At 36.7% G+C, this 249,006-nt stretch overlaps 44 protein-coding genes, 1 long non-coding RNA gene, 1 other non-coding gene and 1 pseudogene across 79 annotated transcripts; 25 read left to right on the top strand and 22 right to left on the bottom strand.

The window, feature by feature from the left end:
- Positions 1 to 3,971: 3,971 nt before the first annotated feature.
- On the bottom strand, positions 3,972 to 6,076 carry LOC120008037 (caffeoylshikimate esterase). Its single transcript, XM_038858542.1, has 2 exons — positions 5,692 to 6,076; positions 3,972 to 4,786 (listed from the first exon to the last, which is right to left on the bottom strand). The coding sequence occupies exons 1-2, from the start codon at positions 5,990 to 5,992 to the stop codon at positions 4,131 to 4,133; spliced, it is 957 nt and encodes a 318-aa protein (XP_038714470.1). The 5' UTR covers positions 5,993 to 6,076; the 3' UTR covers positions 3,972 to 4,130.
- A 2,116-nt stretch (positions 6,077 to 8,192) lies between these two features.
- LOC120007820 lies at positions 8,193 to 11,709 on the top strand. 3 transcript variants are annotated; one of them, XM_038858278.1, is made up of 4 exons: positions 8,193 to 8,313; positions 9,542 to 9,804; positions 11,036 to 11,168; positions 11,271 to 11,709. In XM_038858278.1, the coding sequence occupies exons 2-4, from the start codon at positions 9,641 to 9,643 to the stop codon at positions 11,325 to 11,327; spliced, it is 354 nt and encodes a 117-aa protein (XP_038714206.1). In that variant the 5' UTR covers positions 8,193 to 8,313; positions 9,542 to 9,640; the 3' UTR covers positions 11,328 to 11,709. The 3 variants fall into 3 exon arrangements, with proteins under 3 accessions (XP_038714206.1, XP_038714207.1, XP_038714208.1); XM_038858279.1 differs by having other exon boundaries at positions 8,232 to 8,317; XM_038858280.1 differs by having other exon boundaries at positions 8,293 to 8,406.
- A 182-nt stretch (positions 11,710 to 11,891) lies between these two features.
- On the bottom strand, positions 11,892 to 15,375 carry LOC120006876 (histone H2A variant 1-like). Its single transcript, XM_038856993.1, has 2 exons — positions 14,953 to 15,375; positions 11,892 to 12,418 (listed from the first exon to the last, which is right to left on the bottom strand). Exons 1-2 carry the CDS (start codon positions 15,067 to 15,069, stop codon positions 12,122 to 12,124), a joined length of 414 nt encoding a protein of 137 aa, XP_038712921.1. The 5' UTR covers positions 15,070 to 15,375; the 3' UTR covers positions 11,892 to 12,121.
- A 1,065-nt stretch (positions 15,376 to 16,440) lies between these two features.
- LOC120006811 (serine-threonine kinase receptor-associated protein-like) lies at positions 16,441 to 21,686 on the bottom strand. Its single transcript, XM_038856900.1, has 7 exons — positions 21,170 to 21,686; positions 20,188 to 20,323; positions 19,404 to 19,485; positions 18,454 to 18,629; positions 17,598 to 17,735; positions 17,373 to 17,512; positions 16,441 to 16,970 (listed from the first exon to the last, which is right to left on the bottom strand). Exons 1-7 carry the CDS (start codon positions 21,285 to 21,287, stop codon positions 16,702 to 16,704), a joined length of 1,059 nt encoding a protein of 352 aa, XP_038712828.1. The 5' UTR covers positions 21,288 to 21,686; the 3' UTR covers positions 16,441 to 16,701.
- Positions 21,687 to 32,539: 10,853 nt separating this feature from the next.
- LOC120007146 (boron transporter 4) lies at positions 32,540 to 37,395 on the top strand. The gene is made up of 14 exons (XM_038857341.1): positions 32,540 to 32,673; positions 33,408 to 33,513; positions 33,634 to 33,716; positions 33,911 to 34,103; positions 34,489 to 34,627; positions 34,715 to 34,880; positions 34,967 to 35,133; positions 35,241 to 35,414; positions 35,506 to 35,601; positions 35,688 to 35,804; positions 35,929 to 36,251; positions 36,375 to 36,654; positions 36,748 to 36,885; positions 36,990 to 37,395. The coding sequence occupies exons 2-14, from the start codon at positions 33,410 to 33,412 to the stop codon at positions 37,032 to 37,034; spliced, it is 2,025 nt and encodes a 674-aa protein (XP_038713269.1). The 5' UTR covers positions 32,540 to 32,673; positions 33,408 to 33,409; the 3' UTR covers positions 37,035 to 37,395.
- A 2,613-nt stretch (positions 37,396 to 40,008) lies between these two features.
- Positions 40,009 to 40,784, top strand: LOC120007701. The gene has a single exon (XM_038858097.1). It carries the CDS (start codon positions 40,147 to 40,149, stop codon positions 40,534 to 40,536), a length of 390 nt encoding a protein of 129 aa, XP_038714025.1. The 5' UTR covers positions 40,009 to 40,146; the 3' UTR covers positions 40,537 to 40,784.
- A 1,395-nt stretch (positions 40,785 to 42,179) lies between these two features.
- LOC120007541 (cytochrome c1-2, heme protein, mitochondrial-like) lies at positions 42,180 to 47,371 on the bottom strand. Its single transcript, XM_038857842.1, has 9 exons — positions 47,245 to 47,371; positions 47,125 to 47,157; positions 46,934 to 46,992; positions 44,479 to 44,702; positions 43,865 to 44,144; positions 43,716 to 43,787; positions 43,051 to 43,167; positions 42,895 to 42,960; positions 42,180 to 42,598 (listed from the first exon to the last, which is right to left on the bottom strand). Exons 1-9 carry the CDS (start codon positions 47,252 to 47,254, stop codon positions 42,482 to 42,484), a joined length of 978 nt encoding a protein of 325 aa, XP_038713770.1. The 5' UTR covers positions 47,255 to 47,371; the 3' UTR covers positions 42,180 to 42,481.
- Positions 47,372 to 47,566: 195 nt separating this feature from the next.
- On the top strand, positions 47,567 to 52,024 carry LOC120007543 (cytochrome c oxidase subunit 5b-1, mitochondrial-like). 2 transcript variants are annotated; one of them, XM_038857843.1, is made up of 6 exons: positions 47,567 to 47,933; positions 48,527 to 48,612; positions 48,934 to 48,984; positions 50,665 to 50,731; positions 50,917 to 50,996; positions 51,641 to 52,024. In XM_038857843.1, the coding sequence occupies exons 1-6, from the start codon at positions 47,771 to 47,773 to the stop codon at positions 51,704 to 51,706; spliced, it is 513 nt and encodes a 170-aa protein (XP_038713771.1). In that variant the 5' UTR covers positions 47,567 to 47,770; the 3' UTR covers positions 51,707 to 52,024. The 2 variants fall into 2 exon arrangements, with proteins under 2 accessions (XP_038713771.1, XP_038713772.1); XM_038857844.1 differs by having other exon boundaries at positions 47,570 to 47,933; positions 48,530 to 48,612.
- Positions 52,025 to 52,588: 564 nt separating this feature from the next.
- On the bottom strand, positions 52,589 to 57,114 carry LOC120006796 (monothiol glutaredoxin-S15, mitochondrial-like). The gene is made up of 7 exons (XM_038856885.1): positions 56,982 to 57,114; positions 56,359 to 56,444; positions 55,261 to 55,395; positions 55,042 to 55,141; positions 53,555 to 53,621; positions 52,968 to 53,046; positions 52,589 to 52,893 (listed from the first exon to the last, which is right to left on the bottom strand). Exons 2-7 carry the CDS (start codon positions 56,425 to 56,427, stop codon positions 52,837 to 52,839), a joined length of 507 nt encoding a protein of 168 aa, XP_038712813.1. The 5' UTR covers positions 56,428 to 56,444; positions 56,982 to 57,114; the 3' UTR covers positions 52,589 to 52,836.
- Positions 57,115 to 57,199: 85 nt separating this feature from the next.
- On the top strand, positions 57,200 to 60,690 carry LOC120006795 (WD repeat-containing protein 43). Its single transcript, XM_038856884.1, has 7 exons — positions 57,200 to 57,345; positions 57,854 to 57,973; positions 58,235 to 58,458; positions 58,541 to 58,623; positions 59,479 to 59,590; positions 60,088 to 60,162; positions 60,239 to 60,690. The coding sequence occupies exons 2-7, from the start codon at positions 57,871 to 57,873 to the stop codon at positions 60,422 to 60,424; spliced, it is 783 nt and encodes a 260-aa protein (XP_038712812.1). The 5' UTR covers positions 57,200 to 57,345; positions 57,854 to 57,870; the 3' UTR covers positions 60,425 to 60,690.
- Positions 60,691 to 61,334: 644 nt separating this feature from the next.
- LOC120007355 (late embryogenesis abundant protein 29-like) lies at positions 61,335 to 62,563 on the top strand. Its single transcript, XM_038857550.1, has 3 exons — positions 61,335 to 61,394; positions 62,166 to 62,291; positions 62,414 to 62,563. The coding sequence occupies exons 1-3, from the start codon at positions 61,335 to 61,337 to the stop codon at positions 62,561 to 62,563; spliced, it is 336 nt and encodes a 111-aa protein (XP_038713478.1).
- Positions 62,564 to 64,498: 1,935 nt separating this feature from the next.
- On the top strand, positions 64,499 to 71,233 carry LOC120006930 (lys-63-specific deubiquitinase BRCC36-like). The gene is made up of 11 exons (XM_038857056.1): positions 64,499 to 64,841; positions 65,637 to 65,762; positions 65,994 to 66,081; positions 67,226 to 67,311; positions 67,400 to 67,618; positions 69,422 to 69,606; positions 69,708 to 69,866; positions 69,976 to 70,056; positions 70,155 to 70,209; positions 70,535 to 70,778; positions 70,989 to 71,233. The coding sequence occupies exons 1-10, from the start codon at positions 64,731 to 64,733 to the stop codon at positions 70,736 to 70,738; spliced, it is 1,314 nt and encodes a 437-aa protein (XP_038712984.1). The 5' UTR covers positions 64,499 to 64,730; the 3' UTR covers positions 70,739 to 70,778; positions 70,989 to 71,233.
- A 583-nt stretch (positions 71,234 to 71,816) lies between these two features.
- LOC120007357 lies at positions 71,817 to 79,160 on the bottom strand (annotated as a pseudogene).
- Positions 72,617 to 75,640, top strand: LOC120007203 (disease resistance protein RFL1). Its single transcript, XM_038857404.1, has one exon. The coding sequence runs from the start codon at positions 72,781 to 72,783 to the stop codon at positions 75,457 to 75,459; it is 2,679 nt and encodes an 892-aa protein (XP_038713332.1). The 5' UTR covers positions 72,617 to 72,780; the 3' UTR covers positions 75,460 to 75,640.
- LOC120008097 lies at positions 79,109 to 80,727 on the bottom strand. The gene is made up of 3 exons (XM_038858612.1): positions 80,556 to 80,727; positions 79,688 to 79,919; positions 79,109 to 79,531 (listed from the first exon to the last, which is right to left on the bottom strand). The coding sequence occupies exons 1-3, from the start codon at positions 80,645 to 80,647 to the stop codon at positions 79,268 to 79,270; spliced, it is 588 nt and encodes a 195-aa protein (XP_038714540.1). The 5' UTR covers positions 80,648 to 80,727; the 3' UTR covers positions 79,109 to 79,267.
- A 1,594-nt stretch (positions 80,728 to 82,321) lies between these two features.
- Positions 82,322 to 82,395, bottom strand: TRNAN-GUU. The gene has a single exon. It is a non-coding gene; the product is annotated as a tRNA-Asn (tRNA).
- A 288-nt stretch (positions 82,396 to 82,683) lies between these two features.
- On the bottom strand, positions 82,684 to 86,832 carry LOC120007159 (DNA replication complex GINS protein PSF1-like). The gene is made up of 7 exons (XM_038857353.1): positions 86,729 to 86,832; positions 85,727 to 85,860; positions 84,987 to 85,054; positions 83,836 to 83,949; positions 83,482 to 83,644; positions 83,055 to 83,201; positions 82,684 to 82,980 (listed from the first exon to the last, which is right to left on the bottom strand). Exons 2-7 carry the CDS (start codon positions 85,799 to 85,801, stop codon positions 82,954 to 82,956), a joined length of 594 nt encoding a protein of 197 aa, XP_038713281.1. The 5' UTR covers positions 85,802 to 85,860; positions 86,729 to 86,832; the 3' UTR covers positions 82,684 to 82,953.
- Positions 86,833 to 92,090: 5,258 nt separating this feature from the next.
- Positions 92,091 to 92,815, top strand: LOC120007496 (uncharacterized protein At1g15400-like). The gene has a single exon (XM_038857756.1). The coding sequence runs from the start codon at positions 92,156 to 92,158 to the stop codon at positions 92,501 to 92,503; it is 348 nt and encodes a 115-aa protein (XP_038713684.1). The 5' UTR covers positions 92,091 to 92,155; the 3' UTR covers positions 92,504 to 92,815.
- Positions 92,816 to 96,702: 3,887 nt separating this feature from the next.
- LOC120007493 (probable polygalacturonase At1g80170) lies at positions 96,703 to 101,123 on the top strand. 3 transcript variants are annotated; one of them, XM_038857751.1, is made up of 10 exons: positions 96,703 to 96,738; positions 96,815 to 97,120; positions 97,849 to 97,980; positions 98,087 to 98,257; positions 98,347 to 98,367; positions 98,564 to 98,771; positions 98,913 to 98,994; positions 99,064 to 99,172; positions 99,348 to 99,464; positions 99,877 to 100,963. In XM_038857751.1, exons 2-10 carry the CDS (start codon positions 96,905 to 96,907, stop codon positions 100,153 to 100,155), a joined length of 1,335 nt encoding a protein of 444 aa, XP_038713679.1. In that variant the 5' UTR covers positions 96,703 to 96,738; positions 96,815 to 96,904; the 3' UTR covers positions 100,156 to 100,963. The 3 variants fall into 3 exon arrangements, with proteins under 3 accessions (XP_038713679.1, XP_038713681.1, XP_038713680.1); XM_038857753.1 differs by lacking the exon at positions 96,703 to 96,738 and adding an exon at positions 100,992 to 101,123 and having other exon boundaries at positions 96,767 to 97,120; positions 99,877 to 100,161; XM_038857752.1 differs by lacking the exon at positions 96,703 to 96,738 and having other exon boundaries at positions 96,767 to 97,120; positions 99,877 to 100,161; positions 100,242 to 100,963.
- Positions 101,124 to 101,307: 184 nt separating this feature from the next.
- On the bottom strand, positions 101,308 to 103,531 carry LOC120007495 (peptide deformylase 1A, chloroplastic/mitochondrial-like). 2 transcript variants are annotated; one of them, XM_038857755.1, is made up of 4 exons: positions 103,085 to 103,531; positions 102,690 to 102,779; positions 102,534 to 102,601; positions 101,308 to 101,731 (listed from the first exon to the last, which is right to left on the bottom strand). In XM_038857755.1, exons 1-4 carry the CDS (start codon positions 103,502 to 103,504, stop codon positions 101,335 to 101,337), a joined length of 975 nt encoding a protein of 324 aa, XP_038713683.1. In that variant the 5' UTR covers positions 103,505 to 103,531; the 3' UTR covers positions 101,308 to 101,334. The 2 variants fall into 2 exon arrangements, with proteins under 2 accessions (XP_038713683.1, XP_038713682.1); XM_038857754.1 differs by having other exon boundaries at positions 103,025 to 103,531.
- Positions 103,532 to 105,030: 1,499 nt separating this feature from the next.
- LOC120007492 (pentatricopeptide repeat-containing protein At1g52620) lies at positions 105,031 to 109,414 on the bottom strand. 2 transcript variants are annotated; one of them, XM_038857750.1, is made up of 4 exons: positions 106,453 to 109,414; positions 106,262 to 106,374; positions 105,902 to 105,977; positions 105,031 to 105,052 (listed from the first exon to the last, which is right to left on the bottom strand). In XM_038857750.1, exon 1 carries the CDS (start codon positions 109,199 to 109,201, stop codon positions 106,787 to 106,789), a length of 2,415 nt encoding a protein of 804 aa, XP_038713678.1. In that variant the 5' UTR covers positions 109,202 to 109,414; the 3' UTR covers positions 105,031 to 105,052; positions 105,902 to 105,977; positions 106,262 to 106,374; positions 106,453 to 106,786. The 2 variants fall into 2 exon arrangements, with proteins under 2 accessions (XP_038713678.1, XP_038713677.1); XM_038857749.1 differs by lacking the exon at positions 105,031 to 105,052 and having other exon boundaries at positions 105,664 to 105,977.
- Positions 109,415 to 110,779: 1,365 nt separating this feature from the next.
- On the bottom strand, positions 110,780 to 115,745 carry LOC120007776 (pentatricopeptide repeat-containing protein At1g80150, mitochondrial-like). Of its 5 annotated transcripts, none has more exons than XM_038858207.1 (4): positions 115,417 to 115,745; positions 113,468 to 115,041; positions 113,014 to 113,091; positions 110,780 to 111,210 (listed from the first exon to the last, which is right to left on the bottom strand). In XM_038858207.1, the coding sequence occupies exon 2, from the start codon at positions 114,949 to 114,951 to the stop codon at positions 113,692 to 113,694; it is 1,260 nt and encodes a 419-aa protein (XP_038714135.1). In that variant the 5' UTR covers positions 114,952 to 115,041; positions 115,417 to 115,745; the 3' UTR covers positions 110,780 to 111,210; positions 113,014 to 113,091; positions 113,468 to 113,691. The 5 variants fall into 5 exon arrangements, with proteins under 5 accessions (XP_038714135.1, XP_038714137.1, XP_038714136.1 ...); XM_038858209.1 differs by having other exon boundaries at positions 113,462 to 115,041; XM_038858208.1 differs by having other exon boundaries at positions 115,188 to 115,745.
- A 662-nt stretch (positions 115,746 to 116,407) lies between these two features.
- On the bottom strand, positions 116,408 to 121,386 carry LOC120007777 (signal peptidase complex catalytic subunit SEC11A). Its single transcript, XM_038858213.1, has 9 exons — positions 121,204 to 121,386; positions 120,328 to 120,440; positions 119,718 to 119,789; positions 118,935 to 118,970; positions 118,510 to 118,555; positions 118,206 to 118,293; positions 117,552 to 117,609; positions 117,183 to 117,235; positions 116,408 to 116,867 (listed from the first exon to the last, which is right to left on the bottom strand). The coding sequence occupies exons 1-8, from the start codon at positions 121,280 to 121,282 to the stop codon at positions 117,185 to 117,187; spliced, it is 543 nt and encodes a 180-aa protein (XP_038714141.1). The 5' UTR covers positions 121,283 to 121,386; the 3' UTR covers positions 116,408 to 116,867; positions 117,183 to 117,184.
- Positions 121,387 to 122,004: 618 nt separating this feature from the next.
- On the top strand, positions 122,005 to 123,768 carry LOC120007584 (DCC family protein At1g52590, chloroplastic). Of its 2 annotated transcripts, XM_038857912.1 has the most exons (6): positions 122,005 to 122,232; positions 122,313 to 122,370; positions 122,454 to 122,561; positions 122,765 to 122,857; positions 122,970 to 123,065; positions 123,634 to 123,768. In XM_038857912.1, the coding sequence occupies exons 1-5, from the start codon at positions 122,061 to 122,063 to the stop codon at positions 123,058 to 123,060; spliced, it is 522 nt and encodes a 173-aa protein (XP_038713840.1). In that variant the 5' UTR covers positions 122,005 to 122,060; the 3' UTR covers positions 123,061 to 123,065; positions 123,634 to 123,768. The 2 variants fall into 2 exon arrangements, with proteins under 2 accessions (XP_038713840.1, XP_038713839.1); XM_038857911.1 differs by lacking the exon at positions 123,634 to 123,768 and having other exon boundaries at positions 122,006 to 122,232; positions 122,970 to 123,265.
- LOC120007583 (RHOMBOID-like protein 5) lies at positions 123,630 to 124,639 on the bottom strand. Its single transcript, XM_038857910.1, has 4 exons — positions 124,480 to 124,639; positions 124,227 to 124,399; positions 123,849 to 124,108; positions 123,630 to 123,763 (listed from the first exon to the last, which is right to left on the bottom strand). Exons 1-4 carry the CDS (start codon positions 124,610 to 124,612, stop codon positions 123,691 to 123,693), a joined length of 639 nt encoding a protein of 212 aa, XP_038713838.1. The 5' UTR covers positions 124,613 to 124,639; the 3' UTR covers positions 123,630 to 123,690.
- LOC120007585 lies at positions 124,012 to 125,482 on the top strand. Of its 2 annotated transcripts, none has more exons than XR_005470196.1 (4): positions 124,012 to 124,153; positions 124,240 to 124,467; positions 124,544 to 124,660; positions 124,742 to 125,482. It is a non-coding gene; the product is annotated as an uncharacterized LOC120007585 (long non-coding RNA). The 2 variants fall into 2 exon arrangements; XR_005470195.1 differs by having other exon boundaries at positions 124,753 to 125,482.
- A 716-nt stretch (positions 125,483 to 126,198) lies between these two features.
- Positions 126,199 to 133,818, bottom strand: LOC120007582 (DEAD-box ATP-dependent RNA helicase 15-like). 4 transcript variants are annotated; one of them, XM_038857906.1, is made up of 12 exons: positions 133,689 to 133,818; positions 133,454 to 133,582; positions 131,939 to 132,039; positions 130,486 to 130,658; positions 130,094 to 130,325; positions 129,873 to 129,991; positions 129,219 to 129,275; positions 128,946 to 129,130; positions 127,529 to 127,673; positions 127,326 to 127,409; positions 127,172 to 127,235; positions 126,199 to 126,588 (listed from the first exon to the last, which is right to left on the bottom strand). In XM_038857906.1, the coding sequence occupies exons 2-12, from the start codon at positions 133,567 to 133,569 to the stop codon at positions 126,578 to 126,580; spliced, it is 1,287 nt and encodes a 428-aa protein (XP_038713834.1). In that variant the 5' UTR covers positions 133,570 to 133,582; positions 133,689 to 133,818; the 3' UTR covers positions 126,199 to 126,577. The 4 variants fall into 4 exon arrangements, with proteins under 4 accessions (XP_038713834.1, XP_038713835.1, XP_038713836.1 ...); XM_038857907.1 differs by having other exon boundaries at positions 133,454 to 133,575; positions 133,681 to 133,816; XM_038857908.1 differs by having other exon boundaries at positions 133,454 to 133,580; positions 133,681 to 133,783.
- A 1,908-nt stretch (positions 133,819 to 135,726) lies between these two features.
- Positions 135,727 to 137,028, bottom strand: LOC120007101 (embryo-specific protein ATS3B-like). The gene is made up of 3 exons (XM_038857283.1): positions 136,829 to 137,028; positions 136,420 to 136,527; positions 135,727 to 136,160 (listed from the first exon to the last, which is right to left on the bottom strand). Exons 1-3 carry the CDS (start codon positions 136,943 to 136,945, stop codon positions 135,891 to 135,893), a joined length of 495 nt encoding a protein of 164 aa, XP_038713211.1. The 5' UTR covers positions 136,946 to 137,028; the 3' UTR covers positions 135,727 to 135,890.
- A 3,873-nt stretch (positions 137,029 to 140,901) lies between these two features.
- Positions 140,902 to 147,279, bottom strand: LOC120007730 (SPX domain-containing protein 2-like). Of its 6 annotated transcripts, none has more exons than XM_038858132.1 (8): positions 147,133 to 147,278; positions 146,022 to 146,163; positions 144,586 to 144,704; positions 143,914 to 144,079; positions 142,624 to 143,029; positions 142,424 to 142,547; positions 142,130 to 142,324; positions 140,902 to 141,223 (listed from the first exon to the last, which is right to left on the bottom strand). In XM_038858132.1, exons 5-7 carry the CDS (start codon positions 142,843 to 142,845, stop codon positions 142,131 to 142,133), a joined length of 540 nt encoding a protein of 179 aa, XP_038714060.1. In that variant the 5' UTR covers positions 142,846 to 143,029; positions 143,914 to 144,079; positions 144,586 to 144,704; positions 146,022 to 146,163; positions 147,133 to 147,278; the 3' UTR covers positions 140,902 to 141,223; position 142,130. The 6 variants fall into 6 exon arrangements, with proteins under 6 accessions (XP_038714060.1, XP_038714058.1, XP_038714062.1 ...); XM_038858130.1 differs by adding an exon at positions 145,293 to 145,361 and having other exon boundaries at positions 142,624 to 144,079; XM_038858134.1 differs by having other exon boundaries at positions 142,624 to 144,079; positions 147,152 to 147,279.
- A 3,958-nt stretch (positions 147,280 to 151,237) lies between these two features.
- LOC120008133 (ethylene-responsive transcription factor WIN1-like) lies at positions 151,238 to 152,024 on the bottom strand. Its single transcript, XM_038858661.1, has 2 exons — positions 151,945 to 152,024; positions 151,238 to 151,802 (listed from the first exon to the last, which is right to left on the bottom strand). Exons 1-2 carry the CDS (start codon positions 152,022 to 152,024, stop codon positions 151,280 to 151,282), a joined length of 603 nt encoding a protein of 200 aa, XP_038714589.1. The 3' UTR covers positions 151,238 to 151,279.
- Positions 152,025 to 156,968: 4,944 nt separating this feature from the next.
- LOC120007102 lies at positions 156,969 to 158,535 on the top strand. 2 transcript variants are annotated; one of them, XM_038857285.1, is made up of 3 exons: positions 156,969 to 157,384; positions 157,476 to 157,744; positions 158,014 to 158,535. In XM_038857285.1, exons 1-2 carry the CDS (start codon positions 157,102 to 157,104, stop codon positions 157,724 to 157,726), a joined length of 534 nt encoding a protein of 177 aa, XP_038713213.1. In that variant the 5' UTR covers positions 156,969 to 157,101; the 3' UTR covers positions 157,727 to 157,744; positions 158,014 to 158,535. The 2 variants fall into 2 exon arrangements, with proteins under 2 accessions (XP_038713213.1, XP_038713212.1); XM_038857284.1 differs by lacking the exon at positions 158,014 to 158,535 and having other exon boundaries at positions 156,970 to 157,384; positions 157,476 to 157,959.
- A 2,732-nt stretch (positions 158,536 to 161,267) lies between these two features.
- Positions 161,268 to 165,852, top strand: LOC120006881. 2 transcript variants are annotated; one of them, XM_038856999.1, is made up of 5 exons: positions 161,268 to 161,514; positions 163,771 to 164,027; positions 164,533 to 164,623; positions 165,422 to 165,488; positions 165,572 to 165,852. In XM_038856999.1, exons 1-5 carry the CDS (start codon positions 161,510 to 161,512, stop codon positions 165,620 to 165,622), a joined length of 471 nt encoding a protein of 156 aa, XP_038712927.1. In that variant the 5' UTR covers positions 161,268 to 161,509; the 3' UTR covers positions 165,623 to 165,852. The 2 variants fall into 2 exon arrangements, with proteins under 2 accessions (XP_038712927.1, XP_038712928.1); XM_038857000.1 differs by having other exon boundaries at positions 161,269 to 161,514; positions 163,766 to 164,027.
- Positions 165,853 to 166,173: 321 nt separating this feature from the next.
- Positions 166,174 to 168,187, top strand: LOC120006880 (26.5 kDa heat shock protein, mitochondrial-like). 2 transcript variants are annotated; one of them, XM_038856998.1, is made up of 2 exons: positions 166,174 to 167,258; positions 167,454 to 168,187. In XM_038856998.1, the coding sequence occupies exons 1-2, from the start codon at positions 166,925 to 166,927 to the stop codon at positions 167,849 to 167,851; spliced, it is 732 nt and encodes a 243-aa protein (XP_038712926.1). In that variant the 5' UTR covers positions 166,174 to 166,924; the 3' UTR covers positions 167,852 to 168,187. The 2 variants fall into 2 exon arrangements, with proteins under 2 accessions (XP_038712926.1, XP_038712925.1); XM_038856997.1 differs by having other exon boundaries at positions 167,439 to 168,185.
- Positions 168,188 to 169,964: 1,777 nt separating this feature from the next.
- LOC120006969 lies at positions 169,965 to 171,570 on the top strand. Its single transcript, XM_038857094.1, has 3 exons — positions 169,965 to 170,555; positions 170,651 to 170,823; positions 171,155 to 171,570. Exons 1-3 carry the CDS (start codon positions 170,028 to 170,030, stop codon positions 171,309 to 171,311), a joined length of 858 nt encoding a protein of 285 aa, XP_038713022.1. The 5' UTR covers positions 169,965 to 170,027; the 3' UTR covers positions 171,312 to 171,570.
- Positions 171,571 to 173,586: 2,016 nt separating this feature from the next.
- On the top strand, positions 173,587 to 179,028 carry LOC120007459 (methyl-CpG-binding domain-containing protein 11-like). Its single transcript, XM_038857698.1, has 2 exons — positions 173,587 to 173,771; positions 177,778 to 179,028. The coding sequence occupies exons 1-2, from the start codon at positions 173,709 to 173,711 to the stop codon at positions 178,705 to 178,707; spliced, it is 993 nt and encodes a 330-aa protein (XP_038713626.1). The 5' UTR covers positions 173,587 to 173,708; the 3' UTR covers positions 178,708 to 179,028.
- A 386-nt stretch (positions 179,029 to 179,414) lies between these two features.
- Positions 179,415 to 181,733, bottom strand: LOC120007458 (palmitoyl-monogalactosyldiacylglycerol delta-7 desaturase, chloroplastic-like). The gene is made up of 5 exons (XM_038857697.1): positions 181,193 to 181,733; positions 180,923 to 181,063; positions 180,688 to 180,828; positions 179,825 to 179,931; positions 179,415 to 179,721 (listed from the first exon to the last, which is right to left on the bottom strand). Exons 1-5 carry the CDS (start codon positions 181,712 to 181,714, stop codon positions 179,523 to 179,525), a joined length of 1,110 nt encoding a protein of 369 aa, XP_038713625.1. The 5' UTR covers positions 181,715 to 181,733; the 3' UTR covers positions 179,415 to 179,522.
- Positions 181,734 to 185,434: 3,701 nt separating this feature from the next.
- Positions 185,435 to 186,427, top strand: LOC120007358 (non-functional pseudokinase ZED1-like). Its single transcript, XM_038857551.1, has one exon. It carries the CDS (start codon positions 185,435 to 185,437, stop codon positions 186,425 to 186,427), a length of 993 nt encoding a protein of 330 aa, XP_038713479.1.
- A 622-nt stretch (positions 186,428 to 187,049) lies between these two features.
- LOC120007460 (phosphatidylcholine:diacylglycerol cholinephosphotransferase 1-like) lies at positions 187,050 to 189,219 on the bottom strand. Its single transcript, XM_038857699.1, has 3 exons — positions 188,634 to 189,219; positions 188,126 to 188,263; positions 187,050 to 187,590 (listed from the first exon to the last, which is right to left on the bottom strand). Exons 1-3 carry the CDS (start codon positions 188,988 to 188,990, stop codon positions 187,255 to 187,257), a joined length of 831 nt encoding a protein of 276 aa, XP_038713627.1. The 5' UTR covers positions 188,991 to 189,219; the 3' UTR covers positions 187,050 to 187,254.
- Positions 189,220 to 192,584: 3,365 nt separating this feature from the next.
- Positions 192,585 to 195,292, top strand: LOC120007936. 2 transcript variants are annotated; one of them, XM_038858428.1, is made up of 4 exons: positions 192,585 to 192,680; positions 193,405 to 193,550; positions 194,185 to 194,725; positions 194,826 to 195,292. In XM_038858428.1, the coding sequence occupies exons 1-4, from the start codon at positions 192,649 to 192,651 to the stop codon at positions 194,992 to 194,994; spliced, it is 888 nt and encodes a 295-aa protein (XP_038714356.1). In that variant the 5' UTR covers positions 192,585 to 192,648; the 3' UTR covers positions 194,995 to 195,292. The 2 variants fall into 2 exon arrangements, with proteins under 2 accessions (XP_038714356.1, XP_038714357.1); XM_038858429.1 differs by having other exon boundaries at positions 192,620 to 192,680; positions 193,395 to 193,550.
- Positions 195,293 to 195,673: 381 nt separating this feature from the next.
- LOC120007523 (chaperone protein DnaJ-like) lies at positions 195,674 to 204,466 on the top strand. The gene is made up of 11 exons (XM_038857793.1): positions 195,674 to 196,179; positions 196,778 to 196,846; positions 197,908 to 198,000; positions 199,394 to 199,515; positions 200,689 to 200,884; positions 201,279 to 201,454; positions 201,747 to 201,876; positions 202,680 to 202,840; positions 203,203 to 203,291; positions 203,565 to 203,658; positions 204,125 to 204,466. Exons 1-11 carry the CDS (start codon positions 195,862 to 195,864, stop codon positions 204,168 to 204,170), a joined length of 1,494 nt encoding a protein of 497 aa, XP_038713721.1. The 5' UTR covers positions 195,674 to 195,861; the 3' UTR covers positions 204,171 to 204,466.
- Positions 204,467 to 204,757: 291 nt separating this feature from the next.
- On the top strand, positions 204,758 to 210,387 carry LOC120007522 (signal recognition particle 54 kDa protein 2). 2 transcript variants are annotated; one of them, XM_038857791.1, is made up of 10 exons: positions 204,758 to 204,858; positions 204,938 to 205,228; positions 205,966 to 206,065; positions 206,327 to 206,480; positions 206,913 to 207,063; positions 207,146 to 207,294; positions 208,141 to 208,241; positions 208,353 to 208,510; positions 209,163 to 209,277; positions 209,458 to 209,795. In XM_038857791.1, the coding sequence occupies exons 2-10, from the start codon at positions 204,998 to 205,000 to the stop codon at positions 209,793 to 209,795; spliced, it is 1,497 nt and encodes a 498-aa protein (XP_038713719.1). In that variant the 5' UTR covers positions 204,758 to 204,858; positions 204,938 to 204,997. The 2 variants fall into 2 exon arrangements, with proteins under 2 accessions (XP_038713719.1, XP_038713720.1); XM_038857792.1 differs by lacking the exon at positions 204,758 to 204,858 and having other exon boundaries at positions 204,998 to 205,228; positions 209,458 to 210,387.
- A 3,280-nt stretch (positions 210,388 to 213,667) lies between these two features.
- On the top strand, positions 213,668 to 218,793 carry LOC120007598 (zinc finger BED domain-containing protein DAYSLEEPER-like). Its single transcript, XM_038857929.1, has 2 exons — positions 213,668 to 213,888; positions 215,751 to 218,793. Exon 2 carries the CDS (start codon positions 215,765 to 215,767, stop codon positions 218,543 to 218,545), a length of 2,781 nt encoding a protein of 926 aa, XP_038713857.1. The 5' UTR covers positions 213,668 to 213,888; positions 215,751 to 215,764; the 3' UTR covers positions 218,546 to 218,793.
- A 904-nt stretch (positions 218,794 to 219,697) lies between these two features.
- LOC120007359 lies at positions 219,698 to 221,350 on the bottom strand. The gene is made up of 7 exons (XM_038857552.1): positions 221,302 to 221,350; positions 221,175 to 221,260; positions 220,947 to 221,075; positions 220,652 to 220,742; positions 220,481 to 220,538; positions 220,274 to 220,375; positions 219,698 to 219,809 (listed from the first exon to the last, which is right to left on the bottom strand). Exons 1-7 carry the CDS (start codon positions 221,348 to 221,350, stop codon positions 219,698 to 219,700), a joined length of 627 nt encoding a protein of 208 aa, XP_038713480.1.
- Positions 220,657 to 224,139, top strand: LOC120007713 (putative pentatricopeptide repeat-containing protein At3g15930). The gene has a single exon (XM_038858110.1). It carries the CDS (start codon positions 221,475 to 221,477, stop codon positions 223,500 to 223,502), a length of 2,028 nt encoding a protein of 675 aa, XP_038714038.1. The 5' UTR covers positions 220,657 to 221,474; the 3' UTR covers positions 223,503 to 224,139.
- A 919-nt stretch (positions 224,140 to 225,058) lies between these two features.
- Positions 225,059 to 228,711, top strand: LOC120007714 (arogenate dehydrogenase 2, chloroplastic-like). Of its 4 annotated transcripts, none has more exons than XM_038858112.1 (2): positions 225,059 to 226,261; positions 227,918 to 228,711. In XM_038858112.1, the coding sequence occupies exon 1, from the start codon at positions 225,132 to 225,134 to the stop codon at positions 226,242 to 226,244; it is 1,113 nt and encodes a 370-aa protein (XP_038714040.1). In that variant the 5' UTR covers positions 225,059 to 225,131; the 3' UTR covers positions 226,245 to 226,261; positions 227,918 to 228,711. The 4 variants fall into 4 exon arrangements, with proteins under 4 accessions (XP_038714040.1, XP_038714039.1, XP_038714042.1 ...); XM_038858111.1 differs by having other exon boundaries at positions 227,956 to 228,711; XM_038858114.1 differs by lacking the exon at positions 227,918 to 228,711 and adding an exon at positions 227,507 to 227,524.
- Positions 228,712 to 229,566: 855 nt separating this feature from the next.
- On the top strand, positions 229,567 to 232,729 carry LOC120007151 (calcineurin subunit B). 2 transcript variants are annotated; one of them, XM_038857348.1, is made up of 7 exons: positions 229,567 to 229,790; positions 230,506 to 230,592; positions 230,704 to 230,828; positions 230,943 to 231,039; positions 231,357 to 231,466; positions 231,860 to 231,934; positions 232,410 to 232,729. In XM_038857348.1, exons 2-7 carry the CDS (start codon positions 230,523 to 230,525, stop codon positions 232,458 to 232,460), a joined length of 528 nt encoding a protein of 175 aa, XP_038713276.1. In that variant the 5' UTR covers positions 229,567 to 229,790; positions 230,506 to 230,522; the 3' UTR covers positions 232,461 to 232,729. The 2 variants fall into 2 exon arrangements, with proteins under 2 accessions (XP_038713276.1, XP_038713275.1); XM_038857347.1 differs by having other exon boundaries at positions 229,568 to 229,790; positions 230,498 to 230,592.
- Positions 232,730 to 234,078: 1,349 nt separating this feature from the next.
- LOC120007529 (protein TOPLESS-like) lies at positions 234,079 to 243,744 on the bottom strand. 4 transcript variants are annotated; one of them, XM_038857808.1, is made up of 28 exons: positions 243,592 to 243,744; positions 242,914 to 243,031; positions 242,609 to 242,788; positions 242,368 to 242,481; positions 242,097 to 242,255; positions 241,464 to 241,641; positions 241,259 to 241,385; positions 241,032 to 241,141; positions 240,716 to 240,923; positions 240,493 to 240,602; positions 240,319 to 240,388; positions 240,136 to 240,209; positions 239,962 to 240,057; positions 239,759 to 239,854; positions 239,513 to 239,640; positions 239,166 to 239,400; positions 238,929 to 239,087; positions 238,751 to 238,846; positions 238,509 to 238,661; positions 237,909 to 238,019; positions 237,646 to 237,825; positions 237,434 to 237,562; positions 237,267 to 237,362; positions 236,665 to 236,853; positions 236,409 to 236,578; positions 235,833 to 236,107; positions 235,418 to 235,494; positions 234,079 to 234,963 (listed from the first exon to the last, which is right to left on the bottom strand). In XM_038857808.1, exons 2-26 carry the CDS (start codon positions 242,991 to 242,993, stop codon positions 235,894 to 235,896), a joined length of 3,462 nt encoding a protein of 1,153 aa, XP_038713736.1. In that variant the 5' UTR covers positions 242,994 to 243,031; positions 243,592 to 243,744; the 3' UTR covers positions 234,079 to 234,963; positions 235,418 to 235,494; positions 235,833 to 235,893. The 4 variants fall into 4 exon arrangements, with proteins under 4 accessions (XP_038713736.1, XP_038713735.1, XP_038713732.1 ...); XM_038857807.1 differs by having other exon boundaries at positions 234,079 to 235,034; XM_038857804.1 differs by lacking the exon at positions 234,079 to 234,963 and having other exon boundaries at positions 235,227 to 235,494.
- Positions 243,745 to 249,006: the final 5,262 nt, after the last annotated feature.

Consider the following 249,006-nt stretch of genomic DNA (forward strand, 5'->3'; position numbering starts at 1 on the left):
AGTGAAAAAGGCAAGTTCACATTCCTACTTTGGTCATATCGACTAAGATATAAAAAGGGGGAGTTTTCCCATTTTTGACGTAAATATACTATTTTGACTTTGTGTGCATAGGGGTGAAGATTTTCTCCCATTTTTGACAATGAATCTCAATGTTTAGGACCCGTTTGGAGGAGAGGATAATGATCCACCCGTTTGGAGGAGAGGATAATGATCCGCAAAGTATAATATAATTTTGTATAGAGTCTCTTATACAATGTCGATTGTGATAATTTGAAGAATGAACAGTAGAGAAAGGTTGTACCCAACAACACTTGAGGTATTGTCACACATTGAGCCAAAGGTCGATGTGGCTTTTGTCCCCTAAAAGGGTCCCGACCCTCAAGTATTTGGGTGTTGAGCACCACTTATAAGTTGAATGGAACTCTCATATTTTTCCAATATAAGATTCTTTACATGTCGTATAATATAAAAACATATTCAACTCGTTTTTAATTTATACGAAACTAAGATAAGTGATAACATGTAAAATGGTTAAATCTTAAAACACCATGTTATTCTTATCAATACGGAAAAAAGTGCCAATTGATGTACTAAATCCTAGATTCTATAGAGAATGTAAGATAGTCTGATTGGTCAGGTTGTCTGCCCATAACCTTGAGGTTCACGGTTCTATTCTCATCAGGGGGTTTGGGTAGTTTTTCATCCGTTGTAATGGCCTTCATGTCCCTCGGACATGGCTTAGCGTGTACATGACCTGTGGACCTTTCAAAAAAAAATCCTAGATTCTATAAAAGAATATTCTGAAGACCGGTCAAGGGGTATCTATTTTCTCCTTTATTTATTTTTTTTTTAAATTTCTTGTAAGCTTCTTAGTTGAAACTTCAAGGGAGTAATCAAAATGACTTCCAACTTCCAATACCATAATTTTCAGAGTCAAATCAAGTGGCTTGCACTTCTCTTCTGCTTTCTTTTTTTTTTTGTGGTCAAGTGGCTTGCAACTTTGTATTATATGCTCCTTACCTAAATTTTGAAAAGAAACTTGTTTTTTTTTTTTATTTATTATTATCTTTCATTAATATGAAAATCTATATATAATCTCTTTTTTGGAAAGGTATAGACCGAATTGTATTAAGATACTCAATAAATTATGTAATTGAGATCTGTGAGCACTTGTGTCACCATAAATATATAGTACAATGAAGATGACTCAAAAACAAGAAAAAAAAATTGAAAAACACAAACACAAAGACGCCTCTCGCCGGACACTCCGAATGAAATCATATTACACAGGACATCGCCTGACGACTGTCAAAAGATTTCGTACTCCACCAATCTACGTCGATTAACAAAGACTGAACAGAAAAACCAACACACATATTACAACTTATATCTACAGCAAGGATTTTAGTTTTCCCTTCAACAATAGAGGTCAATCTCCCTCATATATGAACATCTCATTACTATAAACCAAATATATGTCGCTGGAGCACGTCAAAAATGTTGATGATTGAAGATCCGCGATGGATGAAGGAGATCTATAGCCGACGAAGATAAACTCTACAAAATCCTTATTTAACACAAAAACATTAAAAAAAAAAACACATATCTAAATCGAGAAAGAGAATATCAAATCCATGGGAGGAGGAAAAAGAGGTGGGAAGGAGAAGGAGAGCCGAACCACTCCTTCTCGATCCTCAATCAATTTTTGAGGATGGTATGAGATTTGAGAGGTTCTTTTTTATAGAAAGGAGAAGAAACCTATATAATATCTTTTTGGCTGCAATGCAAATATGCAATGAACACATGTGTTGGTTTTTTAAAAGTTTATTCACTATCATTATTCGTTGTGAAGCTGAAAATGTGCGAAGGGTTTTAGAGAATCAATATTCTTAACCATGCAAAGGTTGTCGAGCTAATTAGAGATAGAATCTCATGTTTCCATATGAATTTTAATTTTAATTTTTCTTCTGAAACCAAATTATTCAACTTTGGACTGGTTTGGTGGCACTATTGAAATTTTCCACGTGCTTAAATAGCCCACCAGTCAACAATTATTTTCTCAATCTCAAATGTGACAATTATTGGGATGCCATCAAATCAATATGCCAATATGCCCACCAAAGCTAGGGCCCATAATATAAGCCCATTCCCTCACAACGTACCTTTATTCAAGTGTACCATCTTTTTTTTTTTTTTTTTTTGATGCGGAGGGGGAATACCCAAAAAAACACAATACTACTCAATTACTCTCAAGACCCGTCTAGGCCAAGAGACCCCAATGATATCGTCCCTGATCAACTCCACCATATCACTAGGAGGACTCCAAATAACACGGACCCCTTGATCATAATCAAGAGCCCTAGTCGCTAAAAAATCCGCACAACGAAAAATATCTTAAATTGTCTTGAGTGTTTTTGTGCAAGCTCAGGACAACGAGTAAGCTTTCAGAAGTCTACCATGTTTGTTTCTACGAATGTTGATAGAGGTTTAGCCCTTGAATTATCTCGTATGTCTGGGATTCCTTTAACTGATAATTTGGGTCGGTACCTGGGTACTCCTTCGATCCATGGCCGTGTGAGCACTCGAGATTATCAGTTTGTGGTAGACCGTGTCTCGACTAGATTGGAAGGGTGGAAGACTAAGTACCTTTCGCTGGCTGGTCGTATTACTTTAGCGAAGTCAGTTTTGACGACAATTCCGATGTATGTTATGCAAACTGCATTATTTTGCGATGCAACAACTTGATTCACATGAATAACTTATACATACGTAGGGTCCCTTTTTCTCTGTTTCAACGCAGATTTTTGAGTTGTAACCCTCTGTTTCCATGTTTTACCCGTTTGGATACACGTTCCATCAAAAATGAAAGCGACGAATTCACGTTCGCAGTCGAAACAATCCTGAGCCACTTCGAACATCATTGTCGTTTTAGAAAATGGAGGTTCACTTAAAAAAAAAATAGAGATCACATGTAGTGTATAGTGTATAAGTTATGAGAAATAGTATTCTTACCTCCTAAATTAGTAATTCCACCTCCAAATGATTGAATTTTATTTTTTAATATTATTTTATATTTAATTATTTCGAATTGTCTATGATTTGACATTTAATTATCATTCTAAAAATTAATTTTCACACCTCCTAATTGGTTTTTCCACATTCATCAATTAATTAAAGTAAATATATTACATCACATCAATGCATATTGACAAGTACGTTTAATGAATCCTGCAAGTTGTTCTCTGTACGAAATGACTCATTCGTTTACAAAATCATACATATATCTAAACCACTAAATCATAATAATAAGGATTGTCGGGTAACCGTTTATCAATGTCTATTGAACAAAATGATTACCATTCAAAAAATATCAATGAGTTGTGAGTAGAAGAATCAAATGTCAAATCCCATATAATTCGAAAGAATCAAACATCAAATTATATATATAATAATATTAAAAAATGAAATTCAACCATTTAGAGGTGGAATTACCGTTTCTCATAAGTTATTCCCAAAGCATGGACGATAAATGTGGGGAACGCGTGGCAAAGAGATGACCGTGCATAACACCTCGAGGATTGTGCCAATCTTATCAGTGGTTGCCCATGCCCATGGAACTAGACAAACGGTTTGTTTTGTTGGCACACAGTCAGCATTCCACTCACCTGCTGTTATCAATCACAACTTTGATTGACCCCAAGCCCAATTGAGATGGAGCTTCCACAGCGATGGATCTAGGCCCATTGTGGAAAGGCTATAGCCCAAGCCCATTAAAAGCTAAGCCCACCTGCCATCTAGGCCCATTTTGGGAAGACTCTAGCCCAAGCCCATTAAAAGCTAAGCCCACCCACCATCGTTCATTTGTCCTTTTTTTTAATATGCCCACGCCGGGAGTAGTAGCTTCAAAGTGACGTGAGAGAGCTCAGGGGCAAGATCTTTCTTATGTCCATTCTAAAATAAAAATTGAATCATTGAACAATGAATTTGTCTCGTAGAATACAACAATCAGAATTCTTCAATTCAATTTTATTACATTCCAATTGCTTTTCCCCTTTGACAGTCAAACAAGAATAAAAACCCAAACAACTAAATCATTTGGCATTAGAGTCCAAATTTCTTTCATGAAATGATCAATTTTTAGGCCCATACCTCTCAACCCTCTCATCAATCCACTCCCTCATATCCCTCAACACAACATCAGCATTCTCATCAGGCTCCCCTTGTATCAAAGAATGGTACATCCCTTCATAAATCTTCAAGCTCTTGTCCTCGCTCGACGCCTTCTCGAACAACAACTGGGACGACGTAGGGCACGTGACACCATCCCCCGTGCCATGGACAGTCAAAAACGACACCGTTACTTTTGAGAAATTGTCCTGTATGTATTCACAAACCCTAGCGATTTCTCTCATCGTACCAACCCTAGGTGGGCCTGTGTACCTTCTTGGGTTTGAAGCAATGATTTTCAGCTTTTCAGGGTCTTTGATTGCTTTCCCTACCATTTTGTTATCAGGCATGGCTGCCCAAGTATCAGCCAACCCAAATAACAGTCCGTACATGAATAATCTCACCTTGCTAGGCTTCATGTTTTCTGGGATGACGAAAAGTGGGGCAGAGAAGATCAGGCCCGTCCACGTGTTGGGATCTGATTGGAAGTACATCAACATTGTTATGGCCCCACCCATGGACTCCCCGAATAGGAATGCAGGTAAGTGTTTGTATTCTTCGCTGTCCCGCACATGCTTGAAGAATGATAAGGACGTCGCTGCGATCTTTTCCATGTCACCTGTACAAAAATGTATAAGTTTACACATACATGTCATTTCATTCTCTAGCATTGTCCTGGATTTTATTATTTCCACGTCGGATTGTACATAAATCTCATCAAGAGCCTAAAATTTGAAAAGTAAATTTACTTAGCAAACTACATTTTTGGTTAATTGTTTCAAGGTCACTATATGACCAAATGAATGATGGTGTTGGCGCGATTAGTGGCGGATCCAGGAAAAAAAAAATTGATGGAAGACTTAGTTAGTGGCGGAGTTAAAAATTTATAGAAGTGAGGTTAAAGGTTGAAGGGGGCGCATCGCCTCGATTTTTTAGGACTATTTACTTAAAAATGACCAAAAATAAGTATATATATATACGGAAGCATTGCGTATCTTAATAAATTCAACCATAACATGTAATTAAACAATGTAATAACAAAATTCAATGTAATTAGACAACGTAATAACGAAAGCTAATGTAATTAGACAATGTAATTATTTTATGACCGATTATGAAAGAAATTGTTAGAGATATATAGAATTTTCAATATATATTCACTAAATTACCCATCACAAATTAAAACATAAAATATTATTTAGACGATTTTTCATTGAGGATAAATAATAAGGCGTTTCTTATTAAATATATAGTAACTCGGATCGGGTCAAGCCCACCCTGAACATATGGTGGCTCCGTCATTGGGATCGATGGTAAAGAACACGCTAGTCATGCTCTCATTGGGTTCAATTTTCTTCTCCGGGGGCATGAGCTCACACTTGAATTGAATTTTAACGGGTTTGCCTATATGTGTGATTTGTGAACTATTGACTATTGAGTAGATCCTATGAGTTTATCAAATGATAAAATTGAAAAAAAGAAAATAAATTCAATAAGCCAACTAAAAACAAACAAAATATTTACCCATATAGCAGCGTAGACCGTCGGATCGGCCATGACCAAGAAGATCAGCGGCAAAGACAGCATAACCCCAAGTGGCGTAATTGATGCAGATCTTCTGGAAGAGCCATCCGGTGTCGGATCCATATCCGTGGGTCATGTAGACCGTGCCCTTCACTTTCTTGTCCAACGGCAGGAAGCTCTGCGTGAAAAGCTTGCCGTTCGGAGTTTCGAAGTAGGATTTGGTGTTCGCGACTCCTTGGGAGGTGTAGTACTCCTCCTCCGGCATATCGCCCCAGAAATTCGGCGCCGTTTCGGAAGCCATTTTTGGCGTTGCGTATGGGTAGTGGGTGAAGAAGATAAAGAGAGGGGAAGGTACAAGGTCTTGTCAAAGTGGGATGTTGGTGGTGAGATAGAGGGAATATTATATATAAAAAAAGTGGGTTATAATTTTTTTAAAAAAGAAGTTTAAAACCAACACTTCATTCCTAACAAAATAATTATAAAACTGAAAAAACAAACGTCGAACTAACACCGGACAACATCAACATGTATCTAAATAACAAGGGGGTTATAAGTTATAAAGATATAAATGTGTAATAAAAATTTGAGTACATAAAAATTAATTTGGTTTAACCTTGATTGTCTTATGTTTACTCATTAAGTGAATTATGCATTCAATCACATATAATTATGAGGATTGACGAATTAAAGATCAATGGATTTATATACTCAAATAACTTTTTTTTAATAAAATTATTTGCATTATTACTTTTATTAGAGTTTTTGTTTATCACTTTTATGAGATTTAAGGCAGAGGAACATATATATAAGGGTAGCTTTAGTCACATTTCGGTTTTTTTTAAAGACACCTCAATATAAGTTCATCATCCCTCATAAAAATTAATTGACGGAGTGTCTTTAAAAAAAGTAGAAGTATGACTAAAGCTGCACTATATCTATAGAAAAGGATCGTTTCACGGTTTCACCAACCAAGTTTTGGGATATGGGGTTGGTAAGAGTGGGTGGACCGGTTATATGGTGGGTCCCTTTGTGAGGAGTAGGTTAGTATATTGTAATGGTTGTGATAATATGTTGTAGTCTTCAGTAAGCTTGGGTTGGTGTTACTCGATAATCATTACTTATTTGACTATTGACCTAAATTGTCCAATGAGAAATGGAAGAATTATTGCTTACGGTGATTCTGAATTATAGGGAAATATTCCCAACAACCCATATGTGTAGGTCCCACTTTCACCAACTACTAATACATCAGTTTAATTCAAGAATGACGATGATCACTCCCGTTGATCTTGTTAGGTTTAAGTCTATTCTAGTGACGATGATCACTCCCATTAACCAAAATTAAATTCCAAACAGGGAAACTTTTACTTTTAGAAGGAGTGGTAAAATCCTATCCGATTCAGATAAACAATTTTTATGACTCGAATTAAATCAAATTTATACATAAGTTATATGTTCAAAATCCTAATACAAACACAAAAATTTTGTTCGATTTAAAATAGGATCCGAATACATAAATCTTGTCCGGACTCTAACTCGAATTAGGTTATTGTCTGGTTTACTTGTCCAAATTTGAACCAATCCAAATTTGGGCAATTAAGTACGTCCGAAATCCAATTCGGATTATGATCTGGACATATAAATATTTCGTAAACACGTGATGTTGTTTAACTTGAAACCGATCCGGGATCGATTTTTTGTCATCCCTAACTTTTAGTCATTGAAAGATGACGGTGAATTCAATTTAATCACTCAATTTTAAAAAGTTTCAATTTCATTACCCATTATTCAAATTTGTTTCAGCCACACTTATGTGGCATTTGACTATTGATTTTGACCAATTTGAGTTGACATCACAAAATGATGTGGATTTAAAAAAAAATATGATGTGGAATAAAAATAAATAAATAAAAAATGTTCTTTCGGTTGCAATTTCAATGAATATTTATCTTAATGTTTGGCCTCAAAAAATTAAGTAATTTTCGCTTTTTGAAATTTGATCTTGGGAGACCAAATATATGAAGAAGGAGACCAAGATGGAAGCTTAATCACGAAAAAAAGAAAGAAGAAGACATGACATAGAAGGGAGATGTACTTGTGCCAAACATAAAATTTCTTAGTTGAAATGACTCTAATTATAAGAATTATTATACACACATACATATATATATGTATATACAAAAACACGTTTAATTGTCCATTGTAATTTGTAAAACACACGAAAAACATTAAAAAAAATTTTATCAAAATCACTTGAAAACTGAAAACGAAAAAATAGACCTTTATTATTTTTTATTTTTTATTTTCTAGGAAACTAATCAAACTCACCTTTAAATATTTTCTAACATATTGGAGTTAAAAAAAAAAGAAAGAAAATTTCGTTTATTTTTATTTTATTTTATTTTTGGCAAATTTTTTTTTTTGTTTCGGTTCATTTAAGAATATGTCCCACACCGAATATATTACTCACAGACCCGTACAGTTCAATGAGTTTACCGTCTCTAAATTTAACCTGAAAAGTCAATTGTCGAGGACTGAGAAGACCTTCGCGTGCGCCCGCCGAGTAGAATCGGTTCCGGTCACGGAAAAATCTCTTGATATCTTTATGATCTTCCGGAGACAGTAAGTATGTCTCTGCGCGCCATTCTTGGCGACGGGCATTCTTTCTCTGTATCTAATGATATTCGTCTTCTTTAGTGAATGAAGAATCGCCAAGTATGGGATTTATTCTACATTCTCTTGGATTGTTTGTGCCGATGCCATATTGTGTTTTTGTATGAAATACTTTGGGTCTGTTTGTTTTGACTGAGAGTCAGGTGGCGCTAACATCTGGGATTGAAAAGAATTTCGGGCACTGACATTTATGAATCTTTGAGTTGAACTTTCTCTGGGTCTGGGGTTTTCACAGTGTATGTTCTATTGAAGCCAAAATTGTGACTTGTGACTTGGGCATTCTATGATACTTATTCCCCTATGAATAGTTGGGCATGTAAATTGGGCATTATGAGCCACCATATACATAATCTCTGGTTCTTGGAAAAAATTGATGGGGCGCTAATTTATCGGTTCAAGTATTTAACACATGAATGTGCCAAAATATTAGTGAGACTGAATTTTTGGTGCTCTTTTGATTATTAATGCTTGTAGCTTCCTGCTTTGTAGTAATTTGGATTATTGGATTCTAGGCACCATTGGTACTGTAGCCAAATTGTGCTTGTTTTCCGAAGGGTGAGACTGTACGTTTGATTCCTTCTGGTGAATTGAGTACCAAAAACAAGAGAAGAAAGTATTAAGATCAAAGTTCCATTTTTTTGGTCTATTTTGCAGAATATGTGTAGCTTGGTTGCAAGGCTCGCTAACACATTAGATAAACGACCAATTTATAGTTTAGCAAGTCGAATGGATGATATATACTGGTTTGTGCCTGGAAATTCCAGGCCTAACCAGGAAAATTTTAAATTGATACAGAGTGCTGTGTAGTCTGTCGAGTCTTCCTGAATTTTTCCTTTCTTGTCCTCTCTTAATCATGCTTTTCCAATCTTTCTTTTGATTAGTTAGTTCTCTTGTTCTCGGATGATAATTTCTAATTATGTTTTGTTGTCTTATCTATACCACTTATGTGGATAGTTAACTACTTAACTGGAAAGAAAATATTGCTATTTTGCTGAATTATTTATTCTGCTTAGTTCTTCCCTGATTTTTGGTGTGCAATCTGAACGCATTCATGATATTATCATGCAAATTTTTTTTCCTTTCTGTGGAATTGTTTCTTGATAACTCGTGCTAAACTTTCTTGTTTCCCTTTCCTGAAGTCTAAAGTCTCTTATTCTCTCATTCCCTCACTTTACAGATATGAAAAACGAGAGAGAAAAGAATCATCACTGAGGGAGCGGAGCGAGGTTATATAATTAGAGACAGAGAGGGGGAGAGAGAGAGAGAGAGAGAAGTAATGGCAGCAGCGTCGTTTAGGTGGATACTGCAGCTACACAAGGACGTACCAAGAGCGGCTCGGTTCTACTCAGAAGGCCTCGACTTCACTGTCAATGTCTGCACTCTTCGCTGGGCTGAACTCCACTCTGGCCCTCTCAAGCTTGCACTCATGCACTCCCCCAGGTACTGGCATGGTCCCTCACCCTTTCATACTTGATATTGTGCCTTGTTCTTCCTGTTTTGATCATTTGTCCGAAAGAAAAAACCACACTTTTAAATTGCATCAATTACTGGGAATTGAATTCTCCCGTTCTCAAGCATTGATTTTTAGCTGAAAAATGAATTTGGTGGAATTACTTCACCCACCCATCAAACAGCTGCAGTAGCCATTCCGTTGATTATTATGTTACTCAGAGAGCCCTTATATTTATGTAGCAACTGGAAATTTTGACTCTAATAGCTAACATGACTCAAAGGAATCATAGAAAAGTAGATGCACAGCTGGTGTTAGTTTGTCTTGGAAATGCGGATTTTAGAATTGTCGAAGAGCTTTTACTCTGACAAAGAACAAGAACAGTATTTGTGTTGCTGTGGGCCTGTGGCTCTGCGCCTCGGCCTGCCTTTCTTGTTTTAAAATTATTGCTACTCAAGTTTCAAAATCTAATTGAAATTTCAGAATTGAAAGTTATTCCTGCGTATATCCTTCAAAAAAAGAAGTATTTTTTCCTAGGCTAATTTCCATTGTATGCACAAGGTTACTACTTTGCTTCCAACTTTTGGGAACGATCAGTTCTGCAATATATCTTCACAATACTGCATAATTGGTGTATTTTAGTGCAAAACACCATTCACATCGAACGCAACCAAAGAAGAAAAATATGCTATTATAATTTTTCATTGTTCCTTCCTTTCAATTCCTTTCTTGGGTCGAAATAATAATGTCTATTAGTCAAAGATTCCTATTCTTGATTTAGACTTTTTTCGGGTGTATTGGAACCCCTTTTTCCTATTTATTACGTATAATCTAAATGGTGTCCAAAAAACAATAAGGAAGGGGAAATCGATTGATCAACTAGAACGTCTTCAACGAAGTCATAGAAAATAACATCAACTTTTATGGAATACTAAAATAGCTAAAGTAAGGTTCTATTAAGGTAGAAGAAAGGATTTGTATGATATTGGATCGCCAGAAGCCAGAAAAAAAACTAGAATATATATATATAGTATATAGATATTCTAGTTTATGCATATATACTGATAAAGTAATGCTAAAATCAGTAACGGAAACAATTCAGAATTTCTTCTGTGTGTAAACTAGTTCGATCGTCTGGAATGATTTCTTATTGTGCAAGCCTGTTTAGATTCTTTGGTGTCAAAATGAACCAAGATGCGAGCAGCTAATTGAGTTTTACAGTGACCATGTTATGCAGCAGGGGTATTCTTCACTACTATCGTTCACAGTGTCTGATATAAACACTACAGTGACAAAACTAATGGCCTTAGGTGCTGAACTAGACGGCCCCATCAAGCATGAGGTCCATGGAAAGGTATAGATAATGAAATAATTATCTATTGAACATTTGCACAGATTTTCTTAGGCTTTCTTCTCTCTGCCAAAACTAAAGATAATTTGTGATTTGCCTCATTAGGTTGCAGCCATGCGATGTATAGATGGTCATATGCTGGGACTCTATGAACCTGTCTGAGGGGGGTTGAGGAACCAGTCACGTCAATAAAAACCGAGCCACGCTGCTATTCGCTTTCGTTATCAAATATTGAATTCTTTTGACACAGGGAAAACATGAGAAACCTTTCCTTTCTTTGGATTGCCTTCAACGATCGATAGTGATAGTGTCTGCTCATCCAGGTTTATGACAAGATTTCGTCTTTCCATCTATTTGGTAGCACAACTGCTCATTTTTGCCTGTTTACATTCTGATTTCTAAGCCAATTGCAATTCACCATGAGATGAAATTGCTTGAGCTAAGCACTTGATCAACCAATTGGTCTTAGTATGTCATGAATTCTGATGTAGTGACAAAAAACTTGTTAATTCAGTTGGACAGATGTTTAATCCATGTTGCTAAACTTGTAGCACTTGCCTGCTCAACTTTTAGGTCCAATACTTTCTTTGCCATATATCAATTGGCAAGTCTTGACAGGTTGGCTACGTAAAGGAAGTGAACCCAATGGCCCATTTTATAGGCCAATTGCACCTAAAATGGGATGTATATTAACTTCATGTTAGATTCCCGTATATAAAAAGTATATATATAAAACTATTTTCCTCTATTTAATTCCAAATATCATACAAATAGAAAGACATCAAGGTCAACTGATCAAATGTTCAAGATTTTACTTCACTGTTGTGAAAACAAATCAAGTATATTATCTAATGCATAATTGGGAAAGCAGCCTCCTAGCATGGACATCCAACACCGTCAAAACATTTTTCGAAAGATCAGTACAAACAACAAGAGGAGAGACGAGGGCGTTAAAACTACTCCTTAGAGGATTTGTTGATGAGTGATTTGTGAATGTGTGGGATAACTCCTCCACCGGCTATAGTTCCTTTAATGAGAGTGTCAAGTTCTTCGTCACCACGGATGGCAAGCTGCAAATGCCTAGGCGTAATACGTTTAACTTTCAGATCCTTGCTAGCATTACCAGCCAACTCCAACACTTCTGCAGTCAAGTACTCCAGTATAGCAGCTGTATACACAGCAGCTGTCGCTCCAACCCTTCCATTTGCAGCAACCCTTGTCTTCAGCTGTCGGTGGACTCGACCCACTGGGAACTGCAAGGAATATCATAAAAAAGCTTAAAAATAATACCTACATCAAAATCAATTCAAGAACGATGTAAAAAACTCAGATGCCCTTTTATTGGGTGACTACAATATATTAGCAGGGCAGTATGTATCAAAGCTCTTTAAAGAGAGAACCAAAATCGGACAAATCCAAAAGATCGCGTCAATCTAAAAAGTGAACGTCCAAGAAAGAGATCACTTCATTTGTTAGTGTTTCATATAAACTAAAAATTTCTACACTTCACCTCCCCTGACACATTCAAAGATTCATCACAACAAGGATCACATGATACAGACATAAAATTTAGAATCAGATAAGTCTGTATAACAATGGAATTAATACTAGCAACTTCGGTTCATAAAAAAAAACTAGTGAAAACCAATAAACAGAGTGTTTATAAAATAAGACAAAAGAAAAACGTAAACTGTCCACCAAGAGGCATTTAAGTGGAGAGAGAGAGAGAGCCAAAACAGTTCTAATTGTGTTGAACCTTTGACTAACAAAGCAGGCATAAACCGACTTAAAAAAGCCCAAAAAAAACTACTGTAGCTCCCAAACAGCTGGACAATCAGGAAGCAAAAAAGCTCATTAATTTTTAATTCTGCTTTCATGCAACAGTAAACAACACCTTCCACATGATTAAACTATCCACAGCAAAAATCCTCAATGCTACTACACAGCTCAAGATAAAGCCACCTTTGATGGCCAGCCAGCTTCCAAAAGGTCCACCTTTCATCTCACTTCCATCCCTTAGCATCAGACCACACTATTCTGTCATCCTTGCTTCCATCACATTTATGACATACAAATTATCAAAAAGAATTAGACTAGACAAGTAATGATCCCCATAAAACGCTGATGCAATGAGACTGACTTGCATGGATCCTATAAAATCCCCAACCAAAACATATCTAACTCATTTTATGAAGAATAATCCAAGAAACATACTTAAGCATAAGCTTCACACATAATAAGTCACGCACATGCATTCCTCCCTTATCCTATATTAAAAGACATCAACCACGAACAATTCTGAAACCCTCAAGATACCCATACAAGAGAGAGAACCATATACTTGGAGGCCTCAAGTGGAAGCCTAAAGTTCAGTAAGATTAACAAAAAGTCAAAAAGTCTACTCTTTGTATGGAGAAACATTCCAAGAAAACGAAATTAGAAGGCTCTTCACAAATGCAATGGAAAAAGCACCAGGCCAAAATGATTTTCATTATCCACCTTGTTTCATTAACATTAATCCTTGATTTTAAAAAATAAAATAAAATAAAGAACACTCCGATAGACTCTTAGCAAGAAACACATTGACAAAATCTTATGAAAACAAGATTTTCTCCCTGCATAAAAAACCAACCACCCTACCCTGTTAACCTAAAATCTACCATGACAAAAACTTCTTCCACTAAATGCAGCAAGTAAAAAAATTCCATAAGTGCTATTTTCTTTTCTTTTTTATGCAAAAATATGGGAGTTCATGATTTGCCTTCTTTGATGATTGTATCTCGACAGCTCTCACTTTGGTTTGTCTGACCTCTTTTCAGGAATCATCTCTTCTTTGTGGACCTGATAAAGCTATATAATCCTTCCTTAGTCTTAGAATCTTCTCATTTCAGATCACAGAAACGGATTTCATACTCCCTCTAACTACAGAAAGCAGCATAAATGCTAAGTAGAAGCTTATTAATCAATCTTCCTTCTCTAGCAAAATGGAGGTAGAACAAGACACATCATACCAAGCGAGTGACATTGAACTAACTAATTCTAGCCACCACATGCATTTGCCAACCCCCATGTCAGAAAGTTAACACAACGAGAAATAGAAACCTTCAGAACACATGGAATAGGACAAGAGAAACATTGTTCAAATATCTAGAAATCAAAAATAGGAAATCGATTCCAGATCTAAATGGTCCACCTTATGTAATGATATTAACTTGCAAGAAATGTATTTGTAAGCTGCACAATTAACTTTTTATCAGATGATTAGGAAGTTTGGATAGAAAATTGATGGGTAAACTAACAAACTTGTGCTCAAGCATATATTGACAAGAGTTTACAAACAATTTTCAAGACCAACAAAACAAGTTTAAAAAAGTTTAATTTTGTTTAGATTTTTTTTCCCAGTGCACGTGCTAATCTATGATCAGATCCCAAATCCTTAAAGTATTAAAAAAATAAAGAAAATCCATTATGTCGGACCAAGTCATTTTCTTCAGGGAGCCAAGACAAAAAAATCCAACAAATATTAAAGCTTTCATTCGACTGATAACTACAACCAGATATTCATGCTCAAAGCTGTTTTCCAAATAAGAGTTCTACAGCTACCATACCTGACAAAAATTGAAATTTCATATAATCCGTACTTTTTAAACCACATCTTTTCCAGCAAAACCCATAAATAAGTCTATGCATATTCTACCGAGAAAACACCATAAAAGCAAATGTAAAATTCAAAATGCAAACAAACAAACAGATCGTTTGTGACTGTTTCATACAGAGAGAAGGGAACCTGGAGGCCAGCGCGCGAGGAGCGAGAGACGGGCTTCTTCTTGTCCTTGTCCTTGTCCTTGTTGCTGAGGGTCGATTTGCCACCTGTAATCAAGCCTTTAGCTCCTTTGCCCGACATTTTGCCGCCAAAACTAAACTCTAGGGTTTTCTTTTCCTTGTTTTGAAATCGAAGAAGAGAATACGAACAGAAGGAGGGAGCGAGCGAAAATACCAAGACTCGAAGACCCCGATCTGAAGAACTAGGCGACCACGACGCCGCTTATATAGTCGCCTCACAAAATTGCCCTTGTTTTTTCTTTTAATTACGGTTTGAGGTACCTTAATACATATAAAAAGAGAAATATGCAACCCCAGACTCAATACTTTTGGATCATTACAATTTACAAGAAACACTCATTATAACCTCAAAATCTAAAAGACTTCCTGGGTAGTGTTTTTTTTTAACCGATAATTCTTCAGTCCAACATATCTATTGAACTAACTCTAAACTATTGTAAATTCGGGTCACCAACTCAGCACGCTTCTCGTTAGTATTTGGACTTGTAACCTCCTCCATTTACAAAGAATTACCATAACTAATCTTACCATCTTCATCAAAACTTCTTTGTTATCTCTTAATAGTCTCGGGTCACCAACTCAGCACGCTTCTCGTTGGTATTTGGATTTGCAACCTCCTACATTTACCATTTACAAGGAGTTACCATAACTAACCTTACCATCATAATCAAAACTTCTTTGGTATCTCTTGATAGTCTCGGGTCGCCAACTCAACACGTTTCTCGTTTGTATTTGGACTTGCGACCTCCTCCATTTATAAAGAGTTACCATAACTAATTTTACCATCCTAATCATAACTTCTTTGTAATCTCTTGATAGTCTCGAGTCACCAACTCAGTACGCTTTTCGTTGGTATTTGGATTTACACCGTCCTCCATTTACCATTTACAAGGAGTTACCATAACTAACCTTACCATCCTAATCAAAACTTATTTGTTATCTCTTGATAGTCTCGGGTCACCAACTCAGTACGTTTTTCGTTGGTATTTGGACTTGTGACCTCTCCTCCATTTACGATGAGTTACCATAACTAACTTTATCATCCTAACAAAAACTTCTTTGTCATCTCTTGCCAATTCAACATGCTTCTCGTTGATATTTGGACTTGCAACCTCCTCCATTTATAAGGAGTTACCATAACTAACTTTACCATTTTAATCAAAACTTCTTTGTTATCTCTAGATAATCTTAGGTTGCTAACTCAGCACCCTTCTCGTTGGTACTTAGACTTGCCACCTCCTCCATTCTCCATTTATAAGGAGTTACCATAACTAACTTTACCATCCTAATCAAAACTTCTTTGTTGTTATCTCTTGATAGTCTGTAATCACTATTAATTAGTCATTAGTTGGGCATTTCTATCCCTATTTATTTGTCATTAATTGGGGGATTTCTTTGCAATAAGACAAAACATTGGGAACATGTTTGCAACTAAGTTCAATCATAGAATGTTTGTTTGCATGTTTTGCCTTACGATGGAGAATGCATCATAGTTTGCTAGCAATAACCCCCCTTCTCTCGTCACACATTTTTAACTGTCAAAATGGGAAAAATCCTATAATGCAGATATAGAACATATTCCTTGCCCTACAGTGAAGAAAGGAAAGATACAATAGAAATCTACAGGGCAACAATGACCAGAATGCCCTGCCCCCAGTAGTAACTTGCACTTGCTCATCAGGCAGAGGCCAAGTCAGGAGTCTATTGCCTTGTCCTTCTTTTCCACATTTTCCCCTTCCTTGCTGATTTGTAAATTCTCAATCTCACCAGAAACCACGTCAACTGAAACCTTCACTTTCTCAGTCGGTCCATTCCCTGGAAGTGAGGACTCGTTCTCGTTGTGATTCACAGGGCCTGATTGCCATATTCTGATGGTCCCATCTTCAGATCCTGAAGCAAAGGATTCACCACCAGGTGCAAATCTAACGCAATGGACTGGACCATGATGACCCTTGTGGCATCCTGCATCCATAGACCATAATGCAAACACAGACTAAAACTTAGCACAAATATTTGAAGTAAAAGATCACCATAAAAGTATATGCAGAAACTTTGTTAATTCAGAAATCATACTCCAAACACACAGTGTTTCCTCCATTGTTCATGTTTGGTCAAAAATAGTGAAGTAAACATCAAGGCTGAATCATTTGGCAAAAACAGCAGTTTTGTGCACAGAATTTAAAATACGGTAGCACTCAAAATGGCATTCAAGTCTGCCAGTCGGGCAGTGCCCAAGCAGTGTAACATGGGTATCATAAATGTTGATGGCAGTGATGCCCATTCAAATGAAATGCAAACATAATTCAGTTAAGTCGCTCCACAATATAAATCATGAATTAAACTCTTCAATTAAGTTCATTATACCTATCTTTTCTCCAGTATGGAAATCTAGTACATGGACCCACATATCCTCTCCTCCAGCAATAAACTTGTTACCAAGCTTTGGTTCCAATGAAGCTGACTCCACATTGCTGGGCATATCATAGCTCTTAACTAATCCAAAACTGAAGAAAAAAAAAGAAGTAAAGCTTTTAGCCACCGAGTCTGCAAACTAACCAAGACTAACAGACCTATCCAATGTAAACTTACTGATTTGCATCCCAAAACTTCACAGTAGAACCATCAGCAGTGGTTATATAGCGTCCATCCTGACTCACTTCAGCACTAGTTACAGGTGATTTGGTCTCTAGTGTTTGAACAATTTTGCCACTTCTTACATCCCACAACCTGAATTATCAACAATAGCGTAAGGAAATAAATTTCACAATAACAGACTCCTCATACCAAGGGGGCAAAAGTTTTCCATAAGAAGATAATTACAAAGAATCAATTCAACCAAATTGATGAAGATTCATGAAGATCTGAAGTTTCAGCTACAGCAGGGTTTATGGAGAGCAGATCAGTGCATCCTTATTTACATGAGCATCACAATGAAGCAACCTTTTAGTAACAAAATTGTGACAAGATTACTTCAGTGGCCAAGTTAAACCCGAGAGTTAGAACCAAGCATAAAAAAGGCAGGTTATGTAGAAGCCCTCCAAAAGCAACCATTTTCAAACAGGTCTCTTATCCAAACGCTTAGTCTCAGAGCCCTTACCAAATTGCAAAGCCAAGTCCAACAAAAAGCTACCCATAGGGAGTACAGTTCCCTCTCTTTGCCTATTAAAGATGCTAGAATGCTGCATTGACAAGGACAGAGCATATAACCAACCCAACAAATTAAATTGAGATGATACATAACTGACAAGGGAGATTCTTTAATGCTTTCATTATTTTCCATTTCCCAGATTCCGCTACTTGTTGAAGAGAGAATACGGCTCCACATAGAGCTGAATGGGGTAAACATTAGGCGTAACTAGCACACAGATTGCTAGATAAATGATTTGTTGAGCAATTCTGAGAACAAAGTAGAAGGAACACTGGGCCATTTAATTACTGTAAATACCTAACACCACCAGTCTCAGAACAAGAGCTTAAAATGGTCTGGTCACTGTGAAGCCATGCTATGGTCCTAATAGAACCAGGAGATTTGTCGACTTCTCTTGAAGGTGCATCTGGACGATTCAAATCAAATATCCGTAGAATTTTCTCGAATCCACCCGTGAGTAGAAGGTGTGTATCCTATAAAAAAGAAAATTTAAAAAATCCATGCATACAACAAAAGTAATTGACAAAAAGCATATATATCACTTAAAAGTGGAATAGGAAATTGCCATATAATCTTATTCCTAACAGAGCAAAAAATCATATATGTTTGCAAGAGAATGAGACAACATATAATATACAGGACGGGGGAGACAGAAATCAATAAAGCCATAAGGTATAGGATACAAAACCTATGTTTGAATCACTCATAAAATATTGCATCATGTTTTGGACAGCCAGAGAGCTAAATGAAAATTTTAAGATAGCTAATGCAAAAAAGCACCAACATGTCTAATTACATGACCAATCCTCCAGTCAGTACTCCATATTTTCAATCTTGAAAAATCACTATATAATGGGTTGCATTTGCTTTCCCAAACATTCAGCTACATGACATAGCTCAACACACTCAACCACAACCATTAAGTAGGAATCAAAAGACATTCAGAAGTGATTCAAAAGGAGATAATATTGTTATAACACTTCCAATGCTTCTGAATCTCATAAAAGAAACATTGTTACTAGAGATAAAGTGAGAAAAAAAGACAGTAAAGAAGCCTTTTCAAATCTCAAATGGTGTTGTTTCGGCTTCATATAATAAAAAATGCAGTGTGAATGAACAGCAGTGCTCTCAGCCAGATGAAAGGCTAGCATTCTCCCGCTAATATGACAAATGAGCATGGAAATTCATATATCCTGGATACCAAGCTGCATAAATACAATCATAGGAAGAAGGGACTAGGACACTACCTCTGAGAAGGAACATGCACGAACAATGTGCTTGTGTTCAAAAGAGTGCAGCTCATCCCCAGTTAATGCATCCCACAATTTCCTGCACATAGTACAGAAGTGTAAAATATCTTATTACTGTAACACAAAAGCATTCCATCGTCATTTATAAATCTTCACACACACACACACGGAGAGAGAGAAGGGGAGAGGGAAATCTTTAGTGATAAAAGCATCTATGTGACTTTCCTCCTTAGACACCAAATACTCAAATACCTCTCCTCCCTCCATATTGGTATACATGTACTTTACAAAGCATTAAAGCTCCCCAGTAGAAGTAATAGCCATGGATGACACCATAATGTAATGATCTACTATAGGAGTATCCAACTTACAAAACTATCCTTTAGCATGGAAAACATCGTAGGCAACTAGAATTATATACAGATCACTAAAAGAACATAAAAAGGAAACAAGTAATTTGAATAGCTGTTCAGAGAATGAGTTACAAGGCTTGATATATTACCATTGAGTGAAACTATCATGAAAAGAACTTACGAGATAAGGGCAAGGATTTACGGTATCATGCATATTGTACAGTATGGGGATCATAAGCAGTACAATTAAGTCAATGAAAGATATATGCTGAGGGTATATTTCATATCGGAAGGCAGTCAAATTTCACTTACATAAAATCTGACATAGTTGATAAGATTGATAGCTATGAAATCATGAATATCTTGGAAGGATGCAATGAAGTAGCAATTATAACAATTGAGTCAACAGGATAAAATTGATCACATACGCAGAAAAATCTGCAGAGGCAGATGCAGCTCGTAAGGCATTAGAGTCCAGACAGCAACTCCATACAGCACCTTTATGCCCTTCAAAGGTTCCAATCCAATCACCAGTCTCCCCATTTCTCAACATTGGAGTAGAATCTGGAATTCAACAAAAGTATAAGGAAAATAAAATATCTGGGCTACTGAGATGTTAGTATTACATAATAATCGATATGAAGCACAATTCACATTTGGATGGCAAAACAAGAGTTTACTTCAGACATGTAAAATTCCTAAATTAGCAAATAGCTCGCGATGGCATATTTCTATCAAAAAGGAAACAAAGGGGAAGAAATCCAGCGCACAAGGTACGTATAGTGAGGGTGAGGGTGAGGGCCATATGTAATTATGCAAGTATCCTTGCCCTGCTTAGTGCAGAGAAACTATTCTGCTTTTTGAACATGGGTTGCCGAGGTTGCAATGAAGCAATTCTATTTATAGCCGTATCCCACATTGCTGTTTCGTTGTTAGGACCTGTGATGCTTGGTTCCAATGAAGCAACACTGAAACTTTCCCAAGGTTTGCTCTTATCAATAGATTTGTGTTAAGGCAAATTTTTCCATGACTTCTTTTTAATGATGGATGAGATATAGTGATATACATTCGTTGTAACCATCAAAATTATGTGACAAAACGAACTTTTACAAACTGTTTGAAAGCCTGTTTCAAAAAGAAGCCGAGGACAAACAATGGTGGTAACAATCCCGACTAGGTACAAATCTATATTCCAAGTTAACCAACTGATAAACCAGAAACCAAAGTAAAAGCTACGGACCACAGATTGACAGTACCAGATTAAAAAGAGAATTACCAAATACTGGATGCAAAATCTAATTAGAAATGGACAAACCGAATCCAAATAAAACTGTCAACAAGAACAACAAAACTATCAACAAAATTACTCAAACGAAAACACAGCTCAAATTTTTAAGGAGATAAACATACCCTTGCTAGCACTGATAAGAAAGAACCCGTCAGGTGTGATCGGGCTGTAGAACAAATCCACAACAGGCCGAGAATGCCCATGGCAAACAAGCGGCACGGCAGCCTTCTTCTTGTCCATTTCCCTCTCTCACGACTACAATAACACAGCCAGCCCCAGAAACCCTACCAACGATCTATTATTCCAGATTTCACAAACAACACAAGTAATCTATATTTCCCTCGGACGAGAAGAACTCCAGTCCAGCTGAATTACTCGTGAAAAGGGAAAAAAAATACTAGAAGACAACAAATTCAATTACACAAATTTTCTTTCAATCAAATTTTTTGTTCTTTTTACGAAGCGATTTAAGAAGAAACCCTACGACTAGCGAGATGTAACTATTGTCTATGAAAATTGAAGAACTATATCCGAAAAAGGGAAAAAGAAAAGAAAAGAAAAACGAAAATGTAGATACAGAAGGGCTAAACGCAAGAGAGCAGAGAATGGAGTTGAAGCTGGTCTTATGGTGCTGAATTAGGTATTTACAATAAGGGGCCCCTTGTTTGTCATTCCATATAGGACGAGCTTAAACTCGGGTCATCACGTGTTTTGGCCATTCCATATAGGTCGTACGTGCAGAAATTTCTCCTCTCTTTTTCATCTGATGAATACGGTTTGGCCCCATAAAGATTCATCAACTAGGTTATCATCCAAATGATTCTAACGTAGGTTCTCATGCTCCATATACAGCTTGGAACAACTGGGTGTCTCCACAAATAATTCATACAAAAATGACCTCAAAACATAAATATACCCTCAACTTAGCCAGCCTAACCCATGGGTCATCTCAGCTTCTGAAGTAGGGTGCTCAGTGTTTGAGCCAGATAGTCTTCTGAAGGGCTAGGTGACCATAACGAGTTTTAACTCACCTTCTCTTCCATAGAGCACTACTGATCATATACTGGATGATCAGGAATCAACGTATCTTCAAATACAGCAAAACAATCCACATTGCGCTTTCGAACCCCACCTTCACAAGGATATGATCAACAGGGTTTCCATGGTTTTCGCTGAACAAGCTGCTCTGCTCCAGATTGACAGTAACCTTATTTAGGATCCTCATAAACTAAACGAGAATCAGAGCAGTCTGTGCAACATATATACGGTTGCATTTTGTACACAAATCTCATCTCTTTCGGACTTTCTGTTCAAACAGTCGAGCAGTAAGGAATACTTCAAGCCATTTGTATGCTTGGGGTTTCAGTTACTTTTGCTTCAAAAACGAAAATGTTTTGATTTCATCTAATGTGATATTACTAGATGATTATTCATGGCATCTGTGATTAATGAAGATTTTTTCTTTTGAAATACCGTTAAGAAATATATTTCTCATTGGAATCGAACATGGGGCACACATGTCTAACCCAATAGATTGCCAACCGAGTCACTTCTCGTTAATGATTAACAAAGATATTACTAGAATATCACTAGATGCATTTTAAAATAGATTGAGCTCACTCCTTGATTTAATGTTTGCCAATGCAGTTTGAATCTTTTCTGGGTTATCCATCATTTCATGACCTTAAACTCAAATATTATGATGGCCCTGCATCAAGGAATTGAGCTGCTAATATTGCATGGAGGATATAAAGGCTCTGTACAGACATGGGCCAGTAAGCAGAAGAGATCCAAGAGGGCCCATGACCCATTTCAAGGGCCCAGCCTTCAATGGCAGATGCAACATCATTACAGCTCATGGACAGTCGAATTAGAATGATATACATAACATTATGACATGGGTAATGCTACATACAGGGGTGGAGTTAGGAAGTGATGATTGGGTGGATTAACACCTTAAAATAATAATATTTTGATCAGTTTGAAAATTTTCAGCGGTGGTTCGGGGGCAACACTCACAATTTTTTTTAGAATTATTTTACAACAATGCAATTCATTGAAATGGGGTAATATTATCAAGTAACCCAAAAAATTAAGATAAATACATATTAAAATTGACGACAACTAATTAAACACCATATACAATATGAAATAATATATAAATGTATAGGATTCAGGTTACCATCTATTGTTCATTGTTTTTCCAACAACTATCTCCTTATTCATGGTCCTCGGCATGGTTGATACTTGGTACCAGACAAAGAAAGAATTTTCGTTCAAATTAAGGATTGCAACGATCACCTACTTGTGAAAAAATCCATGCACGTCATTTTTTTTCATTGAATTCATGTCAAAGCAACCGCACCCCACATACGACCAATCACTAACAGATGGCCAATTGATCGATGTTGGTATTCATGTTTGCCAGTACAATTGCCACTACTACTTGGAGGGGCTTTGGACTCTTCAGCAGTGTTTAATTGACTTGGTAAAGTTCTACTTATCTCAATAGAAGAGGAATAGTCGCTCGCACCATATATTTTCTTGCCAAAACAAACCCTTAATTTGAATTGAATTCTCACACAAGTGTACATACATACATATATTGATCGAAAGCTTCGAACCACTTTAAAATGCGTCATGCTAGTTAAGGAATGGCGTGCGATCATATAAAGCATTTCACAAGCCCGCTCCCAAGCGATGTGAGATGAAAGGGTATGTCACATGAATTCGTATTAATTGCCTCACTATTCACAAGCGTACACATCATGTGTGGCCCCACTACCACCTTGTGGGCCAGTGCATGTTCCGATATCAAATAAAAAAAAAACTCAACCCATGCACCAGCATGATATTGAAGGCCATGAGTCATCACATCTCAAAAATCCCTTTAAAACACGTCATGCAGTTAAGGAAGTGCTTACCCATATAAAGAACTTCAAAAGCTTGCATTCAAAGGATGTGGTACGGAGAGTCTATCACATGAATTCACATCATATATACTTACACGTCTATCGGTCTATGAAAGGCTTGTCTTTCAATTGTCTTTGTGAAGGGGGACATGGACAATCTTAAGTCTTAACACATGTTGTGCATGAAAAACAAAGAGTTGAATAGTTATTCGTGGAGTTCACATTTGACAAGAAATGTATCAGCTTTTCTGCCTTCGTAATTTTTGGATTGGTGAGGTGATGGGGTTAATGTAACATTTGATCACCGAAAAATTGATTATTTTTCAATTCAGTTGTCGAATATTTAAAACGTTATAATTTAATAACCCAAAGTTTAAAATTATTCCAATTTGTATAGTGATAGATTTCTCGAACATATGCGCGCGCGGACCAAGAATTGTATTCTTTGATGAGAGCTTTTTCGAACATAGAAATCGAAATCAATACTGTTTGATGGTGAATTTGATGGATATGGGTTATCATCGTTGTTCGGCGGGGATGACTTCGAATTGTCTATTGATTCTTATTCTTTCAATAAAATTTCTTTAAATAATTCTTTAATTATTATGTTTAATTATGTTTTAAATAATTCTTTAATTAAAAATATTTTTAAAGAATAAAAATTCTTTACTTATTCTACCAAAGATACTTACTATCCATGTACGTAATTTGTCACATGCTGCATATTATACATAAAATATACTACCAATAAAAATTGAACCAAACACTACTAACATTTTAGATAGCATATACGCAACCATTTAATGTACTACAAGTCTACAAAGGCTCGTTTGGCAGACAATTTTATCACTAGTATATATGCTAGTGTCTGTCAAACGAGCCTTTGTAGACTTGTAGTACATTAAACCAATTGTCTTGTAACTTGTGACATTAATTCAAAATCTGATTTTATTTTTCTCTATTCCAAGTTGAAAACTCAAAGTTGAAAATAGTTTCAATATGCACGTTTATATATATTTTTGATTATTCAGACAGTCAAATTGTTGATGTGGTATAAAAAATCGATTAAGTAATCTGTCCGAACAATGAGAAATCTATCCGTGTGTGCATATTGAAACAATTTTCAATTTTGGATTTCCAAATTAGAAACTTGTGAACATTCTGTTGAAAATTAACCCATATAATCACGTCATTTTCTTTGAACGCATGCCAAAGTAACCGCACACCAGATTCGACTAACTAGATAGCATATTGTTCGATGTTGGTATTCATGTATGCCAGTGTGCTGCCACTACTTGGAGCTTGGAGGGGCTTTGGACCACAATATGTACGGGGCTTTGGACCACAATATGTACTATGTAGGACTCCTCAGCCATGTGAAAATTGACTTGTAAAGTTATTTATTCTCAATTGCAGAGGAATAATCGCTCGCACTATATATATTCTTACCCAAAAAAAAAACAACCCTTCATTGGAATTGAATTCTCACACAAGTACATACATACATACATATATATATACACACACATACACACACTTACACGTCTATGTAAGGCTTAACCATGCAATGATGCAATCCTAACGGTGTCTCAATTGTCTTTGTGAAGGGGAACATGAGACAATCTTAAGTCTCAACACATGTTGAATGTGATAGTATTGATATAATGTTTGGTCACTGAAAGATTGATCATTTTTCAATTTAGTTGTCGAGTATTTCAACGTTTCAATTTAATAACCCTTAGTTTAAAATTATTCCAATTTGCATGGTGCGACATATTTCTCACTGTTCAGGCATTAAACTCGTGACTTTTGTCCGTCACCTCATGAGTTTGACTGGCCGAAATGTCCACAATATGTTCGATTGGAATGATTTTGAACCTTGGGTTCCTAAGTTGGGACGTTTGAACATCCAATGACAAAATTGAAAAGAAAAAAAAGAAGACCAATCTTTCAGTGAGCAAAGTTGCATTAACCCGATACTTTTATGATCTTATAATATAATATGGATATGTATATTAAATTAAATAAATCTCTTAATTTTGACAGATTAAACAGACATAGAATCGCTCAAGCCAAGGAACTGAAAATGATTATATTCTCTGATAAATAAAATTCTTGTTTGCATCTAGTACCCTCTTTGATGTTACACCGATGTACTAGCCCAAATTGTTCCTCCAAGATTTGGGTTCAGTGGTTTTGGATGAAAAAGGTGAAGCTGTGAAGAGGTAGTCGGTGGTCACGAGTGTTAAGTTTCTATCAGTACTGGTTACAGCAATGGTGGTGGTTTAGTTGCGAATTTGAGGTTTGCGAAAGGTTGTTGGACACAATATGTACGTTCGATCGAATCATCATCATCCGAGCATTTATTCCAAAAATTTGAGGTCGAGTTTATGAGAAAAATCTAAGAGAATCCACAGCACGTATTTGTTTCCGCCATTCTTTTTTATTTAGTGTCGCATTTATTGATTTCATATCGTTTCTTATAACCTCGAAGTCATTTCTTTTTAAATCTTCATCTTAGCTTTTTACTCTCTCCATACCACTATCTATTCGTTTTATATCGGGCGAGCCCAGGATAATGTTGGGATGGGTTAATTCAAAAATGATATCACGTCGATCAACGCAAAAAAAATAAATTGCGGGACCTAGGAACAGTACCCACAGGAATTTTTTTTAGACATATTTATAATAGCGCAACTACTTTAAAGGATACCCTTTTTGATGTTACACTGATGTACCTGCCCAAATTGTTCCTAGATTTTGGTTCTGTGGCGTTGGATGAAAAAGGTTCAGATATGAATAGGTAATAGGTGCGAATTAGTGGTGTGTAAAAGGTGGTTTGTTGGGCATAATCTGTTCGATGAATTCCCTCAAAGAATCTGTTCGGCATTTTTGATCCATTCGCATGTGTGTTGAATTGATAGATAATTAGCGGACCAAACCCATCTGTAAGAGAATAAGTTACAGACGGGTTTGGAACAGCAGTATTATGGATCTCAGTATTTTTTTGTTCCAAATGTTGAGATGAAGAAACACAATTTATGCGATTCATGTGGGACCCATGAACACTGAGATACTTAACATTTTCGTGTTTGAAAAGCTTATAATTTATTGGGTTAATTAGCAATAAATCCCTCAAAACATATTTTTATTTCAATATGTCCACTCTAATTTTTTTCAATCCATAAGGTCCATAAGTTGATAAAATATATTCCACTAAAGAAAAATAATTTAAAATATCTTCTTTATCGACTAAAGTACCATCAACCATTGTTTTACTTTTAAATTTCAACAGCAAATCTTTTTCTAACGTTTGTGTGATCGGACATTCATAACTCACTCGTTTGAATTGGGGGTCACCATTTGGCCCGCGGGCCAAAACCTGACCCGAGTAAGAAATTACATCGGGCCTGGGCTCCATTTCTGAGGCCGGGCCTGGCCCAAAGCCTGACACATCGGGCCAACTTTGGGTTGGCCCGTGTCCAAGCCCAAATCCCGACCAATGACATCATATATACATTATTTATATATAATATATGAGAAATTCTCCTATAAGTACACAAATAAAGACCTAAAATAAGTACACATGTTTTCACCATTGATTTAAAACATGTGGGACCCAAAATAGTGGGCCCTACTAGTCATTTCACTTAAATCCATGGTCAAAAAACTGTACTTATTTTAGGTCCTTACTTTGTGTACTCATAGGATAATTCCTATATAATATATACACACACATATACATATATGTCTACTATTTGTTACACTCATTGTGTATTACATGTATATATGTGTGTGTATATATGTCCACCGCGTGTAATGCATATATATATATAGAGTGAAATTCTCAAGTGCAGACGTCTATAACTTAATACCTTGCGCACTCAAATCATCATATACATCATACGATTACTGAATAAGAGAATGATTTTGGTGCAGCCACATCAGCTTTTAGGAAAACTCTATGATTGTCATGTGGATTAATTTTTATTTATTCAAGTTATACACAAACACACAAATAACATGTATTAATTATTGATTTAATTAGAACAAATTAAATCAAGCATAACCATTAAAGAATGATTCCAATTTAACAATTTCTTTCCTATTTCAATTTATCAATTGATTTGTGTCATTAAAGCGATTTTGTTTTCCTTTCACATTAAAGAATGATTCCAATTTAACAATTTCTTTCCTATTTCAATTTATCAATTGATTTGTGTCATTAAAGTGATTTTGTTTTCCTTTCACACTTAATTACTAAACGGTTACCATATAATTTAATCCATTAAGTGGGTCATTATTCCATACACAACCTCACTCATTTCATTAATGTTGCTTTTATTTTTCCTATCACACTTAATTGCTAAACGGTTACTATATAATTAAATCCATTAATTGGGCCATTATTCCATACACATTCTCACTCATGTCTTCCATGTTTTCATAAAATACATTTATCAAAACATAAAATACATTTTATTTAATGTCTTCCATGTTTTTGGCTATTTGATTCATGTCTTCTATGTTTGATAGACCAACCCCATTTGTAACTGTTAAATTCTCAAAAGTAGTGCAACTAGGAAGAAATGCAAGAGAAGGTCTTCCATTAAATTCTCAGAAGTTGGTTATTTCTATTTGTTTCAATTTATGATGTTTAATACAAAATATTTATTAATTGTGATGATTGTTTAACCTATATATATTAGCAAATCTTTGTGTTCTTTTCAACTTTCAAAACACTTGAACTTATTCTCTCATAAAACATATCATTATGGCTGATAATCCAGCACATTTGCTCCACTTGTGTCAACAAGAAGTTCCAGTAGGCATTGTTTCACTTTATGGAATTAGTTTCCCATAAACTGTTTATTAAATGATTGCTCCTGGTTTTCCTTACTGTTGATGGGTCTGAATTGAGCTTTTTATGTTGTTAATGGTCTCTATCTTTTTACTTCGTGTATCTTGCTCTCCGATGACTTAAGGGTAGCTTGTATCTCGCATGTTAGACTATTCTATTTTTTTGTTAAATTCATACCACATCTTTTGGTATTGCTATTGTTTATTTTATTAAACATAAAACACTTATTGGTTGTCCAACATATTGTTGTTTGTGTCTTTTTTTTTGATGCATTAATTTACAACTTCGGTTATGTAGGGAACACAAATCCAAGAAAAAATTCATAAGCGTCAGGTCGAAATGTTTCACAATAAAATCGAAGAGGGACATATCTATGTGATTAAAAATTTCAAGGTCGTTGGTAGTGATAAGGCATACATGCATGTATCGGGAGATGTATCAATAAATTTTTTACCCATTTCTTCCTTCAAAGAGCTATCGGGGTATGATGGTGCTCCCATTGAGCATTACAAGTTTCATTTTCAAAATCAAGATGAGATAATCAAACGGCTAAACAACCGCACATTTGACAGGTTTGCAATTTCCGTACACATTTATGCCGCAATATAATTAAAAAGAAAAATTACATGCCGCTTCCATCCACAAACCTAAATTTGTTCAAATTTATAGACGGATATTGAAAACGAACACTACATTCATGCTGCAATATAATTAAAAAGTAAAATTACATACCGCGCGAAGCGCGGGCATGACCCCTAGTTTTTAAGTGTTTTCAAAAGTGAAATGACAAGTGGGACCCATTGTTTTGGGTCTCACATATTTCAAATCAATGGTGAGATTGAGATGCATAAGTTAATATAACTTGCGAGTGTCCGTATAAAGGAATTCATGTATGTGTATATATATATATACACACACACACACACATACATAGGGTTAATACCACTTTTGGTCACCGAAAGATTTTGGATTTTTCAATTTGGTCACCCAAAGTTCAAATGTTTCAAGTTGGTAATCTAAAGTTCAAATTTGTTTCATCTTAGTAACTGGGGCAGATTTTCTAATTTTTGGGCAGTAAAATTGCTTACGTGGCATATAGAATTAATAAAATCAATTTTTACTAGTGATGTGGAATAAAAATAAATAAGAATAAATTATAAATATAATTAGTTTAAGAATAAATAAAAAAAATCTTATAAAAACAATAAAAAGAACTTATATAAAAATAAACAAAAAAATCTTATACAGATCCGGCCCTTCTCCTTCCCATGGAAGATCTTTCTTGAAACCAGATCCAACCCTTCTACTATTTAAAGTGGTAGATCTACTAATTTAGTTTTCCTTTTCTTGTTTTTCTCTCATAGGGAAGCCACGAGTTAACTACTCCAAAGAGGAGAAGGGTTGGATCCGGTGGGCATAAAGGTCAGTCAAAGAAAATTTTGGATATGGCATCGGAAGTAGTATTGGACATGAAGTTTTGCGATTCTTGTTTTACGATTCTCTTTGTTGACGATGTCTCAAATAGATCTGTTTGTGATTCTCTTTGTTTTGCGATTTTGTTATACCTGTATGTTGTGATGCTCTTTGTTTTGGGTATGATGCGATTCTCTTTGATTATGGGTTCACCTTCCTTATACTGACCCAGCCGAAACTGGTCTTGAATGGTTCCGATATGCGTTGGAGTTTAACGTTTCCCGTAAACTCTGACTCGAGAATGACCCCACAAATTGAACCAATTCTGATTTGTTCGAAATCGAGAGTTCTTCCACTCAAACGACGAATTGAAGATTTCTGCAGCTCCGTCGAAGTCTGTTCAAAATCGAGAGTTTTTTCTCTCTCTATTATAGTTTTTTTGTTTAAAACATTTGATTAGCTGTAAGTAGAGGTGGCTGCTTGCAAACCACATCAGCAAAAAAAAATATTTGAAATTGATTTTTAATGCCACTTAGATGTGTTGACTGCCCGAGATGACCAAGATCTACCCGAGTTACCAGTTTGGAACAAATACGAATATTCAGTTACTAAGTTGTAACGTTTGAACTTTGGGTGATCAAATTGAAAAATCCAAAATCTTTCAGTGACCAAAAGTGGTATTAACCCCACATACATATATACTACTTTGTGTGTAATGCATGTATTTATATGTGTGTATATATATGTCTAATGCAGACAATGTCTGCATGTATATGTATATGTGTGTATATATATACATGTCAAAAAAATAGTAATAGCTAAGCTTGGCCCATTGGCCCGACTCATTTGGGCCCAACCCCGGCCTGGGCTTCTATTTTCGTCCCAAGCTCGATTCGAAGCCCGAATGGTAAATTCGGACTAGGGCCCGGGTAGGGCTTCGGCCTCATATTTTCAGGTCGGCTTGGCCAAATGTCAACCCCTACGTTTGAGCTTTAATTGATATGGTTTTTATGGCGTTCAAAAAAAAGACTAACACCTACAAAATTATGTTTAATACATTTTTAGACATTCAAACATTCTAGGGGTCAAATCAAGGCTCGAAGTTTACGCATCCGAGTTGTCTTTCTAATGTAAGTGCGTTCAGACATCCATAACTCACTCTTTTGAGCTCCGATTGGGATGATTATTGTGGCATTCGAAAGAAGACTCTGAGACTCACATAATTGTATCTAATACATTTTTGAAGATTCAAACGTTTTATAGGTCAAATCATGGCTTAAACTTAGTGCGGAATTATGTTTATATTATTGTGAATAGTATAAACACAATTCTACATTAAGTTTATATGCATCAAGTTTATTTGCACTATCTATTATGCAGCATCTGTTATGATTTTGTTGTAGTTAGTATATATTGAAATTTATCTGCATTATAAATTTTTGGTTTTGTTATAATTAGTATATATTGAAATTTATCTATTATCTTTTGTTGTTTTGTTATAATTAGTATATATTGAAATATATCTCCATTAAATTTATTTGAATTAGTTTATATGTAATATTTTATTTTGATCTTTGTTATGATTAGTATTTATTAAATAAAATGGACACATAGATAATTTAATAAGTTGTGTCGGGGTTAATACAATATGTGATCCTTGAAACATGGTAAATGTTTTAATTTGGTCCCTGAAAGTCAAATTGTGTCAATTTAATTCCTCAATATTTAATTTGTTCTAAATTGATCATCCCGACAAATTTTGCCAATTTTGATCAGTCAACCTATTGATGTGGCAAGTTGACTGTTAAACTAATTTTCCCACGTGGATAACAATATCCAAGGTGGATTTTATTTAATTTTTTATAAAAATTTCATAAGAGGACAAAATTATTGCAATTACCCAAAAAATTGAGAAAACTAATATCACTAAAAGTTTAGAACAAATTAATTACCCAAAAAATTATGTAAAAAAACCCTAAATCAATACAAACCCTTCGCCGTCTTCCGTGCGTGCTCCGCTGAAACACCCCAAGATCTTCCAACTAGCGGAACACACCAAGGTATGAGAAAGAGCCTGGCCAGCAACCTCCAATCTATACATTTATTTCTATTGATAATTGCACCAAATTTATTTTGATTTTACTAATTTACCCTTCTTAAATTTGGAAAAAAAAATTGGTGACAACTGGGGCAAAACTGTGCTTTTGCAGAGGACGTATTTTGGGCTCCACTACGAATAACGAATCTTCTTCGATCCACCCGTCTCGGGTCTCTCCCGTCAAAGCCTCTCTATTTATACGTCAAACTAGTCCTCTGCTTGAACCACAGCTGTAGTGACGAGAAAAAAAGTTGCACACACTAATACAAAACAACCGCGTTTTTCCTGGCCAAACTCACGGTGAACTCCCCTGAAAACTTCTCCGGAATATCACCTCCGCTGGTAAATCTCCCAATACATCTCCAATACGTTCGTACACATCTAGGCCTTCTTCTTTTAGACCGCGCGGTGAACATTTTTTTTGTTTGAGAGAGAGTGCCACACTGTGATTCTCTTTGTTCAATGTTTGATTTGAAGGGTTTTTTTAGGTGTTCTTGATATGTTCGTGGATTTGAAACCACCAAAGGGAATTGGGTAACTTGTTTTGCTGGTTTTTGGGTTTTTGGAAAGAAAATAAAGGAAAACCATGAATATATAATCATATACGGAAAAGGAAGGAATTCGAGAATTTTTAGGCAACAAAGACTGAGACTAATGCGAATGCTTGGGTTTTCGATGACAAATCTTGCGATTGTCGCTTTATAACTTCTTTGCTGGTTAGAGTCTGTGCACGTCTAATCTTTTCTGTTTCTTTCTGTTCGTGTTTTGTCTCTGCTTAGAAAGATTTCTTTGTTCCTCAGATATTCAATGCCGTTCACGTTTCTGGATCTGTGGATCTAAGATATGCTATTCTCCACGTTTCTGCATCTGATTTTCTAAATTATAATTGGTTTCATTGTTCTAAATGAGATTGCTCTGTTTTGGACGCTTGCTCTGATTCATTTCCAGTTTTTTCTGGGTTAATGTCCAGTTACTTTCTCTCTATTCTGTATATTTAAATGTTACTGAATCACTCTGATTTCTGGCATAATCAGATTATTGGCTCTAATTCTCTGTTGTGTTTTTCAATAATTCAGGAATGGAGAGCATTAAAACTCCATTCAAAGGCATAGCGAAAGATGCTCGAGGGAGAGCATTGTGCTATAAGCAAGACTGGATTGCCGGTTTACGTTCTGGAATTGGGTAATTTTTCCTAGAAAATAACACTAAAAGTTGAAAACTTTTTCAAGTTTTATTAAGTTTGCTGCCTTTTCTTCTTTTTATGTCTATTTATTGGGACTTCTTTTACCTTTGTCATGTTAGGATATTGGCCCCAACTACATACATCTTCTTTGCTTCTGCTCTTCCAGTTATTGCCTTTGGTGAGCAACTGAGTAGAGATACAGGTTGGTCCCTTTCTATTGGTCAGTTTGAGTTATTTTGTAAATGAAGGAAATGACCCAAAAAAATGGGTATTGGAGACGAAAGTTTATTCTCTCAGATTTGGCAAATAATTGGTGCTATTGTTTTTAAAAAGCTCAACTTTATAGTTTTCTTCAAATAGTTTTTGACAGTGATGATACATTCTTTTTGTATGTAGATGGAAGCTTGAGTACAGTTGAGACTTTAGCTTCTACTGCTCTTTGTGGTATTATGCATGCAATACTTGGAGGGCAACCTCTTCTGATAGTTGGGGTTGCAGAGCCTACTATAATAATGTATACCTATTTGTACAACTTTGCCAAAGGAAGAGATGATTTGGGACATAAACTCTACTTGGCTTGGGCTGGATGGTAAGTGGATTCACCTTTTTGCATTCTTATTCCACAAAACAACGGGTCATTGGCTGAGATGGTATATTGGTATACTTGACCGCGGTAACTCTTAATGCACGCGGGAGGTCGTGAGTTCAAATTTCATAGGTATTTCCATTTTCGCAATTTGCGAGATGGGCTCTTACTCAGCCCCGTGTGTGCAGATACCACCATGTGTTATCTTCCCACATTGAGTCTCAACCCAAGTCTCAATTGGTTCATATGTGTTGTAGGGTCTTCTATGTAGCCTGTGGTTTACTAGTCAATTGTTCAGTATACAGTTGGGTGGATTCCACCTTCTTTTTTGTTCCAAAAAAATTGTGAATCTCATATTTTATTGATATTCTGTTCATAACTTCAACAGGGTCTGTGTTTGGACAGCTCTCTTGCTGTTTCTTCTTGCAATCTTCAATGCTTCAGCTTTAATTAGTAGATTTACGAGGATTGCAGGGGAACTATTTGGCATGTTAATTGCTGTACTTTTCATTCAAGAAGCTATCAAGGTAATTTCATACAGTAATGCTTAGTTTATCAAAGCTACAGAAATGAATATACAATTAGAATAAGATATGGCGATTCCTTGGTTGCAGGGATTAGTGAGTGAGTTTGAAATTCCCAAGGATGAAGACAACAGCTTAGAGAAGTATCAGTTTCAGTGGCTTTACACAAATGGATTGCTTGCGGTAATATTTTCCTTTGGCCTTCTATTCACTGCTTTGAAGAGTAGAAAAGCAAGGTCTTGGTGGTATGGCATAGGTAGGTTTGTGATCAAGTAAATTCATCATTGGAATAATAGATAGGCAACTTTGCACAATCTGAGAATACTGTACCATGTTCCACAGGGTGCACAAGAAGTTTTATAGCAGACTACGGGGTTCCTTTAATGGTTGTCGTCTGGACGGCTATGTCATTCGCTTTACCTGATAAGGTTCCATCTGGAGTTCCCAGAAGACTGTACAGCCCACTGGCATGGGAATCTGCATCATTACACCACTGGACTGTAATCAAGGTAGTCATATTTTGCAATTCGGTTTTAGTATTTTATAGCATGTTAAGCAATGTGAAGAAACAAATAGTACTGATAATATATCTTACTTAGACATTCACCAATTTCAGGACATGGGGAAGGTTCCTTCCGCGTATATCTTTGCTGCGTTTATTCCAGCTTTGATGATTGCAGGGCTCTACTTCTTCGATCACAGCGTTGCATCTCAGTTGGCACAACAAAAAGAGTTCAATCTCAAGAATCCTTCTGCCTACCATTATGACATCTTGTTGCTAGGTTTTATGGTATGTATCATTAACATATAACGTTTCTGGTTTCCGATTTTTGTTGTGCTTTTGAAGCAGTAACATTCAATTATCAAATAATTTGTCTCAGACGTTGATGTGTGGATTGCTCGGGCTACCTCCTTCAAATGGAGTTCTGCCGCAGTCTCCTATGCACACCAAGAGCCTTGCTGTTCTCAAAAGACAAGTTAGTGTACAGAACTCTAGAAAGTGTTTTGATTAATGGGCATCTAGCTAGGTTAATTGATGCTTAGTGCTCTGATGTTGTTTCAGTTTATCAGAAAAAAGATGGTGGAGAGTGCCAAGGAAAGCATAAAGCAGAAAGCGAGCAACTCCGAAATCTATGGCAAGATGCAAGCAGTGTTTTTAGAAATTGATAGCATTCCAGTAGTAAGTCCCAATGAACATTTTTATTATATTTGTATACTTCTTTTAACTAAATGTGAATGTTTTGAATTGGCCTTCAATCACTTTGATAATGACCATAGACTACATTTTGATCAATTCTTTCCAGACTACTGCAGTGGAGAAAGAGTTGGAAGACTTGAAGGAAGCAGTAATAAATGGAAAAAATAAAGGAGAAAATGCAGAAGCTGATTTTGATCCGGAGAAGCACATTGATCAGTACTTGCCTGTCCGAGTTAACGAGCAGAGAGTGAGCAATCTGTTGCAGTCAATCCTTGTGGCAGCATCAGTATTTGCTATGCCCGCAATAAAGAAAATACCTACATCAGTTCTGTGGGGGTATTTTGCTTACATGGCCATCGACAGCCTCCCTGGAAACCAATTCTGGGAAAGAATTCTGCTTCTATTCATCACACCTGGACGCAGATACAAGTAAGCTACCATTCTCCACTTAAAATGTAATCAGAATCCTTGGCATTACAGATCCTAAGACCTGAGCTTTTGGATGATTTTTTCTAGACCCTTTGTGATGCATTTTCTTAACTCTTATGGCAGGGTCTTGGAGGGTGATCATGCTTCTTTTGTGGAGTCAGTGCCATACAAATACATCGCGACGTTTACACTCTTCCAGTTAGTATATTTCCTGGTATGTTTTGGTGTGACATGGATTCCAATAGCTGGAATCTTGTTCCCCTTGCCATTCTTCCTTCTAATCAGTATAAGGCAGCACCTTCTCCCCAAACTGTTTAATCCGCGTTACCTCCGGGAACTTGATGCTGCTGAATACGAGGAAATCGGTGGCACCCCTCAACATGCATTCAACCGTTCATTAAGGGTACGTGATCGATCTCCTTTACGTATATTTTCACTCATATCATCATACGTTTCGACTTTCGAGTATCATAAAGCATAAGAACAAAATGTTCAGGGTCATGAAGATTCTCGTCTGGGAACCGAGGAAGGTGGAGTGCAGATTTGTGATGCAGAAATATTAGATGGGCTAACAACCAACAGAGGAGAGTTGAAGGTCAGAAATGTAAGCTTCAGTGAAGAGAGACATGGCCTGGTAAGAAATCGAAATTCGAAAAGCTTCATTTTTACTGCATAATCTGCTTAAATTTCTCCTCACAATAATGAATGGGGGGGGGGGGGGGTTTGTTCTTTTTACAGTTTCAGGTGTATCCAGAGGCTGCTAACAGGGAAGGAGATTTGTAGATGAATAGAATCACCTAATGAATGAATTAAAAAAAAAATGTTGATGATGAAGAAGATGGTATTTCTTCTTGCCAACAAAAATGGATATGAAAGATGCCATTATATTTGTAAAGGTGGGGAAGCTTATGTTCTAATGTTCATAGATAAAGCATGGCTGTGAGAGTGAGAGTGAGAGTGAGAGACTAGTTTTTTTTTTTTTTTTTTTAAACAGGGGTTTGGGGAGAGGGTATGATTCGAACCCACAACCTAATGAGTGGGTGATCCTTTACATGCAATGTAATTGCCGTACAACCAACTGCTCACTTGCAGTGAGAGACTAGTAATGCAGTATAGCCATCATTATTAGCACTTTTGTTCTAAAGATAGCATAAAAATAGAAGTTACCACTCACCAGAGAAGCATTCCTTTTTTAATATTGTGTCTATGAAAGTGAGTTTTGAACGCAGCGTTTTGCAATATTTGTATATATGGGGTGCGTTTAGCAGTGCATGTGCGCTGTTTTTAGCTTGAACGCAGCACAGACAAAAAAGTGTTTGGCAAAGCGGGGCGTTACGGTATCACCATGGGTGGAGCTAGGTTTCTAGACAAAGGGGGCAAAAAATTTGTTGCAAGAAAAAAGTTCATTATCACTGTCAATTATAATAGAGGTAATGCTAGATCTAATAGAATACGAATGTATCATGCTATCGTCACAAACTCATAGCTTTTTAGTCGGTTATCGTCACTATATTCACTTTGCTAGTTTGATGTCTTTGAGAGAGGGGTAAGAATCGAGAAACAGAAAGCAATTGAGTAAAGTTAAGTGGGTGAAGGATTTGTGGACTAGCAAAGAAAGCAAAGTGACCTTTGGCCCTTTGCATTTTATGGACTTTGTAAATAGAAATTTAATGGATTTGGAATAAAAGAATGTTGATGGAGATGAATTTGAAAAAAAAAATGATTTAAAAGGGGGCAAAATGGAAATAATGGGTAATATATAGAGTATTTTTTAAAAGTAAGGGGAGCAAAATTCAACAAAGTAATAATATCTAATGTATTTTTTCAAAAAGTAAAGGGGGCAATTTCTCAAGTTATAAATCCATTCCTGGGTATCACCACACCGTTATAAATTTAAAGCAGAGGTTGCTTCTATTCCGACGCAACGCGGTTAATTGCATTTTCGGTGTCAAAACACAATACATTGCTAAACTAATCTATGGACTATGGTATTATGATATTCTTCATCACCAGGGGCAGATCCAACTTCCTGAGCATATGAAGTCGGGTTTATACAAAAAGCAAAAAATTATTGCGGGGATTCGGGGGCAACGTCTCCGAAATTTTTTTTTTAGGTTATATATAATACATTAGCCTATTTTATTTAAATGTTTTTAGTTTTGGGCCTTTGTATAGCTCAAAAAATAATTTAGGACCTCTAAAATATATTAGCCCATTTATTTCTAAGTTATGAACTTATGGGCCTATTAAGAACTAACAATTTACAAGAAGATTAAGCCTATTTTTAGCCCAAATAACATATATAAATACATAAAACATTAGTAGTAATGGGGTCAAAAATCAAACTTCATATATATTTATATGCAAAAGAAAAAATTTAATGGTGTCAGATGACCCCACAACCTAAGCTGTGGGTCCGTCCCTGTCCATCTTTGTGACAAATCATGAACTAAAGAGGAAAATAATTACCTTCACGAAAATTCTTTGAATTGCGCGAATCAAAGAAAATTCTCTATGGTAGAATAAAATCTCTCTCGCTCCACCCTTGAATAAATTCGTCTTTTTTTTTTTTTCAATTTTCAAAGAAATGTTATTACGTTGCCATGAAAGAACGCACTGAATCCTTTCAATCCGGTACCAACAGGTATCACATCTATTATCAAAAACATAACAGATATCATATCTGAATCGAGTTCATATTTCCTTTTGTTCATTCGGTACTTAGCCCAATAGAACCATGTGCTTTCCTTGCTTCATTGCTTTATTTCATTTCATTGTCTATGGATCAATGTCATGGGGCCGACACCAAGAACAATTCGGCCTTTGGAATTTTTACAAACCTTATCCTTGTAATTTGGAAATATCTCTTCGGTCCCGGTCCCACAAAGTCAAGTCCGACGTCGTTTCGTTTACCACCTCCAAAAAGCGGAAAAGTGCACCAAACGGGTCCCAAAAGTCTAAAGCGCGTGAAGTGAAATGCCCAAAATAACCCCTCCAACGTAATCTCCAAATGCACTTGTTTTTTTGAAAGGACCAAATGCACTTTGAACTTTGAACATAAATTACATCGTATATATGTCTGAAATTCGAGTGCAAACATAATTTTTTGTCCAATTTAAAATAGAGTCTAGATTCAAACATAGAAATTTTGTTTGATTTATTTGTCTGGATCCTAACCCTAGTTATATTATTTTCTGGTTTGCTTGTCCGGATTTGGTCAATTAAGTATGTTCAAAATCAATTCAGGTTACGATGCAGACATATAAATATTTCGAAAACACGTAGTGTTTTCCGACTCGAAACCAACCTAAAACTGGGGGTGACAAAACTCTGTATGGTTCGGATGACTGAATTTGTTTGACCCGAATTAAATAAAGTTTGGAAATAATTAATATTCTCGAAATCTAAGTTCAAACACAAAAATTTTATCCGATTTAAAATCGGTTCAGGGTTCAAACATATGTTTGGTTTACTTGTATAGACCCTAACTCAAATTAGATTATTGTTTGATTTACTTCTCCAGATTCAAACCAATGTAGGTCTGGTTAATTAAGTACATACAAAATATAATTCGGATTAGAATCTAGACATGTAAATATTTCTTAAACATGTGACCTTGTCCTACTCAAAACCAACCAGAAACCTTTTTTTTTTCCACTCCTAATCCTATCACGTGCACTCCATCTTTCGATACCTTGTAGAATGCTTGTACCAAAAATACCCTTCTATTTTCCAATAAACTGTGTACAGAACAACAATGCAAAAGCCTTATCCGTGTTGACACCTTTCCCTATAACGTCTCTAGCTTCATCATCCCGATCTCAGTCTTACTCTCTTTCAACGACACTGAATATCGAAATACCTCCTTCACTCGTACTTTCTGCTTTTTGTTCCCATGGCGACCGCTCTGGCTTGCTCTCTCTCCGTTCCCATCCGTTCCTCATCCGGATCTTCCTCCTTCAGAAAACCTGAATCCAATGGCCAAAAACCTGTTTCTTCGCCCTCCTGGTGGACCCCGCTCTTCGGCTGGTCTTCAGATCCCGATTACCTCAACAACGTCGCCGCTAACAGTATTAGTTTCGACTCCAACAAACCGACCGCGATGCCCGATCGGATCGGGGAGCGTCGGCTGGATCAGTCGAGATCGAGATTCGCGCTCGGTTCGTTCACGGAGGAGAAAGCGAAGCGGCTTCGAAGGAAGACGCTGGAGAGCTCTTCGTTTCACGATAAAATGTACCACTCAGCTATTGCGTCTCGTCTTGCGACCGACACCCCCGAGAACTGAGGATTCTCGGAGCTCCGGTAAGTCGTCGCTGCCGGTGCTAGATCTATCTTGCCCTAAAATTTGTCGAAATGAGAAGTTAGAATATTGTGTATTGTCGTTGATCTGTCACCGATTTGCTGACGTGGCAATCTGTTGACTAAGTTTAGTACATGATCATCAGTGGTTGCAACGTCAACTTCCGGATTTGGATTGGATGGCAGGCACCCACTGAGCTATTATATAATTTAGTTGTGGATTTGTTATTTTTATTAGTGTGTTATGATCTTCATTTGTGATACATACTCTACAAGCTAAATACATACATGTTAAATGTAGAGATAACGATATGTCTGGTGAAGAGAATTGAAAGAATTTGTAGCGATGTGACGGTAAGGAGAATTAAAAGAATTTGTATAAGAGAGAATAGGAGGCGAGGTGATAAACTTAAAAAGACATGAACATACATATGTATGATAAAAATGAATGGAGAAAATAAATACATACAATGAATGAAATGAATGGAAAAAATAAATACATGTGTTGAATTATTGGTGATGTTCTCATCAACTATTAGTTGATTCTAAACTTAGCCGACCAAAAATTTTTTGGATAAATGCTTGGATGAGATGATATTGTTGTACAAGCTAAATGGGCTTCATTTGTGATGTGTATTTGAGCCCAATCAAACTAATTGTCACCTTAACTCTTGAATCCTATTATGGGGCACTGAAGTTTTGGGCTTTTTTGAAAGAAAAAAAAATCAAATCAGGACAATTTGATTTTTATGGGATAATCTTCAAATTAGTACACTACTACATCGACTTTTCCAACATATCCATAAAGCAAGATCACAAACATAAAAAGCATATATTACTTCAGATTTTTTTGAAGTCCGTTCACATGCTTCACTGATGATCAAGGTAAACTGGAGAGAACAACCGGTCATTAATTAAGATGGTGAACTTGATTGTATTAATTCTTAGCGTAAGTGGGAGGTTATGAGTTTAAATCTCATAAGTATTTTCATTATCGTAATTTGTCACTTGCTCAGTTCAACATCTACGAATGTCACCCTGCGTTATCTTCTCGTATTGGGCTTCGGTCCACGTCTCATTTGATCCATGAGGGTTGCGGAGTTTTTCATATTTTCCAAGATTTACTAGTTAATTGTCTAATGGCAGCTTGATAAGTTTCACTTTAGAAAAAACAAAAAATTAAATAGGAGAGATCCAAACCATTTGAATATATACATGAATTAATACTTTTGCTTTTGAGTCTCTAGCATGCGTCTTCCATTTATGTAATGATTTTCTATCGAGTCAAATGTAGTGGTTTGAAGGTTGCAACTTCAACTCTCACGAAGTTAACACTCATTTGTAGGTTTCGATTTCGTTCTCCTTGCACGGGTTTCAACTCGATCATATCTGTCACTAACATGAAACGAACTACGTTGACGGCTCAATTTTAGCGCGAACTCAATTATTCGATGGACATGTTGTATTAAAAAATTCTTCATTACCAAAAAAAATAAATTAAGGTGCTTCAATTTCGTTCTTCGAGTCTCCAACAAAAATTTACACCAAAACAGTATTTTCTCACATAAAAAATTAGTGTGCTAATTTACACCAAAAAGATTATAGCAGAATTGAGTTGGGAAGGACATATACATCAAACAGAAAGAGACATATATTTGGTGCAGATTAGCACACTCACAAGGAAGATAAATTCTCCAATAAATTATAACGTCCATAAGTGGACTAAATAACAGACAAACTGGTGTAAAATGTACAAGAGTCGCTTATTATTCTATTGGAAATGAACCCAATTGCATGGAGGCTCTTCTCCATTCAACAAGTACTTGCTAGGCCATTTGAGTCACAGATCAAAAATAAGTACCAAAAAAATCATCTACTACAACCGTTAATTGCCAAAACATGTCTCTCCAGATACTTAACCCTTGTTCAGGTTAATTGACAACGTCAAGAACCAGCTTTCGAGACTTGAAGATTGACCATTTCAGGCGTCTATAATATGCCGCTTGGAGAAGTGCAAGTGACAGCACAAAGATCCATTTAAATCCCATCTGCAGAATGACATTACAAATAAATCTACGAAGAATTGAAACAAAATGTACTGCCTCAAATTGTGTTTCAAAAACGTTGTTGTGGTTGCTATCCAAGACCGTACATTTTTTAATCCTTCTAAGAATCTCTCTTTCATATATACTTGCAAAGCAATAGCCCCTTTTGGCTTTTTGTATGTGTACTATCTAAGGGTTCTCAGAACACAGACACCATAGGAAGTACAGTAATTAAAGAAAGAATTCTGTATTTGTTATTAATAAATACGGGTTAGTATGTGATTCGATAACAAGCTTACCAGTTTTCTCTCTTCCATTTCTGGCTCAGCAGCCCATGCCAAAAATGTCACAACATCTTTCCCCATCTATACCAATAAATGTAAAGATAGTAAGGGAATCAATATTATTCATAGAAAGCTAAACATCAAATCTAATGGAAAGGTAAAGACAATTGCCTGTGACTCTGTTGCAGGGGTACCATCTTCATATTCCATAGCACCATCATTGAGCATTTTGGGCATCGCAATAGCACCACCAGGAAAGTAAGGATTATAGTGAAGTCCTTCTCGTATCTACAATGATAATATTGACGTGAGGGGAACCACCACATCAAAATTTACAGTATGAAGAAAATTATCATATTGCATCTGGCAAGATGATGCATTAAAGGAGGAAGAAAAATAATGGTCAAGTATGCAAGTCAACACTAAATACATTAGGGCCGCACTATGCAGTTTTGATAAACCAGTTCAATGGATGGGTTATGTAGTCATCACAAAGTTCAGACATTACAAACCACATTATGTTTTTTGCAAGTGGCGAGAACCAGTGGTCCATCCCAAGTCATAAACATCAGCCTTTGGCATCTGATACATGAAGTTCTATGTGCATAGGAATTTGAAGCGAACGGAAAAAAAAAAGAAAAGAAGAAGCAATGCCATATTATGGGCCCAAACATAGTCACGGGGCAAAAAAGCAGAGCACATTAGAATAGAGCTTTTCTAACCCGAGTATAGTACACATCTGAAGTATTAAGAACATCTAAAGTCCTTCAAGGTTCTCGACTTCAATTTTTTTTCCTCTCTTAGAAAACTGTTTGTAAGCTTGGAGAGAAAATTACCGAGACACCAGCAGGAGGATCACGATAACCGGTTAGAAGAGCAAATACATAGTTCTGACCATTATGACGGGCCTGAAACAAGGAAAAAGTAAGTCAATGCACGTACCCAAGTATACCTTATGTCTACCAAAAGAATCAACTAAAAGGACCTTAGTGATGAGACTTAGATCTGGGGGATAGGCCCCTCCATTAGCAAATCTTGCTGCTTGTTCATTTGTATAAGGCTGAGGAAAGCGATCACTTAGCTTGCCGGGACGGGTGAACATCTCACCCTCATCATTAGGCCCATCTTCCACCTCAATCTCTGCCGCCATAGCTTTCGTTTCTTCTTCGGTATATGCAACACCCACAAGATCACGATATGAAATTAGAGACATTGAATGGCAGGATGCACACACTTGTTGGTATACTTGGTGACCCCGGCGAATCCTGTTCACAAATAGTTACCATAAATTAATCAAACGAGATTTAAAGCTTAGTGAAATTGAATTTTTGGCTAACTTCGCGTAAAGTTACATTAGGGAATCATCAAGAGATAAGAAGGCGCAATGGGTCATAGTAAGAATTAGGATATGTTTATTGACATTTCAACTGGGAGTCAAACAACATTCACTGCAAGCACAATGTCACAACCTTGTGTATTTTTCTTTCTTTGCTCCTTTCCAGTTTTGAAACACAAAGCAGTAGAGGAAATTTAAACTGGGTTACATCCCATGTCAAACAAATCTCAAGTAAAAGTTTGGATGGAGTCAAACACACTTACGATGAATGATCATATGAACTGAGAATTCCTTTATGAGGCCATGGATAGTCAGGACATGCCAAGCCATGTTCCGCCTCATCAGAAGAATAAGCTACTGTAGCACAACTTAGAAGTCCTGATACACCTGCTCCAAGGAGTGCAAGCATCCTCAAAGACTTCATACCACTAGATTCCAGTCTTTGTTGATCCTGCTTTGAGATGATGTAGGGCAGCACTGGAAGTATCTGCATATAATGTTGCACTAATCATTAGAAAGAAACAAGTACAGTAAGAATTAACATGATCTAACGAATAAAGATTCGTTAGAAAAAAAACTAAAACAAATAAAATCATCCAGCTTGTCAAATTCTAAAACCCAGGCCCAGCCAATACTTGGGCCTCTACAAATCATGCTGCAGCAGCTTTACAGTATATTCAACATAAGAGTCAATCTTGAGAAAAGTACAGAAACATTTAACTGACTGCCAAAAGAAACAAATAGAATACCGGAGTCTTTATTCACCATTTACTAACCAGAAATCTATAAGAAGCCCAACCAATTCAATGATTAGAAAAATGAAATGTGGGAAAAATATTAGGCATCAGTGTTCAACTAAAGCATTAACAAATCTGTTTATTGCAGGAAGCAAATAAATAATAGCAGTTTCCCATGAAATCAACGGGGAATGAAATTCGTTAAAGTTCTGCATGGGAATCAAACGAGTAATGTGAAACATATATGGTCACCATTTGGCATTTAGTCCTTTCATGAAAACATTTCCTCCATAACAGATCATTACTTAGGTGCATGGGACCACAGGAACAACGTCCTTTATCTCAAGTCATAGCCTAGGTGCATGAGCATGACAAGGTTGTAACTTATTCACAAGATAAGGTAAACAACACCTGGTCACAAGGCTCCCGCTGTGACCTCTAGGTTGTACCCCTACAACTACTATTAAGCCACATGTTCACTTATGAATGCCAAAAAAAAAAAATCGAACTGCATTGCTACAAATTCCATGTCCCAACATTCACTAGTTGGCATGATTCAATGCAGTCTAAGGATGACATGGAGATATAGCAAACTGTAAAAAGCTACCAAGGTTCCAGCTCACAATGTTCAAAAATTAACCAAGGATTAACAAATGGGCACTAATACATAACCAAGTCACCCTTCATCAATAATTCTCCACATCCACACCAAAACTGAAAAGCAATAACTAGACCTGAATTATTCTATATGCTTCTCTTGCCCTGTTAATCTGATTTGTGATGGACAATTTCTAAGCAATATGTGTCATGGAGAAGATACATGTATATCATGGATTGCTACTGCATTTTTGAACACATTTTGCAGTAAACCAAATACAGCAAGCTTCGTTCGTTCATAGCTCAAACAAAAGCTTTCCATTTCTGGCTGTAGGTAAGCAAACATCATCGTAGTAGTCATGTTTACAGATTCTCTATCATCCACTCAACATCACGTGATTATTCAAGCTTGAAAACAAACAATCTTGTTCCCCTGCATAAATCATAATTAGTAGTAACACTTATCGTAACTCGTAAGAGAAACAAGCATGAATGTCCTAACCCACTTCCAAAAGGCTGAGCTCCAATCCAGACCTAAAGGGTTAGTTAATTGGTTTTCTTTTAGCCGTTTTCAAATATTTCAGCAACAAAAAAATTTGACAAAATAGAAATAGGCCAACCATGCTTCTCACAACAGCGAATTTTACCCTTAAATATACATAATTTCTTGGTCAACAACATGCAAGCTATTGTAGACTAACCATTTGTATGGCAATGAAGTGACAATAAAGATGCAAGCTATATTGTATGGCAATGAAGTGACAATAAGCCTCAAGGATAGACAAACAATGTGTGCAGTAGTCACCCATTGCTCAAGCAATAACAAGAAGGACGCCACATATTTCCATATATAGGTTGATACACCAGAGAAGCACAGATAAAACCTCCAAGGAAAATAATATCTTCTTATCTTGCACATAAAATGAATATTATTGTAAAAGCCCATCAGTTTGGTCCCAACATGTCTTGCTCAAATCCCCATCTTCATCATTAGTCAATTACATATTTCCATTTTCCACTGATTCAATCAAAAGAAAAATATTTAAAAGTCACAGTAATAAACTAATTAATGAACAAAAGATCATGACTGCACAAAGAATCTCGACACTATTTGTGGGAACTAATCGCATTTGTTCCTATTACCAAAAAAATATGTTATACTTCACGATCAACAGGATTAGTTTCTCGAATCAGCCCGTCAGTATTTTCCTAACAAATGAATACGAGGATTAATCAATCTCAATACAGCACAGTACTTGAACTAAAAGTTCAAAAAGGAAAATCCCAATCTACCAACACACACAAAAGATATTAACCCACATCTACATATATGCTATAGTGTAAATCATATGCTTGTGCACCTATATGTTTACATTTGAGGTACCTTGGCATCCGGGCCGTTAGGAGCGAGCCTCGTAAAAAAGCGATTCAGCCTTCCACATCCTGATGAATAGATTCATTTTGGGGCAAATAACGCATTGGAATTAGAAATCCATAAATTACAAAGTAAAAATCCATAAAAATAACAAAACAAAAAGTACTGCAATCCATAAAATTAACGAATAGGCCATGTACCTTCAATTCCGATCTTGATCTTTCTGCCAAGAGCTGAAAATATAGGGTAAGATCGACGTTAATATCTGCAGAACACATTCAAATCTATATGTAAAAAATAGATACAGAAAGAGGAATAACCAGTGCTCATATTTTGAGATGGAAGTGGCAGTTCGGAATGGGAAGCGCAATCTGCAGAGTGAAGAACGAAGCGACCAACAGAGAGGGAGAGAGAGAGGCGGATGAAAAGCCAACGCGTGTATGTGGAGATCTACCGTTGAAACTTTCAACGGCTCAAAAGGTCCCCTTATCTGCAGCTAATTTTTAACTGTGACTGAATTACTGTAGGTAAAATTACCCGAGTGAAAGCCAAAACGAATCGTACAAAGTACAAACTCCATAAATTTGGGTTCTTTAAAATATTTATACTGAGAAGTCAGATTTAATTCAACATTTCTCCTTTGGCACGTGTGAAACCGTCTCTCAGATGTCAAGGGAATCGCTCCCTACCACTGGGAGTGTGCCCGTCGCCAACTCCATTTGTTTTAAGGACCTTTCTATTTAGATTTCGACAGAAACTAGAGGGGGCGGCCGAGCAGTTTTGATTTCTCGAGAAACATAAATAGGGCGTGACCTGAGATCATAGTTGCCAGTCAACTCTTGGACGATGTGGAGGAGAGTGGTGTTCTCGCATCTCAAAACCCTAGTCCCCTCGTGGCGATCGGCTATCGTCAACAAATCCACATCGCATACACATGCTCTCTACGCCAATCGATCACTCATTTCTCCCTCCGTCTTTTTCTTGAATCGCAACTTCAGTTCCGATTCAGGTACCCTCTGTTCCTTCTTCATCTAAAGGGCCATTTCCTCTTCCAGATCTCCAGTTTATTGACATTTACAACTATAAGCGTGTTCGTTTCGTGATTGACTTTAATTTGAACAGTTTATTATTGCATTTATGTTTAGGTGTATGGTTGTGTTTCTTTTCAAATTCAGGATATCCATATATTGTTACTATTAAAGGCTTAGATTGTTACTATTAAAGGCTTAGATGATGATGATGAATATGTGTTCCTTCCTACATGCATCCTTGTAGTGTTGGATGTCCAGCTTGATGATGATTATGATGTAGCATAATACTGTCAGTATATAGGAAGAACGAGCGCGAGAGAGTGTTGCGGCTGTATGATTTTGTGGGAAAGGAAATAATGCTGAGTCATACTGAAAGGTCATAGTCAGCTGCTAACTTGTCATAGATGTTGCTGAATATGGATTTATAATCTAATCAGAAAAAAAAGATGGCCAAGCTGGAAATGTCTGTCTATCATTTGTGCGAGTTGTGGGTGTATGTAAGTATGTATTGGAGGTTGGAGCATAAGTAATGGATTACTGATGATTGTTGATCGTTTCTTTGGTTTTCTAACAGGTAGTTCTGTGAAGAAGAGTATTGAGGATGTAGTGCCTATTGCAACTGGACATGAGCGGGAGGAGCTTGAAGCTGAACTTGAGGTGAGGTGAAGGAAAAGCTAAAAACTAAATTGAGTAGAATTGTCAACTTGTACGCCTAATTTTCTTGACTCTAATGTGAAAATAATAATAATTACTACTCAATTATATTGTCCTTATTCACCTTTTTTACTGAATTGAATTTTCTTGTGTAGCTTTAAATTGGGAATACTTTTGCTTTTTGGAGTTTCAAATTTTGAATCTGTAGTGTTTCCTTTCCCTTGTATTTTGTCTGCAACAAGAGTGCACATCGTTTTATGTTTATTAAGTTCTTTTTGCGATCAGAAATCATTCCATTTTTGTTTTTTTCCTTGTTTTGTTTAGGGAAAGGACATTCTTGATATAAACTTCCCTGTTGGTCCTTTTGGCACAAAGGTTGGTATTTTTAATTTTGTCAATACCAAGTATAATGAGTTGTTTGTTTATATTTGCAGTCGTATTTGATTCCCATTGTATTGTGTTGTTTTATTAGGTACAGTTCTTATGCTTCTTATTTAGGTCTCCTTACCTTTTACCAGTTTTTGCTCAGTGTCAAACATAGTGTATACGTGTATCCACATGTGCGTAGGTGTCGTGTTTATTATATTTTGGTGATTTATTCATGTTGGAAATTAAAAAAAAAAATATTTCTGTACATCTATTCAGTATGGAAACTTGTGGAAGTAGCATGCATATACGGCTACCTTATGCTCCAAGTGTCCTAGCAAATGTAAATTTCTGTGCATCTGTTGCCTTGTCTATGTTGTCAAATTGTTCTTGGCTTGTTCTATTATCAATATGTAATTATTGAATTAGCATTTACTTCATGAGAAAATTTTCAAAATGATTGTGAATATTCTTGGTTGGATATGATTAGCTGTATGATATACTTGTTGCATTCAGCTGCTAAAAAAAGGAAAAGAAAAAGGTGGTTGAAGTCCTTCCGACACATTAATGCCCTTTGTCTATTTATGTTACATGAATTCTCCTTCTCCATTCGTTTTGGTCAAAAGCTATACTCGCAACTAATCCTATAGTGTCCATGTCTTTTCCCGTCACTCCCTATGCCCTATGATGTTGGTAAATATCTAGCATGGCGAATGTTTGATCCTTGAATGCAAATACTGATGCTGTGGAGTCAATGTTACATGCTTTTTTGATGATATTTTGTAATGTAGTGGGTGTTTATTAACTTCTTTTTTGGGAGAAAAACTTAAAACTTAATCTTCCCACGAAAAAGTTTACTTTTATGGATCAAATTTGTAAATAATGAACATTGTAATTTGCAATTATTATAACTGATAAATGGATGTTTGTGTTCGGATCAAAATGTGAGGGTTGTGATATAAACTCTAGAAAATCAATTTTGACCTCCCCAAAACCTGCAATGGTGAGCCTTGTGCACTGAGTGGGACTTTTTAAGTGTGATGGTTTATTTGATGTTTGACCCTTTTTTTAAAGGTTCAGTAAATTATCTACCTCATCTTGGTTCTCCAGCACTCTATTATCATCTCCTGCACTATTGCATTGTCACACACTTTGGAGTTATGTTATAGGCACAGAGTGTCTGAAGCCATTTTCATCCAAAAAAAGTTCTCCTTTGATGTCCACTTTGGTGACTCCTTAGTCCTTTCCGTCAAAAGCCCCACCCAGCATGCATTTCCTGTCTGTCCAAATCAACCAACAAATGGCTAAACTTCGAAGTCTTTGGCTCGAGTCAACTTTGCCTGGAATTCATTTGTGCAGATTTTTCCCGGTCTCTTGACATCTTACAAAAATTTAATGGCAATCCACATACTTAATTGTTGTTCCATAAAATCATGAAAATGATACCATTTGTTTTTTTGGTGGTACTTACTAACCTTGTTCAAGACTTTATGCCTTCAAATCTTTCAAAGGGTCCATGGTTCTATTTCATTTGTCCTGTCACTATTGAATGGGTCTTTGTTGTTGATACTGATTTATGTCCTTCAGTTATTGTCTGCGGACTCAATCTGCGTTTGATTGTATTATTGGTTGTTTGTGGGATCCTTATTCTAGAAGTAAAATGATGTTGGCATGTCTTATTTTGTGTAGGAATCACCTGCTGTTATCAAGTCCTACTATGACAAAAGAATTGTTGGGTGCCCTGGAGGTGAAGGCGGTGGGTTCATCTTGTCTTTCTTCACTTGTACTCCTGTGTTTCTTCAATTGTGCACGTGTTATTACACGCACATTTAAGTCGATGTGTGCACTTTCATTGATTTAAGCCGGAAAAATGACAAAAAGAGGATTGTCATATTATGTAAATATCTTTATGATGTTATTTGCTTGTTTCCTTACCTGCAGAGGATGAGCATGATGTTGTCTGGTTCTGGCTGGAGAAAGGCAAGCCGCATGAATGCCCAGTATGCTCGCAGTATTTTGTGGTAAGTAGAATGTCAAGGTTGGAATGGCTGTTTACTCGGCCTCATCTAGAGTAGATTGAGATGATTCTGAACTTAGAGAGACTTTCACTAGATTAAGTGAGATTGGATTTTGAATACACCAACACGTACTGCATACACACATGCTTGACAAGGAGAAATGATCGGGAATTTGACCCTGCATGGTAGCATCCACTATTTGAAATTTAGACATGTCCTGTGGAGAATCGAGCATAGTTTAGTCATTAAGATGGTAGATGTGCCATTTTGTGGTTAAGTTTACTATTATGATGTGTGGCGTTTTGGGGAAATGGATCTTTGATAGAGGTTTGAGCAATTACTTTTGTTATCGGAACCAAACTCAACTTGAGAGACTGATGTAAGCTTTGACGTGCTATGTTTTTTGCGCTTGTAGTGTTGTTTACTAAAGTAGTTGGGATCAGGTTGATCTGATGTCTAGTTTACTAAAATCATGATTGGGGGGTCTTTGGCATTTTTGAACTTGGCGTTGAATCATAATGATCCCTCGCCTTGTCAGTGATTACCTTTCTCTTCTTTAGCCTTGTGCTCTCAATTTTACAAAAATTTTGATCTGCTTTCTCTATATCATGGAATCTTTACCAATCATTTCATGAATGTTTTGACAGCTGGAGGTTGTGGGTCCTGGGGGTCCTCCAGATGGACATGGGGATGATGATCATGAGCATCACTGATTGTAGCTTTCGATTTTCTGGTTGGAATAAAAATGGCGGGGATGATGAGACAATTTCCAGATACAACAGCTTGGAAATCTACAGCTGTATGTCCTGTTTGTTTTCTGTTGGTCCTTTTGTCTTTGTGGGCGTTGCTTTAGCGACGTTCTGGATATCTTTTGTTCCCGATTTAGACTCAGGCTGGTCATGTTTTTGAAGTATGGTTCATGTTAGGTTCTCCTTGATGCATTGCCAAATAATGGATGGTTACATATATTCTTTTATGGAACTTCATGATTCTGGGTTCAAGTGAGTCATAGAACCTTTACTTGGCTTTCATATGTTAGATTCCTCTGCTAATGACTATGGAATTGCACCACTTGTTCAATTTCTACTTCAAGAAGTGCAACAGGTAATCAATTTTTCATACATGTTCTACGGGAGGGTTACTAGTCTTCTTGTATTTGGATGCTAATGACTAATCTTTAGTCTCAAGTTCTTTAGTAGTGTTGACCACTGCACCCTGATGAGTTGGCCAACAATGAATGCTTTCTGTTGGGAGATTGGGTTGGGTTGCCGTGACACATTGACACAGGCTTCACTTTTTCTTTTGATAATCGAGAATTCCCTAGCATAACATGTCCACCATACAGCTTGACAGTTGACTAGCTATAAACTTGAGCTGTCAACTCAGCTTACACCAAGTTGGTGGTGACAGCGGATCAAAACTCAGCGTGAGAGTTGAACTGAAGACTTTCTACATTTGCAATAACGTCAAAATTATTGAGTAGGAGAGTTAACTTGTGACCTTCTGCATTTGCAAAGAATTATCTTTTACTCCTAACATTTTAATATGATTTATAATAAATGAACGAAATTCATATAAAAGAATGCAATACCATATCTTCGTAAGTTCCCATACTTATTAATAGCTCAGATTCAGTTCTTGCTTAATTTGTTTTCAACCAAGAAGCAGCAAAAACCCTCTATCCGGAGAGGTTATTTAATCCCTGCCTAGGTCAGTAGCAAGGTGCATGCTTAAAACCAACATACTAGATATGAAAGCTTCTACAACATAATATCTTGAGTAACAACAGAGCTCAAAAATACTAACTCTATTAACTCGCTGTACTATCATTAAATTCAGAAAATTATTCAGACTTAGGGCCGGCCCCGATATCTTTGAGCTTTTCTTTCAGTTCTCCGTTCTGCAATGACGAATCATGGCATTAGAATGAATGATGCGTTGAATGTTGAGGGAGCGAAAAGTTGAAGAACTAACCTGATGCATACTGAGAATTATATCTGAACCTCCAATGAACTCCCCCTTGATAAAGATCTGTGGAAATGTGGGCCAGTGACTGCATAGAAAAGACATGGAATGTGAGAAACAGAGTACCATACCTTTAGAAGCACCTTGTGACAGTAGAAATCAATAATCAAGCTTGCATATATACAACTTAGATCTAAAATATCCGAGCCTATAGTCAATGCAAAAAAAAAAAGATTCTCTTTGAACTAAAAAACATCATATAGCAGTATAGCACATCAAGCAACCAATTCATAAGGAAGATAAAACTTTTGAACAGAGGCATGTCCGCATGATGGTTCGTGCTTAAGAAAGATCCTGCCAAAACACTGAATGCTAAACCTTCTATTTTGTTGTAAATTTTAGTAATCATAGACTAATCATGACGAACAAGATGATCAATGGGTAATAGAGATAGAAAACTGTCTAAACAAGGGGCCCCTTGCATTGGATCCATTATACTGGGGGAAGAAATTTGTAATAGAAAGTTCAGACAAAAAACTTGAGCGATGTTTACAAGACAAAAATTACACTTTAGGCATAACCCAATGCTAAGTTACCTGAAGGTTTTCACGGCAGTTTTCAGTTCAGGATTCTCCAGAATATTTCTAGCACTCAAGGGAACATCTGCACAGGTAGCATTGTCAGAAGCGCAGACCAGTTAGACATATTTGTCATCAGAATTTAACGAACTGCAATCACAATCATGCATAGGCTATTAGGCCAAAATGGAATGAAACACTTTCTTGTCCTTCTTCTAGACTCATAGAAGTTTCTTTCCGACTAAGATGGAGGGTTTACAACTCAGAAACGACATTAACAACCAAAGCCACCTAGTTTGTGGGTTGGAAAAAACCTGCTCTTAAAAATAATCGAGTTTAGAAGATAATCAAAAACCTACTGAACAACTTATCGATCAATTTCTGCAACTATCAAGCACAATAAATACAAGCCAACCTTTTCTGCAACCCATGAGGAAACAAAACCATTTCCAAAAAGACATATTTTCAGAGAATAGGCCAGAAGTAGTTCTACGAAATATCCTATGTCGTTTGATAATAGGGAGTGATGGTTATGCACAAGAAATTGCACACACGAAGCGTATAATGAAAAGCCAAAAAAGGTAAACAACTCCCGATCGAGGACAAACATGATGTATGCACAGACATGGCGTACGCAGACTTTACCCCACATAATATGTGAAGAGGTGGTTTCCAGGAATTGAACATGTGACCTCTAGGTTGCACCCCCGCAACTCTACCACTGGGCCACATGCTCGTCTGTGACAAGGGTTCAAACTGTGGATCTGTAATACATGGATGAGATTACGTAGACCAGTGGATTGACCTTTCTTAGTAAATTTAAGATTACAAAAGACCATTCCTCCATATCTCTCCATATAACTAGCCATTATAGGGTTTCAATTACTCATTGCACCAGACATCATATTCAAAGCATACTTATCCTGAATCTAAATGCCATCCAACCATTGCTAACACTCTTCTGGAGACCAAATAAAACCAGAAGGTCAAAACAAAACACCAGCACACAACTTAAGATTCTAGGCACCATACTCAGCACCCACCACGTCTCCATAAACTATCATTTTCCATGTCTCCATAGACTATCCTACTACACAGAGACCTCCACACTACCGTCTAATATTGCTTGAATAAATCTAGTCAACTTCTTAACGCCAAAACCCAGACTGAACAGAACATACCACCTTCCAGTTAACCAAGAAGAAAAGATAGATATCAAATTCAATAACTGAATCACGTGGTGCTGATTCTAGCAGAGCTCAGAAATCCCAAACAAAATCAAAAGCTTTCTGCTCCAAAGTAATCAGAAGGTAGACAAACCATTAGACTACTACACCAAGAACTTAGACCTTTTATATTTATAAATTGTTTACTTTAGCTCATGGACTGTTGATACTTTGTTATCAGTATCAATCCACGCACATAATCACATAAAGACAGTTAATTAATTGAGCATAGGCGCAGCAAAAATAATCATGGATCAAACTGAACACCAGAATACATACTGTAATGCTTCAATACTTTCACGGCCAGTGAGCTGAATCCACACTGAGGAAAATCAGGAACCCCTTTCATATAAATCATTACAGGGTTGTCTTTAACATCCTACATAAGAAGCCACTGGAGGTAAGAAAAAGCGTACATTTTGCAGGATTGAGACTTCCTCGGCCCAGAAGAGATATGGTTCATAGATGAGAAATTAATACAATAAATTACATATATACCTGCTCAACAACATCATTCAAAGAAAAATCAGAATTCTCAATTTTGTTAGTCGGCTTAAAATCATCATGAGTGTCAGGGTCATTGGGCACAGTACTTGAGTATCTCAAACCATTGTGGATAAGCGATGCATGTACCTATAGCAATAGAAAGAAAATTTGGTTAATGCCAATACCAGGTCATTAAAACAATGGCAGCAGATATTTGAAATGTAACTGAAATATGTAATAATGCCACAGGTTAATCGGACATGGACGAGTGCATACAAGCATACTTTTTTTTTTTTTTTTAAATGTACATCATGCACTGCCATCTACCATCATTCAAATTCAGCATTGCCAATTTCAGCATCTTTTGTAAGAACTTATTTATGAGCATTAAGGATCAAAACAGCAACATGGAGATGAGAATAAGGCTAACCTAAGCTTCGAGATAAATCTAGAAATTCAAGAAAATTACATACATAAGTTGAAATTACTGTCACAAGAAAACCAAAATTTAAGGGTGTTAGCCAGAACTTCTGTCATAGCTTGGACTTAGTTATGTGTGATACTTGACAATTTTCCTTTCAATAAGTAAGACCGACAACAATGCTTCAACAGACTCTCTACTTGTAGCCAAATCATGTTTTCTGATCGAGTAACAGCAGCAAACTAATTTCTCAGAGTAGGAACAAAGTAGGAACTAAAAAGAAATGCAAAATCCAAGAACACAAGATCTTTCCAGAAACAAGACATAAAGGGGTAAAGGAAAACAACACCCTTGCACAAAGCTCCCGTAGTGGACGGGGTCGGGGACAAACAATATGGCAGATGCTACTTCCAGGAATTAAACATGTGACGTTACACCTTGCAACTCTACCACTGGGTCACATGTTCACCAAACAAGACATAAATAACGAGAGAAAAATTTAAGGTTCCCTTCCCACAAAATATACAAGATGAAATAGACCCCCCTCCTTTCCTTCACTTGACCAATAATCTCCTCCAATTTTTCGTCTTTCTTACCGGACAACGTAACTAAGTAGAGAACAAAAATAAATTTAAACCATCCTATAAATTGAAATAAACTTGCAGTGCAGAAAGAGCTCAGATTCTTACAGATCTAGAATGGGCTGCTGGAAAACCTGCAATGCCCTTCAACAATGCATTTGATAATGCCCTTGCCATTGCGTTAATGTGATAACCTGCACCAATCAACAGAAGGGTGCATCAATAGGGCAAGCATTCCTGCATTAAATTTATCAGAGCATCCAAAACCAACAAGCATAGCAAGAAAATGATAAAATCATGGTCATGGAAGAAAATACACAAAATTTAAAAACTATAGAAAGCCAGAAACACAAGAAAACAAATCACTTTTACTAAACTGATACCATGAATTTAAAATCCCTGATGGAAAGTCCCAAAAAAGAATAATTTCATACAAAAAGCTTACTTTCTTGTTGTTACTTCCAAGAAGTAGCCTATCGAATTCGAACAATAAGTGAACCGAAAAACATGAAAATATGATAACCCAAATCGAACTTCTCAGCCAATCCAATCAAACGTACGTTCGACCAACGAATTCAAACAACATATGAATAGAGAAACACAAAAATATGATAACCCAAATCGAACTTCTCAGCCAACCCCAGAGGGCACAGATCATCAAAAAACTGCATATTATATGATTATAGACGAATATATAAAAGCCATAAATGTCAAGAGTTCTAAAAAGGTACCGATGAATCCTTGACAGTATCTCTGATTTATTCAATCAGGAGACGAGGCTGTTAACAGACGAGAGCTGTTCAAGGAGACGAGCAGCAGAAGAGATTCGTTTGGCTAGAACTAGAAGTATAAAATTTCGACTGGGTTTACGAGGGGCAAAATTGGAACGACAAGCCATTCCAGTGGTGATGTGGCATCATGACATGGCAAATGAAGTGAGCCCACTTCCTCTCTCTTAACCTAGGTTGAGCGCCGCCGATTACTTCCAACTCTCCCTCTCAACCTCCGCGCCGATCCACTGCAACTCTCCCTCTCAACCTTCACGCTGCATCGTCTGGACCAATCTGGTTCCCCATTCGCAGCTAATCGACGAAGGTAAATTATACACCTCACGGTCTACTATTTCCGGTGAAATAGTCTGTTCGCTCCGTTTGTTCGGAGCCAAGTTCTCAAGGCTTTCCAGATACATGTTTTAATGAATTTTTTTGGTCAATAATGCTAACACGTTTTGACAAGTTCGCATTTGTGATTTTCTATTATTGTTAGTAAAATGGCAGTCTAGGGTTTATTAGTTATTTTTGTGAGTTGTACTGTTCAATAGCGTTTTTGTTTGATTGAAGAGGGATGATATTTGCTGTTAGTTGATGGAAAAGAACACATAAAGTTCTTTGTTTGTATTTTTTTTAGGAACATTTGTGAACATAATTTCAGTGGCTAAAAACTTGGAGTTGCTGGGAATCAAGAAATATGTAGATGCTTAAACTGAACATAATTTTTTATATTCCGTTTGTTTTTTGGTTTTAATGATACACTATTATGAAGCCTATGTTCCTCTCTGTCTCTCTCTGTGACATAATGTAATTGGAGGAAATTTTTTTCACAGGTCTTGCTAATTTGGAGATGGAATCAGCAGCTGCTGCAACACCAAAGAAAAAGTCAAATAAGAAGAAGCGAGTTGCTTCTGATACAGAAACAGGAACTAAAGGAGACATGATTAATGCTTGTAAGCAGTGCCACATGATCACTTTTTTTTTTTCATCTAAATCATAGCTTTAGCGTAAAACCCATTGAATCGAATTTCTACAAGATACAAAACAGGGTAAACACTTAAACATTAATTGTTGATCATCTATTGCGGGAGTACAAATCTAGTACTTATCCTATATGATTGCTTTTTGATATCTGCCATGATCTAAGTTAAAACTAATAATGCTTGAATGAAAATTTTTATGTGTGTATAATATCTAATGCACTGATCCTGTAGATCATGAAGAGGTTATGGATGGAGACCTTGTTAATGAAGATTTTAATGAGCCAACCATGGGTGAGAAACTTGCAACTTTGAGTTTACAAGATAAAACCCAGAGCCATGAGAAACCCCATGCACAGCCTCCAAGTGCAGACTCAGTCAATGTTCTGCTTAAGCAAGCGCTGCATGCTGATGATCGTGCACTTCTTTTAGATTGCTTATACACACAAGATGATAAGGTAATTTCTTATTGGATTATGGCGAAGCTCACCATCACTGTGTGTTTACCGTAAATTCACCAGATAAATCTTCTTTAAGCAGGTTATTACAAATTCAATCTCAGTGCTTAATCCTGCGGATGTTCTCAAACTGTTGCATTCCCTTGTCTCTATAATTCAATCAAGGTACGAAGATTTGCTCTAGCAATGTGAAATTAGCCATCCTTCGTAGAGAACATGGCTTTCTTATCTCGTATCCAACTTATATTATCATTGCTTCATTAAATCCCTGAACCTAATGGACTTTGTAGGATAACAATGTAATTTAAGTTTGAGTTCCTGCTCTATTGGATGACTATCATGATTATAGAAGATGGAGAAGAGATCATCAATCATATTAGAAGTTTAACTACTTGCAAGAACTGGTTTTTCAATGGCCGATATGGAGTCTCTTATGCCATTTGTTTCATAGCTAAAACCACTTTGCACCATTCCTTTGACGAGCATGTTATTTCTAATCACATAATGTCCCGGTAAAAAATCACCTTGAATTTTCTCAACACTATACACCGGAGCAAGAATATATGTTGTGCATGCCCAACCATCGTAGGGAATTTGATCGTACAATTGCATATTCGATTGTCAGAATATGTTATATCTGAAAAAAAAAATTATTTAGGCATGATTCTGTTAGCTTTTGGAGTTACTAGGAAAGATCATGCATGCAAATGAGAGTAACATACAAACAATTTTTTAATTGATAAAGCCAGAGTATTGATGTCTGGTTGAAAGACATGATAATTTAAAAAACTAGTAATCTTCTCTTGAGAGTTCGTCAAACCAATTACTTCAATGAATATGCCTGCTTGGCTGCTTCAACTAAAGAGCATTAACGTAGTCTGGTTCATTCAATTCCTTGTTGTCTTCTGATCCTGACTAATATAGCATTGTTTTTGATTCAACGATGGACTATGAAGATGGCTGAATGATCAATTTTACTGGAATAATGACTTCATTTATTATTTTGACACGTTTATGCAGGGGTGCAGTGTTGGCATGTGCCCTTCCATGGCTAAGAGGTCTACTTCTTCAACATGCAAGTGGAATAATGTCTCAGGAGTCCTCTTTAGTCGCCCTAAATTCGTTATATCAGGTATTCCATTTTGAAAGAATCTGCGACAAAGAAGTACATCAATTTTCCATGTATCATGTGGACAGTTGCATGTTTATCTTTTAACCACTGATACGAGATTTTATTGATATTTCAACTTCCTCGAGGATATGATCTTTCTATCGCATTTTTTAGCTTAAGAAATGACTCCGCCAAATTGACCTCTGTTCTGTATTAAATTTTATCACACTTATTTTGCATCACTCTGAAATGGCTAAATTTTCCTTAGAGCATTAAGTATTAATTACTTGCTTTTGACGTATCATGTATAACATAATATGAATCTTTATCTCTTTTTTTTTTTAGACTCCATCCATCTCTAAAAATGGCAACGTAAATGATTTTTGCTATGGATTCTCAAGCATGATCATTTAGTTCATCATGATTTTTTTTTATTTTTTTTTTTTTGTAATTTGACTATCACAATGCTAAAGATATATGTTGTTAGTCGTACTCAAAGAAGTTTATTGCTTATGCAGCTTATTGAATCCAGAGTCTCGACATTCAAATCAGCTCTTCAACTATCAAGTTGCATAGACTTTCTTTATGCAGAGGTGGGTAATCTCCAGATTGTTCTTACTTCACTAATAATGTTTGGGATCAATAATTATGTAGGGATCCGCTTTGCAGGTTGTTGATGATTCTTTAGAAGAGCATGATGCAGTAAAACCAGTAATATATGAGGACAAGGATGACAGCGATGAAGACGAATCTGACGAGGCCATGGAATCTGATCAAGATGAAAAAGAAGTAACATATGATGAAATGCTAGATGGCCTCAGCGATGTTGACGACAGCGATGGAATGAGTGATTAATGGAGGATTTAAACCTATTATTGATTTTCATTTGGAGGATATCAGGCTTGACTTGTTTTTGAGAGTCTTTTGTATTGTAGTTGAGGTGGAAGGCAATCTCTGTTTTATCTGGGATTCGGCCTGCCCTATAAAATTTTGTCCTTGTTTTTGAAGATATTAACTACAGAAGGTCATGAACATAACCATCCTGGAGACCTATTTAGTGTTCGCAAACGATTTTGTCTGTTTACCATTGCGAGTTTGTGTTATAGAAGTTTGCTACTGTCTAGTTAAAGTGTACAAAACTTTGAAGGTAGAGGGTGTATGCTACCTTTTATTGGTTTTCATTGCATGCCCTGCAGTAGATCGGCTTCCGAAAATGGCAAGGATCCATGTGAAATCATATGCCTCACATGAATCACATATGCCTCACATGCTGATTCATGTGAAATTTTGTGCATCGATCTCAACATTTAGAATAGACGGGATAAAAAAACATTGGGATCCGTATGCGCCTGTCATGAATGGAACCATGAAGTATGTCAATTTATAGCATGCAAGTGAAACCCAGAATGATTAACTCCTTTTTTATCTTAAAATTTTGTCATTTTTCTTTACTTTTTATAATAAGATTAATCTCAAATAATGGGTTGGATTAAATGAGTATAGATCAATCAATGAATGCTAGAGGAAAACTTACTTAATCTAAGGCAATTGTTCTGTTGCTCTCTTGACTGGGCAATTTTGAAAAATTCCTACCCACATTCTAAGTAACTGTTAATTATAATGCCATGTGGTGCTATAATTAATGCTTGCAATGTGGGGATCCATAACAAGTCTTTTATAAATCTCAACCCACATACTTGGTCACATCCTCTAAACAAATTCAGTCAGAAACAATAATCACAAGTTTAATCTTCGAAGAAGAATTATGGCATCAACTGGTCACGACTTGAGCCACAAGGCTGGTGAACTCAGTGGTCAAGCGCAGGTACATGATCATTAATGTCATAAATCAACCAGTACTTGGGTGATAGTCTAACGGGGTATTTGGTTGGCATTTTGAGGGGGGAATGAGGTGAGCCGAGCGCGAGAATCATTCATTCCCTCGTTTGATTGAGTTTGGGAGGGTGGAATCCGAAACTCATCCCACCCTCATTCCCTCCTTATGGAGATTAGCCAAGCTCTAAAATGGTGAGATTGGTTAATCTCCACAAGGGAGAACAAGTTTGATACTCAAAAGACTATTATACCCCTTTATTAAGAAGTAATCACAACCATTAAATTAATCCATTATTATTTTTATGTGCAAAAAATTGGGTGGTATGAAAATTGTACAATTAAAATTCTCATACTCATGCTCACTCTTCATTTCATACCAAACATGGTAATGTTCATCTTACACTCATCTCATACTCACCTCACACTCGGACTCATTGGATTAACAACCAAATGCCCCGTAAAAGTACTTGGGTGATAGTATAACAGTGAATCTCTCTAGAGTCAAAATTTACGGAATCGAAAAGTTCCGAATTCGATTCTCATTGGGAACAATACTATTTTGACCACGCGCTAAGTTTTGGTCTAACTTATCATGTCGTCATGCAGAAAATTTTTGTGCGTGCGTGCTTAACGGTGTGAGCGTAGAGGGAGCTCTAAAATGAATATTATAGATCCACTAATTCATTATCATCCAATGTCATAATATAATTCATGTGTGCTTTAATTTATGTATAGATCCACTAATTAATTGGATTTGCAGATGAAGAAGGAGGAATTTGTGAACCAGGCATCTAATGTGGCCCAAGATGCATCAAACATGACATCTGCCAGTGCTGATCATAATAATCCTTCTTACACCTCCCAGGCCACCAATTTTCTTCAACAGGCATGCATGCATAAATTATTCAGCTTCTTTAAATGCATACATACACACACACCATATACATATATATATATATATATGTATGCTTTAAGTACTTAACGTATGATTAATATATATTAATACAGACTGGGGAGCAAGTGAAGAGCATGGCACAGGGAGCAGCGACTGCAGTGAAGAATACTCTGGGAATGAATCCAGACAACACCAACCCCAGCTCCAATACCACCATCAGTACTGCTAACCAGCCAAGCAACCCAACACCTACCAAGATCTGAAGAAACTATTGTTTCGAAAATGATAAAGATCTCAGTAGTTGTTGAGTTGGACGCACGTGATCTAAGCGAATTCGTGGGTCTCACATGATGCACATAAAATCCTATGCGTATAACTTAGCAACTAGGATAATTGAGATCCTTAACATTACTTATATTATTTTCTCTATTGATTTGTTTTTTGTTTTTAATCTGGTCTTAATTGCATAAGCTTCTGAGACATGTACTGTCTGACTTTGTGGAGGGAAGAGTAATAGTGTTACTGTGTTATTGTCAATTAAGTATTCTTGTGATCTTAATTTCTTGCTCATCAACAAAAAAAAAAATTGGAAAACAATTAATTGTTTGGTTTGGTGTCTTTTTATTTCTTCTTGTTTAATTTGATGATTGAATGGACAAGCTTAATTACCATTCACATAATTGGTGAATTTTTTTTTTCTTTCAAAATGTACATATATTTACATCTTATTCAAGGTAAACATATCGATCCTATATATGGTACATTAGGTTCAATTTTAGAATAACAATACTTCTAAATTATTGTAACATCCATGGTAACAAACTTGAAGCAAGCAAACAGAGCTTAAATCAATACTCTCAGTACAAAATGGATGGTGGGGACTAATTAGAGTAGATGAATAAATCAATCGGGTAATAGTCTAGTGGTCAATCTTTATGAGATCAAAACATATACTCAATTTCTAGCTACTAGGAGAAAAAAACCTTCGTAGCCACGCACTGAGCTTTGACTTATTTATTCTATTGTTATGTGAGAAACTTTTGTAAGTGTGGACTTGACATCACTAGTTTAAACCCATATGGGATGTCCAAAAGGTAAATTTGTATGATGTTGTCCTCGGTTAAAAAAATAAAGATTGAATTAAGTTTGATTGTTGAATTTCATGTGTGATAAAGCGGAATGTGATATGATTTTGTTCAAAAGAACACTATCCATCAATTATTGTGTTCAAATTCTAAAGGATTACATTGATGAATAACATCTTCAAATTATCAATAAATTTGAAATGGGTCCTTCAATTTCATGTTTATTGGAAAATATAGTAAAATAGGCCTTTTTGGGTGATTAAATATTATTCTTGATTCTTGAAGGGTTTGTGATGTTTTTTATTCCAAAAATTTATCATTGAATATAATTTTCCACAAAAATTTTTTAGGTTATAGCCACTACAAATTTACAATTAATGCACACTATAATGCCTATACCTTTTCTTTTTTTATTTCTATTTTTAACTATTTGGATTACAAAATAGTTATTTTTATTTCAAATTTATTTATGTTTGATTAATTTTTTTTTATAAAGGCAACAATGCATATTTATGTTTGTTTTTCATGTCGGAAAATCCAAATTATAATATGATATTAGCTTTTCTTTTTTATTTTATTTTCTTTAATCAGTGGCCATACCAGGAAAACTTGATTCCATTTTGGCATCCTCCTATGACGTGTGAATACAAACTAAATGTCGATGGGATGGTTTTTAAGGAGGTTGGCGTAGTTGGCATCGGTGGAGTACTTCGTGACTCAAATGATTCCTTGTTTATGAGATTTGTCTACTTTGTTAATGGTGCTTTTTTCGTAATTATAGTTGAGGCGTCGACTGTTTTGAAGGGTTTACAAATATGTCTGTACACTGATTTGTGGAATATTGAAGTGAGATGGACTTATCGATTGTGATTTCGACTATCAAGTCCACAACATGTCATTTTCCATTTTTTTGAGTTCTGTCATCCGGACTTAAGATTTTTCCGATTTGATGACCGGTCCGATTTTAAGAACTGATCATTTATCGATTCAATTGCCATTTTTTCTTTTCGAAGGTACCAAAGTATAGAAAAAAATCATCAATTTAGTGAGTTTATTTTACTAAATCTAGTTACACCACGTCGCCGTATCACGATCCCCACCTATAATCCTAGGGTGGAGATTCAACGTCACAACAGCGTCTACTGCTCTCAACCGCACCATATTCCCAATTCCCGTTCTCTGCGATCCGTCCCACCAACGCCGCCTCTCGAAAAGACAACAAACAGCAGGAACCAGAGAGAGAAAGAGAGAAAGCTAGAGAGAGAGAGAGACCTAGAAATTATCGCTTGGGAATCTCTCACCAGCTAATTTTGGCGGAGTTGTAGATATTCTAGGTTTACAGAGAATGTCTCTGACATGTGTGAAGATGTCTGAGGATGTGTGGTTAACATGTCTTACTCATGCATTGTCCACTGAAACTGAGGAGATCATGGGGCTTCTTCTTGGTGATATTGAGGTCTTGTTCTTATAATCGTCTTACATTTTTTGTTTGGCTTCTACTTGTTATGTGTTGATTTGCTGTTCGTGCTTTCGTTTTGTACTGATAGTATCATAGAGTCGTATAATTGATTGCATTTGATGGGGGTTTAGGGTTCTTAAGAAAGACGTTTAATTGGACCTCGTCGCGAAATTTGATTCTCAATATGTTGAAAATCTTAAAGCTCCCTCAAGATTCCTCTGATCTTTCCATTATAGGTTTTTTTTTCCTTCAAGGGAAATAGGCAATGATGAAGCTCAAATTTTTATTCTAATTTTAGATGACATAGGTTAATGAAATCAAGCTCTTTTACACATGAAGCTCAAGTTCTTATGCTGATTTTAGTGGACATAGGCTTGTCAAATTAGGCTCTTTTACACTTTTTAGGTTGCCTCTATGAATTATACTGTCGTGTAGTGCTGTTTTTATGCAATCAAAATGTCTAGAATTTGATTTTGTTTGCCCGGGATAAATTTTAAACAGTCAGTGTAAATTGAATACAAATCTATGGGACTGGGTTGTTTTCTGCTACCTGTTTATGCAATGTCTACTTCATCTTCAAAGTCATTTGACTTATGGATGAATTTCGTGGCTTGGTTGTTGCACTTTTTGATAATTCTGATAACTTCTAAGAATGTGATGATGCTCGACTTCAGTGTATCAAGTAGCTCTTGCATTTTTATGCGTGTCTATCTGTGTAATGTGTTTGTGGTGGTAGGGTGGTACTTTTTTTTTTCCTGCACTTTTGATCATTCTACTGTTGAAAAACTTCAGTACTCAAAAAATGGGAATGTCACGGCGCTAATATGGGGCGCGGCACCTCAGTCTCGATCTGACAGAAGGAAAGACCGTGTAGAGACAAATCCTGAACAATTGGCTGCTGCGTCAGCTCAGGCTGAAATATCCTTAAAATGTTTGTTATGCTTTTAAGTTCTAATTTAAATAAGATTTTTGTTATATTTATTTGATGGCTATTACAATGTGTGAAAACCAGTGTTGTTGACATTTGAAACTAGCTTCAGCCTTTTCCATTCCTGCACTCTAGTGCCTATGCACATAGATAATGTCATGTTCTTGCTCTTTTGCCTGGTGCATTTGTGTTGCGATGTTGTGCAATTAACTTTATAGCACAGAATGACTGCATCAAGCGGAAGAACAACAAGAGTGATTGGATGGTACCATTCACATCCTCATATTACAGTTCTACCCTCTCATGTTGGTAAGTAACCACACATCAACTAAATAGTCCCTAATAGTAAATACTTCTTGCTCTGTTCTGTTTTGTTTTAGTTTGTGTGTTTCTCATAAGATAATTCTCTGATCCTTTGGGTGAGCTAAATTCTATCTGATGCATGTATATGATTAGTAAGGATTTTTGAAATTTCTAATCTAAGGATTATTTTCTGAATTTCAAAATTTTTTAAAGGTCAATTTTTATGTAGGCATTCTACTTATTGTGGACTGTTCTAGTAATTGTGTAATTCCCATATAATGTTCGCTTGTGGCTTTTTGTGGATTGTTGCAGCATTGAAGGCATGGTCCCCACTTTCTTCATTCTTCGTATATCACTCCTATTTTTCAATTCTCTATGTCTGCTTGTTTCTGCAGCCTAGATCATATTAGCAAGCCATTTCTTAGTCTTAGTTCCATGTTTTATTAAATCAATAACGTAACTACAGCAGCATGTAATGCAAATGCCAACCTATCTTCAATTCAGAGCCCTTGTTTTGAAAAGAACAGAAGCCTGATTGTCATTGTTGAGATTAAGTCTTGAAAGGGCAAACAACTCCTGTCACAAAATTCCCACCATGGACACAGGGTCCAGGAAGGACTAGAGTAAGCTGAACCTTGCATTAATGCGTAGAGGCTGTTTCCATAGGTGGATCTAGATGGATTGAGAGTAGGCAATTGCTGCCTATGAAATATATATATTTTTTCCTTTAATATATATGCATAAGGTACATATATAATTTTCAGTTGACTTTCCTAGTGTAGTATGTACAAAATGGTAAAGGATAAAATAAGCAAGCACTGTGGTAAAATGGTATCAGCAATCTTTCTACCATAGTGTTACAATGACATCTTTCCCTAAGAATTGGCAATCCACATAAATCAATTGGAGACAGTAACTTATGACTACTGTTAGGTTCTACTCCAAAGGGCCAACCCCTTGCTCTTTCATTCTTTAGTGGCGTGTTTCATGTCTGGTCTCTGGATGTTATAATTTACTACTGAATACCAGTCATCTTACCCTTACAAATGCCTGCTGAGTGGTAACTGTTTTTTGTTTCTTTCTTCTGGGGCTTGTTTTCGTTCCTGGATTTTGGATGTTGAAATTTCCTATGATTCCTTACTTGCTGCAGATGTGCGAACTCAGGCGATGTATCAACTTCTAGATTCTGGGTTTATTGGGCTAATATTTTCCTGTTTCAGTGAAGATGTAAATAAGGTTTGTGTTAGACCCATCTTCTGCGGAGAGTTTTATGGAAGTGTTTGCTGGTGCAGCTAAGATAAATCTTTGTCCTGGGTGTTTTCAGGTTGGCAGAATCCAAGTTATCGCATTCCAGTCCTCGGATGGGAATCATAATTCCATGGCAAGACCTATTTCTCTATCACCTATGAATAGAAGTTCGATTATTGATGTTGAATCATCTTTAAGTTCCTCAGAATATACACCAACAAGATCTGGATCTGCAAAGGCAGAGAGCCCAGAGCTGGACACCGGTAGTTCAGGAATGGCTGGAGGAACTAGTAAGGTATAAGTTTTGATTATCAAACTTGGGGTTGGTTTTGTTACTTGATTCTCAAACTTCGATACATAAACATACCACAAAGCACATTATATAATTAAAACTCAAGTTCTGTTATGCATTATATTATTAAACTGTTCCTCGAATATCAATCAAGGAAAACACTATAAAGTCTCAACCCAAAATGTTTGCTTCCAGGAAATTCTTCCAACCCTGCTCTTTCAATACATTATTCAGCCTTTAACAATGTACATGCCCTTTTTCTTCCGCATTCGCAACTGCAATTTGTTTATGGCAATTCTAATTGTCAAACCTTAACTGCGGTAGAAGTGAGGGCAGGCTGCTTAGATCTATTACAAAACCATGCTTCTAATGAAGGATTGAAATGATCTGCTAATAGTAGCTGCCATGAATTTAGTACCCTTTTTGTTACCAAGTTTTGTTAAACCATAAACTAAGAGCTAGATTTGGCCTAGGGTTATAGTTGCTTCATTGCCATCTAGGGGCCATGAGTTCAAATCATGGAAACAGTCTCTCCTTGACATTGCTACGACTGTCAGACCTTTGTTTTACTTTTTGAGACAATATCATGTGCTCTGTTACAGAATATGGTGATTAATGTTTAATAAATTCCGGGTGATATAACCTCTGTGACTTGTGATTTAAGAAGGGTACACTTTTATCATTTTTTTCTTGCGCTCCCTATCAAGATATCTTGGGGTTGTGCTCTACAATCTCTTAAAGAATCACTGTCAAGTTGGATGGAAAATACGCATGACTTTCATGTGCATCTTATTTTTATGAGTTGATGATTCCTTGGTTAGAACTTAGAAAAGAGACGGAAAGAAAGAACCACTGTATTAGTGTACCTGCCTTAAATCACAGTGTATTCAAGACTCGAGTGATTTAATGTATTTTTCATCCTACCTAACTAGTTACCAGCCAGTGTTTCTGGAGGAGTTGGAAATGACAGCAGCATTCTCTAGTGCCAAGAAAGGAAGAAAGGTTAATAGGGCTTGAAGTGCTCCCCATGTGAGCAATTGGGTTTTAGAATGGTTTTTTTTTTCTGACATTATCTAAATGAGACTAAATCCCATCTTTTTCTTTTTTTTTTCTTCTACGGTTTCCTCTCCCCCACAACCCCTACTCCCATAAAAAAAAAAAAGTACCACTCACAAAAAAGGAGAGAAGGGGCGGAAATTTTCTTGACAATCTCCATGTTACTGTAGAAGCATGCACAGTATCTACACTTAGTGTGTCTCTTGGTGGGTCAGATGTTCAAAGAATAAGTAAAAGGTAAACAACATCCGTACACAAGGCTCCTGCAGTGGGCGTGGTTAGAGACTGGCAAGATACATGCAAACCTTAACCCGACATAATATGTGGAGAGGCTGTTTCTAGGAATTGAACATGTGACCTCTAGGTTGCACCCCTGCAACTCTACTATTGGGCCATATGTTCACCTATCAAAGATGAAGAAAATGTAAATTAAAAAGACTTACTGTTTGAAATGCATAATCTGATTTCAAAATGCTTTAGTGGCCTGATAAGAGTTACCATGAATTACAGCAGATAGTCAGCTGTATGTATATTTGATTCACATCCGTTACCTATTTGATGATGGTTTTTTAATACCTGTTGCATCCTGATATGACGGAGATCTAAACTCACTGGTTGTATCTGCACAAGGGGTCGCCACCTTGAATGATGCAGATTTTATTTTCTGAACTGCTTATTTGGATCTTAGGAAAATACTTTTCTTTCCCCTTTCCACCAACTTTCTTCAATTGTTATATATTTGTTGGCCAGGATGGAGGAAAATCTTCCGATTTGGGGGGCTTCTTTGCTAATGCTGATGCCAATTATGTAGGAAGAGAGAAAATCGGCGGAAATCATCACACTGATAATTTAGATACCGCTGTTGTTGATATCGATCCCATGGATATGTCAGAAAGTATGCAAGAAGCTATGCACCGTTCAAATTTGGACATGAGGTATACATGATTATGTACTTGATCACTTGCTACCCTTTCATTGTAATTTCTGGTCTCCTAAGCTGTTGTTCGTGAATTTAAATTCCATCATTTGCTAACAGGGGTGCTGAATATGTTCGAAAAGAGATACCTCTTCATGTTTTGCCTACCTCATCTCTGCTTAAGCTCGAGTCACCACTAAGGTCATTTGCAGATTTGCAGCATGTTCTCTATGAGGAGGAGCGGGCAGCATATAACCAAGCCGTCCTGCAAAATATGAGGTCTGATGAGGCACTGACACCTTCATCTTCCTATGGCCTGGTGTTTTATATTTGTATATTAATTTGCTCAACATGCTTTCCTTATTCTGACTGCTACATTTTTTTTCAGGGATGGAAAAGTGCATCCCCTTACATTCATTCATCACACATCGACATATCAGGCTTCCATGTGCAAATTAATTGAATATTGGTTAGGGACAAATATCAACTTCCTTTCTGTTTATTTATGCCTTTGATAAATTTAATTGCTCACCTTTTACCCTTTTTTTTTTTTTGCAATATTTGCAGTTTGAGCCCGGCCATTAGTGCACTGCAGGAACGATTGAAAGAGAATGAAATTCGGGTATATAATGAAATTGAGTATTTTTGTTTGGGATTATGAAAGTTCTTTTCTTGTTCTTTGGTTCTTATAGTTTTAAAGAAATTGGATTGATATGAAAATCTGTCTAACGTTAGAAACATACTGAAAATTTGACCTTATCAATTGCAGTACAAAAACCTAAGAATGGCTTTCCTTCTAATGCACATTGCAAATGCGTTCCATTTTACGTCCTTCAGCCCTTAAACTTCTTTACTAACATCTTGATGACCCAGCAAGGTTGTTTCACATTGAGATTGGTACTTAATTTTTGCAAACTATGCTTATGGATTAACCTGCGATTGAACAGCTAGCAATGCTGATTGATGAAGCCAAGATTTTGGAGACTGAGGCTTTTAGCGGGACACAGTCACCCTCTTTATCTCCGCGTCATGGTACTTCACATGGAGTTAGAGGAAGTCCTATAGGTCACAGGGACTCCCGTAGTTCAGCCGAGCCTGCTAATGTGAGGACTGTGCCTGGTTCTGGTAGCCGAAGCAGAAAAATGTTCTAAAAAGAAACCTTGGTGAACGAAAAGTGTCCCAAGTGCTTTTGTAAGTGTTATGCAGTGCCCTAATCCTGTTTATATTTGTATGTAGACCTAGAAGATGTTGCTTCCATTCCAAGATTGGGTGGATATATTGTTATCTGCATGCATCTTTTCCATTTCTCCAATCGCTGGAGATTAAAGCGTTATATTGTCCTGCAAAATCCTTATATATGACAATATCTGAACATGTGATTTTCATTTGGCTTTGCCATAGGAGCTTTTACAACTTCGCTGGTAGTTGAGTTCCGCCTTTCGAGGATACTGCAGCAGCATTTGGAGGAGCTTATCATGCATTTGTGATCTATTTTTGCGTTTTGCAAAAGAAGGCATTGATGGTCGATGTATTTATAAGATTGTATGTATATATCCTCCCTTATGCAAGGTTGTGTGGCACACTACTTGCTGCTTGTTGTATGGGCTTCGTAAATCAAGTTTATGCTCATCATCACATTATACCCATTTGTGGCTTTTGTATCTCGTTAATTATTTTGTATTCCTAATGGAGTGAATGCTCTGCATAGGAAAGGACGTAGCACCTGGGTTAAGCCACTGAATTAAACCATTTTTTTTTTATGCTTTAATTAAGGGAATTAGCAGCTTCTTTTTTTCTGGAACTCCCTTCACATGTGTTGGACAATCCGAAAGCCCAACGAGTACAACAAACCGGGCAAACAATAGCCCAAGAAACGCTGGTGCAAAAACACAGCTGCTTGAAGTTGCACCTGCGCTTCCAAGTACTTAACGCTGCTGCCGATGTATTGGCAACTAAGGTCAGAGTTTGACTGACTTGGCCTATATAAATATTCTAGCACAGGTTGGATTTGTGTTGATCATATATATATATATATATATATATATAGCTGTGTTGAAATAGAAACAGAGGCCAGGTTACCTGGTACTTGCACAATGTTGTTGTTGGTCATGTCTTGACGCAAATTAAGGTACTTTATTCAGATGAACCACACAAATGAGCTCTCCTCTTTATCATATAAAAAATTGTTTAGCCATGGCAGACTTTGACTTTCTTAAGAATATGCATTAACTAGCTATAGCCAGGTTGTTACTAATACTAAATATAAGCAGACAAAAAAATTGATTGGGAGAGATGGAATAACTGAGCACAATCATCGCTGCATCTTATACAAACCAGAACAAAAAAAAAAACTAAGGAAGAGATTTAGAGATTATTCTCAAAGGATTTAGAACGTACTTGTTGGAATGCCATATTCCAGTAGTTATGCCCACGTTTCTGGGTACTTCCAGCTTTGTTGGTCATCTGTTACCCAAATTAAAAAAAACACATGAAGTACTTTATTCAAGTGAAATATAAAGAATGAGCTTCTGATGATTTTATAATATGCAACTCTGGTTTTCTTCACTCGGGTTCTCTCAGTGCTAAGATAAGACAATTGTTAAACCAGTAAGTCAGAAGTTGACTTGCATGGCTAATAGGTTTCTGTGTTATGGGATGATTGGATAATCATCTAGCCAGGTTTTTAAGACTTAAGAGGTAGATTAACAACCTGGTTTAGTTGACAACAATTGAGAGTGCAACAAATCGAATAATTGAGCGCAATCATCGCTACATAAAATATCAGCAACAGCAAGAGAGAGAGTTTCCTAGACATTACACCTTAGCAAGAGAGTAGAAAACTGGATAGCTGGTAAGAAGAAGGAAGAGAAGAAACAGAGAAATTATTCATGAAGAATTTCAGATACCATTATTGTATAGAAGTTGACCATTTCAGATGAACAAATGATTGTTGACAATAGTATAGTTTACTAAGTTTCAAAAGGTCAGTACCTGCAATGCAGAAGGCAGAAGTCTATAAAAAGGCCTCATGAGGCTTCTCTTCTTCATCATCCAAGCATCCTTTCTTTCTTTTATAGCTACACATATTGCTATATTTGCTTCCTAATTTGACCAGATTTCACTTAATCACTTCAAACCATTGTCGGTCTTCGTTTCACTTTTCTTTCTAACACTATAATCACATTTGAAAACCATGGGGAATGCCATCTCAGTCAGATTGTCAGCTGGCTCCATTGTCAGTAAATGCTCAGATTGCATTGTTGGAGAAGCTATGTACATGTACAAACTTAAAGAAAATCTAGAAGATTTGAGGACAACACTAGAAGATTTGAAGAGCTTAAGGAATGACGTGAATAGAAAGGTGAACATTGCTGAAGAGCAACATTTGCAGAGGTTGGACCAAGTACAGGGGTGGCTTTCAAGAGCAGATGCTATGATCAATGAAGTTGAAGAACTGCTACAAGATGACTCTACTGAAACCAGGAGTGCATGTCTTGGAGTTTGCTGTTCAAAAAACTGCATGTCCAGCTACAAATTTGGGAAAAAAGTTGCAAAGAAGCTCAAAGAAATCGAGGATTTGAAGAGCAAAGGAGCTTTCCAGGAGGTGGCACAGACCATACCTGCTCCTTCGGTGGTTGAAATACCTCATGAACCAGCAGTGGGATTGGAATCAACGTTTGATGAAGCTTGGAGATGTATCGTAGGAAAAGAAATTGGAGTTATCGGCTTATACGGTGTAGGAGGAGTAGGCAAAACTACTCTGTTAAAGCAGATCAACAACAATTTCCTCGATGCACTGAATGATTTTGATGTAGTTATTTGGGTGGTGGTTTCAAAAGATTTGAATTATGAGAAAATTCAAGAACAAATTGGGGAAAAGATTGGATTTAAGGAGGATGTATGGAGGACAAAAAGCATCCATCAGAAAGCTGCCGACATCTTCAAGGTGTTGAGTAAGAGAAGATTTGCCTTGTTGCTGGATGATATATGGGAGCGAGTTGATCTGATCAAGGTGGGAGTACCAGTACCTAATGAACATAATGGATCAAAGATAGTGTTTACAACTCGTTCAGAGGAGGTGTGTGGTCGGATGGGTGCTCAAAGAAGGATTAGAGTGCGCTGTTTAACATGGGAAGAAGCTTGGAAACTGTTCAAGCAGAATGTTGGCGATGACATCCCAAACAGTCATCCAGAAATTCCTGCACTCGCAGAAACTGTAGCTAGAGAGTGCGGTGGTTTGCCTCTAGCTCTCATAACCCTTGGTCGAGCCATGGCTTGCAAAAGGACACCCCAAGAATGGTATCATGCAACTGAGGCACTAAGAAGATCTGCATCAGAATTGACAGGTATGGGAAATGAAGTATTTCCTCTTTTGAGATTCAGTTATGATAGTTTACCAAACACAAGAGTTCAAGATTGTTTCTTATACTGTGCCTTGTTCCCGGAGGACTTCCCTATTCCTAAGGTTGACTTGATCGAGTGTTGGGTTTCTGAAGATCTTTTGGATGAGTATGATGACCAAACTATTTTTCAAAACCAAGGACATGACATCATTGGAACTCTTGTTCACGCTTGCTTATTGGAAGAAGACCGCGATGATCGCGTGAAAATGCATGATGTGAACCGGGACATGGCTCTATGGATAGCTCGTGACCAATATTTGGTGGCAGCAGGTGCCAGATTAGTGGAACCACCAAACCTCAAAAGATGTGAAGGGCTCCAAAAGATTTCGTTGATGGCAAATCATATTGAGAATCTGAGGAGAGTACCTACATGTCCTAAGCTGCTAACTTTGTTTCTTGGTGATAATCGTTTGCAGAGAATCGCCGGTGACTTCTTCCAATTCACGCCTACTCTAAAAGTCTTGGACTTGTCCAGAAATCATAAACTGACAGAATTGCCATCTGCAGTGTCAAGTTTGGTTTCATTACAACATCTCAACCTATCATTCACGGGCATCAAAGAATTGCCCATCGAGTTGAAGTACTTGGAAAAGCTGAAATATTTGAATTTGGAGTATACTAATGCTTTGACTACCATTCCTGAGCAATTAGTATCATGCTTCCGGATGTTACAGATTCTGAGATTGTTCGAGTGTGGCCCTCTAAATGTGCAAAGTGATATCTTGTTGGCATGTAATGAATCATTGGTTAGAGAATTGCAGAGCCTGAGTCATTTGAATGTGTTCACCATCAGCATAAAAAGTCTGACAGCCCTTCAAATATTTCTAAGCATTCAGAGTTTAGTCAGCAACACTCAGTCACTGTCATTCCAGTACATGAGCGGTTTGGGAAGAATGAATATGTCAGATTTAGCAAGAATTTTCAAGGATCTAGATAAACTTTTTATCTGTGACTCTAACCATCTGAGGGAGTTGCCGTTTGACTTGCCATTGGGTTTTGGAAGAGAATTACACAACTCACTTATCAGGAGTGGAGCATGCTTTCGCAATCTTCGCCATGTAAGAATAATGTCTTGTCAAGCATTACAGGAGGTAACCTGGCTCATATTTGCTCCGAACATTATGTTCCTTGCTGTGGTGAATTGTTATAATATAAAAGAAATAATAAGTGTGGAGAAATTGGGAGGAGATAAAGAGAGGGTACGGAATCTTGACCTATTTGCAAGACTAAGGGTTCTGAACGTATCTGCACTGCAACAACTAGAGAGCATCTATTGGGATCCCCTTCCCTTCCCAAATGTTGATCAAATTGTGGTGATTGGATGCCCTAAACTAAGAACACTTCCCAACGCAGACCGTGCTAGGGGACCTAAATTTATCATTTATGGACAAGCAGAGTTGTGGAAACAATTGGAATGGGAGAATGAAGCAACGAGAGATGCTTTCTATCCTTATTTCAGATGTGCCTAGTCAGCCTGCTGGACATGGTGCCAAAACGACATTGAAGAATTTGACAAGATTACAAACAAGTGTCGGAGTGCAGAGTGTGCGACAAAAGCAAGTGTATGTGAGATAAGTCAAAGAGAGTGTTGTAAACTGTTTGTGTCCGAGTGGCCATGAGAATAAAGAAGTGAATTGAAGTGTTTGTAGTTGAAGTTTGTTTATATAAATAAAGTGTGTATGTGTGTTTCCAACTCATCATTTTCATTGTTTCCTTCAGAATGAAAAATCAATGTCATTGATGAAAGGTTGATGCAAGATGTTTCCCTGTGTATCTGCAATCCAAAGTGTCTATCAGATCAAGTTGGATACAACAGAGTATGAAAAGGAGGTTTTTAAGTCTCCGGAGTTGAAGAACTCCTGATAGATATGAGAGAATTTGACACACATTACTTAAACCAATGACAGAGATCCTTCATATGCAAAATGAAACTAGCAGTTTTTCAACGAGATGTTTGTCTTGTGAACGTATCAGAAAATGCAGCAATATATTCACGTAATTGATCTAATATCTGAACTTAAGTGGGGAAACTCACAGATTAAGAATTTTTCGTGACTTACACCAGACCAATGAGGCAGTTCTTTCACTAATGAATATTCAACTATTTAATTAGGTTTAACTGACATTAACAAATCCAACACATATTCTTCAAGCATGATAAAACTTTCTGTAAAATGAAAATATGCAGATATTAATGAAAATATGGAAATGAATGAAGAACGTAGTAGCCAGTATCGCAGAATAATTTACATACCCTTTTCAGCAGCATGCGCGCACTTAATAGTTGACCTGGCCAATGCATCCAAGTCCTTTCTGTTTAAAGCTTCAATTGCTGGTGTTACTGTAAGTTCCATGGTTGCTTTATCTGGCAGAACAACCTCAAATCCCTATAAGAAAAGTATGGATAATGACTGATTATCTGCAAATCTCAGGGAGAGAAAAACAAATAAAAAATGACATCGTTCTGTAAATAAAATTTTAGGTGGATTTCCTAAGTAAATTTTCATCACGAGACAACCGAAAATAGTACATACACAAAGTAGTAGATTACCTCATTATGTAGTTTCTCCCGGTAAAAGCCAGCAGCTAAAGTCAAATTTGTGGCAAGCACCCAATTCGCAAAGGGCTGCCAGTTTCAAGTGGATTCAGGTTGGCTTCCTTAAGCTCCCTAGCAACACATTCTCCAATATGAAGCACCGGAACAGAACATCCCTCAGAAACCTCATCATGCCACAAATGCGAGACATCAGACATGACGAGGCATTAGGATGCAGCGAACTACTGCTTCCTCAAGAAAAAGCCTTTCTTTCCTCAAATTCTCCACGGTCGGAGTATGATTCAAATGAGAACTTTATGTTTGATTACTGAAGGAAGCAAATGAATTTCTCTCACCCAATAAAAGCTCCTTGCTTAACACAGGATCAAAGCAGTGAACAAAAGGAATGCTATCTTTTCTGTCTTTCAAACTCAACTGAACAAGTTTTTTCAAGAAATTAAAGGTAGAATCAACAGCCTCTCCAATTATACCCACTGTACTTGCTTTACTGAACAAAGAATTTCTGGAATTGCCACCAGTTAACTCGGTTCTCGAACCTGAATCCTTCTTGGGTTGAAGCAAATTACCACACTCATCTGTCCTCAAGAATGACAAGAGTGAAATAGCTAAAATTGGATTCAACCTTGCTCTATAAGGGCTTCAATGTGTCTTTACATATGCCACACATTAGATGGGCTATTAAAGGCGTTCGCAGACATCATCAAGCTTCCATCAAACATCTTCAATGCCAAAACAATATTACACAGAGCCAGCAGATTTGTGAGAATTCTATGTAATGGCCTGTGAACAAGATCTGCCTACACTTTAAGTTACCATGTATGTGAGGCATTTTAGCTCTGGCAATCAAAACCTACCGGCATAAATGAACTACTTGTCACAGTAATATAACACTCAACAGACGAATTACCAAAGGCCTATATTATATATAAACTTACCTACCCCTCAGTATTGACTTACAAAAACCAGAACCCAACTAAAGCAAACTACCCAATATCAAAGATTATCAACCTTCAGCCACAATACCCTTTTATTTCAAATGTAAAGTACACACTGTTAGCAAGCTTCAACCTTCATAAAGGCAGACCTTTCGTTAACTTCAAAGAATTTGCATAAAAAAAGAGAGAACTTTTCGAAGTTTCAGCACTCAAACGCCCCAACTTCTCTCTAGGTTCCGAAAATAAAATCCCAACAGACAAAATCCACCTCCAAAAGAGCAAACCAAACGCTTCAAGCAGAGTAAATATAAACCTTAACCCAGAAACTTCTCTGTCCCTCCTTTCTCTCTCTCTCTTTCCATCATGACACTGAAGCCACAAAGAAAAAGAAATCCAGATCCCAATTATTGGGAAAACGTCTCTATTTTGGGGGAATTTTAAATATACACCGCAAATAACAGTGGGCCAGTATTCATGGCAAGTTGAAAGGAATATTTGCGTGTGTCGATCCAGTCTCTTCTATCTCACATTTCTCCATCTAGGCATCCACTATGATTCTTATTCACTGGTTAAACCCACCAACCCGAAAATCTCACTGAACAACTGAACAAGCCAAACTAACCAATGTAACTGTTAGAATAACACATTGGTTGGGTGATAGCGAACAATGCGTATAAGTTTGTTCAAGCCCTTATCAGATATTTTTCCTAGCCGTGTTTATTAGCTATAGAGAAACAAAATCATATGGGCCCACACGATCCGATGTATCTACGTGAACGGAACAATATCTATCATGTGAATGAGGAGGCTTGGGATTTTGAACCGTAACAAAAGGAAACACAGGTTCTGTCTACCCTTACCTAGTTACCTTCTGTAGACATTTCGCTGCGAATTTTGTATGCTTCATTTTTCAGTTCTTTTTCCTCAACTATCCAGTATCCACAGCACCCAAAAGGAGAAAGATATTCTATTTTTTCCGCATAGAGGAATCCAGGAGCAATTGTTGCTATTCTACATATTGCTATCAATATTATTTAGAAAAATAATTATTTACATTTTTGTTTTTTTTTATTTTCATGGGTAGTAAAATAATTATTTCCTTCAAAGCAAAACAGTTTCTTGAATTCTTAAGGGTCTGAACATTATAGGAAGTAAAAGTGGCTGGTTCAAATTCTAGTTTCTCATTCCTTACAAAAAAGAAAATTTCATTTCTCATCTGCTACCTTAACCATAACTATTACTCAATAGTCTCCATTGTTTTTCTTGTAAAGGATGTCAGTTGATTTTGCCTTTTTTTGTTTGAACTTGGGTATACCACCAAGTCGAATATATGTCTTAACTATCTCGGCCAAGATTGAGGGGTTGTTGACTTTCACCAACTCTTATAGCCTCATTTGACATGTAGGTGATTGAGATACAGACATTAGAATGATTGAAGCTTGTTTCACTCGAAACATCAACAGTCAACAACAATCAACAAAGACTGTCTCCTTGTATGGATTCCTTAAGATGATGCCTTCTGTTTTACCAGATAAACAGACTCAGTCTGGAATTCATCCAACTTCATAGAAATACCATGTTGTGGTGTATTTTCTAGTTTTAGCAATTGATAGAACCTCAAATAAATACAATTTGAGTAAAATTTCTTCCCATTTCTCAAGTCAGCAGAGCTAAGCATTCCCACCAAAATGATTCCTCTATTCCTTACAAATCAGATCTCCCAACATTTGTTGTAATACAAGTGAATCTATTTTTGCTGTATAAAATCAGCACAAAAACTGCAAATCACATGAATTTTGCTTTTGACCAAGGAGCTTTACACCAACGAACAATCTTTCTTACAACCCTCCTTATAGCCAAGAAAGAACAGAACACAACAATGAACATTGTTGGATAGATGGAGAAAGCCTTTGTATGTTTCCTAAAGCTGACTTCTCTAACAATCCCCCATATAATCAGAAATGTCCCAAAAAGGCTCATCCTTCCAGGTCTCAAACTTACTAGACCTAAAAATGCTCCTGCCACCAATAAGTAACTTCCTGCTAGGACCTGGTGCAAAACATAGTGTACAATCATTAAGAATACAAGCAAGTTTTCAGTTTTAAGAGGCATGTCAAGTGTTCGACAAAATGTCCAAAACCCACCTGCATCAGCTCTATTATAACATATAAAGTAAGATAAAAGGCTTAGAGTACATATACGAACCTCTAGGTGCTCGAGATCGGACATTGTAGCAGCCTTTTTCATGTGGGTGAAGTTATACAAGTTAAGAAGTTTGTTGTAGTTGGGAATTGGTTTGTTCTTGATGATGGCATTGGCAATGGCTCCAGGGTAGAGAAGGGTTTTGGCAACAAATGCAGGGATCACTTCATATGCAATCAACTGATATGAAGTCACCTGTATAGGAGACTGACATATTCCAGTTCCACATGGTACCCTGGTCAATTACAGGGGAGGATGATAAATTGATAAGCAATTCAACCCATCAAAACGGACAAAGACCAGCAACAAAGGGCTGTCATATATACATGTAATAAATTCACATACTCATATTGTATCAGTTTTGCAATAGCACTTGCTAAATATATAGACAACAAGAAAGAAATATGTATCCATAGAAAGTAAAGATCTATGTTGAATTCTCTTTCTGGGTTTGTCATTCCTTCATACATATGGTCTACTAGACTCAATGCCCAATACTTCAGGTCAAAAGGGATCCATGAAGATAAGAAAGATTTATGTAGAAATCTCTTTCTGGGTTTGTCATTCCTTCATGCATTTGGTCTACAAGACTCAATGCCAAATACTTCATGTCAAAAGGGATCCATGAAGATAAAGAAAGATTTCTGTTGAATTCTCTTTCTGGGTTTGTCATTCCTTCATACATTTGGTCTACAAGACTCAATGCCCAATACTTCATGTCCAAAGGGATCCATAAAACTTCTCATCTTCACAAGACAAACAATCTTGGATTTTAGTTATTAATGAATAGATGCATGCAATGATTACATTGTCTAATTAAGTAAAATCATGTTCCTTAAAGAAGAAATTAAAGAGCAATGAATTGGTTTACCTGAAAAGAGGAACTTGGAAGATAATGAGAGAGAAGTAGACAGAAAAGGCAATGGAAGATATGATTGTTGCACATTTGGTTGAAGAACCCATTTACTGTTGCTTTGCAGAAAAAATCAGAATTTCTTATGTTATGGGCCTCCAAAAGAGGAACCAGATGAGAAGGAATAGCAGTTTTTGTTGCAATACAAGTTCGTGGAGTCTGCTTCTTCTGACACGTTAGGTTAGCGCTTGAATTATCACTGGGCTGGGCTTCAAGCCCAAGATTGTAGCCCATAATTTTTGGTGTTAACCATCCCAACAAAAGTTCTCGTGGGCCTTGGCACTCTTGTGTCTTGCAAGGCCCAAGGTCAAACCAAAATGGGGTGCATAAACAAAAAACGGACAATTGGCAGTAAGAGCACTTTAGACAACTTAATTGTAAAAAGGTCATGGACATTTTTAAAATTGTAAAAAAGTGCAATTTAAGGGTAATTTGGTCATCTGACTTAAGATATTTTTTAATTTATACCTATAATACCCCCCTCTTTCTTCTTCTTCTTCTTCTCCCTCCAACTATCCAACTCTAGTGTGTCCTCTCTTTCTCTCATTCTTCTCTACTAAAAGTTATCTCCTTCTCCTTCTTCTTCTTCTTCTTCTTCTGGTTCTCGATCTGGTTCTTCGTTGTCTTCTTCTCCGTTTTTGGCCGAGTTCCTCCTCTCTTCATCTCCTTCTTCGTCGTTGCTCAATCTGGACTGCGTCGAGTTGCTCTGCTTCGTTTTTGACAGATCTGGACTATGCTTCGTTGTTCAATCTGGGTTGTGCTTTGTTTTTTTACAGATCTGGACTCTGGTTCGTTTTTTGCAGAGATGTATCGCTATAGTATCACTATAGTATCACCAACACCAAAAAACCACTAAAATGATGAAACTAGTATGCATATTTCATCTTCCTAACTACTTTTTCTTTCTTGATTTTCTTTTCTTGGTTACCTCTCTTGTTCGTTTTGAAAAAACATTTACAAGTGCAGAGATGTATCACTATAATATCACGAACACAAAAAATTCATTAAAATGATACAATTGAACCAATATGCATACTTCTTCTTCCTAATTACTTTTCCTTTCTTGGTTTTCTTTTCTTGGTTTGTACATCTTTTGCTCGTTTTGGAAAAACATTTACAGCTGCAGAGATGTATCATTATAGTATCACGAACATCAAAAATCCACTAAAATGACATAATTGAACCAGAAAGACATGTAATGCTATCAAATTTACATTCTAACATTTATATCATCATTTTATGAGCCAAAAATATAAATTGAACACTAAATTGGATCTTCTATTTAAAAGTACCACTATTGTATCACAATTCGTGGAGAGAGAAAATCAAAATTGAGGTTATTTTGGTAAAAGATGATCCCAGTGTACTTTTTTAAAAGGATGTTTTAGTGATTGTACTTTTTTACAATTAAGTATAATCTAGTGTACCGGCCTCCAAAAGTCCCAACAAAAAAACAGATTGTTGAAAGGGCATTTGTCATTTGACATTCATTTAGCTATGATTTTACATTATCCAAACAAAGTAGGAAGAAATTTTTTTTAAAAAAAAAGATTAAAAAAAATGAATTTTACATTATCCAAACAAAGTAAGAAGGAATTATTTTTAAAAAAAACACAAAAAAAAGATAAAAAAAAAATTTTAAAACACAAAAAAAAAGATATAAAAAATGAATTTTACATTATCCAAACAAAGTAGGAAGAATTTTTTTTTTAAGAAAAAAAAATCGCTAGAAGGAGGGCTTGAACCTCCGACCTTGTGGTTAACAGCCACACGCTCTAACCAACTGAGCTATTCCAGCTCTTGTTGGTAGAGTTAAAATTTTAACTTATTTATCCTTAGATAATCTCTTTATTTCAAAAAATTTTATTTACCGTAAAACACTGCACTAGTTTATCTCACCATGCAACAAATAGGTAGGCATATATTTCATGGGATTTGTAAATCTCATTGAAACATCGGGTTCATCATCTTATGTGGGTCTTATCATATATTGAATTTGAGATGAATTTAATTGTAACGCTCCACTTCCATAATCAATAAAAAAAGCCACGCATACATACCTCAGTCATCACCTCCAAAATCCCACTTCAATTGAAAGTCTAATGAGATAGATAAACTGATATATCAATGTAATTTTGCAATTGAACATCGTGAAGAAGTGAATTTTTCCACAATTTTCTCCTACACACAAAGCAAGCTATCGATGGTTTCAAACCCAGATAAGCAACAAAGTGAGCTCTCTCATGCTCCAGAATATCAATCTAAACCTACCATTTTGCAATTTTGGGCTTCTGGATAATGCTTAGTCTCAATCTCATTTTTTATGTCGAAAACTTGTGGATCTGCAAACTTTAGGTCAGCCTGTGAGCTCCTCCATCAAGCCCTGTGAATTGGTTAAAGGAACTCAGCACATGCAATGTTTGAAACATGATTAAAGAAGTTAACTGGATAAAGTACCTGAGAGATGTACTGTTCAGCATCAGTTCGTCTGAGAAAGTGCATTGAATGGCGTGCTAAGTTGGCCGTCTTGTCGCTGAGTACTATTTCGCCAATATCATCAAGGACTCTCACTTTTATGTAGGGATCCTTGGGTGGCACCATGTCCTGGCAAAGAAAATAATGCATTTGTATAATTGACTATCTAGATGGTTTGTTAGAGACAGACAAAGAAAAATAAGCGGGATGAGAATTTTTTATTCACCTTACCCATTTCTTGATCTTGTAACATTAGCACAATTGTTTTTTTTTTTTGTAAATTTAGGCAAGTGCAAACTGGGTTTGCAAATTAATCCTCGTACATATTTTTTACTAATGCAAACCCCCACTTTTAAATGGCTTACAAACTCTGATATTGTTGGATTCATATCAGGCAAAGAGAACATACCACTGTCAAATCGACTCCTACTTCCTGAGTATATGAATTTAGAGCCGCAGAATATCTCCTGAAATGATCTCCCTCTGTGTGACTGAGCTTCCCTTGAATTTCTTCTGGAAGCACTGGCCCTACCTTCCATATAAAACTTCGAATGATTTCAGCTCGGTTGTACCTACATAGCCATAAAATCATGATCCTCAATAGCCTGGGATATCCTAGACAGAAAAATAGCTAGAAGAAGCTCAATTCTTCTACCTTTAAGGAGAGGGGATGAAAAGAAAAAAAAAAAAAAACTAGAAAGAGTTTCATTTAGTAGATAACAGAATAATACTTAAGGAATTTTTGGAAAGTATAAATACTTACACATATGCCAGTAAGCAGCGTTTATTGCGAACTAAAGAAAGGTGGTGGATGAGTGCTCCATAATGGTCTGCATTTCTAGTTGTTTGTACATCCAATCCTTCATCCTGGATTTTTCTTTTGTAAAACAAAGTGATGAGGACTACTCATACAAACTTATATGGCAGATGAAGATGTAACATGAGCGTGTAGTTAACCAATGCAAGAATTATGGCCTCACAATAAACAACTTAAAATGCAACATTTTCCTCAAAGCAAGTGTATGTACGCCCAAATAATATGGAAAATTTCACACGAAACACTAAGTGCAAATCCTGAGAACTCAAGATATCTAGAGTCAAAGCATGAAAGTTTTGTACTAGTTCAACAAAGCCCACATGGACGTAGGTGTTATGTATTGGAATGATACAAAAGTTGTTCATGTGGCCAATTTTAACATTGATATCAGCTAATATGCTAAAACCTACATCCACTTTAAAAGTGAAAACCAGTTCAACTTTGTGACAGAGAAACAAAACCACAATGAAGAGAGCACCCATAAGCAGGTACTGTACTACCGTAGCCAACTTCCAACGCACAAACAGCTCTACATCAAGGAAATTAATTGAGTGGAATCTCCAAGATCAGTGATTCTGCATCGTGGAAATGTTTGATACCTAGTGTGTAAGAGCTTATTTATGCATCGCATCAACATGAATGTACTTCGTCTGAGAATTTAGCATGTGAAAGTTCCGATGAGCATATTAATATATAAGTGTCTCCAAATACAAATGAAATCAACTGATGACCAAAGCTTGCATTTCATAACTGAAGTTGGACCCCCTGACATCATCAACTTTGTAGATTTCCAAAGTTACTCAATTGGATCCTCAGAAGTGTCAGTATGCAATTCAAAGTACACTGAGGAAAGTATGATGGCACGACTTAAGTGCCCAAGAAATTACATGGAGCTGTAATCACACTTTTACCTTGTATCAAAGTAGAAAAGAGGGGGAAAACGCAGTAAAAAGTTCAAAAAATAAAGAACAAATGACCTAATTGAGGGAATTAGGCCGCCAAAGTTCTCATTCAGTTAACAAATTACCTTAAAATAATAATAAAATCAAATTAAAAGAAGTGCCAGGTGAAGAAAGTCAAAAACACATCAGAATTACCTTATCAAAGACTGGAGCTCAAGGTGATGTTGCTCGCATTGTTCAATTACTTGATCAAACAGGTCACTCTTCAATTACAAGCGTACAGGATATAAGTGAGGAATTCCATCATTTAAAAGATAATCAATCAAGAGTTTATTTCTAACAAACACTGAGTATCCAACTTGCTATATCATGATGTCATGTATACAAGGTGAAAATTGACTTTCTCATACACAAACAATTAGCATGTACATAATCTTTTAGAGTATGAAAAAAGTCCTACTTAACACATTCAAACAATAGTTTTCACTAAGATTGAATATGAAAAATTAAACTTAAGAAAAAAATTAAATTGACACAACTTGAAACGCGTGTACAGTAGACCACTCAGATCATAAAGTTTTCATCCTTATCAAGGCAAGGACAATACATTAAATCATAACTCATAGCTAAAGAAAAACAGAAAAGAAATCAATAAATGTTAGGCGGAAAAAAAAAACACTTCCAGAGTGAGAGTTTGAACACCCAAATTGATGAAAGCCCAACTACAGCTGGAAAAAAAAAAACTATAAGAAAACCCAACACAGTGAACCATGCCCAACATATCAGCCAAGGATAACCAAATTATCATGTAAAATAACAAGTCCACCAGAAAATTTATGAATGCACATTTCAAAAGCAAAAACCTTTTTAAAAATCAGAAGCAAACATTTAAAGAAAATGAACAATAACTCGGTGGATAAAAAACCAAAACTTACATTGAAAGGCTTGAGTTGCCCTTTTTCGCTGCTTGCAAGTTCCTTCACCAGCTGGTTTGCCTGTCTGCCGTGCATTTTTCTACTCACGATAACTTAAACCCACCCTTAGTCCTCAATTCTACAATTGCTGAATCCTACACGTGTTGTGGCATTTCATCGAACATGTTAACTACATAGATATCGATATACTAACGGACCTTCCATACAATAACTTTCATAAATTACAAAACAAATTGATACCTGTTTCTATACCTAGTTCTGCCGTCAATACAATCACACACATATGATGTGCTTTAGAGCATTAGCATTGGTATTTTTTAAAAGATTCTCTATTTTATATACTCAAATGCCACTTTTTGACAATTTACAGATTATTTATTCCACAAAAACTGCATAAAAATCTTCATTCTAAATCTCTAAAGTATTAAAATACTAGTTTTCCCTCTCTTTTTTTGTTACTTGTTTATATTATTTTATTTAAGTAAAAATTTAATTGGTTACGTTTTGCATTGTAGTTTATTTATTGGAGCAAAAAATCTATGCATAAATTTCATTGAAATACATCTATAATGAGCACTGTTCCAGAAAATCCTACTAGTATGCTGCAATGTTCAGCTTCTCATCATAATCGCCATTCTAATTAACAGAACAATTCAAGAAAAACCTACCAACAGTGGGAATCAGAGAAAATCTACTCTCATGAGCAGATATAATCATATGAAAAAGGGAACCAATTAGCGGATTCCCAATTGTCATTCACAGTCAGTGAGCAACAAACACATCAATTCTTGAAAAAGAGTCCAGAAAACCCGAAGTTTTGTTGAACACAAGCTAAGAAACAGTTCTCACCTTCAAGATTCGAACAGCAAAAAACTAAACCTTTGTATATTTAGAATTAAAGGTCAACCCATGAGAACCTAATGCAAGAAATCTCGAATTATTTGGCTAGGGCAGTGCACAATTAACAACCAAGAGCTTAAAATCAATGCCTTTTTTTCATACCAATGGCTCGCGACTGATACTTAGCCGGAGACGATGATCAGTTTGGGGGTGCGACGGCCGTCGCCGTTCTCTTCCGTCGGAGGATTGAGGGGCCGCGAGGTTGGAGGGGCACTGTTCCAGAAAATCGAGACGAGAGATTAGTTTTTATTAGGTTTAAGCGCCTTTGGCACATACCTACTTTTTTTAATCTTTAATTTTCAAATTTAGCCGCCAAACAAATGGGTCTTTTATTTGTCTCAAGCCTGGCCCAATCTTCAAGCCCACTCCTGGCCTAACCCGGCCCAGACTAACAATTGGGAGATGCTTCGTGTTATCGTGTAAATGCCTAAATGGCAACACCCTACCAAAATGACGCGTTGTTCATGTATCGTGGTAGATTGTGACACAAATGTGATTAAAACAAATGAGGCTGAGTACAACATTCTAGATTAATTGTTTTAAGACATTGTTCGATGTAACATATTAATTTTGTTTGTACTTGTAAATCTTTAGGATATAATAGGAGTTTGTTATCAACGATAGTTAGTTTGATTGACAATCGACTGGGTTAAACATATGTGTGTTCGATGTTCGATTTCAAATGAGAATCATGTTTTTCAATAATATTTCAAAAAAAAATTTATTTTTCAAAAAATAAAAATAGCCAAGAAAATACTTTTAGTTATCTATTTAAAAAATACAAACAATAGAAAATCACTTGAAAACAAAAGGTGGAGAGAAAAATAAACTAATATACAAAAAGCAGAGAACACAAGAAAACAAACCAAACGGATCTCATCCCATCTATTGATTATTGTGTCATGTTTGTACAATCGTTAAAGGACAAATACGTGAATATATATGTTGGCAATCGTTATCAAATAAGGCCCCATATAAACTTTTTGTTTAGATTTTTTGATCAATCATAGAGGATTTGAATCGCATAATATACTATTTTTAAAATTTATTGCGTTCAACGATTAAATTGATGAAGCAATGATGACGATTATTACATTGTCTTTCGATGTTGTCTTGGACTTAAATTCACCCTAAACCAAAATTATTTCTTGTAATGATCGTAACCTAATTAATTATTTATTATTATTGGTTGGGTTAGATATATGTGTGTAAAGTTCGGTTCCAACTATAATCATATTTTTCAATGGTATTTTTAAAAAAAAATTACTTATTATTATTATTAATTTTTTTTTCTAAGCACTCTTGACTTTCCGTTCAATGATCAATTAAAGAAAGAGTTGCCATCTTTGAAGAGAAGTTTTATTTTTTTAGCAAGTGATCGGAGGAAAGCAATTTGAGCCAAAATTGATGGACCCAATATTAATTTCTCATGACATATTGTCATCGCCAATAATGAAGATAGTTGAAGCTTGACTAGGGAAACTAATTCAATGTTTTAAGTAATTGTTGACTGAATGTGTGCATACAGTACGTATATATATACATACATACATATATATATATATACATGTATATATATATATGTATATATATGTATGTATGAAAATTCAAACAATGGATTGCTTAGCCCAAGTGACCATCTCTTGAGTGTTTATTAGGGTTTCAACTTTCAACATAGTTGAATGTCTTTAGCTCGCCAAGATAATTTAAACGAGTCAAGCTTAAACATAAAAATTTTAAAATGCCAAACAAATTTGAACTAGTTATTTAATAAACAAGATAAATATGAGTATAATGAAATTTGACTTGAATAACATGCTTTGTCAAAGAAAAAGGTATAGACAATTAAACATGGGAGATAAATTTTAACTCACATTTTTTGTTTTTATCAAGGAAGGGGTGATGGGGTTTGAATTCGGATTCGAGATTACATAAGATCGTATTCGTTAACTGAGCTACTCAAGTTCTTCATACATTTTTTGTTGTTCTATATATGTATGTGCAAACACACATACACATATTTACATAATACTTACAATAATAAGCATATACATAATATGGGGAAGACTTAGGTGCTGGATCTCATACTTTATTTAAAGTACGAGATTCATGTAACATCATTAATTTGGTGTAAATGTGACCCCCACACGTGATGGGCCTACGTGTGAATGGTATTAGATGGAAGTGAAGGATCGTACACTTGAGAATTTTCCTAAATCCTACATAATGCTTACCATAATAAGACAATTGTATTGGAGGCAAATTGATACCACAATTTGTATAACACCTGACCAATTTGTAGTTTGACCCAGCTAGCACGTTGAATTTGGTCTTTAATTTGCCTTACATGATTGCCAAACCAAATTTTCAAAGTGATAATTCTTCATCCCACCGGACAACTGAGACAGTTCTAAATTCGAGCTGCTAACCCAGTCCGATGCATGTTAGCTACATATAAGATCAGGGCAAAGCCCGTGCAAGAAGAACAAGGCCGAAATCCACAAAGGAGAGTTAATTTCACACAACCTCCCATGGACTTCTAACCCATGCAAAGAAATAACGTCGAAACTGTTGGACGAGAGAGTTGAACATGCGACCTCTGATGTAATAATTCTCGCAAGTGCACAAGAGTCTACGAATAGTAGAGTGTATGCAAGTACGAGGTCGATCCCACGGAGACTAGTTAATCTAATTGATGTACCTAACGAGATGAATGATTGAGATTTGGGGAAAAAGGAAGAATGATTGATGTAAATAAATTAAAATAAAAAAAACAAAGAAATAAAATTCAGATTTTGTATCCAATAAGAGAAGAACACTAAGGCATTGATTTCACCTAGTAATCCTATCACAAGCATCCAATTAACAAACACACAATTATGGTTCCGATTCAAGGGTTGATTCTTTCTTAAATATGTTGGTTCGTTCGTTCGCGGTGCCAACAAATATTATTAACAATGGATTAATCCTGTTCGGTTCGCAGTTTTTAACCCAATGCTAACAACTCATTACGATCTAAAGAACTATAACAACCAATCAATCCCCTAAACCTTGTTCATGGCAGTCGACAATTGATTTCCCTAATTTCAGTTCCACTAAGACACGTGAATTCGATTCGTTCCTTAGTCCTAGCTAGATCTAATTGAGCATTCAATTGGTGGCCAATCAACCAAACAAACAATAGATTATAAGCATAGAAATTAAAGACAAGAATCATGAACCAAAATTATGCATTCAATTAATTGAAGTACTTGCAATAATCATACTAGGCTACATCAAGCCCTAGCAAAGAGGTTTAGCTACTCATGTTATAAGAACACAAGGAAACTAAATATGAGAACGCCATGAATCAAGAACAAGAACAAAGAGAAAACTAGAGAAAAGAACAAGAACAAAAGCTAGAGAATGTGGCTCTCCAATTCGTGTCTTCTATTATGCTAGAGGACTCCCTTTTATAGTGACAAAAGCTTCCTTCAATCAATGCCAATTCCAAATCATTCTCTGATTTCCTTTTCTCAATCTGATTCGGTTTTCCTTGCTTCCCTTTTTTTTCTTGCCAAAATATTTCCTTCAAAGTCCTTCATATCAAAGCTTCCTTTTGCCTTCCTTCCTCTCACGTTTCTTTGCTTTTTATTGTCAAGAGGTGGCCCCCACCTCTTTCACTCTTCAAAACCTTCCAAGATTCACTTTCCTTGATTAATTTGTCTTCTTTTGATTTTCTTCTTATTCTTCTTTTTAGGAAACCTTATAATGCCCTTTGTTCTTGTTTGACTAGGATTGGACTTGAAATAACCCTTGAATTTGTGGGCTTCTCCGTTGGCCTTAAATCAAAGGTCCAAGAAATACTTTTGTTTCACCATTTTGTGCAAATTAACCTACAAACCAAACCAAAGATAAATTATGCAATATTCATGTCCATTCCCATAAATAGAGACAAAAATAAGTGTAAATTGAGATGTAAAAATAGATAAATTATCATATGATCAACCTCCCACATTTACAAATAGTTACCACAATCAACTTCACCATCCCAATCAAAACTTCTTTATTCCTAAATCTTTAAACCATAAACCCTAAAAATATAAACCCTACATGCTGAACTTTTTTTTGGTAATCGGGAATGATACTATACAAACTTGTCATTTAGACATCCGATATGTGCCTAAATTTGGGTCATCAGGCTTGCGCGCACAAAAATTTCCCACTTGACTTCTAAATCCTAAACTCTAAACAATAAATTTGAACTCTTAAATAATTTGGCACTCCTTATCAACAATTCCTTTTTTGGGATAAAAATAAACCAACATTTGATATTTGGATTTATAAAATGAAATATTTATTATAACAAACCACTCATCCAAATTTGATTACGTATCTCTAAAATCTCTCCATAAATCTAATCTTCTTATAATAATAATCTTCAGAGCAAATCCAGGATTTCAACACATCTTCAAACTCACACTCTCTCTTAAAATCAACCTTAATCACAGCAACAAATCTCTAAAAGTCTCCTTTACTAATTAAATGGCATTATAAATTAAACGAAAATCAATAATCATTAGACTTTGGAAATAGTGATTAGATATAATTAATTAGTGACAAATAAATTTGTGAATTATTAAATAATTAAATTTAGGTGCATGGTTTCACATAGAACATAACATGATGACTACAATGGTCAGGTCAGTACGGCGTACAACAACAAAATTAACAATAATCATATTATTACCGACCTAATCAAGCCTTATTAGATGAAAAGTCTACATAAAGGTATACATGAATGAATTATATAATAATCACTCTGAGTGGTCAAGTTGGCTAAGGATGAATTATTCTAACTACACGTCAACGCTCAGCTCAGTTGGCTAACCATTCGTGTAATTATGTTTATGAGGCGTGATTCGAATATTGTGGGCAGCATATTTGTGTATATTTGTGAGTGTATATTGTTGCATGTGTGTGAGTGTAAGTTTCATATGCCATAAAAAAACACTATAGTTTGTACCCATAGTTTAACCACTTGGGTGATAACTTAGTTAGTGAATGTCTATAAGACTAAATCGCGTGGATTTGAGAGGTTCTAAGTTTGATTCTCACTTGAAGCAATACTTTTATGATCACGTGTTGAACTTTGACATAACTTATCTTATCGTCAAGTGTGAAGCTTCTGTGTGCGTTAGCTTAACGACTCGAGTTTAGTTCTATATCGAATGTCTAAAAGATACACTTGTATGATGCCGTTCTCGGTCTCCCAAAATAAATTCTACCCATGGTTTATTTTATAATAAAAGGATTATATAATAATTAATAATAAAATATTAATTTATGTTAACGGTAAGGAATATTGACCGAGTTACATTCGTTACGACTTTTTCTCTGTTAGCCGACTTTGTAATATAATCTTTGATTCTCTCTGTTGATTGATTGATATATAAAAAGGGAAAAAGCTCGGCTGCACAACAATTCTGTCAGAGGCGTTTACCGGAGAAAGATCTAGAGAGAGAGAGAGAGAGAGCAGCAGCAGCAGCCATGGCTGGTTTACAAAGATCTACAGTTTCATTTAGGAGGCAAGGCTCGTCTGGTCTTGTGTTTGACGACAGAATATTGGCCGGAGAACCAATTCCACAATCCACTGACAAAAAACCACAAGAACCAGAACAAAAAGAAGTAACTGATCCCAAAGATGTGAAGCCAGCGAGACCGACAATCAACACCATCGATAGAAGCCGATCCAACGGCGGAGCACGCGGCTACCGAACCGGAAAGGTGTCTCCCGCAATTGAGCCCCCGTCGCCGAGAATCTCCGCTTGTGGTTGCTTCGGAAAGACAGGGAAGACTAGTAAACGCCCTAGAGCTGGTAAGCGTAGATTCCGATAGATTTCCCGTCCACTGGAGATGAAATATTCCGGAGAGCCATTCCGTTATAGCCCTATATATCTATATATCTACCTATCTATATATATAGTCACACTATATGAATGTTCCTCCTTTTCTTTTTCGTCTGCGTTTCTGTTACTGTATCAGTTTTCTCTGTTCATTAGATTAGTAAGAGAGAAGGTTTTGTGGGTTGGATGTAATTATGTGTAAATGGAATTGTTGTTGGAATTTTCTTTCTAAATCTGTAGAAAGCAAATCTTGATCCCTTTTTTTTTTCTCTTGGTATATCTATCTATCAATCTTTTGATAGAATTATTGCAACTATGTTTCATGTTTGGATTGTGGAATCAATTCCCAGAATTTCAATTAGAATATAGTATGACTTAAAAGATTGAGATCTGATGAAGATAAGAAAGGCATAATAGATGAATATTCTTGCTAGCTCTGCTTGTTCTTTCTTGATCTTGATTCTCTCTGTTTCTGGGATCATAATTCATAGGTAGACTCTGTTTCTTGATTAGCAACGAAAGTGAAGGGGATCTGTTATGAATTTTTTGTGAAATTAATGTCTCTGGGTGCAAACTTGATCAAACTTTTGTCCTGATGATGTAAATATCAAATTTGGAACAAGTCTTAAGGCTCATAGGCCTGGTTTTTGTTTTTAATTATTTTTATTTTTTGAAACTAGATAAAGAATTCAAATCCTGATCACCAGGAGAATGATCATTCTAGCCATTTTAACTAGTGATTGAGATATGTTTAATTATTAATTGTGGGTTTGTCAAGTTTCTTGCATCAATCGTCAGTTGTTGCGTACAAAAATTTGTCACGTACATAAACTAACAATTATTTGAGGATCCATTGCCCACCATATAATATATGGTATAAAAGGAATAAAAAACAATTTTATGCCAACACAGCCTGAGCAACAAAACAAAAACAAAATAGAAATTAGTTCTGTTTGGTAGAATTTATCTGCAATCAAAATAAATTAACTTATAAATTGTGTGAAACAGACGATTTATGAAAACAAAGCACTTCAATACAAAGGAGGTTGCATATTATGAACTAGACATTTGCTTGGCCTTTTGATGCCCATATCCATAGTGACAAGTGACTCACTTGGCAAGAGACCCTTTTAAGGCAAAAATATCCATTATAGAGTTAGGCCATTCGCATCAGTATTTCTTAATCGATTTTTTATTTTAACTATTTAAATACTATTTTTTCTCAATTTACAGTATCTCTATTCAATCATAATTGTATCACTATCTCTATTATATATATTAAAGAGAGGAGATAAGAAGAATATTATTAAAATATTTTTAGAGTTTCACTTTTTATGTTATAAATGTGGCGCATATGCTATACTTTTTTAGACAATCTGAATTTTTCAGATTAAGATAGAGTTACTAATCCGCCTTGACTTTTGTCAAAACCTTTATTTTTTGTGCTCTATTTTACAAAGCTAAAAAGAAAAAAAGTACCATCCACAATCTAGAGATGTCCGCACTTACGGATTGGTACTTTTAATTCAATCTAACCCAAACAACCCGAAAATGCATCTCAAAACGAAAAGGAAAAATGAAGAATGATTGAATTTTTTTTTTTTATAAACAAAAAGACTTGAAATTTGAAAGCACCCATTCGAAGAAGAGTAACATCCTTAAGTCCACAGTTGTTATCACCCAACCGGATCAAATATATGTAAGAGTTGTTAAGATTTGTATCCGATATTGGTTAAGTGTAAATCACCGATGTGGTTTATAGATAAAGATCCAATCACTCTCAATAAAAAAAAAAGAAGGTCATTTTAAGGACAAAACCTTGCGAGATTGTACAATACCTCTCCAAATTATTAGTATTGAATTTATTCGGTACTCTTACCGTATTCAATTTATTACAACAAGGAAGAGCATGCATGAGACCTTGTAGACCTAGATCAACTATATTTTTTTGTAACGTTTTTCTTTAATTTGTTATTGATTTAATTTAGTAACGCTAAATTAATGAACTAATCAGATGCAATTCCTACCCTTTTAAATGCAAAAATGTGTTGGTGTGTTGAAGATATAAAGATTGGACCATTATACATTACTTGTCAACACACACACACAACATCGATCATTGTCTAATTTATCATCAACAACTACTACTAGTGATACTCATTCGACTTCTCTTTTCTGACTTTGGACCATCACCCTCCAATATCTACAATCTTCTCTCAAGTTACACTGTCTAATGTGCATTTTATTTATGAAAAAAAACACTAAATTCTATATAAGATAAAGTAATTTAAACCAGTGTGATTGTCATTGTATGGACTCGGATATGGAATTAGGTTGTTGTTGATGTCGGGTTCTGGAGTTAATTGGGGGTTATGCAGTTAAAAGATCACTTGGCAATAGGTTAGTTGGTTATTTTTTCGGAAGTTCGATTCTAAACTAACGCAGTTATTTCCAAATAGTTTGCACTTGGCCTCAATCAAACTAACTTGTCCGATGCATTTGCGTATGCCTAGCTGGTCCAAGTTGGGTTTAGTGGGCTGTACAAGAGGCACGTATGTTGAGTCATTATGGGTTACAAAAAATAAAAGTCAGGTGGTTAAACGCATGGGTCAAGGTGGGCCAAATGCATAAACAAATAACAACAGAACTGGCTCGGTCTTGATAAAATTACGGTTGAATTGGTTAGATAGGTAGGTCGGATCGATTCTGATAACACTGATTTAAACTCTAGCTATATTTGTTCCATAGAAAGACAATCTAGCCGAATTTATTATTAAATAATGAAAGAAAGAAGAAGAGAGATGCAGTACCCGACATGGCAAGCAGCCAAGTTAGACTAATTACAATTAACCATGTTTTAATACCACTTTGAAGTATAATTGACTACATCTCCCGGAAGAACGATCAAATGTGTTTTCTGTTTAGGGTTTGACAGCAATGTTTTTGTAAATATTATCGTAGTTCATAATGGACCGACCTTTCAAGGCATTTGTGTTATATAATATACAAAGTTTTATATAATACGGAATTTCATAAGAAGTCAAAATCTATCATATTCATATTCCTGTTGATTACTCTCTATGATTAAACATTATCCTACTTTTAATTACACATTAGCTAGTCACCAGATAAGACTAGATGATTTCAACGTCATTGTCTCGCTTTAGGAAAAAAGATAAAAGATGACAGCAACATCCATATCAAAAGCAATTCAAGAATGTGTGATACTTATTTATTGGGTGTGGTAACATTATTATGATGTCATTATTCTCAATAAATGAGTCTCATACACTGCTGTGATGCTTTTGGAATGGATGTTGCTGGAATGTGTAGTAATGTTGTTCACTTTAATCAAGTCCTTTTTATCGATGATATAATCACTGTATGAGCCACAAAACGACAAAGCAATACTGGCACATGGACTGGGTTAGAAGATTTGTAGGTCCACAACTTAGAAGACACCCAACAAGCTCATGACCTGAGCTAGATGATTTATATGTCCACAACCTAGAAGACGCCCAACAGACCCACGACCTGAGTTAAAAGATTTACAAGCCCACAACCTAGAAGAGATCCAACACGCCACAACATGGGCTAAAAGAATTACATGTCTAATGCCCGAGTTGCCAAGCCATTTAATACATGCCTTCAATCTTTCAAGTTCCTTCAAGGCCCAAGGCCTTCTAAAGTCCTCCTACAGGTCCATGACCTTAACAATTAGGCGCAAGCCCAAAAGCCTGTTCAGCTTAGCATCCACGTGTCATCGGTGGGTTACATGAGTCAGACGCATATAAATAACAAGATCTTGACATCTTAAAAAGTATCCCCTTCTTGGAGGTATTAATCGCTCTCCCTTTCTCTTGAATTACGATTTCTCCCACTAAAGTTCATAACCACTTCATTGACTCTACTTTTGGAGTTTTCGCGGTCGGTACCACACCGACATTAAGTTCTTATTCGAAGGTATTTTTTTTTAATCTTTGTAAATTGTTGATGATCTCAATCAATATTAGGTTGATTGTAGATTATCGCGTCTACAATCACTTGCACCCGACTAATTAATAAATTGTTAGCCATTTTTTCCCCCTTAAAACAGGCTTGAACTTGATAAAGCCTAGCCCAGTTCGGCCCGGCCCGTTTAGACCTATTTAGGCTTCTAATTGATGGAACATGGACAAAGCGACGTCGTGTGGGTTCTGTTGTGGAGTTGTCGGTGCTCACTACTCAGTACCTTCTCTCTCCTTGACCCTTTTTGCAAAGAGCCAAAGAAGGGAACAGTTTTGACATTTTCTCTGTTTTGTAGATGCACAGACGATGTTTCCCTTATCAAATCTTGAATGCTTAAACACTCCAGGGGTCGAGTACTTCAGTCTCGCGTTCTCTGAACAGAAACATGAGGAACTTAGGATCTTGTTCGTGTTCAATGCGTATTGTACTTCTCTCTTGTACATATGTGTTGATATGCTGCATAACTGTTCATGTGGAAGGATTTGATTCTCTGTTGCAGCTCCCACAATCTGGGTTACCCATTACCCGAATCAGGTCCAAACGGGTCCTCCATCTCGGTGATTTTGGTGGCAAAGGAGATGGTATTCATAATGATACTGGGGTAACACTCTGTTTCTGGTTCGATAGTGATAGTTTCTGACCGTGTTTTACTCTTTTTAATAATGTAATTGACTTCTGGAGATTGATGATATTGGAGCCTCAGTTTATTTAAACTCATTTATTCTGCAATTCATGAGATTAAATTGTCAATTAAATGTAACCATCTTGTTCTTTTTAGTTATTTGTTTCGAGTATTATGTAAATTGAGAAAAAATTTAATGATGCTGAGCTTTTTTATGTTTCAAGTGGATTCAAGTTGTATTAATCAATACCCATCTAGTCAAACACCATAGATTTTTGAAGGGTTATCATAATTTAGTCACTACACTTCTCTAAGGCTGTAGAATTTGACAATTATTTAGGGATATATGCTGATGAGAGTGGTTCAAAGTATTACGGAGCCAATCTGATATGAAACCATCCCGTTTGCAAAATAGAAAAATTTTCAGGCTGAAACCACTTTTTAAAAGTTTGTTAAATCTAGGGAAAGCATGCAAAAGTTCGGAAGATAATGTGGGTCTTGAGCTAATTCCATGATATTATTTTGTTTCTTTCTTCTCTTCACGATGTTTACAATATCAATCGGCAATACTTAGTCTGTAATTCTTTCTTGTTTGAAATAGCGGCACAGGCTTTGAATGATGGATATATGTGCTCTCATTCTCTTTCAACTATACTCGTTATTTTAAGGAAGTCTTCTCAGATGACATTGTATTTATATGCTGTCAGGCTTTCAAGCATGCTTGGGACATTGCTTGTTCTTTCCCGTTGCGAACACAAATTGTTATTCCTTTTGGATACACCTTCCTGATATATCCTACTGATATTTCTGGTCCATGTAAATCAAAGGTCACTTTGCGGGTGAGTGCCAAGCGTTAAATCTTCCAGTTAAATAACTGATTTATTGTACAATCCATCTTCGCCTTCTTCTACTGTGTAGTCAATGAGTTGGAGTTGTTTTTGATAGGTATCTGGAACAATTGTTGCTCCCAAAGATCCTGATGCATGGAATGGTTTAAATCCTCGAAAATGGCTATACTTCCATGGGGTGAACCACCTTACCATGGAAGGGGGAGGGAAAATAAACGGAATGGGGCAGAAGTGGTGGGCTCGGTCTTGCAAGATCAACGCAACAAATGTATTCCTATTTTGCATTCTTAGACCTATTTTCCTTTTAGGTTCCGTGTCTGCATTTTCCAACATTGACTTCATAATGTTTTATGGCAGCCTTGTCGACGAGCTCCAACGGTTAGTGCAGATTTCTACTTTCAAAAATGCAGTTAGTTTCTTTGACCTGCCTTTCATTTGTTAAATTTTTTTGGGTTTTGTTTCTATATGCTTTTATTGCCCAAACATGCTGCCTCCTTCATTAATTGGCTTAATCTGGTATAACTTTCCTCTCATGGTTTTATATGATTACTATGGTACCACAACTTCATCACAGGCCATTACCTTTCATCGATGCAAGAACTTGAAAGTTGACAACCTTATGCTGGTCAACAGCCAGAAAATGCACATTGCATTTACTAATTGTGTCCGGCTTAAGGTATCTCGTCTCAAAGTGATAGCACCAGCTGCAAGCCCTAATACTGATGGAATTCATATAAGTTCATCCCGTGGTGTTGAGGTCAAGGATAGCATAGTCAGAACAGGTTGGCTAGTTCAGATACTACTACAATTTTTATGGCATTGCCTTGTTGGGACTATGAATATATTTATTTTCTCATTTCTTTGTGTGTGTGTGTGTGTGTGTGTTGGATGATTCTGGCTCATGTTTTCAATTATGCATCCAGGAGATGACTGCATCTCTATAGTTGGCAACTCTTCGCAGATCAAAATCAGAAATTTTGCGTGTGGACCTGGCCATGGGATAAGGTAAACATAACATTCGCAGCTACCATGGATCACCAATATCTTTCGTAACTGTATTGTATGATCCATCAGTATTGGAAGCTTGGGAAAGTCGAATTCTACATCATGTGTGCATGATGTAATGGTTGATCAAGTTTTCCTGTCTAATACGGATAATGGAGTGCGGATTAAAACATGGCAGGTAATATTCCCAGCATCCTTGGTCTCAAACTCTCCTCCTCCCTTGTCCCCATCCCACCTTCCCCTTGTCCCTGATTCTCCATTGATACTTACAGTATAGAAGTGTGCATAACTGGATATTACAATATTGAGACATGGATTTTAATTGTGTCATTGTTTCCACACGAATTTGACAGGGAGGCAGTGGTAATGTCACCAAGATTCAGTTCCAGAATGTGCTCATGGAAAATGTATCAAATCCAGTTATTATCGATCAATATTATTGTGATTCACCGCTGCCATGTGTAAACCAGGTATGGGATTCTTTCTTTTTAGCTTGGCAATGTGACTTCTTTCAAAGGGTTTCGCTGAAATTGCAGTGTGATTTTATGATAAATTGTTTTTAGGGAATTAGTTTTTGTACTCGTTAAAATTACCTAATTGGATTCTACAGCTTTCCAATTGAGGAACGTTAGCTTTCTCTATTTAGTTGAAAACATATTACATTACTTGGGTAACTCTTAGAAGACGTTATATTACTCATTTAGCATTATACACGCATTTGGCGTCTACCGCCCTCTAAAAAAACTTCATTTTTAAACTTGTCAACGATGTTGATGTAAGAACATGTGGTTTGTAAAGCTAGCATTGCAAAATGGAAAACTAGTTGATACGCTCTTCTAATGGATAGAAATAGTTCTTTAAAATCTTCTAATCTGAACGCAGACTACGGCCGTTAAAGTCGAGAATATATCCTTTGTGCACATAAAAGGTACTTCAGCTACAGAGGACGCTATAAGATTTGCTTGTAGTGACAGCTTGCCATGTGAAGGTTTATATCTAGAAGATATTCAACTGGCGTCGTCCTCTTCGACGGTGGCAAAATCTTTCTGCTGGGAAGCTCATGGCTCGAGTCTTGGTCCTATGTATCCTCCTCCTTGCTTCTGCAATGACAGCATTATTAAGCTGAATGTCCTGTCCGATGCTACTCTTCAATCCTTATGAATAGAGGTTTGCACGACAGCACTTCTCCCTCAGTTAGATAATATATTGTCACAATACACAGGTATCCATGTATATATTGTGCATAGGTATCACTAGTACCGTTGGATGGCGTGAAGTCTTATCAGATTTGATATCTAACCGAGACAGATGAATGAGAATTTATGGATCTCCATGATTCTCAATATCCGATTGATCAACGGATTACCTTATGAACAATATTAGATGGAAAATCTAATTCAATTAAGTATCCATGCTAAACAAGTTTTGGGTTCAATCAAGAAGATGACAGTTATGGATGGTCGAGGTTAAAGAAGTTGAAGAACTCAAAACAAAATGGCAAAGCATTGAGAACAACTCAACCTGCCTATCTCGTTGTTCATTGATGCCGATGACATAGAAGTAGCAAAAGAAAGAGAGCAAAAAACACACGTCTCTCCATTATTTTTGACATAGTCATGTTGCTATCTTCTGATAATGGAGAGGTAGGTGTTTCTTGCTCCATATTTCTTTTTGCTGCTTCTATGTCATTAGCATCCATGACGGTCACGAATATTCATCTTCCATCTCTTACTGTCATCTTATTGGTTGAACCCAAAACTTGTTTAGCATGGGTACTTAACTGGATCAGCTTTCTTTCCAATTAGCGAATAAAATGTTTTGCTGTTTTGCTGTGCTGCAGAGGTGATTGAAGCCAGTCATACATTGTTTTGAGCTTCTCAAAATGTGTATATACAACTTTTGATGTTTTATTCTTGCCTTGTAGGCCACATGCCTATTGTTTTGAGCTTCTCAAAATCTGTATATACAACTTTTGATGTTTTATTCTTGCCTTGTAGGCCACATGCCTAGAGAAATATACTGATTTACTAGAATATCTATCCTCCATAGTCATCTGCATCAGAAACATTGCTGAATCGACTTGATCATCACTGTCAACTGGATTTTCAGACTTGGATCTTCAAAACTTCCACAAGGACTCAGCACCAAAGAACTAATTGGCATCAAGCCTCGGGCACCCTTCCGCGAGAGGGGCTCTAAATTATCTACCATTCGGTACGATACAAGAATAAATGAATAACAATGTGCTTGCCGCTGGCAGTTGGCACACATTTGTTGGAACTCACAAGCGCTTTTAAACTTCTAAGACATTCCTCAATTTATGGGTAATATTGGACAAAATTAGTGCAAGTATGAAGAAGAAAGACATCTTAATCTCACCTTGGTTATCTGTATCAGAATCAGAAACAGCTGAATTGACTTGATCATCATAGTCAAAATGGATTCTAAACTCGGATCTTCAAATTTCCACAAGCACAATAAGTCAGCACCAACAGACCAACGGACGCCAAGCTTGGGGCAGCCCTTGGCAAGAGGTAAGTACCATTTATCTAAGGATCGGAATGTTCGTGGGACCATCTTATCAACATAAAGGGTACCGTCCAAATGATCACACTCGTGCTGCAAAATACGTGCTTGCCAGCCTTTGGCATCTACTTTGATTGGCCGGCCATCGCGATTGAAACCTGTAACTTCAACTTCAAGATACCGTTCCACCACTGCTCCAAATCCACGCACACTGCAAAAAATGATACAAGAATAAATGAATCTCTAACTTCCCATCAAACTTTCAGCAATATCAATAAGCACGAACGTAAATAAAAAGTTCAGATTCGGTGCAACAATAAGGAATTAAAACACCTACTTAGGCAATCAAACACAACTTTTACAAAGTTGGTGAGCCTTGTAGACGCGTAACTTAAAAGTAAAGAATTATAAAATACGGATAAGCAATGGGAACCCATTCAGGGTATTGTTGGAAGTGCATTGGTACTTTAGTTTTCTATAATATATCACAATGAAATCTATCACCTGATAATGGAGACAATAGTAAAGCTAGATCACAGCCATAAGCAATGCTTACCAAGCTATTGGTTTTGTGAAAAGCCATTTATGTCATATGTTTCCTTGTTCCATTTGCCTTTTTAATAGTTCACACCAATGTAATTCATCTGATTATATCTTGTAACCACGACACAATGCAAATAGCAAAGAATATTGAATGTTCTAAGAAGGCAAACCAAAAGGAACAAGCGGATATGCTGCTAGTTTGCTGGCTAATCACCTATGATAAAATCATTGTCTGTTTGGTCTTCTTGAGCACGTTTTATATATTCCACAAAATTAAAAACTTGAATTTCCTCAAAAAAGTAAAGGTGCAAAAATGTTAAAAGGCACTATGCTCATACTTCTGGAAATCAGTCTAATCTCAAGTGAACTTCACCATAAGTACACCAGTCAATGCAGCAGCGACTAAAAGGACAAGAGAAAAATGTGAAGGGGAAAGAAATGCGTTTAGCAATCAATTGTTAGCATCTTACCTCAGACAACCTTCGAAAAATAGTGCAGTCTTGTTGCTCTTCTTTTTAAGCTTCGGGTTCACAATGACCTACTTCACAAAAAGTAAAAAACTAATGGAGTGTACAAGTAAACTGACAATTCTTCATACAAAACCTACAGATGAAATGATGGCATACCATAAGATCAAAAGGTCGTCTATCCTGCTCATTGGTCTCTTCTTTGGGGTCATGACTTATGAATTCTTCTGTATCTTCCAACACTATAATCTGGAGAGATAAAAAGAAAGGCAACGGTATGTAAGTTAATGAATCAATTACACAAATACCATAGCAAATTAATGATTTGAATTGATCTATAGATTGATTATAATTTATACAACAATGGATGCAAAATCAACACAAACAACTTCATTAGTAAACATCGTCTTTCCAAAAAAAATAAAATAGCAAGATCATTGCTTTCTCAACCTACATGAAGGAAAGGAAGAGACAATAATGTTCAAAACAAAAACCCTTAAAGGAATGCCGATTTGAGGAGCAGCGAGTCCAACACCATGAGCGAATCTCATCACCTTTATCATATCATCAATTATCTTCTGGATCCGCTCGGACACGATTTCCTCCAGGTTCACTTCTCGGGCCGGTTCATGCAGAACCGGGTCTCCCGCTTTGACAATCTCCGGCAAGCTGGGTTTCTTATTTTCATTCAAACCGGGCAAACCCAAAATCAAACCCACACACATACCCACACCCACACCACTCGCAGCCGAACCAAAATCCGTAAGCAAATATGCTGTTGTAGTTGAAGACGAAGAGTGCTTTCTCCGGGTCGCCGAATTGAGAGTGAAAGACGGGCTAGGGATCAGAAACTCAGGTTTGGAAAACATTGTGCTGGTCGGTCGATATACTGAATTGATGGTAGTGGTTTTGCGGCAAAATTTGGCCGCAGAGATCTGTCGGAGACAGAATGAGAACCGAAGGAGGGTCTCCATCGGCGCTCTTGTAGAGCTGAACCAGTGCCCGGGAGTCTAAGCAAATTGGGATTTAGAAATCTGTCACAAGGCCCCGTACTATTCAACCTTTGGGCTTGGGCTTAAGGCCCACCAGTACCAATGGCCTCTGCTTTGGTTACTGGATTAAACAACCAATAATTGTTGAAAATCTTAACCCAAACGCATCTAAAAAAAACACATTACAAAACGTCAAAACCAGACAAAAAAAAAAAAAAACTACAAAAAATCACGAGCCCACACGAATTTGTCATTGGTTTTTTAGCCCTATAAAACATATCTTCAATGTGAGAGGAGCTTAGTTTTACTTATAAACCACTTGATTGGTTATGCTAGACCGATATTGGATTTTGGTGATAAAAATCTCATATCGGAAGATGATGGGTTTGAAGTGTAGCTTATAAGGGAGGACAAACATCTTATTGTTAACCTGAATTTTCAATAGAGAGTTAGGCTTAAACTTGTGATGCTAGACTTGGGCCTCATCCCCTGTGACGGGTATTTATCATTGGTGCTTTCATTAAGAGCGCGCACACTTGCATGTAGACCTGTGGGCTGATACTATTGTAGGCGGGTCTGTCCCAGAGCCCATTCCTTTGTGAAGTTGGGTTAGTAGACAGTGGGCCGTGTTCATCGTGGACGGGTTGGAAAAGAGATAAAGACCGTTTAAAAAAAGAGAAAGAAAAAGGTCATTAAAAGTAACTCAGAAAGCCTTAGATCCACTGGACATGACAAGGCTATGTGATCCTGGTTCGCAAGGATTGGGGAGGTAAGTGGGTCATATGCTGAAATGGTACAATCAAAACCATGCACGAGGACGTGTATGCTCCCAAGGGAAGAGGATTGATGAGCATGCTGGCAAGGGAAGAGGATTGATGAGAATCCAACATCGGAAGATGATGGGTTTGAAGTCTAACTTATATGGGAGGACAAACTTTTTATTGTCAATCTGAGGTCAATCTGAGTTTTCAATAGTGAGTTAGACCCAAACTTGTGATGTTATACTTGGGCCCTCATACCGTGTGACGGGTATTCATCATTTAGTCTCGACACTCTACCACACTTGTGGACTGGGTCATGTCAGACCCAACAAGTGGACATGTAAATACTCGTCGAGATTACTTCAATATCATGTTGAAATTCTCAACCAAAACATAATGAAAATATTGTCATATTGTCCGTTATGGGCCATGAACCTCCACAAATTTGTTCTTCATGAGTTATCGTCATTAATACTTAAGAGCATAAAATGCATCTTCAATGTTAGAGGAGACGGACATTATTTATAAATCACTCGATTGGAGTTACGCTACGTTTTGAGATTTGAGTCTTAACAATTAGGCAAAATTGGGTATTGGAAGCCAAACAATATTCTGTACAATCTATATACGCATATGTCCATTGACTTGGCCAACAATGGCGCCTAATGTCGGACCTTTCGGCCCGAACCCATCCCTTAAGCCACACTTTACAATTAAATGGTCTAATCGCATGCGTGTGATTAATTAATGCCTAATCACATCTTCTCCCCTATATATATACATGTTGCATTTATGAACATGTATATCACAATATCAAATCATCCAGGGACATATTAGCTTCAATATGGATTCAAGTTCATTGACTGGTACTAGCAAGAGCTCCGTGGATTTCCTAAGAAGAGAAGCAGCAAGCAACAATGGAGAGAGGAGAAGTACAAGATCCCCAGTCGCGGAAACTAAACCATCTGCAGCTGATTGTAAGCTAGAAAGCAAAGCATCCATGGATATAAATGAAAGTGCAGAGGCATTCATCAAGAAATTCAGGCAGCAGCTGTTGATACAGAGGCTCGACTCCATTGAAAACTACCAGCAGATGCTTGCCAGAGGTCTATAAACACATTCACAGCTATACCTTCCATTGATATTTTTTTTCCCATTTCTTATTTGTAATTTTTATTGAATCCTACATATGAATGCTTAATCAAGTCACAGAGTCAAGCATTCATATGAATAGCAATAATAATAATTAAGATTGAATATTTAAGCTGTGTACTTACGAATCTTATGCATATATAATTGCTAAGAATCACCAATTATTTGTGTATTGGTATGATGACATGAATGTCATTAAATCATGGAAGAGATGTTGATAATATAAGATAAACAACAATTTGCTTATATACAAGTGCGGAAGCAGCCACAAATCAGTTAAATATTATCTGCAACTCATCAGAAGAGATCGAAACACAAATTGAGATTGATTGGGATGAGTATGTAGCCCAGTAACATGTCTGTATTAATATTCTCAGCACATAACACAAACTGAGGCTGCTCTGTTATTTGACTACTATTATGACTACCGTTTCAGTAATATTATCTTTTATTGCTTCAAACTCACCGTCTAATGTAGCTGCAACCGATGATAGATTGATAGCCAATTCTGCGGTTCTGAACTTCGTGCAATATTCTAGTTACTGTAGAATGAAGCAATGTGTCAGTCAAGGTAAAAACAAAGGCAAAAAAAAAACGAAGGGGAAGACAAATTTATATACAATATGCTGAGAGAGAAAAATAAACATCAGAAACATAAGTGAGAAATGATCATTAATCATATCAAAATTAAGAGAGAAAACAAGAGAAAATTTAAAATACAATAATTAGTTTAGGGACTCTTCTGTTGGATTGCAGATGAAAAGCAAATTATAAAACCCTATTTACAATGGCAGTCCAAGGACATAAGCATTGCTCCTGTACATACCTCCAACCCCAAAGCAGTCAGGTAAGCTTGAGTACATTGGTATTGTATCTATTTAGTTGCTTGATCAATAGTGGAAGATTAGACTTTCTGGGCATATGTACTTCAACGGCTGCCTAAACAAGAATCAAGAATGGAAATCAGCCCAGAAACAAAAGCAAACTTCAACCTTTAAATCTTAAAAAATAAATTACCTTCATAATTTATGCAACGGTCCGATACCAACTGAGATGGATCCTCAAGAGCCATGGACAATTTGAATGTTTTTCGCAAAAGTGAGGGCTGATGTATGGATCCCTACCCTTGCATCGTAAGGAAATTGTTTTTGTGGTATGAACCTACATCTTACAAGTTGCTTTTACCACTTTGCTAAAGTTTGCCCTCATCAATGAGCACCATAACTTAAGACATGTGGACCCTTCATTGCTCATTGGTTTTACAGGATCAGAATGAAGATTCGAAATTTTTTCATTCCCTGTTTACCTTAGTATTCTCCGACCATCCACGTGGTCATGAGCCTTGCAGCTTTCAACCATAAGCCTTGCAGCTTTCAACCAAGCTTTCCAAAATAATTAAAATCTCCGAGTTCATTATCTGAGGAAAGTACTGGTTTAATATCTGAGTGTACCTGATAGCAATATGGATTTCACTTTCATTTAAATGACAAGAGATGATATCCTTCCACTCCTTCAATCTTCCCTCGAGACAAAGACCATAAAGCAAGGCAGCAAAAGAAACAGAATCTGGAAGGAAGCCCTTGCTCACCATCTTATCGTTTAATTGCAAGGCAGTTTTAACCATCTTATGTTGGCAAAGACAGACTAGAATAGAACTATAAGCTGCAGCCCTCCTGGACCATCCATCTGATATCAGCTTTCCATAAAATTCCAGAAACATAGACCTCTTGCTCTCTTGAGACTCATTTTCTTCCTCTAAAATTGCACTTGGTGCATTATTCGTGAAACCATTTACCAGATAGTTGAAGGTAACATCATTAGGAATGCACTTCTTTACCAGCATTAATTCAAAAAAGGAGGCCGCCTTTGCAAGTTTACCCTCCTTACAAAAGCTCCCAATAAGTATAGTATATGTCACCACATTAGGTTCCATACCACAAGATTGCATCTCATTAAAAGTTTTCTCTGCTTTGCTGTAATCTCCATTTCGACAAAACCCATTAATTAGAGTGGTATAACTGACCACGTTTGGCTTGCATTTTCGTTTTATCATCCAGCTAAACATACTCAGAGCACCTTTCAAGTCATTCTGCTTTACGTACCCATCCATAAGAGTGGAAAAAGTGACCTCGTCTGGGAGGATATGATGCCCTTTCATTCTCTTGACGCATGATAGTGCATCCTTCATCATCCCAAATTTGCAGTAACCCTTGATCATGGCATTATAGCCCACAACACCAGGGTCAAGTCCCGTTTCAAATGCCGTCTCAAACAGCCTTTTGGCGTCATTGAGGTTACCATTTCTGATGAATCCATCCACAAGAGTGGCACAAACAAAGGCATCAGGTAATATATTTTGGTCAAGCATCTCGGAAATCAGCTGCTTTGCATATGGAAACCTTCCTTTCCTGCAAAGTCCACTCACTAGAACGTTATATATAGCAGCATCTGGCATTACTCCCCTTTCTACCATTTTATCTCGAATTGTCAATGCAACATCCACCTCTCCAGCAGAAACAAGTCCATGGACAAGTGATCCATACATAACCAAGTCAGGTTTATGCCCTCCCTTCGTAATCTCAATGAGCAAATCAGAGGCCCTAAGATATTCCCCTTGTTTGCTATAGACATGTATAATTGGAGTATAAGTAAACTTATTTGGCTTCAATCCTCGCTTCATTGCCTGTTCTAGAAGTTGGCGAGCTTCCTTAACCTTTCCATCCCTACATAGTCTGCTAATTAAAGTATTATATGTTACAATATCAGGCTCACAACCACAGTCAACCATCCATGTTAAATTCTCAACTGCTTCAACTTTGCAACCATGCTTAAATCGAGCATCAATAATGTTGTTAAAAACTCGAACATTAACATCCAAACCCCTCCCTCTCATTTCCTTCAAAAGCCTGTCAATGACCTTGAAATTACCTTCTTTACAATAGCCATTAATTATAGCTCCATAAGTTTCTAATGTCGGCAAAATCCCCTTCAATTTCATTTCCTTGAAAATTCTATTAGCCCTTCCAACGTCACCTATCTTGCAATAACCATCAATCAGTGTATTGTAAAACACAACATTGGGCAGACATCCCTCACCCCATCTTTCCTCGACCAACTTCCTTCCTTCCTCAACTTTACCTTCGTTACACAGAGCCCTCAACATTATACCAGTACTATAATTATCAACATCTCCATCTCTCAAAACCATTTTATCATATATTTTCCTTGCAGTGTCAACTTTTTTACACTTCACAAGTACATTAAGCAAAGAATTACAAGCCAAAACATCAGGAACACTATTATATACATCATTGGCAAAATTGTAAAACTCAATAGCCTTGTCAACAAAACCAGAATTAGTGTAGGCACAAATTGCGGCACTCAATGCTTCAAGGGAGGGTGTTATATCTTTGCATTTCATGCTCTCCAATAAAACATCAATCTCACAGAACACTCCAGACTTCGCCAAGAGCTTCAAAAGGGAAGAATACGCCAACCCATTTAGCTGAGTAGGTTGCCTAGAAGCCCATTCGAAGAACTTGAGTCCCAACTCTGGGTCACTAATTTTATCAAACAGAAGGTGTGCAACTTCCGAGACGGACGTCTCGCATTCATCGAAGAGGCGTTCGAGGGAATCTTCATACCGTGAGTGAGATTTGAGGATTTGAATAGTTTGATTGACGAGTTTCTTGGTACGGCGAGTGAAAGGAGAAATGGATTTTCCGGGGACAAGTGGTTTGATCCGACAGAGAAGAGCTTTAGACATCAGATAGCGCAACAGTGTAAGAGTGTGCGCTCGGGCGGACAGGGTGATGGGCGGTTATGTAGGCCCCGTTTGGCACTCCGGTCGCCACTCACTCACCACACCTCGGCGAGATCCACCGGTCGTTTGACAGTAGTTTGGTGTTTGGCTTCCCGGTCCGTTGAGCCTGCACTGCTCCAAATGCCGGTAGCACCAAAAGCAACTGAGAGATGCTTTTCTTCCTGCCGCAATAGAGTCACCGCAAGTTACTGTTACAACACGCGATCTTCCGTCTTTCGTAAATGACGGAAGTTTTTTTTTTTTTTTTTAAATCTCATTAGTCAATCTTATTAATTTAAATTATTTTTAATAGTTCAATCTTATTTTTTAATAGTACAAATATTAAAAATTAATAGTTCAAAACAAATAATTAAGTATTATGATATATTAATTTAAAACATATATTAGTGTTATAAACTAAATTACTAATTTAATTTTTAGAAAATAAATCATCATATAACAAATATTAATTAACTAAATTAAGTTCACAAAATCATTTATTACAATTAATAATTAAAATTAGACAAATTTTATAATTTATTATCTCACTTCACCTCACCGCAGTTTTGTTCATCCAAACGCTCAACTGCACATCAACGCATCTCAGCATAGTTTTTTTTGTGACATGCTAAACGTTTTTTGTCAGCATAACTCACCTCACAGCTGAGTAATTTTTTACCTCACAGCACCTCACCTCAGAGTACTAAAATACAAAGCACTCCCAAACGGACCCGTAATTGGGACAAGTAGAACGGGGTCGGGAAGGGTTGGGTCTTATTAACTAGAATAGTTGTCATCATATCTCAATCTTAAAAAAACATTTCTGAAGGGAGAAAACATTTTTGAAGGGAGAACCGTGAATAATTCAGATGATATTTATGTATGTTATATCTAATAAGATCTCGAGTTCAAGTCTCTCCATTCTCAACATTCAAAAAAAAACAACATTTGAAGGACATCTTTAATGCCATTGTAATTACATAAGCATGAATAATTGTATTAGATGTGAATATAATTTTAATCATAGACATCCAATTTGATTATCAAACTCAAAAATTTGTATGAACCTCGACACCCCGCAATGGTGATCCACACTGGTAAGCAGGGTAAATCATAGACATCCAACATCCCTCAATAGCAGTCCACATTGGTAAATAGAGTAAACAAAATAGCATTGCATTGACTTCTACTGCAAGAGCTCTTAACCCAATGAACCCATACTTGATGAGGTCTTACATTTTCATTGTAATCATCTATTGCATCTCTTAATTTTCCTGAATTTTCCTGGAAGCGACTAGATACCATAACCAAGAATGGATTGAAAGATTTTGAGTTCATAAGATAGTAATTTGACTAAATTGTATCAAATCCCAATCTGAGCATCAGTAGGTTATCTCTCAAAGTTCACATTTAGTGCCACCAACTTGCAACATTTTCTTTGGAGTATGAAAAAACCCAAAAGTATAAGAAAGGGCAAAAATCAAGCCCTGTTCTGGTTGTCCCTTTGGGTTGTGAAAGCACGATGGTACTCTTGAGGGTCTATGAAAGAACAATATCATTCTGGAATATATGTTTCTGGATCAAATGAAAGAAAATCCATGTCAATGGTATAAACAATGCACAATTGAGGTAACTGAACTACAATAACATTAGACCTATAGGCTATATCTATTCATGTAAGTACATGTATAATCTCATGATAAATAACCCAATAAGAATCTGGCAAAACTTTTTATGAGCCAGATTCACTGTCTAAAAACTAACTAATAAGGCTCAAAGTTGATGAACATCAAAACTGCATGCTGATCATATGACAGTTCAAGCTGGGTATTCAGGATCCATAAATAACCCGATTGCGACAGGGTCACCATCCTTTTGATACAAAACACCCTTTAAGGAAAGCATTTCCATGTGGGATAGCCTTTCCACAGAATTTTCTCTTGCAGAGCCGTTGGTGATTTGTAACTTCTTTCCTGCATTAAAGAAAATCAAAAGCTTATAGATTTTTTCCACTTTAGAAAGGTTACAAGACTTTCAGTAACAAGAAGATGCACACATCCTTCACAATTGTCTATATATTTCGTTTCAAATTCAATCTTCATAATCTTATTCATCATTGAGTCTTAGGGCGCGGAGTAGCAAATCAAAGCCAAGGGTTGACTGTGAATTTGCTGCGTTGGTCAAACAGGCGGAGAAGATTTTGTTCAATTGTTCCCCAAACAAGACACTCCAGAAAATAGTAACACAAATTCTACGACTACCACCCTTCTCTCGCTTTCTCTTTCACCCACAACAACACAAATCGCTGGCTAGGTCACCTACAATATTAACTGAAGCAGGTGTGTAGTCATACACAAATATCATTCCGGACAGCTTAAGAGCTTGAAATCACTTCACAAGGCTGGCAGAGTTTGTGTTTGGCATTTGTTCTTTTAAACTGCTTCATCAAAAGGAAAGGGGCAAAAATAAGCAGAGAGATCTGAGATAAGTGCTGTCAAACTCAATTTCACACCCAAACCACATATTTTACCTATGAAGCTGATCAATGTTTTACGACAGTTACAAATGAGCGATAGAGACTACATCATGATGAAATGCAGTTAATTGACAGCTAATTAACAAGTTTAGCTAGTTATAATGCTTCACAATTCACGAGGAGCCTGTTAAATAAAAGCACACATACCAATAAGTGCTACCCAAGTTACTGAAAGAAAAATTCGACACTGTACCCTTCCAGCTGTACAAACACCTTTCTTTTCAGTTTAATTAAACCCCCAGCCCACAACTACCTTTTCATCACTAAACAAACCTGCAGGGACCTTTTGAGATGAAGAATGGTGCAGTACCGTTATGGCACTACTGTTTACAGTCATGTCTTCTCCTTATTTGTTTATGTTTTTAAGATGCTGCTTATCAGTTATTCAAAAACATCAACTAAGGGAGGAATACTATAATATCCAACTGAAAAGGTACTCTAGACCTCCAAAAAAACAATCCTATAATGTATATCAAATCTTCTTGAACAAATTAAGTTCAATTTAGAACAAGCATTGGGATCCTGCAAGAGGCATTTATGGAATTTGATAACCCCCGGAGTATATTAGTATGATCCCGCACAAATTGTGAGCAAGGCTTCAGCGACCAACACTTTCGTAGTTTGGTTTATTTGGTTGGTTACTATTATAGCTGCAACTGATGGCATTAAACTTAAATTCCACTGATTTCTATTTATATTGTCATTCTGTTTTAGAACACATTCCATGTTGCTGTAACTCAGTAGGGAAGTCGTCTGGGGGAAATTATACCTCATCCCTTGGATATGGCTCCATCTATTTGAATTATCGCATGATTCATCTTGTTATCTTCATAAATCCAAGGGCATCCAACCTATAGCAACCTAGTTAGCAACTTCTATACTTCTATTGTTGAGAGTTACCCCATCCATGATCCAACAAAGAGAACCTTCAAAGCAACTGGTTTTTGATGGTTTTTCTACTGCATGGTCCATGATCTTAATCTAATGCTGTATGAGTCATGAACAACAGTTTTTCAGTAACTGTTGGGCATAATAGCTTCGATCATGAAGATGAACCAAATATGATCTGATATAGCTAACTCGTAGCCAAAAATGTAGAGAGGTTCTAAACTAAGCATTAACTATTATTTCCATCTCATGCCAAATGCCAACTTATAAAAGGCTATATGCATATAGACTTTCATGCATGAAAGTTAATATCCAAATAAAAGGGAATATAACATTTTTAAGGCATACATACCAATCGTAGCATCTAATGATAAATAACGGCAGGGGCTTTTCCTTCTTCTCATTGACAGGGAAATCTTCAGCACTAGAGCTGAAAACATTTTAAAGGAGATGTAAAACCTTGAATTCAGAGCAAAATGGGAAAAACTAAAGCTATTATGATACAATGCATGGTTGTAATCTAGCCCCAATAGTGTAACAATCTTGGAGTGAAACAAGTGCCTACACATGAAGATGCAAATAGACAGAAACAGAAAACACTTCACACAAATCTTCTACAAGAAGCAAGGTGACCACAATCAATACAGAGTACATCAACAAATGCATGCTCCATGGATCAAAATTTTAGCTGCATAGCGAATTACAGGAATAGAATGCACATCAAAGCGGCCATACAATAACAGAAGTAATCCACTGGATTGCTCTAAAGGAAATAAAAAAGGCATTGCATGAGAACTTACAAGTACCTTTTGACCATTGAAGTTCCATTCATCACAATCTTCATTGTGGCTGCACAAAATTAACCAAAGAAATTATGAAGTCCCCACATTGGGCAGTCTCCACCACTTAAAACACTTGCCCAACTGTTTTTACAGATCTGCATTGACGTGTAAAAGGAATAACAACTTCTCTTTGATATGAACTGTAATGTTAATCAATCTGATCCATGTATCTGATATACAATCTTGAATCAACTATCGGAAAATATCAATTGTAAGCGACTCAACTGTTTTGGAGAAAAGGGAGGTACCCTTCTCCGAGCCAATCTCATAATAAAAATGGCCTTATCAACCTGCTTACTCTTCTTAAGGCCATCAAGCAGTGTATAAATTGTGTCCACATTTGGAAACCAATTCCTGTTCATGCAGTCTTTACACATAGTGTATGCCAAATCAAACTCCCCTCCCTTCAAGAGATAATGAATCATAGTCTGGTAGATTTTAACATTGGGTTTGTATCCATTGCCATGCAAAGCAGAATAAACTCTTTTGGCCATCTCGAGATACCGTGCCTGGCAAAATCCTTTAATCACCAAATTATAAGTGACCTCATCAGGCTTTATTCCAATATTCTGCATCAAAGCCATCACACTGTTAGCTTGCCAAGCTCGCCTACCATTAACTAAATACTGTACTCTAACATTGAATGTAGCAAGATTGGGAAAACATCTTTTACGGACCATAAGATTCCATATTCCATTTCCAATTTCACCCCGATTAATTTTATAAAATGCTGATATAAGTGTTGTATATGTGAAAACATCTGGTCTTATACCCGCCTTTTCCATCACTACCATGAACAGGTATGCCTTATCCAAAATACCCATATCACATAAAGCCTTGACGACAATATTAACCGAAAATATATCCACCTCAATGCCAAACTTCTCTGGGACTTCACTGAGGAATGACTCAATTGCTACTAAATCACGAGTCTGTGTCAAGACCGTAAGTGCTGCATTGAATGATTTAACAGTCCTTCTACAACCATACAAATGCATATCATAAAAGGTCTGAATTGCATTCTCAGTCATTCCAGCCCTTCCATACAACATTATTATCCTAACGATGAACCCTTCACGCCTACCTTGTGGAAGAGTCTTTTGGTCCTCAAGTAACTGTTCAATATAATCAAACCTTTGTGCCCCAGCTAACCTAGAAATAGTGTCCTCAAAGGCAAAACGATTCTCGATGACCAGTTTATTATGGGCATTGGCATTGAAAAGGTTGAATAGCTTTTCAGGGTCTCGCTCAGCTTTAAGCTTCTCTAGTGCAGGTTTATCTAAGGGCTTTAGATTGTGAATTTGATTTGATAGGGTACCAGGAGTCTCATTCGACGCAACAATAGCAGAGGCATGACTATCAGTTGATGCAAGCACAGCAGCAGCATGGTAAAATCTACGAATGGGTCGCAAGGTGAGCATGTGATTATGTTCTGAGATATCCTTCATGTAGAAAGACACACATAGGCCATGATTCAAAGGAATGTTTCAGCAAAAACCTCCAGTACTCGTGCAGCAAAATAGAACAACCCAGAAACACTATACAAAAAGACAGAGAGAGTCATATCAGATCCCAAAACAAAACTTACATAGAAATTTTAATGCTGCAAAATTTTCCAAATAACTATTTTCATCACACCAGATTAGCATTTAAAACATAACAATTACCCAATAGTTATACATACCAAATAGACCAAATCAATCAATCAACTAAAAAATTCAATGGAGGTCCGGACAACCCAAGAGCCCGCCTCTGGGTGGCTTCGGCGCCAATAAGGGTAAAATAAAATAAGTCTATCCGTCTCTAGGAGAGCGAAGCGAGAAGCAAGAAACCAGGAACTAGAGAAGAAAGAAGAAGAAGCGGGGTCTTCTTTTTCAGGGCAATAAAACGAAAGACTTGAGAACCAACATCACCTTAGAAGAAATGTTGGGAATGCTCCGCAAACTCGACCAGTAGTAGGATGATAAATGCGCGTGACCGTCGCACTTTAGAGAATGAGAGCACAGAGTCGGCGGGAGGAGCTTGAGAGTGTGCTCCCGTTCAGAAATCAGAGAACTTGGCGAATTAAATAAGAGCGGCTGAGAAGCTCTTTACGTCTTCGCATCTCTCTGTTTAAAACTGCGCCTCGTGTTTTTGTTTGTGTCGAGGGCTTCAAACCGTAAGAAACATAAGAGAAGGAAATTACAAACCAAAATATTTACACAAAATTAAAATTTACCCCTAGATTTTGTAGGAAATCATAATTTATTTATTTTTTACAGAATCCACCCAAGAGTCAACCCATCCCGGGATAAGGTATGTACTATACATATCCCAATTCAATCGTGAATACAATTCTTATCATGAAATTGAACCCATACGTGGTGCCTAATCCACACATACCACGATACGTGCTACCACCCAAGCTACTCCACGCGAACGCGGACGGATATTATTCAACTTCACTTCTACTCTCTAAGGTATGGTCATAAATTAGTGAGGTTACTCTTCTTTTTTTCCCATAATCGGATGTTTGTATGTGAGTGAGAGTAATTAATGTATGGGTTCATATTGGACCATCTATTATGTTACTTATACCATGATGATGAGAATCTCACATCGAAAGATGATGGGTTTGAAGTATAGTTTATAAAGAAGAACAAACCTCCTATTATCAACATGTGTTTTCAATAGAAAGTCAAGTCCAAATTTACGATGCTAAACTTGGATCTCCATCCCGTGTGACAGGAATCTAATGCAATTTCTTGCAATGTGCAGTACCTAATCGAAGACCAAAAAACTAGATGGGACTAATCGCTAGTTTCAATGGTTTCAATGGAAATTTTGATGTAATTCTAAAAGCCAGTGGTGGGGGAATATCCCTTCAACAAGGGCCGGTCCAAGAAACAAATGTAGGAGCACAGATTCGAGGCAAAAGCTGCAGAAATACATAAGCCTGGAATAATCAGAAAGCAAATTCGCAATGAAGGTCCGATAAGTACAAGTTTTCTAATTAATTTCAGCTACCAAATATCATATAAAGTGATGAACAGGAACATATCAAGCTTACTGACTGGTTCTTCTAGTGAAGACTCGAAGTCCAGAATTGCATTAGTTGATTCAAAAGCTGTCTTGTCTATCCATACCCATGATCAAATGGGTATAATCATCAAATATTTCTTTCATGTCTCGACGATACATGACCAGACTTCATTACAAGAAAGGTCAATAAGATTATACTTGTTATGCGCTGTTCGACTGTTGACGAGTAAACCAGCACAAAAATTTGTACATCCACACAGTCATCATCGATAGGAGCTGTGCATCACGCACATTTAGCGACATCAAGTTCTGTCACAATCCCGTCATCGAAAGAGTAGAAAATCTGAACACTTCCCATTCCATTAGTCAAAAACTTGTTTATCACATGTTAAATCAAATGTCATATTGCATCTTTCCTAAGTTCATATATATAGAACTTATTCGGCATCAATGAAATTAGAGGAGAGAAGACAAAAAGAAGCCTTGAAAGCCAACCATATAAAGTTGTATTCAACTTCTTGTTTGATTAATCTAATTAAGAGTAACAGCCTAACAGGTCCTTCATAAGAAGAAGTAGAAAAATCACACTTGAGGAAACAGTGACTAGGCCTTGATGAGACGGTTCTTTTTGACATTGATCAACCCTAGGATTACTTACCTCTAGTCCTTTGAAGTTATGACAAGCAACCCCAATGCACCAATAAGAATATACTGCAAGAAGGAAAACAGAAGAATCATGTTTTTTAACAAACAAAAGCATTACCATTCTCTGCTAGCTATTGAAATGAATGAAAGAAAAAAGTTTGGTCCTTCTCTTCTGCACTGATGTTGGGACAAGAATCACAATGTTAGACAGAATAAGTTATGGAAGTTCTAGTCCAAAAAGAAGAAGAGACTAATGGAAGCTAATAAAAACAAGAACCAAAATGTGGAATCTAAAAATAATAGCAGCTTTCAGAATCAAAGTGTCCATGGTTATAGGAATATGCATGCTAAAGTTGTCAAACAACTTCCCCAAAGAACAAACCTTTATGATTGGTTTTTCAGTCATGATGATTGTCACCCAGCCAACATAAGGCAAGAACCTGCAATTGACACTAAGAACATTAAGGTTCCTGTTCTCTTTTTTAAGAAGACGAGCAAATGACAAGTTGACAACACTTTTTCCCAATTAGAACGAAATAGTAAGAATAAAAGATTGAACAGCACTGGAACATTTGTGGAACCTTGGTATGTGCCAACAAAAAAACCTGAATCATAATTGATAAAGAAAACATTATCTTATCCAGGAAAACAATTACTAACAAAAAGAAGAGATGACATTTCTAAGATCAATCTTGGTCATCCAGCACCAAAATCGGTTGCATAAATAACCAACACAATAATAAGAGGTTCACAGCAGTTTCATGGCAAGAGTTTTTCCCTTTAAGCTCCAATATACCAGAATCGAATAAATATTTTCGCTTAGATAATTCAAAAGTAAGTCAACTTTTTCCATATAGAAGGTTAATTACAACATCAAACTTGCTAAGGATCAATTTTGCAGCATGCTTCAGAAAACAACAACCTACCAAAAAAAAAAAAAAAACACAGAAGAAAGCAAAGATGTATTACACACATTAAGATACATCCTCATATATAGTTCAGAGAGAAGGACAGAGAGCCGCTGCAGAATTCTTACCCAACAGCCCTGCCCATAATGTGTTGCCGCTGAAGCCAGAGCTGACCTTGAGCATACAAAAGTCTATCGTCCCCATAATTGTTATCCCCTGCAATAGCGGACAATATAATTAGCATTTGACAGTTATAAAGCCTGATGGCAAATAAAATGCAAAATATCAACAGTTTCCTACAATCACAAGAACATGCTGATAACTGAACGCTTAAGCAACAATTTGAATGACGAAACAAGGACCAGCACCCAAAATATGGAAAACACCAAAACAGTAGCAAGAATCATAAAAAGTTAGCAACAAGGCTAGCACCTTTTGTGAGAATGTCAACTTCACCAGTATCTTGCCGTTCATGAACCTGCAAAAAGAATAACTATCAGTAACTACTCTTTGGAAAATATAGGGGGAAATAAAAACTTAAAACACTAACTAATTGATATTGAATGTTTTTATGAAAATAAGGTTCTTAAGCCCAACTCATAGTAAGCATCAAAGAACAAAGAACACATCATGTTTTTCACAGCATATTAACTTATAAATGGAGGGTTACAGCCCAACTACTGTCATTCATATAAACAAGTATGTGCATGCTATAAGACAAAATAATAATAATAATAAAAACAGCTAAAAGATACTTGTATAACAAGATAATGAATCATGGTCTTAAAATTAACATTAAGTACAAGACTAACATTCGGTGAAAAGAAATTGCTAGATAAGCATAAAAATGTGTTCACCTTGATTACACGATGGACAATCGGAATTTCACGGCCCTGAGGAATTTCATAAAGAATATGTTAGCGAAAGTCAACCAAACACCTAAGCATAATGTTAAAAGTAGAGAGAAAGAGAGATATAGAAAGAATTTTAAAGACACTTGGTGAAACCTATCAACATGAACCTTAAAGATAAATGACATGGGCGTTCCCTGGTGGCGGGTTCCAACTAGTTTTGAAAAACCGATTCATGCAGCCAATGTGAAATATTAAGGACTAAAGCTTAGTTTGATTTATTATAAAACTGCTAGAATTTCCATGATAGTACATATCTAGGGTCCTTGTGCCAGAATATACTGGTGAAAGTGAAACATCTAAAAAAGTTCAGGTTAGGTTGCTCATCATAAACAAATATAATATCACATAAGTAGGTTTGCAGGCTGGTTCAGAGCTCAATACAAAATCTAGGAGCAATCATATACAGCTAAAGATATTGCTTTAAAGATGTTCTCAAGGGAGTCCTACATTCAACTACCAACACCGCTCCTGCATGTGCCAACTCTTAACACCAACCTTTGCTCCCCAACAGATTAAAGTATGAATAAGATCAAGGGGAAAACACCAAGTCTGTCACTGACTGAAGAGTTAAGAAACACCTAACATGTTTTTCTACTGATAAGGGACTAAAATCAATGTGTGTACTCGAACAATCCTATGAAAAAAACATGCATAAAAAATAGATTTGCAAACGACCAGATTAATTAGAATAATAATCTGAAGGGTAGGGTAATAAAGAAAGCATACGTCAACATTGAAAACAACAATCTCCCCTGCACGAATAGGATCTTTACCCATGTGCAAGAACAATATGTCCCCCTGCATGCAAATATGATAACTTGATTAATGACACATAATGTGAGAAATGGTCCGAGATACATCAGATTCATATGCCAAAATTAAAAGTCCATGCTGAGGAGGCACATTTTTTGCTAAAATAGGACAGTAGTTCCATCAGAAATCAGTCGGCTTGCTATGTTTATCATAGATATGAAATAACACAAAATTTAGTTGGTAATCTCTCTCCACACCCCTAAGTATCAGCACTAAGTAACATCTCAGTTCCAATTTTTAATGTCTGCTTTTCAAGAACCATGTTGAAAATTTCACGAGTTTTGGCTGTAATTTTTTGAAAAAAAAGTTCTTGAGAGACTTTGGAACGTGAAGAAACAAATTTCATGAGTTTTGGTGTAACTGTCAATAGTCAACGGCAGCAGTTAGCTACTTTCTTAATTAAAATCTGCATGAATCTTTATAACCAAAAGGGGCTTCGGCAAGAGTCTAAACAGTTACAACCAGTAATCCATGCATAAACAACGTCCAAAAATTATAAAATTCACAGGTAAAATTTAGTTACCCGTTTAAAACCAGGCTCCATGCTTCCAGAAAGAACAACAACAACAGGAGATTCACTGCCAGTAACGCACATCAACGCCTTCCATATTATTAGAGCAGATGTGACAATCATGCCTGAAATGAAAAGCATACCACTTCAATAAAAGGAAGCAAATTGATAGCGAAAGGTCAACATTGATAAAATCTCTTAACTGAATAAAGTATGAAGTATCATTTAACAAAAGTTTCAAATGCATAATGTGCACATATAGAAACCAGATTTAAAAACAACCCGCAAACATATTAGCAACAGACCAAAAGCTCAGTGGAGCTCAATCCAAAATGCTTAAATTGCAAAAAAAAAATCCCTTTTTTTTTCCTCTGTGCTTTGACAATTAAAAGGTTAAGTTATTCTTATTAGAACGAAACAAAGTTCTTTTATCAAAACTGGAACAGGCAGCAAAGGCTCATATCAAGTAATTATTGGGGAAAAAAAGAAGCCCACTTATCCTAATTTTAGGTATATGAAGATAATTTAATTACTGGTCCAAATATTACGAACTTGCAGCATCAAAGCAAAAGGTAGCAGCGAGAATGCAACCCCTCGACGCCATATGTCCATATTTTGTACCACTGAAAACGAAATCTAACCCTGCATTTTTTTTTTTGTTTCCAAAGGAAAATCTCCATCAAAAGAACAACGAAGAAAATAGGGGAAAAACTTTCACCCGTTAAAACCCCAATCAACTAAAAATTAATCGATTTAACATGCTAATTTCTGTTCCTTCCCTCGTTTGCAAGCTCCGGAACAGTTTCAGATGCAAATCAAGACACGAATAAACGAATAAACACAAATACACATAGCTATACGAATACGCGTATATATATATATACAAACCAAGGCTGATGGCCTGGGTGAGGACTTGACGGATCTGGAGGGATTTGAGGGAATCCATGGTTTCTCCGATGAATCCCATCTCTCTTTCTTCTGAACTCTGATTCTGCCGCCCGTTACCGTTGCCGCCCAGTGGTGCTACAGCCTACAGGTACAAACTCCTTCCCGAAAAGGAATAGCGTGCTATTTTTGTGTGTCTTAATTGTTAAATCACTTTTAAATTTTATTTATTTTAAAAAATACCCAAATGAAAATTTTGAGCATTTTTTAAAATTATAAACTATAAATTTATATATGCGGAGCATTAAAAAAAACTATAATTACCTAAAATTATAAGTGATATATTCCATGATATAATAAAAAGTGATTTTTTTCAAAAAGTATTTGGAGATTAAAGTTGTAATGGTAAATTGTGCAAGTACGGAATAAATTCATAGCCTCGTGTAATAATTGACAAACTATATATGTCATACAAACACATGACAATTTCATATACAAGTGCATTAGAAATCGAATGTTTATAGGTTGATACCAATTACAATAGTAATTACTAAGAAATTATAGTAGTGACGTTTTGTTTTATCCAATCTAATTTGATGGTAGCTTTTTTTTTTGGTTTTCTAAAATATTTTATAAGTTGATCGTAGTTACTAATACTATACTGAAAATCTTTAAAATTAAATAATAAAAAATAAACTGATTAAGGCTCCATTTTTTAAAAAGTATAAAAAAAAGTTTTTGAAAAATCGAGTATTTGAGATTTTTGCGTGTCTAATTATTACACGTGGCCTGTGGAACCATACACGAGAAAGAAATGATGGGAAAAACAGTTTGTGATTCTCATTTTTTTTTCTCCAGCGATGGCGTTTCTTGCTGGACCTGGCGGGTTCGCACGATTAAGCTTGTCGCCTGAGGCTCTCAATAGGCGGAGAATCACTAGGTTTGCTACTCTTTCCTCTTCTCGAGAGGATCTGATTAGGGCAAGTTCCAGCTACTTCGACAAAGATTCCCGGCCAATCATGTTATACGACGGTAAAGGGTGAAGTACGCACTTGCGATTTTGAACTGTTCGTCGTATGATGATGCGAAACGTTTTAATTTGAATTTGGCAGGGGTTTGCAACTTATGCAATGGAGGAGTGAAGTTTGTCCGCGATAACGATCGAAACAGGTTATTGATTGTCATTCATTCTAAAAGCAAATCCAAGGCGATATATGCGATAGTTTTTGTTTATTTTTGTCTGCCATTTACAGGAACATCAGGTATGAAGCTCTGCAAAGCGAAGCAGGCAAGACACTACTAGTGAGGTCGGGAAGAGCTCCTGATGATATTTCGAGTGTTGTGCTTGTCGAAAAGGATAGGTATAAATGCTTAAACTTGTCGACTTAATTTTTTAGAGGACTCCATTAATCTGTCAAATAAACACAGTCTGTGTGTTTCTTTCTCGATTGTTTGAATTTCTAAGTAAATGACTTAGTGGATAATTCTGAGTGAACATTACATGAGAGAGACTACTGTGTGAAAGAATTGCTTGAGAAACATTTGAGGATTCCTGAAATTGCAGATCATATATCAAGTCAGAAGCTGTAATGAGGATCATGGAGTACATAGACTTGCCCTTTCCCCAGCTTGCATTTTTCCTACAGCTTATGCCACTGTGAGTCCTTATCTCTATTATGTTACTTTAAGATATCTGTGACGTGGGCTGTTAAGCGAGTAGAAGCGGCTGCATCATGACTGTAGTTTGATGTTCCTTGTTTTGATTGCAGTTTCATAAGGGATTTTGTATATGACAACATTGCAGACAACCGATATGGCATTTTTGGACGCTCGGAGTCATGTGAGATATATGAGAACTGAATGTAGTGAGTCATTCTACTCATTAAATGCACGTATATAATGTCCACAGATACTAAACTTTGGTTCAATGAAATGATATTTGAGTAATTGTCTCCTATTTGTGTTCATGTGTGCATATGTCCATTTCATGTCCTCTATGTAAATTCTATACTTTGGAATTTTTGCTGCTTGTTAGAATGAGAATGGGTGAAATTTATGGGAGAAATTTTTTTTTGAAGAAAGATAGAAGCTTGTCGCATCATATTAACTCCGGATTCTTTTTGGATTGTGTTTTTCTGTCTCTATACTATTTGTTTCATAGTGTTTAAATGGAGCAAACACAACTCTGGTATATGAATCCTGTTAATTAAACTAGTACTTGGGGAATAAAAATATTTATCTACAGTATAGTTATATTATTAGTTCAGGCATCTATACGTTTGAAATGACATCAGAACTTCAAACAGAAAGAACTATGAAAGATTTATACATAAAAATTTCCATAGATATCCATAACATTATGATCTAGAAATATCTGTATTATCAACAGTATTGAAGGTATCTGTTATAAATAAGCAGAAAATTTGTTCCCAGCATTCTACTCGTGTTGCCTGAAGAATCCAACTGGTCAACTGACAAACAAACCACTTGTTAAGTGATGCTCTGGACAGGGTTGTTTTCTAATGTCTGGCCACCATATAGCTTATTCAAGCCCATTGCGTACCTGCCGATTTGGAGATACTTAGTGAAGTATGTTTCAATCATTATCTTTTCAATAAACACTTGAAAGGTAGAAAATCTAGTCTTACCCGAGAAGTAAGGCTATTAGAGCTATAACCCACAGCAAATATTGATAGCATTTGTGCTTGGGTTTCCTGTGCCTCGTATCAAATCCTTGGGGGATATGTCTGCGACTTACATACCCGTATTGAGGACGGACTAGAAGAATGAATCCAAGAAGAAATCCGGAGAGGAATCCTCCAATATGTGCAGAACTGTCCACACGAGGTAGAAAACCAAGCGCCATATTTAGGGCAATAACCATCACAAGAGTCATAAGTGCTGCACACTGAACATACAAGAGTTAATGACTGATCTTCACTATGGCGAAGAGGTGAATTTCAATATTGTGCCTTGTAGCTTTGTTTTGGTTCATTGCGTGTTCTATGCATTGGTTAAGTGGTTACCTTATTTGCGTAGATAGTCCAGTTTGTGATGAGCTCAGAAAGCATGGCTCCCAAAAGACCGAATAATGCTCCTGATGCACCAACTGAAACCATTGGTGTATGTCCTTTGGCTTTAATTGCAGACATCAAGCTTCCTCCAAAGCCGGAAAGCACATACAGCAGCCCTATCCTCACTGTCACATAGAAGTATATGAGATTCAGTCAATTGATCATATAGAAGCTCAGTTGTTGTATCCATAAAGTAAGTTCTTACGGAATCCGAACTCTTGTTCAAGCTTAATTCCTATAAATAGGAGGCTCATCATATTGGTGGCTAGATGGATGACTCCAGCATGAAGCCATATGCAAGACAAGAAGCGCCATCCTTCACCGTCGTCCACCACCATTTGTATACTAAGGGCTCCTAGTCTCTTTAGCCTGCCAGAAATGAAGAGGTAAAATTAAAATCCATTAGATTTTAATTTTAATTTTAATTAATTACTCTCACAAATCTTTCTAACACTAATTGTAATCAGCATTCATGCAGCTCAAACGGGGGGGAAAAAAAAACTAGACTCGAGACATTTCACTTGAAGAAAGAAAATGATGAAATTGAAGAACACAAAACTAAATATAGGCAGAGAAAATGAAAGATTGATTGTTCTGGGGAGAGACAGATCAGAGATGAGAATTTCTTACGTGGGGATGGAAGGTCCAAGGAGGGGATTTTCCTTAAAGGGTTGAAAGGAAAGCCTCCCAAGAAATTCAGTGAAAAGGCATTTATCTCCGCCGGTGGTCGACGGGCAGTCATTGACGTACATAGTATACACAAAAATCCCTATATCGGCCGTGAAAATGAGGGGCATGAGCCAAGAGCGCCATGGCTCTGGTGCCGGTGGGGTGAAGAAGGGCGGGGAAGGTGGTGGTGGTGCAAGGTAGGGTCCATGTGCTGTCTCGATATCCGATATCGGCCTCTTCCCCATTGCAACGAGGAAGAGTTACACCACTGTGCCCCCACGCAAATCACGGCGGTGGTAACAGGAGAGGAGGACGAGGAGAGAGAAAAATAAGGTTTTTGGATGGCTAGGAATGACAAAAGGCCTGGTTGTTCGTTAAGTTAGGTACCTTTTCCCGCTAATAGAAGTTGATGAATAGAGATGGGCCAAAAATTAAAAAGGAATTTAAATAATAATCTGAGATGTCTCGTTGTACTATAACGTAGAAAGGCAATCCTTGAAGGAAATAAAAATGGGGTTTTCCAATCGTCCCCGATTGTTTACCCCTATTTTAATCCGCATTCATTTGAAATGATGTTTAAGAAAATTAAAGGATGTTTAGGAGACCATACAGGTAAGGGTGGCAAAAAAAGGAAAAAAGTAAGTTTCGGATTGAATAATAACACGTATTTACGAAATATTTATATCTTCAGACTCTAACCTAAACTAGATTTCATACCTCATTGACTAAATTCGGATTGGTTTAAATCCGAACAAATAAACTATATAATAAACTAATTTAGGTTAGTTACCGAACAAGTAAAGCTGATTGAACTCGGACAACGATGTTTTGTTTAAACCCATATTTCAAACATATCATTTGTGTCCAAACTTGATTTAATTTAGATCAGAGTTTTGTCACCTCTAACTCTACACTTTAATATCCTCGACTACGTTATGTAACCTAGTATTTACTCTGCACATCAGTCCCCATCTCCCACCACTGTAGATGAAAGTTGTCATATCTTACTATCATAATACAAGTAAGAATAAAAAAAAATCAGCAGCGGACTTTTTATATAAATTCAAAGTGAAGCTTTTAATCTAAGGAAATTTTTAAAAATTCCAATGCCAAAAAGAGAATTAATCACCCACCTTGGGCAAAATCTTCAAATATTCTGTCAAACAAAAACAATGTAAGTTCTACAGAGGAACGATTAGAAATTAAGGTACCAATCATCATGCAAAGATCTTGAAATACTTGCAACCTGCAATTATTAGGAGCTACTACCAATCAATTATGCTATTTCTATCGCCCAAATTTGACGCTGCTCCCGTTGCAGTCCATGTTCAATAACTTCCACCTCCCAATTTCCAAAGATAAATGTCTCTTGTATGGTCACAAAACTCAAGCACATCAACGTTAGAAGCAGATTACATTCCTTTTAACATTTAACAAAATCTGAATTTGAAATAACGTCTGAAGTGAACATGACACCCTAGAAAAACAGCAGTTGTCGATTAACTGGAAATCATATCTCCATATGCCAAATCCAAAAGGTTCATTTTTGGTCTACAAACTGTAATACAGATAGTGCAAAATTCCCCGATGTGGTGATGATTCAGGTAGCAGGCCAGCTGCAGCATTTGACTATGCTATGACGGCACTGGATACAAAACATGAGAATTGTTAAGTCACTGAAATCAAGCAAAGAGAGAAAGGAAAAGGAAAACACATCATGCAACATAAAATACAAGATTTATCATTCACTTTTATTTCATCACATCCAAGCAAAAATGTACGTAACTGCTGCTTCAGAAGTACAGGCCCTCAGAAGCATTTTTCATTTCGCTTTATGTGATATTCTGCATACTAGTGGAGTAATCAACTTCCAAAAATTTCATGATTTTCTATGTTGCTGAAAAAGGGAATCAAAAAGGAAAAAACATTTTTTCCGGTGGTCAAATAGTCTAAAAGAAAATATTCTCGCAGGTCCAAACTTCAACCAGGAAATCTGGGAGTGATTCTGTTATTCATGAACTTTAAATAGTATTCAAGGAAACACAAATGGTATTAGTTCTCTGCCTTCGCGAATCCCAGTACCAAGTGTGCATTGCATTAACTTATTCCCTATCAGGCCAACCCACATCCATGAACAATGTCTCCAGATAAAATTACACACCACCACAACAATCCACACCATTCTACTAGCCCGCGTATTTAAAGCATAAATTCTACAAAGATCTTACTGTATGAGGAAGTATCAATTTGCTCTGGAAGCTCCTTTATATCCACCTCAAACCTTGCCTGAACCTGAAACCAATGCCATAAAATTTTTGTTCATTGCATGATGGGTCAAGAAAAGTGCAGAATAAAAGGTAATGTGTTAAAGAAGACCAAAACCTGATTAAGAACATCAGAGTCAGATGAAGATGAGACAAAAGTTATAGCAAGCCCCTTGGTGCCAAACCTACCAGCTCTTCCCACCTGTCAATTGTCATTGTAGATCATAGACGCTGGTAACTTAAAAAAGTGAAGAGTAAATATAATCTAAGTAAATCATATAGTGAGAAACCTCAAGTGAAAATAATATAAAAGGGAGATACCCTGTGTAAGTAGGTATCAGCGGAATCAGGCATGTCATAGTTGATAACAATGTTGACACGCTCAATATCAATCCCCCTACCAACCAAATCCGTTGCCACAAGGATTCGTTTATGCCCCTCCTTGAAGGCCTTATACCGTGTTAACCTAAAAAGATAAAAGCACACATCAAGCAAATGGCAAGATTTTAAAACAAAAGAAATGTACAACACTGAATTTCAAATTTTCATTATCTGCTCCAATGATGCAAATTAATTTCCGACGGACGGATCCAAGCTAAATTAAAAGTACATCAAAACACCAGGACAGTCGATGTCATATCTATAATGAAAGGAAACAAAGAAGTTGGTCAATGTCATGATTTTCCAGCCCCTTTCCACTAACATGGTGACCTATCAACAGTTTCTATAGGCAGAATGAAAAAGATTCCTAAAAACTGGAATGAAAAAGATTCCTAAATCTGAAATAAAAAGGGTTAATTTTCAGAACAACGATAAAGGAGTCATGAATGGGGCACTAACAAAATTGTAAGATAAAAGAGATAACTAGTTATCATTAATAGAGTAAAGGAAGGAAATTAGAAAACAAAGAGATTGAAGACATATACGAACTCCACCATATGCTGTCACCAATATTGTCTTGTTCCGGTCAGCATATAAGACTCCTTTAGAGTTAGTTGAAAAGGCCATCAACAAGCCAAGGTCCCACCAGAGTAGTACCCTCAAAATATAGCTATAATTTTGTAGTTGCTTAGTTTGCTCCATATTAATAGCTTTGGCCAGAAAATCACAATGCTAATGAACATAAAATGCAGGATCTGCAAGTTTGGGTAGTGAGACTCCATCAATATCTGTCTACAAAAGTAACGTAACATTCAGATAAGGTTTCAACAACAGCCCTAAGGTTATCTTTCATTTAATTTCAGTAACAGAGTAACAAGATTACCACCACCAGCAATTTTCTGTTCCCACAACCCTGAACCAGGCAAGTGCACCCTTATCTGTCATCAATGAAGTTTCTAAAACCCATATAGTTGCACACTTCCTCAACCACAAAAACCATTAAAAAATTTCAAGAAACTATACTCTGAAAATTCCTTTAATTCATCAGCGATGAAGTTCTCAAAATCCATATAGCAACACACATTCTCAACCACTAATAACTTGGAAATTTTTGAGCTCTTAATGCTGAATCCCTATATTCTATGACAGCTAAGGACGTCTGATTTAGAAAAATTACACTAGTCTCGGTTATAAAATTGGATCTAGACATAATATGGAAATTCTCAAATGCTAGCTTGATCATTCTCACTTCACAGCTTTGCAAACACAAGCCAAAACCATCTAGCATTCAAGTAACCTTTAGTAAACAGAATGTACACAACTACACATTTGGGTGAATTAGCTAACCAATATATACCTTTCTTCCTGGGACATTCCAGAATGAATGCAAATTGAGGGGAAATTACACTCCACCAGTAACTTATTCAGCTCAGCCGCTCGGCTCACACTTTTGACAAAAATGACAATTTGGTTGAAGTCCAAGGCATCAAGAAGGTCATTCAACTTGCGATTTTTCTCTAGCTCAGTCAACTTAATGTAGTGCTGCCAAGACACCAACAAAATGGTCAATCAATTGTGTAGACAAATTCGATGCCCAAAGTAGCACTCTGCTTCAACATGTCATCACTACCTGTACAAGACCATGGAGAGTCAACTTGGCCTCGTCATCTACGTAAATCTCCATTGGCTGAAATGACCAAAGATACATGCAAAATGCATTAAAAACTAGTCAAGTAAAATATACTCAATCAGGCCAAACATAACCTAATTGCAAAGCAGTATCAAACAATCCGGTTACTACCATTTTCATACTTCATATTACCCACTGATGCCCAACAAAAGAAACATACATGCAGGCTTCAAATAATAAGTGAAAACTAATTTAAACTTTAGCAATTGCAGAAGTTGATTTCGATGGTAGGCAAGAGTAATATCACCAGAACCACCGTTTCTGTGGGGACTTCATTGACATAGTGGTCAAAGGTTATTGTGTGCTGTTGATCACATTTTTCAGTACATGAACCACCTTTTTAGTGATTTTCAGTAAGTAAAAACATTTATTTTTGAACCATTCAGAAATTCTGTAAAAATCGTATCATGAGATTTGGTAAAACCTATAAAAGTTAGTAAGTTCAGTTAAAATTACCTAAAAAGTCGTTCGACTCCAATGTCATCAAAGACAACCCCAAATTTGTTACAGATAATATAGTTTAAGAAAATAGGCGATGGTTAAGAGGGAAAAAAAAAGATTTCCAAAATCATAGTTGATGTATCAGAATATTACATCTTGCATAAACTTCTTGCAAACAGGTCGAATTTCCTTGCTGAGTGTTGCCGAAAACATCATAACTTGTTTATCATGAGGGGTCATCTTGAAAATCGTCTGCACGTCTTTCCTCATATCTGCAAACAGGTAAGGCAAATGAACAAAAAGTGTAATAAAACAGCAGATCAGTCTTTAAAATCACTACACCAATTCACCAAAGATCAATATAAGAAACATACCTAGTGCTTCAAGCATCTTGTCACATTCGTCTAGTACAAAATGCCTGACATTCTTCAATGGAAGATCTTTTTCTCTTGCCAAAGTCAATATTCTTCCAGGTGTTCCAACAACAATGTGAGGACATTCATTTTTGAGCAACTCCTTATGAATCTTGATATTTACACCACCGTAGAATACAGCCACCCTGATATCCGGTAGATAAGTACTGAACCGCTCAAATTCATGGCATATCTGGGGCAAATCCAATAATTTCTTAGGAAGCAGGAGTGCATTCTAGTAACACCAAATTTGAAAAGTTCATACAATTGTGCGGACTGCGGAACAATTACCTAGAATAAAAATATTTGTACAAAGGCCGACCTTAAATTCACGTTAAGGATTTAAGACGCACCTGGTAAGCTAATTCTCTTGTATGGCAAAGCACAAGGGCTGCAACTTGACCAGATACAGGCTCAATCTGCTGCAGAGTCGACAGGACAAAGACAGCTGTTTTCCCCATTCCAGATTTTGCTTGGCAAATTACATCCATTCCTAAGATAGCTTGAGGAATGCATTCATGTTGCACTGGTGAAGAAGTAAATTAGATCGTTGGGACGAATCCTCAGAAAGTATAAATCACCTTCCAGATCCTTTTAATGCAAAGGTTACAAAAACCAGTTTTCGTGCCGAAATGATGAAAATAGTAAGTAATGATTACCTGGAAAATTATAAATGAAACAAGTCAAAAGCAGAATAAGTTGTACTGGAAAAGTGAGAATTCAGTGAATAGCAGGTTTTTCATGGCAACACATTGCAGCTGCAATAGAGATATTATGGCAGCTTTGGTGACAACAACTGGCAGCAAGTGCAATGTGACTCAAAACATGATGCGGTCATTACTAAAATGCACGCACCATCCAGTGTAAAATGCATAAACAATCCATAGCTGCCATGACAAAAAATTCCAAAGGAAGGTGGTACAAATTTTCCGAAATATTCTCCCACAGCAAAGAACCCAAGAACTAACTCTTAGGTTGACAGTAGGAATCATGAAATCCAACAAGAAGGCTCCTTATTAAAAAATTATTTGCAGCTCCAAAATTCTTCCATTGCACAAGACTGCAGTCTAACCCACCTACCGCCCTCTCTCTCATCTATCATAAATCATAAATCGCACTCTAAATGCAGCCCATAGGGAAGTGGAAGATTATTAGAGGACAAAATGAAGAGCCCTTAGTACACAGCCAACAAATGGCAAAAACTTCTCCTTGTACGGATCAGATTCAGAGAACACTTCATGAGTTGATCCCCCTACATGTCTTGCTTTTACAGCTAAATCGGGATTTGAGAGTTACTCCATGTATTACTTTCCATAAAACATAGGTCATATCTTTTGTTAAATCCTTTTCACGACTCACCTGATGCTTGATACACCAATGATTTTATGGTGCTTGATTTTATTGTTGTGCAAAATACTCTAGTGAACCTCCAGGCTCCATCACTCGATTTGTGCACAACCCCACCAAATAACATTATTGGAAACTTTAAAGTATTAATAAGTTGAGTAGCAGGAGCCAGCTCTTGGATGCGATTTTGATCCCGATACAACAAGTACAATTGACTGAAGGTGCGATTCTTTTTCTAAGCCAATAACATAGCTCAGCACACGAGATGTGAAAACTAAGGACTCCAAAAAATTCAAAAACACAAAAGTCAACTCTAAACACAAAGTCAATGACCAATATAATCGGCAAAAACTCCCTGTTTAGGGAGTTGATGACTCCCGAAAATTCATAGCATTTACATCTCTTGTCCAACTTAGAATCTTATGATCAGAAGACAATCAAGACATGAATTAAACTTGCCTTCCGATGGATGTTCAAATCCCGAATCAATGATAGCTCGTAGAAGCTCTGGTTTCAACAGGAAGTCTCTGAATCCCGAACTGTGAATTCCAACATAGCCCCTATATAACAAAAAATCGAAACACGTGAATTGATAGGGGTGACACTAGTTATACACTAATTGTGTACTTGTGTGCACTTTTCGTTCACTTTAAATCAAACATATACCATCAATAAATTATAAATAAACAAGGAATGTCGAATAACAACTTAAGTAGCATTTGTCCAAAAACAAAAAATTTGATCTCAGCAAAAGAGGGATATGAAAATCAAATATCAATGATCACAATTCACCTCCCATATCAGAGTAACATGAAAAGAATCAAGAGGGCGATCCAATATAATCCAACCTTTCACCACCGGTAGACATTAAATGCAGAGTTCATTTCACAAGAAACCAGAAAAAGTAACAGAGACAACAACAAAGGGCGGTTGTTTGACTATATTTTGTTAGCAAAGAGAAACAGAAGACAAAACCATGCCAGGGAAAAGGAACGATACAGCTGAAACCTCCTAACTGAGCCAAATAGCTTGGGTCTCATAGGCCTATTCTTAAGCAACATATAAATAAAATAGGCCAAGAGTTTAGGAGGGCATGAATCATGATGTAAGGACAGGTCTGGCATTATTTATGTTCACCAGCTTATTTTGGGCTCACTTTTACAACATTCAAAGATAAGCTGATTAGCTGAAGCTGGTATAAGTATGCAATGTCAAATCAGCCCCAAGTCAGTAACTTCCAAGCAAAGTAACGGAAACTTAACAGTTGCTATGCCAAAACATATCAGATGTGGGGGTTGATTTAAATACACAACATCAAACCAATCTCAAGTCAGTATAGTAATGCCAAGTAAAAGTAACAGTCATTATACTCAAAAAAATCATATTAACCAAAATAACGAAATGCATCACATATATCAAACAAGAAACAGAAGAATACATAAGCTCCAAATCCTGCCCCTCCCTCTCCCAAACACATCCGAAACTTATCTAGTAAATCTTATGAGTTATGACCATAGGACGAGCAAACGATAGTCACAGAAACCGATTAACAACAATACGGGGGAAAAAAAAAACACTTTGTATAGAGAACAATCACTATCTTTCCAATCTTAACCTACCGATTACCAAACAAGCCAAACTAACCTAATCAACAAATTTGGAGAACCAAATAAAGCAGGAATTCTGGATTAGGAATAGGAACTTTACAAATACAATTATCAAGGCATCCTTGACAATATTACCAATTTATACTTGAATTCATATAAGGCCAAGCACAAACACCAATACTAGTTTCAAATTCCATCTACTTTAACAAAATATATCAGTTGGCTTCTTGACAAGGGACGTAAAACCAAATTCCATACTTGTCAATTAACAGAAAATTTTCTATTATTTTCTACCTAATCAAACAGAAACATAAAAGATGCGAAAACGAGATACACAAACATAGACAGACAGAGTGAGGATACTAACTTCTTAACGGTATCAGCAGCCGGTTTTGCAGTCACAGAGTCGGGGGCTTTCTCGTCTTCTTCCTCATAGTCGATCAGCTCCTCCTCGTATGCTTCGTTATCCTTCACTTCACCCATTTCAAACTACACTAACAGAGAGAAAATAAATCAAATTCTTCTAGGTCAGCGTGTTAAGGATTCTGATCTGCAAAATTTGAAGAGAAAGTCGGGAATTCAATTTGTTCTTACCTCACACTCGTTAAGACGAGAAAGCTGAGTTCGTAAAGCGGAATGGAGCAGTTTGGGTGAACAAGCGAGAGAGGAAGAAGAGGAGCTAGGTTTTCGATTATGTGCGGAGGGGACGTTTAAAAAGATACTCGATGAATGGACGATGCTGCCCTTTATTTTTTTAATGTAAATTCAAAATTTGCTTTGGCATTTTTTTCTTTCTTTTTATTTGAAACTGCTATTTAATTTGAAAATATGAAAAATTAGAGATAAATCCCTCCACTAAATCCAATAAGTTTTGTTCCATAAAATTCATCAAATTTCAAAAATATTTCATAAAGGACAAAAATTGATAAATATTTATTTTATTGACAAAAATACTCTCATGTTCTCATCTTTCCCATTTGACACCCAAATCGGAGTTTCCTCATTCATGACTATTCCGACTAGCCAATGGGTGAGAATGGTGCGCCTAGGTCTGAATTACACTCCCATGGTGGTGGCTTGCGACGGCGGCGTCGCTGACGGGTGAATTGGACACTTTTCTTCATATTTAGCCACAACTTCAAGATCAAATTCCGATGGAATCAACAGCTGACGACAGTGAATGATGGTTGAGAATTGGTCATGGTGCTTCAACGTTTCTATTTGGTGGATTAGCGGCCTTGATCGGTGGCCGGACGACGGTGGTCCACCATTCCTATCTGCATCATATGTCATTTGTTTCATATGTTATCTGCTTCTTAGAGATGAGTATAATGAAACAAATAACATTTCGATAGATCATTCAGATTTTCATTTTTAGAAAGAAAAAAAAAGAGTACAAACAAGTAATAAAAACATCAAGGTGATGCGCCTTGGTCCGTGAAGTTGATTGGTGGTTTTGATGGTCATCGGTGTCGATTAGATCGAGCTCTAATCCAAACCGCGGTTGTGATTTCATGAAACTTTCTTGGCTATTCAATTAATAATCAACGGTCGATGATGACTGAGTTTTGATCGGGTTGACCTAAAGCTTCATTTAGGTGTTCATTCGTCAAAAACGATGGCCGGTTGGCAAATTTCCGATTGTGGCAGTGAAGAAAGAATAAAAGATCAGAAGGAAGAGGAAGAAATAGGGGCATTTTGGTAAATTTACAAGTGTTGTCACTTTTTCCTAAGCTTTTTTGACTTTTCCTTGTTGAAATATCTTTTAGTTGTTATCCTTGTCCGCAAAAAAACAAAAAAAAAATTGGAGAATGTTTTGGACCTTTTTGCCTTGCAATCTTAATAGAGATAAGGATTTGCTTCAACTAGTTTCGGCTACAATGCATACCTATTTCGCTTCAAGTGGTTAGAACTTAGACCGCAATGTCGGAGTCAAAGAGTTAATGAGGTAAAATTCAAATGACAATGACCTTTGTTTCAATTGCTAAGATCAAATTGCTAATTACTCAGGTGATAACGTCGTTGGTGAACCTCTATGATGGCCAATGTCTTCAATTGTAAAATTTTTATGCGTGCAGACTTTACAATCTTAGTAGATTAACATTATTTACATCCCATTTTTTATTAAATACATCCCATTAACCCTTTAAAAACATATTATAGTGGAGTGTACTTAATAAAAAATGGAGTACAAATAATGTTCATCATCCTAGTACAGTCGTAGTTTAGGATCATATCGTATGTACAAGACCAAACTTGTATTCTCAATTAAAAAAGACAAATTGGGGCTTAAATTAACCGGATTAAAACCCAATCTTTGTATGTGAAATTTGTCCAGAATGACTTTTTGATTGCCCATCAAACGCACTTCTTTGTATATGCTTGTTGAAAGCAAATCTCCAAAACAACCTAAATTAGGCCACAGCTCAATCTAAACCATCCACCATTTCCCACCACAAAAGCATTTCCATGACTAAACACATCAGTCAAACACCTAACACAAATCGATACTCACATATACATGCAGCTGCTCCTGCTTGAAGGAGAAACAAGAAACCCTGTTTGAATTGGCTGTGAAAGTTCAATGAGGAAAAGCTGTAGCATAATAGCCATAGCTTGTAAAAACTGCTCAAGAAACCATTTAAAGATGAGACAGCTCTCATCAGTCCCCAAATTATTGCTTTATTGATCTGTCCATTGGAGTCTGAAAAAGTACATACACACCAAAAGGTTCTCAATACACTCTAAAATCCTAATGCAACAACTCACCATACCTGAAAATGGAAGATGCAATTCACCACTTTCTACATTGCAGCAGCAGAGGCCGAGCCACCTTGACAAAGATTAAATCCATACCAAACACCATTTGGTATAAAAGTGTTGTATCTAAAAGTAGCAGCCCTGGTGTAGTAGCCATAGACGGTCACAGTGTCGGGCTTCCAACCGTCATAGCCACTCCTGTAGAGGTAAAGAGAACAAATCTGGTATGTGCAGGGTCCATTAATCTCAAATGTATCCGTCGAGCATCGCTCAAATGTTCTCGAAGAAGGGTCATCCAACCTTGGTGCATACACCTAATTCATTAGCAAATTAACATTTCACCTTCAATGAGCTAAACCATATCAGATAACTCACAAACATGTGAGAATAGTCAACGATGTATCCAATCTCATCAATCTTATTATTCAGATAACATAAAATTACTTCATAGAACACAATCATCTTTGGTGGGTTGGTGTTAAAGTTTACTGATCATTTACTTAACTGAACACATTTGTGTAATTATAAGTGTATAGTTGTTTCTTATAATTTCATGAGTGTTAGAATACTGACCTGGTTTCCATAAGCATCGCCAAATGCAAGACTGATACAGTCTCGAGTGTATCGGGGTGAAGAACAGCTTGTGGTTATTGATACTGAATAAGAACAGCTCCTTGCGTCCTAAAGTAAAAAAAAAAAAATTCAAATTTAGTATCAAAATCCACAAAACAAAAGGACTCATTTTTCCCCTTCAACTAATTCCGAATCTCAAATAATCTCTGACAAGAATCGCCAAATTCGCACTAACATTTGATATTGAACAAAGTCTCTCAAATTTCCCAAATAAAAGTTCCAATATTTTTGCTCTCACAAAGAAGTTCTCGATGGGGACTTTCTACAAACACATTTCAGACATAGCTGCCATTTCCATAGGGGAGAACACTTCTGTACGGAAGTTGTGCTTTTGGGGATAAAAACATACCTGGGTCTCATTGATCTTGAAGGATACGAGAGGTTGAGGCAAGGGATTGATTGATCTACTCTGTGACAAGGTGAAGATGAAGGCCAAGTGAAGCAGAAAAGCCAATACTTTGATCATCTTCAACACAAGCCTGAGACCGCAAGGGGACACTGGTTTTCGCCTTTTCAGGGATCGTCTGTAGACAATTACAAAAAGATATTAGGCTGAGGTGAGATCCAGTGTGGTTCCTTCTTATGGTGTTGAGGAATATGCCTTTAGGGGCTGTTTGGACAAATCTAGATAGCAACCACTCTATCTGGAACAGTTATCTATATATTCGTGCTGTCCTCTCTTCTGTTCATTGTGTTGCCTTCACAATGAAGTATCAGAGGAAGAATTTGCCCACTTAATTAACTACGTGATCTAGTGTCATTTATATATTATTTATCAGTGACATTGTTGGGAGAAATAAGAATTGTCCAAACATGACCTACAGCAGTTGAAAAGCCACGTGTACAGTCTGACTCATCAAACTTAGAGAGAGAGCTATTAATGTAGATTCAAAATTACCACATGGCTATCACGTGTCACCTGCATATACTTCCACCCTCTTTCATTATCTCTATTTTACATATTATTTATTATTACCTATCATATTATTTAATAATTCTTTCTCTCTTTTTATTTTATTTTATTTTATTATAAGAGGATGAGAGATAATACTATTTAATTTGGGTAATTGAATAGTCGTTACCTAAATGTAGAAACTATTGTACTCTCTCCTTCCGTCCCAATTTATTTGTCATCTTTTAAAAATTCAACTTTTTAAGCAGACATGATTTAATGCAATTCAACTATACAAAATAACAATGTCATTTCAAATTTGTGCTTATTTATGGTGGTACTTTCTTTTTTCTTGAAAAAATGATAATTAAAGTTACAAGAGTAATTTTGAAATATAACAACAAAATTGTCAATTAATAAAGAAAAGTGACACTAGTTTTGAGACAGTCCAAAATAAAAAGAACAACTAAGAAAATAGGACGGAGTGAGTAACAATTACCTAAAATAGATAATCTGATATGGATACTATTATCCTTGGAGTTACGAGCTAACACATAAATTTCCATACGTTTGTCGAGTACACATAATTTCTAGGCAAAACGCACATCCAATGAGTTTACCTAGTAGTCATCCAAAAGAACAGAAAAAACTATAGTCTAAACGCGCCTATATATTAAACGTGCTACAAGTGGAAGTGTAGACATTTCATGTGCATTTTTCTTGAACGATTCGAAAGAAGCAAAAGGTTAAAAGACAGGATCAATGTATCAATGTCTACAACTGTATATTGGATTATTTTCTATCATATGACAACAAGAATAATTGGTAGAGCTCTAATGAAGATAGTACAGTGTTTAATCCAAAATAAGGTGAATCCAGAATAGTTTTTGAAATTTTGATAAAATGCTGCTTCACAAGCTTCGACCATGAACACCAATCAACAATAACCAGCTTGTTATTGGAACTCTCCTTAACCCTCACGAACCCTCTTGAACCCCGTTGCCAAACATACGTTAAACCCTCTTTCAAACCTTAACCTAGCAAATGGATGACGAACACAAGAAGAAGAAATTACGGAGAAAACAAGAAGACACAGAATGTTGTGAAGAACGTGTTCTTCCTTTTCATTCCAAAACTGACTTGAACTAAACACATTACAGACTTATATACTAGTCCAGGCTATATCCCTTAACCGATTTAACCAAAAGATACGTGTAGGTTCATATCAACTTAGCCTGAGCGCCAAAGAGACGGCGAAGCATGTCTTCACATTCCTTCATAAGCTCCAAGAGAGAGACTGGAGAGAAGAATGGCTGCTGCATAGCTTCTAGTATGAAATGAAGGTGAGTGGATGTGCCTCCTATCTTCTTGTGCTTCTTCACTATGTTCATCAATCCTGTTTCAACCATAAAAATAAGTAGATTTAAGCCGTAAAGCAGATGCGCAACATCCAAATTGGCAGAAGTGCATGGCAAGAGCAAGCAGAATAACAAATTACCTGTGAAGTTAAGGACACTGCATTGCAGTAGGGAGACCATCTCTGCGTGGAAATCTATAATTTCCTTCTGCAGTTTTAACTTCTCTTCACTGCAGTTTAAGGCTGCAGCCACTCGAATTCGAAGTTCCTGCAACAAGAAGCAGTAAACTGTGTTATAACTAATATAAAAGAAATGGAGGTATCAATTCAATTCATTCATTGTGAAATGAACAATACCTTCATTTTGATGATGAAGTCCTCCTCTTTGTCGACGAAAAATTCGTTAACCTTGTCGAGTTCACGATCTAATAACAGATAAAAACTAGCACAGCTTTCTCCAAATAACTTCTCATGGAATTTGATCTGCTTCTTCAACTTCTTGTAAGAGAGAAACCGAGTTCTCCATCGAGGCGAGCTTTGCTCAACCTCACGGCGAAGTTTCTTCCTAAACTTCATGCTGATGATGACTTGCTTTAAACCCATCAAAACTCCAAATATATAAGGCACCGGCACCAGCACCAGCTAGTAGTAAACAAGGTAGTACTATATTCTGCAGACATTTCATGTCTTCCTTGAACCAATCGTTGAGAAAGAAAAGGATAAAAAAAAAACCACTCCAAATATATAAGGCACCAGCTAGTAGTAAACAAGGAAGTATATTCTGCAGATACCCTGCTCTTGTTTTTATATTTTCACAGTAGCCTCCATGCGCAGTCATTTCACATCTTCCTTGAACCAATCGTTAAGGAAGAAAAGGACAAAATACCACTCCTGCAACTACATATTTTTGTCATATGAATATGGAGGGATTAAAGGATTCAATTATTAATGGAGGGTTAAAGATAAAGAAATACCAGACACTGACATACGTCCAAATATTTCGATAATTCATCAGGCTGCAAACGAGTTAAACCCTAGTTGATACCACCCCTGTATCCACTACTTCACAGGCTTTGACGATATAAACAATTGTTGAGAACCAACTTGGAGGCTGTCGAAAAATTTGTGTTGTCATGCTCATCAACAGATGATTCGGCCGCCATGCTTCATCTCTAGGGCGTATAACTAGTTCATACCCCTCAATATTTCTATATTGTAGGCCGTACTATGAAAATCACATTTATTTTGTTGATAACTGCTTTTAGGGGTGTAAATGGTCGGGTTATGGTTTTTTCCCCCCCATTTTTTACATAAATTTAACTGATCAATTTTTTGATTAGAGACAGTTATTTCGGTTATCGGTCGATTATTTCAAACGGTTCTTTAAATAAATATGTAATTTTTTTTTGAAAATAATTGATGGATCAATTCGGTTATTGGTCAATTCGATTATATCGGTAATTTTGTATAGCCCTAACTGCTTTAGAATAATAAGATTCATCTAAGATAATAAAAAAATATTGACAAACATGTGACCTAGTGGTAAAGTTACAGGGTGTAACCTTTTATTAATAAAGAGTGGGTGCAAGGTCTCCCTGATCCCGCCCACAACTATGAACTCCAACACATTTTGTCGATAAATGCTTTAGAATTATAAGATTCATCTATAGCATAATAAGATTCAACATGACAAACATGTGGCCTAGTAGGGGTCTTCGCGATCGGTTTCGATTGTTTTTTAAGGTTTGTTTGACATGAAAATAACCTACCAAACGATTGGTTTTTTCGGTTTTTTATTAGTTCGATTCTGTTTTTAGTGGAAAAAATGTACAACTTTGTATTCTAAAAAATCGACCAATCATTTCAGTTTCGATTGGTTTCGGTTTGGGCGGTTTTCTTGAACAACCCTATGACTTAATAGTAAATTTACAAAGATGCAACCTAAATGTTACATGTTCTATTTCTAGAAACAGTCTTCCCACATCATGTAGGGGTAAGATCTGCTTGGGACCCGTCACTACGGGAGTTTTACCCCGTCACTGCACGAGTTTCGTGTACAAGAGTTGCCTTTAAAGATATTTTTTATGGCAACATGGATAAATGTTATGAGATCCCAAGTAAAAGAACAAATCATCATAATTTCATGTGGAAACTTTTCAACAGATTTATAACATGGTACAGAATAAAGTGTTTCATATTATATAAAACTACAAGAAGACCTCATTCCACCTCAATTCACAATACTACTCTTGTGCAACTGAGCCAATTTTTGTACTTTCCGCTGAATGAAGCTAACACAGAATCTGCATGGATGTAAAGACACACAGGTAAAAAGTGCAGTGCATTCCCAGGTGGTATGAGGTGCTATCCAAACTAAGAACACCAACGTCTTCAATTGGCTGGTGATAAAGATTTGTAATCAGAACTCGTTTGGAGGTTTCATTCTTGTTAATTAGCCTTCTTACTCTATCTTTGTCTGCATTATACAGCACTCCCTTCAAAATATGGACAAACTTCAGAATGAAATCAACTGAAATCACACAATATCATAATGCAAAATCACATGCAGCAAAGAACATGGATGCCTAGCAAGTACAGGTGGGAGGAAATAAAGGTAAAGATGCTATATAAGGCATGATGAGGCTAAGTAATCAACATGCCATATGAGGCCATGGTAAGGCTAGCCTTTCATTTAGCTAAAGCACTATACGAAAAATCGACATTGAAAAACCCTACTCGTAACCTTTGGTAGTATAAGTATTCTACTGCGATTACAAGTACACCAACGTCTATACATATATAGACGGATAAAGCAACGGTCATATTTGAGACAGAGTGCAACGGGTGAAAACAACAATGTTATGTTTCACTGTAGTTTGTTAGGTGTTAGGAACTCATATTTTAACAGCTATGAGCTCACACATAAAATTTTCATATGTTTGTCTGATCTGCGAAGTTTTGGATGTTTACGTAGTAGCTAGGCACCTAAAGATAATGACTGGGGGTCCTACTGTACAGGAAAAAACTATAGTTTAAACACGCACAATAGCCTATATATTATACATTTACACGTTGTCCAAGTTCAAGCATAGATATTTTATTTGCATTTTTCTTGAACCAATCGAAAGAAGCTAAGGTTAAAAGACAGTATCATGTCTACAACTGTATTTTTCTTTCATATGGTAAGATTCACTGGCAAAGCCCTAATGGAGAGAGTACAGTGTTTGATCTCTCTTCAGAACGAAAAAGTATACATGACATCTGGGTGAATTCAGAATAAATAGTTTTAAGCCACTTGAGCTGCTGAGCATGATTGAATTCACCCTACATATATATCCACTGCTTCACAAGCTTCAACATGGACACTAATCAACAATAACCAACTTGTTATTGGAACTCACCTTAACCCTCACGAACCCTCTTGCCAAACATAGCCTGAGCACAAAAAAGATGGCAAAGCATGTCTTCACATTCCTTCATAAGCTCCAAGAGAGAGTTAGGGGAGAAGAATGGCTGCTGCATAGCCTCTATTATGAAAGGAAGGTGAGTGGATGTGCCTGCTATCTTCTTGTGTTTCTTCACTATCTTCATCAATCCTGTTTCAACCATAAAAACAGTAGAACAGTAGATTTACCGATCTAGGCGCAACATCCAAATGGGCAGAAGTGCATGGCAAGAGCAGAATAACAAATTACCTGTGAAGTTAAGGACGCTGTATTGCAGTAGGGAGACCATCTCTGCGTGAAATTCTAAAATTTCCTTCTGCAGTTTCAACTTCTCTTCACCACAGTTTATGGATGCAACCCTAATTCGAAGTTCCTGCAGCAAGAAGCAATAAACTGTGTGAAATGAACAATCATTTATGAAAATGACTTTTTCCAAGGGAAAACAATACCTTCATTTTGATGATGAAGTCCTCCTCTTTGTCGATGAAAAATTCATTAACCTTGTCGAGTTCACGATCTAATAACAGATAAAAACTAAAGCAGCTTTCTGATCTCAATAACTTCTCATGTATTTTGATCTGCTTCTTCAACTTCTTGTAAGAGAGAAACCGAGTTCTCCGCTGAGGCGTGCTTCGCACGACCTCACTGCGAAGTTTCATCCCAAACTTCATGCTGATGATGACTTGCTTTAAACCAATAATCCAGACTCCAAATATATAAGGCGCCAGCTAGTAGTAAACAAGGAAGTATATTTTGCAGATACCCTGCTCTTGTATTTATATTTTCAGCAGTCATTTCATGTCTTCCTTGAACCAATCGTTAAGAAAGAAAAGGATAAAAAAAACACTCCTGCAACTGTATAGTTTTGTCATATAAAACATGGAGGGATTACATAATTTAATTTTAAAAAACCATAAACTAATATAGCATATTAAAGACAAAGAAACACCAGATAATGACATAAGTCCAACTATTTCGATAATTCATCAGACTGCAAACAAATTAACCCTAGTTGATACCACCCTACATCCACTACTTCGCAAGCTTTGACGATGTAATCAATTGATGATAACCAACTTGGATGCTGTCGAAAAATCTGTGGTTTTATGCTCATCAACAGATGATTCTGCCGCTAGGCTTCATCTCCAGGGCATATAACTAGTAAATGTCACATGTTCAATTCTTAAAAACAGTCTCCCCACATAACATGTGGGGGTAAGGGCTGTCTGTCCCCGACCCCGCCCATTACTATGAACTCGAACCCATTTTGTTGATAAATGCTTTAGAATAATAAGATTCATCTAGCAGAATGAGATTCAACATGACAAACATGTGACCTAATGGTAAAGTTATAAGGGTATAACCTAAATGTCAAAATGTTCAACTCCTCGAAACAGTCTCCCACATAATATGTGAAGGTAAGGTCTACGTGTCTCTGACCCTATCCTATCCACCACGGGAATTTTGTGCATGAGAGTTGTTTACTTTAAAGATCTTTTCTATGGCAATATGGATAAATGGTATGAGATCCCAAATAAAAAAACAAATCACCATAATTTCCTATGCAAACTTTTCAACAGATTTATAACATGGTACAGAATAAAGTGTCTCATATCATATAAAAGTACAAAAAGACCCCATTCCAAAGGTGTAAACAAAAATCTTGAGCAACTGAGCCAATTTTTATACTTTCCGCTGAGTGAAGCTAACACAGAATCTTCATGGATGTAAAGACATACAGGTAAAAAGTGCAGTGCATTCCCAGGTGATATGAGGTGCTATCCATACTAAGAACACCACCGTATTCAATTGGCCGGTGATAAAGACTTGTGATCAGAACTCGTTTGGAGGTTTCATTCTTGTTAGCCTTATTACTCTATCTTTGTCTGCATTATCCACCACTCCCTTCAAAATATGGACAAACTTCAGAATAAAATCAACTGAAATCACACAATATCATAATGCAAAATCACATGCAGCAAAGAACATAGATGCCTAGCAGGTGAAGGTGGGACCGTGGGAGAAAATAAAGGTAAAGATGCTATATAAGGGCATTATCAGGCTAAGTGAAGATGTCATATAAGGGCATGGTGAGGCTATGGTGAGGCTAGGCTTTCATGTAGCTAAAGCACTACACGAAAGATCAACATTGGGAGGAAAAAAAAACCAACGCCTAATTTTTGGTAGTATTTTACTGCGATCATTAGTTTTTTAACAGGAAAGACAAGAAAACATTCATCAAACTTCCACCACGATGTTAATGATGAAATAAGACCTCCTCATGTACAAGTAGGCCACATAGGATAAGCAGTGAGTGCATGCTTCTGTACAAAAAGCAATACAAACTACAATGCTGTCTGATTATTGGTCTCTTTGTTTAAAATGCAAAATGTTAAATTCTGTCCCCTCACCTTCCAAACAATTTCATCGAGACATATCTTCCCATACTCATCCAGGAAAAGGCACTCCGTCAGAGGCTTGCCACATACATCCTTCACAGAGGAGGTAATAGCAAAGACGACTTCTGCCACTAGAGAAACAAAATCCAGGAAGTAAGAATTCAATTATTGAACCAGTCAGGGTTTTAGAACTTCATCTCTTTCCAGCTCAAATTTTCAGAAAATCCTTCACAACTGTCTACATAAATACCAATTTGAAGCTCTCATCACAGCCTAGTCAGTAGTCACCTCAACTCATTAGTTATCACTTCTCCAAAAGATGGACCAACTCTTCCATTCCATTAATTGAAACAATTATGGTGACAGGTCAGCAAATGCTTATTTACTCAGGGCCGTTTCAAAAGCTAAGAATACTACTGAAAGCGTGCATTGCATTTCATGTCACACTGATTGGGGGTCCATCCATCCATCCAACATCAAAAAAAGTGTTGATAGTTACCGAGCCACCACTACGTTCACAGGTTGGCCATGTCAGCACCATGTCAATGAGGACACGGACTTGATCTCCCTCCCCTCCCAATCGTGGGCAAAAAAACAATGATTTTTGGATTTTAAAAAACTCCAATATTAGTGTAACCCACAATATCACACCAAGACATATGATTTCTATCCTTGTATAAACTATCAAAAATAACTCCGTATAACTATATTATACTCACAAGCAAGTTCATCATACTCATCCTTGCCCACAACAAAAATGCTGACATCCCCAAGCACTCTACACAGACCTGAGACGGAAAAAAAATCATGTGGGAATCAAGAAAATGAATAAAAAAGGTGTAGGCTCCCAGAAGAAATTCATATACTAATAGAATACTTCAATGGTGAAATTTACACTTTCTCTAAACCAGCTTTTTTTGTGGAAAAAATCAAGGGCATACATTACAAAGAACATTTCACAGTCAAGTTCCTTTAAAGCCGATCAACACTCTACCAAATGGGCAGTAATGTAGTTCAGATGTGTATAGAGTATGCTATAAAAACATTTGCAAGCCAAACCAAGAATGAAACGGAACAGTGAACAATAAAGTAAATGATTAATAAAAGAAAGGTCCTCAAAACTTGGTTGTATATCAGTTGAAGTGTTGTCTCCTATCCCTGAATATAAATGCATCTCTCTCTACAAGACCAATTGACTAATATAGATCTACTAGGCAGTCGGTAGATGATGAGTCAACTGTTGACTCAAAATATTCAATCCAATTGAAGTTAGGCAACCAGGTTCGGTCATTCAAAATGTTCATTAGTTCAGTGCTAATAACACAGGTCCCTTCAAAGCAATCCCAGAACCATTTCTCACCCTTCATCAAATAGGATATATTATAACCATATAATAGCGATTATCTGCACGACAGAAGCTGAATAAGCGAAGCAACAAACAAACATACTTGTGGCTCGCAACAAGGAGCTTGGGCTTGGGCTTGGGCTTATCAGAGCTCTTCATTCTTCACACCTTTAAGATTATTTGCTCCCAGTTTAACTAAGAATGATCGCCAGTGCAGCCGTTCCTCAGCTGGAACTCCATTGAATCTGCAATAAAACATTAAACTGAATTAAACCTTCTAAAGCATATCGAATGTACAAGCTCATCAAGCCGGTAAAGTATTTTCTGTTGTGTGGTAGACTTAGTTTTGCATCTCACCTTCATCAGAAAGTACACACACTAAAAACTTCAAAATCAAAGGAATGGACATATGAGGATATATACCATCATACTCCAATGTCAGCACATAGTACAACCAACCAATTACGTGCCAACTTCTGTTTTCACTTCCACAATCTCTCTATTGATTCTACCTAAATGCAGGCAGCCATGTCTCTACTAATATTAGCTAGTAGCATCTTTATTAGCTGGTTATGATAACCAAACCCAATGTATTGTATCCATAAAGCATGGTCGTTAAATTCCATCTTGGATAGGCTAGAATTCTTAATCCAACTTACTAACTATGATTGTTATCATTAACGAAAGATGCAAAAGAAACATTAACAGAAATACAAGATAGACATTAAACTGTACTTTACAGGTTACACCTAAGATGACTAACATTGAAGCAGATCTTATAATTAATTGTAAGGATTTTAAAAACTTGATTACTTCTCACCGTGGTGAAGCCGAAATTACAAAGCAAATAAAAATAGGTAAACAATCCATTTTCAAAAAATACCAAATAAATTAGTAATCTTTGTGCTCAAAGATGAATGTATTAGTAGTCTACATAAGATTTCTCTTATGACAAATAAAATTAGCTCCGTTCCGTTTCAATGCATACCACTTTGAAACATGACAGACCCAATTCAAATACAACCCTGAGAAATCATAAACCGATTGAGGTTGAAGATCTGGCCTCAAAATTAACCAGAATTAATTCAAAACAACAAAATAATTGAACAAAAGGAGACAATAAAACAACAACAATAACAGGACCGAAGAAGAAGAAATCAATAACAACATAAAATGCATGAAAAGATGGATTATGCGTAGAAGGTGAAATGAACCGTGGAGATTTAAGCATACCGTTCGATTAGGATGTTGCCTTCCCCATTTGCAAAGAGAATTGCTCCGATTCTTCTGCCTTGTGTTTCTTCTCTTCCCTGGGTTTTCTCCTACCTTCTACTCTTATAGTGTGTTTTACCACTTTCGGCTTCGTTTTGTTTTGCCATTCTAAGCAGTATGGTACGGAACATTGGACTCATTTGGAAAACAAAGCCCATCTCCAGGCCCAAAAGGACAAGATGGGCTGATCCTAACCCGGCTTGCTTTTTTTAAACAAGCCCATTGGAAGAAAGTAATACTACCTCTTACCCAGTGCTGTATAGTATGGGACCCCCAACCTGCCCATCCAATTTCTTTTCATTTTTCTATCCAATAATGACACTATATAAATTCATATTTTAGACATCCGATATAAATCTAAACTCATGTCGTCATGTCTGCATGCACAGAAAACAAATTGAAGTAGAATTAACAGTACTTAATTAAGTAGAATTAATTGCATCGATAAGGACTTGTCATTGGGGTATGTCAATTGTATAATCTCTCTATATACATACATAAGTGTCTTATTTAATTATGTATTGTTTCCTTATAAAAAACAAATTTAGATGGTGATTTGAGTGGTATCAGAACTAAACCCACTTAAACCAACAAATATCGTTCGCTTTAAGTTTTTTGGTTCACTGCTTTAATATGTTTCTAGGCCGTCTCATTTTACGGTACTTTTGAGCTTGGAAAATATTTTTGTTGATTGATAGAAGCTTAGGCTTTTCTTATAAAGCATATCGCTTGGTATTTTCCAAGCGATATGAGATTATTAGCCTGTTTGCAGGCTTCAAAATAAGTTTTGTCAGACACTCAGCATATGCTAGCTTATAAATCAGTTTATAAGCTCTAATAAGCTTAAAAAAAAATAAGCTTCAAATTGAAGTTTATTTTAGAACTTATGTTTGTTTTTTTCTTCTTCTTTTTTATTAAGATAACATTATAAAAAAATTTATCTTATCTTTTAAATAGATTTTTTTAAAGTTTATAAGCTAACGTATTTTGACTGCAAATAAGCTTTGTCAAGCAGAGCCTACAAATCTAATATGTAGCTTAATTAATTAGATACACATTTGAGAGTCTTTGGATCGTGCGATGTTTCAATCAAATAAAATGGATGTGATATATATATATATATATTGAGAATCCGATAATAAAATGAAATTGACTAATTGAAACTGAAACTTGGGAGAATAATTAATCATAACTGTCGGTTGATCCCTCACTTGCCATTGTAATCCAAATATGCTCCCGCTCTTGAATTAATATTATAAGGCCACCAAGCAATTAAAGATGATGTGGACTATACATACATACACACACACACATATATATATATATATATGCATGATAGGGGGTTTGGTTAGGTGACAGTATTGATGAAGATATATATATATAATTGAATTAGCTACAGGAAGTTGGTAGATTTATCTATCAAATTTCTTATTTAGATGGGGCAAAACCAGGTAGATTGGTCTCTAGCATTGATTTTGTGAATTTATTTGTACAATATAATTTGTCCTAAGTCACATGGCAAGCTGCTGGGGCATCTATTGTCTATATATACACTATATGATTCTCTTATAATCCCTCAACACTTAGGCTCTGTTTGGTAGAACGAAAAGATTGATTTTCAATGCTAGCGGAAATGCTGTAGAAAAAAAGCTAAGCTTAAAGCTGTGGAATATGCTGTAAGGTGTTTGGTGAACGAAAAATTAATGTTAGCGGAAATGCTGTTGAATTAAAGTATTATAATATTAGATTTTATAATTTTTACATGTTAAATTTTGTTATTAAATTTAATGTAATAAATATAATTTTTATTAAAATTTAGTTTAAGCATAATTATTTTTATTAATAAAACTAATAAAATAATTATTTTATTAAATATTAAATATAATGATTTTATAATAATTTTTTTATTAATCGTACATTTAATTTAATAAATAAAATTAATGTTAAGTATAAAATTTAAATATTTTAATTAAGAAAATATATTGTAATTATTAAATGTATTACTAATTCAAATATATTTTAAAGTACATTTTAAAATATATTTTAATTTAAAAAAATTACAAACAATGGGGCCATTGCGGGCCCCACGTTTACTTTTTGAAAAAAAAAATACCTAAGGAGAAACAGCTTTATAAGGCCTGGAATCAATGGATCTGCTTCCACTTCTGCTGTGCGAAACAGACAGCTAATGATAGAATGTATTAGTTACACTAAAAGAAAGTCATCATCGATCGTGTACAATGAAGAATTGTATGTGCATAACATGTGAATCAGTGAATGTGCTGATGGAGAAAGCAAATGCATGCGCCATGAAGTTGGTGTGTATATTTAGATTGATCAACTGTAGCACCAGGCTGAGTGCGCAGAGCCACAAAATATTTACAGTGTGAAGTTTGGTGGTGTTGGACGGATTATCGAGTGATGAAAATTCAATGCTCTGATTCTCACATCATCCAAGAAAAGAGGTGAAATGCGTAATAGAATAAGTCAAATTTCTCAAACTAGTAAGACCGATTCTCAAGATGATGAGCCTTGAGAAGTAAATTGGTATGGGCCTAACTAAGTGCTGGAAAACCAGCTTACCAGTGTTAGGTTTGCTCATGCTTATATGTTACTTCACCCAACCACATCCTTTTGATGTGGGATACCCGCACTATACCACCACGCTTCCGCAACCGACGACTGCATCAGCTTCACTCTAGACCTTAGGACTAGCCTTAAGACTCTACCATATTTGTTTAGGTAGCCCTTTACGCGGCCTAGCCCGAAGGCTCAACCCGAAACGAGTGGTAAGCACGCACCCACATGCACAAAAATGGGTCTAACTAAGCATTAGAAAAACTGGCTTATCAGTGTTAGGTTTGCCCATGCTTATATGTTACTTCACCCAACCACATCCTTCCGATGTGGGTTACCCCCACCATAAATTCGTGTGGAATAGTATGAACGACCCAAAGCGGATAATACCTAATATTAAGAAGGTGCGGCCTCTTACATCAACAATTGCAACTAAAGCATGGCTAGATTATTTCACATGCAAAACGACAAAACATAAGGAGGAGCCATCAAAACTGGGTCTCAGAAAAAAGGGAAAGTTTTTATAGTCATGTGGTGTCCACGCAGCCTTTGATCGATGATGTTATCAGTTTCCTTCATTGCATGGAATTCTAATATTTAGTGCTCGAAAAGCCTGCTGCTCTTCATTCTCTTTCATTTCCTCCATTAGAAAATATGCCCCAGCTCCCTTGATTGTACTTTAAGTGTCCTATTTCATTAGCAATAATAAAGCAGGAAGAACTTATTTATAGGGCAATGATCTGGGTAAAAAATATAAGTGAAAACTCGTATAGTCAATCCTAAATTTTTAGAATAATGATTCGGATGACGACGATGACGTATAAACATATATATATATATATATACACACACTTATGGACATTTTGTAGAGAAAAACACATATGGTACCTTGTTACTCCTTTCGTTATTTTTTTTGTTACAACTTGTTGTGTTATATTCTTGATGTTTAGAGGGAGGGAGAATCGAACCTTGCACATGCTTGAAAGATATTATGTCATGTCACATGTTGATATGATATTATGCATTCGTAGGAAGTTGATGTCAAATCATGGGTAGTTAAGGATGATTTAAATTAAAATTAAAATTATACACTAACTATTTTCATCCCAACCACCCATGATTTGACATATATCACAACTCATGAAATGTCATAATACTGTTAACATGGCATACCAGAACCACTGAATATCTTTTCAAAAATTAAGAGATAATATTAAAGTTGAGAATACAAACGATTTATTAACTCTTTTACTTCTTTCATCTATATATATATCATATATATTTAATACATGATTTTGCATATATATATCATATATGACTAGCTATATAGTGGCAACTTCCCTTTGATGAAACATTTAAATCGTCCTATTTGTGGACTTACACATGCTAAGCAACAAATTAACCTTAAAACATATAAGACTAGTACTTACGCTGTCTATATATAAATGCTCATGTACGTCGGCACCTAACCATTACTCTATATATGTATATGTGTATATATATATGTAATGATCAATTCCTGTTTAGGAGTTCTTCTATCATTTGCAATGCAATTCTCTCCTCCTCATCCAATCCATTACGACAGATATCCTGCTCCACCACTTGCGATGACTCCCCATTAATCTCGCAGTGTTTAGGCTCTGAATTAGCTACTCCATTATTATTATTATTATTATTGTTCTTCTTCTGCTTTTCTAGCTCAACAATCATAACCCAATTGGAGTCTCTACGAGGCCCTGCGCTCTGTTGCCACACCCCAATGTGGGAGTTCTCATTGTCGAGCCTTAAACAAGTGAGCGATGGAGAAGGTGACTTGCAACATCTGCGTAATTTCGCGCTAAGAACCGAATTATTAGACTGTAATCCTGATTGCAAAGGATTAGTCTGATGATCATAGCCACCTGGTTGATTGTTGTTGTTCAGTACTGGGAAGTTTGTTTTAGCATTGCGACCGTTCATCAAAATCGCCGCCTCATCGTATGCTCGGGCTGCTTCCTCGGCTGTGTCGAATGTCCCTAGCCAAACCCTTCTTTTTCTACATCAATTAATGTAAACTAATCGAGGATGTACATGTAAAGATATATATATATATATATATATATATAGAGAGAGAGAGAGAGAGAGAGTATTATATATGGTTGATGAAAGAGTACGTAGTATTATATATATGTACTTACAGTAATGGATGGCGAATCTCAGAGACCCAAGAGCCCCAGTGGCGTTGCCTGACACCTCTGAACTTCTTTGATTGTACCATGATTTTTGTCGAGAACTGACACTCAGAGGGAGAGGGAGAGGGAGAGGGAGGTCTGAAATAGTGAAATGTGGAGTACTGAAGAAGAGGGGGTGGAGGGTCTTCTTATAATACTTGATAAATGATGATGTACATTCTCACATGGGGTAGTGAACTTTTAGTTATTGATCAAAAAAATGATTTTAACCCATAACCCTAATATTTGTGGTCCGACGCAGTTGAATCCCGAATAAACCCTACCCTATCTGTAACTGTAACAATCCGTCCCTCTGCACTAATAATATTTTGTTCACTTTGGGTCAGTTCATACTGACTCGCATGATTTCATCTTTTTAGTTCTAGGACCAACCTATCTAGTTTGAGCCCAATAAAACTAAAAAACTAAGAACACTTATTACTAGTTAAAAAGTTTGACCTATTATATGTTGCATTTCACATTTTAGCAAGGAGACATAGTCTCATCACCACTCGGTAACTCTCCCAGAACCACCAAATTTGACACTGCATATGCTTGTGGCCCCGCCTACTCGAGCCGAGTGCTACACTCTCCTTGGGTTATTATGTACCACCATTTTTTTTCCTTACTTTGGAAGCAATTATTGGCACTAGCTACTCACAATGCGCTAGAAAATGTAATTTGAACATTTAAGAACATGAATCTGATCATGAAGAAAAAAAAGGCAGAGAAGAAACTCATTTTTTATGGGTTGTTCTGCAATCCCAAATGTGATATCACCTCATGGAGTACTTTCTTAATTAGTTACTACTAGATCCCTGACAATGTGAAACCCAATGATCATGCAGGTCTGGGTAGGAAAAGTTCATGCATGTTAAAAGTACATACAATGTGTGTAGTGTATACTTTCTACTACTAGTGCTTTTAGCAGATCGACGGCAGATAAATTCCGGATATATAACCTAAGGAACCACTGGAAAGTCTTTTGTTTTCTAATGGGTAAGTGGCACAGTACTGGGTCTGGTACTCAACAATTGCCATTTTAACATATTTGAACCAGCAACCTTTGCTTTAGCAATGAGTATGGGGGCTCTAGTGCAGTTTAACTACCAGTTTGAGAAAATACATTTCAGGCAACTTTTGATATATGGATGGACCATCTCTTGCAATGCACATCAGTGTAATTGATTAGGTGGCTCAATTTATGGATATGAATGTTCATTTGTGTTCAATTGTACCAACAAGAGCATCTTTCCTACTAAGAGTGATCGATTCAACTTGCACATATATGAAATGATATATGTGAATGCAATGGAAAACCTTGACAGAGAAAGGGCATCATTGGGTTCGATGTTCTTGTGGCCACGTGTTGGGTTTTGACCCAACTTCTTACCTAGTCATCGAGTGGAAAATTTAACACGCGTGAGTCTGTCGACTCGAGTTTAAACCAATATAAGATGTTCAAAAGACAAACTTGTACAATGTTATTCTCGGTTATAACGGGAAAAAAAAAATGGCAGGTGCAATAAAAGCGACATTGTGCTTGCTTCTGCACAGCTACCACTCAATACCTTAATTGCTCATGGTTTCCATTGCACATGTACAATGTTATACATATGTTGTAAACACATTTATAACAGAGGTCTTAGGAATTTTTAAACCGTACGTGCGTGAAACCCTAATGGGCCTTTTCTATTGGCATCCACATGATATATTTACAAAGGGAATGACTAAGGATGATATATTTACAAAGGGAATGGCTACATGATATGATCAGATTTAGTTGTTGAAAGCAGTGTTGGAGGCTTCTATTGGATTAGATTTAAGATAGAAGTGAGTGAGTTGAAGTTCAAGGATATAATCGATAAAAATAGTTAATTGAAAGTTTATGATATAATTTAGTTACATATTGGATGTTCAAATGGGAAATTTGTACGGTGTCGTTCTCGGGTAAAAAAATTGTAATCATAAAATTATGTATCATTTAAAATGTTATCATAGTCTACAAACTTCTCAATTAGAAGTTGGTTCATCTCTATTATTTTGTTGGAATTGGAAACACCAACAAGTGGGCTTTTTACAGTTTACTCGACTAATTGAAAAACAAGCATGTCAAGCCCAATGGGATCCAAGTCTCTTTAGCCTTTAACATAGTATTTGGGCTTTTTCAAAATAAAGCCCAAATGTTGATGTGTGATGCAAATATGCAATCATGTAGTGAGAGATTAACTAAAAAGGCTGGCCCCAGTGCTAGAGGGATCCGGTGGAGGTGTCGTGTTGAAAAGCACTGGACCCAATCAGTGCACCAAAAATATTTAGCCCTGAACCCAACTCTGAAATGCATGACAGTGTCAAGACTAAAAATCTCACATCGGTCTGACATAACTCGGTTTATAATCAAAGTCAGTTCCTCTCTCACATCGAATTCGCATTTTCATGGACTTAAGAACAAATAGCAACGACAAATGAATAACAAATTCGTACAGTCACGTGACCCAGAAACCGACAGTGTCTTCAATGGGTTTGGTTGAAAATTTTCAAAATTGTTGGACTCCATTTTAGACCACAGATCGATTTAAGTTTGTTTTAAGAAATATTTTTTGATTCTTGGTTTGTTTAAACTTTTCTAAAGTGAGCTTTTTCATTACCTTCCATCACTTGGGACAATCCCTGCCAAACAAGTGTTTGTTAAGACAGTACGTCCTGGCCTGGCACACTAGGGGAAAAAAAAAAAAAAAGGTTGGTCCACAAGAAATCGACACCGGAGTCCACACGAAAACCCTATTCAAAGTTTCGAATCAACTTTGTCCTTTCAATGTTAAGGAGTTCCAACTTGCCAAGCAAGCCAACTTAATCATTTGCTCTAGAGATTGTGACTTGGCAATGTGTTCAAACGTCTGAATACTTTGACTTGTTCTTCTGCATCAAAATTGAAGTAAATAAGAAATCATCACGCTGCCTGAAATACATGACCTCAAAACACATTTGCTTTAGGGGCGGAGTTAGGATTTTAGACAAATAAAGTAAAAAATTTTGCAGGGGTTGCTGCCCTTGAAATTTTTTTAGAACTATTTACAAATTTGTTTTGTAATCATTATGAAAATATGAATGGTTAATACTAGACTAATCAATTTATCGGAATAATAATGGTTCTTTTTAGAAAATCATAGTTGAAAATACTCTTTCGAATGCACTACACCACCACAAACTCAAAGATCTTAAAATGGGTTTGAGGATTTGGATTTTGTGAACTTTGCAAGGAGAACAAAGTGGGTTAAGCTTTGACCTTGTAGTTTTAAATGATCAAAGTAAAGTTAAGTGGGGTTTCGATCCTTATATTTTGGAGATTTTACAAAGTGGTCAAAGTGGATTTAGACTTTGACAGTGTAGTTTAAGGGTAATTTAATGAATTTGGAATAAAAGGATTTGGAAAAATATTTTTCAAGGGAGGAAAGATTAAAAATGGATAGTAATATAAGAAAATTTTTAAGAAGAAAGGGGGCAAAGTGGAAAATATTAGTACTAATAGGGTTTTTTAAAAAAAGGGGGACATCCGCCCCTGATTCGCTTCCAAAGTAGAAAACTAATATTGGATATTCAATTTCGGGTTTCGCAATTCGTATAAAATGATATAATCTATAATTTGAATCTAATGATTTGAAAGGTTTTCATTTTTAAAACTTGTGTGATTTTTTCCTACCATTGAAATGAATTTGTAGAGTTTAGAGAATTACGGAGTCTCAAATCTTAGAAATTCACGATTTTAGGAATTTGGACTTGTTAAAATATGACCGTTGTTTACCTGACACAACATTTTGTTTTGCTCAACATTACCGTTGGACATATATCTATATATATATATAATATATTATCAGCTATATACAACTAAAATCAATTAATGGAAGCCATTGTTTTCTCCTACACTGTCGATTCTCTACTCCTCTTTTTAATCGTTTTATCTCCGTCTTACCTTCAAACACTGCAAATCCTTCAAACTATTTCATCCCTCAACACGTGTATTGTAGTAGTATGCTTGGCAAGGCAAACTTGGGATGGGCTGGACACGTGTATGCACACCATTTCTTGTACAATGTAAGGACAATGGACCCCCCATTATGCCTTGCGTAGTTGAGTTCTTTTTGTTTTTCCCTAGGATCTTTTCCGTGATATATCCATGTGACTCTGGACAAATTATGTATGACTATTTAACTGAACATTCTTTTTCTCTTTCTAGAAGGTTTGCCATTTCTATGCCTCAACTAGTGATATATATATTCATATTCCCGAGTCATTAGTTAGAGTGATAATAATGATATTTATCACTTTAATGATCAGGGTTCGAATCTCCCCTCTCCGTTTAAAAAAAAAAAAACAATGAGATATTCGACTCTTCACATATTTTATTTAGGCAAAAATATAAAAGTTTCATGTGGATATTTGAATACCAAATCAAATTTACTTTTTTTTTTTAAACCGAGAATAAATCATACTCTCTTTTTATTTGGACATTTATTATGAACATAAATTGAAGCCGTCATACCCATATTCCCATAAATTTTCTCGTTAAATATCTGATATGAATATAAATTTGGATCATCAAAGATATTGTTCATAATGAGTATCCAACTTAAAACCTTCCGAATTCATATAATTTGCGCTAGAATTTGCAACTTCCAAATAGGACAAGCCTATTTATCCTAATAAATTCCTAATGGATTGGTGGAGAACTGGTCCCTGACTTCCATACCTAGAAACTATATGGTATTAATCAGAGGCTCGTGCTCAAATCGTTAATCACTTAATCCAATCCATACACGCTCAAATCTCCAGATTCCAACTTTGACCAGTTCTCCCTCACATCCCAAGAAGTCAATTACAACTTGGTGTGCTATAGCTCCTCTGCTCTGCTTTCCCTTTTCCTTTCCCTTTCCCACAAAACCCAAACCAATCGTCCAAATCTGACGAACCAAATTCCATTGAAGAATCAAAAACTCCAGATTCCCATGCCTAATTATAACCAATCCCACTCTACAATTATTCATCTATTTAATTATTTTATTTTTTTAAAAAAGAGTATTTTTTGACCACCATAAATAAATTCACAGAATCCTCTTTCGGTTTCGCATGGTACGTGCGTGTCCTCTTACAATCAGAGCAACTGACACCCAACCGCTCCTTCTCTTCTTCTCAATTTCTTCTTCTTCTTCTAATTTGTTTCTTTGTAATTTTGTAATCTCTGTATTACCACCCATCATGTCCTCTGTTTTGAGTTCACAAGGTGTGGCCTTGGCAACTGCCATGGTTGTCTCTTGCACTGCAATCTATCTAGCTTTCTCTTCCCCAAAACCCATCAAGACTCTCGATTCACAACCTCCATCTCCGAATTTACGTTCTTGCTTATGTAAAGGTAATTGGGTTTCTCTGGGTTTGATGGAATGTATTTGACTTTGCCTTTTTTGGGATTATATTTATATGCTCTGTTTTTTGTTGAAACACAGATGATCAGAGGAAGAGGAGGAACAGTAGGAAGAAGAAGAGAGTTCAATTTGCAGAGAGTGTGAAGGAAACAGAAGGAAATGGAGAGGAATACAGGAGAGCCAGAGAGAACAACAAGAATAATTCAAACACAAGAATTCAGAAAAGTTGCAGAAACGAATTCCCAGAAACTCAAAAAATTCCAGCAAACAGAGCCGCTCTGTATAATGGAATACTCAGAGACCGTGTTCACCGATTACAGTGCTCGTATTGATATAATGGATCAATCCCTGTAAATTCTGTAAATCTTTTATTGTACAGAATCTTATTTAGTTTTTTTTCTTTTTTGAAACGGGGATTCGAATCCCGATCATTAGGATGTACATCCTTATCACTCCGAGCCATTATCAGGGTGATATATTCTTATCATTTCAATTAGTGTCTCGGATGTAGAATGTTATTTAGTTTTGGTTAAATATTTGAGATAAAATGTCTTTTTTACCTTTATTTTCTTAATATTTCTGGCTACATAATCTTATTTAGTTTTTCTTTTTGAAACAGGAAACGGGGTTTCGAATCCTGATCATTAGGTGTACATCCTTACCACTCCGAGTCATTATCAGGGTGATATATTCTTATCATTTCAATTAATGCCTCCGACGTAGAATGTTATTTAGTTTTGGTTAATATTACTGGCAATTCACGGTGTATTCTGGAAATTAAAAAGCCAATTCAAGAAACTGATCCTCTGCCATTTGGAAAAGGCATCTTCAGAAGACTCCTGGAATCCTTTGAAGGTGAGTCAAAAGCCCTCTAGAAAGCTCAAGACTTTTGACCATATGCTGTCATTTTACCAGTAAAGCGTGGTAGTTGTGGGAGGTAATGACTGGTTCAGCTTCAACTTTCCCCCAAAACTCATATTGATATTTGTGATGATCACATGGTGGTGGACTTGGTACTTTTTAAAAAATTTCCTCTAGAAGAGGAGGAGTTGGGCCACTTTTTGTAACTTATCATTTATGCAAGTTGGTGCAACTGTAATGGGATTGAATCATATGAGAGACTTGATGACCACTTCAATTATTTGAGTCTCAATTGCGTACTGTGCTAACCCAACACCCATTCTTTTTACAACGAAAATGATAAACATCGCAGCAGTTGATATTTCAATTATCCTAGTTATCGAGTTGGACGTATATAAAATTTTATGCGTGCAACTCAACAATTCAGATAACTGAGATACCAATAGCTAGAATCTCTATCATAACTGTTTTGACAAAACTCAGCTGTAAACAATAACCAAACACCATACCCACATCAAATTTTTCTTGGATTTATTGTTTGCAAGTTTATCATTTTCTTTGGGATAGGTTTGATATGATGTTTTGTGGCAAAGAAAATTTTGGGTTTTAATTAGGAAGAGAATACAAGTGGTAGCAAGTGTTAATGGAGAGCATTATGGACCACTAGAGTTAGATATGGTTGTGACCTACACCAGAAAAGATTGTTAGCAATTTCGTGGTTGTTTCCTTGTTAGTTTCCTTTGGTACCAAAGTATTTATTTATTTTTCCTTTAAATAATGCAATATTATATAGCAAGTCAAGGCAATCTTGTAGCGTAAGTCGGTGGCCCATTACATATTCCACCATTATTGTCCTCCAAGTATTTTGCATTTAAAATAGTTTAAATTAGGCCAAAGGACAATTATGGTCTTTGAACTTGGGGGATAGATCAATTTGATTTATCAAATAAAGTTATTCATTTTTATTTTTATTTTTATTCTTTTTTGGCGGAAACCTCTCGTGTTTATCTGGGAGACTCATTGAACTCATATACACCCGAGCCACTAATTATAGTGATAAAAATGATATGTATCATAATAATGATCAAGGTTCGAATCCCCTCCTCCGTTTAAAAAAAATAAAAATCGTCGAGCTCATATAATAACCTATATACTAAGTGTGTCAGACAAGTTCACAAAAATTCAAGAGTGAGAGCATAATTACCATGCAAAATAAATAAAATTTCATCTTCTCTTGACTTTCACCATGTCATCTTAACTGTGCATACTTTTAGTGAGAGTAATACAATCTAACTATTTGAGATTTACGCAAGCCTTATAGCCATGATTTTTCTTCATTAAAAAAAAATTATATCTTAATTATAAACCGTAAAGAGAGAATCACTCTATTTATTTTTTGCTTAACGTCTAACGTGCTAGTTTAGGTTCCATAGAACATCTCGTGTCAAAAGACAAATTTTATTCGAAATTAAAAAAAAAGAAGTTCATCCATGGAGCATTTAACTATTTGAACTCTCAAAGAGACCCTTATAAAGGTTATGTTGGGAATTTTAAAGGTGCTAAATTGTTAATTAAGTATACTTGTGCTGATGTTGCCATGATAGGACTTAGAAATAGGAATGAATACATGCTTATATTGAATTCGTTATTATGACTTTGTTTGATTGCATCTAGCGAGAAGTATCACTTTTACTTTGTTAGTCTCTTTTTTATAATCGAGAATGATAACATACAAATTTACCATTTAAACATTTGACATGAGGCTAAAAATCAGGCGGTTAGACTCGCGTGAACAAAAGATTTTCACCTAAGCCAAATCACTACGTGTGACCGAAAAAGTATCGCTCTTAATGTACTTTGTTAGTCATAACGCATAAAAATCTTCTAATCTAAGAAAAACAAAACAAATTTTCATTGTTTTTTTTTTCTCCTGTATGAATATGAAATTCAAAATTTGGGTACGTAAATGAATACTACGGTACATCCATTAAAGATGATCGAGTTAGTTAGGGATGAATTATTTCAAATAGATTAATTCGAGTTTCACTCCCTTTTAACTTTCTTTGAATTTCTCATTAGAAAAAACTTAATGAAGAATTATAAAGAATAGATGGATTAATTAAAGGGTTTAGTGAAGGTGGATTGAGCAAATCACATTTTAAACAAAAATGGAAAGTTGAAGGATAAGATAAATCTTGTCACCAATGACACAAAGACCCTTAATAAAGTTAAAAATCATGTTAAAAAAAATAGGCAAAAATTAAATCTTATAAAAAAGGCAAAATTAGAGGTTAAGTGAGGAGAAAATCATTACTTTAAACTTCCCCTCCACAATACAAAAATAACAATAAAGCCATTAATATGAGAGAAATTTTATTTACACACCGTAAAAATATTAAGTTTACATCACTTTTATTTTTTTTAATTTATATTTATATCTTTGTATGAAATGTCTAATATGCCCTTAAATGAAAATAAATAACACAACCATCTCAATTTTGTTATCAATAATCAATGTGACTGTTTGATTTTGTTATCAATAATCACATGATTATATTATTTTTTTTGATAATACTTGAGACCCTAAAAAATGACTCCCAAAAAACCCCTATTTAATGTGGAGTGTTGGATGTGAAGTGGACCCTACATATGTGTTTTTAATCAATGGCTATTTTAATGCCACATATAGATTTGAAGGACTTATGGGGGTCAAATTTTGGGTGTTTAGCATTGTCCTATTTTTTTAAACATAACTTTGTTTCCATATACCAATGAGAGTCGAGAGGTGACTCCGATGACAATATACTGGATTAACATATGTGTACTCAAAATTCGATTTCAATGAGAAACAAATTTCTTAAAGGTATTTCAAAAAAAAAAAAACTGTGTTTCCATATGGTGACGCTATAGAGGAGTTGTGTGTAACAGTAACACTGTCATAATAGGGATCAAGACTGTCACATATCATGTAGCTTAATAAGGGAAGAAGGCAGAGAATAACTCACACTGGAAACAACCCTTTTAAGAGGTAAAAAAAATACGAAACTCTGTTTCTTCAATTCATTTATGCCAAGAATTCCAATTAATCTCTATCTCTTCGTGGTCCCTGTTTTCGTTTCTATTTCTTGAAGGGCGGCTATCTGATCCCATTGCCGGAATTGGATTGATTCAAATTCACATTTCATTTGTCTGGAGAAGATTTTGGGGAAAGATCTTTTACTGCTTCTGGGTCTTTTTTTTTTGTGATTGATTGCATGGGGTAAGGTTTTCCGATTCTTTTCATTGATATGGAAATCTGGGAGATATTTACCTTCTGGGTTTTTGTGGAATTTTGGGTTTGCTTGTCTAAGAGCGAGTAGCAGATTGCCTTACTGTTTGATGTCGATTAGATTTTCTTATAACCAAATAAAAGTGAGGAAGAGAAGAGAGTTCGGATTTGATAATGGAGAGTAGTTGGAAGAAATATAGTTGCTGCTAAATTAATCTCTATGATATTGACAGGGTCAGTTTAGTTCAGAGTTTGGAGGAGCTAAAAGCATTCGTATGTATAGGATTAAATTCATGTAATATTGTTTTTGCATGTAACCTGAAAGAGGTGATTGACGCTTGTAGCTAATCTTTTATTACATTACGTTTGATTATACTTGGTCAAAATTCCCATTTGAGCTGTGGGAGTAGATTTTTGAGTCATGGATGCTGTTGTTTATGTGAATGATGATAAAAATTTGTTACTCGTTGTTGCTGTGAATCTCAATGTTAGAAATGGAAGATTTCTCACGGGTTTGTGGATATTCTTACTTTATGCTATTGATGAAGCTAAATGTCCTGAATCAATTAATGCTTAACAAATTTTAGTTTCACGTCGTGTCATGATATGGCCTTTGCCTTAGTAATCTTAACTCTGAAGCATAAGCTGAATTTCCATATTTTGAGATTTGGCAAACTTGAATTGGTTGTGTGATTGTCATATGTGACAGCCCCTTACAAGTGTCTTCCAGAAACTTTTACCTACGGCACAATATTCACTTTGATTATTATTTGTAACTAAAAGGGGGAACTTTTTGGTTTTCTGGTGATATCTCTCATAGCATTATCAGTTTATCACCGTAGGCAATGCTGATGATTACATGTGGGACTATAGGATTATATTGGGTCATTGATTGTTTCTGATGCTGGAGGACTTAAATTATTAGGGCTTAAATTCTGGTTACACCTTTACTCAAGGTGGTGGGGCTAATAAAGAGAGTTTGTTTGGACTTGAAAAATAATTAAGCTCCCCAATGTCTTCCTGGTACAAGTTACTTTAGTTGGTGAAGGACCTTATTTAGGATACTAGTAGTGCACCTGTTCCATTGTAACGTGAACCACGCAATTGGAATCCTAAGGGAGTACGTTGACAAGCCATACTTCCCAGATTGATGGGCTCTCTATTCTTGTGAGCTTTCCTTGAGACTTTGCCTAACTATTGACCTATTAGTCTGCCTGCTTAGGCTTACGGTTAGGCTAGATGCTATGGCCGGATGAGAAGATAAAGAGATTACTGTTTCACTTTTGTGAACTGACATTTGCATTTGATAGTAATTGTGGAAGGGGAGATAGTGGTTTAGGTGTTCCATGCACAGAGATATATCAATTAGAAAGCCTTCGGGGCTTGTAACTCTGCTTTAACATTTAGTGGAGAGCAAACTTTAGGTCAGATGGAATGGAAGGGGAGATAGTGATTGCATCATTGCAATGAAATTTTCTTATAACCTATAGAAAATTGTTTTTGTGGTGGAGACCAAACTTTAGGTGGAATGGTAGGGGAGAACCCACATGATGGATTGCTATGAAATTCTCTTATTACCTCCCAAAATTGTTTGGGATTTACACTTTGATGATGATGCTGTATTTCCTGAAGAACTAAATTAATTCATATCTGCAGTTTCATAGTAGAGACTCAGAAGCTGACATGGGATTTTATTCCCTTTTGTCTCCACCCAGTGCTTCTCCTACTATGTAACATTCAAAAATTTCTTTTCAACTCGCACTTTTTTTATGCAATTTAGCGGTCTGCTTATAGTTTATTCTAACGAACCTTTCTTATTCCTCCTCTTCAAATGTTTATACTCCATGTTTTCCTTTAGAATTGTGATTGCTTTCTTTTTTCTATGTATATTTTTCTCAGTATTCCTTCTTGATAACCTTTCTGACCTCTTGGTGAGCCTAAAAATGAGTATTCTTATGTCAAACTTGAAATGGATAATAATTAGGTTCACATGCCATATTTTGAGATAGATTGGATTCCTCTGCCTGCTTATCTGTCCCTTATTCCTTGTTTTGTAAATTAATTGATGACTGCAGATATGTCTACTCAATTGATACACTTGAACACAGTTGATTCGAAAATTTGACCCTTTTGTTGCTAACAATGTGTAGTGAACAATGGAGATTTGTCTTAGCTGTGTCTGCATCTTAGCCTCAAAGTGTCTGGTACTAATCATTTATGCAACTATATGTATTTGTAACAGAGCAGTAATTGTCTTGGATGCTGTAATAAGCCCCCACTAATCACCTTAGTGAATGATCAATCAAAAGGACTGAAAACTCAAGGTAATCAAGTGGACAATCCAAGCATATCGGAGGGTTTCTGGACGACCACCACATGTTATATGGGCAACAGCGCAGTTCAGTCCCAAGGAAGCATCTCATCAATCAACACAACTAACCAGATCCTTGATGTGAATGGTGCAACTGGCAGCATTAACACTCCTTCTGAATTCGTAAATCATGGCAAGTGTCTCTCTTTGTATTTTCAATTTCTCTAACTGAGTTTAGTGTTGCTTATTTTCTGGCTTTTGCTTAATACTGCGCTATTTTTGGGCACAATAAGCAGAGGACCTTTATTCTCAAGGTGTACTTAACATTATGATGGTAGCTAAGAGCATGCCCCTCTTTTGTTTGGCATTAACTATTGCCCTTTTTTTTGGAAGCAGAACTAGATGCAACTGCTTTTAGAGAATAAGAAACCCTTTGTTGTTTCGTTTCCAAGTCTATTCTTGACTCAATAATATTTGGGAAGGTGGCAAGAGTCGTCAAATGACATTCTTACTAGATTTCCTATAGGATCATATGTGGTATATTTTTCTAGTGATTGTGATTTTGGCAGTAATCTTTATTGATTTCTCTACAGAGTTGCATGTTACTTACATGTTGCTCGTCTCCTTTGTTCATATTTTTTTTCATGCTTTTATGGACATATATGTCATAGTCATCTTACACGGACTCTTCAGTGCAGGCCTTATTCTCTGGAATCAAACTAGGCAACGATGGGTAGGAAATAAAAAGTTTGAAAACAGGCCACAAGAGGTTCGGGAACTCAAATTAACGTAAGTTGCTTTCAAGTTTCCCTGGTTTATCTAATTTATAGACGAGTGCCAATGCCAATACCAATTTATTTTATTGTCGAGATTTACCTGTGGAGAATTTATGTGGCATCGACCAATCTTGCTTGACCAGATACATTCATTTTATTGGACAAGTAACAAATTCAACTTGGTTGCAAAGGGCCTTCTATAAAGGTTTCTGACATTTCTTCATAAGATTCAAATTTGAAACCAAGTTAGAAAGTTAGTACTTTGCTCTGTAGCAGTGAGAATGTGTCCAAATGATTTGTTCTTGTAACTACAATGAACAATTACACTTCATTTTTTGCACCTTGACTATAATTTTGGGGATTCCAACGCAAAAAAAAAAAAAGAGTTTTCGGGTTTCATTTTTCACCCTTCTAAGAGGCCTTTTCTATATATTTCTTATTTTGAGTCTTGCTCTCGAGGAAAATAATAAATGCTACAAATCCCGGCTTCTACACATGTACAAAATTGTTAGATGCCTTCTTCATCACGATGCTTGCTTGTTTACCCGTGAGAAACAAATCTTATGTGTGGGTTTGGAGTCTCAGCCATGTTTTAGGTAGGTGATCTCAAAATTTCTGATTGTTGGATTACCCAAATGTTGGCTTTTAAATTCTTTATGTCTAGTTCTACAATCCTAGTCTTACTGCTTGTTGCTCCTCTGGAGGTCGTTTTGCGTTAATTGTTAAGCAGCATTTATTCATGCATTCCTCTACCGTATCTGGTCAGCTCTCATTGTCTCAGCATGGTTACACAATTCTGGTTTTTTTGCAGTTGGGATGTGACGTATGACAGTTTACTAGGGAGTAACAAGCCATTCCGTCGGCCAATTCCTCTCTCGGTAAATCTCTAATCCAATCTTGCATTGTTACCCTTATACCGTATGCTTCACCATTGGGTTCTCATCAGAATCAAACTTGACAGGAAATGGTAGATTTCCTTGTGGACGTTTGGGAGCAGGAGGGGAATGTATGATTGAGAAGCTAAAACAACTAATTTTGAAGGTTGGTCAGCTTTCTTAGGGCTTCAATTGCTGTAAACATTAAATTGCTCTCACTGTACGAAGAGGCGGTGGTCGAGCAAAGCGTGGTGTGTATCTCAACTGTAACATTATATCCTTGGCATGCCCGCTTTGCTTTTGGTATTGCATTATGACTGAGAATATTCTGCCTGGGTTTTTGCAAGGAAGTAGTTTAGTTTGTTTAGACCGTGCGTGTTTAGTTGCGTTAAGCTTTTACCAGGGGAGGTGAAGATTTTGGTTCCTCACAACTCTTTCTGGGAATATATAGAGGAATCCGTGGCGTAAGTGTGTTGATGTGAGTTTAGGTTTACTCGACTTGAATATAACCAGAACGCAGGACTCTTCTTCTGAGTGTAAGTACACTGTCGGTTTTGGGAGCTGCTGGATTTTTTCTACTGGTTTCTTGCAGGTTTTTCTGTTACCCTAGAAGAAAATCCCAAAGACAGAGATTAGAATTATAGAAAAAAACTGTCCCGAAGAAACTACTTAAAAGGTCTGAATGCACGATCCCATACACCTACTTAACCTGTCCGGACAGATTGCTCTCGGGAGTAAAATTACACTTTCTGGGGTCTAGCTGTCCGGACAGCATATCAGCTGCAGCAGAGACAGCAAGCACGAGCGACTCCAAAAACATGCAGAAACCAGCAAACCTACATACGTGATTAACCACCCAGGGTGACTGAGTTGGCTGGATGAGCTGAGAGCTCATCTATTCACATCAACACCTTGCGACGGGCGATTCAAATATCCGAGCTGGGATGAGCTGAGAGACTGTGCTCAACTATTCACATCAACACCCTATGACGGATGATTCAAATATCCGAGATTTACATTAAAGGATCATAGTTACTCGTCATAAAAAAAAAGTACACTTGAATTAATAAAAGCAATTCAACGTCCCATTTTGTCATGAAGCCATTTATACTACCATGGATTCGTTAATTTTAAGGACTAATTTTAGTATCTGTTGTTAGTTTATGCAAAAATTTAGGAAGAAAAAGTGGAGAAAAGGGAAAGACGTGGAATCAAATACAATTTCCCTCTAGAACACACCAAGAAACATCTCACAACCTCCCAGAACTTCTCAGACTCTTCTCCGACTCTCTCCAAAACCCCAACACTCACCGATCTTTAAATTCAATCCCATCTAACTGTATACCCCTCTCACCATCAACAACAACAGAAAAAAAGAAAAGAAAAGCAAGAAAGGTCCACTGCAACTAGTCTTAACTATTGCACCCTTAGTCCAAGCAATGGCTTTGGCTCGTTTGGCTATTAAGAACTTGTCCCAAAGGATACCATCATGGTCTTCATCTTCATTGGTGGATCTGCATGGTAGTATTGGTGAGGGAAGTCTTGTGCAAAGGCAAAGGTTTGGTGATGAGTTTCTTAGGAGATTCATGGCAACAACGGCTAGCGATGATAAGGCCTCTGACAAGAAGAAATCTCAAGGCAAAGAAGTTGCTGTGAAAAAGAGGGGCAAGAAGATGTCTAAGCTCTTCCCTTGGACGAGAGACGGCCGAAAAGTCGGTCTTTGGAGGAGGAACGATGACCTGTACTTTCTTCCTGTTCCTTCTGCACTTTACGGTACTCTTTCTACTTTCTTAGTTTTCCCTTCCATAACTAGGGATCCCAACAGGCTGGTATTTCAGTTTTTTCAGTTACTAAGTTGTGCATAGGATTATCCCAACTGCTCTGAGATGTTTATCATTTTCGTTTCTTGAAGTATTTGTATTAGGTTTTAGTTACATATAACTTTTGTCTCAGAGATCTTTCCTTCAGGGCTTGAAAATGCACTCATGGAAGCGACCGAGAACATGAATCACCTCTTTGAAAATCTAAACATAACACCAAACCAACTAATGACTCGAGTGAAGGAGCAAGATGACTGCTACAAGGTTCGGTTTGATGTACCGGGGCTTGCCAAGGAAGATGTCAAGATCACTGTCGAGGACGGAGTCTTGACGATCAAGGGAGAGCATAAGGAAGAGGAGGAAGAGGGGTCTGATGATGAATTCTCTGCAAGTGGTTATGGGTACTACTATAACACTAGACTAGTGTTGCCTGATGATGCTAAAGTTGATGACATTAAGGCAGAGATGAAAGATGGAGTCCTTACTGTAATTATTCCAAGAACTGAAAAGCCCAAGAAAGATGTCAAGGAAGTTATGATCGATTAAGAGATTAAGCATGTTAGTTGAATTTTAATGGTTATTTTCTGTCGCTTGTGCGTTTAGGTGTTAGAATGACTTTTTTGTAAAGCCAATGTAATGAGAATAAGCCACGTAGAAACTTTTGTGCATGCAGATGTGTCATGGTATGAGTTTAGGCCGATGTTGGATATTCAAAAGAGAAAATTTGTGTAGTGTCATTCTCAGTTTTAAAAAGTGAAACGAAAATAAGCATGAGAACTTTGTCCCATTAGTCGATTTGAGTATTGTTTGATGGCCATTATGGTAGTCTTGGACTTTGTTGAGGCCCATTATGGAAATGTAAGGCTTATAGCAAGTCCAACTGTGTACTCTATTTTGGGTATATGTTTTAATTTTTTTAAAAAAATTATGAACCAAAGTTATGTTATTTAGGTGTTATCTTCTTTCAAGTTGTGTTATTCTTACACCCGAGTCACTCTTTGAAGTGGTAAGAAGGGAGTGTATCATCCCGATATGACCAATGTTCGAATCTCCTTTTTCATTTCTTTTAAGAAAGTCATGTTATTTTTCGGATAATACTTGAGATCCCCAAAAATGAACCTACTGCATCTTTTTTAACATTTAGTGATTGCCATGATAACGTATATATGATTTGTTTAGTGCATGTTTTGTTTTTTCGATTGGTTTAGTGCATTTTTTTTCAACGGTCTTATCTTCTAGTTCTATAAAATATCATATTCTATCCTAGAATTGATTTGATAAGATAAGGTTAGATAGTATTTGATCATTTAACTAAGTGAGTTTGGCCCATTTGTACTTGCAAACAAGCCGGCGATGGCCAGTGGCCAGAGACAAGAGATTATAGAGCATGTCACATGGAAAGGTTAGATCTATTCAAAGAGAAAGTTGCAAGTAGGGTACACCTTTATGCCAACCTCATTTAGACAATATCAATATAGCTTACTATATTTATAACCAAGTGGGTTTAGAGTTGTGAGAGATGTTGGTCTGGATTCGGATATATCTTAGCTAAGAGGATTGATTTGAGCTTAATTAAGACTACTTTCAATGAAATAAACTACTTACATTAGGTGTGTAAGCCAATACTAAGTGAGGAATTTGATTTCGGCTAGAAACCTATACATTAATCAAGGTCGGTATAACAACCACCACCCTGCTCTCAAAGTGGCTCAAACAGTCAAAAGATATATGTATTTTTTTTATAAGCCATGGATATATAGCAACAAAAAGGTGAACGCACAGCGGGACATCGGAACAGATGCTCTAATGAAGATATTATATATAATCACTGTGGTTGATCATGATTTATATGTGGTAGTGCATATATGCAAACCGTATGAATTCGAAAGGTTCTGAATTTGATTTTCACTGGGAACAATATTCTTGTGACTAAACGTTAAGTTTTGACTTGACTTATCTTGTCGTCAAGTGAGAAATTTATGTGCAAGTGGGTTTGAAGGCTCGAGTTTAGGTCCTTATCGATTGTACAAAGGGAAAACTTGTATAATATCGTTCTCGATGGTACTTTTCTCTCTTTTTCAATATTACATGTGTAGTTCATGTTATGGTGGACAGTAGAGCAATTTACCACAAGAGGGATAGCATTGTAGCATCAGTGCATTGACTAGGATGATGAAGTTGATTGCAATAAATCTTAGTGTAAATGGGAGGTCATGAGTTCAAGTTCTATAAATATTTTTATTATCACAAATTACGAGATGAGTCATTGTTCAACCTAACTTTTGTTAATGTCACCATGTGTTATCTCCCACATTGAGCCTTGACCCAGATTTCAACAAGATGCATAGAAGTTGCAGCGTCTTTCATGTAACCCAAGATTTATACTGTCATTGTGCATTCCTGAATCAATCACCAGCCGTCGGTTCTTTGTGCATGGTGGGACCCATCTCGCCAGTCTAAAGTCAGCACGTGCTATTGCATGAATGGCAGTAACCCCAAACCCTGTACTTGATTCTCAGCCGTGGAAAATTTGGTGAGGCCACCACACTGTAGACGACATGGGACTGTCAGTTCGTCTGTCATATCCCATTTCAACGGCTCAGATTTCATCACTCCAATTTCTTTACATTTCTATAAAACCCACCATTCTCGGCCGCCATTTTAGAATGCAAAAAATCAAAGGAGGTTCTCTAAAAAAAAGATATTTTCTTTGCGGTAAACAATGCTTCTGAGGAGCTCCTCGACACCGACTGCGAATTCATGGCTTTCCCTATACAGAGAATCCTCTCCAGAGCCAGAGTTTCAGCTTTTACAGAGAACTAGGTCTTGGTCCAAATCAGACGTCAGTCTACAAAAAGACCCACCAAAACCCAAGAAGACGAAACCAACAATTCCCTCTCGCAGACCCATTAAACCATTAGAGAAAACAAATGATCATGAAATTGAAGTCAAACCCATTTCAGAAGTTGCAATTTTGTTGACAAATACTTGGTTGGGAGAGGGGGTGGATGATGGTGAGAAGAAGAAAGAGAAGGTATTGCAGCCTCTTACAACGGGAGGTGGTTTAGGGAGTGGTGGCGGTGGTGGTGGAATTGGTGGAGGCGGTGGATTTGATAGTGGTGGTTGTGGTGATGAAGGGGGGTCAGGGTTTTCTGGGAGTGATGGTACTGAGGCTTATTATCAGAGGATGATTGAAGCTGACCCTGGAAACCCACTTCTGCTTGGAAACTATGCTAAGTTCTTGAAGGAGGTAATCAATTTGATTACTATTCAAAAAAATACTACTTTTTTTGTTCATTTTAACCAATCAAGCTCAATCCTGGTTATTATTTTCTGATCTGATAGGTTCGAGGACATTTTGCCAAGGCAGAGGAGTATTGTGGCAGAGCAATCTTGGCTAATCCAAGTGATGGAAATATGATGTCTATGTACGCTGATTTAATATGGAAAACTGAAAAGGATTCTGTTCGAGCTGAGAGTTACCATACTCAAGCTGTTAAAACTGCCCCTGATGACTGGTAATAACAGTAACACTAGCACCAGTTTGAATGCCATTATATAATCAAGCTCTTGTTGCCGAATTTTCACCAAACTGAAATCTTTATCAACTTTTATGGTCTTTTTTTGAAACGGGCGAACCCTGCTCATCAAGAGGGTGATATACATCATCCTTATCATTCCAACTAATCACTCAGGTGTATGAACTTATATGGTCTTGATTTGTTTTGGAAAGTTGATATTTGGTTTATTTTGCATTTGAAGTTTCAACACTTAGATATTTTGAAAACTTGACTTTGATCCCTTTGTGTTTTAAGGGCAATTATATGTTAGATCCATGTTTGCTTGCAGTTATGTCCTAGCTTCATATGCCAGCTTCCTTTGGGAAGCCGAAGAAGAAGAAGATGGAGACAAGAAGAGTCAACAAGAGAGTGACTACACCCATAACTCCCAACCTAGTTTCTTCCATGGATCTTCTCACCGTCCTCCTTTGGCTGCTGCTTCTTAGGCTCTAGTCAAATGAATTAGCATCTAACATATTAGCTGCTCATGAGTCATGACCTTGTACAATTAGCATAGTTACAAATAAACCCTGAAATTTTGGCCTTGTAACATATGGGTAAGTCTCCCTAATGCCAAGCTTCTGTAATGAATTAGCTACAATAAGAAAAGAAGGGGGCAAACTAATATAACTTCTATTAATGAATTCGCCCCTGCCATGTCTGTCTGTATGTGTTTTACTCTAGAGAAGCATGTTTTTGGGTCCTTTTTCAGGTGTTTTTTTCCTTCTTAAAACATGCTTGCTATAAAAGTTTGTCTTAGACATTCGATATGGAGTTATGGACCAAACGCACGAACAAGGTTAGTGGAGTAAAATTTAGTGTGTAGCCACAACGATATTGTTCTCAATTAAAATCGCACTCAAAACTTTTCGAGTTCATATGATTAGTTCCTAAAGAGATTCATCAGTTAGACTATCACTCGAGTTGTTTGGAATCATATCTGATCAGCAGTTCAGCACCCACATAAATTAAAATCTAGTGGCTAAGACAGTTTGTGGGGGTAATGTTAAATGGATGCATTATAGCTTTCCTTTTCATCCTCTCTGATTCCAGATAGCTCTGGTTTGTATCTATTACCTTCTCTTTTATGGGTGACTGTTCCTTATTCATAAATCTGTCAGTGATAAGGTGATAACATATAAATAGATGGGTTTTTGATTTGACTCTGTTGTTTGGTTCTTGTCATTATTAATATTGGGTGTGGAGCTACTGATAAATCATGTCATTATCAACAAGGAGGTCATGTATTGTTGCAACTCTTGTCTCATTCTCTTGCAATATGGGAGCCATAATTCAGTGATTTTTCAGACAAGATAGGATAAAGAAAAAGATTCAAAAAGAGCTAACTTTATGGTAGATTTTAACATCGATAATGTCATTTTAAGTAATTGACATTGATTTTATCATTTCAAGTAATTGTACTATTATAAATTGTTTTAACGTCCCTAAATTTTTCTTCAAAATGTACCGAAGTGATTATTTTAGGATTAACCCACCTCAAAATTGTTGTTGGCTCTGTACATGATTTGTGGGACGTAAAAAGTACCACAAATATTTCAAGTTCCAACTGAAATTAAGGATGGCAACGAGGCGAGGGCGAATCATGGCCTCCCCGTCCCCACCCCGCACCTCCACGAGTATGCCTCGTCCTTGCCTTGTTAAACTACGCTAGTCCCCAAGCCAATCAAAGGGTGCACCTACCCAGCTTGACTTGATTCAACATCAACATAAACTTTCGTATTTAAAGTAGGATTTAGGGTCTTAAGTTTTTATCAACATTTATTGAATTGAATTAAAAGTAGAGGGTCATATTATGTTCAGTATTGTAGGGTTTAGACTTACCAAAAAAATTTAGGGTTTAGACATATTTCTTTTCAACCAATTTAACTTTTGTTACTTTGATTTTAATAATAATATCAAATTAATATATGCTTCTACATATAAATATTTATCCATTTTATAAAAAAAATCTTGAAAATTTAGGTACATTTATATATATATTTAAGAATATTTTTAGCTAGGGCAGGGGTTGCGGAGGGAGACCCATCCTTGTCCCGCATGCGAGCTGGATTTCTTTGTCCCGTCTCTGCCCCATTCAAGTCTAGGATCGAAAGGGTCGGGCCGGATTGTATCGGATCGGGTATGAATTGACATCCGTAATTGAAGCTATGCAGCAATGGAAATGACTGCATGTACATAGACCAAATGGGCCATACTGTTCGAAATTTCCTGGGCTTAAGAATAGGAAAGTTGGGCGGGCCTAATGTTCGGCTATGACGAAGATGCCATACTAATCCATGATGCGCAATCCAAGTTTGGACTTCGGACCCCAACTCCTCGTTCCAATTCAGTTAATAAAATAGCGTTATCCACGAATGGTCTCTGCTGCGGCAACCACACGTTCCCAATGTGCGCGTGAAAATAGAATTTAGTAATAGAAAAAAATAGATTGATTGCTTGCTTTTTATGTAAAAATAAAAATTTAAGTGGTAACTTTTTTAAAAACTCTTTTGTCTTTTGTTTCCCAGTGCGGCATCCATTGCAAGGCAGCTTCAGCAGAACTATTCCCGTCTGATTGGACGGTCTCTCTTATAGCTCACAGGTCCGTACGTACGCTGTCAATTCCTGTTGGATTATGTGACGAGTTTTTAATTTTCAACACTAAAAAATAATAAAATAATGTATTTTTGGACACCACGAGCAACAGCAAACAAACATATAATCTTGCTCTTTCAACGGTTTTTTTTTCAATTCAGCACCCATGATCTTTTGACGAACAGAGAGTGTTTGGAGAGAAACAGAGTCATCAGAGACAGACAGAAGGGGGATTTTTGCTGGGGAAAATGGAGGTCGAGGAGGAGGTTATTTCGGTTGAGCTTCCAGCTCCTGTTGCTTGGAAAAAAATGGTTCCTTTTCTCTCCTAATAGTTTTTTACTCTTTGTCTTCTGTCTGTATGATAGTGCTCTTGTTATGTGTTGCTTGAATGATTTGGTTGGTGTAATTCGTCTTTGTCTTCTCGCTGTATGATAGTGTTCTTGTTATGTGTTGCTTGAATGATTTGGTTGGTGTGATTCGTCTGATGGGTTTTCACACTTAATTTAAGGGTTTGGTATTCTGTGCTTGAATTTGGGATAAGACTCTATTTTTCTATGTTTTATGTGATTCTTTCTAGTTAGGGTTTCTTCTGAAGTTTTTCTGCTTGTGGTAGCACTTTTATTTCTAGGGTTTGCTTTAGTAAGTGTTAATTTGTGGAGTAGTAGTTGAGGATTCTCCATCCCCTGCCATGAAATTTCAGTATGTTTTTACTTTATCTCCTCTACCGTAGAAGAAATGGATTATGGCAATACCTTGGAAAGGTTACACATCATTGAGGTGGGGAAATGAAGATAAGGATCTTGTTCATGTATCAATATTTACGAAGGGATTTTAGTCCTTCGAGATTATGCTTCTTTGACTTTCTTTTTTGTATTAATTTCTCGAGTAGAACTTTTATCGAACAAAATATATGTAGTCGTGAAGAGTTTCTGTAACAAGGACTTGACATGTGAGATTTATTTTCCTATCCTTACAGAACCGATAGAATGTGATGTGCTAGTGCCTTTTATTATTTTCTCCACTACTTTCCTAGAAGATTAAACCTTTTAATTTGACGTCTGTTATTGTTTCCAATTAACGCCATATGTTTGAACTATAATGGCGGGGAGGGAGGGGATGGCCAGGTTATCTTGTTTGGTTGTTGTAATCAGTTTTTCCTTGTATTTTTTTTACCTTTAATGTATTTTTTAAGGACATGGAAGTCTTCAAGGCAGGGCCACATTGACTGAACCCATCATTTCCTTTTTTTTATCCACAAATCAGGTGGGATTTGACCCCATGGCTCCAAGTTTATTGCTTACGTGAGAGTTCCCTTAAATCTCCAGTGCCTACCTTATGTGGATTCCCCTTAATGTGTAAACTACAACAATGAGAAAGATTTACTACCATCTCGAAGTGATGTAAAAGTGCATGCAACAATTAAATGTGCATTAAATTGATAGATTATATTGCCAAATGAATATTCCGTAGACGTATCCATTCTTGTGGTTTTTTTGTGGTATGTTGATGTGAAGATTTGTTCAGTTTGCACTGTTAAGATAAGGTTATGGTCTATCAAGGGTGTGAAGTCAAATGGTCATCTGCAGAACTTTTAGGTGACATTTGATTTGGAAAACTTGTTAAACTAAGTTGGAAGTTACAGGATCTCAATTTTTTACTTTCTTGATTTCTAGAAAGGTTATATTGTTTTTATTAGGTTCAACCAAATGTTCCCACTCTCCCTTATGAAAACTACTTTTAAATTTTAACCAGTTGTCCTTGACCACTCCCAGCAAAGATTCTTCTCCATTATAAGCTCTCTTATCTCTTTTCCTCCACATTATCTTAAATAAGACAAAGAGGACAGGAGCATCAACTCCATCAGTTAATATTCCTTCCCCCTTTATTGAAAGACCATGCATTGGGCTCAATCTCTAAGGTCTTACTTGGTTTGTGGGGACTGAAGAGAAAAGGGTAAGGAAAAGAAGTGAGGGGTTAAAATTCTCTAGTCGTAGGAGTTTTTCTGATAGGATGCGACCCAATGAGGGTTATTCAATCCTGCCATACTACTTTTTTGGGTTCGAAATTGTTTCCTACCATTTGTGAGAAATTGAAGGGAAGTTTTAGAACCATTTGCAGGGTCTCCCTGTGGATGGATGGATGTGCCAATGAATCACAGAGTACCCTCTTTCACAATTACTTTTCGTTTTATGCCTCGAAGGTTAAGTGGGAGGTTCATTTATGCTTCCTTCCATTATGTTTAGATCTCATGCATTTTTGTTTTGATGGAATCAATGATTGTTTCAATACTAGAGCTAGGTGGATTTTTTTAAGGGTAAAACCTATCTGGTGATACATTAGAAGCTCTATTTATTTGGTCTCAGTTGTGGTCTGTGCTTGTGAGTATGGTTTTCGTCTTTTTGGTGGTTGTTGCTATAAGCTGTTGTTACCTGAGCCTTGTTGTTGCTATAAGCTGTTATTGCGCAAGCCTCGACGTTGCAATAAGCTGTTATTTCCTAAGTCTTGATTGCTGGTTTAAGGGTGGTTAAGACTCCTTCATTCTGATTTATGTGAGGTTGCTTTTGTCTCGTTTTATGTGGTGATATTTTATTTCATTTTAGAACTTTCGTACTTTTATTTGCCTTTTGAGCAAAAGTGAAAAAATAATAATTCAATACGGTAGAAGGAGGGGAGGGCTTGAACCTCCAACCTTGTGGTTAAGGGCCACAAGCTCTAGCCAACTGAACTATTCCAGCTTTCATTTTTTAGTCATCATCTTTAAATTTTGCCTATCATCAATTTTGTGAGTTGGAGTTGTGTGATCATACTATTATTCTGTATTAAAATGCACCAACATTTGAAAGAGCAATTAGAGATATACAAAGAAAATAATCCCATTTGACCACTATACATATAAATACTCCCTCACAGGATACATTATTGCATGATATCATATGTCTCAAGTCTCAACCAATTAATGTCATTATTGAATTCTCATGTTCATTTTTTGATGTGTAGAATGGAAAGATGTCATTACTGGACATGCTTTAGTGTTTGGAAAAAGCCTTCTTGCTAAAGTTATTATTGTTTTACCCTTTTTGACGAAAAAACTTGATAAGCTATGTGATATCCATGATTTGACTTTTGGCATATATAGTCTCTTGTGTCCTTAATTCATTGCAGAATATTTGTGTTGATATACTTGGGAGTTTTTGATATGTAGAAATAACGTGTCATAAATAAAAGCAGACTGGTGAGCTTAGTGTGTCAGTTGAAAAATTATGCATTCAACTTTGATCGTGAAATGCAATTTTCTCACAGTAGTATGTAGTCTGTCTTTAAATGTTACCTAGTAGTTACCACATAGATACCCTACATTCCTAAACCTGCCTTTAAACCCCAAATGACCTAAGAATTGTTGTTGTCCGATTCCAATGCCTATAAAGAGGAATTTTTTTTGAATCTATTTAAGGCTGTTAGGTTTAAGGGGTGTTAGCTTCTTTTCGTTTTTCATTTTTTGATGTGTGCCTAAGCAGCTTACTTGTAGTTTTTTTTAATGGTTACTTTCATAATTTTTGAGTGGGTAAATCCTTGAGATCTTCAGCTTTTATGTAACTACCTGATTTGAGTGCTAATCCATATTCTTTGTCTGACTACCTTCTGGGCTGGAAAATGAATATTAGGTTTGATGAGTACATTATTAATTAGTTTGGCTGAACTGCTTTTGAGTTTCAAACCTACAGGCTAATGGGATATATCTGCAATTCTTAGCATAAATAATAATCTCATTTAAGCAGACAAGTGGTTTCGTTTTCATCTGATGGCATGTTGTTGGCTGTTTTAAACTTTTAGTTGATGCCGGAAAGAAGATTAAGGTAGTTTTGTTGATATTTGTCTGCACTATTCATGCTTTGGGTATTTGAGTCTGGTCTGTACTTTGGAGATGAGTCACTGAGGGCACGTTTTTGATAAGGAGAACGTGTAAGGTAATAGTCTAACGAGCTTAAAGGAATGCATGAGAAATTTTTGAAGAGAGATCGTCAGTTTTATTACTTGATTGCAGTGGATCGACGTATGGCCTTTTACTAAATATCCTGATTTAATTGAAGAAATCTGACAAAGGTGATTGGAAATTTAAGTGAAGCCTATATTAAACGTTCCGTTAACTGGTGAGGAGTGGATTGTAAGTTTGTAACTGCACTGTGATTGATGTGTATGTGATATTACATTTTTGCTGCACCTGTGATATGAACTTAAAATGAGTGGAATGCTAAGAGAGCACATTTAACATATTTCAATAGTGATGAATTTTGGTTATGGGCTTTTCTTCCTTGACAGTACTTTCCCAAGAAGGGCACCCCAAGAAAGAATGAGATAATTTTCATTGCTCCAACTGGAGAGGAGATTTATAATCGGAAACAATTGGAGCAGTACTTGAAGTCGCACCCTGGCAATCCTTCAATATCAGAATTTGATTGGGGTACTGGTGAGACTCCAAGGAGATCAGCCAGGATAATTGACAAGGTCAAGGCTACTCCTACTCGTGAAAAGAAGCCTCCAAAGAAGCGGAGCCGAAAGTCTGTGGGTTCAAAGAAGGATGACAAAGAAGCAGAAGCCACTCCTGAAAAGGCAGAGGTTGAGAAAGAAATCCAAATGAAAGATGCAGATGCAACTGAGGATGCAAGCAAGACTGCAGATGCAACTGAGGAAAACAAGAATCCAGATGCAAAAATGGGAGAAACTGATCCAGAGGCATTCGACAAGGAAGTTAAGATCAAAGTTGCTGTTGAGGAAACCAATCCTGGCAATGATGGAAAAGAAACTGCCCTTGCTGAAGAACCCAACAGTGCAATTGAAATCAAAGTTGCTGATGCAAAAGTGGAGGACAAGCCTACTGAGGGAGCTGGTGCTGCTGAAGTGAATGAAAATGCAAAAGAATCAGCTGTAGACTGTGAAGAAAAGGTGTCACAAACTGAGACTGAGAAACAGAAAGTGAACGTGGCATCTGAGAAGCCTCAGGACAACCCTAATGGAACAACTATTGAAGCAAATGGTGATCCAGGGAAAGAGAACCCCAATGGAACAGCCCCTGTTTTTGAGGGAGAGATGAAAGAGAAACATGATGTTTTGGAAAATGATGCGAAACCCAGCATCGAAGCGAATAAGACAAAGCGCGTGGTTGGGGAGGCGATCGAAAATGGCAAAGTTGGCCAGATGGGGCAAACTGATACCCCATTGCAGCCAGGTCCATCTCCAGAGACTTGCTGAATCTAGTGCACAGTTATTCCCCCAGTCACCATCTTTTTAGTGATCGTTACCTTTTGGACTTCCTAGATGACTGTAAACATTAATGTTTAGATTTTAAGGTATATTTTTGTCTAGATCTGTAGCATGTAGGGAAAGCATGTAGGTATATTTTAAGGTATATTTTGTTTAGATGACTGTAAACATTAATGCTTAACCCCTGTTAGTGTAGGCTGTGGATGGTGCAACTTCCATTACATTGTGCAGGGAACTCAGATTGTAGACTCAACTTGTTTGATTACAGGGTTTAAGTTTTATTATATCCTTGTTCTCTGTTCTCTTGCTTATCTTTGTCAGCATAGCACAATGGAATGCAGTTGATCAAATTTTTTTTTTTTTTAATTTTCATGTGATTACAAGTGTGTGCATCTCTGATGCAGTGCAGGCAGGGAATGCCATAATGCACAATGTTGAATCTGATTTCCCTCCTTGCTCGATTGATCATTATATCATACCTGAATTAATAAGTCACCCTCAGAATCTACTGGTATGATCCCAAAAGGTAGTTTGATATGCCTACTATTCGCGGCTTCCACTGCCCGTTCTTGCCCTCGAAATATTCCTCCTTGGCCAAGAAGGAATATTTCGAGGAGCAAATGGCAGAAAATATATGGTTTGCTTGATCTGTTATTTTTTAATGGAAAACATCCAATAAATGGAAAAATGGGGCAAAAAACAATTCCTAAATATTTTCATAGGTGATGTATAATTGTGGTCATATTTAATAAGCAACAAGACTAAAAGGTAACTAATAGACAAAATAAGAGGTAACAGAAGCTTCAATGGCTGAAAGCCATCCTCTGCTTTTGCATTTCAGTAGGCAGCTTCACCTCAGTGGCTAATCCTACAGCTTGAAGAAGCCTAACCACATACCAAGTCAGGTCAAGTTGCCACCATTCGAGGCCGTGTTGAGCAGAGTACTCAAAGGCATGATGGTTATTATGCCAACCCTCTCCAAATGCAAGCAGTGCCACCAACCTATTTAAACAGAAACATGGTTAACCAATTACTGCTAGAGTAAAATTCTTTTGCAGCTTAATAATAAGATGTAAAAATGTTGTATGTAACTTATAATATATACCAATTGTTCCTGGAGAAATCGCCAGTTTTCCATGCTTGCTTCCCCCATACATGGCAAACAGAGTTTACCATCCAAGTTATGTGGTAAACCCAAACAATTCTCACACCCTGCAATTGCACAAACTTGATGCCTTAAATCTTTGCTTACTGGTTAATATGTAGATTTTTTTTTTGCTGACAGAGGAATCACCTAGCCTAGCATGTCCGAAAGCCTAGCATGTCCTTCGGACAGTTGAATGGGCATAAATGTCGGGCTGCCAAAACAGCCCACATCACGCTGACTATAGGTAAGACTACACCGAAACCCATGCGAGAGAAATAGGGCTCCTAATCCCTCTCCAGAAGTGGACAAGCTCACGGAATCAGGAAAACTTTAGGAAAATACTCTCAGTTGGTTCGAACTCCCGCCCTTAGCGTCATCCGTCTTAAACCAGAGATATAAACGAACCGAGCTATTGCTCTGTTGTTGGTTAATATGTAGATGTCACAGTTAATTTTCAATTAACTACACAAACCCAGATGTTGTTAACAGACAAAGCATCACAATCATGAATAAAAGGTAGGATAGGATAGGATAGACCAACCAAATTACTCCTGTTGATAAAACTTTCAAATCTTATGGTCCTAAACCGAATGACAAACCACTAGTGGCTCAAAAAAGCCCCAATTGGCCCACTAGTTGGATTGAGATTGCCCACAAACTGAAGAATTGGAGTTTGAAGTCTGAAATCAATCGACATAGCGGTGCAGCCACCAATTCAAAATTAACTCTCTTTATCTATCACTTGTTCCATGCATGAGTACAGCCATTTTAAAAGATAAGATCATTAAGGGACAAAAAAAAAAAGGAAGATTAGCCCTTACCATTCCCCACACAAGGAAGGGAAACCCTCCCAATGCATAAAGCAGAGCACCAAGTGCAATTGGATGTAAAATGTAGGTTCTTTGAATAAACCTATAGAAGGGCTGCTTCTTCAAGTCCCCAACATTGTTATCCTCTCCACACTGCAAGTAGTCTATTACCATACATTAACAACACAACACTATGTATTATATAACATGAAAGAGAGCAAGAGATTCAAAAGAACAGTATCTGTACCTTTTCAGTGATAGAGTTCTTATCAAAGAGCCAATTCATGTGACTATACCAAAAGCCTTCAATGGGGCTATGTGGGTCTCTCTCAGAATCACAAAACTGGTGGTGGTGCCTATGAGTGCTCACCCAATCAATTGGAGTCCCCTGAAACAACCAAAAAAAGTTCAAATCTCTTCCATTAAATACTTTTTTTAGCACAGTCAACTTCACCCTCCCGACAAAAGCTTCTCTTGTTAAACACACTAATAAACAAGTACCCAAATTAATACGCACCTGAAGCGCTAGAACTCCACAATATGCAACCGAGTACTCGAGCCATTTGGGGAGCTTGAAACTCCTGTGTGAAAGATTTCTATGGAAAGAAAGAGTAATACCCAGAAGACCTGTTATCACATAGAGCGCAAAAGCAACCCAAAACGCACTCCAATTGAATTGAAACGGCGCGAACAGACTGAGAAAATGCATTGCAAAAACAACACCAGCTGTCCCAATATCCAATGTGTTCCATTCTCTGCCCCTAAACAGGGTCCTCTTCCGCTCCCCCACCACATCTGATAATCGATTTCTCCCACAATTCTGTGGCTCTGGCGCTGCCGCTTCTATAGGCAATGCACTAACCATTGGTGCTACTCTTCGTGAGGTCAGTCGTTTATTTGGTTGATTCAATCCTGCCTTGTAGAGACCAGGATTTAAAATCAAATTTGAGATTGGTTTTATTGCGCTGCGAAGAGGCAAAATTGGGGAGGTTTTGGATTTGGGTAATGGTGATGTGACCAAAGCCATTGCGTCAGACATTGGTTCGGTTGTATGCTTTTATTGTTGAAATTGGGTTCTTGGTGGGATTTACATTTATACAGAGAACAATGTAAAATTTAGAAAAAAAAAAGACAAAGTTGGGGATAAGGGTGTCTAGGATTCTATTGGGCTCGCTATTTCTTTTTAATCATTTGGGATAACATAATTGGTGAATTTTTTTTGAGCTATGGATTCGGGAGGTTCTGAGTTTGATTCTCACTCTTAGCAATACTCTTGAGGTCATGCGCAGATGCGCTGAACTTTGTCCAATTTATCTTATTGTCAAGTAAGACTGTAAGAAAATTGTCTATATAACCGAACTGAACGACTAGTTATTTGCAAATAAATTTTAGTGAGAACCGACCGATCAATCAATTCAATTATTGTAAAAAAAATCAAAACAAACAACTGTAACAGACCATAAATTCACACACCTATAGTCAAGTGAGAAACTCAACGACGCGTAAATATCCATATAGTTTCATTGTCAGAGAACATTTTGCATTACTTCAGATATTTCTACTACACTTGTCTCTGTCTCATATTGCAACCTCACTCTTCTCTTCTACGATCCCAAGTACTGCCGCCCACTTGAACCTTTTTTGTTGTCTAGTTGATACATATTGCTTGACTTCGTGCCTCTCGGAGGTTCAACTAGCACATAATTGTGTGCCATGGCGGCAACAAATGTGTCAAGCTTATGTCTCTGGCACAGTCTTCCCAGCCACGCGGTCTCTTCCTAGTTCCAAAGCAAGTTCATCCGTTTCACACACTTTGGTGAGTCTTTTTTTTGTTGCTATGCCCTTTCTTAGTTCGATTATGATAAATATCCTAGCAGTTAACGTTCCAGTTATCACAGTTGCTAAGTTAGACGTGTAAGATTAAAATGAATTCGTGAGCTCCACATGACGTACACGAAAATCCTGGATATTTGTTGTCTCTTGACATGAAAGAAGATGCTATAAGTATCTCTATTATTAAGAAGATATATGGAATTAAAAAATAAAAAAAAATTTCATATTCTATTGAATTTTATTAACCTGTCAAACTTGGGCAGCAAAAGAAATTTACATGCAACGCAAAGATCCAAGACATAAGTGCTGTTGATGGATGGATGGATGGTGGTATCCTTCATGTCCAATCTGTGGAGGTACTATAAAGCCATGGAAACATTCCAATTTATGCTCAAAATGTGGTGCAGTTGATCAACTACCACTTCCATGGTGAGCCAAGTTCTTATCATTAAAATAGCTATATCAATATTTGAACTCTTTCATAATCTGATATATATTGATGTTTAATTGACTTTTTGTCTGAATTAGCTACATACTTAATGCCATTATAGAAGATGAGACAGCGCAAACGTTATTTACTATTTTTGGAAGATGTGCGGAAAAATTGATTGGAATGTCAGTGGCTGTAGTGACATCAATGAAAGATTCAGATCGCTATGTATTGCCTCAGATTGTTGCTGACATGTTCCATGTTCAACGTACTTTTCAAGTCATGATCAACACAACCAATAGAAGAATGAGATCCATATGTTTCAAAGTATCAAGCATATATGATGAAGGCATGTTAAATCAGGATACATCACAAAAATTAATTAGTGGCCTTGATCAGTAGGAAAAGGGATACCAAGACGATCCGACTACACCAATGTCTTCTCAAAAGTCAGAAATCTCTGATATTACTTCAAGCAAAAAGATTATTGATTTCGAGACTGATATCCAAGTTCACACTCTGCAAAAATCAAGATCAAATTTCCAGAGGCGACGTTCTTGGAATATCACCTCACCAAATTCTGATCATTCAATTTATATTTCTGATGATGAGCTTTTATCTGCTTCACTAAAACGAAGGGTGAAGAAAGAAAAGAGGTATGAAAGTATTAATGAATCATACACGTCTTTAAAATTAGTATTTTTTCTTTCTTTTTTATCTCTGTTATTTTCTTTATATTTTTTTATTAAAGTATCTGATATTAATGTTAATTGGGATGTTAATAAATACTGTTTTCTTGCATATGCAGCAAGATAATAGTCCTAGAAGAGCCAACAAAAGAACCAAGCAGAAAGAAGAAAAAATCGCCCCATGGAAAAAAGAAAGCAGTTGTTGGCAGCAGCATGAAAGGGAGAAAACAATTTATTTTTTACTCCTATTTTTTATACCATGTAGTCGTTTTATCTTTCTTGATGCACAAAAAACCAATAATGCAAGATAAACTTTTACTTTGTTTGATCCTGTTCTTCACAATGTTGGAGTACCAGCAGAAGCTCCAGACTTCTTCCTTTGCAGCAAGAAAAGAAGAATTTCTCTGTCAATATCATTTGATTTCTTCTATGTTTATATGACAGGTTGATTTCTTCTATGTTTATATGACAGCAACAAATGATGCAGAAAGCCTCAAAAATGAGAATGTAATCTTGAGGTCAGATCTAACGGGTTTAGTGGCAGCAATGGAGAGTCTAAGAAGGAAACTAAGAATACTACTGCAAATTACAGCAACTTTCATGTGGAGAATAACAGGTAAATTTCTAAATTAGGGTCTGTTTGGTGAAGCGGGCCCGCTTTAGCAAACATAGTATATAAGCTGGCCGTTACCGCCCTCAAAACGGGGCGGTAACGGGCCAAATTGAAAAAGCTCCCGGCGGTGGCCCTTTATTTTTTTTAAAATTTTTTTGAATGTGGGTCCCCACCTGCAAAGTTTACTTTATTATTTTGTTTTATTATTTAAAATGATGGGACCCACGTGCTTTACATTTAAATAATATTTAAATATATTTAAATGTAATTCTTAATAACCTATAAAATGTATTATTATTTTATATTATATATACTTATAAATTAATAATAATTTATATTTATTCATTAATAGGATTATAATTAAATTATTAATAATTTATATTTATCCACATGTAATTGATATTTATAATAATTATATTTGATATTTATAATAAATTTTATTTATTCATTTATAATAATAAATTTATATATTTATATTATATTATATATTTAAATATTTTGTATTTAAATATATTTTTTCATTTATATTATACATATTAAATTACTATTTAAATATTAAATTAAAATAATTATAATTTTTACCTAATAATAATACAAACGAAATATATTTTACACCACTTAACCGCTAACAGCTTTACCAAATACCTCACAGCTTATTTTAAAGTTTTAAGTTCAGCTTTTTTTTCACAACTTAACAGTTAACGTTGAAAATCAATACAACCGCTCTACCATACACATACTATTATATGTTTCAAGCATATAATGCTTTTCTTAGACTTCCATGAGTGCAGATGTCTACAGAGAAGAATTACAAGTGGGACAAATACAACCCGATAACTCACAAGACTTTTGGACATCCAAAAACAAGAAGATTCAACTCTCGAAAAGTAACTGACAAGACTTTTGAACATCAAAAAACAAGGAGCTTCAAAATTAAACAAACGTAATGCTGATTCCAACTTACATCAGGCTTCAAAAAGAATGGTTGACATGGCAAGGGAAAGTTCAAGGAATTTTGCAGGAAGCAGCTATGAAGTTTCGAGCTTCTCCATGATAGGCATAGAAAGGGAAATTTAAGTCCATGGAAGTTTGCAGGAAGCAGCGATGAAGTTTCGGGCTTCTTCTCAATGACTACTTAAGTAGAGGCCAAGGCCTTTGGATGCAGAGAAGACCCAACTAGCCAAAAACTTTAATATGAGAGGTGGAAAAGAAAGAAAGAAAGAGAGAGAGAGAGAGCGGTTTGTCTTGAAGAATGGAGGTAAGATATTAGAAAAGATGCCTAGAATTTTTAATGGCAAGTGCAATCCCATCAGAAGCTTCTCGGAGGAAGAGCTCATAGGGGCAACAAACAACTATGATGGAAGAAAACTCCTGCACCAGGACTGGAATTTCTGCATGTATGAGGGAACAAACGAATCTCGTTCTGTTTTAGTCAAGAAGTACATGAAAGTAACGCCTGCGTCTGAGTATATTATTGAATTGGTAGCAAAAGAAATAGCAATTGCATCCAACATGAGCAATCACAGCAACTTCTTGAAGCTCCTGGGGTGCTGCTTGGAGACTGAAATCCCCATATTGGTCTACGAATTCGGAGAAAATCTTTCGCATGAGATGATAAACAGTCTGCCATGGGAGACCAAGTTGAGAATCGCAAACGAAATGGCCAACGCATTTGCTTATCTCCATTATGGCACCTCCAGGATTATCATCCATAGAGACGTTCAGATTAGTAACATATACCTTAACCACGACAACATTGTCAAAGTTTCCGAGTTCCAAATGTCTGTGCTAATCCCCCTGGGCAAAACACACGTGGATGCACTACAAATAACTGAAATAACTGGAACCTGTGGGTACATAGCTCCAGATTATTTGTTAACGGCGCGTTTAACCGAAAAGAGCGATGTCTTCAGCTTGGGGATTGTATTGATGGATATTTTGACTGGAAAGCGTATAAGGGAACTACGTGATCAATTTGAAGAATATGATGATATAGTCCGACATCACCTGATGAAGAACAGTGGGTTGAAAGGGGAAATCAGGAGGCAAGTAATTGAATTTGGAGAGCTCATACTGAAATGTGTCCGAGAAGATCCTAATGCAAGGCCAAGTATGCAGGAAGTTGCACAAGCACTCAAATCTATCAGAAACAAACATGTTCTAGGCGAGTCATTGTCTCTCTTGTAGAGGTGTCTTTCTAGATTTCTAAGAATGTTTAGGCAATTGTCAATTAATGCTTCATTCACTGCAAGGTTTCATGAATACATCTTTTTCTTTTTCAGTTGAATGAAAGCAAAGGAGAACCATGAGAAATAAAAGAAAAGAACAGAGAAGGTATTGTTGCAGTCAATCACACAATCTATCTGAATTTCTTCCCTATGAATTTTGAGAAACAAGTGGGAAATCATTGAACAATTTCCATGGTCCTTCCTTTTCTTCATTTTTTGGTATGGATTTATCTAACCGTGTGACGACCGATAGAATAGTTGTGGTATTGACTTATCTAACCATGTGACGACCGATAGAATAGTTGAGTGGGTGTAAACCTTAATGGCAACAGGTAAGACTAGACCAAAATCCACGTGAATAAGGGTCCGAAAGTAGAACAAACCGCAAAACCAAGATTCCACAATAAAAAATATCTCAATTGGTTGGTTCGAACTTCCGATCTCAAACACCGTAAACCCTAAATTCAAAGAGATAACCAAGTAGAATAAGTGGGTTTACATGAAAATCACATAGATGGGTGAACTGTGATTTGGTCAAATTAAGGAAGGTACGCACATTGTACCACTCTTTTACCCATCTGTGAACTTTTGAACAGAGGAGGAGGAGGATATATTAACAAAGAAAGCAAAAGACGAACAACAACAACAACAACACAGAACACAGAACTTGTACATTGTCTAGTTCCTTGAACAACATACATGCATAAAGCACTTCAACACATTTTGACATTTGGAACAAGTGTCTAGAGGTCAAAACACCAAGAACTTGTCTAGCAACATGTGGTGTCAACCTTTGCTATTGCTGAGAAAAGCTTCTTTGGGAGAACCATTAGCAAAGGCTGCTGAATTTCTTCTGCTGCTCTCTAAATACTTTCCAGCAAGAGAATCAAAGAGAATTCCAGCACCAACACCAACACCCAAGTCGATTGTATAGTGACCTCTAGTACCCAGCAGCCTTACAACTTGTAGAACATTCAGAACATCAAAAGTCCATGCCAATTCCCACCTCTGCATTCTTCTCATGTCTAAAGAAGCAATCACAGACCCTGCTACATGCCCCGAATAGAACAGGAAGAATGACACATTCCCTACCGGAAAATCCACTCCTGATCCTAAAAAGCCCTGATCACAAAGTGAATGACAGAGTAATGTTAATGACACCAGCATTTACAAGAAGTTCCACTATTATCATGCTGCAATACTATAATTTGAGTCTATCACGCAAAGCACAAAAGGATGTGTGCGTCAACATATCTCTTCTCACATTGTATACGCGTTTTCATAGGCCTAAGAACCAATGGTGATGGCAATGAAAAACAAATCCGAACGGGCACGTGGCCCAAAGCGGACAATATCTTTAATGTGTTTGAGCTGGAAACTTCAACACAAACCCCAAAGAACTTGTGTTGATACTAGTGTAATCACATGTGTGAGTGTCTCAACAAACACTTGGGTGGACCTCCAATCACTTGCATTCCAAAAAACAGAAACCTCCAATCACTTGTATTCACTCACTCTCACACAACTAAGGTCGGAAGCCTTTTCTGAGCTTAAATACTATAGACAATGGCCTAAAAGAAGAAAGACGTGTGGACTCAGATTCAAAGCAACAACAAACAAGGTTGGTATAATCCAAAGAGAAGTGGGGACAGGGAACCTGGGGCAAAGGTAGCTGTGTGGAGTAACCGAGAACTCCACGACAAGTGAACATGAATAAAGCCGATATTGTAGCTCTTGGCCTTCCCTCCATTAGCCAGGTCCATAATATGTATGTTGTCTGCATCCCCACAAACACCTATACAACCACACACACACATATATATTATATTTATTCATCAGATTAAATGCAAGTTGTCAAAATTTTAAAAAAAAAAAAATTTAATTTTTCAGTAAATCTGCATTTCAGTATTTCACACCCCCTTGTGTTCTTCATCACTGAAACTCAATTGCATGCATATCAATGCAATCAAATATACAGACCAGCATGGCTACCGACCCCCAATTTATGACCTCATCTTCCCCAAATCCTATACTACATCTCTGATAGTCATTTATTATAAGTATAGATATAGGACCTACTTAATATTCAACGCTAGCCACTGATTAAGGGTAAAATGGAGTCATATATATTGGGAGTCCAGAGCATTTTTCTATACAGAACATACCGTATTCAGAGCTGCAAGAAGAGTGTTGAGCTCCGGCCATTCAGTGAGCAAACGATGAAAAGAGCGCGTGGCCACAAACCCAACATCGAACGGCGGAGATGAAGCGGGTACCATCCGGAGCGTGTACTCCACGCCCATAAAAAACAACAATCCCACGCCGAAGATGCACGGAATCCAATGATACCTGAACACATTAAACACATCATCCGCCGTCCATTGCAAGAAAGACGCCGTCTTTCCAACCTTCTTTCCGATTTCGACGCCGTTAGCAGACTCGTGGTTGCCGTTAACGGGGTTATGATGGCCGTTGACTGGTCTCTTATATAGAGCAGAGGGAGTAGGAGAGGCGCCGTTCATTATCGCTATATGTGACGGAGAATGCGACGCATGAATAATAGAGGACTAATAATGTTCTGGGTTATTGATATAAAGTATGAGAGACGGAGGCGTTAACGGCGGAGTCTCCAAAGAAGAGAAGGTGGGTGGGAAAGTAGTAATACGTGTTGAAGAGAAAGTTGCGAAGTGAGGACAAGGTTTGAGAGTGAGAGAGAGAGAGAGGGAGGGAGACGGGGGAGTGGAGCTGTGTGAAAGTGTGTGGCGATTCTGACGTGAAGACTTAATCAGAGAGAACGTGACTATTTGATGATCAGTGATATACTGATATGTGGTTGGTCGTTGGTGCGAGATCTACTTTGTTGTGTGAGTCACTCTGTTTTTCGTTCTTTTTTTTCTTTATTAATTATTATGTAATAATAATAATAATTATTATTATTATTATAACAAAGTCACCAACTCTCATTCTATCTTATTTATAATTTAGGGGGGATTTTAGCTAGGATGGCGTGGCAAAATTATCTTATTTATTAATTATTATGTGTTTTAAATATTGGTACTGAAATTATAACGATAAGGTGATTGGCATGTGATATAACCAATTCAATCGATCGAGCGACATAAAAATAAAATATGTACTTCAAAATTCAAATGATAGAAGTAAAAAAAATTATGTTGGTTTGGTGATTAAGGCTTTGGTGTTGTTTGGTTCGCGGATTCTAAGAACAAGAGTTTTTCTTTTGTCAATGATTTTTAGATTTGGTTAGTGCAATCCTTGGAATATAGAATTTCAAGGAAAGTTGGATTTCGTTCAAGGGAGGAATTCTCTTCTCCTCCCAAAAATAGAGAAATGCTTAGAATCATCACTTATTTTTAATTAAATACTTATAATGTGAATTTGAAAATATCCCATAATTATGTAATTTTTTATATTATTTCATTTCTAATTAATTAAATATGATCACATAAAATAAAAATATATTTATTTTTTATAATTTTTTATTTGAATATTCAAATTAAAGTGTTATTTTTAATTTAAATTTGTCATACAATGTGAAATAATTATAATTTTTACTCTAACCAAACATTGTCAAGGAAATCAATGACGTCAAAAAATGTCAGAAAAGTATGATAATACTGTATCCAAACATTTACATTCTTGACATTCTCTTTTCATTCCCATCTCCAAATACGCGAACAAAACGAGCCATTAGGATTTCCTGCTTAGGTGCCCAAAGAACCTCACTAGTAATTCTTTAACATATTTTTTATATGTTTACAACAAACCTTTCATATCGATAATTTTTTTAAAAAAATTACAATCATCACTTTTATAATCCACTTGAGGATTCATTTTGGAGATTTCGGATATTGGTTAAATTTTTATTTATCTATAAATTAAAAAATTAACGTTAGTTTAAAAAAATTTTGACACCAAATCAATAATGGTAAAATTGATTGGTTCAACTGATTTTGACCGACACAACACAACCCAGTATTTTAAGTTAAATCATATCAGTGGACGGATCGATACCCAATTCAATCGGTTGAAATGGCCGATCCAATCTGGTATTTAAAACACTGTGTCTCACACGCCCAATTAATGACAATTGGAGACAACTAATGCAAGTAGTTCACAAATTAATGACATCCCAAACTCATATGCTTTTCAGGTTTGAAGGTTGATTAACGATGTTGTTAGTTAGCACTCTTTATGGAATGAAATTAACATAGTTGGACTGCCAGAGATGAGCACAATGTAAATGCTTCTTTTTGGGAAAAGAGAAGAGAATGTCGGCATTATGAATAGTACAGGTGGTGGAAGACTAGGTCAGAGCATGGGCAGATGTGTCAATCTCTTTCATGGTATTGAAGAAGTTGGATAGGAGTGCTTTTCATGGGGTGGGGGGGTGGGGGGGAGTGGAAGAAGGAAAAGCGACGTCCACGTGAGTCATAACTTCAACCCTGACGGTCATGAAGTTGCATAAAAAGGTTTTGGGGCATATAAAAAGGTTTTTGGATGTCTGCTCAACATTCAAATGTTTTATTGCTTAGATTGAGATTTAAAGAAGATATTTAGGGTTTGCTTTCCACCATAGATGTAACGACCCGTCCCGACAGGACCCGACAATCGTTACAGGCTCCATGGGCCACTACCCCCAACCCATCACCACACTGGGCCAGCCGCACTGAATCCCCCAGTACCTGGTAGGTTGTTGCTAGGATTCGAACCCTTCACCTAGCCTTTAACATAGTGCCCATGGCAACCTATGCTACCAACTAGGCCATGGCTTAGTTGGTGATGAGGTCGGGTGTTCGACTCTCACCAACAACCTACCAGTTACTAGGTTGAGTCGGTGCGTCCGCTCTAGTGTGGTGATGGGTTGGGGGTAGTGGCCCATGGTGCCTGTAACGATTGTCGGGTCCTGTCGGGACGGGTCGTTACAATAGATATCACAGATGGCATAAACCATAGGAATATAAAGGAATGACCTATGTAATCGCTACATGCAAGGTCGACTCTGCCTTTTTGGAGGCCTTGGGCAAAAAATTTTTTGGAGGCCTTTATACTTAAAAAACATAAAATATAACACATGAAATTTTTTATGGTTGGAACCCAATTTTGGGAGGCTAGGCAATCACGCCTTGAATTTCATTACATAAAATTTACAATCAGTCATTACAAAAATTGGAAAAAGAAAAAAAAATCTACATTTTGAAAATTACATGAAATTACATAAATATCTTATATAGCTCACGACATTTTGAGAAACAAAATCATTAATAGCAACCTCAAAGTCACACTTATTCAACATATGTTTTTCGATTCATAAGATGGTCAATCCATTCAACAGTTATTGGAACAGTTAATAAAATTCTATAAGTTATAAAAACATTTGATAAATACACTAATACATAAAAATATATATTTTGGGGCCTCCAATCTTGCTACACGGTTCATCCTCAAATCTTAATGGGTTTTTGCCCAATTGAATCCAAATATTGGGAATAACATGAGTTAGGGATAAAGGCATTTGTTGTGTAACCGGGAATGGACCATCGAATAGGATAGGAAAATCGATTATCAACAATATCTAATAGTTAGGGGTTAACGAGTCAAAGGAATTTAATCGAATAGGGGACGACAAAGTTAGGTATCCTAGTGCTTTTAACGCTTGATTTACATCTTTGTGTTTGAAATTGATTCTCTCAACTTAATTCACTTGTTTCATGTCATCAAATTATTCCGTTCTCCAAATAGCGATCATAATTAATAATTAGCTATTTGTCAACTAATTCTCGAGGAAACGATAGTTTTTCATTACTTTATTACTTGTGTGACTTATGCGTTACAATTTTGGACTAAAGGAAAAAAAAAAAAAAAACAAATAAAATTTGTGGGCTCTGTGGGACTTAATATAATATATTGGGTCCAAAACCCAATGTCTCTTAGTAGCCCAAAAATTTTAGGCTCGCTAATCATATTTCTCTGCTCCAACTTTCCAGTGCAGACCAGAATAGCCCAGCCCATTTTACGAAATTACCGTATCGGTATCTACCCGAGTTTCTTGTCCTCGTTTCGGACTTCAGGTAATTCGTGTTTCAGAGAGACAGGAGACAGGGAGGGAGGGAGGGAGGAGGAGAGCAAAAACAAGCGCGGAATATAGAAGAGACGAAAAGAATGACGAAGGGAACGACTTCACTGGCTCTCGTGTAAGCTCGATTACCAGTTCCTTATTTGTTCTTTCACTTCTTGATATACATCACACCATCCATGCAAAACTGTGCATAGTGAGTTCTCTGTTTGGTTCTTGAGAAAACAAGGGAAAGAAAGTTAAAAGCAATTTTAGGGTTTGGAGAAAACGCTGCATCTATCACGGATATGAGGATGTGCATCTGTCTTCATTGTTTCTTTTGTTGTTGTTGAGAAGATGAATGACCAAAAATAGACTTGTTCTGTTCGGATGCAGAAGACACGATTGCAAATCGAAGAAATTATAGGATTCTCTGTGTCTTTTTTTGTTTCTTTTGTGAGGAAGAAGAATGTATGCAATGGCTAGCTCTAACTTTTGATCTGTTTGGTTGTCAAGAAAAGTAAGGTAAAGAAAAAAAATTGGATTCTATAAAAACAATTGAACTCTCTGAAACGAATTTAGGGTCTCGGTTTGATTGCACTTTAATTTGATGTCTGTTTTGTTAGGAAGTGGAAGTAAATATGGCGTTTCATGCCCAATTTGAACCATATCTAGGAGTTAATTTAAATTCGCATTCCTTTCTTGATGAAACTAAGGAGATGACAGTAACTCGGCTGTGTTTGTTTCTCATTGAAATAAGAGAAAATGAAAGCTAATATAGAATCTTGAGACAACTGATACATCCCATTTTTTGAAATCTCCCAAATCTTTTTTTTTCCCTGGCTGACAAAAGGGAATTTCAGGAATTATTCTCTAGAGAGTGACTGCAAAGAGGGTGAAGAAGGTGAAAGAATTACAAGGAAAGCTGGGGGGACAGTTGATGAGATTAGTAACGCAGCTCAGAAATTTGAATGCATGAGCCTGCACAAGAGAGAAATAACAAAAGGAGGTAAAGACCAGTGACTTTCTTTTCCTTCCTTGATGGTCATATCAATGAAGAAATGATTCCTAAATTCACTTGTTTCTTTTAAAATATTTCCCCATAAAGAACAAGAGGATCTGATTGTAGTGATAAAAGAAGTATCATATTTACTTTTGCTGGAAAATTTGGACTCCCCGCTTTCACTGCCCAAAAAATTAGCAAGAGCAGCATTATCATCATTCATCAAATGTTGATTGAGGTTCATAAAATGCCTAAATAGAGAGAGAATCTCACCGATGAGGAATTAAAGTGGATGTTCTATTTTATTCGATTGGTCTTGCCTGTTACAGTAGAAATAATCAAACAGTATGGAGAGGGAACCTTTCTTGTAAAATTCCTGACTGGTCTTCGTGCCTGTTCCAGCTTGGTGAAGTTGACAACAGTTCAAAACCTGTTCTTTTTACTGTCATTATGGTACATGACTACAAGTTAATTGCTTGATTATTTAGTATCATCTTAATTGCTTGGTTATTTAGTCGGTATCATGACCTCAATTCAGAATACAATATTTGCTCAATGAATGATTATTTTTTATTTTGTTTGGCCACATACATGGAAATACCCACTTTTGTATAAGCTGATAATTTTTCATGTTATTCAGATGAAGACATCTCTTGTGAAAAATATGGTTTGTGGAGGCAGGAGCAGAAAAATAGAGCAGCAAGACTGGAGAAACAACTCAAGGCAAAGTGGGAACTTGAGGAGTTAATTGAGGAACAACTTAATAGGTTCCATGCCCATTACAATCAGGCTTTGACTCCTACTCGCCTCAAGGACATGTCCCAGCTCCTCATGCCAAAATGGGCTCCACCACATGAACTTGCTGCGCTTTCCTGGCTTGGTGATTGGCGGCCGTCAGCCATTTTGGACCTCCTCTATAGCCTGTCACGTTCCTCTCCCTCGCGATCATCATCTTCCTTATCAGAATCAGCTGGTATTGAACTGATCCTATCACAGCTTATCCATGATATACGCATTGAGGAGGCAATAATTGATGAAGAAATGGCCGAGATTCAAGCCACATGTATCCTGCACCTTCCTTTCGCTCCAGTAAACAAACAACCAGCAGCTGCTCCTCTGAATTGTATTCAGACTGAGTTCAAGAAAGTTGAGCGAGTCTTTGCCAAGGCACAACAACTCAGGTGCGTTGTCTTCCCTTTGAGTGACATACTAACATTTATTCACAGCCAGTGAACATGAAAAATATGAGCATTGCTAAGTCTGTATATACGTGCTGGACAGGTTTCAGGCATTGGAATTAATAGTGAAGAAGGTGTTGACTCAAACAGATGCAGCAGAGTTCTTTGTGGCATTTGCAGGAATTCAAGATGCAATCCACCAATTTGCAGCACAACAAAAGCTGCGAAAAGATCTCACCACAGTACCTTTCAAGGGCTTGGGGTCCAGTTGAAAACCAAGAAGTTCCAAGGATCCTCTCACAACCTTAACTTGGGTATGTCATATATGTTGTTATAGTATTTGGGACTTGTTAACGGTAAAGAATTTTGGGTATTGTTTGTGGGGACAATCCTTTGTTGTCCACTCAATTTAGGATAGGTTACAGAATGGCTTCCATCAGTGCTGCCATATTTGTATTGAGGATTGTAAGACTGCACACCTTAATAAGCAACAGAAGAACCATTGCAGGTCATTTGCAACAAATTGTTTGATGATGTTGATGATTTAGGTGAATTTCCAATTGGAACTGATGATGTGATCTTATCTTCTTATTGATCTAAATTCTTGCAAAATATGTTCTGAATGTAGATTATGCGGCAGCAAGTATTAAGCCAAGGAAAAAATAGGGTGAAATGGAAAGAAAAAAAGAAAAGAAAAGTATTGATACCAAACTCAAATAGAAGATTAATTACAAAAAAAGAGTAATTTTTACAAATTTTATTTGATAGGATTATTTAATTTAAAAAAAGATTGACAATCTAAATATCCAAACTTAGAGATAAAAGAAAAAACAGGGCATTTGAGGTTTCGGCCTTTGGGCCTGCTAATTGTTTGTTATCTTTGGGCCTACTAATTGTCGGTCTCTTAAAAAAGTAAAGAACGAATACATGATGCTGTTAGTTGTTCAAAAACGTTTGTGCAACGAAAGCAACGCAGCGCCACACATCTCACTCCTTCCGTTTTCCTTCATCCACAAGTGCGTCGTTCATTCGACCATTTTCTTCTCGGTACGACGCTAAGCAACCAATGATTAAAACATGACTGAAATCAATTCAAACTTCTCTTGAGCACTTCATCAAACACTTTATCTACATCTCCAATGGCGACCGCCGCCGCGGCCACCGCCACATCTCTGTCCCTCCTCCCTTATTCTATTAGCTTCTGCGCTGAACGCCCAACCAGTTCCTCGTTTTCTTCCTCGTCTTCTTGTTTTTTTGGTAGTGGATGCCACAAGGGTTTTGTTACTTTGACGGCGTCATCAGCATCTTCTTCTGCATCAAAATTTAGTACAAGAGTACCTGCCAATCGTGTTGGCACTGTTATTAGTGCTTCTGGTGATTACTATGCCACTCTTGGGGTGACTAAGTCAGCCAGCAGCAAAGAGATAAAGGCCGCCTATAGAAAATTAGCTCGTCAGGTACTACATCCACTTTGTCGTTCTTTATTATTATTTTTTCTGTTTATTCAGTGATTTCTTTTGTTGGAGATGTCGAGAATCTGAAGAAAGATTAGGTAAAACTGAAATTCAGTAATTAATAGAAGAAAAGATAATGCTACTGGACACTCGAGTTGTGAAGAAGAGTTGTCGTATTTCCCTTTTAATCCGCTTGATTTATTTGAATTGTATCAATTGTTAACGGCTATTGCCTATTGGTAATATTTTTTGTTGCTAAGAAATTTTAGAGAGGAATGAGCAAAATTCAACTTGTTATACTGGAAGAGAATGTAATGGGTGCTACTAGGAAAATAAAATTCCTGAAACTCGATTAGCTTAAGTTGTGCGTAGGAAATTTGGTTCTGTCATGGCTGGTTAGAATTGCTAAAATTTGGGTTGATTGGAAGCAAAAATGTTTCTCTGTTGGGTGCTGGGCTAATTGGTTACTCCATTGCACTTCTTCAACTTCAATTTTTGATCCAATCCACCACTAGTTCTGGACTTATGGCTTTTGTATGTTTTCCCCTCTTTTTGGCTATCCTGATTCCTGACCTTTTTTGCTGTGTATTTTGTTCGGAAGTACCATCCTGATGTCAACAAGGAGCCTGGAGCAACTGAAAAATTTAAGGAGATAAGTGCTGCATATGAGGTATGCAATTCAAATGGAAAATTTATCTTCAGAATACTTCATGGCCACATTTTAGTATGCTTTCAAAATGCTTACTGTGTCATTGAATTGAGTCATGAACTTACGCTGTTATCTTGTATTTTTTTCCTAAAAAAATCTCTTTTATGGCCTACTTCTGATTTGGTGGAAACTTATGAGAATGTTACCCAAGTTCTATTGCTATACGGTAGTATGATAAATATGTAAGTGCAACTATGTGTGACGTGGCAAAGGCTTCAGTTTTGTTTAGCAATTATGTAAAACAATACTTTGCAGGATGAGACTTTGAGGGGATATTATTTGTGGATGGAAAAAGTGAAATGACATTAACTACAAAAGGGACCAAAGATAGTTTAAAAGAGAAAACGTCGATGACCTTAAGAAGTTTTGCTCATTGCAAAATTTTGGACTCTAAATTAACCATTAATGGTATTAGACTACATATACTAAAGACTTAAAAAAGCACATTCATTTAGAATAAGATATTTTTGATAGAGTTCACCTCCTCATAACATTTTGTTGTTTTGAACCGAGGAGATCTTGGTCTAGTGGTAGCCTACTCCTTAGGACTTGATCCTGGACAAGATCCCAGGTTCGAGTCCCCTATCACGCTTATTATTCTCGTCAAGAAAGGAAAAAAATTGTTGCTGGGTCAAAATGTATTGAATCATCTTTGGATTGCTCAAATACTGGGCTTCATGGTGGTGTATATGTCAGCCTTGTTATGCTGTCAGCTATACTGTGGCGTGTGCAAGGAGGAGGAGATCGTCGGACACATCCAATGGACATCTACATTTAAGGACAAAAGCTTACAAAGTACTGGGATCTCCTAGGCTGTAGTTGGTTCAGTACAAGATGAGATTAAAAAAAAGCTTGGTCTTACTAGAAATAATTACGGTATACCTATTTGGGAGCATGTTCTATCATCGATGCTTTATGTGTATTTTGTAGGCATTGCTATGAACATTTTCTGGATTGCATTGTCTTGTTTCAATTTGTATTTATCACATTGTCTTTTGAATTCTGAAGTATGACACTGTCAGGTGCTATCAGACGATAAAAAGAGGGCTCTCTATGATCAATATGGCGAAGCTGGAGTTAAGAGTACTGTAGGAGGGGCATCAGCTACTTATACGGTACTGTGTCTATCAGCATACTCTTTTGATGATGATATGGTTCTAATAGTAATTGGAGGAAAATAAATTAGCATTTGAGTGAAGATTGGCTAGCCTGCTTATGGTTTATGTCCTTGGGTTGGATGCTATTTTTATTTGTGGATGTTCTCTTAGGGCAATATAGCTTCCACTAGGTAGCCTAAGGTTAAAATTTCTAGCATCAGCAATCAACTATTGCTTTTATGCTTGTTGTTATTACTGTTGAGGGCCTCCTTCGTTTGAGGCCAGCCACCTTGCTTTCAAAGTTTTTCTATAATCTTCCACATATTTCTTAACACTATCTCCAGTGGTGTCATTTTGCTATTTGCAAAGACGTTTTCTTTTGTTTTAACCAGTGTTGTTAAAGGCGAGAGGCGCACAAAGGCGCACCACCTATCAAATGCCCGAGGCGCAAGGCGCACGCCTAGGCGCGCGCCCGAGCAAAACTAGGCGCAATTTTAAAAAAAAATGATAAATATATGATAAAGCTTAAAATTCCTGGACTGCACAAGGTATCTAGCTCATTGTAATATAAGTAACTTTATTTATATTATAAATGGATTACCATACATATACTAGTAAGTGTAAATTATAATATAAATCACTCCTGTTATGTGTTTTTTACTTTTTCTTGAAAAATTCAAACCATTTTATAATGATAAATTAAGGAAAATTGAACAGACCTGAGAAAATAGACTAATAGAGTAATTATGCTCTGATATGTGTCATGTCTACTTTTGTATAAAAAGTCAACATCCACATAAAAAAATAAAATAAATACTAATTTTAGAAGAAAAAAAAGAGTCTGTCTTCTTCACTTCATCTTCAACCTCGAGAACAAACCAAACGTTGCTTACAAGCCTTCCCTTCACCATTGACAACCCAAAAAACAACACACTTAACCTTATTTCTCCTAGGCGCACGCCTGACCAGCCTTGCGCCTGGTCTGAGGCGCGCGCCTAGGCCACGCCTGGCTGAGGCCAGGCGAGGCACCTAGGGTGCGCCTCGCCTCGCCTGGAGCGCCTAGGCGTGCGCCCGGCCGCCTCGTGACAACACTGGTTTTAACTTGTTTTAGCTGATTGGGGTATCTATTGCTGTCCCTATTTTTTTCCCACTTTGATAGAGAAAAATGCTAAATGCTACCTATAGATAGTGACTGATTTTTTTAAACTTTTGTTATTCAGAAAGATAGAAAGTAGAGAAGGTAGAATGACGATTGATAGCAGAACGGATTTCTATCAGATAGAACCGATACCTTTTTCTATAGGCATCGCAGTGGAATCATCTAGAAGTCATTCTGCAACTGCTTAAGTTGCAAATTGTCTTGAGTGAAGAATAGTGCTACATGCTGCTTACACAAATTTTTTTCCTTCAGACTAATCCTTTTGATCTATTTGAGACATTCTTTGGACCGAGTATGGGTGGTTTTTCTGGTATGGGCCAAACTGGATTCAGGAATGGTCGCCGTAATACTGTTACCAAGGGCGAAGACCTACGGTGAGTTAAGGTTGTGTTTTTAGTTGGGACTTTCTTTTTCAATGCCAACTGCTATTTGTTTTCTTGATACCAATTACATTGCTGTTTTTGTTTTCTCAATTTAGTGCTGACATAAGAGTTCATCCCTAGGAGGCTAGGACTTGTACCCAACTACAGAGTTTACGATAATTGTTCAAGTATCAAGTTCTTGAAGTTGTTATTTTAGTCTTATATGTGTGATGAGAGTTTTGAAACAGTTGTACTGATAGAGCATAACCATGCAACTTAGCTAATATTTTATATATATTTATATCCAAATTTGCTTACAGGCAAACATGTAGCCTAGCGGTAGAATTGCAGGGGTGCAACCTAGAGGTCACAAGTTCAATTCCTGGAAACAACTTCTCCACATATTGTGCTGGGGGGGGGGGGGGGCAAGGTTTGAGTACATTTTGTATGTCCCCGACCTTATCCACTGAGGGAGCCTTCTGAATGGGAGTTGTTTACGACATTTAGATTTGCTCATTATGCTTGTGTCATGAAGCAAACATGTTAGATCTAGATTATTACCTGGAAATAGTTGAATAATTCGTTCAAATAATTTTTTTAACAATGTTACTCGTGACTTGTCTTCAATTAGTGCTACTCCTGCAGTCTTGCCACAGATCGAAATAAGATTATTAGATCTAAAATAGGAGTAGCACATGAAGATAAGTTGCGAGAAAACTGCTTAAGATGAGCATATATAATGTAGAGATAGCGGTACGGAGGTGAGGATAATCGCGAGAATTTTTGTAGGAAAAAGTAGAAAGGGAGGAGGGAAACCTAAAATAAACATGGCTTGAATGAGCATGGAAGGATGTGGATTCAATAGGAGTTGATGAAAGTATGTCCTAAATGGAAATAAATTGTGGAGACGAATACACGACGTGGGTTCCATTTGATTTTCTCGTAGACTCATGTAGCCGACCACGGCGCGGAGGATGATGATGAATGGTGTTTCTTGCCATCTCAATAATGTGCACCTCTTTTTCCTTTTTTTATAAGTAATTATGTGCACCTCTGTTGAATTATATAAAGGTTATTAAACGGATTGTAAATCCAATGAACTTATTATTTTTTCAAAATTTTCATATTTGAGTTCCTTAAATTGGAAATAGAACATTTGATTTGACTCAGTCATTTGTGCTCCAGTTATGATGTTACGCTAAAATTTTCTGAGGCTATATTTGGAGCTGAAAAAGAATTTGAGCTTTCCCATTGGGAAACATGTGAAGTTTGTGCTGGTACAGGAGCAAAGATTGGATCCAAGATGAGGATATGCTCAACTTGTGGTGGACAGGGCCAAGTTATGAGAACTGAGCAAACGCCTTTTGGCTTGTTTTCACAGGTGATTGCCCCCTTCTCGTTTATATTGTTGCCAGTTTGCAACAGAGATATCCACTCCAGCTACACTGATGGAGCCAAAATAGTTTACTTGGAAAAGTTTTCAGGATGTGTTCTTGTTTTTATCTTTAGTTATTATTTCTTTTGGGATGAAATAGTGGTTCTGGTTGTCAGCAAAACTATAAAATATCAGTATGCAAATGACAGATAGGACTTCCTAGATATGTTAGAATCCTGAGAAAGGTCCAATTGAGTTATACGTGATTATAAAGAAAATGATATAGTTGTTTTTCTTTGGATTGATCATCTGCACCCAGTAATTTTCTTTCCTGTTTTAACATACTAACAGTGGTTTGTTGTGCATTGTTTTTAATTTGCCATCTTCTTGTCTACCTTAGGTTTCTGTATGTCCTAATTGTGGAGGTGTTGGTGAAGTTATTTCTGAGTACTGTCGTAAATGCTCTGGGGAAGGACGCATACGTGTTAAGAAAACTATCAAAGTTAAAGTTCCCCCTGGAGTGAGCACAGGCAGCATTCTTAGAGTTGCCGGAGAGGGCGATGCTGGACCTAGAGGGTATGTGGATGACAATTTCTTTTATCTCTAAGTTTCAACAGATTTTTTTGTCACAGAGTCTAGAGTTGTTGACTATCTCCTGGGGTAAGTAATCTTCCTGTTAATCTGTTATATTAGAATTTTCGCTTTTTCTTTTTCCTTTGTAGTGCCAACCTGTCAAGTACCTTGATTTTCTGGTGAAAAGATATTTAATACTTTGCATCCAAGCATTTTTCTTTATTTAGTATATGTCTTCAGAAGCTATCAAGATGGTATCTGTTGTTTTCATAAATGATTTTCTCGTTTCTTGCAGGAGCCCTCCAGGAGATCTTTATGTATATCTTGATGTGGAAGAGATGACAGAAATCCAGAGGGATGGTACAAACCTTATCTCCACAACATCTATCAGTTATCTTGATGCCATATTGGGAGCTGTTGTTACGGTAATCTTTTATTGTTATTAGTTAGCATCGGCAATTGAATTTATTCGTGCTTGAATTCTTAACTATTTTGTTTTTTACTTTTTCTATTTGATACTTGTCTAATTTTCTTACTATCTGCCCAGAAAAAAAAAAAGTTTTAATATTTTGAATCTGATGCTAAATGTCGAATAATTTTGCTGGTCGCATAATTACTTAAAGTTATCAGAATATTTTTTGCAAGTTTGTGTGTTGAAGGTTCAATTCTCAGAAACAGCCTCTCCACATATTATGTGGGGTGAGGCCTGCGTACATCTTGCCTGTCTGACCCCGCCACTGTGGAAGCCTTGTGTACGGGTGTTGTTTAGCTTTGTGTGTTGAAGTTATAAGATTTCCGAGCATGTACATTCTTAAATTTTTTGAGATTTTACGAATGGTATAATTGAACACTGAGATATGCATGCATAAAGTGTCTCTGCCAGATGCGTGATTTCTTTCATTGCAACACTGATTACTTATTGTTGAAGGAAAACTGGTTGAAGTTTTTGCTGCGACAACACTTTTATTGAGTTTTTTCTTTGAACTCTTTTGGGGAGTTTCAGCTTGAGCAAGCTTAAGAATTTTTATAACCTTCAAGAGACAGGTGGATGTCCTATTTGCCAAAAGTGCTTCCAGGCTATGATATGTCATTGTAACCTCACTAACCTGTGTGTTTCTATGACGTTCATATTTGTTTCAATACTTCTCTGCAGTGTTTGTTTGCAGCGTCTGGCTTTGCATTATCGTTTTGTACCATCTACCTGACATGAATATTGGCATTTAACCAGGTGAAGACGGTAGAAGGTCTTACTGAATTACAGATTCCAGCAGGAACCCAGCCCGGAGATGTGTTAGTCCTGGCAAAGAAAGGTGTTCCCAAACTGAACAAACCATCGATACGTGGCGACCACTTATTTAAAATTAAAGTTACCATACCAAAACGTGTTAGGTATGAAAACCTTAGTGGAAGTTTACTAAGAAATAGGATTTGTCCGCATTTTTTTAATTTTATCATGTGTACTTAATCATGTCAAATACGTTTATGTTCAATTCTTGGTGCATCACTCTATACTTTTCTTTGAAGTATGATGCTGAGCTGAACCATAGTTGTAGATTTATGGTGAAACATGCAATACAAATTTATGACTCAGCATCATTGATAGTTAGCATCAGAGAACATCATTGATATCCCATTGATGGTTAGCACTTAGCATCATTGATAGTTTGATACTTTCTTGTATTTGTAGTGTGAGTATGCATATATTTTCCTTTCTGAAACTAAATTCTGCAAATTCTTGCTTGTATCTACAGTGCTAGAGAGCGTGAATTACTGGAAGAACTTTCTCATCTGAATGACCCAACCGGTAGACCACGAACTCGTCCAAAAACTGAGCCTGCTAGTAAGTGTTAGCTTTGACATTTTTTGAATTAATGTAGTACATGTATCTTATGTAGCTTGCTTGAGTGCCATTTTGGGATTTGATTTTTAGCAAATATGATGGGAAATGTAGCTTGGCTGAAACTTGATTGTTACTGTTGAAGCCAATTGTGAAGTAATTTCTCTTACTTGGGAATGGAGAAAACTGGCAATGTGATGTTGTTGTTCATCTGTTATGCAAGCTGTTATGTTAGGTTCTTGGATTGTATATTCATTGTGATGTTTACTCCTTCAGCTGCAAATAAAGAAAGTCAGGACGCTGTCACAACAAAAGCTGACGAATTGGAAGATCAGAACGATATATGGCAAAAGTTAAAAGATTTTGCTGGGTAATAATTCTTGTATGCCTATACATTTTAATATTTGGTTTATAGACCCGGCCTAACTCTGATTGTTCGTGAATTGCTATTACCTGTGCACTAATTTGCTAAGCTCTTTCTGCTTCTGCACTTTTTACTTTTTGGAGCTTGTGCTATCATTATTTACACATGTTTTCTACCCTGAGGAGTGAGAATGACTTGATGCTTCTTGAGTTTTTCACTAGATTACTTGAATTAATATGAGCGGAAGCCACTGGTCGTGGATGACAGGCTATAAATGGTTACGCCCTCATTGATTGAAAGTTTGAAACTTACCCAGATACTCTTCTTGTGACACTTTTTTTCCCACTTGAAAATGTTTTTATTGCATGTTCCCACTTCAGACGCAGTATTCTTTTTTAGGGAGGTTCATTTTGATATTCTGCTCTCTGTTTTCTCTCATCTTATTGACACGCAAGAATGGCGAAATTTGCAGGTCTGTTGCAAATGGTGCTCTAAAATGGCTCAAAGACAACCTGTAGCTGGATGTAGTTCTTAGGTGAAGTCCTCACTATAATCTTCTCTTCCGAATCTGTTTCTCAAGAACCATGAAGTCATTCACTTAGATTGGATGTTGCCTTTGGTTATCAGCATTTTGCGTCGTAATGAAATGGACCAGTGCATATATTCTTTCATTGTTTTCGCCTTCTATAAATCTTTGTAGATGATGTATGAATATAGATTGACCTCTTTCATTGATGTGTACTCCTGAGAGTAGGAAAGGGCCAATGGCAGCTGCATGTGGTATTGTAGTGAATAATAGAAGTACAATTGAATATTTTTCATTCATATCAATTAATTTTTGATAATTATTTGTGAAAATATAAAAAAAAAATAATTGAGGACAAAATTGAAAAAAAAAAAAAAAACTCGTGTTTTGATTCTGAAAATGCTGTCAACTGAGATGAGTTGAGAGTGAAAGTGGCTTTAGTTTCAAATGTATTGCGGTGTGGTGATATCGTAAATTGTAGTTCATTTTGTCTCTTTATATTTTTTAATGTCAATAATTATCCTTCCTCTATATAAATTAAAATATGTTAAAACGGCATCGTTTTTCTTGTGCGTCAAACAGCGACCAAAAAGAAAAATCTCCCAAACCGATAAGTTATCACCCTAAATTTTTGTCTTCAATTTCTCCTTCAGATCAGAAGCCACAGATACACAGATAAGGCAATTGTTACGCTTTCTTTTCAAATTTCAGTTCATTTAGAGTAATATTTCGCAAGCTTAATCTGTTTATTTCTTTCAGGATTGGCAGATACAGAAAACCCTAAGCAACTGCTGTGAATCGAATTCGGATTAAGCGAAGATGGTGTTGGCACAGTTAGGCGGGAGCATATCCCGTGCGATCCAGCAGATGAGCAATGCCACAATAATCGACGAGAAGGCGCTGAACGAGTGCCTGAATGAGATAACCCGCGCTCTTCTCCAGGCTGATGTCCAGTTCAAGCTCGTCCGCGACATGCAGAGTAACATTAAGAAGATTGTCAACCTCGAAGATCTCGCTGCCGGCCACAACAAGCGCAAGATCATCCAGCAGGTTTTTTTTCCTTCATTTTTATCCTTTTTTTCCTTTTTATCGGTTTGATGTCTCAATCTGCGTGCGAGTGAGGACGTAAGAAATGGGCGCAGAAACAGGCGTAAAAGCTGTACAGGCATATTTGAGTGAAAACTCATCTCTTGAAATTTCTACCAAGTCCAAAGATGTGGACTTTTGAATCTATGTCTGGTGGTGTTGTAGTATTTTGAGGGAACAAATTCCTATTTTGTACAGAAGAGGCGATGGTGGCGAAAAACTAGTATGTGGACAAAAGTGAGCCCGTCCAAACATAAAATTTTGTTAGGAACAGGAAGCAACGAATTGGTCTTTTTTGGTTTATGAAGCTATCTTTAATCACACCCCAGCAGGCAATTTGAACATACCCTAGTATGAAATGAGTTGAATGGTTGAGAGTTTTCGGTTAAAAGTTACTATTTAGTTTTTTCATAGTGATTATGGAGGAAAGAGAATGAAAGAACAATTGAGAAGCACCACTGGTTCAAGTGGTTTCTCTGAGAACAGGGCTTCAAATCCCCCATTTCCTTTTGAAGAATAATTATCCTTGTACAGCTTCTTTGCGAGATTTCTTTTGCCACCTTGGCTTGTGATTCTTCTTTTAGTAGTGTTATCTTCACAGTTGATTCTATTGTGGGTATGGCTTTTCTGTTGGTTAGTGTGTTTTATGCTCTATATACGGTTATGCTTTTACTTTATTAAGAGGGATGCTTTCTTTCTAGGCAATATTCAATGAACTCTGCAAAATGTTGGATCCTGGGAAGCCCTCTTTCACTCCTAAGAAAGGGAAAACAAGTGTAGTCATGTTTGTAGGTTTACAAGGTATGAAAGTTTTCCACATTTATTTGATTGGATTGTTTCAAGCTAAATCAAATGGAATAAGATTGTCACAAATTATTTGGACGGAGCAGATTCCATTTGTTCCCGATCATTTCAATGACTGGTTTCATTTTATACTTCATATTTCGTAGCTTTGATCACAAAACGCTTATCTGTGAAATGTGTTCGTGGAAGTGTAAATTGTCACCCTTTTGTTACTTGTCTTGTGCTAGATTTATAGATTTTTTTTTGGCAAATCTTCAGGATCTGGGAAAACCACAACATGTACAAAGTATGCTTACTATCATCAGAAAAAAGGTTGGAAACCAGCATTAGTGTGCGCTGATACCTTCCGAGCTGGTGCTTTTGATCAGCTGAAGCAGAATGCCACCAAAGCCAAAATTCCTTTCTATGGAAGGTACTTTTTTACAGATGAGGTTGCTGTGGTTATAATGAATAATTCTATGATTTTTTTTGTGAGTCACTGTTTCTTCAAAAAACTTTCTCCACAAGGTTATTAAATTTTAAATATTGTGGTTGCAAAGACAGGGGAATTGGCTTGAATGATTTTTTGCCATCAGGGTGCACATTGTTTTATTATAAATATGTATCGTAAGTTCATTGTAAATGACAAGATAAGAGAAACGGTAAAATTCCCCTGAAAGTTGACTATTCAACCTGGCATTTTTTTTCCCATTTTTATGCACATTTATGGTACCATGTTATTTCTATGTATCCACTTAGCACTAACTTGAGCAAAGTTATACAGCTTGTTCTTTTATGTTGTTGGGAAATTTGGTAATCATGCTTTGACAATGGTTCTGATTCTGAAACATTTTTCTTATCTCAGCTACATGGAATCCGATCCAGTGAAAATTGCTGTGGAAGGTGTGGAAAGATTTAAAGAGGAAAATTGTGATCTTATAATTGTCGACACTAGTGGACGCCATAAACAGGAGGCTGCTCTTTTTGAGGAAATGCGTCAAGTTTCTGAAGCAACGGTGATTTTTTGGTTTTGCACGCTCTTCTTTGACTAATCACCTTGTATGTTTATTGATGAATTGTTCATTATGCGTTCCCCAGAAACCAGACCTTGTTATATTTGTCATGGATAGCAGCATAGGTCAAGCTGCATTTGACCAAGCTCAAGCATTCAAGCAAAGTGTTGCGGTTGGAGCTGTGATTGTTACCAAAATGGATGGTCATGCAAAGGGTGGTGGTGCACTTAGTGCGTACGTGTTGTCTATACTTGAGCTCTCGGTCCATTTTGGTTTTCTTTGATGTTACTTTTGTATACATTTTCTTCTCTTGATCTTTTATTCCCCCCACTTTTCATGACATAATTCCTAGCTTGTGCCACAAACTCAGGAACAATAGATAACATTAATAATGAAGCTTTAATTTTGACATATCCAATTGTTGAAAAATATGCGCAAACAAAAAAGTAAAACAATTTAGTTTGATGCAAATAAATTAATTTTTTAATACTTTTAAATTACCTGTCAATGCATGTAGTGGGAAATGTGAATGCTTCGTTGGATATGTGACCACACAATTAAAGATAGTATAAGAAATAAGATTATTAGATTTAAGGTAGGAGAGGCACCAAATGAAGATAAATTATGAGAAAACCATTTAAGATAGTATGAGCATGTACAATGTAAAGATAGTGATGCGACGGAAAGGGAAATCGAGAGAATTTGTATAGGAGAGAGTAGAAAGAGAAGATGAAGACCTACTTAACATGGCTTGAATTAGCAAGAAATAATATTGATTCAATACGAGTTGATGAAAGTATGATCCTAGATAGAAATGAATGGCGGAGATGAATACACGTAGTGGATTCTCGTTGATTTTCTCATAGACTCATGCAATTGACATCAAACTTTCAGAATAAAGTTCCGGATGATGTTTGAGTCGTGTCAATAAGAAATGAGCGACAATGTTTTCTATCAACAACTTAAATGACTTCTTGTGCGGTGCAATTAAGTAAGATATTGAAACTTTTGGCTTTTCCGCAAAGAACTTGTATAATTTTGTAAGTTCTGACATTTTCTGCTCCACATTTGAATGTGCAGTGTTGCTGCCACAAAGAGTCCTGTCATTTTTATTGGGACTGGAGAACATATGGATGAGTTTGAAATTTTTGATGTTAAACCTTTTGTGAGTCGACTATTGGGTATGTATGACTTACTCAGTTATTTATGCTTTTGCATTTGATTTTCTTATGGCTTCTGCAATTGTGACTACTTCAAATCCTTTCCTAACTACTGTCCATTGTGAATATTAGGCATGGGTGACTGGTCAGGATTTATGGACAAAATTCATGAAGTTGTTCCCATGGACCAGCAGCCTGAGCTCATGCAGAAACTTGCTGAAGGAACCTTTACTTTACGAATTATGTACGAGCAATTTCAGAATATACTTAAGATGGGTCCAATTGGCCAGGTTATTATCTGGAATTGAATTTTGGTCAATCGTATTCCTCTTGCCATGTGTTGTTTACGTTCTATTTCTATTCAAAAGAAAAAAGTTATTGATGTTCTATGTCATTCTTGCCCTGAGTATGTGAGTATGCTAGAACTGCTACATTCCAAAAAAGAGTGTGCTAGAAATACCAGTTGACCCATTGATTGCAATGTGCTATGGAAACTCCTGAAGTATCACTCATACATAATTTTGACAACAATGAGAATTCTTAACAATGTCTCTTTCACGTGTCTAAGACATGTTCATTTTAGGTCATGCAAATGTTGCTGATTTCCTAAGAGTCCGGATATACTTTTATTGTCTACTTTCTGTTAATAGTATGTGTTCTGAATAAGAAACAAGGGCTTAGTTTATGGTGAAACACACTTGCTGAGAGGGAGAGGGAGAGAGAGGAGGAGAGAGAGTGGGAGAGGAGGGGGAGATTGAGAGATGGGAGAGGGAGAGGGATGAAGATGTTAATTGTTGATATTATGTAAAGTAATTTCTGATATCTTTGTTGTTGTTGCTGAACTCTATCTCTCTCTATGTTCTCTCATTTTATGCATTTAGACTTTTCATGGATCTTCGTTGAAAAAGCTTTGTCCTAAATATTCCTTTGGATTGTACACAGGTATTCTCAATGCTACCAGGATTTAGTTCTGAATTAATGCCGAAAGGCAGCGAGAAGGAAAGCCAGTCCAAGCTTAAGCGATACATGACAATGATGGATTCAATGACTGATGCTGGTGAGTCCATTAATATTTTATGCACTTGAGTAAACTTAGTTTTTGAGTGCTCCGGTGGTAGAGGTGCAATGGTACAACCTAGTGGTCACATGTTGAATTCCTGAAAACAATCTTTCCACGTATTATATTATGTGGGTAAGATCTGCATAATATCGACTTCTAACGTTTCTATTGTTGCAGAGTTGGATAGTACAAATCCAAAGATCATGAATGAGTCTCGAATTATGCGCATAGCACGGGGTTCTGGCCACCAGTTAAGGCAAGTAATGGATCTCTTGGAAGAATATAAGCGTCTTGCCAAGATCTGGAGCAAAATGAAGGGAGGATTTAAGATGTCAAAGAAGGGTGACATGAACATGAATGCCCTGTCCCGAAATATGAATGCACAGCACATGAGCAAAGTCCTTCCTCCAAACTTAGTGAAGCAAATCGGTGGTGTTGGGGCCTTACAAAATTTGATGAAGCAGATGGGTTCTAGCAAAGATATGATGGGCATGTTTGGTGGTGGGGACAAATGAAGTCGAGTACAGCAGCAGCCATGGTTGGATGTAACCTCAACTTAAACATTGGATCGGCATATAAAAGTTGAAGCCATGAACAGTATGCAAGATCTTTTATAGGCCAATGCACAAACATATAAAGTGGACTCTTCAATTGCTGTAACTCTTTAGGTGGAGAAAAGCAGCAAAATTTCGACAGTTGAGATGAGTTTCTGGTGGTTAATAATATTTTCATTGTTACTTGGTTTTCCATTTGGACATATTAACCGGAGGGAGGGAGGGTTGTAGGGTTCAAGTTTGAAGAATGTCGTGCAATTGACTCGGGGCTAACTTTGCATCTTATGAAACAGGGTTTGGTGGTGACATATCATTGCATGAAAGGGTTGCTTTGGAGCTTATGCTAAGCCTCCTGTCCTGTATGATCTTTCTAAGTTTAGGTTTGTGTTTTCTTATGGAGTCACAAAGAAGGTATGAGTGTGCTAGCTACTGTTGTATTTTTCTGCTGATATTGTGACTAAATATAGATATATATAGAGTGGTCCCTTAATCCCTGCATAATGTTAAAACAGCAAGAAGAGAGGTTATCCTCTCTCTCTCTTTCATTCGTGCATTATTTGTGTTCACAGCATTTGAATCAGAAGACGATATGGGGTTTCAAGTCCTGTCATGCTTTTCCACAGCTTTCTTAAACTTTCTTCATATTTTTCTTTGGCATCGAAGTTCAAGAAAGCTGTGGGATAACATGGCAAAAGAATGTGATGGACTTGGAATTAGTATTTTTATGGTTCATTGGTTCTTCAAAGATACACGTGTATTGGGTATGTTTTACGTTGGTTCATTCATCATGTCTATGAATTAATTTGCAGACCAATATATGAAACTACATGGATTAGTACTTGTATTTATCAGTAGGTTTTTTTTTTTAAAACGGAGAGGGGGTTCGAAACCTGATGGTCATTAGGATGGTACACACCTTCCTTATCTTTCCAATTAGTGGTTCGGGTGTATAGTTCATAAAACCTAGGCATATATTTCTGAAATCCTTTTTAGGATAGAGAACTATAATTGGCACATATAGCGAGTATCTCATCAAGCTATGTTCCGCTGTTACCGACCTAGGATGTCACCCGAGGAAGGAGATGTGAAGAGCCTGCTTAAGAGTATCTTCAATGACAAACATCAAATTGAGCTATCAAAACACTCATTTGATTATTGTTACAGTATTTTGATATTTCATTTGATTAATGAAAAAGTTAGCAATTCTAACTGAAATAGTTAAATGAGTAACCATTTTTCAAACTCATTTTAAATGGCCCATTAAAATTAATCCACTATAGTAAAGTCCATCTTTAATATTGAAAATAGTTCGTTAAAAAGATTTTGGATGAAATTCAAATCGAAAACACGTTTTCATAATTTTCTACCTAAATGAAACCAATAACTTTAAAATTTGAATTGCGTTCGCCTAAAATTTTTCAAATTTGATATTTGATTGCCTAAAATTGTCTTTAAAGATGATGTCTCACTTTGACGACCTAGTATCTTATTAAACTTCAATAGCAATTCTGATGATGACCTTGATATACTCCTAGCTGCAACATAGAATGAGGGATTGGAGAGACAAAGACAATGACAACAACGTCATTGTGGTTCAGTTCCAGGTTGTATGGTCATTTCAGAGAAGAAGATCTCACCAACGATAATGTGTCCTTTGGTGCCATGATTTGGTTCTCCTGAGTTTCTCTCTCCTCAGTAACAAATTTTGCATCCAAAAGTGAAGATCGTCAAATTAGGTGCCCCATATGCTTCTTTCGTTGGAGAGAGATTTCACTGATTTTAGTAACCAAAATGGCAGTTAATGATTTTGATGTCTCCATTGGAGATGCTCTAAGGCATGATATCCAAAAGTAGAGAAAGCACCTTGACAAGACCGAGTAGCCCCTTTTGGTAGCATAACGAGCACTTGCTCAGTAACCCATAGTTACCAAAATCCAAAAGGAAACTAAGAGTTTCAAAAGGAGATAAATCTATTTAGGAAAGAAATCAGGATATGATCCATCTTCCTATGATTCCATCTGAGATAGTAGGAATGAAATCTACTTAAAAAGGGACCCTCGTTACAGGTAAAGGATCTTGAACTTTTGCACTCCTGCATAGTACTAGCAACTGAGAGAGAGCTCTGAACATTCCCGTTTGAAGTTACTGACTTGAGCGTCGGAGAGATTCCCCAAACAAACCCTTAGGATCCTTCGTAGCTTACGTGTTAATCTGTGCAGGTCATCCTCAATGGTGCTGAGGATAATCTTCGACGTCAACCCTAACACCAAATACGTTATCATAACCAAAGACAATTTTCAACGTTATCAAGAACAAATATTTATAAGAATAAGAGTTATTGCAATACTCATTCATGCATTTTTTGTGCAAGATTCGATTCCCTTATCCCTAAAATAAAAAATAAAGAAAAAGATTGTAATCTCCAAGACTCATAAAAAAGACCATTTCCAATATTAATTCATGCGTTTTTGTGCATTTATCAGTCATATATTCCTTTTGAATTACTATTAGTTAGTTTCTTTTATTAAAAAGGTGATTTTTAACCCACTTGTTTTTTTCCCCCCTTTACTGATTTAAATGAGAAAATAATTTATTGCTTCAAATCTTATTAACAGAATTTTTTTTTCGCAACATAAACTGTGTTTCTATGAAAGTCTATAAAAATCATACTTTTGTAAAAAAAAAAAAAAATAAAAAAAATTAGCCCTCCTTTGTGCTTTTACAATTAAACTTTACCAAAATATATGTTAGAAAATTCAACCTCAACACTACAAATCAATATTGTCCAGTTTTGGTCAACGTCTCATACGGTCTTTATTATTAGTGGGTCATCGTCATTAAATGTTAAATTTAGAAAACGCGTTGATTGTGTAAGAGAAACCTTACCTTTACTTATACAGATTGGTTTTCCTCATAAGTTTGGGGTCTCATACAAATCACACCACCACCATGGGCCCTCTTAAGACTCGCACAGGCGGCACAGCTAAAAAAAAGTCTAATCAATTAGGACCTACGGTCCAGATCAAGTATCGAATACGTGGGCTCAATGTAGGCCCATCAAGAATATTATTATTTATTTATAGAAATAAATTCCAAGTCCATATCCAATACAAATTTCTCTTTTTGACCTTTGCGTCCGCTCTTATATATTATAAACAGACCCCTTTATTCGTTCATCCCAAAAGGCCTAGAAACTAGGGATGACAACGGGTCGGGTACCCTTTCATTTATAAAATACTAAAATCGTTTTCATTTAATATACTCTATACCAAAACCGTTCCAAAACCATTTAAAAAACCATTTAAATTTCCAAAACCATAACCTTTCCATAACCGTTTATCATCGGGTACCCATTTACCATTTAACTTTTAATTTTTTAATTTTTTATTTGAAGATTATATTAATATAAATTAATATTGAGTATGGTTTATATTAATTATGATTTTATAATTCAAATTAGTCTAATTTATAGTTTTATTAGTATGCTTCTATAAATATATACGTTTTAATATGCTTAATCATGTTATAATTTAATATCCTAGTAGTATATCTTTACAGATGATTTATAATATTATTACTATAATGAATCTTTTTATTAAACGGTTCGGGTACCCTAAACCCGGCACCAAAAACCAAACCCGACCCTAAAACATGACGGGTTTGAAAACAAAAACCAAAACCGTTTCCAAAACCTATAGGATCGGTTTTCGGGTTTTAAACGGACCGGGTATCCTATGGATAGTGTTCGGATCGGTTTTTTTTGCCATCACTACTAGAAACTACCAGCCCTAGCCTCCGGTCCAATTAGGGTTTTTTTTTTTTTTTTTTTTTTTTTCTGCTTGTTCCGTTCTCAAAAGCTCAGAACTTAAAGCTCTGAACCTTCAAGAGAAAAAAAAAGAAGAAGCTCAAGCCCATTAACTTCGTCGTCTACCTCCAATTCCCACAGTCGAAAATTTCAAATTATTATTAAATAGAGGTTTTTCAGGCGCGAAACTGAAGACCTAGATTTGGCTCTGCCGACGCAAACTCTTTCTGTGGATCTTCGAGTCTCGAGGTATGAATAGGAAACTAGTTCTCTCTTTTCTCATTCGGTTTGTTGATTAGTATGTGAAGGTATGGGATTGTTGTTTTTCCGCGGTGTTATCTATCTGATGCTTTATTGGCGATTGTATGATTTTATTTCGGGTTGGTTCGGTCTTGCGATTATCGACTCTGTATGTTGTGGTTTTCTTTTATGGGTTTGGTTCAGATAAATTTTTTGTTTCGATAACGATGTATTTGGTTTTTTAATATATTAGTTGGGTTTAGCTTATGTTCATAATTTCATTATCATACTTTCCACTGCTGCGATACTAGGGTTTCGTTCAAATACTTGTTTTTTTTTCCTGTTTGATTTCTCGTTTTTCGTTCTGTTTAATTGTGGCGAAAGTTGATAGATTAAGGCCGATATTCAATTGGGAGAGGGCATTCTTTTTTTCAGGGTTTCCGAATGATTAGATTCTGTTTGAACACCTGTTTGATGCCTTTTTGATTACTCGATTTTCGTGGAACGGAGAGCCTGTTTGCCTAAATATGTTACCTTTGAAAAGTTTATAAATATGTTAAGAGAAGTTTATCTGACATAAACGGGGCTAATAGCCAATATTTCATGTATGTATGTAGGTATGTATGCATTATAAACTTTTATTAAAAATACTCTCAATCTATTGTTTTTCTTCTCAAAAAGATTTTTGTCATTGTTATTATTATTCCTGCAACCTGGGTTCATGGATCTTGATTGCGCGGCTTCTGGGTCTTGTAATGTTGTTGGGACTGCAGTGAATATAGACTAGAGAGTAGAGACGTTTAGGACTTTAGGATGTTTTAGTGGATTTTACAAGCCCAATGGGCTTGTTGTTAGTGGTGACCCAGATGGTTTTAAGCAACTAGCTGAATATCATGTTGTTTCCTGATCTCATCCTCTGAGGCCCAAGAAATAGGGTGATCAGTGACAGAATTAGGATGGGAGAGGTCAAAATTAAATCTTTTCGTGAAATTTTTTTATGTTGCTCTTTTGCAGGAAAAGAGAAGATAAACTTTCTTGTGAAAAGGGTAACACACAATTTGGTTTTGCTTGCAGGCTTGCAGGCCTTAACTGAAATTGGAAAAAATGCATCTGTTCTGTGTTCAGTTGCAAGTTAATTTCAGATTATTGTAGCTGTTGATTGAGGATTTTAAGTATCTACTCTCTTTTATTGATGGGAAGGATTTTAAGCATCCCCTCTTTTAGAAGACTGATTAAACGACTGCTACTTCTCTGTTATATTTTCCTATATTATCTTTTTCTGGTTTTTCTCTTAATTTCTGCATTATGGGTAATTAATCGTGCATGCTCTCAATTGGAAACTTTATTCCCATATACGTGAAACCTTACTTTATTAATCCGTGTCCACGCATTTGCTTATTACGCGAGCTTAATTCAATTGCAAAATTGGTAAAAGTCTCCAACCTTCATTTGGAAAGAATCTCGAGATGTCCTAAGTAAGTCGTATCTTTTAAGAATTGCAATAATGTTTTTTGGGATTTGTAGAATTCCAATAAATTGGGCTGAGCAGCCTGAGCTTGTGATATATTTTACTTGATTTGGAGTTACGTCCCCAGTAAGAATATACGATTATGGGTGCCATATTTTCTAGATCCGTTATTTTTTCGGCTTATTTGTTTTAAACCATCTTTTTAGTTAACGTTGTGATAATGATGTTGCTGTGATTTGGCCTTTCAACCTTTATATTTTGCGGAAAAAATTCTTTAAAGATTTGGTTTTTTTTAACCTTTAGGTTGGGGGTGGGAGTGTTTGTTTGAGAGGAAGGGTTCATGCGAGTGTGTCTTGGCACCTGATGACAATGCTGAAGTAACTAATTCCTTGTGTTGTTGCAGGAATTCCTACTTCCATGGAGATTGATGACCTCGCCACTCCGTTTACTCCCATCACGCCTAGTGAGAACAATGAACTAGCCATCTCTAATACGCGGCCTAACAAACGTAGGAGAAAGAAGTCTATTGTGTGGGAGCACTTCACTGTGGAAACTGTTGGACCTGGTGTTACCAGGGCCTGTTGTAAGCAGTGCAAGAAATCATTTGCTTACATTACTGGTTCAAAGCTAGCAGGAACTAGTCACCTCAAGCGACATATTGCATTGGGAATCTGCCCCGTTAGCCGTCAGAGAGATCAACTGGCAACATTTACACCAGGTTCTAAAACTGAAAGTGGCACTAATCCACCTAAAAGACGGTATAGAGCAAGCAATGCATTTGCGGGCGTCCCTTTTGATCAGGAGCGGTGCAACCAAGAGCTTGCTAAGATGATCATAATGGAAGAGCTTCCGCTTCAGATTGTGGAGCACTCGGCATTCGCTGATTTTGTTCGGACTCTTCAACCTCATTTCAATATGGTGAGCTTCAACACTATTCAAGGGGATTGTGTGGCCATATACCTTAGGGAGAAGCAAAGCCTCTTGAACCTTATTGGTGAAATACCTGGACGTGTCAACCTTACATTAGATTTGTGGACCTCGGATTCAACAGTGGGCTATGTTTTTGTATCTGGACACTTCATTGATGATGACTGGAATTTGTACCGGCGGCTGCTTAATGTTATAATGGTACCTACTCCTGAGTCCGATTATGCCTTCAATCAGGCTGTTGTTGCTTGCTTATCAGATTGGCATTTGGGGAGCAAACTCTTTACACTCACTCTTGATCAGTCATTCTCAAATGAAATCACAGTTGGAAATCTTAGATCCCTCCTCTCTGTCAAGAACACATTTATACTTGATGGTCAATTACTAAATGGACATTGTTATGCTCGAGTCATAAGCCTCCTTGTTGTGGATGCTATTGGGTCCATGGGGGAAATTGTTGGAAGGATTCGTGAAAGTGTGAAGTATGTGAAAACATCAGAATCTCAAGAAGAGAGGTTTATGCAGCTGAAGCAACAACTTCAAGTCCCTAGCACGAGAGAGCTTCTAATCGATGACCAGAAGAAATGGAACACAACTTATCATATGCTGGTAGCTGCGTGTGAGTTGAAACAAGTTTTTGATTGCTTTGATACCTTTGATCCTGATTACAAGATAAACATATCAACTGAAGATTGGAAGCAAGTGGAAATTCTCTGCACATACTTGAAGCTTTTCTTCGATGCAGCTAACATTTTAACTGGCCCAACAAATCTCCCTGCCAATATGTTCTACCATGAAGTGTCGAAACTCCACCTAGAGCTGACTCATGCGGCCATGAGCACAGATACTGTCGTCAGTAACTTGACCAGACCTTTGAGAGAAAAAATTGATAAATATTGGAGGGAACACTTTCTAGTTTTTGCGATTGCAGTAGTTATGGACCCAAGATTCAAAATGAGGTTCATTGAGTTCAGTTTCCCTAAGATCTTTGCAGTTGAGGATGCTGATATGTGGATCAAGCTTGTTGATGATGGTTTGCATGAAATTTTTCTTGATTACTTTGCACCAATGCTTGCTCTACCCTCGCCATTCGAGGAAGGGAATGATGTCATTCTCAAAACAGAAGCTTCTGACGATGGAGCCCATTTAGTTCCAGCTGGAGATGAAGTTGTTATGCATGGAATCCCTACTGATGGAGGAATCCCTGCTGATGGAGGAATCCCTGCTGAAGGAGGCCCTCAGGAAGTAGCCCTCATAGGAGAGCCTCAAGATGGAGCCTCTCTAGAAGGAAACTCTGAATATCCCACTTCTGTAGAAGGAAATTCACATCACGATGACACCTCTCTAGGAGGAAACCACCTTCAAGATGGTGCCCCTGTAGGAGAGAACGCTCAAGACGGAGCCCCTGTGGAAGGAAGCCTGCATGATGGAGCTCCTGTGGAAACAAAACCACAAGATGGAACCTCTGTGGAAGCAAAACCCGATTTGAATGGAAACACTCAAGATGGAGCTTCTATGAAAGGAGACACTCAAGATGGAGCTGCTGTGATAGGAGATACTCAATATGAAGTCCCAATGGAGGAGGGAAACACTCAAGATGTTGCGGCAACAGAGGGAAACCCTCAAGGCGGGATTCATCTAGATGCACAAGATAGAGCCCCTCTAGAAGGAATAGTGCAAGATGTGCTTACACCAGAAGGGACTGCACAAAATGGAGCCCCTCTAGATGGAAACACTTATAATGGAAACCCTCAAGTACCAACTGGACCCTCTCAGGAAGATTTTTCAATGGAAATTGATGCACCAGAATCACATCATGAAGAAGTAAACCCCGCAGAAGTAACTCCTCAGGAAGGTCACCCTCAAGATATGCATCTTATGACCATTGGGGATGGGTTTTCAGATTTTGAGGTTTATATCTCTGAAATTACGAGTGGCCAACAGTTGAAGTCAGAATTGGATCAGTATCTAGAAGAATCTGTTTTGCCTCGAGTGCAAGAGTTTGACATATTGGGTTGGTGGAAACTAAACAAAATGAAGTACCCAACTCTCTCAAGGATGGCTTCTGAAATTTTGTCGATACCATTATCAACTGTTGCTCCTGATTCCATATTCGATACTGAAAGCAGGACGATGGACAGCTATCGGAGTTCATTGCGTCCTGTGATCCTCGAAGCCCTTGTCTGTGCCAAGGACTGGCTCCAACATGCTTCCTCATCACCATCTTCATTTGCAGTGATTCCCAATGCAATTGTTAAGATGGAATTTTAGGTCTCATTTTTCAATTTCAACATGTCCTGCAACATAGATTTATCTTTACATGTCCTTTTATGTTCATTATCTTTAATAAGCCTCTGGTAGGATCTTTTTTTACTGGTAGTGTATTAGACATTGCTGATATGCAGTGAAATATTATTAGCCTCTTGATTTTCTGATGGATATTATTTCACATTATAACTCCCCTCATCTTTTTTATGGATGGTTTATGTAACCGTTTAATACCTAGAAGTTGATACAAATAAAGGCTTATGAATGGTATGACCTGAATTCTGCAGCAAGGAAATCGTGTACTGGGAGGTCTTTTTTTGCAATATTATTGAGAAATTTGTTTTTTATTAGAATTGAACTTTTGGCAAACATATACTTAATCTAGTGAATTGTCAATCGAGCCACCTTGTTGGTGTGAACTTGAGAGGTTATGGGAAAGAATTTGGTTGGTTTTAACTTACATTTACACTTGAAGAGGCTGGTGTATTTTGTACATGGTTAGAGACATTCACCGTCAGATTAACTGGGTTCCCGCTGTCTATATATTCTTTGATCTCCAATACTACAATCAAGCCTCATCTTTTGGCTTCTCATACGGGGCACATTTATTCCGATAGTGTGCTTGTGTGCATGTTCACCTCCAGATTTCAATTTCTCAGCATATAACCTCTTTTTCTCGGGAAAGTCTCAGTATACAGGCTTTAGCTAAACTGATGGAAACTGTCTTGATGAGTGTGATTAAACTTGAAGTTCTTCTCTTATTGTTGCGCCGTCACTGTAAAAGTTGCAAGCTTTTGGACATTAATACAGGTACTTAAAGGTTTCAAAAAGCTCCGTATGAAACTCCACTCATTTGCAAATTTTGATGTTCTTTCAAAACTTATTTCTTACTAGTTACGATACCCGCGCGTTGCAGCGGGTGTTTTGCTAAATAAATTTGAACAACTAATAACAGAACGTGATAAGGAAAATAAGGGAAACTAATGAACATCTAACTAATCAATAAATGTGTGAACACACATTATCTAAATCGTTATCGTTCTTCCAAACTCAAGATACTACTATGAACTTCAAAACATAAGATACTAATATGAAGATAACACACAAGGGGATAAAAGTTTCGAGCTAAGCTGGAACTTGGAGAGCCCTCTTGTTTCAATCTTCTTGTTGCTGGTTTTTCTCGGTACCAATGATCTTATTCACTTCCTTCCCTGTCCTTGCAATCACAAAATGGACTTGGCCTGCACTTTGAATTCTTACTTCACACCTTACCATATAGCCAAAAAAACATGTTTCTATTAGTAAATTTCTTCAACGGAGATTGAGAATCTGAGAGAAGCAAAAACAGCAGACGGAACACAAAAATAAGCAACAAACTAACAGAGGAAATTATTGGGAAGAAGACAGTGTTATTTATCTGTTGACGTCTTGCTTCATGACATTTAGCATCTGTAAATTATTTCTTTAACATCGTTATAAGCACTTTTGACGAAACTAATAAAGAAAAGAAGGAACAAAAAAGAGGAGGAAGAAGCAATAACCTCTAACTCTGCTTATATCAATGCCATGTTATGCACTGATTGTCACCATTTGTTTATTCGTGATGTTGGCAACAATTTCTGCATAAAATCTGAAAATGCATCCTTGAAAAGAGAAGGAAGAAACTTTGTGAAGATCAATTCTTTCTTGTAATGTCAGGAAATATAATTGTGTTAATTATGTTTGGTGTACCGGAAACCAAAAACCCACTTGAAATTCTCGCGCTTGTTCGCGATTTGGGTCCAATCTGAACCAACTTGAGCACCACTTAGAACCAAATACTCAAACAATAATCTGTAATGGTGAAAGATGTAGACAAATTATTATCAGTTGCTGTGTCACTAAAAATGAGTCTTTTATGTGTGTTTGTCTTATGAGAGAATAGAGAGAGATTGTTACTTATCATCATGGCCAGGAACTCCCCGTTCTTCATCATGGTAAGCAATATAGATCAGATCTAAACACATGAAGAACATGGGAAAAAAATCAACATCATCCCAAGAAAATATTCAGACTGAAACCCAAGTTATCAATAAAGGAATGTGAGAAAATACGGTTTCGATTAATTACCCGAATTTCTAAAGATGCATAATTTCTCTTCCTCTGCATCAATACCCTTTATTCCTTCGGCGCCATTTGTTCCCTCCTCACAGCAGCTATGCTTCCCGGTGATTCAACAATCAAAGAAGAACAATAACTCAAAAGTTACATGTTCAATCTCAAGTCCAACTCACCAGTGTATGTTGTATAAAATCCTTTCAATTGAAATACAATCCACTGAAACGTTGTTGTCAATTTTCCAAGGACTTCCGCCGACATTACATCAAAGTATTCAAAGAACAAATCAATCAAGTGCGATTTAAACCTGGCCCTTGACTTTGAGGTTCATGTGAGCTGACTGGTCCCCGGGCTTCTTCTCCTCCTCTTGCCCTGCGCCGCCGCCGCCACCTCCTCCGCCTATTACAGGCATTCTCTCAGTCGCTATTTTCTCTATCTGGTGATTTTAGGTTTGCTTCTCGACAAACAAACGAAGAGACGATATACGCAAATAGGTCCGCGTCACATCAAAGGCAGAAAAATTTTCAGTTCATACATGATTCCCTTCCCAAGCTCTTTTCTTAGGTGCATGAATCGAGAATTTATGGTAGATCATGCGTTGGCAACACGTAAATGGTATGTCTGCAAAAAACGACAACACAGGCTATAAAACAAAAGAGAACCATATCGTTTCACACCCATAGCTACTGCCCACAAACGGCAAAATGGCATCGTCTTTCATACTCTGCTGCACAAAATAATCCCACTCGCACGAGTAACAAAAAGGACACCAAACTCGCCACCAAATCACGTCTACACTTACAATTTTAAAGAAAGTAATAGATAGATACGTCTCATGCCGTCATCCTTACCCTGCAAACCCCACATTAGTTATTTACGTGGAGCAGTAGGGATTTTATGGTGTAGAATGATCTCTTTGTCATCACTAGCTCACGTCCAAGGAACCCCATTTGCCCCTCTCTTTGAACACTGCCACTCATCAGACCAACTCAAGCAAATTCACTCTCAATCCATCAAGATGGGCCTCACATCAAACTCCATGGTCCAAAACAAACTGATTGCCTTCTGTTGCTGTCAAGAATGGGGCGACATGTTATATGCGCGCCAAATGTTCGACACAATTCCCCAACCAAGTGTGTTCATTTGGAACACTCTGATCAAGGGTTATTCTAGGATAAGTTGTCCCAAAGATGGAGTTTTTATGTACATGGAGATGTTACGGAGTGATGCTAAGCCTGACCGCTATACATTTCCGTTCTTGTTGAAGGGTTTTACAGGTGATATTGCCCAGCAATGTGGAAGAGAGTTGCATGGTCATATGCTAAAATTTGGTTTTGGCTACAATGTGTTTGTTGAAAATGCTCTGATTCACATTTATATTTTTTGTGGAAGAATTGATATGGCCCGTAGCGTGTTCAATAGGCGAAGTAAAGATGATGTGGTCATGTGGAACGTGATGCTTTCGGCGTATAATAGACTAAAACAATACAAGGAAACTAGGCGGCTGTTTGACGAGATGATGAGGAATGGAGTGGTACCAACTGTTGTTACGCTTGTTTCAGTGCTATCAGCTTGCTCTAAATTGAAGGATTTAGCTTGCGGTGAGCGGGCTCGTCAGTATGTTAAAGATAGTGGTGTCGAGCTTAATATAGCAGCGGAAAATGCTTTGATTGATATGCATGCAACAAGTGGGGAAATGGGTATTGCGCTTGGGATTTTCAAGAGCATGAAGAGTAGAGATGTCATCTCCTGGACAGCCATTGTTTCAGGGTTTGTGAATGCAGGCCTAGTTGATTTAGCTCGGAAATATTTTGATCAAATGCCTGAAAGGGACTCTGTGTCTTGGACTGCCATGATTGATGGATACCTTCGTGTAAATCATTTTAAAGAGGCACTGGTTCTTTTCAGGGATATGCAAAGCTCTAATATAAAGCCGGATGAGTTCACCATGGTTAGCATTCTTACAGCTTGTGCGCATCTGGGGGCTCTTGAAGTAGGAGAATGGATAAAGACTTTCATTGACAAAAGCAAAGTCAAGAGTGATATCTTTGTGGGGAATGCTTTGATTGACATGTACTTCAAATGTGGGAATGTTGAAAAAGCATGTAAAGTATTTAATGACATGCTGTCGAGGGATAGATATACATGGACTGCTATGGTTGTTGGACTCGCAATAAATGGAAGAGGTGAAGAAGCCCTCGATATGTTCTCTCTGATGCTTCGAGCTTCTGTAACGCCGGATGGAATAACTTATATTGGTGCCCTTTGTGCCTGTGCTCACACTGGCATGGTGGACAAAGGAAGAAGGATTTTCGCTAGTATGATCAGCCAACATGGGATTGAGCCCAATGCAACACACTATGGGTGCATGGTTGATCTTCTTGGCCGAGCTGGGCGTCTAAAAGAAGCTCATGAGGTTATTAAGAATATGCCAATGAGACCGAATTCAATTGTCTGGGGTGCTCTTCTAGGTGCTTGTAGAGTTCATAAGAACCCAGAGATGGCTGAAAAGGCAGCAAAGCATATTCTAGAGTTGGAGCCTGACAATGGGGCTGTTTACGTTCAGCTATGCAATGTATATGCAGCTTGCAAGAAATCGGACAGTTTGTGCGAATTGAGAAAACTGATGATGGATAGAGGAATCAAGAAGATACCGGGTTGCAGTTTGATAGAGATGAATGGAGTTGTTCATGAATTTGCAGCTTGCGACCAGTCACATCCCCAGTCTAAGGAGATCTACACAAAGTTGGAAGAAATGACGAGAGATTTTAAGTTGGACGGCTATTCACCGGATACTTCAGACGTATTCCATGATGTAGGAAATTATGATAAAAAAAGTGCAGTTTGCATGGCAGGAAATTGACCGAAGATCGTCGGTCGGAGAGGCCAATTTTCAATTTCAGGTCTGGGTTCCTACGAGACACACTTCTCAAACGCCTTATGATCATTGAGGAGTTCTTTTTGTCGCGTTTTTGTGGGAAAGGCGTATGTTTATATGGAAACGCTTTATTTATACGCCTTTGAAAACACTGATTGACAATGTGGAGAATGTGCTTGGATGGTTCATCAGATTGCAAAATGTGAACTACTTAGGCAATATCAACCCTCAATCAACTCAAAACGCGACAAAAACACATGTAATGTGAGTATAAATACATGTACATAATCGACACATCCAAGTTCTACTTCTATGGTCAATCCATTTTCAAAGATTAAAGAGGAATACGCTTTTCATTGATGTGTGATCAGTAAAGGAGTTCCCTAGGGGACTTCTTGATGAAATATTTGGCCAAAGGAGTTCAACATCTTGTCACCTACCAAATGTTAGGGTCTCTCTTTCATGTATGACAAAGTTGGGATTGACAATGAGGAAGGTAGAATGAGTAGATGTGATAGGTTTCTGGTTATATTTGCGAAAGAGGGTTGGCCGAATGGTGGAGATGAGCTGTGCTGACTGTTGAGCATGATAAGCACACACAATTGGGAGGGTGTTGGAGAAGATTGGATTGGAGTCTTCCCCTATTAACACAAAAGGGTAGGAAACTTTGTTGTATTTGGGATAGGGGTTCCAATTTCGGGCTCTAATTCCACCTCCAATTTTCCCCCAAAATTATGTTAAATCATTAATTAAATTGTGTGATTAAGTATTTTGATGTTCATAATGTTATAGTATAATTCATTTTTAAAAAAAATTCTAAATACCAGTAAATTCTAAATCCCAAATATTAAAAATTAAGTTCTAAATTCTAAATTCTAAACCCTAAACACTAATTTTTTAACTCCTAAATTCTATTATGTCATTTTTAAAAACAAAATTATGATTGGACATGATTTTTAGGGGAGAATTGAAGCCGGAATTGGAGCCCCTCTCATCCCGTTGTATTTGGTGGTGTGATAGTCTAACAATGAATTTTTCTGGGACCAAATTATATGTGGGAGGTCTTGAGTTCGATTCGTCGGTTTTCGATTCTTAAAAAGAATGATTCGATTATTTATTTACTAAAAATTAATTTCTAAATGCTAAACACTAATTTTTTAACTCCTGAACTCTAATATGTCATTTTTAAACATAAAATTATGATTTGACATGATTTTTAAGGGATAATTGGAGTCAGAATTGGAGCCCTTCTCATCCCGTTGTATTTGATGGTGTGATAGTCTAACAATGATTTTTTCTAAGGCCAAATTATATGTGGGAGGTCTTGAGTTCAATTCGTCGGTTTTCGATTCTTAAGAAAAGTTATTCGATTATTTATTGCTCAAAAACATTATAGGAAAATAATATATTTACAACCACATGGCAATGATGACATCTTCCATATAAAATGGGTATATATAAATTATAAAAGACAATAATTTCACATTCATGAATTTTATAATATCTATTTAAGCTTCTCAGCATTAAAACACATTGCAGCAATCATTAGGACTCGATCAGTCTTCTCCTTCCCCGACTCTCATCGTTCGCCTCAACTCTCTATCTCTGCCGACAATGTTATCGTTTACTTGTACAAAACCCTCGAAGACCTCAAATCCTCTCCCTCGTTTTCCTCCTCTCCCATCGTTTTCTCAGTCGCTTTCACTCTCTCTGCCTGTATCTCTCTCCACCCGCAAACGCAAAGTCTCACGATCGCTTGGCATTATTCGAGCCATTGATGCCGCTCAGCCTTACGATTACGAGTCCCAGCTCCGCTCTCAGCACATACAGTCCGAGTCCCTTAAGATTGCCATCATCGGCTTTGGCAATTTCGGACAGTTCCTAGCCAAAACCTTCGTCAGGCACGGTCACACGCTCCTCGCTCACTCCCGCTCCGACTACTCTACCATCGCTAGTGACCTCGGCGTCCGCTTCTTCCATGATCTTCACGATCTATGTGAGCAGCACCCTGAGGTGGTACTCCTCTCAACCTCAATTCTTTCTACCGAGAGAGTACTCAAGGCAATCCCTTTTCAAAGATTAAAGCGGAATACGCTTTTCGTTGATGTGTTATCGGTGAAGGAGTTCCCTAGAGACTTGTTGATGAAATATTTGCCAAATGAGTTCGACATCTTGTGCACCCACCCAATGTTTGGACCGGAGAGTGGAAAGGGCTCATGGGCTGGGCTCTCTTTCGTGTGTGACAGGGTTAGGATTGGGAATGAGGAGGGTAGAGTGAGTAGGTGTAATAGGTTTTTGGATATATTTGCGAAAGAGGGTTGCAGAATGGTGGAGATGAGCTGTGCTGAGCATGATAAGTATGCGGCGGGTTCACAGTTTGTGACTCACACAATGGGAAGGGTGTTGGAGAAGTTTGGGTTGGAGTCTTCTCCTATTAACACCAAAGGGTACGAAACTTTGTTGGATTTGGTGGAAAACACTGCTGGGGATAGTTTTGAGTTGTATTATGGGTTGTTTATGTATAATAAGAATTCCATGGAGCAGCTGGAGAGGTTGGATATGGCTTTCGAGGCAATTAAGAGGGACTTGTTTGGGCAGTTGCATAGAGTTTATAGAAAGCAGTTGTTTGGCAGCGCAGAGCTTGGAGGGGCTGTGGAGGAGAGGCCTGTTGTGCAGAAGTTGCTTCACAATGGTACTCCTGACAAGATATCAGAGAATGCGCCTTAAAAGACTGCCTGATTTTGGTATGAGGATTTCCTTCCATGTATGAGTTGCAATCCTATTATTTAGTTTTAGCTGGTCAGTGTAGTTCAAACTGAAGTGTAACCATTCAAAATAACTTTTAGATAGAATCTAGTGTGAATAATGGATCATCCTCCACAGTGTCTCATGTTTTCTTTTGTGATGGAATTTTGTCAAAAAAAATGAATTTTGCAATTGGGCAGATAGTGGTTCAAAGTTCAGATTTATTCTATTGTATGTCCCTTTTTACTATCTTAAACGTGAACTTGTATTTCTTAGACATTTTCACGATCTGGTTTGAATAAAACATCCTTCTCTAGTTTTGTGCAAATTCAGCACAATGTCCTGTGATACTTCGGATAAATGCCTTAATCTCAGTTTAAGTTGCATTGTCATTTATTTTATTGGTCTTTGGGGAAAAGGAAGTACCTTGAGATGCCATCTATTTGACTCCAGCTTATTCTTATTGATGTATGGCACACTGGCTTTATATTAGACTCAGCAGTCACTTTTCTTGAGATTCAGGTTTATAAAAGTTAGACAAGTGTTTCTTCTCAATGTATGTTTGATTAATTTCTAGGATCCAGTTTTTTTTTTTTTTTTTTTTTTTTTGCTCCGTCCTAATTGTAGCTAAGAGGAGCTTTTCTTTATATAGCTTGAAGCATCAAATTGGTAAAGGCAATCTATATGCACGAATCAGTAAGGACACTTAGTAGGTTGTATACATAATAAATTATCAAAGAAACTATTGTAGGAGTGTTTTGCCCCGCTTATAGAAAAAAGGGTATGTTTTTCTATCTTATTATTGCAAGAAAATGGCTTAAACTGCTTATGAGTGAGATGTTGGTGGAGCTTGTTGCGGGCAATAACTTCGCCAACTTGGCCTACTGGCTAATGTAGAAGAAATTTCTTACAAAATTGGAGTTTTAAGGCATTAATATCTGTGGCCTTTTCTTTAATGTTATTATGTTTAGGCACATGCGAACATGTGGTATAGTAGTAGAGTTGTAGTGGTACAACCTAGAGGTCACAAGTTCAATTCCTAGAAACATATTATGTGGGGTAATGTCTGTGTACATCTTGGTATGCTAAAGTAATGAGTAAAACCAATATTAGGCTGACTGATTGACGGGTCAAAAGAAGAAGAAGGATAAGAAGTTAAAAGTTAGGAACTAGGATTCAATTGAACATAGAATTTTTTTGACATCCAGTTATCTGATGTATGGTTAAGTTTGCATTTCCAACAGAAAGTGCTATGCTATATGAACCCATAGAAGGCCCGAAAAAAGCATTTGGTCCTTGTGTTGTGGATTTTATTCTGGTTTCTGTCATTCATCAAGGTGGAGCCTGGAAAAACTTTTCAGCAGTTTGAGCGGGGAAGCCTTTTAGAAACATTCTTTTGGAGGAAAATCATAATTTGTCTTTGCAAGTTCATAAGTTGGAGATAAGCGGACTCAAACCGCTGACATCCGCCACACAGTGTAAACCACCACCCACTTGTTTGAGCTGGTGCTTTTTCCGTAATGGACCTCATTTACTCTCACTCTTTTTGCCATTGATGATTGTTGTACAGTATTGTGATGTTTAATTTTCTTTATATGCTCAGTTGTGCTTTTTATGATGAATTGACTAATCTGTTCAGGTCATTTTACGTATAGGTCTTATTTTGATAAAATGAATCCGTGGATGGTTTCAGATTGTGGGGATATTATTGTACCTGAACAATCTGTTTTGGTGAAGCTTTAAAGTTATTCAAGAAGGGTCAGAATGACAGCACCTGAATGATTCTGGGTTCTCTGGCCAAAATTTAAGCTTTCTTTGATCTTATTGGTACACATCAAGGAATAGGCGATCAGACTAGTCAATTAACTGAACTTCTTCAGGTACTGGATTGACCCCATAACTCTTCCAACTCCTTAAGCATGCTTCTTCTTTTCTTCCATTGGCTGTTCAAAGAATTCCTTTTCGCCTTGGCGGATCTTATTGAGAAATGAAATGACTGGAATCCCATGACTGACTGAAACCCAGCAGAGTCATTAAGATGCTGGAGGCTTATTGAATTTAGCATGGGCACATAAATTTGGAGTAAAGTTAATGAAATCTCATTAGATTCTGTTTAAAGGAAGTTCTTAGTGGTTGATTGTGATGAGATAGAGGATTTTCTGGGTATGCTAAGGCTAACCATCAAAGCAGCGTATCATTGGTTTAGTTGCTTAGTGTGTGACCCGGATGGCTTGAAAAATGAGAGCAATGATTTTATTGTCCATGCTTAAAGATTGTTCTCAGTTCTCACATGGGTGGCTGTTCAGGATCTCTATCTCTCTCAGAAATTACTCAACAAAAAAAAAGAGTTTTTCTTCTCTGAAATCTTGTAAACTCTGGAAGATTAAATCTTTATGTAAAGAGGAGATTTGTGTGGGTGATAATGGAAATACCTTGGACCTCGAGCATCACTGGGAGTGTTTTGGAGTGCTTGAAATGATACTTTCTTAATAGATATTCAGTGCTAGATGCCCACATAGGGCACATTTTGGCATTCCAAAACATCTGTAAAATTTGCGGCTACTCCATATTTGGAGTATTTCTTACTTCATGAAAAGTGAAAATTGCGGGAACCACCTTACAATTGCTTCTCTTTCCCTACCCCCTCTCCGTCAATGGCCAGCCGTTCTCTTGTCGCATCCTGTTCGATCTTTTACTGAGGCCATAGTCATGCTACTACTCCCCTCGGACATCGGAATCCTCCGACTTCCAGCCACGCATACTCGCTGCTGGAGACTGATTAACTTCATTGAACTCAACATTATTGAAAACTGAAATAGCATAACTGAACCAATTCAAAATCCTCTCAAGTATATCACCAGACGATGAGTACTTAGACGACATCTCGTTGTCTCCCGATGAAGATGTACTAATGAGAATCTGAAGTTGTTTTGCAAGCTTGAAACCTTGTTGGAGCACCATTGTAGTGTTGGAGGAGGAGGGTGTTTGGAGTGTGAGCACAAGATTTTTCACTGTGGATGTTTTCTGTCTGCTGCCCTTAAATATAGGGGGTGCCTGACAGATTTGAGTATAGGTGTAAATTGGGTTGACATACCCGGCCCGGTACTATCGACTGGCCCAATATCATTTTTATCTGTTCGGGCAGACCTGACCCGAAATCATTTTTCTCGGTTCAGGCCTCGGTACCTTTCACACTTATGAAAGTATTGGGCCCATTGGCCCAAATACATAAAACAGAGGCCCACAATCAAGATGATGTAATCACTAATCAATCCCCCACAAGCCATCATCATCGTTAACGGATAAAACTAAGCAACGCAGAATCAACAAATTCTTTCCTTGTGAACCTTCCATGCTGTTTTTTCGTCTATTTGTGACTACAGGGAAGAAATTTACTTTCTTTCCGAGGTTTCGATGATGACTAGGTAAAACCCACTTAGTATATCAACTAATCAAACTCTCTCGACCCTTCATCGTCTCATCTTCCTTTCAAGTTCCAAGCCCTGCATTCCAGCTTTGTTTTTTCAGGTATTTTTTTAACTACTTTTTCAGTTTCAGTTTGGTTGAAATGGGAAATTTTGAGAGAGAGAGAGTAGAGTAAATTCTTCTAGTTTGAGCTAATTCTTATGTTTTATGCTGAATCGGTGTTCAAGAAATGAGTTTGATTTAATTAAATACCAAGGCGATTTGAGACTGTGATTAATTATCCAGAATTTTTGTCTTTTTTGTTTAATTTTCTGTTGTTTTCCTGTGATTTCTCCGACTATCAAGCAGGGCCGTAGAGTTTACCTGACATTTTATTGAGAAAATCTCTGGTTGATTCGTGTTTTGGTTTATGGGTATTGACTGATCTGTTAATGACTGTAGTTGTTCTAGCGTGAGAAAAACTAGGGGAAACATGGCTCAGCTTCATATAAGTTTCGGTCATACTGTACTTCAACAATCAACATGGATTTTGTTTTTTCTGCAGAGTTCATGCATAACTTTTCTTCTCTTGTTCTTTTTATTTTCCATATATTTCTTTTGATCCATGTGAGATATTGGGTTTCAATTGATCGTTACTGCACTTTCTGGGATTTTGATTAGTACATGTTATTCCTTGATTACTGAATTTGGCTCTTGATCAATTTTCTTATGTAAAGACTATGATGTACGAGTCTTTATTATCACTTGTAAGTTCTTTCCCTTTCTTTCTTTTTGGATTGATGGTTGATGGAGAATTTCTAATAATCCAGATCTGCAGGTTTTGAGTGAGGAACAATGGGGACTAGCTCATCAATGTTGACTCAATACGACATCGAAGAGGTTCAAGTACACTGCCACAATTTATGTGGGTACTTCCTAGTCCCCTCTCTCTCCCACATCCTCTTATTTGGTTTACCATTTTGCAATAACTTCTTTTACTTTGTTGCCTTTGAATTCTCTTGGACGTGGGCTTCAGTCACTCAGCAAGAAATTGTGTCACTATATCAAAGATTTTGCCAGCTAGACCGTAATGCGAAGGGTTTTATATCGGCTGATGAGTTTATGTCAGTGCCTGAAATTGCAATGAATCCACTTTCTCAGGTAACCCTTCCACTCTTTGCCTGGTTCAAGAAGATTTAATTTTCTCTCCATATTTGATGATGATTGACTATTTCATTTGAGTTCCTGATGGTTTGGATGTGTATTCTTTTGCAGAGGTTGCTAAAGATGGTGGATGGCTTGAACTTTAAGGACTTTGTGGCGTTCTTGTCTGCATTTAGTGCCAAAGCTAGTGCGTCGCAAAAAATTGAACGTAAGATTAACCAATTACCTTGGCTATTGATACTGAACTACTTAACAACATTATTCCAGGTTTGGGATTTTATTTTCTGAATGATGCTTTGGGTATCACGTATCATGCCTGAGGCGAGAAAAATATTACTTCCCTAGTTATTGTTAAACTAAATACTTGTAGGATTAAGTGGCATTGCGTGTGTGATAAAAAAATTCTATTAGGGCCTTTCTGAATATTTTATTTGGCCGAAAATTCATACAATCTTGGATGCAGAACTTTTTATTTGAGAAATGTCTTTAATATTATTAACATGTGCTATTGCTTCTCTGCCTCAGTTATTTTTAAAGTATATGATTCCGATGGAAATGGGAAGGTGTCTTTCAATGACATATTACAGGTGCTGGGAGACTTGTCTGGTCCATTTATGTCTGATGAACAAAGAGAGGTACTACCAAAGGACATACACCATTCCGGTCCTTCTTTGTCATCAAATACTGCAATCGTAATTTCGTTTAAAACTTGATTAGATATGTGTCTCTATTTTAAGATGTATCCCTTATAAATTAACGTGAAGGGTAAATTAACTTTTGAAATGTTAAGGAGACCTCACTGCAAAATTTATTGGCAAATAAAGAAGGCTGGTCCTTCATCAAGTACTTGCATGACTTGTTTCCTTGTATGCGGGTGTATATTTATATATATAATATATTTTTTTTAAGTACTTACCGAAAAATCAATTGTATATTTTTTAAGAGACTACTTTTGTGAAGAGTGTTAAAACTTGTTCCTTGTAGACAAAAAGAAATGTGAAGATTACAATCTGATCTTTGAATTGCAGCAAGTGTTGAGCCAACTTTTAAAGGAAGCAGGCTACACAAAGGACTCTTACTTAATGTTAGATGACTTCCATAAGGTAATTTATATTCGTATATAGACAATTTATATTGCTAAAAGAGTTCTTTATTCCCTCTTCCCTTATCTTCCCCGGCAGTGTCTATTTGAACCAGAGACCTAAATCAAACCACTCTCTATTCTTTACCACCTGAGCTGATCCTTGGGGGTTAATTTGGGTTCATCAATTAACCTCCTTCGGTGCCTTTTGATTTTGCAATGTATACACTCTCCCTAAAATTGTGAAGCACACGGCCATATCTAACTAGGCCTATGTTTTTCTTGGTCATCTTGGTATGGCATTTGTCATTTGTCGTTTCATCAAGCATGTAGTTATCTTTCCCTCTATATAGCCTAATTGTAATTTCTCCATGTCTTATCAAATATGTAATCTCTCTTCTACTCAGGTTTTCCAAATTGTACGTCTGCTTCTGATTCATTTATTGAGAGTGCATTATCTGAATTTTTGATACAAACATTCTTTTCATCTGTTTCAGGTTTTCGGAAGTTCCAACATAAGGATGGAGGTAGAGGTTCCAGTTGATTGAGCCAACTCTACACACTCTCCCTTGAAGTTAAAGGTGAACGCTTATAGTACATACCCTACTTCACCTTGTGTAGAGTAACTTAAAATTGAAATGGAAGCAAAAGCAAAAGCCTGTATCCTTGCCTTTTCTTTTTGTCAGTCACAATGTGGAAGAAGCAAGCTGTGTATGAGAATAAGCTTTCGAGTTGTCTGTAAATTTTCTACAATGTTCTATTGTTTTGCACTAAAAATGTGATTAGGCATCGATTCTTAATAAATTTTGTTGCTTGTCCTGCTTCCCATCCCAGCATTGCATTTTCATACTATATCTAGTGCTTCATTTGACGATAGCAAAGAGAAATATAACCATTTAAGTTATTGATCATTATTGTTGTTGTGTTTCAATGACACATATTTGATGCACAGTGAGGGGCTCCTAAATCTGGTGGATGGGTCTTTCTTGATTCCAAGGAAGCCAATAACCTTGATTGTTATTTTTGTTTAGTCTGTTTGCATTTATCTCGAGGCAGAGTTATTCGAGTACATCTATCTATTGTGTTCAGTGGCGGACCCACTGTAGTGTCACTGGGGGCATGGGCTCCCAGTCAGTTGAAATTTTTTTCACTAAACATACCCTTCATTCTTAACAATTTAAAGGCCCCCATTACACACCCTTAACCCATTAACTAATTTTGATGCAACAAAAAAATAAGACCCAACCCAACTCTCATTCAACCCAAATAGACAAATCCCAAAAATCAAAACCCTCTTACTATTACTAATGATGTTGTAATAATGATGTAGTTTCAAAAAAATGAAAGGCCCATGGGCCGCGTGTTGGTTGTGTTATGTGTGTGTGGTGTGGTTGAAGTTTTCTGTGCTTAACATAGATAAAACTCTCACATCGGTTGTGTGTGTCCCTCACTTGCAATTGATAAGTTTCTTCTACCATTTGACTTTTTACCTGTGATGAAATACTCATAGGTGTCAAGTGTGTAGAGTTTTCTTATCTTGTTTGTGTTGTAGTTTCAAAAAAAAATTGATGTTGTAATATCGCACTTTCAAAATATGAAAACTCGTAGAGAACAATTGTAATAAATTATAATGCAGTTTCTCATGTTTTAAAATATTATTAATGTGTTTTTATATTTACTGTTTATATTCGTAAGTCGATTACATAAAGAACCCAAAAAAAATTTCTGGGGGCACCCCCACATCATTTTTGTGCTCCCGGTAACTTCAATTCTTGAATCCACCACTGATTGTATTTTAAAAAAAAAAAATTTACATCATGCATTATCTTTGTTTCTAAATACATCCATTAAATTTGCATCATACATATCTTTCTTTCTAAATTTATCAAGATTTAAAACATTAAATTTGCTTCCAACATTATCTTCCTCTCCACCAAAGTTAATTTGGATAATTTTTTCTAATGCACGCACACCCGCCCAAAGGTAGCGGTAGTGTTAGCGATATAAGCTTGGTTAGCAAAAAAAAAAAAACAGAGCGCGAGGAGCATATAAAGCTCAAGTTATGAGGAGGATGGCTTGACTACAAACTTCAGAAACATCCCCCTTCATCAAATTGGGTGTGCAATAAAAAAACAAGAAGGTATCTGAAGATGCAGCCAAAGCCCATGCAATAACTCAACAAATCAATATCATTACAGGCCTATAGTAATGATTTTGGAACGAACATTCCTTGCCAGATTCCATTGCCTATTGGTTTATGTCAATCCACCAAAGTTAGTTTTACTACACAGATCATGGCATGACCATAAGCATTGGAAAACCCTCTCTATTTTGTATTTTGAGATGGGCAACGTCCTGAATTTGCTTGTTAAGAAGAGGGTAGAGCCAATGCCGCTTGATTTCAAGGGGCCCATTTTGGTATGCACAAGGAATGATGATCTTGAGGCCGTTCTTGAAGGCTGAAGCCACCCCAACCCCCCACCCTCCAGTCCACCACCTGATTCGTGTACCCTTCTATTTTATCATCAAATAACAAAACAGCCGAGTCTTATCAAGTTTGTTGATTTCTGGATGAATTTAATCTTTGGCACTGTGTTGTTGCATTCTGTTGCAATCCAAACCAGGTTCTTGATAAGGACGCATTTCAGAAGCAGATGTTGGAGAAGACATACATCTACTACTTGGATCTTTCAAGGAAGAACGCTTCGCAAACATATCATCCCCTCAACTTCAAAATGGCTGCCAACTTTGAATTCTCTGGTGCCCACGAGATATGGGTTTCTTGAGCTCCAATGGTGATGGTGGTGGCATTAAACCATCAATGGCAACTTACATGTCTAATCGTTTGTTGACATTATGCTCGATACAGTGGAAGTTTGCCTTCCATGCCACTATGGCAAGCAGCAGATGATAAGAGACATCAGCAAGGGAATGCCATACTGACTACAATAGGCAAGGGCCATGGCAATGGTGAAGCTCATTGAGGCAAGAAGACCAATGGAATGGTGGAAAAGGTTTTGATAATACTAGCACAGTTGAGACGAGACCCAACTGAAATAAACAGAGCGTCTACATCATTCCTTCTACGAGGCTGTGCGTGTCCAACGCTACTCGACTGGAACCTGCTAATATAGCTTTACATGTGTACTGTATCATCGAAAAAAAAGTGCTGTATTCTGTAGAAGTAGCATCACCTTGAGTAAAATCCTACTAGAGGCAAATCAGCTTATACACACTGCCACATTTACCAGACATCTTCAGAAATTATATAGTCAACGGCAAGTGTGAGTAGTAAATAAGGTTATCCAATTCGGTAAGGACAACAGTAATTTTAATTTAAGGACTTCATTGTATAAAGCATGATGGTAGCCATTCAACCACTGAGAGAAGAAATATAAATGGGAAGGGGGAACATAAGTAGGATCTTGCTAAAGTAATTTCCTTTCTAAAGCAAAAAAAAAAAAAAAAAAACACATTTAACTAGCAGTTTTCCTACAACAATTACCTTAGATGACCAACATGTTAAATCTACAGCTTCTCGTGTTTCTTTCTCAAGTAAATAGCATATCATGAACCTCAACTGCAGAGCAAAAGAATTGAAATAAAATAAGGATGAGAAAGGGCCAAAATAAGAGGAAAACAAATAAACGCTGCAAAAAAAACAGAATCAAGGAGTTAAAAGCAGACATTTTCACCTCCAAATTTAGGGTTTAGCATATTTAGCATTCCTGAAAGTTAACTGGCTCAACCATATGGTTGGATGAGCTGATCAACAACAACAATACACAGGTTTCTGAATGACCCAATCTCGGACAAAAATTATGGTGGATGCAAATGCAGAATCAACTAGTTGGGCAGGCACAGCTCTAGAACTGCCAGTTTATCAAGCAAAGCAACAGGTCAAACACAAAGCATACCTAAATTAGAGATGGGCAACCAAGCCAAGCATGTAAAAGAACTTGTATTCTGGCAGCCATAGAATCATCTTTGGGCTTGATCCGAACCAGATGGCCCAACTGAAGGGGTAGCTGGCACACTGCCAGCTGACCCATTCTCAACTGGTGGAGGAACACCCCATTTGCCTTCAGATTCAGGGGGCTCAAAGACATGAACCCCACCATCTGATAATCCCAAAGCAAACTGATTTGGTTCTTGTGGATGCGCAGCAATCACAAGTGGATGAACAGCAGATGCCCTGCAGAAAGAACATTTGGACATTAAAATTTAAAAAAAAAAAAAAAAAAGAGCACAAAAGGAAGAGCAAGGTTCTTCCAGAATCAAAAAGTGGGTACTAATTACTAAACCTAGAGTATAAGCAACAATCAGATCGTACAAAGAGCAAATTATCAGAGCATGAACCAGAAAGAAAGTTTAACAGTCGGCCATTCTAAATAGTTGACACCAGAAACAAAAGCTCCACATTCCAACGTATCATAACGAAATGCGCCGAAACATTAACCAACAAAACTATTCTTGGGAAAATGTAATCCAAGTACCTAACACTTGGAAGATAACAAGAGGGATTGATACGGCAGCGCATCCTGAGATTCATGGTACCAGCACTGAACACAAAGACAGTTGCATCGGAAAAGCTGGCAAATACTAGCTGACTATCACATGAGAATGTTGCATGAGATATTAGAGCGGAAGATTCACTGGGAACCCACTGTCAACATAAAAGAATTAATTAATACCTTAACTACAAAACAATAGTTTCCTTCAATTACAACCAGCAGTCCACTTAAAACTTACCTGCTTTACACATTCTAGTTTTGTTGTTTCATAAATGGCAAGCTGAGTCTCATGCACAACAAGGAAGTGTTTCTGGTCCTGATGAAACTGTACGCGTGTGTCTGATTGTCCTGTTGGTGTCCTTCCAGATGGAAGCTGCAAATATCTAGACTTCTGCCTCTCCCAACCATCAGAACTCCACACACAGAGCTGAGAAAAGAATTTGCAACATGGTAAGTGAAACAACATTAGGCTTCCATTGTGCTTTACTACAGGCGAGCCCTAAACAATCCAGTAAATAGGAAAGAACTTAATGGAGATAACACTAATAATTCGGAAATAGATTGAATAGAATATTGTTGTGCACAAGTAAAGGACAATATGAGTACATTAAGCAGCATTGGACGTTGGAAACACGATTGAAGACAGATTCCTATCAAGAACCACATGAAGGGGAAGAGAAACAAGAGATGTGACATTGTTATGTACTAAATTATACCAAGCAATCACCTTTCATAAAGAGAAATAAATGCAGTAACATGGTTACAACTATATGAGAAGTGAAAACAATAAAGCCAGAAAGCAAATATTTTACAGCAAGTATGCAAATATAAACTTATTACCTGCGCGTCTGCTCCTGATGAAACTAGCACATTCAATACATGAGAGAAGGCAAGGCCTGTTATTCTTTGTGAGTGACCTTTCAGTTTGCTCTTAACCTGAATGAATAAAATGGCGACTAAATAACCAATCACAACTCTGAAACTATGCATACATGAATCCCACATACCTCATCCACACGAACATTATATATCTGAATAGTGGAATCGTCCATTCCAATAGCAATAATATTATTATCTTGAGGATGGAAAGCAAGAAATGTTGCTGCAGGTGGCGGAGGCATGAAAGTGGTCATTGTCTGCACTTGCCCAAGGGAATGGAATTGGTAAAATGGAAATAGAGATAAATAAATCAAAGTACACCCAAAGATTCATGGGCTACCTTAAATGTCATCATATTGAAAAGAGAGATTTTTCCACCAGATGCTGACATGACATAAGAATCATTCTTCGACAACGCAAAGCAAGGAACAGCATCCTCAGGATTAACGTTAGGAGTATCATTTGTCATTAAAATGCCACTCGATGGTTGCCATAATTGAGGTGGCACACTAGCAGTTGCCTGCAATATGAATTACAAAATGAGAAGACATACTACAACTGACATATGGATAATTCACAAGCACTTATGTAATGTCCCAGTACCTTTCCAGTTGTGTTACGATCAGTTCTTTGCCATTTCCAGAGAAGGTGAATAGCATTCGATGCCAATGCTAAAATTGCATTTCCTGAGTTTGTATATATTAACCTTGATATCTGTGCTAAGAAAAAATAAGTAAATGAGAATTTTCTCTCAGGAAGCAGTATTTCAAGCTACTGAAAGCCAATCAGTCGAAATGAATTACAACAATTCATGATTTCACTTTGCAATTCAGCAACTAAATCTCAGGCAAGCACATAGAAGCCCTTACTAAGAAAAATTAGTTTCCCTTGCTAATGAAAATAGTAACCCATCTTTTTCCACTAGGAGACCAACAAGAAGACATAAGAATAGCGAAAATGTGAAACACACCCAGGACAGACTTGTAATTCATTCAGAGGTTTGCCAAAACATGTACCAGTAAGTGTACAAGAAAGCAGCGTGTGAATAAACCCAAACATTAGAATGTTGTCAAATTGAACAAGAGGAGTTAAGTTGACAATTTAAAAGAATTTGTGACAACGACAAAGCAAAATGAGACATAATCAACCCATCAATATGTTAAGAAAACTTCAATAATATAGGCATTGAGTGAGGTTTCATACCTTGGTTATTCTCAGGCTCAGGTTCTCAGGTAGCTTCAAAGTCCGACACTGAGATGGTTCATTGATCTCAGTCAGCTTCCATATCTTTGATTTGTCATTGGATTCTTCGGTTATTCTTGGTTTTACATCTCCCAAGTTCCGAGCATCCCCGTTCTAGCAAAGAAAATTCTTTCAGTACTAGTGTGACAACAAATTTACATCTTCAATTGATGATCATATGTATATAAGAAATTTTGACGTACCATTTCAGTAATGCCAACCATAGAGGCACTTCTCTCAGCAAGTCCAGAACTAGTAGCAGCTGCTGCTGCTGCTGCCGCAATTGGATTTATGACAGGCTGCATGAGATAGCAAATATCAGACAGGCAGATATAATCTATAGGATAATTAAACCAAGAATCAACCATCTAATATTGCTACCTTTGTAGCTTCTGATGCTCTCGAGGTATCGTAGGAGATATTTTCAAATGTACGCAACAATCGAATACCATCTGAATTTGCCAAAACTTTGATCCCATTGTCATTGGAAGAAACTGCCAAGAGACTGCCATCTTTGTTGAAGCGGATGCGTGGGCTAGCCTAATATTGAGAAAAAGAAAAAAAAAATCAACTACTGTCCTCGGGAAATTCTCTTGAAATGTATTTTAATTAACTTACTGGGAGGCCTCCATCAGCATCAATTGATGTTAAGAGTTGAACATTGTCCATATCCCAGAACTTTATGGAGAAATCATCACCAGCAGCTAAAAATCGATTTTTCGTAGTATCAAACTGCACAACACCCAAAGAACGTTTGCGGAATCCATGATAGGTCCTTTTTACAGCCCCTTCACTTTCATTCCATTCAACAATATACGATTCACCATCTTTACTTGTTCCACAAGAGAAAAGTCTGTGAAGTATAAAGGGGTGACATAAAAAAAATACCATATTTCAGTTTGACAATGCACTAAAAACCAGTAGAGGATGAGCATAGCTGACAAATTGTGTTGAAGTATATTAACCTTGAACCATCAGCACTGTAAGCCATGGTTGTGCACCAGCGACCTGGAGCATCATAATCAACTCGAGATCCCAAATTGTCATACAACCATGCTTTAATCTTTCCATCCAGTGCAGTTGAAAAGATGAACTGACGAATAACATTAAAAACAGGAACATCAGAAGAAGGGACAGTGAAAAGTACAAGAAAGGATTATAAACATGATAGATCAGTCTTGAACACAACAAACAAAAAGGTGAGTTCCTACCTGAATGTTTTCCTTATAGTGAGGGCAAACTGAGTAAACAGGTGCCTCATGACCTTCAAAGGTATACTGCCTAGTACCAGAAGCAGCATCCCAAACCTAAACACACAAACGAAATTCCAGTTGAAAAAAAAAACACAACGGGGACTCAGAAAAAACTTCAGAAATTTAAAAACAAAAAAAAATTATATACATGATAAACCAACCTTTATAGTTTTGTCATCACCACAGGTAATCACGCAAAGTTGCTTATTTGGATGGGAGAATGCAAGATCATTTACTCCACCAACATGAGCATCAATCTACATTAAAATTTTGCTCGTCATTTTCAGTGAACAAGGTTAAATGGATACGAACTCACTAACTCAAAATTTTAATACCTCCAGGTGCTGCTTCACATCATCATTCCCGTGATAAGCATGTATTTGCACAATGTGCCTAGAGTATGCCACTCCTGTTATTTGAACAGAAAGGATACATAGTTTATGCTCCAGTTAACCCCTAAAATATTTAGATGATTCCACTATAATAGCCACTAAAGAATTCCAGTCCTTCAAACTTACCAAATAAAGTACCATCAGGGCTCCAAATCACACGGTTCACAGATACACCGGGATCTTTGACTAGAGCTGCCTGAATTCCATGAGGATCAGTTCAGTTTTAAGATTCTAATTTTCAAGCATTAAGCATATAGTAGGAATAACAACTGGTCTCACTCAGAGGATAATTGGGCAAACCTGCAAAGGCATTGAACATGCACTGAGGTCCCACACCTTAAAGTTTCTTACAACCAGTCGCTCCCTGGAGCCAACCTCCCACAACCCTATGTCGCCCACATTCGTGCCAACTATAACATCACATTGAAACAACAATCGATTGTCAAAGGCAAAAGAATTTAAACTCATGCTTAACATCAAGTATCATACATGAAATACTACAAATTGAAGACTGCAAGCAGACCTAAAAGAAGAGTCTGTTGAACAGGATGAAAATCCATGCTCATAGGAGACGATCCTTGATTTAGAGTCCGTGTGACAGTCTTCGGTAAGTCATCGGGTGCACTAAATGCCTGACCATGGCCATGGCCATGGCCATGACCATGACCATGACCTTGACCTTGACCTTGACCTGGAAATGTTACTGGCAGCACATTAACTGGCAAATTAACCTGCAAATAGAGAACAGACCTCAATGAGTTGAGACAATAAATTCAAAATTACAAGTTAACTCCACAGCTTATTAATGTTCAGCAATGCAAATAGATCCCGCAGATTACCTCATCAGAGATTCCCACAGGTCTTGTTCTTTTGGCAACATGATCAGAATCCCCAGATGGGTAATCTACAGAAGGATTGGTTGGCGGAGTCCTTGGATGCTTCAAAGCAGCTGTAGTATGCAATTAATTACAGGTATAATTAAACCTTGGATCATATTCAACAATCTTTGCACCATAAAATGAAGAAATTTCCTACACGTCAACAGGAAACACACAGAATTTACTACCTGGAATTGATGGAGCACCAAGACCAATAGCCCCTCCTCCAGAAACTGCTGGGTGAGTTACGGTGGAAGGATTGGATATCCAGCCTGTAAGTGGCATAGGAGTTGGTACTGGCCCAGGTTGAAATGGCTGACAAGATAAAGCCGCATACATTTAGGAAACAACATGATCAGTTAAAATTTGATATCATAAAGCATGATAACCTACCCCATGTGCACCCAGAGGCGGAAAACCTCCAGCTTTAGGTAAGGATCCAAGCAATGGACTGTTTGCAGGAGAGGGAGCCCTGGCACCATTTGGTTGTCCACATGAATGATCAACAAAAAGGGTTTTTATATCTGGATTTGGTCGAGGGTTTTTACAAAGCTGGTGCTGCCAATTCAAGCTGTAATTTGCATACCACATTAGATTTTTACTCATGCAAAAAGCGCCACGACTATTCCAAGAAAAAGGTGACTAACAATGGTTTTAAGGTCAGGTTGCCCAAGCCATAGAAATTCAAGTTACTTAACCAAAAACATAAACTCCAAATACTTAAACTGAAAGATGCAACTGTTTGGAATTCCCTCTGCTCTCATTACAGTAGCCCTTAATGGCAAAACCAGAGTATTAGATTAAATAATTTTTACTGGGGAATAAAATCACGGAGTACAAATTCATTAGCTAGTGCTTCAAATCCAACAAAATACTCGTTCATGCAACAAATAACAAATGCATTCAGTATTAATGACAATTAAAGAGAGAGGGAAAAAAATTATATCCCCAAGTAATAACACTTCCAACCACTTCGAAATTTGAATACACATCAATCCATCATTACAGGAAGTCTTAGAACTTTACCTTTGGTTAATGAGAGTTCGCAATCTTGAATTTTTAAGGTTTGGGAATTGCAATTTATCACGAAACAAGGGATTTGCTTCAATAAGCTTCTTAAGCTCAACCAACATGATTGCTCTTGCTGACTTTGTGTCTCCATATTTGGATAGTTGTTCATTTTCCCTACATCAAAATAAACTCTTTTTAACTGAATATACTATGGTTACTTCAAGTAGAGGCATAACTTCAGTGTACCTTCAACTTTAGGCTTACTACATTAATCCAAAGGTAATACCTGAAATTCTCCAATGCTAATAGCTGAGTGATTTCTTTGAAAAGCTCCTCATTAAATGTGGCAAACACTTTCAAATCCTTTACTAATATATCGACAGCCTTGGACCGGTCATGCCTGTTAAAATACAAATGCCCTCGTTCTATTAAGGCTAGAAAATGCAGCATAAAGGGCATAAATAACACACATATATAGCAGTTATTATCATTACATAAGAAATTAACAAGGGAAGTTGCAAACTTACTTATCCAATGCCTCAAGATATTTCTGCTTCCTAATCTCGAAAAATATTTTCATAGAATAACGATTGTCATCAACTTTTGTGAATCCGGAGAGGTACCTCTCTACCTCATCCCAATTTCCATTATGCACCTCATCCTCGAAATGTTTCATATTGAAGAAAAACCCAGATTCCTGTTCAAGCCTATTTAATGTATTAAGCAATAATGAGAACGGGTCAGTACACAGCAACGGTTAAAAACAATTAATATTAAAAAAACTCATAAATAAAAAACTACATAGGCTGAAATGCTATGGAAAAAAACCCACTTGTGAACAGTCTCCTTGAACTTTTCCTCATCGAGAAACTGCAAGATCAAGAAAACTAGCTCTCTACTCAGCGAAGACATGATGAAACCCCTGTTCTTTCACCAAAACATCACTAGATCTGCCAAAGACATTTGGGTAAACAGACAATACAGAATTAGCTATAAATTTCAAGCAAAATAAAAATAAAAATAAAAAACAAAATAATGGTAATTAATATAATATGACAAAAAACTTCTACCAGAAACTAGATCATTCAACAATCGTCAACGACTCAACATTAACACAGAAAAAACAACAACACTTTTCTCTAACAATTAATAGCCAGACAGAGAAAACACATGATATGCGAAGTGAAATCCGGTCGATATAAAAGTTGAAAAATTAGGGTTTTTGAATTTTTTTTAGAGATCAAAGACACAACACGAAAGCAGCTTTATTCCCTATGCGAATCGAATATGCAAAAGCGAAAGAGACTAAAATGAACACAAAAACAAAGCTACCGCAGTGGACGGGATCGGGAACAGTATCCACGCAGACCTTACCCCACATATTATGTGGAGGGTCTGAACCTGTGGGCTGTGACTAACCCTGCAACTCTGTACCACACCTTCGTCTGTATTCCATCCAAAACATTTATATAAAAAAGTAACGAAAGAGCGATTTCAAACAAAACCTAACCTTGTTCACAAGCATATGCAGAGATTCAGAGACAGATAGCTCAACGAAGCTTCTCTCTACAAAACGAAATCTCTCTCCCTCTCCAGAACCAAAGGACAGAGCACAGACTTATCTCTCCACTTCCCCTTCAATAAATTTAAAGACAAGAAATGCGTGTATATATATATATATATACCAACATTGTAACTAGCGAAAATGGCGATTTTTATAGAAAGAGGAGACTGATAAATAGACTGATAGGTCCAATATCATATCAACGATAACTTATGTTTTTGATATGCTCGTTGTCGTAAGCGCACTGTATCCATTTATAAGCACAGTTTCCATGGGCCCCACTTAACCGGCTCATTTTGTCGAATTTTATCGGCTCGGAATCTCGAGCTGACAGCTGGTTTACTAGGAGGAGAAATTTTCATCTACGTGAAAGTACGGGCTTGCTTCATTAACTCTGATCACAGGATGCAAAAGTCTTTGTACGTTACGATGAATCTAACGGCTAGTAACTGAGGGGACCCAGGTTTGGCTATATGTCGAAAGTTCATAAAAGCGATTTTCACTCTCTCAGGCTCCCCAGACGAAGCGACAAACCTTTTTTTCTGCAAACATGAACTTCAGCCCCAGATTTTCTCAATATTACAGTTCTTGCCACTATGTCGCAATCCACGTATTTTTATTTTATCACGCGATCGCGATACAAGTAATTCGAGTGACGAGACGGTTATTTGGTCTTTGGGAGTCGGGGAATCGTGATCTAAAAGAGAAGAAGAAATAAATCAAATTCTCTTGGCGCGTTTCTTACCGACACATGAAGTCAGTGGGTCCCGCACACTCTTCCCTAGTTCAGTCTGAAGTCTGACCTCCAGATATGATTTGATTGGTACTAAATACGTGGGTCCCACACTCTTTAAAAAAAATACTATATGTTTATAAACTTTTGCATACGCCGAATATATATATTTTTTAGTACAGGGATGAGAAAGTTCGAACTCGATATCTCTATAAAATACCACACCCATAAGTAACATCTGAGCTAGTCGTGATTCTCCGAATATAATATTTTTTATTCACTTACATTCGGCAATATATTTATATATATAGAAATGTTTTATTTTCCTAAATACATAAAATTTAACTTTTAAAGAGTATGATATTAGTTTGCCGAGGACATGAGAAATTAAGAAATAATAGAGAGAAACAACCTAAAAATGCAAGGTGGATTGTTTTCATTTTATAATGTCGGTAGGGGAATGAAAAATGTGGATGTGAGAATGCCTTCTGCAATTTTGTTGTGCTATAATTGTACTAACATGTCTTATCTTGGCTTACTATCCATATCATGATTATAGGTTTGCCCTCTTAATTTCCTAGGTTTAAGACTGATAAAGAGAAACTCCAAACGGATTCTCACAAATGGGGGGAAATTAATGCTATTTTGAGAATTATTTTTTGTATTTTATTGCTTTATTACATGTATTCTTATTGCTTTATTACATGTATTCGTTTTCTCCATTCATTTCTATCAAGTCGGGAATACCCCAACGATATTTTCATTTAGACTCATTTTCATAAATTTGAAAAAAATTTACGCGAACTATTGATTTACCGCAACCTTCCTCCTTTATTCGAGCTTAGGACAGGCGACAGGCGCAGACAGAGTTTCTAAATTTCCACGCTAATACACTAATTAACTAATTTTTATGATAAACATGGTATTAATTAGAACCTAAAACAAATTTTTCAAAGTCCGTTTAAGGTTTTGGATTCAAAGCTCTACACTATCCTTGAATTAAAGAACATATCAGGCATTGGATTTTGTACAAAGAGAAAAGTCCAACTCTTCTAACTAATAATCCTTATTCAACTGGCAGCTGTCAATGAAAAAAATGAAACCAACCACAATTAGGAATATGAGGGATAAGTGAAATGATAAGTGGGACCCACTACTTTGGGTCCCATATATTTCAAATCAATGGTTAAAACATAGGTGCGTATTTAAAGTGCACAAATTATGTGCGCATAATAGAATTCATCTATATATATATAGATGTTATTAACTTATTGTCACCATGAATTATTGTTTTGTTTGTATTGCCCTACCATACCAATAACATCATAATCTAGATAAGGTGCTTAAACCTAACCCTTTTCTTGTCCTTTTTTTTCTTTTCTGCAAAAAAAACCTCAAATAACTTGTTCTTCTTGAAATACTACCATACTCTTTTGATCAAACACAACATAACTACTTTAATTAATTTTTTTCTCTTGATTTTATTAACAAAAAACATAAAATTAGTAGAAAATTAGATTAGTGACTAATTAACTACATCATCTAAAGCAAGTAGGTGGTGATCCACTAATTAAAGAGAAGGACAAGTGTGAGAAAATAAAATTATATGTATATATATATAATGAGGGCTTCTCAAGTGCAAGATCTCATACTTTATTTAAAGTGTGAGATCCATCTAACACCATTTAAGCGCAGACTTGATCACATGAGGGGCCGCACTTACACCAAATTAATGGTGTCATATACATATACACACAGTCTTGATCACATGTGGAGACCGCACTTACACTAATTGAATGGTGCCATATGTATATACACAGAGAGAGAGAGAGGAGTTATCATATAGCGTCTAATGTAAGGGTGTAAAATAAGGGTTTATGTTTACATCATTGATTTGAAATATGTGGGACCAAAAGTATTGTGGTTATTACAAATTGGTGGGGGAAATAAGCTTGAATGAAATTAAGTTTGTGATGACAATTGCTAAAATAAGAAGATGATAACTTTCTATATTCGCCAATAATTGCTTTAATTTTGTGCCAAATTCAAACCTTTAATCGGATAAAGACACACACACACACACATCCTTTAAAAATAAGAAAACGAAAGTTGTTGATAATACCAACCACTTGTCAATAAAGAGACCTTTCAAGGAAACTCAACATGAAAGTGACCATGCATTTTATCTTCTTCTTCTTTCTTCTTCTTCTTTTTTTTTAGAAAAGAAAGAAGAAGAAGAAGAAAAAGTTGTCACTTTAGTTGCCATTTGCCAATCCTAATTTTGTTGATCAAATGGGATTCAAGGGCATTTATATAAGGAAACTCTCTTCATTGGGTGATTTGATGTCATTCTTGGATTTTTCAACCACAATGTATATGTCATTTTCAACATGCAAGGCCAAAACCACTTGTCTTGAAAATGTCGTAAACAACACACAATGGTATTAAGCTTATTCTTGGAATTATTGTCTCATCGTCATCATCCATAAAGGTTTGCTTATTCTTGGAATTATTAGCTCTAGGTCATTATTCTATACTTTATCCCACAAATTTAGGTTCCATTACACGAATTTTTGAAAAAAAAATCAAAGATTATGTGTATTGTTTCCGTAATTCATTTCCATCTAAGATAATATTTTCATCAACTCATGTCTTTTTTCACTACTTCGGTCATGTATTTTTAGGTTTTCCTCTTCGCTTCCTACTCTCCTATATATTCAAATTCTCTTGATTCTCCTTATCGTCACAATGCTATATCTACATTGTACATACCCACACTGTCATAAACAATTTTTTCACAACTTATCTTCAATTGGTAATATTCCTACCTTAAATCTAATAATCTCATTTACTATCATACATTTCATCGCGTGGCCATATATCCAACGAATATTCATATTTCTGCTACATGTATTGGTGGATATATTGTCTCTTAATAGCTCAACAATCATACCCATACATTATTGCAGGTCGTATAATCGGCCTATAGAATTTTTATTTCAACCTTGAAGGAATCTTTCGGTTCACTCGTTTTTAATTATATATAACTCAATCATTTTTTCATTCTCCTATCTGCTTTTACTAAATTTAGATAACATATATTCCCTCCGTCTCATTTTGGTTATCCTCCTTTCTATTTTGGGTTGCTCCAAAATTAATGTCACTTTTCTTCATTAATTAACAATTTTGTTGTTCTATTCCAAAATCACCCTTATTACTTTAATTACCCTAGTTTCAAGGAAAAAAGTACCACCATAAATAAGGACAAATTTGGAATAATATGGTTATTTTATTAATTGAATTGCATTAAATCAGGTCTCCTTAACAAATTAAATTTTCAAAGGACGACAAACAGATTGGGACAGAGGGAGTATTTTGTTTTAATCTTACTTGATTTAAATCCTTTGAACTTTAAGATTTGCCTCCATATTTCAAATTTTGAGTTAAGCATCACATATGTAACCCTCCAACTCAGACACTCTCACATAGTTCACACAAATGCTATTACACTATAACCATGTCATTCACAACTAACATGTGTATATTGTTTGCGGATGATATAGTTCTACATGAAATTATTGTCTATATGGTTAAAATTTCCCAACTAATCTAGTAGTCTTGAATAAAAATTAGCAATTAAAACTTCAAAAAATCTTGCAATTAAATAAAATGGCATTTCTATAAAGAAGACATTGTTCAAAGTATAATTTTATGGTATATTTGGAATATACTCGAAGCCATACTCTTTCATATGTAGGAGATTATTACAAAGTTTTTTTGGGTAGATTATTACAAAGTTTTTGTCATGCATGCATGTATTGATCTCTCACATCTGGCATGTATTCTTTATTATACATCTTTGTGACATTGACAGAATAGATACATACATACATACATACATACATACATATATATATTCTACCTATAAATTGAAGCAACAACTATACACGGTGATCAACCATGATATATGCATAAACTATAGAGGAAGGTAGAATCTTAAAACTTATAAGTTCAAATTCTTATCACCATAAGAATACACATTATCCTTATCGCTACATTAACAACTCAAGTGTATTGAATTTAATATCTAGTGTGCATGCACTCATGCAGTCTCCCGTCTTACAAGTATATTGGATAATTGCAAAAACATTTGAATATCCATATGTACAAATTATTTTGCCCACATTCTAATGTTTGTGGCCATACACCGGCACTCTCAGTAATGGACTTGAAAACTTAAGGTAATCAAAGATATAGATAAACATCTTATATATAGATTTAAACTCGGATTGTAAACTCCTTGCGCTAAAAAATCATGCACTACCAAAATTGTGGTTGAAAAAAAAACCAATGTCAAGTCAGCATGACAGGTGGCAAGAAAACTATGTACTGTAACTTCCATGAAGTCGTGCTAAGAATAGAAGTTGGAAGAGGATAACTCTCAGCTCCCAAAAAATATCTCAAGCTAACGTCCAAAGACGTTCAAACGTCATGAGCTCAAGATCAGGAGACTTGATCCTACCATGACACTTCAGGGATAATAATATAAAATGTCTCTATCTCCTTATCTTGTCAACCCCTATATAAAGCAGGTTGAGGACGAGGTTGAATCAAGGTATACGATACAC

This window comes from Tripterygium wilfordii, chromosome 10 (assembly GCF_013401445.1).
Source record: "Tripterygium wilfordii isolate XIE 37 chromosome 10, ASM1340144v1, whole genome shotgun sequence".
NCBI lineage: Eukaryota > Viridiplantae > Streptophyta > Magnoliopsida > Celastrales > Celastraceae > Tripterygium > Tripterygium wilfordii.

Bases quoted from the DNA above. Each gene is read 5' to 3' on its own strand.
- LOC120007151 (XM_038857348.1), top strand. From the start codon at position 230,523: ATGGGGACTAGCTCATCAATGTTGACTCAATACGACATCGAAGAGGTT. The intron at 230,593-230,703 runs GTGGGTACTTCC...CGTGGGCTTCAG, and splicing joins AGTACACTGCCACAATTTAT to TCACTCAGCAAGAAATTGTG. The intron at 230,829-230,942 runs GTAACCCTTCCA...ATTCTTTTGCAG, and splicing joins CAATGAATCCACTTTCTCAG to AGGTTGCTAAAGATGGTGGA.
- LOC120007820 (XM_038858278.1), top strand. From the start codon at position 9,641: ATGGCAGCAGCGTCGTTTAGGTGGATACTGCAGCTACACAAGGACGTA. The intron at 9,805-11,035 runs GTACTGGCATGG...TGAGTTTTACAG, and splicing joins GCACTCATGCACTCCCCCAG to TGACCATGTTATGCAGCAGG. The intron at 11,169-11,270 runs GTATAGATAATG...TTGCCTCATTAG, and splicing joins AGCATGAGGTCCATGGAAAG to GTTGCAGCCATGCGATGTAT.
- LOC120007203 (XM_038857404.1), top strand. From the start codon at position 72,781: ATGGGGAATGCCATCTCAGTCAGATTGTCAGCTGGCTCCATTGTCAGT.
- LOC120007714 (XM_038858112.1), top strand. From the start codon at position 225,132: ATGTTATCGTTTACTTGTACAAAACCCTCGAAGACCTCAAATCCTCTC.
- LOC120008133 (XM_038858661.1), bottom strand. From the start codon at position 152,024: ATGGTACAATCAAAGAAGTTCAGAGGTGTCAGGCAACGCCACTGGGGC. The intron at 151,803-151,944 runs GTAAGTACATAT...TAATTGATGTAG, and splicing joins GAGATTCGCCATCCATTACT to AAAAAGAAGGGTTTGGCTAG.
- LOC120007358 (XM_038857551.1), top strand. From the start codon at position 185,435: ATGAGAGGTGGAAAAGAAAGAAAGAAAGAGAGAGAGAGAGAGCGGTTT.
- LOC120007359 (XM_038857552.1), bottom strand. From the start codon at position 221,350: ATGCCATTTTGCCGTTTGTGGGCAGTAGCTATGGGTGTGAAACGATAT. The intron at 221,261-221,301 runs GTTCTCTTTTGT...CGTTTTTTGCAG, and splicing joins TATGGGTGTGAAACGATATG to ACATACCATTTACGTGTTGC. The intron at 221,076-221,174 runs GTATGAACTGAA...TAAAATCACCAG, and splicing joins GAGCTTGGGAAGGGAATCAT to ATAGAGAAAATAGCGACTGA.
- LOC120007493 (XM_038857751.1), top strand. From the start codon at position 96,905: ATGAGGAACTTAGGATCTTGTTCGTGTTCAATGCGTATTGTACTTCTC. The intron at 97,121-97,848 runs GTAACACTCTGT...ATATGCTGTCAG, and splicing joins GTATTCATAATGATACTGGG to GCTTTCAAGCATGCTTGGGA. The intron at 99,465-99,876 runs GTATGGGATTCT...ATCTGAACGCAG, and splicing joins CGCTGCCATGTGTAAACCAG to ACTACGGCCGTTAAAGTCGA.
- LOC120006969 (XM_038857094.1), top strand. From the start codon at position 170,028: ATGCTTCTGAGGAGCTCCTCGACACCGACTGCGAATTCATGGCTTTCC. The intron at 170,556-170,650 runs GTAATCAATTTG...CTGATCTGATAG, and splicing joins ATGCTAAGTTCTTGAAGGAG to GTTCGAGGACATTTTGCCAA. The intron at 170,824-171,154 runs GTAATAACAGTA...GTTTGCTTGCAG, and splicing joins AAAACTGCCCCTGATGACTG to TTATGTCCTAGCTTCATATG.
- LOC120007582 (XM_038857906.1), bottom strand. From the start codon at position 133,569: ATGGGTGAAGTGAAGGATAACGAAGCATACGAGGAGGAGCTGATCGAC. The intron at 129,992-130,093 runs GTATGTTTCTTA...ACCTGTTTGCAG, and splicing joins CAAGATGCTTGAAGCACTAG to ATATGAGGAAAGACGTGCAG. The intron at 127,674-128,945 runs GTATATATTGGT...TTATCTTTTTAG, and splicing joins GGAATGTCCCAGGAAGAAAG to GTTAACACGGTATAAGGCCT.
- LOC120006876 (XM_038856993.1), bottom strand. From the start codon at position 15,069: ATGTCGGGCAAAGGAGCTAAAGGCTTGATTACAGGTGGCAAATCGACC. The intron at 12,419-14,952 runs GTTCCCTTCTCT...TATTCCTTGCAG, and splicing joins CCTCGCGCGCTGGCCTCCAG to TTCCCAGTGGGTCGAGTCCA.
- LOC120007159 (XM_038857353.1), bottom strand. From the start codon at position 85,801: ATGCACGGCAGACAGGCAAACCAGCTGGTGAAGGAACTTGCAAGCAGC. The intron at 83,202-83,481 runs GTATGTTCTCTT...TTTCTTTGCCAG, and splicing joins TAGGAGTCGATTTGACAGTG to GACATGGTGCCACCCAAGGA. The intron at 82,981-83,054 runs GTACTTTATCCA...ACCAATTCACAG, and splicing joins CTGAACAGTACATCTCTCAG to GGCTTGATGGAGGAGCTCAC.
- LOC120007522 (XM_038857791.1), top strand. From the start codon at position 204,998: ATGGTGTTGGCACAGTTAGGCGGGAGCATATCCCGTGCGATCCAGCAG. The intron at 207,295-208,140 runs GTACGTGTTGTC...TTGAATGTGCAG, and splicing joins GGTGGTGGTGCACTTAGTGC to TGTTGCTGCCACAAAGAGTC. The intron at 208,242-208,352 runs GTATGTATGACT...TGTGAATATTAG, and splicing joins TTTTGTGAGTCGACTATTGG to GCATGGGTGACTGGTCAGGA.
- LOC120006795 (XM_038856884.1), top strand. From the start codon at position 57,871: ATGGAATCAGCAGCTGCTGCAACACCAAAGAAAAAGTCAAATAAGAAG. The intron at 58,459-58,540 runs GTAATTTCTTAT...TTCTTTAAGCAG, and splicing joins TATACACACAAGATGATAAG to GTTATTACAAATTCAATCTC. The intron at 59,591-60,087 runs GTATTCCATTTT...TTGCTTATGCAG, and splicing joins CCCTAAATTCGTTATATCAG to CTTATTGAATCCAGAGTCTC.
- LOC120007713 (XM_038858110.1), top strand. From the start codon at position 221,475: ATGCCGTCATCCTTACCCTGCAAACCCCACATTAGTTATTTACGTGGA.
- LOC120007496 (XM_038857756.1), top strand. From the start codon at position 92,156: ATGGCTGGTTTACAAAGATCTACAGTTTCATTTAGGAGGCAAGGCTCG.
- LOC120007492 (XM_038857750.1), bottom strand. From the start codon at position 109,201: ATGTCTAAAGCTCTTCTCTGTCGGATCAAACCACTTGTCCCCGGAAAA.
- LOC120007523 (XM_038857793.1), top strand. From the start codon at position 195,862: ATGGCGACCGCCGCCGCGGCCACCGCCACATCTCTGTCCCTCCTCCCT. The intron at 196,180-196,777 runs GTACTACATCCA...TTTGTTCGGAAG, and splicing joins ATAGAAAATTAGCTCGTCAG to TACCATCCTGATGTCAACAA. The intron at 201,455-201,746 runs GTATGTGGATGA...CGTTTCTTGCAG, and splicing joins GGCGATGCTGGACCTAGAGG to GAGCCCTCCAGGAGATCTTT.
- LOC120007102 (XM_038857285.1), top strand. From the start codon at position 157,102: ATGGTACGTGCGTGTCCTCTTACAATCAGAGCAACTGACACCCAACCG. The intron at 157,385-157,475 runs GTAATTGGGTTT...GTTGAAACACAG, and splicing joins ACGTTCTTGCTTATGTAAAG to ATGATCAGAGGAAGAGGAGG.
- LOC120007936 (XM_038858428.1), top strand. From the start codon at position 192,649: ATGACGAAGGGAACGACTTCACTGGCTCTCGT. The intron at 192,681-193,404 runs GTAAGCTCGATT...AGGGAATTTCAG, and splicing joins ACGACTTCACTGGCTCTCGT to GAATTATTCTCTAGAGAGTG. The intron at 193,551-194,184 runs GTAAAGACCAGT...CATGTTATTCAG, and splicing joins GAGAGAAATAACAAAAGGAG to ATGAAGACATCTCTTGTGAA.
- LOC120007529 (XM_038857808.1), bottom strand. From the start codon at position 242,993: ATGTCTTCGCTGAGTAGAGAGCTAGTTTTCTTGATCTTGCAGTTTCTC. The intron at 239,088-239,165 runs GTAAGTTAATTA...TCTCAATATTAG, and splicing joins ATGCTGATGGAGGCCTCCCA to GCTAGCCCACGCATCCGCTT. The intron at 237,563-237,645 runs GTAGCCCATGAA...GGGCAAGTGCAG, and splicing joins TCAATATGATGACATTTAAG to ACAATGACCACTTTCATGCC.
- LOC120006796 (XM_038856885.1), bottom strand. From the start codon at position 56,427: ATGGCAAGGGCATTATCAAATGCATTGTTGAAGGGCATTGCAGGTTTT. The intron at 53,047-53,554 runs GTAACTTAGCAT...TTTTCTATGCAG, and splicing joins ACTGCCGTGAAAACCTTCAG to TCACTGGCCCACATTTCCAC. The intron at 52,894-52,967 runs GTTAGTTCTTCA...TCGTCATTGCAG, and splicing joins TAATTCTCAGTATGCATCAG to AACGGAGAACTGAAAGAAAA.
- LOC120008097 (XM_038858612.1), bottom strand. From the start codon at position 80,647: ATGGGTTCTTCAACCAAATGTGCAACAATCATATCTTCCATTGCCTTT. The intron at 79,920-80,555 runs GTAAACCAATTC...GTAATTGACCAG, and splicing joins TTCCAAGTTCCTCTTTTCAG to GGTACCATGTGGAACTGGAA. The intron at 79,532-79,687 runs GTTCGTATATGT...GTTTTGCACCAG, and splicing joins CCGATCTCGAGCACCTAGAG to GTCCTAGCAGGAAGTTACTT.
- LOC120006881 (XM_038856999.1), top strand. The intron at 164,624-165,421 runs GTAAGTTGCTTT...GTTTTTTTGCAG, and splicing joins GTTCGGGAACTCAAATTAAC to TTGGGATGTGACGTATGACA. The intron at 165,489-165,571 runs GTAAATCTCTAA...CAAACTTGACAG, and splicing joins GTCGGCCAATTCCTCTCTCG to GAAATGGTAGATTTCCTTGT.
- LOC120006880 (XM_038856997.1), top strand. From the start codon at position 166,925: ATGGCTTTGGCTCGTTTGGCTATTAAGAACTTGTCCCAAAGGATACCA. The intron at 167,259-167,438 runs GTACTCTTTCTA...CTTTTGTCTCAG, and splicing joins TGTTCCTTCTGCACTTTACG to AGATCTTTCCTTCAGGGCTT.
- LOC120007146 (XM_038857341.1), top strand. From the start codon at position 33,410: ATGGAGAGCATTAAAACTCCATTCAAAGGCATAGCGAAAGATGCTCGA. The intron at 33,717-33,910 runs GTTGGTCCCTTT...TTTTGTATGTAG, and splicing joins GCAACTGAGTAGAGATACAG to ATGGAAGCTTGAGTACAGTT. The intron at 35,805-35,928 runs GTAAGTCCCAAT...AATTCTTTCCAG, and splicing joins AAATTGATAGCATTCCAGTA to ACTACTGCAGTGGAGAAAGA.
- LOC120007541 (XM_038857842.1), bottom strand. The intron at 46,993-47,124 runs GTACATGGCCTA...TCTATTCATCAG, and splicing joins GATCAAGATCGGAATTGAAG to GATGTGGAAGGCTGAATCGC. The intron at 43,788-43,864 runs GTCCTTTTAGTT...TCCTTGTTTCAG, and splicing joins ATCTAAGTCTCATCACTAAG to GCCCGTCATAATGGTCAGAA.
- LOC120007598 (XM_038857929.1), top strand. From the start codon at position 215,765: ATGGAGATTGATGACCTCGCCACTCCGTTTACTCCCATCACGCCTAGT.
- LOC120007776 (XM_038858212.1), bottom strand. From the start codon at position 114,951: ATGAAGGATATCTCAGAACATAATCACATGCTCACCTTGCGACCCATT.
- LOC120007495 (XM_038857754.1), bottom strand. From the start codon at position 103,504: ATGGAGACCCTCCTTCGGTTCTCATTCTGTCTCCGACAGATCTCTGCG. The intron at 102,602-102,689 runs GTATGCCATCAT...TTTGTGAAGTAG, and splicing joins GACGACCTTTTGATCTTATG to GTCATTGTGAACCCGAAGCT. The intron at 101,732-102,533 runs GTAAGATGCTAA...CATTTTTTGCAG, and splicing joins TTTTTCGAAGGTTGTCTGAG to TGTGCGTGGATTTGGAGCAG.
- LOC120007460 (XM_038857699.1), bottom strand. From the start codon at position 188,990: ATGAACGGCGCCTCTCCTACTCCCTCTGCTCTATATAAGAGACCAGTC. The intron at 188,264-188,633 runs GTATGTTCTGTA...GTGGTTGTATAG, and splicing joins TTCTTGCAGCTCTGAATACG to GTGTTTGTGGGGATGCAGAC. The intron at 187,591-188,125 runs GTTCCCTGTCCC...CTTTGTGATCAG, and splicing joins CACAGCTACCTTTGCCCCAG to GGCTTTTTAGGATCAGGAGT.
- LOC120006930 (XM_038857056.1), top strand. From the start codon at position 64,731: ATGTCTCTGACATGTGTGAAGATGTCTGAGGATGTGTGGTTAACATGT. The intron at 67,619-69,421 runs GTATAAGTTTTG...TTTGTTGGCCAG, and splicing joins TGGCTGGAGGAACTAGTAAG to GATGGAGGAAAATCTTCCGA. The intron at 69,607-69,707 runs GTATACATGATT...ATTTGCTAACAG, and splicing joins CGTTCAAATTTGGACATGAG to GGGTGCTGAATATGTTCGAA.
- LOC120007101 (XM_038857283.1), bottom strand. From the start codon at position 136,945: ATGATCAAAGTATTGGCTTTTCTGCTTCACTTGGCCTTCATCTTCACC. The intron at 136,528-136,828 runs GTATGTTTTTAT...TTTTTACTTTAG, and splicing joins TCAAGATCAATGAGACCCAG to GACGCAAGGAGCTGTTCTTA. The intron at 136,161-136,419 runs GTCAGTATTCTA...CTAATGAATTAG, and splicing joins GCGATGCTTATGGAAACCAG to GTGTATGCACCAAGGTTGGA.
- LOC120007584 (XM_038857912.1), top strand. From the start codon at position 122,061: ATGGCGTTTCTTGCTGGACCTGGCGGGTTCGCACGATTAAGCTTGTCG. The intron at 122,371-122,453 runs GTTATTGATTGT...TGCCATTTACAG, and splicing joins CGCGATAACGATCGAAACAG to GAACATCAGGTATGAAGCTC. The intron at 122,562-122,764 runs GTATAAATGCTT...CTGAAATTGCAG, and splicing joins GTGCTTGTCGAAAAGGATAG to ATCATATATCAAGTCAGAAG.
- LOC120007543 (XM_038857843.1), top strand. From the start codon at position 47,771: ATGTGGAGGAGAGTGGTGTTCTCGCATCTCAAAACCCTAGTCCCCTCG. The intron at 50,732-50,916 runs GTGGGTTCATCT...CCTTACCTGCAG, and splicing joins GTGCCCTGGAGGTGAAGGCG to AGGATGAGCATGATGTTGTC. The intron at 50,997-51,640 runs GTAAGTAGAATG...ATGTTTTGACAG, and splicing joins TATGCTCGCAGTATTTTGTG to CTGGAGGTTGTGGGTCCTGG.
- LOC120007355 (XM_038857550.1), top strand. From the start codon at position 61,335: ATGGCATCAACTGGTCACGACTTGAGCCACAAGGCTGGTGAACTCAGT. The intron at 61,395-62,165 runs GTACATGATCAT...TTGGATTTGCAG, and splicing joins AACTCAGTGGTCAAGCGCAG to ATGAAGAAGGAGGAATTTGT. The intron at 62,292-62,413 runs GCATGCATGCAT...ATATTAATACAG, and splicing joins CCACCAATTTTCTTCAACAG to ACTGGGGAGCAAGTGAAGAG.
- LOC120007730 (XM_038858134.1), bottom strand. From the start codon at position 142,845: ATGAAGTTTGGGATGAAACTTCGCAGTGAGGTCGTGCGAAGCACGCCT. The intron at 142,548-142,623 runs GTATTGTTTTCC...TTCTTGCTGCAG, and splicing joins ACTTCATCATCAAAATGAAG to GAACTTCGAATTAGGGTTGC. The intron at 142,325-142,423 runs GTAATTTGTTAT...TGGTTGAAACAG, and splicing joins CAGCGTCCTTAACTTCACAG to GATTGATGAAGATAGTGAAG.
- LOC120008037 (XM_038858542.1), bottom strand. From the start codon at position 5,992: ATGGCTTCCGAAACGGCGCCGAATTTCTGGGGCGATATGCCGGAGGAG. The intron at 4,787-5,691 runs GTAAATATTTTG...ATTTTTGTACAG, and splicing joins CGGTCTACGCTGCTATATGG to GTGACATGGAAAAGATCGCA.
- LOC120007459 (XM_038857698.1), top strand. From the start codon at position 173,709: ATGGAGGTCGAGGAGGAGGTTATTTCGGTTGAGCTTCCAGCTCCTGTT. The intron at 173,772-177,777 runs GTTCCTTTTCTC...CTTCCTTGACAG, and splicing joins CTGTTGCTTGGAAAAAAATG to TACTTTCCCAAGAAGGGCAC.
- LOC120007777 (XM_038858213.1), bottom strand. From the start codon at position 121,282: ATGGGATTCATCGGAGAAACCATGGATTCCCTCAAATCCCTCCAGATC. The intron at 119,790-120,327 runs GTAACTAAATTT...ATTTGCATGCAG, and splicing joins TGGAGCCTGGTTTTAAACGG to GGGGACATATTGTTCTTGCA. The intron at 117,236-117,551 runs GTTTGTTCTTTG...TCCTTCTTGCAG, and splicing joins CTGAAAAACCAATCATAAAG to TATATTCTTATTGGTGCATT.
- LOC120007701 (XM_038858097.1), top strand. From the start codon at position 40,147: ATGGCGACCGCTCTGGCTTGCTCTCTCTCCGTTCCCATCCGTTCCTCA.
- LOC120007458 (XM_038857697.1), bottom strand. From the start codon at position 181,714: ATGTCTGACGCAATGGCTTTGGTCACATCACCATTACCCAAATCCAAA. The intron at 180,829-180,922 runs GTACAGATACTG...GACTACTTGCAG, and splicing joins AGAACTCTATCACTGAAAAG to TGTGGAGAGGATAACAATGT. The intron at 179,932-180,687 runs GTAAGGGCTAAT...GTGCAATTGCAG, and splicing joins CCTTCCTTGTGTGGGGAATG to GGTGTGAGAATTGTTTGGGT.
- LOC120007583 (XM_038857910.1), bottom strand. From the start codon at position 124,612: ATGGTGGTGGACGACGGTGAAGGATGGCGCTTCTTGTCTTGCATATGG. The intron at 124,400-124,479 runs GTAAGAACTTAC...TCTATGTGACAG, and splicing joins TGAACAAGAGTTCGGATTCC to TGAGGATAGGGCTGCTGTAT. The intron at 123,764-123,848 runs GTAAGACTAGAT...CCAAATCGGCAG, and splicing joins CTAATAGCCTTACTTCTCGG to GTACGCAATGGGCTTGAATA.
- LOC120006811 (XM_038856900.1), bottom strand. From the start codon at position 21,287: ATGGACAAGAAGAAGGCTGCCGTGCCGCTTGTTTGCCATGGGCATTCT. The intron at 18,630-19,403 runs GTAGTGTCCTAG...TCTTTTTTATAG, and splicing joins GTGCATGTTCCTTCTCAGAG to GATACACACCTTCTACTCAC. The intron at 17,736-18,453 runs GTATTTACAGTA...TTGATAATTCAG, and splicing joins TCTGAGACTGGTGGTGTTAG to GTTGTGGGATGTAAGAAGTG.